Source organism: Podarcis raffonei, chromosome 12, assembly GCF_027172205.1.
Source record: "Podarcis raffonei isolate rPodRaf1 chromosome 12, rPodRaf1.pri, whole genome shotgun sequence".
NCBI lineage: Eukaryota > Metazoa > Chordata > Lepidosauria > Squamata > Lacertidae > Podarcis > Podarcis raffonei.
In genome coordinates, this window is record NC_070613.1 from 24,051,516 (window position 1) to 24,336,350 (window position 284,835).

A 284,835-nucleotide genomic window follows, 5' to 3' on the forward strand; every position below is an offset into this window, starting at 1 on the left:
ACTAGATCAGACAATACTTCTCCCCTAACCTAAGCCATCAGGTGGTCTTCCCATGGAGACATATTGAATTTGGTGGATTCCTGAATGTTCTGGGGAATTTTGCAGGATATAGTCAGATTTAAAAAAAAATAAAAAATTCCACTGTTGTGCTGTAGAGATCCTGGCAGCTAACAGCATCCATATCAAAAGTTCCTTTTGGTGAAATGTCGTCATAGAATCTGTCCACATATTTAGTAGGATAACTGAGGAGAAATGTGAATGTGTGTTTTAATAATTTCCGATAGCTCTTGATGAATTTGATTCCAGAATAAGCCATTTTCACCTGAGAGAGGGGAAAAGTCCCCATCACCTTTCCCAGCAGTTTGTTGCTGTGTTGTAATAATATCTGAATGGGTGTGTGATGCTACCACTGTAGAATTTTTAAGGAACACGTTGCAGATACTGATTTGCATGGTTTAATTTTTATTTAGTTAGTTAGTTAGATTTGTATATCACCTTTCATCCAAAGATCACAGAGGGGTTCACAACTTAAAAATACAAAATGAGAGCACAAAATAGTTAATATAACAAAAACAAACAAACCCCCACAACACATTTAAAAGGCCCTAGAATGTTAATCAGTCAAAGTTCGGGTTGAAGCAAAATGTTTTTGCCCAATGCCTAAAGATATGTAATGAAGTGTAATTGGGCCAGGATTGGTGCAATATGCTCAAACCATGTTGCCTTGGTGAACAGCCTGGCTGCCGAATTCTGTACCAGCTGAAGTTTCCAAACTGTCTTCAGAAGCAACCCCACATATAACATGTGGCAATAATCTAACATAGAGGTTACCAGAGCATAGCTAACAGAATTTAGGCTAACCTGTCAAGATAGGAGAATAGCTGGGCCACTGAGGTCGCCACTGCAATTTTCAATGGAAACAACAAAACCCCGATTTTAAAAACACACAACTTTAAAAGCAGTTAAAAGCAATTTAAAAGATTTTAGACGATCGGTGCAATAATAATACCAACAAAACCTGCTAAACGATACCCTAACCCAAAGACATGCCCTCTAACAAGACACTCTATAGGCAGAAACAGTCTTAGGTAAGAAAATGCATTTACAACTAGGTGCTATGTATGCAGTTACTCTTTCTTACTTAGCACCTGGGCTGCACATATGGAAGCCTATTTTCATACTGATGATTGGCACTTCTGGAGGAGAAGTGCAAGGGTGGACACAAAGAAACATTTCACTATCATATTTAAGAAAACAAATAAAACCATGCCATTTTAAGCCATAAGCAGAAATGCCACCAAACAAGCAAAGGCTAGACATACAATGCAATCAGAAATAGGCCTATCTTCGGATACAAAATTAGGTACTGAATCAGAACCTGGGCTGCACATATTGAATCCTTTAAAAAGAACAAAAAGCATATTGATTATTATCTTTTCTGGAAGAGTGGAAGAGGGTGAGATACACCCCTTGCTCTTTCTACAACACCGGACAAGTGGTTTTTTTTTTCATGCATGGCAAAAATATTGTGCAGTACCTTGGTTGCCAAAGGATAACGACGACACAATCCTTAATTTTTCAAGTCAAGTAATATTTAATTTGAACATATTTTGTGAATATGTTTTCACTAAATAATAATTATGCATTCAGAGAATTCCACATAATAAGCATGATCATAGAAAGTACCCTTGCATATTAAGGCTTGGGACAAACCATTCCCAACAATGGTTATTTCTCGGAAATGAATGAATAAACAGTGCAATCCTATACCTGTCAATTCAGAAGTAACTCCTATTGAGCTCTCTGGGACTTACTCACAGGTAAGTGCATATAGCATTACATTCCTTTGTCCTCCACGTGCACTTCTGACTCATTATTCTGAATAAGAATCCTATTGTCATGATACAAAGCGTTGTCAAAGCTACCAGTAGTTTGTTGTTGTCGAAACCTTCTTCTGTAGACAATATAAAGTGCAGTGCCTGCACCAATGAGGATGAGGATGAAGAACACTGGGAAAACCACCTTTATAACTCGGCCACGTTCTGATGCAGAACTATCTTCTTGCTCTGCCAATGGGGGAAAATGTAACATATATATAAAATATAATAGACAACACTGAATACTATATACTATGGCAAACCAGTGACAACCCCCTTGTAAGAACAGGAGGGATGTCTGGGTGGTATTTTCTGCACATAAGCATAGTGTGCTGAAAACTTACCAGCCAATGAAATGGTCACCTGACTGCAAGGAGGGAAGGGGACGCAGAAGCAAAAAAGATGCACTGGAGTAGCTCAGATTCCTCTTAAAATAGGAGTACACCCCTTTTTTTAAAAAAGAAAATAGCTTTGGCAAGCTGTGAAGGAATCCAGCCCAAAAGAAGCTGGATGTTGCAATGCAACTGAAAAAAACCCAAAATGTCAAGGCAATAGTATACCTTCCCCCAGTTGTCTTTGCACCACATCTTAAATAGGATACTATTATTCTGTGCATCTGTAGATTAAAGACTTTTTCCTTTTGCGCTTCCATCTTATACGTGAAACACTATAGAATACTCCATTACAACGAGATCTCTCACCCACTCCTCAACTGTCCTGCTTCATAGTAGCAGTTTTTCAGAAGAAAGGAGAGTTGCCATCATTTTCCCCCAGTAGGGAAATGTATTAGTGCCTACATAAACTGAAGAGCTTATGCTAGAAGAAGGTTCAGTTGTTGATTTCTGCCTGCCTGGGTGTGGTAGGAACATGGGGAAAATTTGATTTCACATATAAAGGTGAACCTACCAAATACACTTTCTAGAACAACACACAAACTGAAACACAGCTATCCTTTGGAATTCACATGTATCTGAATATTGTGATGCAGTTCTCTAATCAAACAACGTTTACATAAATGCATATAGCAGAGCAGAGGCAGTTTGAGAGTACTTAGAAATACATATTATGCACATGGCTTAGAAATTCTGAATATTAAACAGCATATAGAAACAAAATAAAAAAAAATCCTTCCAGTAGCACCTTAGAGACCAACTAAGTTTGTTATTGGTATTATATAGTATATACCAATAACACTTCATTATATAGTATATAGTATACAGTACACAGTATATAGATATCTGAAAAAATAAACAAAGGAATACTGAAGACATTACTTCACTGGGGGTTGGGGATCCCTCAAAGCAAAATGACCACCTTAGAATAGTGGAACAACTCAGAATTGTTGTGCACAAGAGGAAGGAGCAGACCACTATGCTGAAAGATGCTGAGTTGAGGGTTTGTTATGGTCCCAGTTATTGCATCAACCCCACTCCTAGAAATTTGAGTCAGAAGTTCTTTTTGGAGAATGTTTGGCTCAATGTTCTGGATAGCACAGATGCTTGTAATTTTACCTGAGGTTTTTTTAAAAAACCCAGTCTTACCTGCAGTTTTTGTAGGTGACTTAGTTGTCTCTTCAATAACTGTAAAACAAAAGAAATGTTTAAGGTGTGTCTTTTTTTGTTTTGTTCAGAGCTTTGATTAGCAATAAAGTGAACCAGCATTATCTATTAAAAAAAATGTAGGAATTGTCAATTGACCATTCAAATATTGTCAGATAATGGATTCTACCACGAGTAGCTTTTAAAAATTGAAATGAATGTTAAGTTCTCACAAGTTAGAAAAGGGTTTAAAATGTGAATGGTTCACTGAACGATTCTTCTCTTTAGCTTTTGTTCTGGAATATCAGGGTCAGGTTACAGAAATAACTTTCAAAAAATAAATGTGAGCTTTTAAAATCAGTTGTGTTAAGTAAGCAGCAAGCCATTTCAAGCATCATTTAACAAGGAACAAATAGGTGGTCAGGTGACATTATCAAATTGATTGGAGTACCTAGAAACAAACTACACTGGTACCTCGGGTTACATATGCTTCAGGTTACATACGCTTCAGGTTACAGACTCCGCTAACCCATAAATAGTACCTCGGGTTAAGAACTTTGCTTCAGGATGAGAACAGAAATTGTGCTCCAGTGACATGGCGGCAGCAGCAGGCCCCATTGGCTAAAGTGGTGCTTCAGGTTAAGAACAGTTTCAGGTTAAGAACGGACCTCCGGAATGAATTAAGTTCTTAACCCGAGGTACCACTGTACATGGAATGGATTTAATGGGGAATGTGGGGGGTAGGGAGAGGGAGTTTATTGAAAGGATTGCATTCAAGTAGATTGGGCCCTTGGACCTCCTAATTATTCCTCTGCTTGGTATACTTATATCCTGCACTTCTTCCTAAGAGATTAGGGCAGTTTACATATGGCTTGGGGTAGTATCATATCCAGGTAACTTTCAGACCTGCTTAGCTTTAGTATAACTGCTTCTTATGATTTCAAATTGGTCCCTCTCCATTTCTCCCTCAGCTGATTTCATTGTTCTTGTTAAGAAAAGTGTTGCAGTAAAAGTAATTTATTTGGAAACAAGTCCTGCTGGTTTCATTGGCATGGAATTCTGAATAAATGTGGCACACTTGTAACTCTCTGCCAAGAACCGATCCCCTGTAGACTGAAATATATCACCTTTTGGAACGAATGTCTCAATAAGCTAACCTTCTGCTTTTCCATCCAATGTAATCAATTGCTACCTACAAGTCTTATCTGAGGTTTTGTTACAACCAAGCAATATATAAATCTTGTGAAATAAATACGCAATATATAAATCTTGTGAAATAAATACGCAATTATTATCCATTTACCACATTTGTATTTCAACTTTTCCAGAAATAGCTTAGTGTGCTGCACATTTTTTACCCTTCTATTTAATACTCAGAGGAGAAACTAGAGCAAAACTGATTCTTGATGGGACATTCCTAGGTAAACAAGGACTCTGCCAGTTCCTTTGTCTCTAGCCTAGTGTAAACATTGAATTCTGGAGATATGGCAAGGTCTGGGAGTTTAGGATGGGGACTGCCAGCCTATCTGCCATGTATGCATTGGGCTGTGCACATATCTCTCAGTAGGTCTGCACTCCTGATTCTCAAGATCCTTCCTTGGTGGTAATGGACAAAAAAAGAAAAGGGGACTACTAAAGTCACCAAATCTGTTTCTTTAAGTAAAATTGCCCTGGAGAGTATTAAGTCACTCTTTTGCAACTGAAGAGTACAGATGACTGGAGAGGGTCTTATGACTTGGAGATTGGTGTGAGTGTAATAATATTACAGGGAAAGAATAAAAATGCACCTCAGATAGGACATTTGCTTCCAGATGTGCTTCTTTCAATTAGAAAATATGTTACTGTTTAAAAATGGGGACCAAGTTTTGAATTTGAAATGTTCGGTCTGTTCACTCAATCCCTATGCTTAGCAAGATCAGGCATGGTGACCTGAGCCTTAAAACTATCAAAATGGAATCTATTAAATGGTTTTTCCTTTTGAATAAAAGGAACGATTTATTAAAATGTTGAATATACCCATTCTGAGGACTGTAAATAATAGTGGGAACCTTTGCTATTATATATTTAGCAAATGTTAATAACATTATTAAATATAGAAGTAGTGAAAATGATTATTCTCTAGCTTTGGTTCTATCTTTTAACATTTGTTGTTAGAGAATCGATGACTGGAAGCTCCAGTAAGGTCTGCCAGAAGTTGGAAAGAGAATGGGAAGTAACAAAGAGTATGGAGGACACAAAAAAAAAGAGGACCAATTTGATGGAATGTGCAAGAAAAAGAAAGGCAGTTGGGAAAGATTGCAACCCCCCCCCCAAAAAAAACCCCATTGAGAAGTTGCTAGTAAGGATAGAACAAGGCAGAATATTATATACATGCAGAGACAGGAAACAGTCCCTCTCTGGGCAGTAGTCTCACAGAAACACCTTTGTTACACAACTTTAAGAGGAGGGCAGATAAAGAGATGACACGGATAAACTTATAGTAATATGAATCTAGCCAGAAAACAATTACACAAGACTGTCCTAAGACATTCACTGTAGTTCTATACAACTCACCTCGACAATTAAATACTGTTTTGAATAAGAATTATTGCTAATAAATAAGAAAATGTCTTACTTTTGTGTCTTTTACAAATAAATCCGTTAGATCTTCTGCAGTGTTCCTTGTACCACTCCCCATTATCTGCCTTCATGTAAGCGCAGATGCCACTATAGTAAGAGGAATAATCTTCAGGTTCGAATGTGGGCTCATTTGCTTTCCAGTTGACAAAATCTACTTCAGTCTTATCTTCCCATAACCATTCTCCTAATTATTAAAATCAATAGATGTTGTAATGACTAAAAAGGGAAGGAGCAGCACAAAGATTGCAAGGTGTTCTATATGGAAACACAATTTAAAAACACACTCACCATTTTTAGTTTGGAAAATATGCAAGCAACCAGCCATATTGTATCAGAACACTGAATACACTAACAGTATGGGGAGGGTGTCTGATTTCTGGCTACAGTGCCCCCTCCCCCCGCATTCCCCCAGACCATACTGAGCTCTATTTTGGACAGCTGCCTGGCTCTCAGGAGCAGCTTTTTTTTATAGACAACATAGAAGTGTCATGGGAACAGGGACTGCTCACACTGCTCGGGACCAAAACCAGATTAGATGTAGTATTTCTTTTTAAAATGACTAGTAGATACATCTCTTTTTCTCCTTTCTCTAAACTAGGAATTACAGGCAGGTCCCCGTTTACATGGGAGTTACATTCCAAGGCATCACATGTGTTGGTGAAATCGTGTATAATTGAAACCCATTGAAAAAAGCCTGCAAAAACCCCATCCCAACCCCGTTCTGCCCTTTTAGTGATATTTCAGTGCTGTCTTTATGACGTTTCCAGGTCACTTCTGCATTTGGTGTAATGCACGTATACATGGTCACACACATACTGAATGTGCATAAATCGGGGGGGGCGGCTGTCTGTACATATTTTTCTTTTTTTTTATAATATTTTTATTCAAAAAGTTTTCCATATAAACATAACATACATAAACATACATAAACATACAAAAACAGAAACAAAAACAAAACAAAAAACATGTACCATTTCATATCCTAATTTCTTATACCTTCCTTCCCCGACTTCCTCATGCCTCCCTTTTCTGTATTCCAAATTCTTATCAATTACTCAGCAAATCTTCCCTTATTTTAATTTAAGTTTAAACTAACCTTCCTTATTCTCCTTGTCTTAACCATTACTAATAGTAACCATTTACTTTCAGTCCATCATCATTCTAACTTTCATTAACTTTATGGTATTTCTTTAAATAGTCCTTGAATTTTTTCCATTCTTCTTGCGCTGTTTCTCTTCCCTGGTTTCGGATTCTACTCGTCATTTCTGCCAAGCCCATGTAGTCTATCACCTTCATCTGCCATTCTTCCAGTGTGGGTAGATCTTTCGTCTTCCAGTACTTCGCAATAAGTATTCTAGCTGCTGTTGTAGCATACATAAAAAAAGTTATATCTGTCTTTAACACCCCCTGGCCAACAATACCCAAGAGAAAGGCCTCTGGTTTCTTGGTGAAAGTATATTTAAATACCTTTTTAAGTTCATTATAGATCATTTCCCAGAATGCCTTAATCTTCGGGCACGTCCACCAAAGGTGAAAAAATGTACCTTCCTTTTCTTTACATTTCCAACATTTATTGTCAGGCAAATGGTAAATCTTTGCAAGCTTGACTGGGGTTATGTACCACCTATAGATCATTTTCATAATATTTTCTCTTAAGGCATTACATGCCGTAAATTTCATCCCGGTGGTCCACAACTTTTCCCAATCAGCAAACAAAATGTTATATTTTTCATACCTAAAAACTCTCTTTCTAGATCAGTACCCAAAACTCCCACAACTATTTTGGAAAAATGGTTGGCTCTGTTTTTCATAAAGTGAACTTTAACATATAGATGCCATTTCCTAATGTAGACTGTTATTCTTCTAATCTGAAGCTATAGCTTCAAGCACACTTACCTCAAGCTCACTGGGAACAACAGACTTACTTTTTTAGTTTGCTAGGCTAAATACAAATATTCTGGTTTCCAACATCCCTTTTGGGGCAAGACTCTGGAGCATATGGTGGCATCTCAGCTCCATTGGTTTCTGGAGGAGATGAATTATCTTAATCTGTTTTCAGGCCTGACTATGGGACAGAGATGACTTTGGCAGCCTTGGTGGATGACTTATGACAGGAACTGGGGAGTGTTTCCCTGTTGGTTCTGTAGGACCTCTCAGTGGCTTACAATACCATTGACCATGGTATCCTTCTGGGCCACCTTGCTGGGACTTGGAGGCACTGTTTTACAGTGGCTCTGTTCCTTCCTGGAGGACTCCTGGGGGGTACTGGGGGATTCCTGCTTGATGCCTTGGCCACTGGCCTGCAGGGTCTCTCATGGTTCTGTTCTGTTGCCTATGCTATTTAACATTTACATGAAACCACTGGGAGAGGTTGTCCAGAGTTTTGAGGTGCTGTGCCACCAGTTTGCTGATGACACCCAGCTCTATTTCTCCTTTCCACCTAAATCCAAGGAAACTGTCTCATTTCTAAACTGGTGTCTATCTTCAGTAATTCCAGCAAGGCTGTTTGCCAAACTGTGTTATAACATTAGTCTATTTCTAGCAAATTGTAAGTTTTCCAATTACTACCTATGGCTGTACGTGCTGCCATTAGAAGATGTGTTACAAATTCTATGCTTTTTAACTGTTCAATTTATTCCATATATTAGCTATTGCAAAAAAAAAAAAAGGAAAACTCTGAGATGCAATTAAAGAAATTCCCTGGACAACATTTTCCAAAAACAACTTCACCTTTGAACATTCCCACCACATATGCCTTTACATTCTTATGCTGGTGTGACCCCTCAAGCACATGGAAGAACTGTTGGGCTTGATGTACGAAGGTTTTCTGGGAGTTAGGTATCATCTGAGCTCTTTCACTTCCAAAAATGTTTATAGTTTTAACCAATTTTTACCTTCTTGTATTGCATTTCTTGTAAACCACATAGAGAATATTGTAAATAAATTGTTTTAATAAATAACTATATTGGAAATAAGTATTATAAATGTTATTATAGTATAAACATTGACTGTAAAACAGTTACCTTCAATATTTCTAATTAATCCTATCCAATAATTCCAACGTGTGTTTTGCTGTGTGTGCTCCACTAAAAATTTCAGTTCCGCTAAATCTTCTATTGAAGCCAAGGTGCTACCTAGGAAACATCAGATGAGTTAAATTCTTAATTCATTAAGAATTTGTCATACCACCTTTAATTTATTTAAATAATTATAATTTTCATACTACATACTTTTATCATTGTAAATTGCTCTGGGACCTTAGGGGCAGGTAAGACGAAACAGAAGCAACAACGTATTTAATAGATACACACTGGCAAAACTGACCATTGGTTTCAAATTGCAAGGAAGGAGATTCCAACTAAACATCAGGAAGAACTTTCTGACAGTAAAAATTGTTCAACAGTGGAAAAGACTCCCATGAGAGGTGGTGGACTCCCCTTACTTGGAAGTTTCTAAGCAGAAGTTAGATGCCCATCTGTTATGTATGATCATAAATCAGCTTAGAAGGAAAGCACTGCTGCTGGCACACACAATTTTTGTATCCCCACAGTGCTCTCTGGCCCCAGTGGAGCAACATTTTATCTGGGCTCAGAGGTACTGAGGAGGAAATAAAATGGAAAGTTAATAAATCTGTGTTTGGCATGTGGCTTTTTAACACCCCACCAATAAACTTTTATTCAGTAAGATTCATACATAAATCTCTTGGTTGGACAAATGAGGATGATAAGTAGAAGAACAGCACAACCCACCTCACACAGAAGCACCCAACAATAGAAAGATTTATTATTAGGGATCAGCACAGTCAGGCATTTGCTGATGACCTGAGTGCTCGGAAGGACAAACCACCTGTTCTTCCAATCTTCCCTCAACTTGGCCTCTTCCAAAGTAGGTGTGGGCAGCATTGTCAGCCAAAAACCCCACTTGCTGTGCCTTGCCATTCCACAGTACCTCCAAGGACTACAGGGTCAATTCCAGGCTTCCTTCCTTCCTGCTTTATCATCATAGCAACCCAGTGAGACATATTAAGCTAAAAGGTGGGGGGTTGGCCCAAGGCATCCAGTGAGGTTTGTGGGTGAGCAAGAAATCGAACCTCTGTCTCTCTGGTCAAAGTCCAAGGCTAAAATCCTGTACCCACTTACTTAGCTTAGGCTCCACTGAACTTGATGGGACATATTTCTTGATAGACATGCATAGGATAGGACTTCCCTGCAACACCATCCACTTACCACATTGGTTTTACATACTAACTAGGAGTTTCCTAGCATCGAAAATTTATGTCATGATCTAATTCAAAACGATACCCACCTAACTGAGAACATTTGAAGTGTGCTCTCGGGCGATCAAACCAACCAGTGAAGAATTTATAGCAATGTGCCCGAAAAGGTATCCAAGATATCTGGTTCTGTTTTGATTCAGGGCATTTTCCTGGTGCCTGTGGAGGTTCAGTTGGGATTTTGCCTATTATGAAACAAGTATTTTATTTTATTTATTTTAAATAAATATATTAGAAACCTATAAATACTAAGGATGTGCAAACAAATCCCAAATCATGAGATGAAGCAGAATATCAAGGTAGCGTCTTGGGCTAGTGGCACCTTGGGCTAGTGAAATGAGATGTCCTCAGCTTTGCACATGTCAAAGCAGGGCCCTCAGAAGAGCTTCATGGTGCCAATGCAGGCATTAAAAAACTGTTGCAGATAAGTGTCCAGAACATAAACATGAAATGATGGGGGGAAGGAGAGCAAATATGAGACTGGGAGAGGCAAGGAGGGAAAGCTGTGCTGCGATTGACAGGTTAAGCATATAATCAGAGTCAATAATTTTACACAGAAAGTGAATAATTTAATTCTTTTCCTCTGCAGAATCAATTTTAAAGGTGCCTAGCAAAATAACTCCCCAACTGACAGCAGGTTTCTTACCTACAAACTATCATGTCTGTATTTTTCAGATCAATTTGTTGACAAAATGCTAGGGGATATCAAGTGATTATTATTTTTTTACCCATCCAAAAACTGTTACAGCTGCGCCAGGAGTGCCAACTTGAAAAAAATATTGGGGGGGGGTGAGCTAAGCCCTGCCCCACATAATCAATGACACTCACACCATTTGAATGGCAATGCCAATCAACTTGGGGTGCAGTACCCTCAAATATTTTATTGGAAAATATTTAAATTTATCTCATTTGAGTCATAGCCAAAACCATTGTCAGTTCATGGCATCCTTGGGCACAGTGGCAGGGCCCACCAGTAATACCTGCTTTGCCTTCCCACCCCCCCTGCACATAATAATAATAATAATAATAATAATAATAATAATAATAATAAATTTTATTTATATCCCGCCCTCCCCAGCTGAAGCCGGGCTCAGGGCAGCTAACAACAATAAAATAATTGTTGTTGTTTAGTTGTTTAGTCGTGTCCGACTCTTCGCGACCCCATGGACCAGAGCACGCCAGGCACTCCTGTCTTCCACTGCCTCTCGCAGTTTGGTCAGACTCATGTCTGACCAATAAAATAATACAACATTCTAAAATAATTTCATTAAAAAAATAATTCAAATCAATTTGATGGCAACCATTGGGCTAGAGTTCTGTGAAAATTGCCAAAGGAGGGAATCAGGCTGTGCCCTGACCAAAGGCCTGGTGGAACAGCTCTGTCTTGCAGGCCCTGCGGAAAGATGTCAAGTCCCGCAGGGCCCTAGTCTCTTGTGACAGAGCGTTCCACCGGATCGGAGCCACAGCCAAAAAAGCCCTGGCTCTAGTTGATGCCAGCCTAACCTCTCTGTGGCCTGGGACCTTCAAGATATTTTTGTTTGAAGACCGTAAGTTCCTCTGTAGGACATACCAGGAGAGGACATGGGCTTCCGGCAGATGCTACATTAGGAGCATTATGAGAAATTGTAAGGAAGACTGGGGGATGCTTGGTGCTCATCAGAGCATTCTTGCCACCACCTGATAAGCCCAGCAGGACGACACCCCAGCATAGGGTGCTGTGCCCATCAGCTGGTGCTTTGGCAGAAATCTCAAATTTAGAGCTGGCATTGTTCCCAACTATTTGTAATATTACAAGTAATTGCTCTCTGAGAAATCAATGCCCTGAATGGACATAAAATGGCCAGCAAAAGAAAGAAAGAAAAAAGAATCCTCTTAATGAAACGTGAGCTATTTTAAATCCTATTGACTTCAATGGTAGGTTAACAGTGCAACCCTATGAGAGTTTACTCAAAGTAATGTTCACAGAGTTGCATGGAGCTTACTCCTGTGTTAATATATATAGGGTTGCTGCCTTAAAAACACTTGCCTAAGTCTCTTCAATTGAAATCAATGGGTACTAAATGTGGTTACCAAATCCTAGATTACTTATTGTAACTCCATCATATTTTTGTTTGCCTGATAGTTATGGCCTGATGGTTCGAACTGTAACAGTTCTTTCCATATGAAAGAGGCAGAAGTTTCAATAGCACATTTCTCAGCTCTATCTTCAAATGGAGTAGGCAAAGTCCCATATTAAAAAAGATACATTCCTTTGCTTACCATGATGCCGCTCACAGACAGTGAAGAATGTTTCATTGCAATTTCCTGTTTTCCAGTGACCATCAGGGTGTAAGTAGACACATGCTATTTTCTGCTTTGGCTCTTCAGGGCCCCAATCAGTATATACTAGTCTCTGGTTGCTTATCCACTTGTAACGCTCACCAGTCTAAAATTCAAATGCACATGGGAACATCACATGCTGGCTTAGAAAAAAACTTTGACATTTGCATCCCATAACATCAACTCCACATTATTTACTTTTTCTCCTTTTCATTTTATTTACACACACTCTCACACACCATCATCTTTCAGGGGGTTAACTTAAAGTACTACTATATGGGTGACACCAGAGATAATACCTATACTATTTAACATCTAATTGAAATAGGCGAGGTGTTATCCAGGAATATGGAGCATGATGTCATCAGAATGCTGACTGCACACAGCTCTGTTTCTCCTTTCCATATGAATCAGGAGAGGCTAGGAAGGTGTTGACCTGGTGTCTAGAAGCAGTAATGGGTAGGGGTCAATAGAAGGGCTGAATCCTGATAAGTTGTAGGTGTTGTAGGTGGATAGTTCCTATGTCAAAGAATTTGGTTGACAACCTTCTCTGGGAGGAGGTTCCCAGATTCACAGTTTGGGAGTACTGCTGGATTCCAACTTATCACTGGAGTCTCAAATGGCTTCTGCGGCTAGGACTGCTTATGTCCAGGTTGAGCTAAGTTGCTAGCTGCAGCCGTTCCTGGACCACAGTAGTAGGGTCTCAGTTGTCCATGCTCAGGCGATCTCCCACATGGACTTCTTTAACGTGCCTGCTCTTGAATATGACCTAGAGGCCACAGCTAGTGCAGAATGTGGTAGATTGGTGGCAGCATGATGGGATGATATGTCACCACACATCATCACTCTGCACTGGCTGCCAGTAACCTACCTGGCAGAGTTTGTCGTGCACCCAGACCAAGCAGAATCACCCTCCCATCACATCAGCCACATCTCTTCCTTTAGAAGAAGAAAGACCCCATCCACTTAGCAGCTCCTTGCTGCCTGCTACGTGTGCAGCCAAACCAAGCAGCTTCAGGTACATGAGAAAGCTCTCTGTGGAGCTTGTCATGCACCCAGACCAAGCAGAATCACCTCCCATCACATCAGCTAATGCGCATACATGTGTATGTGGCCCTGTTGGATTCTTATGCCTGGGTTTCAGCCTGCAATGGGAGCACTGGAGCTGCCTTAAAGCATTTTGCAAAAGTGCTGTTTGAAGCAGTTTGAACTTTTCTTTAAAGTGAGTGGGTGGGCAGTGGCCATGGTAGCAAGTTGGGCGGCATAGAGGACTCTCCTCCATCGCACTACCCCTACGTGCTCATAGGTAACCCACAGATTATATCCAAAGCTGTTTGTGGGAAGTAATGCTGAGGGTATTTTCAATGAAGTCAGCTATTAAAAGTTCTGTGTTTTCTACCTATGCCCTCAATACAAGCCCTTGATGTGGATAAGCAGGTTTATGTTCATGTATATCATATGTTCTTACCATATTGCTGTTTAAGCCAATCCACACGGGCTCCTTGTATTTTAACACGTGTAGCAATAAGAACGATTGGATGTATGGATTCACAATGCTGGCAAGCTCTGACTGTATAGAATGACATTTTTTCCTGGCCACTTCCCATGTCATTTTGGGGCCAATGAGAGAGTAACTGCTGTTCCCAAAAACAGTATAGCCAGAGGCTGAAATTGTCGTTTCAGGGTGTGATAATGCAGGGTCTATAGGAAAGTAATAAAGAGAAAAGGCAGAGATCAGTTTAGACTGTACACCATCCTAAAATTTGATTTCACTTGATACTGAAATTTCAGAATGCCATTATCTCCTAAGTTTTAACATCTCAAAGTACTAAAAATCTGAAGTGAAACATTTAAAAACCTTGAAAATCAACATTTTAAAAGTTAACAATTACAGGAAAGTTCTAGTTAGAGATTATATGGATGTGGCCTCAGAATATATTTTCTTTACAGTTACAAAAAAGTCAAATTCTTAACATGTAATCAACAGGACCTTTTGAAACATATCTTCATTTCTTTCCAGAGAAGTCAAGAGATTTCAATTAATTTCCTATCTGCCATTCTTCTCAGATGATAAAACTTTAGTTCAGTCATTCAAAGTGGACTTTCTTCTTATATTCAAATGAATTTGCATAGGTCATAGGAGAAGCCTATCACTTTGAACAGGGCTAGATACAACAACATTAAACTGAAAAATCCTGTGCCAGCATCCTCCTCCTGCCTGTCCTAGAGATGATGTGTAAAAAATAAGGCATATAATTGTGGCAACTCTTTGGCATTAGAGTTCACCTCTTTGCATCTATAAAAACAGGTTCTCGTGACTGCTGCTCCCCTAACCCCTGCCAGGTGATTTATACTGGCGAGTGTGGAATCTCTTATGCATTAAGAGCTTTCAATGTTGTTTTCTTTTTGACCAATATGGCATGGAAAACTGGCTTTGGATTCTATCAGGCAATCTGAATTTTTTTAAAAAATTCTGTTACTTCTGTTTGAAAAACATACCAGTGTTTCTTTGGCAAATGTAGGATTTTTTAGCAGAACATGGTCCATCCTTCCAGTTTCCTGCCTGCTTTTCAGGCTCCTTCATCATAAAAACACAGTCTTCCTAAGAAATAAAAATATAACAAAGGAACAAGTAACACAAGAGCCACCTATAACATTAGGGTTTGATTATTTTGTAACATATTATGCTTTTCTACTACTTAAACTAGATGAAAATATTAATCTATACTTTTTTGAGCCAAGTTTGTAGATTATTATTTCTCACTTCTTATAATGTCCTGTTGAACCCAGCCCAGAAACAAGCTCCACCACTTAATGACTTCACAATCACCTCTGTGATTCCAGATCAGCGATGGTGTGAGGTTCACACCAAAACCTGACTAAACAGACAGTGCAAGTTTGACAGCAACAGGTATCCTATCTCTGAACCCTACTTCTGGGAAGGAATCTGTAACTGATGCATGCTGATGTTTTCAGGAAGTGCGGTAGGGTAGCAGGGCCAGCTATAAAACTGCTTAGGTGAAACCTAGCTGTTGCTGGTGCAACACCTTTTCAGACTGGCTCCTTGACTTGAGACACCTATGCTTCTTACCTGAATGAACAACTCTCCTTGTTTTCTCATCAGCTCTGCTCTACTAGCAACTCCTCTGACTCACCAGGAAACAGGGAGTCTTTCAGTTTCAGTGTTGGCGGGAATAGTACACAATGAGTACCCCAACCAGTAAGATACATTTCCACACAAGCGGTGTATTCAGTTAGTGCTAAGGTGAATGTTCCATCAGCACAAGTATTTCTTCTTGTGCAAAGACTCTCCTCCCTGGAAGAGAGGGGAGTGGTTGTGGGCGGGAGCCCGAGCTCCGCCCCTGGCCGGGGGCCTTAGCCCCCGCCCCTCCTCACCTGGCTGGTGCCCACACCCACCGGAGGCAGCCAACCAGGTGTCTCTGGTGGGCGTGTTTAGCAGCTTAATGCTGCGGCTCCAGCTCCGCCTCCTCCTCAGTCGTCGTCGTCCACAATAGAACCTTCTACCTGTCTCCTTCCTCCATGTGCTTCCTACATCAGTTGATGGGGTTCCCCAGTGCTCTGGAGTAGATTTGGGGATGGCATAGTGAGATGAGATGGGGGAAATCCTCCTTTTTTTGCTAGAGCTGATCCTTGCCAGCCAAAATGTAGTTGAATATTGTGCTATGATGATGAATCAGAGATAATGTGAATTACTATATGTCTAAGAGTAAGGTGCCCAGAAGGGCACTGCCTGAAAACTGGTCTGTAAAAAGAATAGTAGTAATTGTAGAGTTTTTAAGTAGTGGTAGGGAACTGGACCTGGTCAGCAGACACTTTGAAGCCCTGACAATCAGCTGATGATTACAACTTCAAAGTGCTGCTTGGGACTCTTTGCAAGCCCTTAGCAAATAAAATAAGAACTATTCATTCTCTGTGCACAACATGTACATTTATAACAAATTCTGAGGAAAGTCTATGGCTGGCACTAAAAATGAACAAACTAGGAGCCAGATGAAGATTTGATGGGAGAGTGGTACATAAAATGGGTTTTCTGAATAAGTAGTCTCACTGCAGGATGCAGTACAGAAGACTTTTTTTATTTTGGGGTGTGGGGGAACCTTTGCAGGCAGTACTTACACTCCGAAAAAGTGGAAAACCTTTGGCCCAGTTTAAATAGTGGACTCCACTTCCATCTGTCCACAGAAATGTGTGCTCCGAATGAATATCATTCAGTCCAATCCAAGCATCAGTTGAAGCACTTTTTAAATGTACCGTGAGGAATGCTGAATAAAAACAAAAGACACGTTTCACCGTAAAAGATTTGACAAACACATCCCCTTAACCTATAAGTGAACCAAGATTCCAAGTTGTTCACATCTATTCTGGCCATGTAATTAAAGCATTTTATGACCAAGTATATTGCTGAGAGGTGTATGGGGTGTTACGGGGTGGATAGCACCTCTGGTGGGGGGCATGTCGTGCTCCATCTGGGATAGTTTGTCCCACCTTTGGTCCCCACCCTGCCCTCAGCTCTCACCTGTGGCTCCTAGAAGCTTTCAGCATGCAACAGCAGCCACACCCTGGCAATGGCCAGGTGAGGGTAACTGATGGATCTCAAACCCTCAATGAATTAGGCCATTGGTTGTCAACCTGTGTGCCATGGCATGCTGGGGAGACTTGAGGATCATCCAAGGGAGCTGCAGGGGGCCCATCCTTTAATTAACTTGCAGCCCATTATCTTCCTGCATCTCTCTCTCTCCTCTGTGGCCATCCTTCCTTGAGTCCTCCTCCTCCTGGATGCCTCCCAGTCATTTCCCAGATTCCTAGTTTCTGTGCCCTCCCCCTCCCCCGGTTCTCCATTTCTGGCGGGCCAATTTGGTGCAAGGTGGAGATTCCCTGGTGGCTGCCTTTGTCTAATGTTAAAATGCAGGCAACTGGGGGGTTTATACTACAGTGACGTTGGAGGGGAAGGTTTTACTCAGGAATAAATCTGCACTTTGGAGAGCCTGTCCAAGTACATGAAGGGGCTGCCAATGTGGGAGGAGGGATGGCGGTTGAGATCTCTCCAGCAAGGGAGGCAAGGAGGCAGTAAAAAGTAGCTTGCATGCCTGTGTCATCAGGCAGTGTAGGCAGCAGCCTATAGGCCCCACACCTTTTAGGGGCCCCATGACAACGAATCAAAATAATATTGATTTGATCTTGAAAGAAAATTACAACCAAGCTTTCTTAGTTTAATGTTATCCCACTATATCACGCACATGAGGGGCCCCCTGAGATTTTGACTGCCTAGGGGCCTCCACTGGGTTTAATCTGGGACTTTGTGCCATTTGCAAAAACGGGGTTGTTTCCATCCAAGCTCGCAAGTAAATCCCAACAGAGTTCAATGGGGCTTCCTCCCAAGTAAAATGTTCATGAATTGGGGACCCGAATGGCTAAAGTCATATGTGTATGTAAGGAAGGAGGGAACTCTGTGCATTGCAGCAACACTGCCCTGGTTTCCAGCTCCTCCAAGTCACAAGCAGTTAGTCAAGTTACCTGAGTGGCAAGGGCAGGAGCCACATTGTAGCAGTTCCTCTGGCATGAGGAGAAGTTGAGCAGGAGGTCTTGGACCTCTAAAACTTTAAGTCCATAAGAGCAATATGTTTTAAAAGAACTGACCTTGAAAAGCTTTGCTTGTTATAGAAGCCAAGTTTCCTCCTTGTTTTTTACAAGCAGTTCGTGCATCAGACCAATTTTTTCTGTCTTCTTCATTAAACCCAAACAGTTGGAAGCACTGGGGGAAAGAATACAAACTCAAAACTCTCATCAATCATGATATGGTTAATGAAATCAACAATCATGAAATGGTACTGGAGTAGCAGACATGGATTATTTAATGACTTCAGAGAGGAATCAGAAATCTGAGATTTGTTGACTAGGGTTATCATAGAGTGGAGGATGGGGCAGAGGTGCCTACCTGCTGCAGGTTGGGGGAGAGACTCCCTGGCAACTACAGCTATATCTGCTGATAGCTCTACAAGTGTAGATTTACCACTGATAGGAGTTTACAAAGGAGTGATTGAATAACATATTCTTTTACTTTTTAATTGTATGCATTTTTGTAATATACAGCCCACTCGCAACTTGCGCTGGGGTTACGTTCTGAGGTTTGTGCAAACCCCAGAATTGTGTATAGTCAGAATATTTTGGAACAGCCCACACACCTTTTGGAAGCTTTGCACTGAATGGGCCTTGCCCCCTTTGCAGGGCAGAGCAGCTGACCAGCCACCAAATGTGTGAGGCTGCCATCATGCAAGTTGACTGTAAAATTCATTGTAAGCTCTGTAAAGAGCCCTTGCATAGAACTGTGGACACAGAGAGCAATCTCTGCATTGTCATAAGCTCATTGTATGCACTATAATAACTGAGAAGGGACAATATACCAGTTAGTCACTTTCCAGTATACCAGTATTTCCAGTATACCAATTCCAATATACCAGTGCAGTCACTTTCTTAGTTACCTTGTTATTAAAAAAAAGCCAGCCATCAGCACAGGCCCCAACAGGTACAGGCATTGTGGGAGCAACAGTTGAACGGACAGAACTGTTATGCCTTTCACAGATGAATTTATTAGCAGTACCACAATTTGTATCATACCATAAACCTGAAAGAGGAATTATGTCTTGATCAGTAAGATTAAATCACTCCCAAGTGAAAAAGCACACAGAGACCTTCAAGTATATATTGCAAATGAAAGATTGGTAACAACAAAGAGCAGCCACCACTTTTCTGAAAATAGAGCTTGTGAGAGACACCATACTGTTCCTACATTCTGTGGTATATGTCAATCATTCCAATCTGCGGTCTGCAAGCACATGATACAGAAGCCATGCTGAAATTAAACCTCTGTTGGTTAAGCCTCAAAGAGAGCCTGTCCATGAACTCTGTGTTGTTTTAAGTTCCATATTGGATGGAAGGGGGATTATGTATACAGGAAGTCCTTGTTTTGCACAGGGGTTACATTCCGGACCCCTGCAGGTGTTTGTGGAATGTGCATAAGCCTGCTCTGTCCCATTCCCCCTCTTTTCATGACATCTTTAGGACATTTTGGGGCTACTTCTGGGTGCAGTGCTGTGCATGCGTGCATAATTGCACGTCATTCAGACACGCCTAAAACGGTTGTCGCCTGTAAATGTAATACGCAATTATCAGTGCTTTTTTTCTGGCACTCAATGGTACGCAGAACTGGCACCACCCCCCCCCCCAATCTAGCGTGGCCTCCAGCCACGAGGCCCAGTCAGCATCTCTCTTACACAGCATTTTCCTTTCTGTTTCAAAAAACCTTGTGCTTCTCGCTGCTGCTGGTCTCCAGCCTTGGAGTCCATGGGACTGCAATCTCATAGTCTAGTCGGGAGGGTTGTGGGCATTTCCTGGGACTCTTTGCCACTGAGGTGGTAGCAAAAGCAGCTGCTCAGGGCCGAGGCTGGTATGAAAGGAACGATGAGGATGCCGAGCAGCCATGGGAACTGTCACTAATGCAGGAGGGCAAAGCTTGGGAGCGGAGGAGGCCCAAAGCCTGCAGGGCCAGTGAGTGGGTGCATCGCTGTGTCATACAGTGGCTGAAGCATCCCATTCCCTCTTATGTATGGCGATGACTGTCCCCAGCTAGGAGCTCCCACTGCTCCACCTACCCTGAGGCTATTTCCTCCCTTTGTGAGTCATCCCTGTCTTCTCTGCGTTGGCTCTGTCTCCGCATTAGGTGACAGGAGAGAGGGAGGCTTCAGGTGTGTTAGTAACACTGAGAGGTTTCTTTATCCTTCAGCATAATCTCTTTCAGCTCTCTGGCCCAAGAAGGGTACTTCATGGTGAGTACCAGCACCTTTTTTTCTAGAAAAAAGGCACTGGTAATTATCCAGAATATAAACTGCTTAAAGTCCCAGAGTTAGTAAAGTAGCATATATAAAAGTCCATGTGGCAGTTCCAAAAATCTCTCTTACTGTATAAACTTGTCCACATGATAAATATATAGTGTCTTTTAAAATATTTTAATATCCTGTCATATTCAAAAGAAGACAATTAAAGAGCTGTAAAACAATTGATTTCCACTCCCATTTAATGTATATTTATGGATGGAATAGTCACTGTAACTACAGATTCAACATGTGATAGGTATTTATTGTCAAGTTTGCAGATTCTTATGACCCCTCCCCCAAATGATAAACTTTTATTCTACTTGCCTGTGATAGCCTTCATAGCAACACATGTTTCATCATCATTTCCAGAGTTAGGTTCACCAGGTGCCCAGGACGCATAGGTCACTGGAGTTTGATCCAACCAGCTATAGAAAATAGTAAGAGAAAACGGGACAGAATAATGTAATTTGCCCTTCATTTACATTGCATACTTTTAGACTTCCGGGTTAGCGCCATCGGCTAATGGCAGATTCCCTCCGAGCTCCGGAGGGAATCGGCTTCATAGGAGTTGGGTCTTGCCGCGGTGGTGACGCGGGGACCCTCAGAAATCACAGGCGGTGAAGCCTGTGAACTTGGTGACTCGGCGGGCACCATTTGCGCCCCCCGACCCGCAAAGGAGCCTTTTTAAAGGCTTCGGAACGGGGGACGGGGTGAGTGGCGCGGTGCTGAGAGTCGACTGCTTCTCCTGCGGAGTGAAGCCGCATGCCATGGTCGGAGAGCGCTGACTTCTTCTTGTGAACAATTGGACTTTAAAAGCAACAACCCGTGAGTAGTACGGAAATTGGATTTATAAAGGGAATTTTTTTTTTTGAATTAGGCACGATCGGGGAAGGCGCAAACAGGAAGTCCGTCTCCCTGTCTTGTAAATAATCTAAAGCAAGGATCAGCTAACTAAGGTCGAGAGAATTTTTTCTTATTTATTGGATAAAGGACATTAATTTCACGATTTGACAGTACAAGTAATTTTACTGGAGGATAAGAGTTAATTTTGGGAGCTGAAGTGTCACCCCCCCGGACCCGGGAGTGATCCGCGAGAGAGCCTGTTGAAGAGCTATTGAAGAGTTTGACAGCTGTCAAATTAGCTGTCAAAGCTGAAAAAGAGAACTTTGTTTCTGTTGTCTCTGCTGGTTATATTTGTTACAATTTGGTTATAAATTGTTGAAAACAAGGAAGAACTGATACAAACTAACTTTGACTTTTGGAATTGAACTGGAAGGAATATTAAGTAACCAAAATCCCTCTAGAGGGGGTTTTGGGACATTACAAGAATGGCTGAAGGAGGGAAAATACAAGCTAAACTGGACAGAGTCTTTGTTCTCTTGGGAAAGTTACAAGGCCAAATTGATGTTTTGGCTACAAATGTTGCAACTCTGGACTTAACAGTAAATAAACTCATTGAATTTGATAAAGATTTGACTCAGGAAGTCTATGCAGCTGGACAAGAAGAGAAACTAGAGAACTTTGAGAGTGTGGAGAAAGAGATATATGTTGCTCCTGAGGAAAAGGAAGGAGGAGCTGCAATGTTGCGGATGACAAAGGAGAGCCAGAGGCCTGTCAGGATGGCTACAAAGGAAAATAAGAACTGGATGATGAAAATCTGGTCTGAATTGGAGATTGAAGAATGGAGAGATCTCCTTATGTGGAGATCTGAAGATCTATGGATTACAAATTTGATTAAGGTGGAAGTTGGAGCTTTGGGGACATTTGGACTTAAAAGGAGTAAGAAACAAGATTTGGGCTCCACTTCTAAGCATGGAGGTCTGGCTGGAAGAAATATGGACCCTATCGAGACAGAGCTTCTCCGAGATCTGGTGTTTAATACTAAGGACTATCAAAAAAACCGGCAGAGAGGAATTGAGAGAGAATTAAGAGCCTCGGACGTGAGGTCTCCAGGCTGATAGTAGACTAGGATTGATGGTCATTTGTTGGAGATCGAAACTGGGAAAGAGGGGGGTGGGGTTTTGGGAATCCAAAGGGTGCATAATTATAATCTGGTTTTTTATTCTGTTTTGTTATTAGTATGAAAATTGGGGAATTCGTGGAAGGGAATTTGGGTCGACTTTAGAAAAAGGTTTTAAGAATGAGTACTGATGTACAAATATTGATGTTTATAAGGTAAAATTGGTTTTTCTTTTTTCTTTTTTTAAAAACGAGCTAAATATAAAAAGGTCAAGAATTGGGGATAAGAACTTGTTGAACTAACAATTTGAATTGGAATATAAGAAGGGGAGGTGTGGGGAAGTCAGGGAAATATGTTATAGAAAATAAGGATTGTAAACTTTATGTGTTTTTAACTCTTTTGTTTTTTTTCTTTTTTGATTTTTTAATGTATCAAAGTGAAAATCTCAATAAATATCTTTATATAAAAAAAATACATTGCATACTTTTACAAAAGAAATATTGGGGGGCAGGGTTGTGGGGAGTTAGCAAAGGGAACACCAGGCTGATAAACTATTTAGCAAAACTGAGCATTTAACAATATTAATTTACAATGATAAAGAATATTATTTACACTGTTATTTCATTCTTATTTGTACTGTTTTATTGTTGTTAGCCGCCCTGAGCCCGGCTTCGGCTGGGGAGGGCGGGATATAAATAAAATTTATTATTATTTATTATTATCACCAGGCTTTGCATCTCTTGGTGGCACTGTATATATCTAGCATTACTTTTTCTCCTTTTACCTTTAGAGGGACTTTCTTTAAAATGCAGGGTCTCATGATTAGCAGCCATAGCAATTTCTAAGGCTAAATATGGAAACACAAGAACCTGCTCACTGAGCTCCTTTGTCTTCTTGTCTTCTTAAGAGTGGTCATGTGCCCCATTTTAAAGTGAACAGTCCTTTATCTGACAGGCTTTTAGGGGACAATCTTTTATTTGAAGATCTGTCCACTATAAAGCTGGTTTAAAGAACCCCAGGTCTCCTGGTCATTCTCTTTCCTCAGCATGGTGAGATGGATTGAAAATATAATGAAATTATAGCAATTATTTATAAATTCATACATACAATTATAAAACATCCCAAACAGGACTTATTCAAATCAGTGCCTTCTTTTGTTCCCTGCCCCTGCTTTTTGGTAATGCAGTTCCTCTTTTCTTTATGATGTCTAAGTGGCCTCTCTATGTCTTTCCAGGATTGTACCTTTCTGACTCACTCTGACCTCAGCCATGGCCTAGCCCTATAAAAATAAAAATAAAATACCTATGACTGGCAGGTAGAAGTAAGGGGCCTGTCAGTTACTGGGGCCGTTTAATTAGAGTAAAATGATATGCCTGTATTTTATAGGTAGAATGTAATATTTATATTTGAAAAATGATTAAATTGGTTCTTCTTTTACATAAAAGCCTCCTTTCGTGGCTGTAATCTTCAAGCCTGAGGGGAAGCAGTAGTGAGGAAGATCTGAAAAAATGCTTGTTGGTGGGGGAGCAAGCGGCAGCTTGCCTTTGCACTGCTTCTTTGCCAACTCAAATGGAATGGGGGGGGGGAGTATACCAGGTGTGGAGAAGTATGGCAACAATGAACTCTCAGCTCTCTCCATGAGGCAAGGTGAAACCATTTGCCTCAGGTGGCAGATCTGACCCATGTCCCACTCCCATCATTATGCAGCTGCCACCCCACTGGGGCTTCACCTGTGCCACTGCCACCACAGCACTGTTGCTCATGCTGCTGCCACTGCACCCTCTCTGCCGCTCTTGCATTATAATGCAGATGCAGGCAAGGGTGCAGCTGCTGTGTCAGGACTGGCAGCAGCATGGGCACAACAGCAGGGGCAGGGAGGGTGTGGGAAGGGAGCTTAGATCTGTGGGGGGTGCTATCGTGGGGGTGGTGTTGGGGTGTTTTGCCTACAATGACATAATATCTTGGGCTGGGCCTGGTTCTCAGTCTCTTGCACTGGAGTCATAAAAGGCCATCAGTATTAGAGGGAGGATGTCATGGGAGAGGGAGAGTATCAGTGCTGCAATGTTCAGAGCATGGCTGGGAGCAGAGCAGAAGGGCAGAACTAGGAACACGCCACATCCAAGCTACATACAATAGCCATAGAAGTCAGGCAGATAGAGTGGTGCCCTCTTCCTCAACACATGAAGAAAGAGGGTGGTGCCCCCAAAAGCTTTGGAGGAAACGGCATAATAAGTGAGAAGTTCCATGCAAATGAAAGAGACAAGGGTGTGATGCCAGCCTGGTGAATTGTAACATTGTAGTTTTAGATTGTCCTGAGACCTTATGGTTAAGGATGGGTAAAACACGTTAATAATAATAACAAGGCCAACAAGAACTAGAATGCATAATTCTGGGTCTGATAGAGCCAGGGGCAAGTCAGAGTAGAACAGCGGAAGGAATAGAGGGAAATACAACTTGCAAAGCTAAGAAAGGTAGGTCAAGTGATTAGAATGGCTACTGAGATCTTTGAGCAAAGGGCCCACCAGTTAAGAATTAGCCTGTGGTTCTGTAGACCCTTTGTAAAGTCTACTTTAACAGAGCTAAATAGTCAAACAGCTAAATTGGCTGAACTACAATATCCAAATCCCTGTTGGGCTCTCACTGACATAGCAGAAGGAAAGGTGGTATAGGACTTTTATTCTCTATCCTTTTCCGGCTACTCCCCAAACTATTTCACTTTTATTGGAGACATAAGTTTTACCACCTTGTGGGGGCATGCTGGGGGCTAAGTGCTGGATCCTTAGGATCAAAGCCTTCCCCTGGTATGTCCCTTGCATGTATGCATTCATTCCAACACTGGGCTTTGATGTCAACAGAGCAAGGGCTGTGAAAGTTTCTGAGGTAGCACAGAGGAGGTAACTGACAGTCTTCCTCTCTAAGGTTAGTCTTCCCTAGCCACCATCCCTAGACACCATTACAGGAACCATAGGACTGCAGAGTCAATCTATATATCTGGGAGATTAATTGAATCAGTTTAGAGAAAGATGGTGAATATAACATCCTTCTATCCAGGTTATTTAACATTAACCTAGATATTATCTAAGAAACTTAGTATGATTTACATTTTTTTAAAAAGTTGTTGACTTACCCAAACTCTCCATCAAGACCCACAGTTAAACCAATGTAAAGGTCACCAGAGTGAGTTCCATAATAGTTGTTCTATAACATACAAAGGAAAAATGGGGAGTAAATGTAACAATAAAGTAATCAGATATATTTACAAATCAGCCAATACAAAAAGAGACTTGTAATTATAAACATAACATGTTTGTACTTTATTAAAACATAAATAAAGCTTTCAGTTAAAAGAAATTAAAGCCTGTCAGCTAAAATTAGAGAAAACAAGGAAGTTATTTATTATGGATTAATAAACTGATGTACCCGTAATAAGACCACTGGTACTTAACGTGAAAAGGATTTTTGGGTCAATATAAGAATGGGCATTTAGCTCCCTCTAGCAGTCACAGGCAAACTGCAAAATGGAAAAAAAATATTCAAATTCCTCCCTCAGTTTGTGAAAGGCAATAGGCAACTTGGGAGGAAGATTTCTTAAGTGCTGAACTAGGAACTGAGAAATCAAGGTCCAAATCTCCACAGCCATGAAGTTACCTGGGTGACCTTGGGACAGTCACTGCCCAAGTTGTTGTGGGGATTGAATGTAGAAACCAAGAGTCCACCTTTAGCTCCTTGGAAAAAACCCCAGAGGAAAAGCAGTCTGACTTTGTTTTCTTTTGTTTGGTTGCTTCCTTTAATAAAGAAGGGAGAGGGAGAAAACTGATCTGCCTTTCCTCTGCTGTGGGAGAGGGACAATGAGGGGAGGGGGGAAAGAGTGGTGCTTCAACTGGCTCCGGAGTCCCTCATAAAAACAAGACAGAAGCCAAGCTGTCATAGAGAGATAAAACATAACAGAAGAGTGTAGTGGGGCTGTTGCAGGTTGCAAGTTGGGGGAATGTATGTGAGGGAATATATGTGCGTATGTATAAAATAAAAAAATCTTTAACAACAAGGGAAAGCAACACACTACAGTAACACAAACAAGGAGATACAGAAATAATACAAGCCTATAGTGAAGATGTAGAGAGTCAAGAACAGACTGCTTTCCTGAGGCAAAATTGAAGAAAAAAATCAATCTGGATTGTGCTCTAACCTATCTTGTATATACATTTTTTTTCTGATGGTGAAGAGTCTCTCTGTTTTCTTTTGCTGTCATGTGTCTGGCTTCTCTTTCCCTTCTTTGGCTTGTCTCAATATAAAACTGGCTTTCAACGAGGGAACAGTTTGGATTACGGTACTTCTTTCCAGCTTGCAATTTTGACTGCAACTGCTAGAGGGACCTAAATACCCATCCTTGACATCAGCTCAAGAGCCCCAAGAGAACAGATGGTTTACTGAAGATTTTTAATTATCTGTAGTATAAATTACAGTGCAGCCTATGCCACCTGCTTTCATGTCATAATGCTGCCCATTTCACTTCACTCTTCCACTTAGTGAGTTGCACTTCTTTGTCTTCTAAATGAAGAGATGGGGAAGGAAAATTAGACAAGCAATGAAAAAGAACTAGAAGAGAGAAAGGATAAGATGGATCTATAAAGAGGGTTTCATAATGGATCTAGACAGAGCTTTTTTTCAGCTGGAACTCACCGGAACTCAGTTCCAGCACCTCTCAGGTGAGCACCATTGCCATTATAAGAGAACAAGGGAGGCATTCATGGTGAGTTCCATTCCTGTTTTTCTAGAAAAATAGTGCTGGATGTAGAGAAAAGCAGGAAGGGAGGTTGGGGAGGTGAAGGCAGAGGGTGAAACCCTGAGTGATAAGCCCACTATGCTTTCATTATAGGCCCCTGATAATCTGTAGAGAAGCTCCTCTTCCCAAACATTTTGTTTGTGTATTTCCCTCATGTTTCTTTGAAAATTGTATATTGCTGGATAGAATATTGAACTTTCCTGGCATGAAAATTAAATGCTTAGGCACAAAAATACATTTTGACCTATTGCTCTGCATCAGGCCTAGATCTGTGATGATGATTTGGGTGAATGGATCATATTCCCCCCCCCCCCCATTCTCACTTCTTTGTCAGTGTCTTACACTTCAATTGAAGTACATGACCACATGTATAAGATTAAGGTTCTGGTGACCCTATCCAGAAGAAAATGTTTAGCAGGCATCAAAATAGCCACAACCCATCATTCATCTGGTTCTTTTTTTTTTTTAAACCAAGCTGTACTTCATTAGGAAAACATATGTTCCAAATATTTCTTACGTATTTCCACAAAAACTTTCTTTCAGTTTCACTTTCAATGACAGTAAGATCTCCACCATGCTTCTTGCACAATGCTCGTGCTCTTTCTGCAGATGTACTTGTATTACTGACATAGTACTCATGTTCCTCATACAAAATCCAGCCATTATCTATTATTTTGAATGAATAGTCTGCAAAAGAAGACATATTTTTATTTATCTTATTTAAAGTAGTTCTTAAATACCCTTCACCAAATGATTCCAGAGAGTTATACAGAAATATGCATAATGGTAATTCATGCAATCAGTGCTATAACTAAGAAACTTTATTGATATTAATGGGGATCTCCCCTCCTCTACATTAGACAATCACGCACATCGGTTCAGTTTGAAACACACAATCAACACCCCCCCCATGCATTTCTTATTGCTGGTTCACACTGTAAAATTAATTTAAAAACAAAGCAGTTTAGTTACCATGATACTATATTTTATATATAAAATGAGACCTATTTATTTATTTTATTTTTATTTATTGAATTTATTTACCTCCCCAAACCCGCAGGTCTCAGGGCAGTTCACAAAATAAAATCACAAAACCACAAAACATATAATCAAAATAAAACCACAAAACATATAATCAAAATAAAAATAACAACCCAATAACACACACCCCCAAACAGATTTATGAAGGGCATAGGATGTCAATCAAATCAACCAAAGGCCTGGTTAAAAATGAATGTTTTTGCCTGGTGCCTAAAGATGTATAATGAAGGAGCCAGACAAACTTCCCTGGGGAGAGCATTCCACAGACAGGGAGCCACTGCAGAGAAGGCCTGTTCTTGTGTTGCCACCCTCTGGACCTCTCGAGGAGGCACACAAAGAAGGACCTCACAAGATGATCTCAGGGCTCGAGTAGGTTCATATGGAAAGAGGCAGTCCTTGAGGTATTGTAGTCCTGAGCCGTTTAAGCCTTTGTAGGTCAAAACCAGCACTTTGAATTGGGCCCAGTAACAAATTGGTAGCCTGTGCTTTGGCGGGCAAGGTGCTTGAGAGTTTGGTGGTAATTCATCTGCAGTCTTGAAGGAACTAGTTAACTTGGCCTATTTCTGTCTAGATTCAGGTCTAGATCTGGAACAGCCATAGTTTCCCTGACAGCCCCCTGACAGATGACCTTATTTGGGAGAGGGACAGAGAGTGTGTGACTCCATTAGTCTTGCACTGAAGGTGCAACAAACCTTCAGGCAAGTAGCCAGCTTTTTTGAAGATCTGAGCTAGAGAGCCTCTTGAGGCTCCCCAAAAGTCTGCTGGAGTGTGCTGGCAAGTGGCTAATTGGCGTACCTCAAGCTATCAAAGTCACAGTGGAGGAATGGTGAGAAGAAAGGGGTGGAGTGATTCTACATTCCAAAACTGCAATGTTTCTACTCTAGACAATTTGGGTGACAAAGGGAAATGAACTAAGCAGATTATGGGGGAGGAGAAGCAGAAAGGGAAGTTATAAGGATATAAGGTACAGTGGTACCTCTGGTTACGTACTTAATTCGTTCTGGAGGTCTGTACTTAACCTGAAACTGTTCTTAACCTGAAGCACCACTTTAGCTAATGGGGCCTCCCGCTGCTGCTGCGCCGCTGGAGCACGATTTCTGTTCTCAACCTGAAGCAAAGTTCTTAACCTGAAGCACTATTTCTGGGTTAGCGGAGTCTGTAACCTGAAGCGTATGTAACCTGAAGCGTATGTAAGCCGAGGTACCACTGTACAGCAGTCAAGGAAACTTGACGCTTAGGAGCACAGGAAGCTACTTTATACCTCCAGCTAGCTCAGTTTTGTCAACAGTGGCTAGCAGTGGTTCTCCAGACTTTGTAAGGAATCTTTTCCAATCCAACCTGGAGATGCTGATGGTTACTTCAACACTCAAATGATGTGCTTTACTGATGAGCTAAAGGCATCCCTTCTAGAGGTGAATCTTAACAAGTTCAGCAAGCCCATACCAAGGAGAATCTACTGACAGAACTTTCAATGGCTGAAGAAAACTGCTGGGACAATCCCACCCCCACCTTCCCCAACACTACTTAGGACCTACTTGTCCCAAGAGAAGGCAGAAATTTGGGTGCCCAGACTATGGAGCACACTTATCTTTCGCTCCTGAGAGAATCATCCTTGACCTGAGAGAGCTGTTAAGGCAGACCCACCCCCACCTTCTATGGTGCAGCTTTAAAAAGACCAATGTGACTTGAGGGAAGGCAGAATCACCCAACATACCAAAATCATTGCTTGGTTCAGGTTTCAACGGTACACCTGAAAAAACAAAGACAAATTAATTATAATGGATTATAGTATCATTTATATTATGTTATTTCATATAGCAAGCAGGAGTTCATAAAAATGAACATAAAGTTTTATTTATAGCATACCACATTTCTACATCTTTGTGGAAACACAGGTAAAACCTAATGTGAAAGAACTATCAATAGCTCTGTACTCACAATAGCCTCAATGGCCTAATTTCTTGTTCTTATTGAAATGGAATAGAGGCGACTCAGAACTTATGCTGGGGTTATGTTCCGGGGATAGCACCTAGAGCCCAAACCATGTATGGTCAAAACATATTGGGTTCAATGGCAGGGGCAAGACGGGGCTTGCCAAAGTATTTTTTTCTAGCCATCCACCCCCTCTTGCAAAGCAGATAGATTAAATGTGGATAATTTGTGAGTGACCTGTGCTTCACATCTCAGACTGTCATAATCTGAACTCTGCAACATTCATAGCAAAGGTTGAATGCATTTCTCGTTATTTTCCCCTCCTCTCAAAAAGGCATGCATCTTAAAAAGCCAGGCTTCAGCAGTGCAGCAAATGAAGGCCTTGTTGGCTTTGTTTAATGGACCGGTAGTAAATGAAAAGGAATCTTACCTCTTTTAATTTGGCAAACCCAACTCAGAAAACTGTCACAGTGGAAAGGGATCCAACGATTCCAATTCTGTCCTATTCCTCCACATTTTGCATTTGGTGCATAGAAAAACCAAGGGCTCCTCATTTCAAAGTTTAGCTACAGTAGAAACAAACTTTTCTTATTCTTATTGTTTTTAAAATTCGTCCGTGGCAACATACCAAAAAGGAGACAGACTTACAATAGCAGTCTTAGAATGATTTGTACCCATGTGAACATCTACATATATAGAAAGAAATGGGTTGCCATTTCCTTATTAATACTGTGTGGGTGCAGGATAACATTACTCTTATACCTAAAGAGGGACAAGAGTTGACCTTAATAAAAAATTATTGACCAATCTCATTACTGAATAATGACTATAAATTATTTCAAATGATTTTGTTAGGAAATTAAAAAAAAATCTATAAGACTTAATATACACCATGACCAAAGCAGATTTTTACCTATCAGACAATTAAGAGACAATGTCAGAAATGTGTTTGAGTATTTGAGCTGTCATAAAGAGAAGCAAGCTGCACTGATTTTTCTGCATGCAGAATTTTTACGTGAAAGAGTAACTGAACTTCAGGATTTGAAGATGGAAAAAATATTGTTTTTAGAGAAGATAGAATGGTTAGATTTTAAGGAATGAATACTATATTTAGCTGCAAGACAGAGATCCAGAAGTCCTTTTATTCTTTTTTATCTTTCTCTAAACATTTCTCTCTCTTTCTCCTCTCTTGCTTTCTCTTTCTTTAGGTTTTCCCTTTTTTGTCTTTTCTTCATTCTGCCTGTGTTCTTTTTTAGATTAAGTGGCTGTTTTATATCAGTAAATTATAAAATGATACTTTGTAATGGGCATGTATTTTTGTATATCAATAAGTAATTTCAAGCAAATCTTGTAGATTGCATACAAGTAATATGTTTAAAGACTTCATTGCTGGATATTTTGAGGCATCTGATCAAGAATTGTATTTTAAAATGAGCTTAAATATATATATATATATATATATTTAAATGTTTGTATCTCTCATGCCAGGCAGAAACCATACTCTGGCAGCTGTTTATCTTCTTGATCAAGGGCCCCCCTGATCTATAGCAGTGCCTCAGGGTTGTAAAAGGAAATTACAGGCTAGGAGCAAAAGGTCACACTGACCATACAAATTACAGAATAATCAAGTTGCAAAACACAATTAAGAGTTGGTAAATAGTAAGAATTATTGTGCCTCCCATTAGAGACTTGAGCCACATTTTCATAAGGTTAAAAGGGCAAATAAACAGCAACTGGACTAGGCAAAGCAGCTCTCTGAAACTGCTCTGAATCTTTAGAAAACTTAGAATTTAGCTTAGCTTTTACTAAGTTCCCTTTCTTCTAAAAACCTATATATGTTATGAAATATATTGGCTTAAATGTAATTATGCAAAGGATTTAGAAAGTAAGAAATGTTAGATTCTTATTTCATAGAATCATAGAATCATAAAGTTGGAAGAGACCACAAGGGCAATCGAGTCCAAACCCCTGCCGAGCAGGAAACACCATCAGAGCACTCCTGACATATGGTTGTCGAGCCTTTGCTTAAAGACCTCCAAAGAAGGAGATCTTTCATAGATGGTGTGTGAGGAGGTGAACCCAAAATATCTGTTTAAGATAAAAATTAGAACCATTAGCCATCTGTTTTGCAGGGAATAGGGCAAGAGGGGCCAAAGGTTATCTGGTAATTAAGGTGCCTGGTCGAGGTAAATGTAAGATATATGACTACTTATTTGCCATTTATAAATAGAAGAAAATATAGCTCTCTGTCTCCCATAAAAGGTAATAGGAAATAGGTGTATCTTTTATGATTGGTTCTAGCAAACAGCCAATAGGAATTTCAACCAGGCTGATTGGACAGAGGCAGCCAAAAGGAGGAGAAAGGGGGCTGGATTGAGGAAATATAAGTGCTGGCCATAATGGCAGGAGGGCAGGCCAGAGCTTGGTAACCATATACCACTGTGCCTCACATTTATTTGTCTGACAAATAAATTATTATTTTAATTTCTCTATTGCTGCGTTGAATATTTCATTCCAGCTAAGCGTTAACCACAACCAGGGTGCTACATTTTATGGTGCCTCTGTGACTCGGATAAGTGGTCTGCTGGAACGCAGCCCCTTCGCCCTAGCGGGCAGGGTACAAGAGGGAGGACCACTAGCTGCTTACCCAGCGCGCACTGGAACATTTTTCCAGGGGAACACAGAAGTCTCGTCTGTCTGATACCCTGCTCACTGGCGGCGACGGACCGGGGGGAACCAGAGAAATAAACAGGGAACCAGCTAAGGGTAAGTGCACAAAGGGTTTTGGCCCTCCAATTAATTAGGAGGAAGAGAAGTCCTGATCAAACTTCTGCGTCTCAGTAAGGGGAAACTGAGTACGCCACATGGCTGGGTACATCAGATGGTGATCTGATGTAGGGAAAGGAAAAGGTTGGGAGGTAGAGTGTGGTGAAGTATCCAGCGCATTGTATGTGTGAGAAAGTACAATCTGTAGCTGACCTAAGTGTGGAGTGGGTACTACTTCGTTTCCCAGTAAGGAGAGTGTGTGAGTGACTGAGTGGATACTTCACAGGCCCATACAATGGGAGTTGGAGGTTCAAAGGGGGAAATACACCTCTTGAATGTATGTTAAATAATTTTAAGAAAGCCTTCTCAGGAGCATATGGAGTCAAAATGACGCCAGAGCGCCTGAGAACGTTATGTGAATTAGACTGGCCGAAACAAAATACTGAATGGCCATCTCAGGGAACCTTTGATATAAATTTAGTAAGCAAACTTTGGTCTAACATCGCCAAAGAAACTGGAGGGTGCCCAGAACAATTTTCATATATAGATTCTTGGCTGAGCACATTAAATAAAAATCCTCCATGGATAAGGGAATGCGAAGTCCAACGATGCAAATTATTGGCTGTAAAAGCCGAAGCTAGGAAAGGAATCTTGCCAAATAAACTCAAACCCATTTTTGAGGGACCAGAGGAAGAGGTGCTTCCACCTCCACCCTATGCTCCACATCGAGGGGAGCCTAATCCAAACACTCCACTAGTTGTAACCCCAAGGCAAGAAAGTGGAATGAATAATGGGGCTGGAGTCACAGAGCTTGATTCCTTGATAGATTATGATAAATATCTTCAGGAGGCATTGGAGTCCTATAATAAAGCCCAAGCAGAAGTGGTTATTCCACCTGTGAGTCCCAGTAGAACTCCATCTACAGTCTCCTTTAGTGGACCAACTAATTGCCCACCCCAAACCCCTGTACATCCAAGTCCTAGAGAATTATTACAGAAGTTACAGGGAGACCTTGATCGGTCAGCAAGCAATACAGCCAGGCGTATAAAGCTGCTAAAAGAACGCCTTGGGACAGATACCATCCCCTATGATTTGAGGCCCCTAGAGCAAAGCGAAGAGAAAGGTCACGTAGTAGCCCCTCTTAGAAGAGTATTTGATGCACTTGAGGAGCCTGTGCTGGTTAACGGGCAACCCGGACCACAGCCACCTCGAACTTCGACCCTCCAGTACATTCCATTCACAACTACGGATCTGATGAATTGGAAAACACACACCCCATCTTTCGCAGAAAAACCTCAGGCTATGATGGACTTGGTGACTTCAATAGTAAATACTCATAATCCTACTTGGACAGATTGTCGCCAGCTCCTAAATACTCTCTTCACCACTGAGGAAAGGAGAGACATAATTGAAAAGGCACAGATATATTTGCATGAGCAGGCCAGAATGGGAAATATTTTTAATATTGACCGTCATCTCCAGGACAACTTTCCCTTGGAAGATCCTAATTGGGATCCAAACAATGCAATTCACCTGGCCAGGCTTACCACCTACCGCCAGACGCTTGTGCAAGGTATCCGCAGGGCATGCCAGAAGCCCACTAATATGTTTAAAGTCTCAGAAGTAGAACAGAAACCTAATGAGAGTCCGGGAGACTTTTTAGAGAGGCTGCAGGAAGCCTACCGTATATGGATTCCTTTTGACCCTGAAGCCCCTGAAAACAGCAGAATGATTACTGCTACTTTTGTGGCCCAGTGCGCTTCTGACATTCGTAAGAAAATTCAGAAATCAGAAGGATGGGAAGGGATGCTGATGAGCCAAATTATGGCCATTGCACACCGAGTTTATCGGAATAGGGATGAGGCTGAGAAACAAGAGAAGAAGAAGTGGCAGAAAGAAAAGATGGTAATGCTGGCCACAGCAGTGATGTGTTACCCATAACACTGTTTCGTGTTCAGTGTGCACCCACAAAAGACTTAAGTTGTCACCTTTTGAGCTCCTGTATGGGAGGCCACCCTCCTTTGTTCAGGATATTCCAGCTGACCTCAAACAAATAGGAGACCATGTGACACAGGGACAAGTGCAATCTCTCTCCCGTGTTTTTGTCTCTCTCCCGTGTTTTTGTTGTTGTTTATCTTAACAGGTGGGCCCTCAAGCACACGCCGTGCAGCATTGCCGAGCCATTCATCCGTTCCAGGCTGGCATAGCGTATGGGTGAAAGAGTGGAAACGTGATCCACTTGCACCTAAGTGGCGTGGACCTTACACCGTCTTGCTCTCTACTCCAACAGCGGTGAAGGTGGCTGAGGTGACCCCCTGGATTCATCACTCCCGTTTGAAGAAGTCCGAAGGCAGTTGGACGTGCAAAGGTGACCCCTCTAATCCTTTTAAAACTGACTCTCTCCAAAAACCCCTGTATCTAGCCCTACGGGGAACGGGCTAGGTCATGGGCAACATTAGACGACCGGCCTGCTGCAGCCACAACCTGGAAGCTGGCTGACCTGCGCACGCCTGAAGCTTGAGGAGCATCTGAACCAGCGATTGTGAACAGGAAGATTCTCTTATACAATTGATTGACTGCCCCACCCCTTTGTGGAACAATTATCAGGGATATTACTCATTGGGGATCCTCGGGATATATGTTTTGGTCTTGGTGGTTTCCCATTTCTGTCACTGGGGGAATTATATTGGGGCTAATATTTTTTTGTTGTCACAATAAGGTAATCTTTTGTGGAAGGAATGCATATACTAGACATCAACATGATTTTATTATTAATCCTGATCCCTTGGGAAGGGGAAGGGTCCTTGAATCTGACCAAATTTGCTAAATATGGATTCCGCCATGACCACAATATGTGGGTAGGCTTAGCTGAGATGGTAGCCAATGTTACAAATAGGACCAATTGCCTTGTTTGCTCTCTTGGGCCAGATGATTCAGAGGGAGGTATGCCCTTATTACCGATACCATTAAATGCCATTGGTATGGTAAGCGAAATGCCACACCAAACAGAAGTACAGAATTTCCCCGGATGGAACTCAACTAAACCAATACGAGTTATACCTGTACAAGGGGAATTCTGTGTACATAAATCATCAGAGGCAGCTGATTCTACCATGGTAGGCTCTTCCCATTGCCACTATACTTGGGATTATATTAAGAATAGTCAAACCTGGGCAAATGGTACTACCTATCGAACTCGGAATACCTTGCCCTGTGCACCTCCTTTTATTCATGCATGGAAAATGGTGTGGAACATAACTGTGACAGCAAAAGGCAATCTAACTTACTGCACTGTGAACTCTGTACCCCTTTTGATATTTCGCCTTATGCACTCCACATACCAAAAACCTCAGACCCGATGGTTGTGGTGGATATGTGGAGAATGGGCATACAAGAAACTCCCTTCCAAATGGAGTGGGACTTGTTTCCTGGGATGGGTATTACCACCAATGTGGATTATGCCCACTAGTTCGGCCAAGCGTACACGAAGAAATGCTGATATTTCTCATATAGCAGGAGGAAGTACCCAAAGTTGGAGCGATACTGATGATTGGCCACCAGAGCGCATTATAGCTTATTATGAACCTGCCTCCTGGAATCCTGATGAGCTCATACAAGGGGCACGGGATCCTATTTATAATCTAAACAGAATAATTCGATTGCAAGCAGTAGTGGAACTTGTAACCAATGCAACGGCCCACAGTTTGAGACTTATTACACAACAGTTGGATGAAAGTAGAGCCGCCATTTTGCAGCTGAAAATGGGAATGGATTATGTGCTTGCCAGGCAGGGAGGCCTATGTGGAGTCTTGAACTTGACAGGGAATGCCTGTTGCTTTAACATTTCTGATAATGGTGAGGCAATCCGTGTGTTGGCTACAAAGATGGAGAGTATAGCACATGTCCCAGTACAAACATGGGAAGGATGGGATATGGGATGGCTCATCAACTGGTTACCTAATGTTGCGGGACTCAAAGGGATACTATTGTCTTGCTTGTTTTTCTTGACGGCAGTAGTAATGGTTTTATGTATGGTGCCATGTATCATTTCATGTTTTAGAAGTACAATTAGCAAGATGATTTCAAATGAAACTTTACCTCATATCATGGCCCTATACAGAGCTTTACCTCAGGAATATGATGAAGGTCAAGCTATCAAGGACACTTGGGATGAAGGTCCTTGAGCTTGAAAGGGGGGGATGAGGCATCTGATCAAGAATTGTATTTTAAAATGAGCTTAAAAATATATATATATTTTTAAATGTTTGTATCTCTCATGCCAGGCAGAAACCATACTCTGGCAGCTGTTTATCTTCTTGATCAAGGCCCCCCCTGATCTATAGCAGTGCCTCAGGGTTGTAAAAGGAAATTACAGGCTAGGAGCAAAAGGTCACACTGACCATACAAATTACAGAATAATCAAGTTGCAAAACACAATTAAGAGTTGGTAAATAGTAAGAATTATTGTGCCTCCCATTAGAGACTTGAGCCACATTTTCATAAGGTTAAAAGGGCAAATAAACAGCAACTGGACTAGGCAAAGCAGCTCTCTGAAACTGCTTTGAATCTTTAGAAAACTTAGAATTTAGCTTAGCTTTTACTAAGTTCCCTTTCTTCTAAAAACCTATATATGTTATGAAATATATTGGCTTAAATGTAATTATGCAAAGGATTTAGAAAGTAAGAAATGTTAGATTCTTATTTCATAGAATCATAGAATCATAAAGTTGGAAGAGACCACAAGGGCAATCGAGTCCAAACCCCTGCCGAGCAGGAAACACCATCAGAGCACTCCTGACATATGGTTGTCGAGCCTTTGCTTAAAGACCTCCAAAGAAGGAGATCTTTCATAGATGGTGTGTGAGGAGGTGAACCCAAAATATCTGTTTAAGATAAAAATTAGAACCATTAGCCATCTGTTTTGCAGGGAATAGGGCAAGAGGGGCCAAAGGTTATCTGGTAATTAAGGTGCCTGGTCGAGGTAAATGTAAGATATATGACTACTTATTTGCCATTTATAAATAGAAGAAAATATAGCTCTCTGTCTCCCATAAAAGGTAATAGGAAATAGGTGTATCTTTTATGATTGGTTCTAGCAAACAGCCAATAGGAATTTCAACCAGGCTGATTGGACAGAGGCAGCCAAAAGGAGGAGAAAGGGGGCTGGATTGAGGAAATATAAGTGCTGGCCATAATGGCAGGAGGGCAGGCCAGAGCTTGGTAACCATATACCACTGTGCCTCACATTTATTTGTCTGACAAATAAATTATTATTTTAATTTCTCTATTGCTGCGTTGAATATTTCATTCCAGCTAAGCGTTAACCACAACCAGGGTGCTACATTTTAAGTTACTAAAAGTTTTAAAACGCTGCTATGTGATCTGTCCAATGTAAATATGAGAACAAGAGGGTGTGTACGCCAAGCTTAAAGACATTTTTTGTAAAACTAATAATAACTTTGCTATCAATACATCAGCATTACCCTTTTACTTACATTAGATCCATCACTCCAAGTAAATCCTTTATCAGGATCCACATTATTCAAACCAATCCAATAATTGTCACTGGAACGCCTAAAATATATAAAAAATAGTGATACAGAGTCTAGAAAAGTTCAACAAAAGAATGGATTTCATAAATCTGATACTCTGGTTTCTCTTCAGATCGTATAAATCTTTTGCCTAAGGATTTCAAACATCTGAGTTTTTAAATTTGCATTCACTACTTTGATATTCTCTAGAAAAATATTATACATGTGTATCATCAGTTCATTCATTTAAAGCTTGTTACATTATCAAATTTCTGGAACAGGTGTGCCATTCTGAGCAGGAAGGATTAAAAACAAACAAACTCACATCTCTTCTAGAATCTTCTGTTCTTCTTCACTGTGAATAGAAATGAGTTCTCCTCCAACTGCTCTACAAAACTCTCGTGCTTCAAACCAAGATTTCTTATTACTTTTGTTTTTCGTATAGGCCTAATGCATAAAACATAATTAAACACTGATAATAAGCACCAGCTTTTAATACATAACACCCCCTCCCTCTAAATATTGCTAATTTCCTTCTTTGTTTGCACCCAGGATTCATAGCCTGATAACCTTTTGAATTCAGACTCCAATTTCATATTCTGCATCAGATTCTACTACTTTTGCTCTTGACCACTAACCAGTACCAGGCCAGTACCCTGTTCTGTCTTTATTACATACCAACAATTTATTCATGTTATAGAAAAGAAAGGAGCTTTAAAGTGTGAGCTTCATTCATTCTGCTACAACTAGAGATATGTGACAAGGGCTGTCCCAAAACATTTTGGCACCTAAGGCAACCATAAAATAGTATCCCTCTCCCCACCAGGGATACTGCCACCTGAGGTGGTTGCCTCACTTTCCCTCATGGGTGGGCCAGTCCTGGGTGTGAATCACCCTAGGATAAATCTGGTGAGCATTCCTTATGAAATTCCTACTTGCTCTTTCTTTCTTTTCCTGAAGACAAATAACATATTTCTATGCTAGTTGTAATATAAAATGTGGGACTATCAAATAATCTCATTCAGAGTATGGTTTGCATGAGTTCCCATTTCACAGATAAGGAAAGTAGCTAAGGACAAGGCAGACATAGCATAACTGAATGTATTTACACCAGAAGAGTTCGACCTTTTGGAGTCCACGGCTCCCTTGACCAACAACATTGTTTCTGTGGCACCTCTGTGGGGCTTAGAAACACAGTTGTGTCACCCCTTGCCTACAGCACTGGCATCCTCTCAACCTTTTTCGGACACCCTTCCTTGTGGAGTGTTCCTTCAGCCTCCTCTCCCCTCTCCTTGGAAGTCCTCTGGGAACCTGCTGCCGCCGCCCCTGGTCTCTGAACTACCCCACCCCAAAGAGAGGTGCCTCCTTACACTGTGCCAAGGGGCTTGGCCTTAGCGACCTGACGGAGACAGGCAAAGGTGAATGTGAGGCCAGCACCTTACCTTGGGAGGCAACAGTGGCAGCAGCAGGTGCTGCTGGGAACTGCATGGCTGAAAGGCTCCCCTTCAGTGTCCAGCTCTCAGCTCCCAGGCAGGCATTGCACACAGCAAGCACAAGAAAGGCTAGTGTGGGGGCTACCTGCCTGCCTGACCTCCCCCACTTGCCCATCCATTCCCAAGGGCTGGTGGACTGGCTGGCTGGGCCTCCTCATCCACTTGCTTGCTTACTCCAAGGCTGCCTCAGCTGCAGGGGCACCATTTGCCTGGAGAGCATATAGCCAGGGCTACTGCAACAAACAGCCATGCAGGATTTGGGGGACAGAGACATGAGATGGCATCGGAGGAGGGAGGGAAGGAAAGAGGCCAGTGTTGCCTGCTGCATCCCTGATCATCATTCAAAGTACCGCAGGGTGCCATGGCACACTGGTTGAAAACCCGTGACATACACAGTTTTTAAAAATGTAAATAACCTTGGGTGTGAGGACAATTAGAGTTTTCCTCCCAATGCAAATAGCAGTTTTGAAGTGGTACTCTTCTTCAGATTTCAGAAGGATTTATGTGGGACCTGATCCTGTCTGAGCTTCTCCATGCTGCTATTTCACTTTTAAAATACTGCACATTACTTTTAAAACACTGCACATGTTAATTACTTACATGTGTAAGTACTTACGCACACTTGTTAGAAAATAATGCTAGGTGGCTTTACTGCCGTACCTTAGAAGAGCATCTACAGTATGTTGGGCTGCCATACGTCTGGGGGGAATTTCCAAAAGGTGGCACTTTGTCCTGGATCTTGAAATATGGCAACCCTAACAGTATGATCAACACCAGTTTGCTGAACCTTTTTAAAAGATTCTGTCACTGTCAGGATACAGTTGCACTGTTTTTGTATAGTTTTGTATAGTTGCATTGTTTTTGTTGTAAGCCTCATTTAATAATAATAATAATAATAATAATAATAATAATAATAAACGCGGGTGGCGCTGTGGGTAAAACCTCAGCTCCTAGGACTTGCCAATTGTATGGTCGGCGGTTCGAATCCCCGCGGCGGGGTGAGCTCCCGCCGTTCGGTCCCAGCTCTTGCCCACCTAGCAGTTCAAAAGCACCCTTAAGCGCAAGTAGATAAATAGGTACCGCTTTATAGCGGGAAGGTAAACGGCATTTCCGTGTGCTGCGCTGGTGCAGGCTCGCCAGAGCAGCTTCGTCACGCTGGCCACGTGACCCGGAAGTGTCTTCGGACAGCGCTGGCCCCCGGCCTCTTAAGCGAGATGGGCGCGCAACCCTAGAGTCAGACACGACTGGCCCGTATGGGCAGGGGTACCTTAACTGAATATTTCAAACTCATTTCAAAAACTAAATTTGAAGGATTCCCTCCCAATCCCAATTCACAAGGAAAATTATCTTAAAATTACAGTGGTGCCTCGCAAGACGAAATTAATTCGTTCCGCAAGTTTTTTCTTCTTGCGAGTTTTTCGTCTTGCGAAGCACGGTTTCCCATAGGAATGCATTGAAAATCAATTAATGCGTTCCTATGGAGACCGCCTTCAGACCAGGTCCGGGGACAGTCTGTCCCCGGACCTCTTCTGAAGGCTGGCGGGGGGAGAAGGACTTTTCTCCCCACCGCCTGCCTTCAGAACAGCCTTCTGAAGGCTGGCGGTGGGAAGAAAAGCCCTTCTCCCACCGCCAGCCTTCAGAAGAGTTCCCGCAGGGCTGCCTAGGCTGCGGATAGCAGCCTGCTGCCCGGCGCGAGGGGCGCTCTGAAGCAGAGCGCCCCTCGCGCGGGGCAGACATTCGCAGCTTGGGGAGCCCTGCAGGACTTCCCCGCAGGGCTCTCCAAGCTGCGGATAGCAGCCTGCTGCAGAGCGCCCCTTGCGCGGGGCAGACATCTGCAGCTTGGGGAGCCCTGCAGGAGTTCCCCGCAGGGCTCTCCAAGCTGCGGATAGCAGCCTGCTGCCCCGCGTGAGGGGCGCTCTGCTTCAGAGCGTCCCTCGCGCCGGGCAGACATCCGCAGCTTGGGGAGCCCTGCAGGACTTCCCCGCAGGGCTCTCCAAGCTGCGGATAGGGGTAGCAGGCTGCTATCCGCAAGCTGCGGATAGGGGCAGCAGGCTGCTATCCGCAGCCTAGGCAGCCCTGCGGGAACTCTTCTGAAGGCTGGCGGGGGAGAAGGGCTTTTCTTCCCACTGCCAGCCTTCAGAACAGCCTTCTGAATGTTGGCGGTGAGGAGGAAAACCTTCCTCCCACCGCAAGCCTTCAGGTCAGGTCCGGGAACAGAGGAGAAGGCGCGCTGCGCTTCCCCGCTGTCCCCAGAGATTTCCCTATGGGCTTTCGTCTTGCGAAGCAAGCCCATAGGGAAATTCGTCTTGCGAAGCTGCTAAAAATCGGAAAACCCTTTCGTCTTGCGGGTTTTTCGTTTAGCGAGGCATTCGTCTTGCGGGGCACCACTGTATCTGAAAGTTCAAAACATTGAACTAAACTACACAATAAAATTAATCACAATTAAAAAAATCCATTGAACATTTACATTTAAACGAAAACCACACTCTCAGATGGCTTGCATGTCTACCTTTGCCTTGCTATTTAAGCAAACAAGAACTTAGACACAAGAAACACTCTACCTACCTTAAAGCACACATTTCTAGTACTGCTTGGACGCCATCCTACTGGGCACGGCTGCAGAGGAGTTGGTTTGGGGGCAGGAGTTGTTGTCACACCTTCAGCCCATTGTTTGCAGATGAAGGTTGCCTTCTCCTCACAGTTCACAACATCCCACAATCCAGCTGCAGTCCCAGTTCTCATGGCAACACAGCCAGAATGTTGCCCTTTTGGAGATACAATAGCCAGTCCAATTGAGTATCTGTTCATATGTGTAAAACTACTACTAATAATGACAGTGTAGAAGCCCCTTGTGAAATATCACTCCAGTTAGGCTTCAGGAAGTACCTACCAGGCATTTCTGAATTCCAGTGGGTGAACAGAGCACTGTCTCCACTGGTCCAGATAAATGTCCCTGGTTGCTGTACATCTGAAAGACCGATCCAGAGATATTTTTCAGAATGAAGCCCAACTAGACTAGTCAGGTAGGCCTGTTCATACCTGCATAGAAAAATAAGTAATAAGTGCGTTAAAAGTGAGTGCACCTTTTTTAAAAAAGAAGAAGTTAATTTTCAGGACATATTGGAGTTGGTGTGCATTATTATTATTATTATTATTATTATTATTATTATTATTATTATTCCCAGGGCATACTTAAGGTGGTGTCACTCTGTACACCAGAGAAGACATAGAAGCCAACATACTGGAAAACCATGAAGGGTTAGACTCCACCACAGTGTCATGTAGGTAACAATACTAAGCCTGATGAGTACTTTAGTACAGGGGATATGCTATTGTCCTCCTGCTCAAAGTGCTCAGGGAGATCTTCAGATGGAGACTGAGATCAAGGAGGCATTCAAAAGAGGGAATGCTAGAAAAATAGGTGGCTTCAACACTCTCACAGATTGGGTGCATGTGTGTTCTAATCACAACAAAGAGGTAAATGTTCTAGATATCCTCAATGACTGTGACCAAGGGCAGCTGGTCACAGAAACAACCAGAGGGGTCTCAGCCCTGACTTAGGCTGCTTACACACCATATATAGAAAGCAATGCTCTTAATAAAACTGAGAAGTATAGTTTACCCTTCACAGAACTACAATTCCAAGCACGCTTAATAAACTACAGTTCCCAGGATTCTTGGGAGTGGGGGGAGATGTACTTGAAATGTATGGTGTGTAGATAGCTTTAATCTTAGGTGGTGGCCAGAACCTGCTGCAAGATGTAAACATTGTTGAACCAACTGGGGAAAGTGACCACAATGCTATCAAAAGTAAAAGGTTAAAACAACAACACACACCTATGCCTTCAGGTCAGTTTTTACTAAGGAATACATCTACATATTGTGTCTACCAGCATAATCTACAGGTCTGTCACAAGTCTGAAAAAAGAATTACAAGTGCATCCAGAGTAGGTAACTGAGGCACATGATTCTCTGTTCAGACGACACACATATAAAACAGCAAAATACATATATACAGGAAATCATCAATGGGCTTAGAAGATATTCTAGAAAACATGCACCCATTTGAGATAGAAAAATCATTCAAGCTAAGTGTCTTGTACACAAGACACAAGGACAACCAGTAAATCCCTGATGAGCAAATTGAGATTCATGCAATGCTGCTGCTGTCTCAAGGAAATCAGTAAGACCACAGATTGCAAATCTAATAGGAAGTTCACAATAAATGCTGAGCAGATCATTCAGGAAAGTACCTTAGTCACAGACTGTGGTTCAACTCTTATGTATTATGTATTATGTGGCCAAAGAATTCGGCCTCTAACAATTGTAACCATTGTACTTTTCACCCACATATCACTCATAAGCTTGTATCCAATGTTCATTCTATTTATTTAGTGTAGATACATAAAAAATAATGAACATGGCTGACTTAGGTCCATTAATGTCAACAGATCTACTCTGAGTGAAATTTAGATGGACACAACCAAGAGTAAGAAAGCTGTGCAGAAATTTTAAAAATAAAACTAATTGAGTCAGAACAAAATAATCTTTCTTCTTTCATGGCCAGGAAGTGGAGAAAGTGGAGTGAAGAATGCCCTCTGAATATCAAGACCAATTATTTTTCAGTTGGAATATTGAGATATATAGCTATTTTGTAGTTTATCAATATTTAAAATGCTCATTTCTTCATTCTTGATCTAAGGATATTCTTTTTCATACCTGTTCTCCACAGAAGTTAAAGATCCCTTATTTGTTTCACAGAACATCTTTGCTTCTGAAAATGTTAGAGATGTTTGTCCAATTAAATAACAATAGGTACCGTGCCTTTTCCAGCCCTGTTGATATAAAAGAACCAACAACCACATTACTACAATATTAGGTTGGAGACAATGAGGTTTTTCAAATGGCACTGCTGAATAGGTACTAAAATGGGAATCTCTGTCCATCATGAGGCACCACAGAAGTTGCACAGAAATGTCCTATATGTTGCCTGGGTCAGTGATGTCACCCTCTGAAGTGATGCAAGAGTCTTTATCCCAGCATAATAATTAATGCTTATTATTATTAATTATTAGATTTATATACTGCCCTTCATCATAAGATCTCAGGGCAGTTCACAGTACTTTGACCATTTGACAATTCCTTTTCGAGCCCAGACTATCCATATAACAATCTAAAGCAGATTATGGGGAATAGTCTGGTGTAAAGCAGATGAGTCTGCTTTACATTTAATATGTGCATTTAACTTTTTAAACCACTTCAGACTTACTCTCTGGCAATTTGGATCAGCAGTTTCAGGTTCTTCAGGAAGAACTCCTGAAGGTTTTCTTTTACAGATGTAACCAAGTTCCACTTCACAGAAATAATCTGCCCAGTATCCACCCTGGATGAAGAAACAAATATTGGTGAAAGATGATTCACTATCTTTACAATTTCTCATTTTCTTGATGTTTGGTGTCTTCCTTGATATCTACAACCAAAACTAATGAACTATTCTACTGAGAAATACTGTGCTTGTTAATGATAAACAAAACAGGGTTTCAGGTTGCAAGAAATGGTAGCATTCAAACATAAGTGATCATCTTAATTCGAGAACTTAAGGCTGAGCTGGTCCAGTTCCCACTTTTCTGTAAGATTTTAAAATAAAGAAGTTTAGGATTGAATTATTTTGTTTTTTAAAAAGCATTATTTAAAATTCTGCAGTTTTTGTATAGTATGTAAATTATTTCAGTTTGCAAAATTTGTTCTGCATTATGGTTTTACTTTGCTTAATTTATTTTGGTTTTTCTACAACTATGATAAAGAGCATTCACTGTCAAAGAACTGAAGCATCACTATGTGTCCATACACTTATTTCTCAACAGGAGTGAATGGTGTGCTGGGTAGTTTTGCCCTCCTGACACTAGCATTGCCACTTACCTGGCACTATAAATTTAAAGGGGTATCATAAGCGGCATTGGGATGCGGGTGGCGTTGTGGATTAAACCACAGAGCTTAGGACTTGCCGATCAGAAGGTTGGCGGTTCAAATCCCCATGATGGGGTGAGCTCCCGTTGCTTGGTCCCTGCTCCTGCCAACCTAGCAGTTCAAAAGCACGTCAAAGTGCAAGTAGATAAATAGATAAAGTAGATAAATTACCTTCCTCTGGCGGGAAGGTAAACGGCGTTTCTGTGTGCTTCTCTGGTTCGCCAGAAACAGCTTAGTCATGCTGGCCACATGACCCGGAAGCTGTACGCCGGCTCCCTTGGCCAATAAAGCGAGATGAGCGCCGCAACCCCAGAGTCAGCCACGACTGGACCTAATGGTCAGGGGTCCCTTTACCTTTACCTAAGCAGCATTAAGCAGTGTTAAACAGTCATGGCTTTATCTAAAGAACCCTGGGAACTGTAGCTTGCTAAGAGTGCTGTGAATTTTTAGGAGACCTAACAGAGCTTCAATTCCCAGAATTGCCTGGGAATTGATTTTTCAACTATTCTAAAAATTGAGGGTTTGGCATTCAGTTTGCCAGACTGACTCTCAATATTTCACCCAAAAAGTCAGTTCAAGACCAATATATCTCTACTAGAAGTTCCATATTTTTACCTCCCCATTCATGATGACACATTCATTTTGGACATCATTTATTTGTGTGGGTTTTCCTTTCTGCCACTTGGTGAATTTCACTTTAGTGCCATCACTCCATTCATAATACATCTGAGTCTTCTGGTCATTCAGTCCTATCCATAGAAGATCTGTTGGCTCTAAGAACATAAAGGCACCTAATTAATTTGCTGTCATACTTTAGGTACAAAGAGTCCAGGTATTGAACAGGATCCTATCACAAACAGTTCTATGGTACATAGATGTGGAAATAGGATAAAATTCACAACTGTAATCCAAATAGACATGTCAATGTGCAGCTAGCTAAACAGCTTATTGGAGAATGTCAGTCTTCAAATGCAGCACTACAACTGAGGATAATCTAAATGGCCAACCTGGTGTTCTCCAAATGTTTTAAACTATACTTCTTACTATCCCTGACAATTGATTATATTGGCTGGGGTTGATGCAGCTGAACCAGGTTGTTGAAGGCGATAATAGTCATCTCATGTTTGACCTGTTTATCTCCATGGTATTTTTCAACATGATAGAGACCTCAGTAACATTCCATCTTTGCATGTGTAACAAAAAAGCAACACAAAATACCCTCTCTCTTAATCTCACATATATATCAGATACCAGGAGAACCAAATTTCCTAGATGTACTTACGGTAGCCAAGCTGAGATATGACAAAGCTGTATTCTTCAATGTGGTGTATACTTATTAAATCTCCACCTTCCTTCCGACAGGATGATAAGGCACTCTTCCATGTCTTGGGGTTTCTGCTAAGGTGGTAACAGTGACCTGCATATGCAACCCAGCCATCCAGACAGCTAATTGACTGAAATCCATCTAAAAAGAAAACAGTCCTTTGTAAGATAGCATGACTAGATGGAGTTTTTTAAAAAAATAATAATTATGTGCCATTATGATGTCATTGACTCAATACAGAATTTAGTAGATGCAAATCTGGCAATTGATACTAACAAAAGAGGGTAACCCATCCTCTCATATGATTATATTATTGTCAATAAGTTAACAAACAGTTCTTGTAGTCCTAAACTGTACATTTTTTGACCTGAGAGAATGTGGGTTTGGTGCACAATGGCAACCACAAATGGAAACGCTGCTCATCTCCTTGTTGAAGGCAACCTGCTCAATGCCCCCCACCAGTCCTTAAAAATTATCTATTCTCAGTGACAGAATTTGGGATAGAGAGAAGCCTGAACTGTGAACATACTTTAGAGCACCCCTTTACTGGGGCCACCAGATTTATATTTGCCAACTCCTTGGAGTCCCTCGCCCTTGGACAGGGTTGAATTGACCCTAGCTTTGAGACAGGTCACAAGGAAGCCACTAGCATCAGTTGCACTTCCAAGTCCTGTTCAGTGGCACTCAAGGAGAGGGTGCATCAATACCACAGGTGGCCAAAGCTTCTGAGGAGGTGTCTTCCAGGAAGGTCACCCTCATTCTCTAACTAGTTCAAAGTTCAGCTGAGGCAACATAATGTTGGTGAGAAATTGGAGCCCTGTCAACAGGAGCTGAGGCAAGGACTGAAACTGCAGAGGCTGTCTCCCTTGCAGAGAGGCAGGTTCCATGAATTTACCTAGTGGAGTGAATAGGACCCATCTGAAAAGACCCTCCTCCCAGGGCGGGGGAAGAGAAAATGAAACTAAATTTGAATATGTCTTTTTCCAGTTGTGCATGTGTCAAGGTGGGAGTTGGAAGCAGGTCATCAATAACTCACAAGACATAAGTGAAGTTAACTCTTCAAAGAAACAAAACAGCTCAAGCCTAGTGAGCACAGCAACTCTTCCAGTAGGTCTTGCCCCAGTGAGGCAGTTGCAAGAACTGAAGGTCCCCACCTTCTCACAGCCCCCTAAGTCTCCTCCTTCCCAAGCAACCTGAGACTTCTTTGCCTTGTCTGTCTCTGCTCCATCCTCTTCATACACACCACCCTCTGCTCTGCCTGTTTCATTTCTCTACAAGTTCTGGGAGACAGGAGGGAGGGGAGCTGGTCACAGCAGGAGGGGAAGAATCCCTGGCTTCTTCAGCAGCCTGTCTGATCTGTGCCTCTTGCTCCCCCCTCCTCTCCAGTCTCTGATTCATCCTCTGATTTTGCCCTGCTCTCTGCCATAGCCTCTTCCTGCTCACTAAACCTGTCATCGCCATCCCACCTCCAATCTTCTGGCTCTGAGCCTTCTTCCCTTGGGGGTTCTCTTGGGGCTTCCCCAGTTGGTGCCTCCCACCATTCCTCTGCATCCAGCCAGTTCATGGCAGCATGATATTGAGCAGGCAGAAGCATGATAACACATATCTGAAAACCTAACACTTTTTATAGCATAGCATCAGCTTGAGATCATATTTTCATATGTCTGTTCCTTGATTGGCTGAAAATGTCTTTATTTATCAAAATAAATAAACTCACTGTATGACACTGATAATTTTATTTTGGTGATTGACGTATGCTGTCTACAATCCTCTGTCGGCTTGAGAGTAAGTTGCATCAAGCTCTTCCCATAACTGAACAGGGAAACAAGCCACAGGGTGGTTGACTTAGTATTACAACCAATCTGTAATTGCCGGTTTCTTTAGTTTTATTTTGCAGGCTTGAGACAGCACTGTTAAACAAAGATCTGATCATGTATGACTTATGTATTATTACTAACACGGTCCTATGCATTTAAGTGCAAAGCAAGTGAGCCCTACTATGTGAGACTGCAAAATAAAACTTTGAAAAAGCACAGGACTAGTGGTCACCTACATGGCCTCCTAGGCACACCACCCGTTCTAGGTCCCACCAGCCTTCACTGGGCTTGTCTGAACAAAACAGTTTTTAGCATGTGCCCAAAAAAGTACAGTGAAGATGCCTGTCTAATGTGAAAGTGTGTGCTCTCCTACACTAAGGGGCTGATTTCTTACAAATACAGGTATCATGTGGCATCTTTAACAGTGCCAGTTGCGCAGATTGGAGCAGTCAAGCGATCTCACAGGTAAACTGACCCCAAACTGTTCTATATTAGTAAAGGTAAAAAAAGGTAAAGGACCCCTGGACGGTTAAGTCCAGTCAAAGGCGACTATGGGGTTGCGGCGCTCATCTCACTTTCAGGCCAAGGAAGTCGGCGTTTGTCCACAGACAGCTTTCCGGGTCATGTGGCCAACTGTTTAGTAACACCTTTGGTAACACCTTAACCAGAAGCACCACAGTTCACATAAAAATGTATTAAAACAAATATTGCAAACTTATGTATAGGGGAAATACCCCCCACCCCCCAAAAATTGAACGCCTGTTCTGAGATATTTCTTCCTTACATTTAAATCCCACCTTTATTTCATGGAATTCTAGAAAATCTGCTACCCAGGTACTGACCAGACCTGGACCAGCCTAGTAAAGTTTCTGAAGCACATGCATTTAGACCATGCCTGCAGTCTTTATTGATTGATAACCTATTATTAGCTACTGCCATCTCAGTCCAATAAAATGTTTCCCATTACACATGCCACTGCAAACAGCAAAACTGCATTACTGTATAAATATGGACAATGTCACCCTCCATAAATCATGATATAATGATATATAGGGAAGCTTCATTCCCAGTTTATAGTCCTACCTGAAGGAATAATAGAAGCATCTAATGAAGAGTTTGCCTTTTTGCAAATGTATCCAAGTTTCTCTTGACACTTATTTTTCTCCCATTTGCCAACCTTAGACAGCATTGATCCACATATTTTTTCTGTTTCTGGAGTTGGGCTGCCTTTAAGAAAGAGTGAGACAGGGGATCATTGCCTGTGTTAACCTATGTTAACATTGCAACATTATTTTAATAGTACTAAACCATTTCCATAAAACACTTTTTAATATATAGTCAGCAATGATAAAGTTTAAATTCACCAGCATAAAATAATAATAAATTAGCTGTATCTCAGTAACTGCCCTCATCTGTCCTGTCCCACCACTATCAACAACTTATGGAAAAGCCTCTTTAAAAGTGTGAGAAAAGAGGGTCTGCCTAATTTCTACAGGAATTGAATTCCAAAATTGTGGAGCCACCACCGAAAAAAGCCCTATTACGCATGTACTTCAATCTACTGCCATCCATGACTTGTTTGTGGATGGAGGAATTGACCTGGCATGTGTAACAGAAACTTGATTAGATGTGGCAGATGGGCCTGTTTTTGCCCCTGCTTGTCTGCCAGGTTTTTCTTACAGCAACCCAGGTCATTGGGGGGGGGGTGTTTGCAGTGATTTTTAGGAAGTCACTGGCTTGCACCAGGTGTCCTATTGGGGAGACCCAGTTTTCTGAGTGCATGCTCTGGACGCTGGGCAATAGGATTCCTATTGGTGTACCAACCTCCCTGCTGCACCAAGAATTCCCTGCCCAAGCTGCTTCAGGTCATGGGGGATGTTCTCCTTGGAGATACCTCGTCTGGTTGTCCTAGGGGATTTTAACATCCATGCCTTTTACAGAGCTCTTTGAAAATCAAATTGAGTTATTTGTTGGATTGCTGAATTATGTTATGCTGAATTATTGTAACAATTGATTTGCATTTTCATCGCTCTGTTGTCAGCCACTTTGAGCATGTTTATAGGGAATGCAGCATACAAATTTAAATAATAAATCAAAAGGTTCCTATTAAAAAAGAGTTAACTGAGTGGAGAGAAAATGGCAGATGTTCTCAGAATGATGATCCAAGCAGCTATAGCAAAGCATTAAGAAAAATAGCAATACATTATATTTGGTTTATCATTAAACCTGTTTAAACTGACGTATTTTATGTAGTATAAACTCTGGATCTTCTAATCTACTGTAAATCCCTTCGCAATTAGCATATGTGATTGAATTTTTGGCACCTTGTTGGCACGTAGATATTCACTCACCTGGAGCCCAATTTAAATATCTTAAAGGATAGTTGCCCATCCACTGCCATCCACTCTCATCATCTAAACTGTTCAGCCCAATCCACAGGTCAGTAGGCATACAACTTGTTAATCCTATTTAAGGAAAAGAAAATCAATTAGATTGCATTATGAAGCTAGGAAGTTTATATTTATGAAGCTAGGGTCATGGGAGCAAAAACCAAACATGCTCATCCCAACATTACTAGAGTTGTCAGCTTTTTCTACTGGTAGGGCTGCGTATCAATCAGAAATTCTTCAACTGAAGCCTTTCACTCAGCTTATAGATGCAATGCTTCATCAGCTTCAGCCAATGAATTTCTGCTTCTCTTACAGTTGTTAAAGACACAGAGGACCTGCAAAAGATTGGTAACCTGAGATGCAATGAATATTTCATACTGAAATGGTCTGAAAATGACTGAATCTAAATTAATTCTTTGGGTGATGGGGGGGTACATCTAATATTAACATTTTGAAAATGCTATTTCTAGTTGAGACAATATTAATTAACAGAATATCCTAATAAACTGATCACTTCTTTAAATATGCCTTGTTATGTCCTACCTGTCACATACACTTGTTCCTGTAAATCAGTGATGCTCAGTAATTCTGCATTCTGTTGCTGACAACTTTTTCTTGCTTGGTACCATGTTAGAGCTGAGTCAGAATTGATCTGATAGAAGTCCCCGGTCCAGTGGTTTCTGGTCCAGAAAAATTCATCATGGTCATCTGTAATCATTGTTAACAAGTCTCAAATCATCAAATCACCAATGGTGAAGAAAATTTAGAAGCTGGATATGCTCGAGTCTTTAATAATCTGGGAACCACTTTCCCAAAGAATACACAAAGCAGAATGGTGAAACACAGAAGTTTATGTGATCAAAAGACAGTATTGGTGGCAGTCCACCATTAATTGATGGCTTCCCCAGTCCCATCTTCAGTGTTAATGCATAAGGTGTGGATACCTGCAGGGGAAAAATCTACACATAAATAACTCACTATGTACCCCAGGACTTGGAACCCCATGTACAATCAGGACTTCCAAGTTCCAGGAAAGTTTCTGTGAGTTGACTTTCTCCCTGTAAACATCCACACCTAATGCATTGAATTGCATTAACCTGTGTGACTGGTACAAACCCAGGGTACTCCCCCCTTCACAGCTGCCTTGTTTTCTGCCCCCATCCATGTCAGTGAATCACTTTCAAAATACAAGTCTACCCTGCGGGGATGCTGGAAGTGTCATTGCACAATCACACATGTACATAACAGAGGCATATATTTAATTATTACCCACTCCAAATTGTACATGCATTTCCTCCATGGACTATTTGACCTAAAGCGGAAACAGCTCACTAATAAAAACAACAGCACACCATTTCTATCACCCTTTCTCTGTCCTGTAAAAGGTAAAGGGACCCCTGACCATTAGGTCCAGTCATGGATGACTCTGGAGTTGCAGCGCTCATCTCGCTTTATTGGCCGAGGGAGCCGGCATACAGCTCCTGGGTCATGTGGCCAGCATGACTAAGCCACTTCTGGAGAACCAGAGCAGCGCCCGGAAACACCTTCCTGCCAGAGCAGTACCTATTTATCTACTTGCACTTTTGACGTGCTTTTGAACTGCTAGGTTGGCAGGAGCAGGGACCGAGCAATGGGAGCTCACCCCATCACAGGGATTCGAACCGCCGACCTCTCTGCTTTGATCTTCTTACCACAGGGGAAGGACTTGCAATTGTAAGCTTTGTACAACATCAAACCCCAGCCTCCGTCAACTGCTCCCAGTTGAACAGCTGATGGTTGTAATGAGACCAAAATCCCAGACAAAATTTGTCTGCATCCTGTATCTAGCAGCTCCCTATCTCTCTCTGCTCTAGACCTTGATTTTGGCTCAAACTGAGCTACTTCCTTATACCTCTCCCTTTCAGCTGTAAGCCTGATCCTGTAGGGGGCCCTGACATCATTGACAATTCCTTTTGTTCTTATTCACAGGGTAACCCACTCCCTTTTCTGCTTTAGTTGCACAATCTGTAAAGCAGAGGCAATAACAAAAACTTCCCTTTTTGTATGGGAAACTTTCCTCTAAGTAGCAAATATATGGTGGACTAGTATGGGCTTTAAAAAAAACATTGCTAAGTGCTTACCTTTTATTGGACAATATCCAGTTAAAGAGTCTCTATCCACATCTGCAGTTGTTCCACACCAAAGTTGTCCATGTTCATCACCATCTCTTATGCATTGAGCATACAATTTATCCTGATACTTGAATGGAAATACACAGGGGGCTCCTTGGGCATTGCCCCTTAAGGTATACAGAGCTAAAATAAAAATAGATAGATGTTATGCTGAAATAATTTTGAACATTTAAAGAAAAGAAGAAGTTAGTATTCATTTCAGAAGCAGTTTCCTCCTAATAGAAAGGGTGTGGATGTGGGTGTAAGAGAGAGAGAGAGATTTTTCATGGCCGTGCATGGAATTAAAGAGGCCTTTTCCATTTATTGAGGTCCTGGTGGAAACTGGACTCCCATGCCTGCTGTCAAGTTTGGGTTGTTTCCTGAAATAATTTGAAATTATGTGATTATTATTATGCCTGTTTTGGCCTCCAGAGGCAAGGGATTCACCATGCTTGAAGCAGGACACAACAAGCTATGTCTAAAGAAGTGATCATATAGAAAAAGGGAGAACTTCTCTGAATTTTACCTTCATAGTGCTTAGAACACAAATTTTCTTTCGTTCTATAGATCTTCCAGGTACTCTTGCTGGTGGCTACTTTAGACAGCATAAGACGACTTTTTTGGCCACCCTCGGGATTTAAAAACAAATCTTCCTGATCAAGAACAAGGAGGTTGTCATTTCTGCATTCCCATTTCTGAAGTTCAGTGGTCTCATTACAGGGGGAGAGCATGACTCGGGCCTGGTCTGACTTGGAAGGCACTGCCAGGCATAACTTCACTGCCATGTTCAAAATCCGGTCATTGGAAATCCACTTAAAATGTTGCCCCTCATTGTCTTTATCACAGTAGTCCAGGATGGGGGAATGAGATTTCTGAGCCTGAATACAAAGCTTGAGGTTTTCATTATATATCAGAAAGCTGTCACTCTCTGTAAAATTAAGAGGCAAAATAACAGGAACGTTGTGGGGAAAGTTTCACATAACTTCAAATATCATCCTAATCATTTTAATTTATTACCTGGCCTGCACTAGGAAGTCTTATGGCAACCACTGACAGAATAATACCAGGATTCATAATATGAAGCAATAACATGGAAAGACGAGAGAGAGAAATGCCTCTTGTGTTAATTCTGTAGTTAATTTTCACTATCCACTGCTCTGTCTTATTGATTCGTGGGAAATAACTTTCTACGTTCAATTTTGATGTCTTTTTGCAGATTAGTTTGCAGCTTATTTTACTTTGGATAATATGTGAATTACCTTAGTGTTCTCAGCGTCTATTTTTAAGGAATGCTGCGCTTTTTAAAAGGTGGTTGGTTAAAAAAAATCTGTATTATTATTATTTTTTAAAGAAGACATCAGAGCCACTAGGAATATTTTTATTTTACATTTCTTTTGTATTATAGTTATAAGTATTGTATTATAGTTAATATTAGTTTTAATATTTTGAGGACCTAACTAAATGTGGCATATGAGAGTTTGTACTGGATCTTCCCAATGTATTTTAGTTTTTCTAAAAGCATTGGGGAGAGGGGAGAACAGAGGGGTGTGGGCTGAACCTTTCCTCCAAATCAGTTCCTTGATGCTAATGCTCTCCCCATTGGTTTTATTTGTAAAGGGAATAATATGCAGGCACTTGTTATTAAGCTAGGAACTCATCTCAAGGTATGATGATGATGATGATGATGATGACAATATACTATAAACAAGTCAATATGAGAAGTACAATATCCTTGAGTCATTGAAAACCGTATGAACAGTTGGGATAGAAATAGACAGATACAAATAACATAGCTATTTAAGCTAACAGCCTATAATCTATATTATAAAACTCCAGCCACATTAATAAGTTGTTTCCCTTGTATTCAAGTACAGTTAGGCATCAGGAAGGGAGCATGTGTTTGTGCTCTGTGCCTGCCTGTGGGCTTCCCACAGGCATCAGGTTGGCTACAGTGAGAACAGAATGCTGGACTAGATGGGCCATTGGCCTCATCCACCAGGCTTTTTTTTACATTCTTATAATACTGTGGTTGTTTCCTTTTGTGAGGAATAAATGCTATTCAGATTTGCTAAAGCACAGGTGGCTGTGACCAGCAGTGTCCTTCTTTCGGAAGGAAGGCTCTTTGGCCCTGCAGTATTTTCTATTAGCAAAAAACGGGACATTAGCAAGGAAACAACATTTGGTCAATTCCCTCTTACTCCTTCAGACCTTACATATTCTCCCAATCTTCTCCAGAGCTGTAGAGGAAATATCATCATTTAGGGGGAGTGGGAAATGGCAAACATTGCCCCTTTCCTGCTCTGTTTATGGAAGCCTCCACTGGTTCAAAGAGTTGGTGCAGTGGACATCACTGAGTACAATGCAAATACCTTTTAGTGATGGAAAAAGAAATGTTGAATATTTTTCTTGTTGAAAAGTTATTGTTTACACATTTATTATATTTACAGCTTATTTTTATATTGTGAAAAAAATAAGTAGCAGGATATGACTGCTGCATAGGAAAAAACCAAATTCTTTCTTGCAACCATGTAGTAAATTGCATTTAAAATTATGTTAGCCATTCTTCTACAAAAATTTAAACCTGATTTCAATGTTAAAAGCAAATTAATTGTTTAATTAACACTCCATGCATCTAACACTTAATGGATTTCCCTTTAACAGTATCTTCCAGAAGATTATTTAAAGGTAAATCTTCAGTATGAAAGATGCCCTTCCACTTACTGTTAATATCATAATGGGAATGGAAGTGATGAAGAGCTTACCTGATACCTGCAAAGCTGGCTGAATGAGGATCAAGATATTTAAGAGCAAAAAGGCAGGCATTGGACACAACCAAACCTTCCACATAGCTACCCTGGAAATAAGACAAAGTCAGGGATTGCTGCTTTTCAGTTACTTCTTCATCATGAGTCATACAGAATGAAGTTTTCAGTCTTATATATACGCACAGTACTACACACAGAGCATAGCTTCATGGGAAATACCTATTCCAGAATAATATCTTGGGCCATATTGATTCTTTCCCCACCACTTAGCCTTGTAAAATCCACCAGTTTAAAATTCAAGATAATAATGCTCAGGGCTAAAAATATATATAAATAAATAAATAAGGAGGGAAGAGGGGACAGGTGATACAAATTGTTAACCAGTGTTTTTCTTTCTGGGAATGCTCAAGAGTACATGGTACTGGCACCTTTTTTTTCACATGTTAAAAGTGTGGCACTTGGTGTAACAACTTCTTGGTGGGCACCAGCACAATTTTTTTCTATTAAAAAAACTCCCAAACACTGTTGTTAGCTATAGTACTGTCAGAGGCTTGCCAAGCTCAGATAAAGTCTTCAGCTGGGAGTCTGAGTCCCTTTCCTCAGACATGGAACTTTCAGAGTTGATTCACAGAACTGTTCATTTAGTGGCTGGAGCCCAGTTCCAGCAACATCCATGGCATGCTTTGGGGAATGGGAAAGTAGAAGTAAAGTAAAGTAAAATAGAAGCAACCATCCAGGGCCCACATGCCGCTGCTGTGTAGAGCATGGGTAGGCAAACTAATCAACGTGTTTTTACATTAGTAGAATGTCTCCTTTTATTTAAAATGCATCTCTGGGTTATCTGTGGGGCATAGGAATTTGTTCATTCCCCCCAAAAAATTTAGTCTGCCCCCCCACAAGGTCTGAGGGACAGTGGACTGGCCCCCTGCTGAAGAAGTTTGCTGACCCCTGGTGTAGAGCAACAAATATTAATTTTCACACACACACACACATGCCCCAACATGCAGTTTTCTCATATTCTCCCCCCAGGCATTCAAGAAGCATTATTAGTCTTCAAGGGCACATTTTAGGCAGGCAAAAACATCCAAAGAAGGTACAACATAGGAATGGTGTCTTGGGAGGGTCCCAAAAGCCAGATATAGGTGCTTGGAGGGCCACATTCAGTCCCTGGGGCTAAAGCCTGCCCTCTCTACCTGCCTGCCTGAAGAAAGAAGAAAGTCAAGCAGGAGTGCAAGTTAGGATTCACTTCTCTTAGCACTGGCTTGGAGAATAAACATAAAGAGATAACAACACAAACCATTTTCATAGAGTCCATGTTGGAGCTGAGCTTGATGTTTCAGTGCATGGTAAGCTTATCAGCTTCATCATTTACTATTATTATATTTGTATCCCACCTTTTTCCCTTACAGGGACTCAAGGTGGTTTATAGATTACTGTAAATCTGGTTTATTAAATGTTCAGAGCTTTACAAAACGGACCACATTATTAAAGGGATAGGGAACCTGTGGCTCTGCAGATGTTGTTGGACTTCAGCTCCCATCATCCTTGACTGCTGCCATACTGGATGGGACTGATGAGAGTTGGAGTCCAACCACGTCTGAAGATGCACATGTTCCCCATCCCCCTTTGTACAACTCCGTGTTGGGTCTTTCTCATGACTTTACCTGCCCATTCAAGCAAACACTACTAATACAGATCACAGGCAGAACGGCTGACGGTCCACATTGTGAGGTATACTAGACCTATTCCAGATAGTAATATTGTGCAACTTAAAGCAACAGGATGAATAAAATCTGACTCTCTTGAAATAAAAATTGTCCAGACCAAAATATGGTTCCAAAGCTTTACTAATAGAACTTTCTTTGAATAGTCTTAATAATGATGCATCCAAATAGTTGTATAAAATCCTATGCTTGTTCAAGCACAGGAACATCTTCTTAGAAATATAATATTTCTTCAAACAGGTCTGAAATCAAAGGTATATTGCTCCACATGCAGGCTCCATTAGCCTACATCCAGCCTGAGGCTTTATTTTCCAGGACAGATTTATTTGCATACCTCTATTTTGCTGTGGCTTGAGAACAAAGAACTCCCTCCAAATGGAAATTTTCAACTGAATAACCCTCCCATGTAATCTTAAGTTAAACACCATGTGAGAGAGCAGCAGACATACCCTCAACAGTTAATTATCAGCATCTTAGGTACCCGGAGAGCTCTTCTTAGCTGCACTGGAATTTTCCATGCCCCTTTAGCAATACACATACGGAGTCATTTTCCATTTCAAAATACAATTAAACAATTATACTTAAAAAGGCCAACATTCTTTAACCTCGAGCCTCCAGGTGTTATTAGAATCACCAGGTGTTATTAGACTACCTCTCCCTTCATCCCTGATTATGCTGACTGAGGATCATGGGAGTTATAGACCAACAACGTCTGGGGACCCAAGCTTGAAGACAATAAATTTGGGATTTACAACTGAAATAGGGGAAAAATCCCTATAGTGGTTCTGATCTTTGTGCAGGCCCTAAGAGCTAAACCTGTACTTGGCTCCTATAGTTAGGAAAGGTTCTTCAAACTAGTATGCACTTTTGAAATCTATGTAGGATGACTAACTTTTACTATTCATTATTGACTGGCTTTTCTATTCAGCTTTAAGTTCCATTTAAGTCAAATGGACACTGTTTTCAAGAAATGTATTTTGCAACAGGATATTAAGAAACCAGTTTTCAAGTCTTTTGAGTTCAGTAAGCTATCATCAGCTAATAACCATATGTTGTCTGCAGTTGAGCCTAAAGTTCAGTAAGTCCAAAAGAGGAAGTATTTGCATGTAAATTGCTTTAGGTAAAACGTGAAAAGGCACAACAAGAAAATAAGAAGGGATGAAAATGTTACTATTAAATGTATACAGGCTGCAAGCTTAAGCATCCTTCCTCAGTAGTAAACCCCTTTGAGCACAATTGGATTTTCTTTGTAGAAAATTTGTTTAGGATTGGGCTGCCAGAATAAACTTCATTTTTTAAAAAGGTGAATAAATATAATATTCAACAGTTTCTTTTTTAAAAAAAAATAAATATTTATTAAGATTTTACGGAACAGAACAAAAAATTTATCATTTCAAAACGTATCATTTCCATACATAAAGTTCATATAAAAAATAATACAACAGAAAAACAAAAATATATAGCAAGAAAAAAGAAAGATAAAAAGAAGGGGAAAAAAATGAAAAACCCTTTTTCTTAAATTTATAAAGTTCCATACCCCTCTGTCTTGACCTCCTCACGTCCCCCTTTTTTGTGTTCCTCTTTAATCCAATCCAATTCAGCAAATTCAAAACCTTATTTAAGCCATACTTAATTTTATATTCTTCTAGTTATTATGTCTCAATTTTCCATTTATTTATGATCCATACCTCATCTTATATACTGTGACATAATAATGTTCTGTTCATAACCCCCTATCCTTTTAAACATTCTTCTTTTAATTCACATTTAACCAAATCACACCAACCCTGTTACCTTCAGTTCCCACATCCTATTAACACTCAAAGATTTTACAATATTTTTGTAGATAGTCCTTAAACTTTTTCCAGTCCTGTTCAATCGAATCTTCTCCCTGGTCACGGATTCTGCCAGTCATTTCAGCCATCTCCATGTAGTCGATTACTTGCGTCTGCCAGTCCTCCACGGTGGGTAGATCTTGTGTCTTCCAGTACTTGGCAAGCAGTATTCTTGCTGCTGTTGTTGCATACATAAAAAATGTTCTATCTTTCTTTGACACCCGTTGGCCAACTATGCCCAAAAGAAAGGCCTCTGGTTTCTTAGGAAAGGTACTTTTAAATACCTTCTTGAGTTCATTGTATATCATTTCCCAGTAAGCCTTGACCCTTGGGCATGTCCACCAAAGGTGAAAGAATGTTCCCTCAGCTTCTTTACATTTCCAACACTTGTTGTCAGGCAGGTGATAAATTTTTGCAAGCTTGACTGGGGTCATGTACCACCTGTAAATCATTTTCATAATATTCTCCTTTAAGGCAATACATGCCGTAAACTTCATGCCGGTGGTCCACAACTGCTCCCAGTCAGCAAACATAATGTTATGACCTAAATCCTGCGCCCATTTAATCATTGCTGATTTGACCGTTTCATCCTGAGTGTTCCATTTCAACAGCAAGTTATACATCTTTGACAGAATCTTAGTTTTTGGCTCTAACAGTTCTGTTTCCAATTTTGATTTCTCCACCTGGAAGCCAATTTTTTTGTCCAAATTATAGGCCTCTCTTATTTGATAATAATGAAGCCAATCTCGCACTTTGTCTTTTAATTTATCAAAACTCTGCAGTTTCAATCTGTCACCTTCTTGTTCCAAAATTTCCCAATATTTTGGCCATTTGGCCTCCGTATTGAGCTTTTTCTGAGCCTTAGCTTCCATAGGTGACAACCACCTTGGGAATATTCAACAGTTTCAAGCCATTCAACAGCTATTCAGATTATGTGAAAGTGGGGCCTCATTCAGAGGGACTGAAAATCACTTCTTATTTATTTTCTTTATTCTTACATTTATATCTTACATTTATATATTATTCTTGCATTTATATCTTACACATATATATATATTTCTTACATTTGTCACCCTCAAGATGACATACATTGTTCTCCTCTTCCCCATTATATTTTTTTTTTATAAAATATTTATTAAAGTTTTACAAAATGAAAAAAGAAAAAGAAAAATACAAATAAAAAAGAAAAGAAAACAGTTCCATCTTTCCATTACATTCTTTCATTTACTTAATTTTCTGGACCTCCTCTAACCTCCCTTTTTGTATTCCAGTTTAATTTATCAGTTCAGCAAATCCTTCCCCTCTTTACTTGTCCTAATCTTTAACTTAAAATAATGTAACATTAGATTTTTACTTATTAATAGTCCATTTTTTCATACTCCTTATAGTATTATAACTAAAAACCACATAACTTTCAATCCAACATCATTCTAACATTCATTAATTTTGCAATATTTCTGTAAATAATCTTTAAATTTCTTCCAATCTTCTTCCACCGACTCTTCTCCCTGGTCTCGGATTCTGCCGGTCATTTCTGCATTCCATATAGTCTATCACCTTCAGCTGCCATTCTTCCAGGGCGGGTAGGTCTTGTGTCTTCCAATACTTTGCGATAAGTATTCTTGCTGCTGTTGTGGCATACATAAAAAAAGTTCTATCCTTCTTTAGCACCTGTTGGCCGACAATGCCCAGAAGAAAGGCCTCTGGTTTCTTCGAGAAGGTATATTTAAATAACTTTTTCAATTTATTATATATCATCTCCCAGAAAACCTTAATCCTTGGGCACGTCCACCAAAGGTGAAAGAATGTACCTTCTGTTTCTTTACATTTCCAACATTTGTTATCGGGCAAGTGATAAATTTTTGCCAGCTTGACTGGGGTCATGTACCACCTGTATATCATTTTCATAATATTCTCTCTTAAGGCATTGCATGCCGTAAACTTCATACCTGTGGTCCATAACTGTTCCCAGTCAGCAAACATAATATTATGTCCAACATCTTGTGCCCACTTAATCATAGCAGATTTCACCGTTTCGTCCTGAGTATTCCATTTCAACAGCAAGTTATACATCCTTGACAAAATCATAGTTTTGGGCTCTAACAGTTCTGTTTCCAATTTTGATTTTTCCACCTGGAATCCAATTTTTTTGTCCTGATTATATGCCTCCATTATTTGATAATAATGAAGCCAATCTCACACTTTATTCTTTAGTTTTTCATAACTCTGCAATTTCAATTTGTCTCCTACTTGTTCCAAAATTTCCCAATATTTCGGCCATTTGGCCTCCATATTGAGTTTTTTCAAAGCCTTTGCTTCCATTGGTGATAACCACCTTGGGGTTTTATTTTCAAATAAATCTTTATATCATATCCAGACATTAAATAATGCTTTCCTGACAATATGATTTTTAAATGCTTTATGTGCTTTGACCTTATCATACCACAAATATGCATGCCAACCAAATACGTTGTTAAAACCTTCCAAATCCAAAATGTCTGTATTCTCAAGGAGTAGCCAATCTTTCAACCAGCAGAAAGCTGCTGATTCATAATACAGTTTAAGGTCTGGCAGGGCAAATCCGCCTCTTTCCTTTGCGTCAGTTAGTATTTTAAATTTTATTCTAGGCTTCTTGCCCTGCCAGACAAATCTAGAAATATCTTTCTGCCACTTCTTGAAACAGTCCATCTTGTCCAAAATCTGTAATGATTGAAACAAAAATAACATTCTTGGCAATACATTCATCTTTATCACAGCTATACGGCCTAGCAGTGAAAGCTTCAAATTTGACCAAATTTCTAAATCTTTTTTCACTTCCGCCCAACATTTTTCATAATTATCTTTAAATAAATTCACATTTTGGCTGTCATATTAATCCCCAAGTATTTCACTTTTTTAACCACTGTTAAACCTGTCTCGTTCTGAAACCTCTCTCTTTCATTCTCTGTTAAATTTTTCCCCAAAACCTTTGTCTTTAGTTTGTTCAGTTTGAATCCAGCAACCTGACCAAAATCTTGAATCAGTTCCAAAACTCTTTTGGTACTAGATTCTGGCTCCTGTAATGTCAATACTAAATCGTCTGCAAATGCTCTCAATTTATACTGTTTAGCTCCGACTTGTATACCTTTCACCAACTGGTCTCTTCTAATCATATTCAGCAAAACCTCCAGGACTGATATAAAAAGCAATGGGGAAATTGGGCAACCTTGTTGTGTCCCTTTCTCTATCTTAAATTCCTCCGTCACCTCATTATTAACAATTAACTTGGCCTTTTGTTCAGAGTAAATTGCACTTATACCGTTTCCAAAGCTTTCTCCCACCCCCATCCCTTGTAGATTTTTCTTCATAAAACTCCAAGAAATATTGTCAAAGGCTTTCTCCGCGTCCACAAATATTAGAACTGCTTTAGTATTAATGTTCAAACTTTTCCAGGATTAATTATATTCCTCAAATTATCAGACAAATGTCTGCTCGGAAGAAAGCCTGTTTGGTCTTTATAAATCTCTTCCATCAACACTTTTTTTAATCTCTTGGCCAAAATATCTGCAAAAATTTTGTAATCCACATTAAGTAGTGATATGGGGCGGTAGTTCTTAAGCTGAGTTTTTTCAGTTTCTGTTTTCGGTATAAGTGTAATATATGTTTCTTTCCACGATTCTGGTACCTTTTTCCCTTCCAGTATTTCATTACAGACTTCTTTTAAAGGTTGTACTCCATTATATCCTCACAACAGTCTTGTGAGGTAGGATAGGTTGAGAGACTCATTCCTTAACCCTTCCTTAATGTTGTAAACCAGGAGGGAAGATCCACCCATAGCCTGTTTGGAATCTGGTCCTTCCCAGCACCTTATACCAACTTTTCTGGGAGTAATTCTACAATCCTAATCCTGATTCAATAGGATTTACATTTGAGTAAACATGGTTAAGATGTGTGGTAAACTAGTAGGATTTACTTTTGAGTGGATATGGATTGTGTTGTCAATATCTGGCATGGAACGAATACTGTTTTTTTAAATAATACAGTAATAATAAAATATTATGCAGTGTCCAACTGGTTTTGACCACAAACTATTATATGTGATTTTGGTTAGCAAATTTTGGAATTCAAATGATCAACTTTTGTTGGTACCACTCAAAACTGAATTAGGAATCTTTCTTTTCTGTATAAACATCTACCTTCCCCCTACTAATAGTTTGTCACAGACCACCAAGATTTGGTCAGAGCTAGCATCCATACTGGAGCATATGAATTCTCCAGAGTATTTATACTTTTTTGTGTGGAGATTTTAATGCCCAAACTGGAGCAATTGCAAAGGGTATCTTACTGCCTTTAGGCTTAGACATGGAAGATATCTGCCTAACTTCACATTGTTCTTTGGACAAGAAATATAATGCACAGGGCCTGAAAGTTTTGGAATTTCTATTCCAACATAACACAACACAACAACACAACACAACACAACACAACACAACAGCATAACACAACACAACAGTCAGGAGACAGTGAACATCCACAGCAGTGACCAGAGGAAGAAAGACTGCTAGGAGGAACACAGAGTGAAGAAACACCATGGTATACCTGCAGAAGCAAAACCAGATACCTTCATCTGCCCTCCTGCAATAAAATATGTCTCTCCTGTATCGGTCTCTACAGCCATAGCAGGCACTGTAATGGTTTGAATTTACCTCCAAAGGCACACTCTTCCATTGTCTCCCAAGACAGATAGATGCCAACAACAAGAACAATTTATAAATTCTAAAGGTCAATATACAAACATGGTGGAAGTGCTATTGACTACATTATAGTCTCTCCTTCAGTATTGCCTTCTGTGAACACTTTTGAAGTGTTAGAATGAACAGAAATGGTTTGGTTTCTTTGGAGTGACAATAACAGCTTCATAACACAGAGAGTGGCCCTCTATATAATGGCTGTAAAAAATAATAATCAGGAGATCAGAATCAGGTAAAATTGTGATAAATTGTTGTGATTCAGAGGTTTAATCTGAAATCAAGCTGGAATTGAGTTTGTTGGTGTCTTTGGAACTTTTCCCTCTTACATCATGAATGTTCGCAAATTGGATTTTTAAAAGGCAAAATCATATTAGAATTGGAGGTGTTAGATGCATAAGGGAAACTGTTTTAATGCTCAGGAATTTGGCAATAGTCTTCGCAGATTTTTACATTATGAATGGATGTTTTGCATTATTTTATTAATACTATTGCTTAATACAAGTTTGTCATGGCCTTTACTGGAACAATAAATTTATGAACTGAACTATTCAAGTGACTTCTTCATTCCCATGGCTGGAGTGACTGACCAGGATATTACAAGATAATTCAGAAGAATTAATTCAGGAAAAGAGGAAATGCTATATTTGAACATTTCAGCAGTGAGTTCATTGGTGTGTCATAAGCTTCCTCTTTCTCTGCAATTGGGCGGGAGCCCCTCCAAATGCATTATACGTGTGTATAAGTGGGGTGAGTGGGTTGTGTATGTATGCTTTGGCCCTGCCACCTTTAGACACTGATTGTTGTTCTAGAAACTCAGACCTTGAGCAAACATGGCTCTCAGGTAAAATATTTCCTCACCTATGAGGTATAAGAGTGTGCTGCATCTCTGTAAAAGACCCACATAGAGTGCATTGCAGGTTATCAATATATTATCAATAAACAGGTTATCAGTTTCAGGTTATCAATATGTAGGATACTTTGACTATTCCTTATTCCCTGGTCTTGAATGGGGTAACTGTACCCCTGAAGGACCAGGTGCGCAGCCTGGGAGTCATTTTGGACTCACAGCTGTCCATGCAGCGCAGGTTAACTCCGTGTCCAGGGCAGCTGTCTACCAGCTCCACCTGGTATGCAGGCTAAGACCCTACCTGCCCGCGAACTGTCTCGCCAGAGTGGTGCATGCTCTAGTTATCTCACGCTTGGACTACTGCAACGCGCTCTACGTGGGGCTACCTTTGAAGGTGCCCCGGAAACTGCAATTAATCCAAAATGCGGCAGCTAGACTGGTGACTGGGAGTGGCCGCCGGGACCACATAACACCAGTTCTGAGAGATCTGCATTGGCTCCCAGTACGTTTCCGAGCACGATTCAAAGTGTTGGTGCTGACTTTTAAAGCCTTAAACAGCCTCGGTCCTGTATACCTGAAGGAGCGTCTCCATCCCCATCGTTCAGCCCGGACACTAAGATCCAGTGCCGAGGGCCTTCTGGCGGTTCCCTCATTGCGAGAAGTGAGGCTACAGGGAACCAGACAGAGGGCCTTCTCGGTAGTGGCGCCCGCCCTGTGGAACGCCCTCCCATCAGATGTCAAAGAGATAAACAATTACCTGACATCTTAAGGCAGCCCTGTTCAGAGAAGTTTTTAATATGTAACGCTGTACTGTTTTTAACACTTGATTGGGAGTCGCCCAGAGTGGCTGGGGAAACTCAGCCAGATGGGCGGGGTATAAATAATAATTTATTATTATTATTATTATTATTATTATTCCATATTCTGGAAAGAAGGCATAAGAGTTAATAAAGTATGTGTGTCTGTGGATGATAATATTTTCCTATGGGCCTTGAAGTGTATGGGGAGCCTTGTTAACTGTTTTGCGTGGTACCTTTTAAGAATAACCAATTCAGGTTGCAATCCGGTATACACGATTTGTTTAATTCAGTGGGGTTTACTTCTGAGTAAAGTATAGTTATTGTTGTGTAAGCCCACACAAGCCCATATAATGTTGAGTAGCCTTTTTAAAGGCAAGTACTGTACTAAATAGGCCTATTTGGATATGAAACTACATATACAAAATTAGGTATTGAATTAGCAGAGCTGCACATATGGAATTCCTATATTTTTTTAAAAAAATATGATGATTGGCTTCCCTGGAAGAGTGGAGGAGGGCTAGATGTACCCCATACTATTCCTATAAAACCAGACAAGTGGGATTTTAGCTTTATGCATGGACACTGTGCTGATTTAGGGCAAAAATATTGTGCAGTACCTTGGTTGCCAGAGGATATCAATGACATGGTCCTTAGTTTTTCAAGTCAAGTCACCTTTAATTTATTATTTTTTTATTTCATAAAATGTATACACCTCTTGATTTTTTAAAAACCACAAAGTAGTTTACAAAATGGTAAAACAAAAAAATCAAGGAGAAATTCCAACCATACTTAAAAACATACAAAAGTTAAAATACTAAAACAGATTAAAATTACCTTAATTTGCATTTATTCTATTTAGAATATGTCCCCCCCCCTAAATAATAATTATGCATTCAGAGCATGCCACACAATGAATGTGGTGATAGAAAGGACCTCTGCATATGCATATGGTTACTTCTTGGAAATGAATTAATAATGCAATCCTACCCCTGTCAATTCAGAAGTAATTCCTACTGAGCTCAATGAGACTTGCTCCCACATTACAGCCTATCTCCCTCTTTATCATCCACAAGCATTTCTGAATCATTGTGAAGAACGATCTCACTGTCACGATACAGAGAGTTTCCAAAGCTGCCAGTGGTTTGTTGTTTTCTATTTCTTCTTTTGTAGAAAATATAGAGTGCAGTACCCATGCCAATGAGGATGAAGATAACCGGTAGAAGTACCTTTGCAACTCTGCCATGTGCTGATGCAGGAATATCTTCTTGTTCTGTGAATGGGGAAAGATGTATAAATCACACACACAAACTCACAAATAGAGAAACACACACACATATAGACCCCCTTGTATGAAAAGGAGGGATAGCTGGGTGGTGTTTGCAGCTCATAAGCATAGTGTGCCAAGAACTTACAGACCATTGAAATGGCCACGTGACTGGAGGGCATGGAGAGGGGATACAGAAGCAGAAGAGATGGGGAGTCAGAAACATCTTGTCCCTTCTTAAAGAAAAGGGCTTTGGCAGGCTGTGAAGGAATCCAACACAGCTGGAAAAAAACTACAAAATGCCAAGGCAATGGTGCACCACCCCCCATTTATTTTTGTACTACATCTTAAACAGAATACTATTCTGTTCTTTCATGTTCCATCTGAAACACTGTGGAATATTCCATTACCCAACCCCCAATTCTCCGCTTCATAGTGGCAGTTCTATACCAGAAAGGAGAGTCGTCACCCTTTTCCCCCAGTAGAGAGCTATAATGCCTCCACCTTTTCCCAGAAATTTCTCTCTTCAGCATTGAACCAGAAGTTCTTTTCTCAGAATGTTTGGTGCAGGGCTCTGGATAGCAAGAATGCTTATAATTTTTCCTGAATTCTTTTCACAAAACAGCCTTACCTGTCTTTTTTGTAGGTGCTTTAGTTGTCTCTTCAATAACTGTAAAACAAAAGATATGCTTATGTTCTCAGAATAGTAAGAAAGTTAGGTATGCAAATCATTATTTTTTAATAAAAAAATTAGCATAGATTAGCAACAGAGTGAACCAGACTGAGGAGTGAAAAGAAACTTAAGCAGCATGCCAGCAAGCACATCCTGGTGCCATTCTCATCTAGAACAAAAATGTAGGATTGGTCAACTGACATTTCATAGCTTATCATAAGAAGATAAGAAGAGCCTGCTGGATCAGGCCGGTGGCCCATCTAGTCCAGCGTCCTCTTCTCCCAGTGGCCAAACAGATGCCTGTGGGAAAACAGGAAGCAGGATTTGAGCACAAAAGCACTCTCCCCTCCTGTGGTTTCCAGCAACTGATATTCAGGACCATTGGTGCCTCCAACTGCAGTGGCAGAGCATAGCCACGGTGGCTAAAGAATACAGCGAAAATACAGCTTAAGTTTAGAAAAAAAAGGTTGGCATGTCCTCCTCCTACTCTGGCTGGTACTGGTGTTATCTTTGATGGAGAACAAATAATAGGCAGTCTTGGTTTGGCAACTGGAGCTGGAAAGAAGCCTGATTCACTCTCTGTGATTAATCCAAAGCTAAGGGGTTGGAGATACCTCTCCCCTCCAAAACCTAACAGGAAAAAAGATCTGTTGGAGTTTTAATGCTGTGTGCACTTTCATCTTATGCCTCCAGTGATTTTCCTCCCAATGAAACAAAAGTCAAAGGTATGTAATGGGACCTCTGGAATCCCTTAGTGCCTGAAAAATGTGGTGGGTGGGTGTGACAATATTATAGGAAGCACATTTATCCTTTTATTTTTCAGGCTTTGGGCCCTGACATATCACACCATGAAAAGAACATGATTATGCACTTTAGATATGGCATTTGCTTTTGGGTGTGCTTCTTTCAATAAAAAAATCAATAAATATATGTTAATATTTAAAAATGGGAGCCAAGTTTTAAATTTGAAGTGTTTAGTATAGTCACTTAATCCCTTTGCTTAGCAAGATCAGCAATGATGAGCTGAGTTTTAAAAATGTCAGTGTGGAGACTACTAAATGCTCTTCCCTTTTGAGGAAAATGACAAATTTATGATATTTATCGCACAGCAATTCTGGGGACTGAGAATGATTGTGGGAACCTTGACCATTAGATATTGATAAAATGTTAATAACCTTATTAGTTATAAAAGACAGAATATTCTATAGTTAAAGGTAAAGGTACCCCTGCCCGTACGGGCCAAGTCGTGTCCGACTCTAGGGTTGTGCGCCCATCTCACTTAAGAGGCCGGGGCCCAGCACTGTCCGGAGATACTTCTGGGTCACGTGGCCAGCGTGACGAAGCTGCTCTGGCGAGCCAGCGCCAGCGCAGCACACGGAAACGCTGTTTACATTCCTGCTATAAAGCGATACCTATTTATCTACTTGCACTTAGGGGTGCTTTCAAACTGCTAGGTGGGCAGGAGCTGGGACCGAAGGATGGGAGCTCACCCCGCCACGGGGATTCGAATCGCCGACCATACGATCGGCAAGTCCTAGGCACTGTGGTTTTACCCACAGCGCCACCCGCGTCCCATTCTATATTTAGTAGCAAATAATTAACAGACTTCAGCTTTGGTTCTACCTTTTCTCCTGCCATTTATTGTTAGGGAGTATTTAGTTGGTTGGAAGTATCAGTAAAGTCTGTCAACATTTGAAAAAAGAATAGGAAGTGACAAGGAGTAGGAAAGACAAAATGCAGAGTATCAATTTGATGAAATGTGGCTTATGCTAGAAAAAGGATGACTGACAGTCTAGAAAGATTACCTAGTAAGAATAGGACAAGGTGAAATATTGTTAAAATGCCAAGAGAGAGAAAAGTCCCTTTCTGTAGTAACATGGAAGCCCCTTCCTTGGAGAGCTTTAGGAAGAAGGCAAATAAAGAGACGACAAGGATAAACTTCTAGTAGCATGATCTAGTCAGACAGCAATTAGAGCAGGGTGTCCTAAGACACTAATTTTAGACAAGTGACTCAATGTTCAACTGCATCAGAATTATTGTGAAATTCAGCTGAATAGCCATTTAAGACTTACTTTTGCGTCTTTTACATATAAATCCCTTAGAGTATCCACAGTGCTCCCTGGACCACTTCCCATTGTGGCTGTTCATGAGAATGCAGTTCTTATCGCTATCACTGAAAATAGCTTGAGGATCAGGTGTGGACTCTTCATCTTTCCAGTTGACAAAATCCAGTGCAGTGTTATCTTGCCATATCCATTCTCCTAATTATAAAAGTAAAATAAAGGGCATAAAGACTATCAAGAAAAAGAGTAGTGTCACTGCACGATCCTGGATTTGCATGAAGTCAGACTGGGAAAGAGCGATAGGAAGGAAAGTGGCGGTTTACAACAGCAGTGTTTTGAGTAAAGCAGGAATGGAGAGAGGTTTGGGGGAGAAAAGGAAATGGCAGTTGTAAATCATAGGGATGCCATATTTCCAAAAGTAAAAACCAGGCCACTCTGGTTTGAGTGCAGTTTTCTGTATGACTTGCCTAAGATTCAGTACAAAGCGCTGCCTTTCAGAAATTCCCAGTAATTTCTGAGAAACTCTGGACATATGGCAGCCCTACCATAGCAGAGGTTTGAGTAAAGCATGGATGGACAGAACTGACTGGGCAATGGTGCTTTAAAGCAACAGCAAGGTTTGTGTAAAACAAGGGTGGGGTGGAGGAACAGAGAGGAAACGGCAGGTTTATACCACGGCCAAGGTTTCAGTAAAGTGGGTAAGAGGGAAGCTAGGGAGGAAGATGGGGAAGATCTAGGACAGTGTTTCCAAAACCTGGGACTTCAGCTGTTTTTGAACCACTATTCCCATCATCCCTAACCACTGGTCTTGCTAGCTAGCTAGGAATGATGGGAGTTGTAGTCCCAAAACAGCTGGAGACCCAAATTTGGGAAACACTGGTCTAGAGGGTTAATGTGGGGGAAATGGCTGGGGTGGGTGGGTGTTGATGAGTGGAGCAAGCAGGGGCACAGCCCCATGTATTATAAATAAATATTGAATGTTAAACCATTACCATCTATGTTTCTGAACAATCCTATCCAATAGTCAGCATGCTGAGATTGCTGGGTATGCTCCATCAAAAAGTTCAATTCAGCTGAATCTTCTATAGAAATCAAGGTGCTACCTAGGAAACATCAAACAAGTAAAGTAAACTCATTTAAAAATTGCATTCCTGTTTTAATTTTTTTTATTCATTTTAATTTATTTAAAATATTCCCATTTTAATATATTTTTTAAAAAATATAACTGTAACCCACCCTGGGACCTTATGGTGATGGGTAGGTAACAAATCACCATCATATATGTATTAGACATGCACTGGTAGAACTGACATGAGGTTTGATGGGACACTTGACAGCCCTGGCAAGTGATCCTTGGCAATAATGAAGTTGTCAGGAGTGTTGATGAAAATGCCTGCCCCCAGGATGCAGGAATGGTGAGCTGGGTGACAGAGTCCCTTTCTTAGTGAAGCCCTTTTTCCAGGCAGCAAGGACTCTGCTCACTTCATCACCCCTCTGTTTATCTCACACCCCTGGCCAATCTCTCTTCCTCTCACTTTACCTCACTTTTGCACTGCCAGCAGCAAAAAGTCAGCTTAGCAAGAAAGCACTGCTGCTGCCACACACCATTTTTGTTCCCCCCACAGTGCTTCTCTGGCCCCAGTGGAGCAACCTTCTGTCTGGGCTCAGAGGTACTGGGGAGGAAATAAAATGGCGAGCCACAGCAAGTGGGATTTCTGGCTACACTGCATGCTTCAGGTGAGGACACATAGAGGGGAGCTGTCTTTCAAAGTGCTTGGATCAATGCCTGAGTGTGCTGATCCCTGATACCAGGCCTGCATATCAGGTTTTCTAAATATTCTTTTAATAATTCACTGGTCAACAACAAATTTGTTGTCTGCGTTTTTTCAGTTGATTTAGGACGAATCTGACGCGCTGAATGCAAAAATCACATTGGTTTTGCTCAATCAGGTCAAGTTTTTGAGCTATGGCCACATGTCGGTTTTTTACGTTTTTGTTCACATGTACGCTTGTGTGGGGCATTTTAGAAGAAGTTGGTGGGGGTAAAATGCCATGTCGAATAATTGTTTTGATTGGAAATGATTATTTTAATGACAAGAAGTATTCAGGTCCGATAGTTCTGGGTGATTATGTCGAAAAGGGATCAGTTTGAAGTCATAAAACCTCGAAATCTTCCATAAATTGGTGCGGCCTCAAGTATCCTGATCTTCACGTCGTCCTGTGGCTCATTGTGATGAAATTCCAGTGCCTATCTTCGGAGAACTTCCTGACATTAGTGACGAAGATGCCTCCAGTGTTGAAGGACATGAAGAAGAAGAAGTGGTTCTTGAAGATGGTTCTTCCCAAAAGGAGTTGAATGATCTAGTTCACGACCTCAGCTTGTCAAAGTACTCTGCCGAACTGTTGGCATCCAGATTGAAGGGAAAAAACCTCCTCTCTGACAGTGCTCGCATCAGCTTCTTCCACAACAGGCATCAAGTGTACCTCCGTTTTTTCTCGGAAGAGAAGGACTTGGTGTACTGTGCAGATATTGCGCAGCTTCTGCTCAAGCTTGGAGTGCCACAGTACGAACCCAAAGATTGGAGACTGTTCATTGACAGCAGCAAGCAATCACTGAAATGTGTTCTGCTACACAACGGCAACCTGTTTGCCTCTATACCCCTGGCTCATTCGAGTACACTGAAGGAGAACTATGAAGCGGTGAAGTATGTGCTGGAGAAAATTGGTTATGATCAGCATAAGTGGTTTATTTGTGTTGACCTGAAGATGGTGAACTTTTTGTTGGGACAACAGTCTGGCTTCACCAAGTACCCATGTTTTCTGTGCATGTGAGATAGTAGGGACCGTGCTCAGCATTACACGAAGAAGGACTGGCCTGTGTGGGAGGAATTGGTGCCTTGCAAAGAAAGGAACGTCATCAACGACCCTCTGGTGGACAGAGACAGAATACTCTTCCCACCGCTGCACATCAAGCTCAGCTTAATCAAGCAGTTCACCAAGGCTCTGGACAAGGATGGTGTCTGCTTCACTTACTTGTGCCAGGCTTTTCCAGGATTGACCATGGAGAAGTTGAAAGCTGGCATCTTTGACGGTCCTCAGATCCGTCAGCTCATCAGAGATCCAGAGTTCGGAAAGTCAATGAACGAGGTGGAACTGGAAGCGTGGAAGGCATTTGTTCTGGTAGTGAAGAACTTTCTTGGCAACAATAAGGCCAGAAACTACGCAGAACTTGTCAACAACATGCTGACTGCTTTCAGAAACCTGGGCTGCAACATGAGCGTCAAGATGCACTACCTATTTTCACATATGGACCGGTTTCCTGAGAACCTGGGTTCAATGAGTGACGAGCAGGGGGAGAGATTCCATCAGGACATGAAAGAGATGGAGACCAGGTATCAGGGTCGCTGGGACGCAGTCATGATGGCGACTACTGTTGGACTCTGAAGAGAGACCTCCCTGCCGCTGAGCATTCCAGGAGTTCCAAGAAACGGAAGTTCAAGCCCTGAAGTTTGAAAAATTGTGAAGCAACGTGCAATTTACGTGTACTTACCTTTATCAATGCCCACCATTCAGTTTACAGTAATCGATGTTTCTATCAGGTAATCAATATATGTTGTTGGAAAAACATTTTTTTCTCTTAAAAACATATTTAGGATGATATGTGTTGACAAAAATCAGCTGATAATGCCACAAAAATGTAATCGATTTTGTGACAAGATCTGATTTTTTTCAAATCAACATAACACAAAAACCTGACCTGATGGAGAGAAACGGATGCCATTTCCTGATTCAGCAGTGCAAAGATACTGTATTTTTCGCCCTATAGGACGCACTTTTTCCCCTCCAAAATTGAAGGGGAAATGTGTGTGCGTCCTATGGGGCGAATGCAGGCTTTCGCTGAAGCCTGGAGAGCGAGAGGGGTCGGTGCGCACCAACCCCTCTCGCTCTCCAGGCTTCAGGAGAGCCCCACCGCCAGCCCCACAAGCTCGGGGGACAGCGGGGAGGTGCAACGTGCCTTTCCCGCTGTCCCCCGACTTGGTTAGAAGGCTGGCGGGGGGGAGAAGGCTGCTCCTCCCCGTCGCCAGCCCCGCAAACTCGGGGGACAGCAGGAGGCGCATCGCGCCTTGCTCGCTGTCCCCCGACTTGGTTAGAAGGCTGGCGGGGGGGGGGAGAAGGCTGCTTCTCCCCGACGCCAGGGCCGCAAACTCAGGGGACAGCGGGAGGCGCAGCACTCCTCCAGCCCCGCAAGCTCCCAGAGTGATGCCAAAGCTCTGGGTCCCGTTCTGGGGGCTGGGGGAGGGGGAAGCTCGGGCTTCCCCCTCCTCCAGCCCCGCAAGCTCCCAGAGCGATGCCAAAGCTGCACGCAGCTTCGGCATCGCTCTGGGTCCTGTTCTGGGGGCTGGCGTCGGGGGAAGCCCGAGCTTCCCCCGCCCCAGCCCCGCACCTGGGGGGGGGGGGAAAATAATTTTTCCCCCTTTATTCCCCCCCCCCCAAATCTAGGTGCGTCCTATGGGCCGGTGCGTCCTATAGGGCGAAAAATACGGTACCCTAAATCAGTTGTAGAAATCTAGACAACATTCAAAAAGTAAAAAATTGTTGCCCAGTGAAATCTTTCTGTTGCTGGATTCAGACAGTAAGAAAGAAGCCGTTGTTTGCAGTGAGATCTCATGGGAGCCTCCCAGAGCCAGCATGAGAATTCTCTGCCTTGCATAAGGGGCAAGACACTCTCTTTTCCCCCAATATTTTTTATTAATTTTCCAGAATTTTAAACTAACAAACATACATTATAACTGTACTTAATCCAATCTTAATAACATTGTTAAGTGACTTCCTCAAATTCCCTTGACTGAATTTCAATATATATCATTGTAACGGTTTTCCAAAACAAAATCTCATAAAATTTACTTAATCCTCTTAACATCTTTGTTTCTTTTCATCTTTGCTTTACTTTAAACATATTATTCTATAACTTCACATATTCAAATCCTTAGCCTATCTATTATTTTTTTTTGGCAAGTATTTCTGTTTAAGAGGCAAGACACTCTCGGTGTGCTGGCTCTGGAAAGGTAGGGGTGGTTGTGTGGGTGGTGGTTCCAGGGTTGTTCTGGCTTTACACACAATCCCTAGAAACCAACCCCCCTATAAGTCATCTGTACCCCCAATGAGTTCAGAGAGATATGCCAGGTTTATTCCCTTCCTGATTTATCATCACAGCAATCCTGGTGGATAAGTTTAAACTGAAAGGTGGGGCTTGGCCTAAGAGCACCCAGTAAGCTTTGTGAGCGAGCAGGAATTTGAACCCCTTTCTCTCTGGTCAAAGTCCAAGGCTGAAAGCCCGTACCCACTTACTTAGCTATAGGCCCCATTGAACTCGATGGGACATACTTCTGAATAGACATGCTAGGATATGTATAGTAGGACTGCACTGCAACACTAACCAGTGTACAATACTGGCTTTGGACACTAACTAGGAATCTTCTAGCATGGAAAAATCACATTGTAATTTGAATCAAAATGACACCCACCTAACTGAGTACATTTGAAGGATGCATCCGGCCATCCATTTGAAGGCTGGTTGATTTGATAGCAATGAGCCCGAAAAGGAATCCAAGATCTCTGGTCCTCTTTTGAGTCAGGGCATTTCCCTGGGACTTGTGGAGCCTCAGTTGGGAGTTTACCTATTATGAAACAAATATTTTATTTTTTGAACAGGTATCTTAGAAACCCTTAAGTACCAGAGATATGCACAAGATTTGAACAAATCCAAAATCTTGAGGTGCACATGAGTATCTTGGAGGAATCCTGGAAATGAAGAAGGTGAAATGGGAGGTGAAACTCTGCAAATTTGCACATGTCAAAGAAGTCTCCCTAAAATAATAGGTTTATAGTTTCTTAGTACTCCTGGATGCTTACTCACAGTAATGTCAAATGAGGCTTACTCCTAGGTAAATGTGTATAGAATTCATAGAATCATAGAATCATAGAGTTGGAATAGAGCACAAGGGCCATCGAGTCCAAACCCCTGCCAAGCAGGAAACACCATCAGAGCACTCCTGACATATGGTTGTCAAGCCTCTGCTTAAAGACCTCCAAAGAAGGAGACTCCACCACACTCCTTGGCAGCAAATTCCACTGTCGAACAGCTCTTACTGTCAGAAGTTCTTCCTAATGTTTAGGTGGAATCTTCTTTCTTGTAGTTTGGATCCATTGCTCCGTGTCCGCTTCTCTGGAGCAGCAGAAAACAATCTTTCTCCCTCCTCTATATGACATCCTTTTATATATTTGAACATGGCTATCATATCACCCCTTAACCTCCTCTTCTCCAGGCTAAACATGCCCAGCTCCCTTAGCCGTTCCTCATAAGGCATTGTTTCCAGACCTTTGACCATTTTGGTTGCCCTCCTCTGGACACGTTCCAGTTTGTCAGTGTCCTTCTTGAACTGTGGTGCCCAGAACTGGACACAGTACTCCAGGTGAGGTCTGACCAGAGCAGAATACAGTGGCACTATTACTTCCCTTGATCTAGATGCTATACTCCTATTGATGCAGCCCAGAATTGCATTGGCTTTTATAGCTGCCGCGTCACACTGTTGGCTCATGTCAAGTTTGTGGTCAACCAAGACTCCTAGATCCTTTTCACATGTACTGCTCTCAAGCCAGGTGTCCCCCATCTTGTATTTGTGCCTCTCATTTTTTTTGCCCAAGTGCAATACTTGACATTTCTCCCTGTTAAAGTTCATCTTGTTTGTTTTGGCCCAGTTCTCTAATCTGTCAAGGACATTTTGAAGTGTGATCCTGTCCTCTGGGGTGTTAGCCACCCCTCCCAGTTTGGTGTCATCTGCAAATTTGATCAGGATGCCCTTGAGTCCATCATCCAAGTCGTTGATAAAGATGTTGAATAAGACCGGGCCCAAGACAGAACCCTGTGGCACCCCACTAGTCACTCTTCTCCAGGATGAAGAGGAACCATTGATGAGCACCCTTTGGGTTCGGTCAGCCAGCCAGTTACAAATCCACTGAGTGGTAGCATAGTCAAGACCGCATTTTACCAGCTTCTTTACAAGAATATCATGGGGCACCTTGTCGAATGCCTTGCTGAAATCAAGGTAGGCTACATCCACTGCGTTCCCTTCATCTACCAGGCTTGTAATTCTGTCAAAAAACGAGATCAGGTTAGTCTGACATGACTTATTTTTCAGAAATCCATGCTGACTATTGGTGATCACAGCATTCCTTTCTAGGTGCTCACAGACTGTTTGCTTAACGATCTGCTCCAGAATCTTCCCTGGTATTGATGTCAGACTGACTGGGCGATAATTATTTGGGTCCTCTCTTTTCCCCTTTTTGAAAATAGGGACAACATTTGCCCTCCTCCAGTCTGCCGGGACTTCGCCTGTTCTCCAGGAATTCTCAAAGATGACTGCCAGTGGTTCTGAGATCACATCTGCCAGTTCTTTTAATACTCTTGGATGCAGTTCATCTGGCCCTGGAGACTTGAATACATCTAAACTAGCCAAGTATTCTTGTACTATCTCCTTAGTTATTCTGGGCTGTGTTTCCTCTGCTGAATCATTTGCTCCAAATTCTTCAGGTCGGGCATTGTTTTCTTTATCGGAGAAGACTGAGGCAAAGAAGGCATCGAGGAGTTCAGCCCTTTCTGTGTCCCCTGTTTGCATTTCACCATCTTCTCCTCTGAGTGACCCCACTGTTTCTTTGTTCTTCCTTTTGCTACGGACATACCCATAAAAGCCTTTTTTGTTGCTTTTAACCACTCTAGCAAGCCTGAGTTCATTCTGTGCTTTAGCTTTTCTGACTTTGTGTCTACATGTGCTGGCTATTTGTTTGAATTCCTCTTTGGTGGTTTCCCCCCTTTTCCATTTTTTGTACACATCCTTTTTTAATCTTAACTCAGTTAAAAGTTCTTTAGATAGCCACCCTGGCTTCTTTAGGCACCTTCCATGTTTCCGTCTCATTGGTATTGCCTGAAGTTGTGCTTTTACTATCTCCCTCTTAACAAACTCCCAGCCATCATGAACTCCCTTTCCTTTTAGTATTACTGTCCATGGGATCTCACCCAGCACTTCCCTAAGTTTTATGAAGTCGGCTTTCTTAAAGTCAAGAAATTGAGTCCTAGTATGCTTGGCTGCTCCTTTCCGCTGTATAGTAAACTTCAGAAGAGCATGATCACTCATGCCTTCCACTTCTACCCCACTAACCAGGTCATCAACATTGGTTAGGACCAGATCTAAAATGGCTGTTCCTCTTGTTGCTTCTCCCACTTTCTGGACAATGAAGTTGTCTGCAAGGCCAGTGAGGAATCTGTTTGACCTTATGCTCTTGGCTGAGTTTGACATCCAACAAATATCTGGGTAATTGAAGTCCCCCATTACTACTATCTCCCTTCCTTTTGCATGCAATTGCTGTCTTAAAACACATGCCTGAGTGTATTCAGTTGCTAAACATGGTTACCCAATGCTGGATTGTTTACTGCAACCTCTATTCTATTTTTGTTTGCCTATTTATTATATCCTGATGGTTTGAAAAGTAACATTTTATTCATTCCCTACGAAAGAGGCAGAAATGTCAATAGTACATTTCTCAGCTCTGTGCTCAGATGGACATTCCTTTGCTTACCGTGGTAGTGCTCACAGAAAGAGAGGTATGCTTCATTGCAAGTTCCGGTTTTCCAGTGACCATCAATGTCTAAATAGACACAGGCTTTTTTCTGCTTTGGCTCCCCAGGGGCCCAGTTAGTATATACCAGTCTCCAGTTGCTTATCCACTTATATTGCTCATCAGTCTGAAATCCAAATGCACAATGGAATAACACATGCTGGCCTAGAGAAAGCTTTTAAGTTCATGACATAACATGAACTCCACAACTTTTACGGTACTTTTCTTTCCCTTTCATTTTATTTATACACACATTTCATCATCCTATATGGGATGAAGTTTGGGTAGTAGTACTATACTTATGACGTCTGAAGTCATGAGTATGAAACAATTCTGAGCTATCAAAGGCAGGGGCGAAACTAGGCTTTGTTTCATCCAGGTTGGCACCCCCTGCACACGTGTTGGCACCCCCTGCACACACACACACACACACACACACACAGAGAGAGAGAGAGAGAGAGAGAGAGAGAGAGAGAGAGAGAGAGACATAGGCTGGGAGCCTGAATGGTGCCCCTCTAGAGGCTCCACCCTGGGCAAAAAAACTGACTAACCCCTCTGTAGCTATGGTTCTATCCAGGGATTTGGAGCACAATGTTTTCAGTATGCTGGTGGCATGAAGCTCTAGCTCTTCATTCCATCTGAATCATGAGAAGCTGTGAAGGTGTTGGACAGGAGCCTGGAAGCAGTAATAGGCTATGCGGGGGCCGACAAACTGAGGCTGAATCCTGATAAGATGAAGGTGCTGTGAAGGGGTGGTTCCTATGTCTGGGAATTAGGTGGATAACCTGTCTTGGGAGGGGTTGCAATTGCCCTGCAGAAACAGGGTCATAGTTTGGGAGTGCTGCAGGATTCCTGTTGCTGGCCTCTCAATTGGCTTCTCTGGCTAGGAGAGCTTATGTCCACTTTATGTCTGCCAATCAGGTCCATTCCTGGACCTCCCACCTGGACTACTCTAATGTGCTCTATCTGCGGCTATCCTTGAAGATGGCCCAGAGACTGAAGCTACTGCAGAATGTGGCTGCTAGATGGGAAGTGGGGCAGCCTGATGGGACAATGTTTGGGTCACTCATCCAGAAATCACTGTATTGGCTGTCATTGACTTATGGGACTTGATTCAAGGTATTAGCATACCAAATCCTGAACATCTTGGGATCCAAGTACCTAAAGTATCAGGAAGGAAGCACCTTCCTGAATATCTACCATCAATATACAATCAAGATAACATTTTATAAAAGAATGGAAATAGTTGATTGAATATTTACAGATAAATTGTAAACAGATAAGAACATTGGCAGGATTGTTATAATAACCTGCAGTTTTATGAGTATATATTAAGATATTAAAAATAAATTTAAGGAACCACAGGGAGAAGGAAAAGGATGTCAAGTTTTGAATATATATATAAGAATCCTGGTTGGTGTTGATCCAGTATGGTACTTAGTTTACTGTATTCATTGTAGACAATGCAAGTCATCTATGGAACCTGTTGCCCCACCCCTCCTAAAGCAACATAGAAGTGATTGATTTCTCTTTCTGAGGGTGAAAAAGGAGTCAAGACTAAAGACTACTAAAGATCTTGCTGCCTGGGGGTGTGCTGCTGCACTGAGTGCAGAAGCCCCTTTACAGACTGGAAATTGTTATATTTCTGTTAAGATTTCGTGTGCAGATAAAGTATAGCCACTGGAAATAGCTCATAGGTAACCCACAGACGATACCCAAAACTTATGTAATGCTTACCAAGGATATTCCTAATAAAGTCAGGTAATAAAAGTCTTTTCTATGTCCTTCTGAACACAAGTTCTTGATGTGGATATATAGTACAGTATTATGTTAATGTATATCATATGTATTTACCATATTGCTATTTAGGCCAATCCACGCAGGCTCTCCATATTTTAACACCCACAGCCATAGGAATGATTCAATGTAGGGATCCAAAATGCTGGCAAGCTCTGTCTGTTCAGATTTACACTTTTTCCTGGCCTCTTCCCATGTCATTTTGGGGCTGCTGAGAGAGTAACTTCTATTCCCAAAAGGGGCATAACCAGAGGCTGGAATTGTTGTTTCGGAGTGTGATAATGCAGGATCTATAGGCAAGTAATCAAGAGAAAAGACAGAGATCAGTTTAGACTACACACACCTGACACTAAATTTCTGAATACTATTATTCCCTAAACGTTTTAAATCTTGAAAATCGACATTTTAAATGCCAGCTTATAACACTTAGTCAAGTTTTCTTCAAAAACATATATGGATGAGGCCACAGAATACATTTAATTTACTATCACAAAAGCAGCAAACAAAATACCTAAAGTGTAGTCAACATGACCATTAACAACACAACTCCATTTCTTTCCAGAGAGGTCAAGAATCTGTTCTGTAATTAGCTTCCTATCCACCATCATTCTCAGATGACAAAACCTCAGTTCAGTCATTAAAACTGGCAATCAGCTTTTTAATTTTTTTTTACCAGAACAGAAAACTGGAGTTAGACTCTATAATGCAATCTGCATTATAGGGTTATCTGTTCCTTCTCTTCTAAAAAACATACCAGTGTTTCTTTGGCAGATGTAGCTTTTCTTAGCAGAACATGGCCCATCTCTCCAATATCCTGCCAGCTTTTCAGGCTCCTTCATCATAAAAATGCAGTCCTCCTAAGAAATAAAAGTATAACAAAGGGACAAGTAACACAGTAGCTATTTATACAATGTAGGGGCCAATCCGTTTGTACTTGAAACTTTCCTTTTATACTCTTGACCCGAAACTCCCTGGAACTCTCAGGTGGGTGCCATTGCCATTATAAGAGAACAAGGGAAGTGTTCATGGTGAGTTCCGGCACCTCTTTTTCTAGAAAAATAGCACTTCTCTTGACAAATACCAGGCTCCACAATCACCCAATCATAGATAGTGGCAAGAATAAATCCAGACTACAAGTGCAGTGTGCATCTGTCAGCGCAAGGCTTCCTATCTCTGGATCCTATTCAGGAGTAGGAATCAGTAGCTGATATGCGCTCTAGATCAGGCAGTGGCGTAGCGTGGGTTGTCAGCACCCGGGGCAAGGCAAGTAATTTGCGCCCCCTAACCCGGGACAAGGCTAGTAATTTGCGCCCCCTAACCCCTAACCTGCCGCCGCTGCCAGCTTCTTCTTGCTGCTGCCTGGTCTGGTCTGGTGTGGTTCTCTCCCGCGCTCAGCGCTGCGCTGGGCGGCCGCTGCACTGTCCCTCCCCCAGATAGTCCCTCGCTCTCTCTCCGCACCGCATGCCTGGCACCCACCCCCCCCACAGTGGGCGGCGACCTGGCGGCTCGGATCGGATTCGCATAGCCAGCACTGCAGTGAGAGAGAGTGAGTGAGCCAGGTAGGGGCAGAGAGCTGCGAGTGCGAGCGCCCCCCCCAGATGTTGCGCCCGGTGCAGCCGGCCCCCCCTGCACCCCCCACGCTACGCCACTGAGATCAGGGATTAGCTGATGCTTCCTGGAAGTGGGGTAGGATAGCAGACCAGTTATAAAACTGGTTAGGTGTTGCCTAACTGTTACTTTACATACTAGCTGCTTAGCTTGAGACAGCTGGCTCTAAAAATAAACAAAGGAGACACCAGCCAGAGATTGAATGGGGAATTGGTACAGAAATGGGGTGCTAACACTGAAGCTTCTCTGCACATGTAGTTTCACTGCAAGAATGGAATATAGAAGATATTTCTTGTTTCTGGGGTAAAAATGATGAAAGCCTTTGCAGGCAGGACTTACACCATAACCTGGAAAACCTTTGGCCCAGTTTGTGTAGTGGACTCCACTTCCATCTGTCCATACAAACATGCGCTCAATATTAATATCATTCAGTCCAATCCAGGGATCAGTTGCAGCACTTTTTAAGTGCACCGTGAGGAATGCTAAATAAAAACAATGACACATTTTTAAAAAAAGGATTTGGCAAATGTACACCCTTCACCTATAAGTGTTTGATATAGTGCATCATAATGTGATCTAGTTGTAGTTTGGGTTCATGTTGTATCATCATCATCATCATCATCATCATCATCATCATCATCAAAACACATTTGATTAATGCAAGAATTGCCAGTGTGCTGGCCTTTAGATGCTGTTGGACTAAATCTTCCGCCGTTCCTGACCACTGGCTATGCTGCCTGGGGCTTAATGGAGTTACAGTCTCACAAAGTGTGGTGGACATCACATTGACTACCCTGTTTTCATAATAACAAAAAGGGCCACTGAATCCAGCACACCACATTCTGTACCTGGATAAAGCATTAATAGGCTACCCTTACAATAAACAAGCTTTTCCCCAGCTTAAGAAGGGGAACTGAACTTAGATCTGAACTGAGAAGATGTTTGGTGAAGTGAAGTTTTGCCTTTTAAAGATTTTGAATCATCACCCATTTTCCTCTCTTTTCCCCCAATATAATTTTATTGAATTTCACAAATTAACTTCAAATTAAATTACATTGTTTCATGTACTGACTTCCCATCGCCACAGTATTTTTATTCAAACTCTTTTCTACTGCATTCTGTATCAAATTCTCATCTATTACCAAAATCCCTCTGATACAATTACTTTATCATTTTTCTTCCGCTGTTCCTATCTCAAATCCTGCCCTCGATTTCATTTCTTTGTAATGCTTTTCCAAATAGTCCCTCCATTTTCTTTTCAAAATGATGGACAATTTCCCTCAGAGTGACAATATACATATTAATTAAGACTCATTATCTTATCAATATAAGCATTGTTGCTTGCCAAATATAGTCCATGTACAAAATTATGCTTTGGAAGACAATAAAATTGGAGTGGGTAGCTTAATTTTGGCTATCAGGCTAATTTCGTATGGGTGATGGGAAAGGGGAAATGGTGGCAGAGACGTGGGCAGGGAGGAAAAGGTTGAGAGAGAGAAAGGGTGCCCTGGCCACTTTTGCCTTCAGCTCTACCCGTTGACAGTATGCAGCCCCTGTGGAGGTAAGGCACACCTCGCACCCGGCATGCCACAGCGTGCCAAGGAGCTCTGTGCCCACACTCTCTGGAGTTTCGCCTCCTGGCCAGAAGACAGGGTTTCCCCCTGACCTTTTGGAGCTATGGAGGTAACGCTCTGCTTGTTCTGAGGCACACCTCGCACCCGGCATGCCACAGTGTGCCAAGGAGCCTTGCACCCACGCTCCATGAACTTGTGGCCTCTTGGCAAGTAGACAGGGTTTTCCCGCTGACCTTTTGTCCTTTCATATGATCTGTTTACTAGACAGAATGCTTGGCTAAAGCATAACAAGGAACACAGACGCAATCCACTTTCACAACGCCTACGGGAAACACCTGCTGACACGTGTATTAGCTAATGCTTAGAATGTGCTTAGATGGAATATGTTAAAGTTCAGAGTGGTTTCACTACCTCTTTTTCCAACTGTATTTTATCCAATAAAAAGAGGCTCTGCAAGGCTTGCTTTTCAGCTTGCTTCTGCACAGCTCACTTGCATCCAACCTTCTATCGTCCTCGTTATTCCTGCAGCCCCTAACGGATGGCCCCTCAAGCAAACACAGCTCTCAACAGGTAAAAAGTTTTCCCACCCCAGCTATTGAGCTTGCCTATTAAATCTCTTTTAACTGCTATTAAAATAGCAGTCACTCTTTCTCAAGTTCCCCAACTATTATCCAACTGCAGCCACCAAATGCATTATACAGAATAACTACGGGGTCCTTTTATTCTTCTTGCACTTGTCTTGTGGGAATCTTTGCAGAGTAGATTCTTCCTGTGCTACTTGGGGAATCATAAAATCATAGAATTGTAGAGTTGGAAGGGACCTCCAACCTTCTGCAATGCAGGAATCTTTTGCCCAACGTGAGACTTTTGAACCCACAACCCTGAGATTAAGAATCTCATGATATACCAACTGAGCTGTCCCTGAGGCCTACGGCCATGTGGAAGAAGCTGGTAATATGCACTGCTGCATCACTGCCCTGGTTTCCAGCCCCCCCCCCATGTGGCCTGAAGTTTCTCAAGCCACCTGAGGAGTAAGGTGCCACAAAGGAGCCATTTCTAACCCTTCTTCTGGCACAAACGTAACTTGAGTCGAGGCTCTTGGACTTTTAACATGTCAAGTCTATATGAACAATCTGTTTTAAAAAGAACTGACTGCACCTTGTGTAGCTTTGTTTGGTATAGTTGCCAGATTTCCTCCTAGACTCTTGCAAGTGGTTCGTGCATAGGACCAGTTTTTCCTCTCTTCATTAAGACCAAATAGCTGGAAGCACTGTAGGGGGAAATAACAACTCTCCAAAATTCCATACATGATGAAACGGTTAATGAAAGTAGCAATCATGAAATGGTATTGAGCAAATAGACAGGGATAATTTTGCTTGGCTTTAAAGAGCAGTCCTACCCCATAGGATTTGCTGGTTGGAAGGGGATTAGGATGGGGTGGAAAATGGGGCAGAGGAAGGAACTGGGGAGAACATCCACCCTGGTAGCTACAGTTGTTAATTTGAGCTTTTAAAATATTCCCCTTTAATCAAAAATTTAAACTATTCAGATACAGATTAATATTTTTTTTTTTGTATTTACTATTTTAACACAATAGTCCTTTTCAGTTCTTAGTGCGGAAGAAGAATGTGACAACATAATGACAAGCTGCACCTCCTGGTCTATGTGCCTCTTTATTTTAAGCTCTATACAGAACACCTGAGTAAGACATGGAGAGCAACCTCTGCATGTTCAGCAGCTCTGGGGAAAGTATTCACTGTATGCACTAATACTATCTGAAAAGGACTAGTATTCCAAGCAATTTGTAATGACTACACTAGTTACCTTTTTATCAAAGAAAAGCCATCCTGCAGCACAGCCTCCAAGAGGTACAGGCAACGTGGGAGCAACAGATGAACGGACAGAACTGTTATGCCTTTCACATACAAATCTGTCCTCAGCACCACAATTGATGTCATTCCATAAACCTAAACAGAGAAGTTATTAAATCACTCGCAAACTGAAAAGGGCAAGCAGTCCTTCAGGTATACAGTACAAATGAAGGCTTGAGAATAACAAAGAGTAGCGGCAGTAACTTATTCCATATTGGAAGAAAATGGGACAATCGGGCGGAGAGCAGGCAGGGATGGGGCGCCCAGCGCGGGTGGGCGGGCAGCCGTGATGGCACCCTGCTGGGATCGCGCTGCCGGGGGCGGGGTGCTCCCCCCGCACTTCTCTTCCTCCGCCAGTGGGGACAATGTGTAGATGGAATAAGCAGGCAGTTGTTCACAATATAAACTTAAAGTCCCAAAGTTATTAAAATAGCATTGAAACAGTGCAGTATTTCCCCAAATCTCTCTTGCCGTATAGTCGCTCATCTGATAAATATACAGGGTCCTTTAAAACTTTTAATACCAAGTCATATTTTTTAAAAAGGCAATTCAAGAGCTGTAAAATAATTAATTTTCCCTCCCAAACAATGTATATTTGTGGATGGAATAGTCATTGCAACTATAGATTCAGGGTTTATCCACACTTGCCTTTCCTCCCTGCTTCCAGGCACAGTCTGCACTTTAAAGCTCCGTGTCTGAGTGCTCTTTCTTTCTTTCTTTCTTTCTTTTGCCTTTGAGCTTTCTCCATGAAAACCCACTCTTTAAATCTCCATCAGAGGAAACAGCAATCTGCAGAAAACCCAAATTGCCGTTTGTTGCGCTTCAGTTTTAAAAAGTAGGTTTTTGCAGTGAAAGCTCTGGGACATGGAGCTTTAAAGAGAGGACCTGTACCTGGAAAGAGGGGGGCAACAGGTAAGTCCAGATAAGCCCTCACTGTGTTGTACTTGTTCTGTATTAATCCCTTTCCCCATCCTCAAACACACAATTTCTCAAGATTTTTGTTTTAATGGTAGGATTTTATTCTACTTACCTGTGCTGTAATACATGACCACACAGTTTTCGTCATCATTTGCAAAGTTGGGTTCATTAGGTGCCCAGGCTGCATAGGTCACTGGAGTTCCATCCAACCAGCTAGAGAAAATGATACAACAGTATTGGACAGAACAATGTAATTGCGCTTTATTTACATTGCATATTTCCACAATGGTTTTTGCTGTTTGTGGGCTTTTTTAGTCAAGGAAACACAAGGTCCAGAAAACATTTCACTGTTGAACCTTGCAGGGCAGCATTAAGTTGGCAGCATTAAGAATATCCAGCAAAATTATGGAAGTAATGTAATCAGAATGACTAGGAAAACAATCCTAATCTTGAAAGACTGAGATGCTGTTAAAGAGGAGCAAATTGCCAGTTATTTTCTTTAATAATAATTTTGTATCACCATGCCAGGAAGCATTTGGAATTTCTGCCTGAGGCAAGAAAACATCTTCTTTAAGATAATGCATTAAGACTTTGCTTCAAATAATGTTAATAGATAGAATTATGAACAGCTCATTTATTAGGGTTAACAAAATTGGTGATGAGGCTTTAGCCGTGGCCCAGCCCTATCCTCAAAAATGAATTAGTAGTAGTAATGATGATGATGATGATGATGATGTGCCCAGTGGCTGACAGGTAGTGAAGTATGGGTTCTTACAGTTACTGGGGCAGTTCATTTTAATTAGAAGAAAATGAAATGCTTGTATTTTATAGGTGGAATGTAACATTCATAGTTGAGAAATGATCAGATTGGTTCTTAATTTACACACATTAAAACCACCTCATTTACAACTGCAACCTTAATGTCCTGATTGGGGAGGGGGGCAGTAGTGAAGGAGAACAGCAGATGGCTCATGCAGGGGAAGAGGAGCGAGGCTGGGCATGCCTTCACATTGCTCCTTTGCTGGCCTGAATGGAAGAAAGGCCAGGTATGTCAGGTGTGGGGACAACCATCAGCTGGAAAGCACCCTCAGTCTCTTCCAGTGACATCCCAAAGGGCCGTAGTTGGGAAATGGGGAATGTCATTGCTCCAACATTCAGAGCATGGCTGGGAGGAAAGCAGAAGACAGACATAACTGGAGACACACCACACTCAAGGTACATAAAACAACTGTAGGAGTCAGGCAGATAGGAGGGTGGTACCCTCTTCCTCAGTGCATAAAAAGAAAGTTCACAGGGGGAGAGCACCCCAAGACCTAATACAACCTAGAGAGACAAGGAAGTGGTGACAGCCTAGTAAATGGTATTCTCCACAGTTTGGGGGTACATTGTGGGACTAGGAAGGTGTTGGATCCATAGGATCCAAGCCTTCCCCATGTTCATTTTCCAGCCATGCCAAAATTGGGGCTTTCATGTTATTAGGCTTTGAGATTTTATGAGGTGGTGAGGAGAAGGCAATTGACATTAAAGCTTTAATTGACATTAATATTAGCCTAGTTACTTAGGAGAAACTTAGATTTACAATTTTGTTAAAAATCTGAATTCCACTTTTAATTTTTCTTCTTCACTTACCCGAACTTTCTATCAAGACCCAATATTAAACCAATGTGAATATTCTTGTAACTTCCATAAAGCTTGTTCTACAACATACAAAGGAAAAATTGGAAGTAAATGAAACAATATAGTATTCAGATGCAGAGCAATGTAGGTTATTCCATAGGAAGTGCAGAATTCATAAATCAGGCAATATAGAAAGGTTTGTAATGATGAGCACAGCATCTGTGCTTTTTACAAACTTCTTTAAAGGTTTCCAGTTAAGATAAATTAAAACATGTCAGCTAAAATTAGACTAAGAATGGAAGGAAATTTTGCATTATGTTGTAATATACTAATGTAGGGCTTCACTGATTTAAGCTGGTTTATTAAAGATTTTTAGTTCTATGTAAGAATTACAGTGCAACTCACACAATCAGCTTTCATGCCAGAATTCTACCCACTGTTTCCCAGCTCACTCTTCCACTTAGTGAATTGCACTTTTTTGTTTTTTAACTGAGGAGAGGGAGGGAAAAATTATTTCTTACATATTTCCACAAAAACTTTTGTTCACTTTCTCTTTCAATGACTGCAAGATCTCCGCCATGCTTCTTGCAGTATGCTCGAGCTCTTTCTGCAGATGCTGTTTCATTACTGAAATAGTACTCATTGCCCTCATACAAGATCCAGCCATTTTCAATTCTTTTGAATGAATATTCTGTAACAGAATAAGTATTAATTTCATTTAAAATATTTCTTAACTATTCTGCATCAAAAGATTTCAGAGTGGTATTCAAACATGAGAATAGCTTTAAATCACCCAGCCAGCAATTCTCCAGTGTTTCAGGAAGGAATTTTTCAATCCCTACCTGAAGATGCTGAGGACAGAACCTGTGGCTTTCTGCATGCAAAGGATCCAGTTGAATGTAGCCAATTTGAGGAGCGAGAAAGCCCAAGCCAGAGAGTATCTACCATGGGATCCTTGTGACAGAACTGTCAGCGGCCAAAGAGAATCACTGGGGCTGCCTCTTCCCCACTTTCCATTAGATTACAAAAGACCTCTTTGTTCTGAGGGAAAGCAGAAACTAGGAAGCTGAGGCCAGGGAGCAAACATATCTTTGGCTCCTGACAGACCCCCCAATAGCCTGAAAGACCTGTTAAGGCAGCTCTACCCCTGCTTTCCATGGTGCTGCTTAAGATAGACCTGTGTGAGCTGAGGAAAAGTGAAATCACCCAACATACCGAAATGATTGCTTGGCTCCGGTTTTAGTGACACACCTGAAAAACCAAACACATATTTATTATATCATAGTGAAATTTATTGTATTACGTTATTTCATACAAACAGGAGTTTGAAAAATGAAAGTGTTATTTGTACATTTCCATGGCAAAATTAACAACCTAATGCAGAGGAACTATCAGCAAATACCGATATTCACCATGGTGTACATGGCTCAGGTTCCTTGTTCGAATTGAAATGGAGTACTTTACATCTCAGTATGAAAGCCAAGGATATTAACCCTGCAACAATCATTATGAAGGCTAAATGTGTTTCATATTTCTCATTTTTAACCTCTTCTCAAAAGGCAAAAGGTTAATAATCATGTTTTTAAAAAATCAGGTTTCAGCAGTGCAGCAGATGAAGGCCCTGTTGGCTTTGTTTAATGAACCTGTTGTAAATGAAGAGGAATCTTACCTCTCTTTATTTGGCAAATCCAATTCAGAAAATGCTCACACCAGGAAGGTTTCCACCACGAATAAAACGAAGCCACTCCTCTGCATCCCATGTCTTTATCTCTTAAAACTTGATAGAGAAAGCTTCTCTCTTCGTAGTTTAGCTACAGTAGGAATAAAGTTTTCTTACTCATTTTCTTTCTAAGAATCATCAAGGGTAACATATAGAAAAGGAGAGACTTACAGCGGCAGTTTTTGAATGACTTGTACACTAAGGTTACCAGACGTCCCCATTTCCCGGGGACAGTCCCTGGATTTACAAATCAGTCCTCATACAAAATCCATTGAAGTTGAAAAGTGTCCCCAGATTCATTGAAAAAAAATCTGGTAACCTTATTGTACACACATATGCATGTATATACGTAGAGAGAGATGGGCTGTCATTTTCACATTAATACTGTGTGTGTGTGTGTGTTACAGGTGTAAGCTTCTGCAAGTTATTCAGATGCCTGGCCATGTCATCTGGGCTAGAGGGGAGCAGATGTATCACCTGGTCAGCCCACAGCATCATGGTAATGGAAAAGCATAGATTTAAGGAGATGGTAAAAAGCAAATGCATTTTTTTCTGGTTATCTTATCACTCTACTTTTTTAAAAAGATGAAATAATTTGCATCTGGGTTGTTGTTGTTTTTACTTTAAATTGTTCTAATTATTTTAGTTGAAATGATTGCTTTCCCAAACCAGGTTTGCCTCAGGTAGTGCAGCACCAGCAGAACCAGGGAAGGAATGCAGCAGCCACAATCTCTGTTTGCCCTAAGCCATAGCTTGGCTTTGCGTTATATGCAAAGTGGATAGTTAGTCTGTGTTCTCATGTTTTTCCTTTTTAAAAATAAATAAATTAAATGTTCCTTACACACACATACACACACACACACACACACACACCCAACTGAGCAAGCAATAACTTCAAGCAACTGTGCAGTAATTGCCATAAGTGTTGGGTCCAAAAATTAGATTACCCATCACATTTATAAATACTTTAATGCTGGACACTTCAATAACTAAACTTTTAAAGTATTGCTATGGTCTCAATCAAAGTTCACTATGAGAACAAGAGAACAAGAGGCTTGAATACTAAGATTATAAATGAATTTGCAAATAATTTTACCAACAATGCATTAGTATTCATCATTTACTTACAGGAGTTTCATCACTCCAAGTAAATCCTTTATCGGGCTCCAACTCACTTAAACCAATCCAATAATAGTCTGCAGAAGACCTAAAATATATAAAAAAATATTGTAAGCAGAGAGTTGATTTCAAGAGTTTTAAAATTTACAATATAATGACTACTCTGAGGATCACCTTAGATGAGCCATTTGGAGCAGGAACTCTCTCTGTGTGTGTGTGTGTGTGTGTGTGTGTGTGTTCAGATTACACGTGGTCATTTCTTAGGCATGCTTGCATTACATGCTAAGTCATTGGATATTTACAGGTGACTGTATTATAAACTAGGACATGAGTAAGCAAACTAAGGCCCAGGGGCCGGATTCGGCCCAATCACCTTCTAAATCCAGCTTGCGAATGGTCCTGGAATCAGTGTGTTTTACATGAGTAGAATGTGTCCTTTTACTTAAAATGCATCTCTGGGTTGTGGTTCGATGACCCGACCCCCGCGAAGTGAAATGAAGACACAAGGACAAGTGATGTAAGGTTGATGGGGTAGAAAAGGCCACAACTTTATTGATTACAGCAATGAAAAGGTATTGGCTTAGGCATTGGATCGAAACAAGTGGGTTTATTCACCAGTAGGTGGAGCCTGTTGATGCTAATCCAACTATAGGCTCACCCCTGATGTCACCGAGGGTCGTGCCATGGCCTCCCGCCAAGCAGGCATCGGACAGAATACACGACTGCCAGATTCCTTTAACGGAATACCCCTAAAAATTGAAGGCATAGGCGATGGCCACACCTAGCACTTCGACACACAACACATTATTCCAATGCCTAACCTACCCACCAATACCACAAAAGTTGTGACGATTGCTATGAGGTAGGCGAAAAAACCAAAAAGCCTAATGCCAAATGGAAAAACTCCTACCAGGCCCCCCGGGCAACCAGGGCGACCAACCTAAGGTCCATAGCAAGGCCAATGACCTAAGCCCTAACTAAAAGGGAGTGGAGGGTGGGTGACTCGCGATGGGACGACGATGAGGAATGAGGCCAGGGAGAGGCTGGCACTGCAGCAAAAGGCTGCTGAACACGCCCCCTCCACGGCACCTGGTTGGGTGGCCATCGGGGGAGGCGTGAGTGCCAGCCAGGTGAGCTGGAGGCAGGGGGCGATGCCCCCTGCTGGGCGGTGCTCGGGCTCCCGCCCACAACCACTCCCCTCTCTTTCAGGGAGGAGAGTCTTTGTGGTTCGATGACCCGACCCCCGCGAAGTGAAATGAAGACACAAGGACAAGTGATGTAAGGTTGATGGGGTAGAAAAGGCCACAACTTTATTGATTACAGCAATGAAAAGGTATTGGCTTAGGCATTGTATGAGGCAGAGGTTTGATCTGAACCCAAACAATCAAAACCGATATCATAAGAAAACACCTATTTCACAGAAGTCAAACTGGTGATTCTTAGAGGGAAGTAACCTATCAGCCAATCCATAGAGGGCAAGCCTAAGACATATTGCTGCCTGATGCGTTCCTGCCCTGGTCCCAGGAAACATCCCCAGATGTGTGCGCATACACACATTCTGCCCTAGGATCATCATTCAGACTTTCATAAACATAAACTTTTCTCCTCCAGGATTGTCACGCAGACATGGACCCCACACAAATCTCATCAATTTTCTCACACACTCAAATAGTCGGCCAGAGTAGTGTGTGCTATAGTTGCAAGTTCTGTGAAATTCCTTGTTGTTAAAGGTAATAATGACACAGGATTAATACACTGATGTGTACTGGTAACTATGATATTTTTGTTATATGTATGTTTGTGGCACAACACTTCCTTTTATTTTGAAAGAAATGTGGTGTCAATTAAAGCCCATACACCATGCTTGTAGGTGTATGCACTTTACTCTGTATAGAATGGACCTTTATTCTTTGCAACTGTATTGTTTTAGTTAAAAAGTCTCTCTCTCTCTCTCTCTCTCTCTCTCTCTCTCTCTCTCTCTCTCGCAAATGGTTTCATACTTAATGCTATCACTCAGTTGTTTTATATTTTGGGTATTCTTGGGGAACATTTCACCACAAAACCAAACTGACATGGTACTTAATAGATAAATAAATGATTGCGCATCCATTAACACTTATCTCAGGGATAGCCAAAGTGATCCAAACTCTCAATGTTGGAGTACAGTTTTCATCATCCATGAGTAGTGACCAGATTGATTGGGACTGATGGAAGTTGGAGTACAACAACCTCTGGAGGACAAGTTATGCTTGACTTAACCCTTTCCCTGCTACTGCTTCTATGTTGCAATACATCACCAAGTGATGTATTTGTTTCTTTTAGTTCCGTTTAACAGTGTTATTACTCTAATATTTTATGTGGTTTTTATTTTATTTTTTAAGAAGTGGCTCTCTATGCTCACCAAGTATATAAAAAACAATTAAATTTTCCCTTTTGCTATGCATGCAAGCAAAATGTGCCTTTAAAAAGTCACAATTTAAAGTGCTAATAACCAAGGTTGAACTGATGTGCTCCAACCCCAAAACCAGCTGGACTGTACATGGGTAGCAAAATTGTGATACATGTTGCAATTTGGGGGTGGGACAGTTGTGTTCCTTCTGGGTTCAAGCAGCTGGGAGTTACCTCTTTTATTTCCCAGAAATTCCCTGCTCCTCAGAAAAGAGAAAACTATGTGATAATGTAGTGTTATTTTGAGGAGGGCGTCTAGAAAACAAAAATGGCCATTGCCAGCTGTTGGTCATTGCAATGTGTTTGCAAAAGATGGTGGGATAAAGGAAAACTGGGAGGTGCCAGTCTCAGCTCCTCCTTTCAGGAAAGCGCAGCAAGCAAGAGAGAGGGATGACACTGTTGCTGTGACCTCCACTTCTGCCAGTTTGGATTAATTCCTCTGTTTGCAATAAATGACAATTTCTAGTGATGCCTCGGGTACCGTGTGGTTTTGTGCCATGGCTGAAGTGTGTGATGCAGCAGGATTCAGAGTGTTAACTTTAAAAGAGAAATAGGTTTTGGTATGTGTATTGGTTTGGGAAGTGTGAACTGGAAAGCTGATATTAAAATGCCATTAAACCAGAAGAGTTTTTGATTCTGAGACAATGAGGATTAACATTATATGAAACTCACAACTCTGATAGCATTTTCTGTTCTTCTTCACTATGAACAGAAACGAGGTCTCCTCCAATTGCTCTACAGAAATCTCGTGCTTCAAGCCAAGATTTCTTGCTCTCTTTCTCTTTTTTATAGGCCTAAAGGCATAAAAATATAGTTAAACATAAGTAATATTAATCTGTTTTAAATCTATAATGTTCCCTCGCCCTGAATATTGGTAATTCCCTTCTTTATTTCCTAACCAAGGTTCATATCCTGATACTCTTTTCTATTGGTTCTCCAACTTCATATTATACATCTGATTTGACTGCTTTTGCTTCTGAGCAATAACCAGTTCCAGCACCCATGTTTTTATCCCAACACAGCTGTAAACATTTTATATTGTCCACCCTATTCCTGTCACTGTAATCCATTTTTACTTATTTAAACTTTAAATTGTTGCAACCCACCCTGGGACCTATTGGTGAAGAGTGGATAGCTGTAGTAGTAATAGTAGTAATACCAATTCAGTTAAAAGGCTTTTCTTGCCCTTTTCTTTGACAAATCACAAATTACTTCCCCCAAGTCAATTTCTTTGGCAAGGTCACATTTGGTAGAAAAAAGTATGATGAGTGCCAGTTTTCGGAATTTTTTTTGCTTCTGTCACTGGCAGGGTGCAAAAAATCTGGATCGCTATTAAAATTAGATGCATTGTGTTTTGTTTTTGCTCTAAATCTCATTTAATAAGACAAGTGAGGATATCTAAAACTCTTTCTAAAAAGTAAATTGAAGGATTTTTCCTCCCAGAACCAATGCTACACAAGGTGAACTATCTGAAAGATCTGGTGGATACTTGTGAGGCAGCCATTTAGAATCTTATTTCAGTTCCTTAGGCTCCAGAGACACATATTTTAGGACTCAGCCAAATATGAAATGAATATTCTTGGTTGTTTTGAACCTGTGTTTGAATTCATAGATGACAAAGATACATAGAAAACATTCCCTCTGGACACACTCTCCGTAAATATCATTAACCATGATCTATAGTTGAGAGGCAAAAATCCATTCTGATCTACCTCTAACCTCCCCAATGAGCTACATTCTGCCCACTCCTCCACTAAAATATAAAAAGTCTGTACTTCAAATAAACTACAGTTCAAAATATTAAAGTAAAACTCCACAATAAAGAGAGTCACAAAAAACCTGCATTGAACATTGACTTTAAAACTAAAACCACACCCTCAAATATCTCAAATGGATTACTGATAGAGAAGAGCCGTTTCTGCCTTGCCTTTCTATTTAAGCAGACAAGAACTGGTATGCCTACCTTGAAGCACACATTTCTAGTACTGCTTGGACGCCATCCTTCTGGGCATGGAGGTGGAAGACTTGGTGTGGGGGCAGGAGTTGTTGTTACACCTTCTGCCCATTGTTTGCAGATGAAGGCTGCCTTCTCTTCACAGCTCACAACATCCCACAGTCCAGCTGCAGTTCCAGTTCTCATGGCAACACAGCCAAGATGTTGCCCTTTTGGAGACACAAGACAAGAGCCAATTCAATTGAATTTCTGTTCATATGTGTAAAACTACTACTACTATTATTACTATTACTACTACTACTACTACCACTAACAACAACAACAACAACATTGATGTAGAAGCCTTTTGTGAAATATCGTTCCAATTAGGCTTCAGGAAGTACTTAACACACAGCTGCCCAATGCAGGTTAATTCTGCGTCCAGGGCAGCAGTCTACCATCTCCACCTGTTATGCCTGCTGACACCCTGCCTGCCTTCACCCTGTCTCACCAGAGTGGTGCATGCTCTGGTTATCTCCTGCCTGGACTACTCCAATGTGCTTTACGTGGGGCTACCTTTGAAGGCAACTCATAAACTACAGCTAACCCAGAATGTGGCAGCTAGATTGGTGACTGGGAGCAGTCGCTGGGACCATATAACACTGGTCCCAAAGGATCTGCATTGGCTCCCAATACACTTCCAAGCACAATTCAAAGTGTTGGTGTTGACCTTTAAAGCCCTAAACGGCTTCAGCCCTGTATATCTGAAGGAGTATCTCTACTCCCATTGTTCAGCCTGGACACTGAGATCAGCTCTGAGGTTCTTCTGGTAGATCCCCCACTGCAAGAATTGAAGTTACAGGGAACCAGGCAGAAGACCTCACTAGTGGCATCTGCCCTGTGGAACACACTCCCATCAGATATTAAGGAAATAAATAACTATATGACTTTTAGAAGGCAGCCCTGTACAGGGAAGTTTATAACAGTTCATGTTTTATTGTGTTTTTGATATTTTGTTGGGAGCTGTCCAGAGTGGCTGGGGCAACACAGTCAGATAGGTGGCATATAAATATTGTTGTTGTTGTTGTTGTTGTTAATGACAATGTAGAAGCCCCTTGTAAAATATTACTCCAGTTAGGCTTCAGGAAGTACCTACCAGGCATTGCTGAATTCCAGTGGGTAAACAGAACACCATCTCCATTTGTCCAGTTAAATGTCCCTGGTTGCTGTATGCCTGAAAGGCCAATCCAGAAATATTTTTCAGAACGAAGCCCAACTAGACTAGTCAGGTAGGCCTGTTCATATCTGTGGAGAAAAATGAGTAATAAATGCATTAAAAGTGGGTGCTTCTTTTTTTAAGAAAAAGTTAATTTTCAGGACATACTGGAGTTGGCCACTCTGTACATCAAAGCAGAAGTGAGTTCAACAGCTATAAATCCAAAGTGTCAGACTCCACTACAGAATCATTGTGGTTGTTGATACCTGTAATTTATATGAAAAATATGCTTTCGTCCTGCTGATCAAAATGCTGAAGGAGATCTTCAGATGCAGGAGATCAGAAGGAGATCACATGCAGAAGGTAGCTGTATACTTAGTTAACTTCAGCTACCTTCGGAAAAATTGGGTGCATGTGTGTTCAAATCGCAACAAAGAGGTAAATGTTCTAAATGCCTTATGTGACTGTGCTGCCTGACCCAGAGAGGCTGTGTAAAACATACACAACTCAAGAATTCTGGGAACTGTGGTTTACCCCTCACAGAGCTATAATTCAAAGTACCCTTAATAAACTACAGTTCTCATGATTCTTTTTTCCGGGGTGTGCGCGTCAAATGTATGGTGTGTAGACAGCTTTAGTCTTATGTGGTGCCTAGGTGGGCCTGTTGCAAGAGTGTCATTGAACCAGTTGGGTATATAGACCATAGTATTTTCAAAGTAAAAGGTAAAAACACACACATGCCCTAAGCTTTCAAGTCCACTGTCACGAAGCAACACATCTACATATTGTATGTATCAGCACAATCTATACCGATTATTTCTCTGCTAGTAATCTTAGAATATTCAGAAATAAACCAATTTTGCATTTCATCGATATTAAAAACACTTCTATTTGTTCCTTTCTTCTGGAAGGAAAATCTTTTTCATACCTGTTTTCCACAGAAGTCAGAGATCCCTTATTTGTTTCGCAGAATTTCTTTGCTTCTGAAAATGTTACAGATGTTTGTCCAGTTAAATAACAATAGACACCGTGCCTTTTCCAACCCTGTCAATATAAAAGAAACAACAACCACTTATTATTGCAGTATTAGGTTGGAGACACTGAGGTTTTTTTAATAATTTTATTTTCTCATTTTACAAATATTATAACAAAGATAAATTTACATAAGCAATTTAAAAAACCAAATCTTAATATCGCCCCCCTCCCCACTTTCTGTGGTTACTTATATTATCTATTTTACCACTACATATCCAATTCAAATCTATTTACTAGTTATCTTTATATTCTATTTAGTTTATTCTCACTGCACGTTTTTATGTCAGTTCTGCTAATGATTTAAGATGAGGATTTCTTTTATGTACCACCCCTCCTTTGTGAACACAGAACCCTCCTTCCAATGACTAGCTAGTTCCAGCTGCTCTGCAGTCAGCAACATTGCGAACAATTCTCTATTTAACAACAACAACAATGTGGAAGATTGAATTTATTTTATTATTATGTTTATTACCACTTCCAATCAATAACAGCATTAGAATCATATCTAAGTATAGGATTTTTTTTGGGGGGGGTAATTTTGCCTAATTAGAAAAATACACCCTTCCAATTTTTTTGAGCTATAGGGCAATCCCACCACATGAAGCATGAAGTACCAATCCTCTTTCACTGCATCTCCTCCAGCATAGCAGTGAAGTTCCTTTTATAACATACGATAGTTTAACAGGTGTCCAGTACCACCCGAATATTATCTTTAAAGTAACTTACTGAAAACACACTGGAATTGAGAGACTGAGTTTATTTTAGTGACACTGCTGAAAGTTTATTAAAACAGGAATCTTCGTCCAGCTTGAGGTACCACCGAAATTGCATAGAGTATGCCCCAGATAGTGTGGTTGCTGACCTTGAGTCAGACATACTGGAGAGTGAAGTCAAATGGGCCTTAGAAAGCACTGCTAATAACAAGGCCAGTGGAAGTGATGGTATTCCAGCTGAACTATTTAAAATTTTAAAAGATGATGCTGTTAAGGTGCTACACTCAATATGCCAGCAAGTTTGGAAAACTCAGCAGTGGCCAGAGGATTGGAGAAGATCAGTCTACATCCTAATCCCAAAGAAGGGCAGTGCCAAAGAATGCTCCAACTACCGCACAATTGCACTCATTTCAAACGCTAGCAAGGTTATGCTTAAAATTCTACAAGGTAGGCTTAAGCAGTATGTGGACCGAGAACTCCCAGAAGTGCAAGCTGGATTTTGAAGGGGCAGAGGAACCAGAGACCAAATTGCAAACATGCGCTGGATTATGGAGAAAGCTAGAGAGTTCCAGAAAGACATCTACTTCTGCTTCATTGACTATGCAAAAGCCTTTGACTGTGTCGACCACAGCAAACTATGGCAAGTTCTTAAAGAAATGGGAGTGCCTGATCACCTCATCTGTCTCCTGAGAAATCTCTATGTGGGACAAGAAGCTACAGTTAGAACTGGATATGGAACAACTGATTGGTTCAAAATTGGGAAAGGAGTACGGCAAGGCTATATATTGTCTCCCTGCTTATTTAACATATGCAGAATTCATCATGCGAAAGGCTGGGCTGGATGAATCCCAAGCTGGAATTAAGATCGCCGGAAGAAATATCAACAACCTCAGATATGCAGATGACACAACCTTGATGGCGGAAAGTGAGGAGGAATTAAAGAACCTTTTAATGATGGTAAAAGAGGAGAGCGCAAAATATGGTCTGAAACTCAACATCAAAAAAACGAAGATCATGGCCACTGGTCCCATCACCTCCTGGCAAATAGAAGGGGAAGAATTGGAGGCAGTGAGAGATTTTACTTTCTTGGGCTCCATGATCACTGCAGATGGTGACAGCAGTCACGAAATTAAAAGACGCCTGCTCCTTGGGAGAAAGGCGATGGCAAACCTAGACAGCATTTTAAAAAGCAGAGACATCACCTTGCCAACAAAGGTCCATATATTTAAAGCCATGGTTTTCCCAGTAGTAATGTATGGAAGTGAGAGCTGGACCATAAAGAAGGCTGATCGCCGAAGAATTGATGCTTTTGAATTATGGTGCTGGAGGAGACTCTTGAGAGTCCCATGGACTGCAAGAAGATCAAACGCATCCATTCTTGAGGAAATTAGCCCTGGGTGCTCACTGGAAGGACAGGTTGTGAAGCTGAGGCTCCAATACTTTGGCCACCTCATGAGAAGAGAAGACTCCCTGGAAAAGACCCTGATGTTGGGAAAGATTGAGGGCACAAGGAGAAAGGGACGACAGAGGATGAGATGGTTGGACAGTGTTCTCGAAGCTACAAACATGAGTCTGACTAAACTGTGGGAGACAGTGGAAGACAGAAGTGCCTGGCGTGCTCTGGTCCGTGGGGTCACGAAGAGTCAGACACGACTAAACGACTAAACAACAACAGAAATTAATACATTGGCCATTTCATACAGTCATAGAATTGTAGAGTTGGAAAGGGACCATGAGGGTCATCTAGACCAGCTCCCTCAATGCAGGAATATTTTGCCCAACGTGGCGCGTGAACCCATGACCCTGAGATTAAGAGTCTAATGCTCTACCAACTGAGCTGAGCCCAGGCAATTGATACAAGAGTCTAGAGCTGATTTTAGGGAAACATCTGGTAGAAATCCAAATGATGAGTGTGACTTTTGCAAACTGTTTCTGGAGCTGAACATATGAAGCTGTCTGCAACAGTCAGATAGTTGGTTCATCTCCTTCAGTATGGCAGAAGGTTTCCAGGAGTGTTGTACAAAATCCTCTTGAAATGTCAAGAGTTGATTCTGAGGCCTGCAGCATGTGCTCTGCCCATGAGTTGCATCACCAGCAGTTGTGCCCATCGCTATTTTGAAAATTGCAGTTGGGTGAAACCAAAAATTTAAAATAGAGCAATAACTAGAGATTGAAATAAAACTGAAATATTTAAAAAATATGAAGCAGTGAATCGATGTTAAGGACCTTCAATGCACCCATAACATCTCCAAGACATACACACAATCTTCACATGCCCCATATCTTTCTCTGAACCAGGAAATGCTTCATGCTGTCAAATGCATGCAGACCATTATTTGAACCAAATGAAGGAATGGCACTGCCCCTATAAGCAAATACTCCCATAAGCACCTCCACCATATTTTGATTACTAGCTATGATCCATAAGAAGTGATTCCAAGTGATTACTGTTCACACCTGATGCCTTGGAGACTAAGACAGATATATGGGAATATTTCCTGTTGTTGGCAGTGGAAGCAGGGTATCCTGCATATATGTAGTGGATCTGTTCTCAAGTTTAAACATTCTGGAAACAAATTATTAAAAAATAGAAGAAATAGTTGATGTAGTAGCTGTTTTAGATCCATTAGATACATTTTTTTAATGTAAGATCAGCAAAAAAGGGGGCTCTTCCCTACTAATAGGCACAAGGGTATAATTACCCTATTTTGGGGGGGGGGGGAGAAGCAGTAACTCTATTGATTAGAAACTCTCTATTGAAACTTTATCCAAATTGATATTGTCTTTCAATCTTTGATAAAGCAGCCTTCCTGCGGTCAGCAGTAAAAAGGAAAAGAAGCAAAGAAAGCTGACCCATGGTGTAGTTGCTGAAGAGGCTTGAGTGGCCATAGGAAGGGTACGAAATTGGAGGGGAGTGGGAAGATAAATTTTACATCTTCCCTCAAGGCTAGAGGTACCTCTGTATTAATGGACAGCTTTAAGAAGAGAAATAGTTGGTGTCTATGCATATTTCACTTTTTAAATCACTACACAGTTTACTTTAGACTTACTTTCTGGCAATTTGGATCAGCAACTTCAGGTTCTCCAGGAAGAGATGCCAAAGGTTGTCTTTTACAGATGTAACCAAGTTCCATTTCACAGAAATAATCTGCCCAGTACCCATTCTAGAGATGGGAATGTGAAGAAATACAAATATTAGTGAAGAGGAGTCCACTGGCTTTCTCATTTTCTTCCTGCTTGATGTCTTTGTGTCAATGCAAAGCTTTCCATTTTTGCATGAGTTGGACAACTTCACGAAATTCCTATTACATTTGAACTTCGCTGAAATCTTCAGCTGAAACTAATAAAGTATTCAGCTTGAGGATCTGATACTTCTGCTGATGATGATTAGGACATTGAGTTGGCATGATGGCAGAGAGAGCAGTGCAGGAAGGAGGAAGCAGTGGCCAGCCAGCTGGCCTGGTAATCTGTTTCCAGTACTGCCATTGTAAACCAGCCTGTGATCCTCAGATGAAGGACAGTATAGAAATTTAAGAAGAATTGGTCCCACTTGGCTGGAGAAAATTCAAGGGATTAGTGAAGGTAGGTGTGTGGTGAGGAAGTTGGTGAGGTGTGGGCATTTGGGGGCAAGGTCTAGGAGATCATGGGGCTGGCAAGTGAAGCCAAACAGAGCTTCAATTCCTAGGGCAGCCTAGAAGGAGGGAATGATTGTTAAACCATTCTGGGAATTTTAGCTCTCAATGTGCCAGATTGGCCCTCAATCCATTTATTCAGTCTTTTGTGTAATAGGCTGAATAAATGTATTGAGGACCAAAGGAAATACATCTCTCTTATAGGATTCATATTTTTACCTCCCCACTCATGATGACACATTCGTTTTCAACATCATTTATTTGTTGTGGTTTTCCATTCTGCCACTTGGTGAATGTCACGGTAGAACCATCACTCCATTCATAATACATCTGAATCTTCTGGTCATTCAGTCCTATCCATAGAAGATCTGTTGGTTCTAAGAACATAAAGCCGTCTTATTTATTTGCCCCCAGTCCAGAGTGCCTAGGATCCTACTGCACACAGCTCTATGGTGCATAGATTTGGAAATGGGAGACCATTTTGAACTGTAGCTCAGTTTGACATGTGCAGCTAGTTACATAAAGATTAATGGAATGCTGAACTACAAATGAGTAGCGTCTAATTGACCAGCATTCGCCAAGCTGCTGCTCTGCAAATATTTTGAGCTGTAATTGTAATCATCCCTGACCATTGGTGATATTGACTGAGGTTGATGGAAGTGCACTAGGTTGTGGAAGGCTATAATAGTCAGTGTCATCTCTCATATTTGACTTGTTTGTGCACCTTAATCACTTCAACAGACTATCGCTCTGTGGTGCTTTTTAATAGGGGAGGGCCTTAGTAACATTGTATAATTGTATGTGGTTAGGGGGAAAACCCCGCCCTCTCTCTTTTACACACACCAAATACCAGGAAAACAGAATTTTCTGGATATACTCACTGTAGCCTAGCTGAGAAATGACAAAGCTGTATTCTTCAATGTTGTGTATACTTATTAAATCTCCACCTTCCTTTCGACAGGACCATAACGCATTCTTCCATGTCTTAAGGTCTCTGTTAAGGCGGTAACAGTGACCTGCATATGCAGCCCAGCCATCTGGACATTTAATTGGTTTAAAGCCATCTAAAAATAAAACAAATATATCTAAGATTGCATGACTGGATGAGCTTTAAAAATTCTGATCTGCCATTATGTTGTCATTGACTCACTTGTGTGCCAGGACCCTGCGACTCCACAGTTCCCCTAAGGGGGTGAATAACCAGACAAGACAACAGTATATAGGTTTTATCAGTTAAAATAGGCCACAACTTTATTTGTTACAGATGTGAACAATTTGGCACAGGCATTGGGTGAAGCGAGACTACAGCACTCCAGCCTGTCTGCTGGGAGTGCATCTAAGGCTAAATCACCACTAGGGGGGCCCTATGACCTACATCAAATAGGGGTAGCCCCCCAGGAGTCCTCGTTGGAGGATTGCTATGGCCCTGGCCCCATCTGGGCGCCAGACAGAAGCTGCTTCTCCTGGATCCCTTTAACAGGATAGCTTCCACCAAGGAGGGGGAGATAGAGTCTATAACCTCCTCTCCAGCCAAGACCAAGGTTTACCCGATGCCTCACAAAGTTGTGAAAGCCTGCCCACAGCCTTTAGACCTTTACTGGTCTTTACTGATAGAGAAAATACTCTCAGCCATCTCTGTCCAATCAAACATTTCCCATTGCATATGCCCCTACAAACAGCAAAACCTGTATTACTGTTAGAAATGTAATTTTGGACTCTGGCGCCCTCTATACATAATGATGATACAATTATATAGATATAGGTAAACTTCATTCCCAGTTTATCATCCTACCTGAAGGAATAACAGAAGCATCTAATGAAGAGTTTGCTTTTTTGCAAATGTATGCAAGTTTCTCTTGACACTTATCATTCCCCCACTTGCCATTCTTAGACTGCATTGATCCACAGATTTTTTCTGTTTCTGGGGATGGGCTCCCTTTAAGAAAGAGTGAGACAAGTGATCATTGAGTCCTGTGTTAACACTGCAACACTGCAGTTTGAGTTGATCTTTCACAAAGCAGCCTACAATATTTTAAATTAGCACAAAACCATTTAATATATATATGGCCAGAAACGATAAAGTTGAAACTAACCAGCATAGAACAATAATAAATGAGCCACTTTCCAGTAAATTAACCTCATCCATCCATTGCCCCTTCATCAAGAGCTTTTGAAAAGGCTTCTTTAAAAGTTTGAGTCTGCCGAATCTCTACTGGAATTGCATTCCATAATTGTGGAGCCACCATTTTATCACCATATCTTCAGTCTAATCACCTTTACTGGTGAACAATGAAGCAAACCATCTGAGCTGAAAAATGAGTCCAAATGTGTGCCCGCTATGCAAATTGGAAGTGGGTGGGTGTGCATAATCTGTGATCTACCTGATAACTGGAAATCTCTGTTTGGGTTAGGTACCTTTTCACTGGATTGTGACTACTGAATTACACCACAATTCCATATTCTATGCAGGAGGAGGGCACTTACATTACTTTAAAAGTTATGGCATGAACTGATGTTCTGTTAAGTGTCATTTCCCCTACCACTTCAACACTGTGATGGGAGAATGTGCACTAAAAGATTGCTGTCTCCTACAGAGCTCTTAAAAACAGAAGAAGCTGAATGGACAGAAAGTGCCAGATCTTCTCAGAATCATGGTACAAGAACTTTAGGGAAAGTTAAACTATTTGGTTTAATCATTACAAGAAGGCTACAAAGAATTGTTTTTAAATGCTGCATGATTATTCAAAACTAATTCCTTTATATAGTATATTCTGGATAGTCTAACCTCCTGTAAATCCCTTCAAATTTTTGGCACTTGTGCCTGAATATTAGGCAGCAATGTTGTTCAGTATTGATCTGATTTGGCAGATAGTTGTTCACTCACCTGGAGCCCAGTTTAAATATCTGAAAGGGTGGTTGCCAATCCACTGCCATCCACTGTCAAGATCCAAGCTGTTCAGACCAATCCAGTAGTAAGTAGGTATACCATTTATTAATCCTATTCATGGAAAATAAAATCAATTAAACTGTATTATATAGCTAGGAGATGTATATTGATGTCAGATCCCCCCCGCCATAAAGCTGGGTACCAAATAGAAATTAATCAGAAAAAACTTTTCATCTGGTATGCCGATACAATGCTTCAACCAGCATCAGTTTCAACCAATGAATTTCTGCTTTTCATACAGTTTTTGAAGACACATGGGTCTTAAGATTATGGCTTTTTGTTCACAACAACAACGTCAGAATTGTATTCCATAACACGGTGCTTACAACACCAAAATAAATAAATGTAGAGTTTCAAAAGTATTTTACTATATATTCTCCAAGTATATTTTACATTTTTTTCAACCAAAAGGCACTTTAAAACACCAAAAGAACAATATACCAACAATAGGAAGGTAATGATTTGCACAAAAAAGTCATATGTGTAAGGCAGCAAATGTACTTTAAGGCTGTGTGTGTACACATCCTAAGATATTCTAGGAGTGGAAAGGCACTTTCCATAATTTTCATGAAATTTATGCTTAGAGCTAAGACAGTATTGACTAATTAGCAAAATATCACAAGACACTGATCGCCTCTTCAGGTATGCCTTGTTATGTCTTACCTGTCAGGTATGCTTGTTCATGTAAATTGGTGATGCTCAATAATTCTGCATTCTGTTGCTGGCAACTTTTTCTTGCTTGGTACCATGTTAGAGCTGACTGGGAATTGATCTGATAGAGATCCCCTGTCCAATGGTTTCTGGTCCAGAAGAATTCATTATGGTCATCTGTAAGCATTGTTAACTTGAGTGTCAAATCTTCAAATCACCCATAATTAAGCTAATTCTACAGCTGAGATATATTTGATTCTTTAATGATCTAGATTCTTTGAATTTTCCAAAGAATACTCAAAGCATATTCACATATTAGGTGTGGTTATCTACACATACCTAGATATCTAACCATTTGTGCTTCCCCAGGACCTGGAAACCCTGTGTGCAATCAGGACTTCAGGTTCCAGGATAGTTTTGATGAGTTGGCTTTCTCCCTGTAAACATCCATACCTAACATACCTAATGCATGAATGTACCTGCACCTGTATGGCCGGCACCAGTCCAGAGCTCTTCCCACCTCACTGCTGTTTTGCTTCACCCCATCTCCATTGACACTGCTGCTGGGAGGACACCATGGCCTCCGCCCCACTCACTGCATGAGCCACCACTGGACAGATCTCAAACTGGGAGGGACTCAGGCACAAACACTTAGTTTAACCCACCATCACATAGAGAGACCTATTCCCCATAGAAAGGGAGGCATCTGTTAAAATTTTAGTAGCTCCACTCAAATTGTACCTACAGGTTCCCTCTCTGTTTTAGTCTTTTTGCCTCTGGAAAACTGCATGCTTTGTTCAACATCAAAACCCAGTTGCCTCTCAGCTGCTCCCCACTGAACAGCTGATGGTTGTGAGGACCAAGGAGTCAGGTGAAATCTGGCTGCAGGCCAGAAGGACCCATGTCTGCTCTATGCTTTGATTTTGGCCTGAACTGGACTACATCCTTATCTCTGTTCCTTTTAGATGAAGAACTGGAGGCTTGATCCTGTAGGGGTCCTGATGTTAATGATAATTCATTTTGTTCTGACTTGCAAAGGAAAAGTTCTTTCCACATTTTCTTTTCTTAAATTGCACAATCTGTAAAGATGAGGCAACAATAACAGCTTCCCTTTTCTTTTGTAGGTTAAACATTTCTCTAAGCAGCAAATACGCAATAACATAGTAAAGGCTCAAACAAAACATTGTTAAGTGCTTACCTTTTACTGGACAATATCCACTTAAAGAGTCTCTATTCACATCTGCTGTTGTTCCACACCAAAGTTGTCCATTTTCATCGTCATCTCTTATGCACTTTGCATACCATTTATTCTTATACTTGAATGGAAACACACAGGGGGCTCCAAAGGCATTGCCTTCTATGGTATACAGAGCTAAAGGAACATTGGACAGATCATGTTAGGCTGGAATAATTTTGAACACTATTGAGAGGCAAACACAAATAAAGCCGAAATAATGAAGACAAAGCCCTCTATAGGACTCTATGTAAACTCAGATATGCACTGTTTGTGTGTACAGGCTTCCATGTTCACCTCAGTGGAATTTTGAGCATCCATCCCTTTGCATGTACGCAGAATAAATGCATGCAATTCCTCCATTATGTGGAATGAATTGTCAGCCTCTGGTTTCTCCAGACAGGGTTAGGAAAGTAGTGTAGAGGAAGGGTACTAAGTTCCCAAAGGTGCCACCACTCAGGTGCCCATGCTGGTTGGTCCAGCTTCTACCTAGCCAAAGCTTGAACCCTCCTGACTGCCCAGCCATCACTTGAGGACATCAACCAGTCAGACCAACAGTCAGCAGCAATCAAGTATTGGACTCTGTGTGTGAAATCCATAAAAACAACAATATTATAAAACAGTAATATGTATGTTTATATCAGATATATGAAGGTATGTTTAACATCTAAAAGCTATTGTTTGTATGAAGGGGGTATTTTTTAGCTGCTTAATTTTTCAATTTGATCTTTAATTCCCTGACTATAGTTGGTGCTTAAGTTGAGCCACTTTCTTTAGTACTCTGCCTTTAGATCCTATTTTGTCCTTCTGATATAGCTGGAGTCTGGACTGATGGTTATGTGATTTGCATCATACCTATTTTGGGTCCCAGATGTAGGGGATTCAACATTCTGGAATCAGATACACCAACTGAATATCTAAAGAAAGAGGATTAACTCTCTCATTTTACCTTCATAGCCCTTGGAACATAAGCCGTCTTTCGTTCCATAGATCTTCCAGGTACTCTTGCTGGTGGCTACTTTAGAAAGTATAAGACGACTTTTTTGGCCACCTTCGGGATTTAAAAACAAATCCCCCTGTTCAAGTGCAAGGAGGCTCTCATTTCTGCATTCCCATTTCTGAAGTTCAGTCGTCTCATTACAGGGGGAGAGGGTGAGGGCAACCAGGTTTGACTTGGAAGGCACTGCCAGGCATAATTTCACTGCCATGTTCAAAATCTGGTCGTCGGAAAACCACTTGAAATGTTGCCACTCATTATCCTCATCGCAGTTGACCAGAATGATGGAACGAGATTTCTGAGGTTGTATACAAAGCTTGAGGTTTTCATTTTGTATCAGAAAGCTGTCACTTTCTGCAAAATCAAGAGAGGAAAAATTATAGGAACATGGTGACAAAATTCCACATAGCTTCCAACATGGCAACCACTGGCAGGATGATAAGACCAAGAGGCAATAAGATTGAAAGAGCAAAGAGAGAAATGCCTCTCATGTTGATTCTGCATTTTACAGTGCTGCGTCTTATTTATCAGAGGTCCATAACTTGCTTAATTCCTAGCCAGGACACTGACTTTGACGTCCTTCTTCCAAATCCTGTTTGCAGTTTATTTTATTCTGAATAAGTTTTTAATCATTTGATTAGTCTGAAAATACTACATTTTTAAACAAAAAACCCATACATTTATAAATAAAGCTTTTTAAAAAATGAATTTTAAAAAAATATTTCACTCCTTTTGAGTGCCAAACTAGACATGATGCAAGACATCTGAGATTGAATCTTCCTAATTGTTATTTTTAAAATTTATTTATTGCTAAAATAATGGGCTGGGGGCAATTTGGACTGGAGAACAGAGGTGAGCAGGTTCACCTATCCTTCCACATCAGTGCCCTGAAGCTATTTGTCCCCCTGCCACCCACCCCTATCCTGCACTGTACAGGGAATAATATGCTGGCACCAGCATTCTGTGAAAACATTTCCCCTGCTCTGCTCCATGGCTAAAAACAGGTTTGGTGGAGGATTTGGACAAATGTGTAGCAGGAAAAAGGTTTAGCTCCTCTTGCCTACCCAAACCATTGATCTCATCCAAATATTCCCCACTTGTCTGCTTTTATTAACACCAAGACATCTTCTATGGCCCACAATATGTGGTGACCAACTGATTTCCTATTTATTTATGTAATTAAAACCATTTGCTATACTGCCCATCAGTAGGAATTAGTCTGATGGTGATTTCTTTTTTTAAAAAAATACACATAAGACATGAGAAATACAGTATCCTAAAAGTAGTATCAACAGTCATAAAAAACACCAGGACAAATTCTTACCCAATAGATACAGTAAAAACAGTCATGTAGGCTAACAGCCTGCATGATTATAACACTCCAACCATACCAATATATAACCTGAGAAATATCACATTATATTCAAGAACAGTAAGGATATGATGCTTTCCTTTCGTGAGGAAGAGGTGTAATTTAGATTTGCTAAAGCGCAAGGAATGCACTCAGTGGGATCCTTCACTCTGAAGGAAGGCTCTTTGATCCTGCAGTTTTCTGTTAGCAAAACAGGGAGGAAGGCAATATTTTGGCAATTCCTCATTCCTCCTGCACCATGTATTTCCTCCCAATTTGCTCCAGAGACTTGGGAGACCTCTTGGCACAGCTTGGGAAGCACATGAGGAAGGAGGAATGGCAAATATTGTCTCCTGACAAAAGGCTCCACTGGATCAAAGAGCTCTAGGTCAGTGCAAAGGACACCAATGGAAACAACGAAAGATGCCTTTTTTGTTGTGTACATAAATATGTCAGATATTCTTCTTGTTTAATATTGTTAAAATGTTATTGTTGATGCATTTCTTATATTTACAGTTCATTTTTATATAGTGAAAAAGAAAGTAACAGGATGCAGAGGAGTGTTGCATGAAGAAAGAACAAATTCTTTCTTGCAACAGTAAAAACTCATGATGTAAATTACATTCAAAATGATGTTGGCTGTGATGTTATTGTAATTTTAACCTGATTTTATTGCTATAAGCAGATTCAATGTTTAATTACTTCTCATTGTAACTCCTGTTGCATGGATTTAACTTTAATGATGCAACATTAACTTACAGAAGATGATTCAAATGTAAACAGTTAAATTTATTGAAGGTGCACCTTTACTTACTAAAGTAACAATAGTGGAGCTTACCTGGTACTTGAAAAGTCACTTGAATGAGGACCAAGAGATTTAGGAGCAAAAAGGAAGCCATTGGTCACAACCAAACCTACCACACAGATCCCATGGAAAGAAGAAAAATCAGAGTCTGCTGCTTTTCAGTTACTTCTTCATAAATGAGCCAGGCAGAATGAAAATTTCACTTCTGTGTTTGACATGTTATAATGTACACAAAGCCAAATTTTGCAATGCTGCAATTTTTTGTCTTTGGCAAATGCAGCAGTGGACTCAATCTGAATACAGTATACCAGGGCCAGAAGATCCTCTTGGCACCCTTTAATTTTTTAGTCATTGAAAGGGGTCCTTTGACTCTTAAAGGTTGGGAGCCACTGATATAAAGGAAATCTTTCTTGGCTACAGGGAGAAGTCAGCAGGCATCTTCAAGAACTGTAGAATATGTGGAGGGCAGCAGGCTATATAACCCATACATGTACGGGACTCTTACTTCATAACTGGTGACACTTTTTTCTAATGAGAATAGGCAAATAAATATGTTGCACTTCGCATTTAATGTCTTATATGGAGCTTCACATTTAGAAGGATTTTTTTTAAAAAAAACATCCAATAGTTGAAATGTCTTGATGAGTCTCTTTATATTTCTGGAGAACTAAATTTCATTTTTACTATTTCTTTAAATTTATTTATTACTTTTATACCATACTTTCTAGCCATTAAAACCACTCACAAAATTCATATTTTGGTGTAGGTGTGCAATGGTGTTCTTGCTTTCCTTTCACTCAACAGCACATTAGCACCTGCCATGAGATAGATATGCTGGAATATATTATCCTTTCTGGGGCAACAGAAGCTAACTGCATTTTATTCCTGTAGTCATGAAAGTACTACAGTTCAAATGAGTTTAAAATTTCTTTTTTTGTAAAATTATGTTTGGCAAATGTGTTTTTTGTTTTGTTTTGTTTTGTTTTGCTATAACAAATCAGGAATATGGAAGCAGCTGTAAATAATGGAATAGCCGGGAGTGTGGGGGAGAGATGCTGATTCTGTGCTACAGAACTGAAGTAACGCAAATTGCAATCTAAAAGGAGGACCCCTTAAGACCATTAAGTCCAGGGTCTAAACTCAATTAGCTGCACTACTGGTCTTTATCATTCCACATTCAGAAGCAGACTGGAGTGGCAGTTGACTCTTCCTTCAACAATGGCAATGGGCTGGCATCCTGGACTTCACCTTATGCAGCAGGTTAGTTTAGCAGAGTGGGCCAATCTTCCAGTTGGGAAGATGGTGGTCAGGGGGCTTAATAATAGTAATAATACCTTTATTGTCATTGTACAACCTGTGTACAATTAAATTAAATTAAGAGGAATAGGCAGAGGAATATATTGGGAAAAATTGCACACAAACATGTTTTTGCTCAGAAAACTTCACACTAAAATGATGTTGAATTTTCAGGACCCCATGAATGCAAATGGGTAGGGAAATATTGAGAAAGGAATTTAAGATGGAAAAATGACAAGCCATAGCCCTCCAACATCTGCCACCTAAGGTGATCACCTGACTTTGCCCAATGGTAGGGCTGGTTTGCTCCCAAGGTCTCCTTCTCATTACAGAACTTTGGCAGAGCAGAACTGTATGTAAAGGTCCTCTTCCCAAAGGACAAGGACTTGATTAGACCAAAGGCCTGGCCCTGGCCCTATCTTGTCCAGATTGTGTTCTCAAAATGGTGAAGCCCTATGGGAAGCTCACAAAAAGTGCAACAGCATTTTCCCACTTGCTGGCCCCAGGAGCTGGCATTCTGAGGTCTTCTGCCTCTGATACTGGAAGCAATATAACCATCAGGACGAGAAGCTATGGACAGCCTTCTCCTCCATTGATATCTCCACCTCCACCCCTGTAGGAACTAATTTGCTATGCTCTGTGTTCCCCTGCATCATTATGCTGAGTGTTTTTTCTTGTCCTCGCCAGCAGCAGCCAATGCCTATTTCTGGAGCAGGGGCAGGAAATAACTCCGGGGCACGAGCTATAAAGAACAACATGTGCGGAGGAGATGGGGAGGATCATGGGGCTGCTCTTGTGTCTTGTGCAGTCCAAGTAATGCCTAGCCCCTCGCCCCCTGTCCCAAAGGAGAACTGAAAAAATGTGACTCAAGCAGAAAGAGAAGTGAAAGCATGCTGTCATGTTCAGAAGTTTCCTGGAAAAAAAATGGAAAAATTGTTCAAGTCTCTTTTTCATTGCAGACATTGTTACCGTCTGGTCCAGATCCTACTAAATCATTCAGAAGAATTAATTCAGAAAAAAAGGAAATGCTATATGAACATCTCATCAGGGATTTCCAGATATGTGAAACCCCTCTGAACACATTATGTGTGTGTCTAAGTGAGGTCTCCATACATGGACATGAGTTTGTTGTGTATGGATGCTTTGCCTCTGTCCTTCCTGGACATTTATCCCATTGACTGCAACTTTGTCCTGTTGCCTATTGTGCCAAAATTATGTAACTTACATTAATTATGCAAGTTCTGGTGGCATTTTGTAATTCCACCCCATTCATTTAATGCAAAGGAAACACAATGCAAATGGATGTAATCAGTTATCTGTCGTTTGCAGATTGTACACAACAGCAGTAGGAAATACTGATCATATTGACTGGATTGATTTCTGTTCCAGGTGTGGGATAAGTAAGGCAACATCAGCAATTTCTGTTCCTGTTTCTGGTTTTCTTGTAATTCTCTTAACATCCCCTACTGAGTGAAATTTTAATTAAGCTGCTTATGTATGTTTTAGTTGTTCTTATTCATTTTTCAATTTCATTTTATTTTTATTTTTGTTTTAAAACTATTGTGTTAGTACTTGGTTATTTTTTTAACCCTGGGCTCCTTTTGGAGGAAAGTTGGGACAAAAATTAATACAAAATAATCTCCAGAGCAATACAGCCCTTTACTCCCAGATAAATAAGGGATGAGGTGCAAAGGCGGGGGAGAAGTGGCCAGCAAAGGGAATGTGTGAGCCACAGTGAGGCAGTGGCCTCAGGTGGCCGGCTGTGGAACAGTCAGGAGGGGTAGAAGATCTGGGTCCCAAGGACTGTGCTTCTTGCCTCCTAATCTTGTTGCCCTCCTGCTGCCTGCTGCTGCTCCTCCTTAGCTGCCTGCTCCTCTTCCTTCTCCTGAGCTGCGACCTGCTCCTCTCGGGCTTCCTTTTCTCTCCCTGGCCACCTTCAATAGTGGCAGGCAGTGGCTTTGGTGGCAGCGGGGAGGCAGCTTTGGCAGGGAGGGGGGCAGCACCAGCTTCGCCTCAAGCAGCAAGATGTCCCCAACCGGCCCCGTGTATGAGTGAGTGTGAAATGGAGGAGGAACAAGCAGATAACCATGTGGTAAACGGGAAAGGGATGAGAATAGGATACTGACTGGCATTGGAATAAGGGAAAGGGGCACTACCTGTGGTGAATTAATGGAGGAGAGGTTACAGCTGAATAAGAGGGGATAGCCAGCATTACCAAGGATCCAGGAAATAGAGAAGAGAGGAAATAGGGTTGTAAAGGCTGGGGCAGCAAACCAGTGGTAGCCTAAGTGACAGAAGGATAAATAAGGAAACCTGCCTGGCGTGCTCTGGTCCATGGGGTCACAAAGAGTCGGACACGACTAAATGACTAAACAACAACAAGAAAGTACCTAGGGATGAGATGAACCCTAACCTTGAAAGGGGAAGAGCTCAGCAGGTGGCTCTGAACATAAGCGACTGACTGGGGCTCTGAAGTAAGATAGGAATCTTCACACTTAGTTTTTCAAGTCAAGTAATCTTTAATTTGAAAATATTTCATATAGCATTTGTTTTCACTAAGTAATAATCATGTTTACACTGTGACATCATGAGTCTTGTCACAGGAAGTACCACTACATATTGCAGCTTGGAACAATTAATTTCCATCAATGGTCCTGGTGAGCTCAATGTGACTTACTCCCAGGGAAATGCATATAGAGTTACACATTTGTTAATCTCCCTCTTTTTCATCCTCACCCATTTCTGAATCTTTATTTGGAAGAATGACTACTTTGTCGTTATACATAGGGTTGTCAATGCTACCAGTGATTTCTTGTCGTCTGCCTCTTCTTTTGTAGAAAACATAGGCTGCTACACCCACACCAATGAGGAGGAGGAAGATAATCGGGAGAACCGCCTTCAGAACTCTGCCCTGTGTTGATGCCAGACTGTCTTCTTGCTCTACTAATGGGGGGGAAAAGGTACATCATACACACAGAGAGAGCAATAACTACTTTATACTATAACCAATGGCTATCTCATTGTATGACTAAGAAAGACAGCTGGGTAGTGTTTAGGGATAAGGGATAAATTAATGTCAAACCCACCAAATCCACACTCCCTAAAACAATATGAAAACTGAAAAACAGCCATCTTTTAAAAATTTCAGCTGCCTGAAATTTGTAATCCAGTTATCCTGTGAAGTAATATGTTCAAAAATGCATATACTGGAGTAAGGAGTACAGATATTAGTTAAAATAACATACAAAAATGCATTGTATTTAGCGAAATTGTTTTGTAAAAATGTTTATATTGGGGAAAATTGCACACAAACATGTTTTTGCTCAGAAAAAAAATCACACTAAAATGATGTTGAATTTTCAGAACCCTGTGAATGCAAATGGGTGGGGGAATAATGAGAAACAAATTTAAGATGGAAAAATGAGAAGCTGAAAGAAACCAAACCCAACAGATTCACACATTCCTAGTTTTGTTTGCTGCACCTAAGCATAGTCTGCTGAGAGCTTACAAACCAAGGAAATGGCCATCTGATGGGGGGAGGGGCAGGGAGGGAAGGAGATGCAAAAGCTGAACTGATGTGGAATCAGAACTTGTGTGTGTATGAGAGCTGCTCTGATTCTCCTTGAAGTAGAAAAAGAAAGGCCCTTTTAAAAAAAGAGTTTTGGCGGGTTCTGAAGGAATCCAACCCAAAAGACATTGGATATTTCAGTGCAGCTGAACGATTCCCAAATGTCAAGGCAATTTGCACTACAACTTTAACAGGATACCATTGTTTTATGGATATGCAGATGAGAGAGGAACTTACCCTCTCCCCCCGCCCCACTTTTCACATGCAGCACTATTGAATTTTCCATTAAACCAAGATCTCTCTCCTATCCTCCACCTCTCCTGCTTCATAGTATCTGTTCTTCTCCAGAAAAGAGTTGCCATCCTTTCTTCCCCAGTAGAGCCAGCAGAACCAGTTCGTGCCCGCATATCTGGTAGGAATTACCCTGAGAGAAGGTTCTGCTGTTGATTTTTGCCTGCCATCCTGCTACAAAAGACATGACTGCTACCGGGGTGGGGATGGGAGTGGCAGCCCTCCAAGCAAAATGACATAATAGTAGTGAAACAACAATCATTGTGATCAGCATGCCCACCATTCTGAGTAATGACTCGATCTTGATCAGAGAGGTTGTTGCGGCCTCAGTTGCACCATTTATGAGACTTCCATGATTTAGAATAAGGTTACCATTCTCATTACAAATGGGGAGCAAAGAGTGAGAGCTGAGCTGTAGTAGGGAAAATGACCTGATGTCTGCAAGGTCTTTGCAGTGTCCACCTGAATGTCAGCCTGCATTCCTTCCTCTGGCCCCATTAATCTGGATTTACTCTTTTTGATAGAAAATCTTATAAATTGTCTAAGGGAAAAACCCACCTGCTGTTGCCAATGGTAGATGCTTAACACTTTAACTTAGTTATTTTAATAAGAGTCTTACCAGGCATTTTTGAAGGAGCTGTCATCTCTTCAATAACTATAAAACAAAAGATATGCTTACTGTGTAAATTATAGATATCACAGCAAAATACAAAACCAAAAGTCAGGCATGATTCTTTACTAGTGCTTATTACCAATGCTGATGTTTCAATACAAAACTTGACTATTTAAAAATGTTAAACAAGCATTGAATCTGAAATGTTTAGTGCATTCACCAAATCCCTGTGATAGCAACATCAAGTATAGTGACCTCAACTTTAAACCTGTCAGTGTGGAAACTATTAAATTATATTCCCTCTTGAAGAAAAGGACTGATTTATAAAAAACATTATGAATTATAAAAACTCCACAGTTCTAGGGACTGTAAATGATAAAGGGGGAGAACATTTATTATTAGGTATTTATCAAATGTTAATAATCTTATTATATTTAAAAGACAGGCTATCATATTATTAGCAGCAAAAAATAAATACGCTTCAGCTTTGGTTCTGTCATCACTTCTGCCATTTATTATTAGGGTGTCAACAACTGGAAGCATCAGTAAGGTCTGCCAGAAGCTGGACAGGCAGTAGGAAGTGACAAAGAGCGGTAAAGACAAAAAGCAGAGCCTCCATTTAATGAAAAGCGGCTTATGCGACATAAAGGATGGTAGACAGTATATCTATGGAGAGATTGCCACAAAGAATGCTGAGAACTTGCTAGTAAGGATAGCTCGGGGGAGGGGGGATGTTGTTAAAATGCCAAGATAGGAAAAAGTCCTAAGCAGTAGCTCTACTCATCATTAAACTACTATATTGAATCAGAATTATTGGTAAATTAAGTCTAATGACCATTTAAGACTTACTTTTGTTTCTTTTACATATATATCCCTTGTAATAGCTGCACGCTCCCCTGAACCACTTCCCATTTTGGCTGTTCATGAAAACGCATCTCTCATTTTTAAAACGGTATGACTCAGGATCAGCTGTGGGCTTTTCATTGTCCCAATTGACAAAATCCAGTGCAGTGTTATCTTGCCATAGCCATTCTCCTATTTATTAAAATAAATAAATTATATAATGGAATGGAAAACAGTAGAATAATAAGTGTAAGACAATATCAACAAAAACAACAATGTTAGTAGTAGTAGTAGTAATAGTAGTTTGTACCCCTCCTATCTAACTGGGTTCCCCCAGTCACTCTGGGCGGCTTGTAACAAATTATAAAAACACAGTGAGACATCAAACATTAAAAACCGTCCCTATACAGAGCTGCCTTCAGATATGAAAATATGTTTTAAAACTAAACTGACTGCTTTTCCTCTCAAACGTTTGCAGTTTTGAAAATGTGCAAGCTACCACCATTATCATATCAGAACACTGAATGCACTAATGATCTCAGTGATTTTTGGCAGCATTAACCCAACCCCAATGCAGCGGTGTAGCTATCCGCTTGGGTGCCTGGTGCGGTGCACATGTCCTGCAGCCGGGGGCAGAGTGAGCTGCCATGGGGGCGGGGCAAGCCAAGGGAGGGCGGCTGCGTGGAGCCTCTCTGCAGCTTCCCGCTCAGCTTTAGGGTGGCAGAGGCAGTGGGCAGACGCAAGCCCTGCACTGCTCAAAAAAGCAGTGCAGAGCTTTCAGGCAGTCCACCCGCCACCTCCCCATAGCTGTCAACGTTTCCCTTTTTTAAAGGGAAATCCCCTTATTCCAAATAGGATTCCTCTCAAGAAAAGGGAAAAGTTGACAGCTATGCACCTCCCCCTCAGGAGATACGCGTGGTTCAGGCATGCTGCAGGCCCTATGCATGCTGCTCTAATGGCTAGGATGGAGGCTTCATGATTATGTAGCCCAATCTCTATTCAGTGGTGCCCTTTAATTGTGAATCTAGGAAGCAGAAGTTTGGAAACTAAATTAGAAATCAGAAAAATCTACCCTAGGGGTTTTAAGGGAATCCATGAATTAAGTTTGTAATGTGTACAATTTATTAGTGATGGCTACAGCTTTTTATATTGTAGGCTCTCATCCTGCCCTAACAGTCTTCAAAGGAGCAGGAACCAGGACTCCTGAGGAAGAGAGTTGGGGTTCCTTAAGGACAGCAGCAGCTTTGCAGACAGGAAAGGCAGTCTCAGGGTGGTTGGGTGCTGCATTAAGCTCAAAAGTTTGTAATGCTCTGCATAGTAAATGCATTAAATGCAAATCTTGGAATAAGTCATGTGAAAGCTTGGTGTGGAGTATGATAACTATCACTCCATTCATTCTAATATTGGTCTAATCTAGCAAATGGGTCTGAAACATCCAAAGGTGCCTGTCTAGATGCAGAAGGAATCCTTTCAGGTGCTTGCCTCTGGCTATTCTTAACAGGGGGTCTAGGTTAAAAAGGAGATGACGTTTGAAGTCCAGAAAGGACTTCAGCAGAGATATGGGACAATAATTCCTGTTTGATTTAGTTCAGCATGTCTTCTGAGAGATAGTAAAGGTAAAGGGACCCCTGACCGTGACCGACTCTGGGGTTGCGCGCTCATCTCGCTCTATAGGCCGAGGGAGCCGGCGTTTGTCCACAGACAGCTTCCGGGTCATGTGGCCAGCATGACTAAGCCGCTTCTGGCGAACCAGAGCAGCGCACAGAAACACCGTTTACCTTCCCGCCGGAGCAGTACCTATTTAACTACTTGCACTTTGAGGTGCTTTCGAACTGCTAGATTGGCAGGAGCAGGGACCGAGCAACGGGAGCTCACCCCGTCGCAGGGATTCGAACCGCCAACCTTCTGATCGGCGAGTCCTAGCTCTGTGGTTTAACCCACAGCGCCACCCGTGCCCCCTTCTGAGAGATAACAGAGCCTAAACCAAGTCTTATAAGGAGCACTTAAAGGAGCTGGGTGAAGGAATGATCGCCGGGTGTGGAGCACACTTCCATCCTCAGACAAACCGCAGCTGTCTAAACATCATGCCCTCTATCTAACCTTTTACTTTCTTAGTAGTCTGCCGTGCATTGTCTGCGACCTATGTCTCCTTCGTCATACATTGTTCAAGGGGAAAGTGACATGGTGGAAACAGTTGCCAAAATAACTTTGTACTACCCCTCAATCTCGGGATTGGAAGATGTGTAAAGGTCACAGTCCAAAATGTATCTGACTGGTTTTGTATTGTGCTAATAAAAAGAGCCTCGGCAGAGCTAGCTGGCAGCTTGCTTATGTACAGCTCACCTGCATTACCAACTCCTGCCTCATGTCCTTCACTTCAGCTGGGTATGTTTATATTCCCAATATGCCCAGAGGGACATCTGGGGCAGATAGCAGAGCAATAATCAAACTAAAAGGGATGTGATTAGGGACAGGGCTTAAAGATTTGAAAGGAGGTTTGCTTCCTTTATTACCATTTACTATGTAGTTGAAATTTTTGTTGATTGCTATCCTTTAGATGCTCAAAGAACTTGACCAAGAAGACCTCTTTGGCATCTTTTTTTGGGTAAATTGATTTTTTTGCCACATTTTATGTAGTTGCCCCCTTTCACATATAACACTTTTATTATTCCCAGTGGAGTTTGGTTGGATGCAGGTATTTGAATTTCCAGACAGCTCTCTTCCATGGCTTGTGATAGGAGATGAGTAAAGAACGGAGGGGGGACGACAAATCATTTCAATTTTCAGGGGGCAATAAGATAGTGCACATGCCATGAAAGAACTCACAGAAAATTGGTGAATTTCCTGAATGCATGCCAAGCAGACTCATAAATACAAGGTGATGTGAATTTGCTAGTACCATTTGCTTGCGCTAACAGTTATTCCTGCTGAGCTCTTTTACTTCCAAAAACCAAAACGAAAATGAAATGCCATATGTTTGAACATATTTTTCAATTAATAATATATTATACATTAAATATTGAACGTTAAACAGTTACCATCGTTATTTCTGAACATCCCAATCCAATACTCATCATGTGATAATTGTTGAGTGTGATCCATCAAAAAATGCAGTTCAGCTAAATCTACTATCGAAGTCAAGGTGGCACCTAAGATACAGAAGAGGAGTAAAGTTAGCTCATTAAAAAGTTGTCTTCCCCTTGAAAAATATGAGACTGCCTAACAGAGTATGACCAATGATTCACTGTGCAGTACTGGCAACAATATAAGGTTCTAGATACCTTAGAGAAAGTGTATATCTTTTTCTTTCAAATGATTGTAATTGCTATCCTATTGCATAATGTTGTAGTAGAAAAGAATCATTGTAACCTAGCTCCTTTCCCCAATAATAATAGTTAAGAAAAACTTTTAAGGACACTGTATTTCACTGTGTAATGGTCACATTTTTGGTGCCGCTTTTTTCCATTCCAAAAGGGTATGTGTGCAACTATTACACAGGGAAATATAAAAGTGTGACCATTATGCGAAGGAAAAAATGGGGACAACAGCAGGTGGATCTGAGGAGCTGGGCCGATGGCATGGGGAGGGCAAGCACGAGCTGGAGACAAAATAACTGTTGTTATCGGGACCATGGGGAGAGAAAACACTTACGGAGAAAGACACTAGCATACCTTTCTGTAAAAAGTGAAGCCCTTCCTTGTGCATATAATAAATAATAATAGTAATAATAATACCCTGCCCATCTGGCAGGGCCTCCCCAGCCACTCTGGGCATATGTTCCATTGCCCAACCTACTGATGTGCAGCAGCATCGCTCATCTATCAGAATCTCTATGGTGAACAATAGTCACCGCTCTATACTTTGAATTGCAAGAGCGGAACAGCCATTCGAATTTAGACAGGAAGTTCCAGTAAGGAACGCCATGGGAACAGCAAATGAGTGGTGACAGCAGTGCCTGTGGCCAGGCCTGCCGGTGCCCGCCGTATCTCCCCTCAGCCCACATGTCCCAGCCATCCCCAGCATCGGTTCCCACTGAAACATTGATAAAAAAGCACCAGGAGGAAGGTGGGAAGAAACATTCCCACTCACTCCACTCCGCTCATGGCCAAGCTGGCGAGGTATGAGGAGAACAGGGGTGGCGGCAGCTGGAGGAGGAAAGGAAGAGGCCTGAGGCCTAGAGGAGCCTCAGAAGTAGTTACCCAGCAATTATTATGCAAGGAATGCTCTGGGACCATTTTTGGGGTCCAAAAAAGGGGATGCGACTATTATGCGGTGGTGACCATTATGTGGTGAAAAGCGGTAATACTATCAAACATTTCTCTCATCTTATCTCACTATACATGATAAAGCTATTTTAGCCATCTCACCCTTTGCTTTTTCCTCTAAGACTAATTGCAGTCGTTAACAGTCGTCAACAGGTTTACCACACCTATCAGCCAACCACCCATTCCCACCCCCCTTCTGAGTCATACCCCTCCCCTCCCTCTCACTATATATAAGGGTCTGGTGACTTCTGTTTCAGTGTATCTGAAGAAGTGCGTACACACAAAACCTCATACCAATAACAAACTTAGTTGGTCTCTAAGGTGCTACTGGAAGGATTTTTATTTTATTTAAAATAAATGTCATTTTTGCAAGTTAGATGGTTCACAAATCCTGAACTCCAATACTTAAAACATATTTCACTCTGTATTTCTAACTGCACATAAAAGGAAAATAGCCACACAGTTCTTTAGTGTCAGCCCATTAACAGTATATGTTTGGTAATTTATTACATTTTCATCATACATTACCTCCAATGAGAGTTTACGATGAGACGCTGGGCTCATCATGTTTCCCAATTTATCCTTGCAACTGAGATATACTAAGCTGAAAGGCCCATGGTAATCTAGTGAGCTTTCTGGGTGAGCAGGAATTTGAGCTTCTGCCTCTCTTGTCAAAGTCCAGGGCTAAAATCCCATATCCATATAGGCATCTATAAGTGCCATTGAACTCAATGGGACTTACTTCTGGAGAGAAGTATAGGAGAGAACTGCAGTGCAGGTAATCGCCATACCACACTGGCTTTCCGTACTAACTAGAATGGAAAATTCATGTTGTGATCTAATTCAAAATGATACCCACCTAACTGAGCACATTTGAAGAAAGCTTTTGGCCATTCATACCAAGCAGAGTAGAATTGATAGCAATGAGCCTGAAAAGGTACCCAAGCTTTCCCATCTTCTTTTGATGCAGGGCATCTTCCTGGGAGCTGTGGCTCCTCAGTTGGGATTGTACCTATTACGGAGAACATATTTTTCTTTCAAAAAAGAGAACAGGCATCTTAGAAATCTATAAACACTAGCGATGTGCATAAGGTTCAGAGAAATCATGAATCATGAAGCAAAGCACGATATCTGAGAGAGAACTTAGGCTCATAAATGTGAAATGGGATCTGTATGAATTTGCACATGTCAAAGCAGGGAACCCCCACTGTGCAATCCAGACATTTAAATGAACTGCTACAGACAGGTGCCTACTACAGTGGCAGGTTAAGTACTTAATTCGTTCCGGAGGTCCATTCTTAACCTGAAACTGTTCTTAACCTGAAGCACCACTTTGGCTAATGGGGTCTCCTGCTGCCGCTGCGCCACCAGAGCACGATTCTTGTTCTCATCCTGAAGCAAAGTTCTTAACCTGAGGTACTATTTCTGGGTTAGCGGAGTCTGTAACCTGAAGCGTATGTAACCTGAAGCGTATGTAACCCAAGGTACCACTGTAATGCCTTTAGCACAGAGGTTTTCTACCTTTTTGAGTCCATGTCTCCACTGACCAACTACATTCTTTCTGTGGCAGCCCTGTGGGGGCTCAGGAGCCCAGTTATGTCACCCCTTGCCTGCAGAGCTGGCAGCCTCTCACCCTTTTTCGAACACCCTTGCACAGTGTTCCCTCAGCCTCCTCTTCTCTCCCCTCTCTCCTTGGGAGTCCTCTGGGCAGCAGCTGCCAACATCCCTGTTCTCTGAGCCATCACCACGCCCTGTCCCCAAGAGAGGTGCCTCCTCACACCCCCACAGGGGCCTGGGAAGTGGGTGCCCCCAGGCTTAGTGGCCCAGTGGAGACTGGCCAAAGTTTAACGTGAGGTCAGCACCTTACCTTGGGAGGCAGCAGTGGCAGCACCGGGCCCTCAGCTCCCAGGCAGGCCTTGCACACAGCAAGCATAAGAAAGGCCAGCGCAGCGCCTGCCTGCCCAGCCTCACACTTCCCTGTCCATTCCCAACAGCAAGGGCTGACACCTGCTGGACTGGCTGGCTGCGCTCCCTCACCCACTTGCTTGTTTACTCTGAGGCCGCCTCAGTTCCTGGCAACGCTCACCCCCTGGCCAGCCCCAGAGGCACAATTCACCTGGGGAGCTTGTAGCCAGGGCTGCTGCAGCAAACAGCTGCACAAGCCTTTGGGAGGCAGAGACTTGAAAGGGCATCAGAAGAGGGAGGGAAGAAAAGAGGGACGTTGACCAGTGATGCCTGCAACACCCCTGACCATCATCCAAGGCACCCCAGGGTGCCGTGACGCAATGGTTGAAAGCCACTGCTTTAGTGTACCAGGATGCCAGAGTCAGATGATGTCAGAAGGAAGAGCAAACACCAGAGTGAAGTGGCGACTAGGAGAGAGAGCTCTGTTGTGGTAGACAGGTCAAGCTTTTTAATCAGAGAAGATGGTTTTACATGGAAAGCCAATCCTTTAGTTTTTCAACCCTAAAATCTAAATATTTATTTTTATTTGTTTAATCAAAAACATATAATTCTGTAACATCTAGGAAGTAAAGAAACAAAGACAGTACAAGAGAATTTTAAATTGAACACACACACACCAAAGGGACAAATTTAGATTGTTGCATTCACAATTCCTGTCAAGAATTTAAAGAAAAAAAGTATTGAAGGGTAGTAACATGTCATTTTTAGACATTTGCAAAAAAGATGTGTATTTCCACCTATGGTGGGAGTGTAATCCTCTGGCAGCTTTTTGGAAGACAGTGTTTCCAGAAATTAATTTAATAACATAGTAAGGACTGATAGCAATTCCCTCACTGGCATTCCTGGGGATGGGCCAAATGAAGATGGGTTGAATAAAGAATTGATTCTGTATTTCCTGTTAGCTGCCAGGATGGTTATTGTTAAAAAAAAAAGAGGAAATATTTAGAAGGTTAAAAAATCAGCTTTAAAAGTACCTAGAAAACAGCCCCTGGACTGATAGCAGGTTTCTTACCCAGAGACTTCCATGTTTCCCATATTCAGGCCAATTTGTCCACAAAACACTAGGGGAGATTGACCATTTCTTTTTTTATCCACCCGAACTGTAACAGCTGCCACTATCCTTCTGCAGTTATTGTTCTGCAATGTGACAGGATTCCTACCCTCAGGGTGGGTGAACCTTACCAACAAATTTATGTCCCAAATAAACATAAAACAGTTGTAGGCATTTTCTCTCTCTCCCCTCATCCCTTTTTTAAAAGCAAACTTTAATCAAGGTATTTAGTGTAAAAACCCCTGGACCAATTGGTTTATAATTTGGCAGACTTTATCCATGCTCTTACCATGCTGGCAAATGTCGGCCACTACTGTCATTTTTAAAATTCAGAATAGTGAACAGAAGTGAAGGTAGGGGGAAGAGAACTCCACCCCTCAAGCTGAATTGGACCATCAGGGAATTGGCCTGAGCAGAATCAGGTGATTTTATAAAGCAACACCTAGAATCTGAAATGCACACCCACATGGTGGGTGTGGAGAAATAATGAGACACTTAGCCTCAATCTGGATGAAGATGGTTACTGTGGTCAGAATTGTATATTCTGAAAGTAGAATAAATTTGTTTAACAAGGCTCTGTTCACCATTTGATCAGTCTGCACGGTTTAGTAGAACACAATTTTGTTGTATCCTTAGTGGCAAGCCATATCCTTAAGCATGTGGTTAGACAATCTGCTTCAGTATCAATCTCATTCAATGGGATTGAATAAGCATCAATGGAAATTATTTATAAGTATTGTTGTTGTTATATTTTTCTACCCTTCCTCTCACAAGAGGGTAGGGCAGCTAATTACAAAGGTACAGCAGTAAAAAAACTCAAGGAGAAAGACCATTTGGTAAGGGGGATTTCAAAGCAGGAAAAAGATCCCCTACTTCGTTACCCCTCCTTCCTTTGGAAGCTAGTTGTAGCCTCCGTTCTATTTTTGTTTGTTTATTATTCTAACCTGGTGGATTAAATAGTAACTTTTTACTCATTTATTCCTTACAAAATAGTCAAAAGTGCCAAGAACACATATCTTTGTACTGTGCTCAAATGGAGACTTTATTGGAGTTAGAAAGTAATGAAAACAGATACTTCCTTTGCTTACCAGTATACTGCTCACAGGCAGAAAAGTAGGTTTGATTGCAAGCTCCTGTTTTCCAATGACCCTCAAGATCCATGAAGACACAGGCTGTTTTCTGCGTTGGTTCTTCAGGTGCCCAATTAGTATATGCCAATCTCCGGTTGTTTATCCATGTGTAGTGCCCACCAGTCTAAAATCCAAATGCACATGGAACAATACATGCTGGTTTAGAAAACTCTTTGTTTCCCACAACATGAATTCTGCATCATTTATTTTCCCCTTTCATTTCACTTGCACATACACTCAATAGAACCAGAGAATTGCATAGAGTTGGAAGAGGCCCAAAGGCTCAGCTAGCCCAACCCCTGCAATGCAGAAATCACAGCTGATTTCTCCTACCCTCCAGAGCAAGAAAACAAGCTTGTCCCACCCTTTCCGTGTGACAGCCCTTTGGATATCTGAAGCTGGCTATCATATCACCTCTCAGTCTTCTCTCCTCCAGGCTAAACATACCCAACTCTCTAAATTGTTTCTCATAAGATATGGTTCCAGGCCCTTGATCCTCTTGGTCACCCTCCTCTGCACATGTTCCAGCTTGTCAATATCCTTCTTAAACTGTGGTGTTATTCCATCACTGGTATCCCACCTGAATTGATTTCCACACAAGAGCCTCAAACTTGGCTTGGTTGGCCAAGTTCTTACCATATTGCTATTTAGACCAATCCACACAGGCTCTCCATATTTCAACACCCACAGCCATAGGAATGATTGAATGTAGGGATTCCAAATGCTGGCAAGCTCTGAGTGTTCTGAATTACACTTTTTCCTGGCCTCTTCCCAAGTCATATTGGGAGCAATGAAAGAGTAGCTGCTATTCCCAAAAGGGATATGGCGAAAGGCTGGAGCCATTGTTTCGGGCTGTGATAATGCAGGATCTATAAGAAAGCAATCAAGAGAAAAGACAAAGTCCAGATTAGACTTTATATGTTACAAATATTTTATTTCACTGGATACTGAAATTTTGTAATATTGTTATCACATACATTTTAATATCTCAAAGTTACTAAAAATTGGCAATGAAACATTTAAAAACCTTGAAAATCAACATTTTAAATGTCAACAAAAACATTCTAGTTCTAGTTCAAGATGACACAGATAAGGCATCAAAATATATTTCCTTTATAGTCTCAATAGAAGCAAACCAAATTCCCAACATGTAGTCAACAGGCCCCTTTGAAACACATTCATTTCTTCACAGAGACTTCAAGAAACTATTCTTCAGTTAGCTTCCTAAAATAATTCAAGGTGGGTTCAAGAAATACACTTAGGAGGACAGCTGTACACATGGAGTTCTGTTCTTCTGGTCAAATGAACTTGCACAGATTATGGGAGAATCCTGTCATGTTGAATATGGTTAGATATTATGACACAGAAATAGAACTCAACTTATGCCTCTTTCAGTCCTATTTCAGGGGTGAAAAGCCAAGTTATATCTCAGCAGGTGCACATCTGAGGCTCTCTCTCATAAGAGTTCATTTCTATGCACCTGTAAGATATAGTTGTCACAACTGCACTTTTTCTTTATATGGCTCAGTGTTGAATCTCTAATACAAAGACAGGTGGCCATCTAATTTTTATTTATGAACAAAATATGACATAGAAAACTGCCTTTGGTCTCCATAAGTCAATCTGATTTACATATTATTTTAATAATAATAATAATAAATTTTATTTATATCCCGCCCTCCCCAGCTGAAGCCGGGCTCAGGGCGGCTAACAACAATAAAATAGTGCAACATTCTAAAAACATTTCATTATAAAAATTAATTAAAATCAAATTGATGGCAACCATTAAGCTAAAGTTCTGTGAAGATAGCCAAAGGAGGGAGTCAGGCTGCGCCCTGACCAAAGGCCTGGTGGAACAGCTCTGTCTTGCAGGCCCTGCGGAAAGATGTCAAGTCCCGCAGGGCCCTAGTCTCTTGTGACAGAGCGTTCCACCAGATTGGAGCCGCAGCCGAAAAAACCCTGGCTCTAGTTGAGGCCAGCCTAACCTCTCTGTGGCCTGGGACCTTCAGGATGTTTTTATTTGAAGACCGTAAGTTCCTCTGTGGGACATACCAGGAGAGGCGGCCCTGTAGGTACGAGGGTCCTAAGCCGTATAGGGTTTTAAAGGTTAAAACCAGCACCTTAAACCTGATCCTGTACTCCACCGGGAGCCAGTGCAGCTGGTATAGCACTGGGTGAATTTTCTGTTACTTTTCTTCTAAAAACATACCAGTGTTTCTTTGGCAGATTTCCCACTTACCTTAAGTCCCCTGGGAGTGATGGTTTGTGGCCTGGGGCGACCACAGCTGAGCTGGGCACCTTCTTCCTGTCCCGCACATCCGTTGGGGGACAAAATCCTCCTCCTGTGGTCATGCGAGTTGGCGGGAGCATGTCTGTTTAATGGGACTATGACAGGCAGGCTAGTAGGTATGGCCATGTCATTCATAAAGGGGCGCCACGATTGTGGTTCCCGGCTTGTTTGCCACTAGATCCCGCACTCTTATTCCCTATGTATCAGCCTCCGGTCCTGCCTGGAGGTAAGTGGGCAGGCCATGCTCAAGATCCAGCTATGGAGATTCTCCATCATTCTATTTGGCGCTACGTAGGAATTTTTATTGCTGATGAACTGGGCCTGTCTAGAGGTTTCTGCCTACCTCGTGGCAGTGGTCACCAACTGTCACAACTTTATGGTGGGTAAAGCATTGGGTTGGATCCTTAGCCTGGAGGGGGCAGTGTTGGGGATCCCACACCCTCCTGCTAAAAAGATTTGGTACCCCAATAAAGGAGGGGATTGTGGCCAGATGGGGACTGATGGGCCATGACACCTGTCCTGAGTGGTGGGGCTGATGGATCACTCTGTTTGATGTACTGTACATCATAGGGCAGGCACCCCCAAACTCGGCCCTCCAAATGTTTTGGGACTACAATTCCCATTATCCCTAGCTAACAGGACCAGTGGTCAGGGATAATGGGAATTGTAGTCCCAAAACATCTGGAGGGCCGTGTTTGGGGGTGCCTGTCATAGGGTGAACCTTAATCCAAGTTCGACCAAGCCAAAAAGAAAAAAAATCAGCAGTCTGACTGGTTGATTCAGGATACATATCCAATGCCTACGCCAAAAACTGCTTACACCTGTAATCAATAATCAACTTGCAAACATCTGTAATCAATAAAGTTAAAATGTACCAGTGTTTCTTTGGCAGATGTAGCTTTTCCTGTCAGAACATGGTCCATTTCTCCACTTTCCTGCCTTCGGTAGAGGCTCATGCATAATAAAAACACAGTTTCCCTAAGGAATAAAAACACTTACGTTGTGTAGGGGGCAATCCTTTTGTCATAGATTTTTCTTAAGAGCCCTCCTTTTGTACTTCTCAAACTAGATGAAAACAGTATCCTATCTTTTTAGAAATAAGTTTGCAGATGGATAGTTCTCATCACTGATAGCTTTCATCACTCATCACTTCTCATCACTGTCTTGCCCAACCCAGCCAAGAAACAGCCTCCACTACTAAATTAAATATCTAAGGAGGGGCTGGCCCCATTGTATCATGGGATCAAAGGGAGTTAGTGGAGTCCAGCAAACACCCTGAGATTGCTGCAACTAAGGGTGCCTGTGAATTCACGATACCTGATGAAAGCTAATAGATCATACAACTCAACACAATCCAGACTACACAATTGCTTGTGTGATTCCAGGATCAGATGGTGCCAAGACCACATCAAACCCTAGGCTAAAGGTGCACTGCATGTCTGGCAACACAAGGCCTCCCATCTCTGCACCCTACTCAGGGGTAGGCATCTTTTAATGATGCATGCTCTGGATGAGGGCCCTGTTGAAGTTTACAGGAAGTAGGGTAGTCAGCAGGGCCAGCTATAAAACTGCTCACATGATGCCTGACTCTTCCTGATACAATACTGTTTCCAACAAGCAGCTTGGCTTGAAACACTCTTCCTGCCGGACAATTCATCCACCTCACCTTTAAGTTCAAGTCTTGGCAGAAATAGTACATTACCACTGAGTACCCAGTGTGATAAATTTCCACACAAGCTCCTCCACAAGAGGGAGTCCATGTATCAGAGTGGGGATTTAGGACACTTCCTGAAAACTAGTCTTGGGAAAAATAAAATGGCAGCCAGTCTTAAATGTAGAGTTTAAATTAGTGGGGGGGGGGCAGCTGGTTAACCACCTGACACCACAATGGCATCAGGGGTCAAGGTACTTGAAAGTCAGCTGATTACCAGGATTTCAACATGTAGTGCTTCAGAAGTCCATCCTCCTTTCTTCCTGCTCTAATGACACCAGGTGATTGGCATGTGGGCGTAGCCTTGGCAGAAGATTGACCACAGCTTTTTAAGGAAAGGGTTGTCAGGTGTGAGCATCAAAGTAGAGCAGTAACTCTACCTAGACAGTGGATGGTATTCTAATAACTCATCCCACCAGCACACTGACAGGACAATATTTTAAATGCTACAATAGAAGCCATCTCAGATTCTTGCAACTTTCTCAGCATGTTTCTGAATCCTTGTAAGACCTAATATAAGTGATTGCTATTTGAGAAAGATGTGGCAGCACCTACCGGTCTGAAGATCAAGGAAAGTGTGTACAGAAATGGGTGAGATGCCCTTCAGAATGTCTGAATTCCCCAACTCAGTAGGGAATGTACAATTGAAACGAATGGCAATGCTTCAGTGGGTTTTGGGGAGGAAGGTGTTAGAGTTAACTAGGAAACTAAACATTGACAGATTATCTTCAAATCTTTCATCCACTGGCAGAATGCAAACAGAATAAAAATGTCCAGAGAGAGCTGAGGGGAAGTTTCCAACCCTCCAGACCGAATTTAATTGACACAGTTAAAGCAACAGGCCTTATTTGGCATATAAGTTGTTTCACACCAACTTCTACAGAGGCTCTTCAGAATCTGTTTACAACTCTACTGCCTACTTTTGATAAAAATGTAAAGGTACCCCTGACCATTAGGTCCAGTTGCGGACGACTCTGGGGTTGTGGTGCTCATCTTGCTTTACTGCCCGAGGGAACCAGCCTACAGCTTCTGGGTCATGTGGCCAGCATGACTAAGCCGCTTCTGGCGAATCAGAGCAGTGCACGGAAACGCCGTTTACCTTCCCGCCAGAGCAGTATCTATTTATCTACTTGCACTTTGAGGTGCTTTCGAACTTCTAGGTGGGCAGGAACAGGGACCGAGCAATGGGAGCTCACCCTGTCGCGGGGATTCGAACCAACAACCTTCTGATCGGCAAGCCCAAGAGGCTCAGTGGTTTAGACCACAGCACCACCCACGTCCCTGCCTATTTTTGATACTTCAGCACTAAAAGATAAACTAAGTAGATGCCCCTCAAAGTAGGTGGGGAGGGGGAAGAGAGATATATATAAATGGGGTGCTAATGCTGAGAAGGCGTTACAATAATAGAATGTAGGATACATTTCTCATCTTGGGGGAGGGGGAGAGATGAAAGCCTTTGCAGGCAGGACTTACATTGTAATTGGGAAAATTTGGGGCCCAGTTTGTAAAGTAGACTCCACTTCCACTTGTCCATAGAAAACTGTGACTAGAAATACAATCATTCAGTCCAATCCAAGGGTCAGTTGCAGCACTTTGTAATTGCACCATAAGGAATGCTAAAAAACAAAAAACAAAAAAACAAAAATTGACTAAAACATAAAAATTTCACCATGGTAGATTTCACCACCATGCCCAATAAGTAATCAATACCATGAACTGATATATTTTGTATACAAAAAACCTATAAAGTTTGATTAATTCAGGAGTTTTAAACATGTTTTAAAGGCAATGACTGCACCTTGTGTTTCTTTGTTTGGTATGCTAGCCAGATTTCCTCCGGATTCTTTGCAATCAAGTCGTGCTTCGTGCCAGTTTTTCCTCTCTTCTTCATTCAAACCTAATAGTTTGAAGCACTGTGAAGAAAGATAAAGAGCTGTGATATCCACTTTCTTTTAGAAATAAATGTCAGAAAACTAATGATTGAAAACTGCATTTTATTGCTTTTAATTTGATGCTTTGGATAATGTCATTGCCTTTTAAATGTTTTGGTATTGTTTTTTCTACAGCCAGCTCTGCTATGCAACAAGATGAGATTGCCCGCGTCAGATGAAAGAACGCCTACACTTTTCAAATTGTAGGAGCAGTATAGGAGGGAAGCATTTGAGCTTCTCTTTGAGAAGAAAATAACCTGTTTCCCCCCTAAGAGTGTCATTTAATAAAAATTAACATAACCAAATTCTGAAAATTTAGTGTGAATACCATTTAACTGCTCTTTTGGGTAGCTGATACATAACCAAACTTTAAGAATACCACCTTTTATTTTAAAATCTGGCACTTCTATTTTGCAGCACAGCAGTCCTTTTCAGTCCTTATAGACATGGGGGCGGCGGAAGCAGGGGTGGGGGTGGGGAGAGATGTGTAATCATGATGGGAGGTTTAACCCCTAAGCTACGTGCACATTCCTTTTAACCACTATAAAGAGCCCTTGCATAGAACTGTGGACGTGGGGAGCAATCACTGCATACTCAAAAGCCCTGGGAAAACATTCACTGTATGTGCTATAATAACTGAAAAGGGGTAATATACCAGTATATTTGAAATCACTTTCTTAGTTACCTTTTTATCAAAGAAAAGCCAGCCATCTGCACAGCCTCCAACAGGTGCAGGCGTTGTGGGAGCAGCAGCTGAACGGACAGAACTCTTATCCCTTTCGCAGATGAATCTTGTCTCAGCACCACAGTTTATGTCATTCCATAAGCCTGAATAGAGAAGTTTTGTGTTGATCAGTAAGACTAAATCACTCCCAAATGAAAAATAATCAACAGCCGTTCAAGGATGCATTACAAATAAAGTCTTGACAGCAACTACTACTACTTTACTGGAAATAGAGCTTGCAGGTCAACACACTGCCCTTGATTGTTGTGGTATATATACCAATTATGCCAGTACACAATCTGAAGGCACATGGTACAACAACTTTTCTGAACTTAAGCTGGTCTCAGTCTGATCAATGTGCTTCAAAGGGAGGCTGTCCATGAACTCTATGTTGCATAAGTTCCATGGATAAATGTAAAAATAATGTAAATGTAAAAATAAAATACAGTGGTACCTCTGGTTACATACTTAATTCGTTCCGAAGGTCCATTCTTAACCAGAAACTGTTCTTAACCTGAAGCACCACTTTAGCTAATGGGGCCTCCCGCTGCTGCCATGCCACTGGAGCACAATTTCTGTTCTCATTCTGAAGCTAAGTTCTTAACCCGAGGTACTATTTCTGAGTTAGCGGAGTCTGTAACCTGAAGCGTATGTAACCTGAAGCATATGTAACCCAAGGTACCACTGTAAAATAAGCAGTTCTTCACAATTTGAACTACTTACAGTTCCAATGTTATTAAAAATAAGCAATCTTTAATGTATATATCTGTTTAGCATCTCTCCAAATCTCTTTGGAGTATACACTTGCTGATGTGATACAAATATAATGCCCATCCATAATCCATAATGTGGACATAGCCTCAAGTGTGCTTTAAAACGTTTAAATATCCTGTCATGTTAAGTACAATTGTTTCATTGTACATCGAAATTTAAAATAACTCTGTATAACTCTCTGTGTGTACTCCTAAAAGCATAGCATAGTATGGGAAGTTCCATTGAACTAAACAAGACCAGCAGAGTGCCTAAAAAGTTGATAATTAACTGAGAATGTATCTCTGCTAGCTCTGTCAGGTGTTTAACTTAGATCACATGAGGTATTCAATTACAAGGCACCATTTTGGGTCTTTGGTTCTCTGAAAGCAGCCGGAGAAAAAGACCTGCTAATGATTATTTCCAGATTATTTCCAGCCTCAGGCTAATGGAGTCGGTGTTTGGAGAGAAACTTTGTTTTTAGCTCTGAATAGAAGAAATTCATATCTCTAAGATTTAATACGTGTGCTGGGACCAGTGTGTAGTAGTTAACTATATATAAATTAATTTTTGTGCCACTATCAGGCACACACATTCTCAGATTTTTTTAAAAGAATGATAATATTTTATTCTACTTGCCTGTTCTATAATACATGATGACACAATTTTCCTCCTCGTTTGAAAAGTTGGGTTCATTGGGTGCCCAGGCTTCATAGGTAACCGGAGTTCCATTCAACCAGCTAGAGAAAATGATATGACAGTATTGGACAGAACAAAGTCATAGCTTTTTCATTTATACTGGTCATAGCTTTTTCATTTATACTGCATATTTTTACAATGGTTTTCAGGTTTTTTGGAGCTCCGTGGCCAAAGAACACCAAGCTAATAAAACGGTTTAGCTGTTGACCTTAGCGTTCTATCAGACAGCGCTGTCAGATTTTCTTTTTGAGGAAACAACATTAAATATATCCAGCAGTATTGCTGAAATAATGGAGCCAAAATGGCCAGAAAAAAATCATTATCTTTAAAGATTGAGATGCTATTAAAGCAGAGCAAATTGCCTGTTACTTTCCTTAATATCATTTTTTATCACCACGAGGTTATTTGGATTTTATGCCTGAGGCAAGCAAACTTTTTCTTTAAGATAATGCATAAGATAATATTAATAGATAACATTATCTCAATTATGAAGCTTAACAAAATTTGTGATTAAGCTATCCACTTCTTGTCAGTGATTATGAACCATAAACTGTCCATAGAAGAAAAGGCAATGGGGTGCACTGATTCAAATCAGGGCATTAAAAAAAACACCCAAGCATTAAATCAAGTGCCTAATTGATATGTCTTCAGGGGTGTCAACTTGAATAAGACATTGGGGGAGGGCAGGTAAGCCCTGCCTCATATAATACATTACATGATGTGGTGCGCACACAACATTTGAAGGCCATGCCCATCTACTTTTTTTGGGGGGGGGTCCCAGCTCCCTCAAATATTTTATTGTGGGGGCCAAAACCCCATGGCCCTTAGAAGATGTCTCCTATATACATCTGCATATATTTCCGAAGCAACGGTGATCAAAAGATCTAACTGGTTCTTCATTTACATAGAAAGTTTCCTCTTAATGCCCAGATGGAGGGGCAGCAGTGAGGGAGAAGTGAAGGTGGCTTGTGGCGGTGGTGGTGTGGTGGGGAGAAGTAAGGTTGGCCATGCCTTCTTTTTGCTCCTTAGTTGGCTGGAATGGAGGAAAGGATGGATGTTCCAGGTGTGGGAGAAAGTGACAACTATAAGCCAGGATTTGTTCTCAGTCTCTTCTAGTGGCATCATAAAGGGCAGCCATTGGGAGAGGGAGACTGTCTTTGCTTCAATATTCAGGGTGTGGCTGGGAGCAGAGCAAAATAGGAGCAAGAAATAAGGACACATCACATCCAAGCTATATACAACATCTAGGATTCAGGCAGATAGGGCAGTGCCTCTTCCTCGATGGATAAAGAAGGCATTTATTTATTTTACATGTATACAGCACACCCTGTGTTGTAGGCACAGAGAGATTTTACTTTCTTGGGCTCCATGATCACTGCAGATGGTGACAGCAGTCACGAAATTAAAAATCGCCTGCTCCTTGGGAGAAAGGCGATGGCAAACCTAGACAGCATCTTAAAAAGCAGAGACATCACTTTACCAAGAAAGGTCCATATGGTTAAAGTCGTGGTTTTCCCAGTAGTGATGTATGGAAGTGAGAACTGGACCATAAAGAAGGCTGACCGCCGAAGAATTGATGCTTTTGAACTATGGTGCTGGAGGAGACTCTTGAGAGTCCCATGGACTGCAAGAAGATCAAACCCATCCATTCTTAAGGAAATCAGCCCTGAGTGCTCACTGGAAGGACAGATTGTGAAGCTGAGGCTCCAATACTTTGGCCACCTCATGAGAAGAGAAGACTCCCTGGAAAAGACCCTGATGTTGGGAAAGATGGAGGGCACAAGGAGAAGGGGACAACAGAGGACGAGATGGTTGGACAGTGTTCTCGAAGCTACAAACATGCGTCTGACCAAACTGTGGGAGGCAGTGGAAGACGGGAGTGCCTGGCGTGCTCTGATCCATGGGGTCACAAAGAGTCGGACACGACTAAACGACTAAACAACAATACAGCACACCACCTTTTCCTCTGTGAAGCTCAAGATGGCATACATAGTTCTCCCTTCTCTGTTTTATCATGACAACAACCTAGTGAGATGCACTGGGCTGAGAAATAGTGACTGGCCCACTGAGCTTCATGGCTGAGAGGAGATTCAGCTCTGGCCTCCAAGCCCATAGTCCAGGCATAGGCAAACTCCGGCCCTCCAGATGTTTGGGACTACAATTTCCATCATCCCTGACCACTGGTCCTGTTAGCTAGGGATGATGGGAATTGTAGTCCCAAACATCTGGAGGGCTGGAGTTTGCCTATGCCTACCATAGTCCAACACTCCAACCATTGCACCATACCAGTTACAATAGTCCAACACTCCAACCATTGCACCATACCAATGCTGTGCCCTCAGAAGGCTTGGAGGAAATAGATGACCCTGGGGGTTCCTTTCCAACTCTACAATTCTACAATTCCATGATTCTAGAGCACAGTAAGTTTGTCATTGGGAAGGTGGTGCCTGAAGTGTTAATAAATTTGGGAGAGACAAAGGAGTTGTGGCAGCATAGTAAATTTTAAGAATGTATTTTTACATTGTTGTAACCTACCTGGGGACCTTATGGTGGAGGTATGCAATAAGTAAGTAAGTAAGTAAATCATAGAAGGTATATTTTGAGATCTGTTAGACCCAGTGTTGAGTCAGAGCAGAGAGGGGGGAAGGTTTAAAAAAGGTTAAGGACCCCTGGATGGTTAAGTCCAGTCAAAGGTGACTATGGGTGTGGCACTCATCTTGCTTTTCAGGCGAAGGGAGCCGGTGTTTGTCCACAGACAGCTTTCTGGGTCATGTGGCCAGCATGACTAAACCACTTCTGGTGTAATGGAACACAGTGATGAGTGGAAGAGTGCACAGAAACACTGTTTACCTTCTCACCTATTTATCTACTTGCACTAGCATGCTTTCGAACAGCTAGGTTGGCCGAAGTTTAGTCGTGAACACTGTCACGTGGATTTGAACCGCTGACCTTCCACTCGGCAAGTCCAAGAGGCTCAGTGGTTTAGACCACAGTGCTACCCACATCCCTTCTAGGCAAAGGAAGGTTATCCAGTGATGAAAATGACAACTGCTATTTTGGGCACAAGAACTAAAAATCTGATTTTCACTTTTTGTTTGTTTGTTTACTTGTGTTTACTTACCGGTAACTTTTTTCAAAATCCACAGTTAAACCAATATAATGGTCATAATGACTGCGATAAAGCTGATTCTACAACATACAAAGAAAAATGGGAAGTAAATGCAACAATAAAGTAATCACATATTCTCCAGGGCAAGATAATTCAGCTGTCCCATAGGAAGTGCAGAATCAGGCAAGACAGAAAGAGGTTTGTAATTACGAACATAGCATGTCCATGCTGTTTAAAAATAAAATTAAAGCTTTTCAATTAAAACAAATGAAAACCTGTCAGTTACAATGAGGGTAAGCACAGAAGAAAGTTAAAAAAAAATGTTTCAATTTTAGCTGGTTATTTGAAGATTTCTATTTTCTATATAACTCAGTAACATTGCACCCCACTCCACCAGCTTCCAGGCCATAATATAGCACGGTGTTTACCTGGTCTGTTGTTCATTTAGTGAATTTGTAATTCTTAGTGAAGACAAAGAAGAGGAAAAGTAACAAATGAAATAAAAGGAGAAAATAAAGAGGAAAGAACTAATAAATAATAATAATAATAATAATAATAATAATAATAATAATAGTTTTAAAATTTATATTCCGCCCATCTTGCTGGGTTTCCCTAGCCACTCTGGGAGGCTTACAACATATATAAAATCACAACAAAGCATCAAACATTGGAAAACAAAATATCCTATATGAGCCACAAACCAACCAACAAATCAATAGAAACCACCAGCAGCAATAATAAGCAGTTTACGTTATACCCAAATTAAAATAACCACCAACCAACCAAACATTTAACCAACTAGAAGAGGGAAGGGATAAGAAGGGGCTAGAAGAAGTTTTCATAATGGGTGAAGAGAAAGGTAGAAAGGGTGGTTGGGCAGGTGAAGACAGAAGGTGAAACTCTGAGTGATAAGCCCACCATGCTTTCATGAGAGGCCCCATAGAATCTACTGAGAAGTTTCTGCTCTTCCCAAACATTTGATAGCCTATTACCAGAACCATCAAGTTTCTTAGAAAATGATTTCTGCATGGCATTTTTAACTTTGGTGGAATTAAAACTACATGCTTAGTCACAAAAATAAATACTGAAACAACTATTTTTAGGCTTTGAAAGAACCCGGTGTGCTGGAAAGTAGTTCAACATAGCCACAGAAAATGCCAGGTCCAACAGGAATGGAAAATATAACTTCTTGTGAGACCTAACAAGAGGAGCATAATCAGAAACTGTTTGATGGGCACTGTACCTCACTTCCTGTTAAATTTCTTCTCATGTGGTTGGACGGATTGAGATAATTGCCAGCACAAGCAATGCCTGGAAAGTCTAGTACTAGATTTGGCATTTATCACACAACCTGGTCAGCCCATTCAGGAATCCTATTTCCATACCTGTGTGGACCCCTAATCACATGGAAACTATTATCAGCATATTGCTGTGGTCGTGAATCATGCCCGAATTGTAACAATTATTTGGGGGGTGGGGTGATGGTGAGTGGAATGTATGTAGATTTCTATTTGGCAAGTCTCACTTCCCCATCAGTGCCTTGTTTTACAATGGAAGCATATGACCACAAAGGCTCAAATTAGGTCTTTTAGGCTGCAATCTTCTACAGACTTATTTGAAAGTAAGACCCATTGAAGTCAAGAGACTTACTTCTCCACAGACATGAATAGGATTGCACTAATTGTCTCTGCAAGCTTCGGTGCAGAAGAAAATGTTCGTCAGGCAACAAAATGGCTATTATCAAACAATGTATCTGGCTCTTTTTAAAACCCAGCTATATTTGATTAAGAAAGCATATGTTCCATATATTTCTTACGTATTTCCACAAAAACTGTCTTTCAGTTTCACTTTCAATGACCACAAGATCTGCATGTTGCTTCTTGCAGAATGCCCATGCTCTTTCTGCAGATGAACTTGCATTGCTGAAATAGTACTCGCTCTCATTATACAAAATCCAGCCATTTTCAATTCTTGTAAATTTATATTCTGCAAAAGAAAGCATATTTTTATTTATTTGATTTAAAATATTTCTCAGCTACCTTTCATCAAAAGATTTTGAAGACGTGAATAAACATGTGAATAACATTAATTCACACAACAAGTGGTCCAGCTAAGCAACTTCAGTGATCTTAATGAGGACCCTCCTACTTTAGACAGATACATTATTTCAGTTTTGAAACTGATTTTCTTGGCCTTTTCAGTCTGGGTTTCGGACCAGATATGAAACAGAATCAGCCTTCATCCCCATGATGGGCGATCTTTTTGTGGAGAAGGGCAGTGGGGTTGTGACATCATCACTCTTGAACTTAATTCAGTGGGACTTAATTCTGGGTAGACATACATAGTACAGTCGTACCTTGGTTGCAGAATGGAATGTGTTCCGGGAGTCCATTCGGCTTCCGGAACCATTTGAAAACCAAGGCATGGCTTACGATTGGCTGCAGGAGCTTCCTTCAGCCAGTTGGAAGCTGGGGAAGCCGCACCGGACATTCGACTTCCAAAAATCATTGGAAAACCAGAACATTCACTTCCGTATTGCGATTGTTCGGGAGCCAAAACGTTCGGCAACTAAGCCTTTCGAATTCCAAGGTACGACTGTACTGAGATAACATCTCTCTTGCTCTCACTCACACTCAGTAGTTGCCTAGTACAACTAAACTTCAGGCAGGCAGGTGGTTTTTCTGAAGCTGGAGAACCACATTCTGCCAGTGTGTGTGCTAATTTGTGTGTATCAAGCTGTTAAATTGTGCACCGGCAGTGCACCCTGAAAAAAAAGTGGAGGGACAACCCTACATTCCAAAGCGGTACAATCTTCTTAGCCTAGCCAAAGAAAATGCAAAAATAATAAAGGGGCGGGGGAGGAGAAGGATAAACTCAAGTTATAAGAATATGATGTACAGCAGCTAAGGAGATCTGACACTCAGGAACATAGGGGGTGCCTAAGCCAAACCACTGGTCCTCCTAACTGAGTACTGTCAACACCACCAAGCTGTAATCTCCAGGGTTTCAGTCAGGGATGTCTCCCAGTCCTACCTGGAGATATGGAGGACCTGGGACCTCCCTCATGCAAATCAGTCCCTCCCCAATTATATGTAATCCAAGCAAGCAAGCCCAGGTTAGGAAGCAGCTGCCGCTGGCTCCTGACAGAATTTCCAATGGATGAGAAGAAACTGGTGGGGTGGCTCCTTTCTCACTTTCCCTGGGGCTACTTAAGCTTGTGTGACCTGAGGGAAGGCAGAATTGAACAAGCCCAAGCCAGGGAGCACCTGCATCTTTGGCAGAACCATCAATGGTCCAAGAGAGCTGATAATGCAGCCCCAGCCCCACTTTCCATGGTGCTGCTTAAAAGAGGCATGCATGACCCAAGGAAAGGTGGAATCACCCAACATACCAAAACCAACGACTGGATCTTTTTTCACTGTTACACCTGGAAAAAAAACAACATTAATTATAATGGACCCTAGTGTAATTTCTATTTTCTTACATCGTTTCATATTGCAAACAGGAGTACATAAAAATTAAAGTGTCATTTATAGCATATGACATTTCTGTAATTCTGACAGAATAATGCGACAGAACAATCAGTGGCTTCTGTATTCACAAAGAGTTTGATGCACTAGATCCCTCGTTCTCATCAAAATGGAACACAGGGGAATCCCCACTTACACTGGGGTTTTGTTCCTGGCTACCGTGTGCGTCGCTGGGATGAACATGAGTGGGGATTTCCCTGTTCTGCCCACACCTTGTACTGCTCCTGCCCCTTTTGGTGCCAAAAAGGGCACACATGTCAGCAGGAGCATGCATGCTCATCATGCGCAAGTGGGGAGACACCTGTACTTCATATCTCATAATATGAAAGCCAAGGATCTGAACTCTGCAACATTCTTAATGACGGCTGAATGTATTTCACATTATAATTTCCTCCTCTGAAAAGTTAGGCATGTAATAAACATGTTAAAATGCCAGGTTTCAGCAGAGCAGCAAAAAGCCTGTTCACTTTGCTTAATGAACTAGTGTTAGATTAAAAGGGTACCTTACCTCTCTTTATTTGGCAAACCCAATTCTTAAAATGTTCACACCAGTCAGACCTCTGCCACGAACTATAGACATACATGGCTCTGCATCCCGTGTCTTCATGGTAACGATCACTAAGATAAAAATTCCTTTCAGAGTCTACCTACAGTGGGAATAAAGATTTCTTACTCTTTCTAAAAAAAAAAAAAAGCTTTAGCGGTAATATACAGAAAAGGAGACAGACTTATGTTGCAGTCTTTGAAAGATTTGTACACGTGTGCATGTGCATATGTAGAGAGAGAGATGGGCTGTCATTTGTTTATTAATATTGTGTTGATCCTATAGGTTATTATAAAGAATCAGTTCTGGTCACTGTAAATTATCTAGATGACTGGCCCTGTGGCCCATGCCTTTGGCTTTCTAACTACAAGCGAGTTGAGGGAGGGGCCCCCACCCATTTTTCCTCTAATGCCATACCACTTCCTTTGTTACTGGGATGGCCAGTTACCTTACCAAGAAGCTAGCCTGGCTGTTCCAGGAATCTGAATCATTGCTTAGATTTTAACACTTGTTGGTTCCAGGAATGCAGCCTACCTGCCCACATACTCAAAACAACATAAACCAGGCAGTCAACGTGTGCTCTCCTGCTCCAGTATCCTTGTTTTTGAAATAAAAAATGTTCATTTAAACATATAAAAACAAATCTAATCCAACCAGACAAGCAGCAACTCTTCAGCACTGGTGAAAGAAGAGGGGGCGGTGGGAGCGCATTACCCCCAGCAGCGCGATCCTGGTGGGGTGCCCACCTGACCCGCGCTGGGCGCTGCACCCTGCAGGCGGCGCGCCACGGCCCCAGGATGCATGCCACGCTCCTCTGGGCAGTGCACCATGCTCCCGGGATGCGTGCCATGCCCCCAGGATGTCAGCCAGCCACGCCCCCATCTGCTCTCCACCCCCCATTGCTGGAGCATGAAGCTCCGCCACTGCTTTGTAGTAACTGCCGTAAGTGTTGAATCTAAAAATGAGATTACAAGCAAATCATGTTTATAAAAACTGAATTGGAAGACATCAAAAATCCCAACTATAAACGAATGGCAAACCAAACTATTTGATTATTTAGAACTGGCAAAAATGACACAGAAAATAAGAAATCAAAAAGACATAAAGTTTAATAAAGAATGGAATAAATTTATGACATATATGGAAACAGAGGTAAAAAATCTAAAAATCACAGTAGGTGTGACGTAACACTTGTGACGTAAAGAGTCTTTTGAGGAAAAGAAACTGCAGATAAAAAATCATATAATATATTCTGAAACCGAGATGAAGGGAAGTCAATTAATGTTGTGTGTTATTTAGTTATTTAGTTAATGTAAGTTAATTAGTTGGTGTTTTATGTTAGGAGATGTTTTTCTTTTTTTATTATTATTATTTCTTTTATTTATGTACTCCTTTTTTGTATGTATGTGTTATGTATGTTTATTTTTTCACTTGTTTTAATGTTGGATGTAGCAAAATGAATTAAAAATTTTTTAAAAAAAATAAAATCGAAAACACTGCTATGGGATCTGTCAATGTTCAGTTCGAGAGTAAGAGGTCATTTACTTACAGGAGATCCATCACTCCAAGTATATCCTTTATTGGGTGCCAACTCACTGAAACCAGTCCAATAATAACCATAATTTTTCCCAATTCTAAAATATATAACAATAAATATACAGAGATCAGAAAATTGCAAACAGAGTATGGATGTAGATACAGTTGGTGTTTTAAACTTCATGGTACAGACCACTCCCCATTTACACAAGGGATACATTCCAAGGCACCATACCTTTAAGTAAAACCATGTTATTGAACACCATTGAAAAAGCCTGTAAACACCCTCCAAAACCTCTGGGAACCTTTTTTTTAATAAAAATAGCGGACCACTGAACTCTGCCACAATTGCTCCCTCCAAACCTCCATTCTCAAACTCCAACTCTCTACTGGCCTCAAAGGTCAATGCAAAGGCTGCTGGGATTGCTCTTGGAAAAGCTAATGAGAATGCTGTGTGCTGTTTTTGTGTCATTTTTTGCAGTTTTTGCACTCTTTGGGGCTGTTTTTGTGCTTTGTCGTGCCACTTACGGGTTTGCAGCAATGCGTGCAAATGGGAAGTTGTCTGTATTGCAACTAGCTTGATATTCTTTAGAAAAATAGCATAAATGAATCTATCACCAGTTCATACATTTAATTTTTGGTACAGTATCAGATTTCTGGAGCGGGTGTACTGTTTGGAGCAGGAACTGTGTGTGTCTAACTTCTGCTCACATGGTCAATTCTTAAGCACACCTGGATTTCAAACTAAGTTATTGGTTCTGTATAGGTGACCACATTATAATCCAGGTGTCCCCAGTCCTCTGCGGCCCATGAGTTCATTTATACATTTGTTAAAACTTTCTCCCTTTGCTTCCCAGAAGCCTCCCTCAGAACAAAGCTAACTATGTGACAATGTAGTTCCTTCTAGGAAAATCGGTAGCTCTCAGCTGCTGGTCACTGGGATGAATGTTCAAGAAGTGGTGAGATAATATGAAATATGGGAGGAGCCAGCATCAGCTCTTACTTTTAGTAAAGCTTGGCAAAGTGGAGACTGAAAGCAGTGGCATAGCGTGAGTTGTTGGTGCCCGGGGTGGGCAAGCCACTGACGATGCCGGAGCACCCCAGCCAAGCAGAGCCATGCTGCTTGTCCACCCACATAACCATCACCCTACAAGTGAGCCTCGCTCTCACTGCCATCTTTTTTTCTTTCTTTTTCAAGCTAAATTTACAAATCCTTTATTTAAAAAAGAAAATAGGGACTTATGGGAAAGGCGATACTGCTGTCCAAACCATCTCCATCACCAAACAGCTTGAAAACCTGCATTTTAGCTTCATATTTACATGCTAAATTCTATCCTCATATTGTTCTGGACATGCACCCAACCCTATGCACATGGTTCATTTATGGAAACAGGAGGTGCTCTTGGAAAGTGTGGGGCAGTAGGAAAAGTTACCACCTCAACATATAGCAAGTTGTGTTTCCTTTACAATCGTACCTTGGTTTTTCAAACAGCTTAGTTCTCGAATGTTTTGGCTCCTGAATGCCGCAAACCCAGAAGTGACTGTTCCGGTTTGCAAACCATTTTAGGAAGCCAAACTTCTGACGGGGCTTCCGCAGCTTCTGACTGGCTGTAGGAGCTTCCTGCAGCCAATCAGAAGCCGCACTTTGGTTTCCGAACGTTGTGGAAGTTGAACAGACTTCCGGAATGGATTCCGTTCGACTTCCAAGGTACAACTGCATTGTAAGACAGTTACACACAAACTGCAGCTACAGAACCTGGGCAAAGAGAGAGGGGGGCATGAGGGAAGTGAGTGAGAGGCAGGCCATTTTAGTACATGCATTTCAGAGGAGAGAGGGGTTTGGGTTCGCACCTTGGTTCAGGAAGTGTCAGTTGGGAGGTTCACAAGAAAAAATGCAAATGTCTTCCCCAACCCTTTTTGATACTGAGACAAAGTGAAGGAAAAACCATTTAATGAAACTCACAATTCCTTTATAATAACATCTTTTTCGTTTTCACTGTGAATAGAAGCTAGGTCTCCTCCAATTGCTCTACAAAAATCTTGTGCTTCGAACCAAGATTTCCTGTTCTTTACTTCTTTGTAATAGGCCTAAATGCATATAAATACAATTGCATATTGGTAATAAACAAATCTTGCAAAATTCATTCACAGTGAGATTTGTGTGGTTTGCATGAACACCTATTTGGCATTTAATAATAGTGGCTAATGACCAAAATAGACATAGCATAATTGTACATGTTTTTAAAATGTACGAAAATAGCTTTGTGCAGGAGGCTCCCACTGATGCCAGTTTGAACTTTCCTCCCAACATTTTGTCCCTCCCACCAGCTGCCCTTCCTCCTGCCTTTGCACAAGGAACTCAAAGACTGGTGGTTCTTGAGAGAGCAAGTAACACAGGGAAGCACAAATCTCTTTGTGTTTCCATCTGAAAGTCCTGGATAAACTGCACAAGCACAGTCTTTCTTCTACAGAAGGTCAGAAGGTTGCTTCTTCTGCTCTAATGCCAGTTCTGGAAGTCCATTTTGATCTACTGCAAACCTACCAGAGATCTACCTTCCACCCTCCCCATCTATAAAACATTTAATAAGCAATTGAATATTGGCAGTTCAAATAAATCATGGAACCAAACCCCACTATAAAAAGAGTAACGATAAAAAACCTGCACTGAGCAGTAACACTGACATACTGAAATATGTATCCATCCTTGTTTTGAAACAAGCAAGAACTGGCACTGAAACTGACTCAAGAAATGGTATAAAGGTAAAGGTACCCTTGACCGTTAGGTCCAGTCGCAGACGACTCTGGGGTTGAGGCGCTCATCTCGCTCTATAGGCCGAGGGAGCCGGCGTTTGTCCGCAGACAGCTTCCGGGTCATGTGGCGAATCAGAGCAGTGCACAGAAACGCCGTTTACCTTCCTGCCAGAGCGGTACCTATTTATCTACTTGCACTTTAGCATGCTTTCGAACTGCTAGGTGGGCAGAAGCTGGGGCCCAACAATGGGAGCTCACCCCGTCGTGGGGATTCGAACCACTGACCTTCTGATTGGCAAGCCCTAGGCTCTGTGGTTTAGACCACAGCGCCACTTGTGTCATCAAGAAACAGTATACCTACCTTAAAACACACAGGTCTAGTACTGCTTGGATGCCATTCATTTGGACATGCAGGCAGAGGAGTTGGTTTGGGAGCAGGAGTTGTTGTCACACCATCTGCCCATCGTTTGCAAATGAAGGCTGCCTTCTCCTCACAGTTCACAACATCCCACAAGCCAGCTGCAGTCCCAGTTCTCATGGCAACACAGCCGGGTTGTTGCCCTTTTGGAAGTACAAGAAAAGTTCAGTTGAGCCTTGTTCTTCACAGATATTCAAAACAATTGGAGAAAGCCTTTGTGAAATACCATTCCTGATGGACTTCAGGCAATACCTACCAGGCATTCCTGAGTTCCAGTGGGTGAACAAAACACCGTCTCCATTTGTCCAGTTGAATGTCCCTGGTTGCTCTACATATGAAAGGCCGATCCAGAAATATTTTTCAGAATGAAGTCCAACTAGACTAGTCAGGAAGGCCTGTTCATATCTGTGGAGAAGAATATGTAATCAATTCTTTCGAATTATTTTAAATTTCCTATATTTCAAAACTAAATTGATGGCCTACCACAGGACAGTTCTCTTCCTGTTGAAGTACAGAGCCTAGCAGGATAATGGACAGGTCACAGTGGAGAAAGGGATGTGTCTAAACCAATAGATCCACTATCACTAAGCAATATACCTGCATGTTGCATCTATCTATACAATTCAGTCTACAGCAATTTTACAAGTGAAAAACAAAAAATACAAGTGCATCCAGGCAAATAACTGAAGCAGAAGAATCTCAGCCCAGGCTGCACATTAGGCGACTTGTGTAACATACATATAGGATTAGGGATTTTATAAGGAATTCTAGAAAACATTCACTCACTTGAGAAAGAAAAACACTGGATTTGAAAGTCTTCCCACCACACAAGGACAATACAGGCAGCAACCATTATAGGCACAGCCAATATGCGTGCGACTGTGCATGCATGCATCACGTTGAACCTGGAAGTGACCCAAACCCCATACAAAAATGGGCAGAACAGGGTGGGGGCAGAGGAGAATGAGGTGTTTGCAGGCTTTTTCAGTGGTGTTTCAAATATATGTAATTTCACTTAGACACACAGTGCCCCGTGTAAACTGGGAGTTGCATGTAATGAAATCAGTGACAAGGAGTGCAAGGTCCATGCAGTGCAGAAGTTTCAGGAAAGTGAGGCAAGCCACAGATTGCAAATCAAGTAGGAAATTCACAAGAAACATAGAGCAGCTAATTCAAGAAAGTAGCTTAGTCACAGGCTACAGGTCAAATCTTAATATTCATTATGTGACAAAGAAATATAGCAATTACACATTTCACTCACATAAAACACATATGGTTGTTAGTCCTGTTCACAATAGAGTAGACCCATTGAAATTAATGAGCACGGATAATTTATGTCCATCAGCAAGTTTAATGTGAGCAAACCTTAGCTGGAAACAACCCATAGTCACAAGAAAAGTAATCATTTCTCTTTCATGTCCAGCAAAGGGAAGAAGAATATGCCCTCCAAACAGTATATGCCCTCCAAACAGCAAGACCATTTAGTTTTGATACCTGTTTTCCACAGAAGTCAAAGATCCGTGATTTGCTGCACATGATGTCTTTGCTTCTGAAAATGTTGCAGATGTTTGTTCAATTAAGTAACAGTAGAAGCCATGCCTTCTCCAGCCCTGTTGACATAGAAGAACCAACAACCATATGTTACCACAATATTACCAGGATGGAGACATTGCGTTTATTTTAATGGTGCTGCTGAACATTTACTGAGATGAGAATCACATCCACCACTAGACATCATAGAACTTATACAGAGTTCTCCTATATGTTGCCAGGGACAATGATGTCATCACCCCTAACAGTGCACGAACTCGCAGTGCTTCTTTTTTATTGGATAGGTCAATGAATCAGAGACCTTCAGCATTGTTGCCAGTAATTTGCTACCCCAGCCCATATGACAATCTTTATTATTTTTTGCCCTTTTGGAAATTGCAGTAGTGTGAAACCAAAAAGTGAAAACAGAACAATCCTGATATATAACTAAGGGATAAAGTAGAAACTTTACATTTAAATACCTTAACAATGAAAGACTGATAAAGAGCCTTGAATGTACACATAGAGGCTCCAAGGCATATGCATAAGCTTCCCTTGTCCAATACTTTTCTCTGACTCAGGAAATGCTCCATGTATTCAATAGAGGATCTTCAAATGCACGCAGGGCGCTATCTGAATCGCAAAACGTTTTGTGTGGAATTCACTAGGGACAAATGTAAGGTTCTGCACTTAGGCAGAAAGAACCAGCTGCACCAATATAAGACAGGGGACACCTGGATTGTCAGTAGTACATGTGAAAAGCATCTAGGGGTCTTAGTAGACTACAAGCTTAACATGAGTCAACAATGTGATACAGCAAAAAGAATGAAAGAAAGAAAGAAAGAAAGAAAGAAAGAAAGAAAGAAAAGAAAAGAAATAAGCTAATGCTATTCTAGGTTGCATCAACAGAGGTATAGTGTCCAGATAAAAGGAATTTACAGCACTGCTCTATTCTGCCTTGGTCAGACCACACCTGGAATCCTGTGTCCAATTCTGGGCACCACAATTTGAGAAGCGTATTGGCCAGCTGGAATGTGTGCAGAGGAGGGTGACCAAGATGATCAAGGGTCTGGAAATCAAGCCTTATGAGGAATGGTTGAGGGAGCTGAGTATTTTTAGCCAGGGAAAGAGGAGATACGATAGCCATCCTCAAATATCTAAAGGGCTGTCACATGGAAGATGGGCAAGCTTGTTTTCTCCTGCTCTGGAGGGCAAGACTTGTATTCTGATTACAAGAATCAGTGGCGTAGCGTGGGGGGTGCAGGGGGGGCCAGCCGCACCGGGCGCAACATCTGGGGGTTAGGGCAAATCCACGGGTTAGGGGGCGCAAATCCACGGGTTAGGGGGCGCAAATCCACGGGTTAGGGGGCGCAAATTACTTGCCTTGCCCCGGGTGCTGACAACCCACGCTACGCCACTGACAAGAATGGAGATCAGGAAAAATGTCTGACAGTAAGAGCTGTTAGACAGTGGGCTCCCTTGAGAGATGGTGGACTATCCTTCATTGAAGGTTTTTAAGCAGAGGCTGGATGGCCATCTGTCATGGATGCTTTAGTTGAGATTCCTGCATTACAGGGAGTTGGCTAGATGACCCTTTGGGTCCCTTCCAACTGTACAATTCTATGATTCTATGACAACCCCAAAGAACACACACTTCCATAAGCACATGAGGGCTCAATTTGAAGTGTGGTTACTGGCTATAATCCAGACGTGAAGCTTCCTTGGTTCCAAGTAAATTTGATTAAGCTTAGCATTTGATACCTTGGAGACCAGCACAGATTTATAAGAATGTCTCTTCCTGTTATGGACAGTGGGAGGATGGTATAATGTGTAACTGCTGGAACTGCCCTCATGAGGAGCAGGGCCTTTGAAAAAGTTGCCCCAAGGCACTGCAAATTCCTCCCTGAGATCTGCATTTGCTTTTATTTATTTGCCTTCCAGAGGGTGTGCAAAACACATTTATTCTCTTTGGCCTTGGTTTTATACATTTTTAGCAGTGGTGCCGGACTCCCGAGTTTACTTTATTTTGCTTTATTTATCATTGTTTGCTACCTTAAGTACTAGCAGTGCAGCTAATAAATTGTTATTCTCAATAAATAAACAAATAAAAGAAAGAGAAATTTAAGTAACAGGAAACCCTCTAGGACAACAGTCTAGATCTTCCCATTGCTAGCAGTAAAAAATAAAAGAAGTGAGGAAAGCTAATGGTGTTGTAGTTGCTGAAGATGGGAGAATGCGATTGAGGAAGGGCAAGCAATTGGTATGTATGTGGGAGAGAGAAACTGTACAGCTCATCTCAAGGCTAGAGGTGCCTCTGCATCACTGGGCAACAAATCCTATAGACTAGACTTATAGAATAGAATATTAAGAATAGAAATGGATGGCATATATGCTTACTTCACTTTTTAAACTACGACGTGGTTGACTTTATACTTACTTTTTGGCAATTTGGATCAGCAATTTCAGGTTCTTCAGAAATAATTGCCAAAGGTGCTCTTTTACAGATGTAACCAAGTTCCTCTTCACAAAAATTATCTGCCCAGTATCCATTCTGTAGATAGGAAGGGGAAGAAATGCGTATCTCAATGAAGGAGGGTAGACTATCTTTACATTTTCTCGTTTTCTTGATGCAAAGTTTTCTATTGTTGCACAAGGGGGACAGCTGCACAAAACGCCCATTACATATGCACTGCTCTGAATTCTACAGCCTCTACAATAATGCATTTCTATACTGAGAAAAAAGAATAAGTTGTGAGACTGTGAGTGGTGGTGCAGATAACGAGCTAAAGTGGCACTCCACCCCCGGCCTAAACCAATAATACCAAGAAAAAAGGATTAGAGAGAGATTTATTTCAAGCCTGCTAACGATAAACAAAGTCAGGTTTCAGCCTGCAAAAAATTGGTAGCATTTGAAAATATATTTCTATCCCAATTGGAGAACTCAAGGTGAGGTGGCCTAATTCCCACCTTTGTAGACGTTTCAAATATAAAATTCAGATTTCTATTATCTTGTTTTTAAAAATGCGTTGTTTAGGTTTGTTTGCAGATCATGCATAATATTTTACTTTGCAAAATGTATTCTTTGATTTATTTTTACTAATTGTGTAATTTATTTTAATTTTTCTAATTATGGGAAGGTACTCTTAGTGATGCCCAGAAGCATCACCACCAGAGTGATGGCACAATCATATCTGCTAGAAGCTTCCTCTTTAAAAAAGAAAAAGAAAGAAGGCGAGATTCTCAAGAAGATCGTTTTTCATGTAGTGGTATGGAAACAGTGCTAATTATGACTAACAAAGGATGGGATGCAAATCACTGTCTCCTTACACCCCTAGTTCTCCTAGAATTGCAATGTATACAATTAGCTTTCAACAAGAGCAGCTGGCATGGTGGGGAGGGTCTTGTGGAGTCACCCAGCTTACACCAATTATGCTGCTTACCTGGACAGTACAAGGACAGTGTAGGAAAGTTTGGTGTGCACTAGCACAGCTGTGGGAGTGTCAGACTGGATTCAGTATATTTGTTTGGTCTTTCACACAAAGACGAATCCAAGGGAAATATATCTCTATTAGCATTCCTTATTTTTACCTCCCCATTCATGAATACGCAGTCATTTTGCACATCATTTATGTGTGTGGGTTTTCCTTTCTGCCACTTGGTGAGTCTCACTGTAGATCCATCACTCCATTCAAAATACATCTGAGTCTTCCGGTCATTCAGTCCTATCCATAGACTATCCTCCGGCTCTAAGAACACAAATTCATCACATTATTTACTCCCTGACTTTAGTTACAAAGAACTCGGGCGTGGAACAGGATCCTGTGCTATACAGCTCTGTGGGGTACAAATGGGGAATTAGCACCCAATTGGACACGTTAATGTCCCCTCAGTGGAGGGGAACCATTTTCAGCCAGAGATCCAGAATATCTTTCAAGGAGCATTGCCAGTTGTGGGTTGGGCCAAAAACACGAGTGGGTGGTGCAATGCTACATTTCAGTCACACATAACTTATGGGTTTTTGCACACCCATGTGCAGTGAGCCCCCCTGTGGAAGGTAGCGGCAAGTGATGGCAGGAGGAACAAAGATGCCACAACAACTTTGGGGGATTAAAAATTAGCCAGAACTTTATTGATTACAGATGTAGGTAGGCTTAGGCACTGGCTGTGTATTGGCTAGGAGAAGGCTGAAGTTAGGGCAGGGTCATGCCTGAGGTTAAGGGCCACCTCAAGATGTGGGTCAACTAAGGTGGCCTGCCCTGGGCTGCAATTGGAAGCCCAGCTGCTCCCCACTTGGCTTCAGGACAGAACTTTGATTCTGACCACTTTTCCAGGATACCCTGAGATATCGCACCTGCTTGTGGTCGGGGTGGTCCACCATGTCAGCCTGCACACAAAGACAGACTAAAGATTCCACCCAATACCTTATCTGCTGAAAGATGTGATGATTACTATTAGGAAGACAGAAACCCCAAACAGGCCAAAAAATTTTGCAGGTAAATTCCTTCCCAGTCCCTAATACAGCGACCATTTTGAACCACAGCAAAGTCTTCAAAACGAGGTGCCCAAGGAACAGTATATAGGGTTGGTGGGAAGGCTATTTTCTTCTGCTGACTGCGCTGACAGTCCAATGCTCAGCAGGCTTTTAATTTTCCAGAGGTGGACCAGAGTGAAGACTAGTACTCGGGTCTGCTGCTCAAACCACCCCTCCAGGGTCTTGATTGGCCCAGAATATTTAGAATTTTGACAGACAATCCCATCATCCCGCGCAGCTGGCTGAGGAGTATTCCAATGGCCAGCTGTGAGGGCAAAATGATCTTTTCTGCTCCTGGGGAGATGTGCTAGGACTGCAACTGCCACCCACCCTGAATTTTAGGTGAGTGACCCTTGCAGCCATACTGTCTTCTCCATCTAGGCAAGCAAGAGCCATTACCAGCAAAGCAAAAGCTCTTGTGGTGGATGTTGAACACATCCAGTGCATGTTGCCTACGGAGAGCCCCAAAAGCTAGACGGAGAGCCCAGGCCTAAATTCTCCCCCCCTCCCGGGCAAGCCAAAAAGTTTATTTTGGAGTGTCAGTCACATAATGCAGTATTACAGATGCAGTAGCATCTTCACTAACCTGGTACCCTCCAATGTTTTGGAATACGACTCCCATCATCCCTGCCCATTGGTTATGCTGAAATGTATAGGGTTTGTAGTTCAAAACATCAGGATGGAACCAGGCTGAGGAAGGCTGTAATAGTCAAATGTAATATCTCACATTTGACATTTTTGTGTCCCATATTCATCATCACAACAACAACAACAACAACAACAACAACAACAACAACAGACAATCCCTCCAAAATATTTTTAATCAGGGAAGGGGTCCCAATAACTTTCCATTCCAGCATGTGGCAACAACAAAACATAAGAAGAGCCTGCTGGTCCATCTAGTCCAGCATCCTGTTTTCACAGTGGCCAACAAGATGCCTCTGGGAAACCAGCAAGCAGGATTTGAGCACAAGAGCAAACTCTCCCCTCCTGTGGCTTCCAGCAACTGGTATTCAGAAGCATTGCTACCTCCAAGTGTGGAGGCAGAGAATAGCCATCATGGCTCGTAGCCATCAGTAGCCCTCTTTCCCACAAATTTGTTTAATCCTCTTTTAAAACCATCCAAGTTGGTGGCCATCACTGCCTCCTTTGGGAGTGAGTTCCATAAGTAACTCTGAGTGGCCTGAAGAAGTCCTTTCTTCTATCTGTCCTGAATCTTCAAAAACTCTCTTCCCCTTTATCTCACATATATCTTGGATACCAGGAGAACAGAACTTTCTGGATATGCTTACGGTAGCCTAGCTGAGAAATGATGAAGCTGTGTTCTTCAATGTTGTGTATACTTATTAAGTCTCCACCTTCCTTTCGACAGGATGATAGTGCCTGCGGCCACGTCTTGAGGTGTCTGTAAAGGCGGTAACAGTGGCCTTCATATGGAGCCCAGCCATCTGAACATTTAATAGGCTTTGACCAGCCTAAAAAGAGAAAAATCATATTTAAGATAGCATGACTGGATGGATTTGCTTAAAAAACAGCAACTGCAAGCTCAGGTACACTGAGCTCACTGCCTGGTGCCTTGCATACATGATTTTTTTTTAAAAAAAACAGCAACCAGGGCTATGTCCTTGGATCAAAACAGGCCACAACTTTATTGATTACAGATGTAAATGAATTTGGCTCAGGCATTGGGTGATTCTCTTTTCAGTCAGCTGGTCTGCTGACTGCTGGCGATGGGGTCAATTCTGAGATAGGAATGCCCTATGACTTACGCCAAATAGGAGCAACCCATCAGAATCGCCACCTAGGGGAGTGCTATGGTCCTCAACCCCCATCTGGGCTTATGAGCACCTCTCTTAAGATACCTTTAACAGGGTACCCCAATTTCCTGGAAGGCAAACCCAAAGAACAGCACCCCTTTTGATTAATTACTGTGGATCCTACCCAATGCCTTAACTGCTACGCAACCTGCTCTCTCTCACACATATACACACGGTCCTTAGAAATTATGCATTGTCAATTAATCCAATGACAGAATTTGGGACTGAGACAAACGTCATGTATGATGCAGAAGGGGACTTCACATAGCCCCTTTACTGGGGTCTACCAGACTTAACCCTGGCAACATGGGGCTCCCTCATCCCAGGAAAGTTGTTGAACAGGTCCTAGGTTTGCACCAGGTCATGAGAAAGCACTATCATTAGCTGTACTTCAAAGTCCTGCTCAGTGTTGAAAATAGCTGCACCCGCAGAGGGTGCACCACCACAAGTGGTCAAAGCTTCTGAGGAAGAGGCTTCTGGTAAGACCACTTCTGGTGGTGAGCCAAGTCTACAAGATCTGAGGTGGGACTGGGAAGTGGGGTTACTCTCCCCCTGTGAGGCATGTTTTATGAATTTGCACAGCTCAGCCGAGTGTAGTCAGTGGAAGTGGCAGGCCATCTGAGGAGTCCACCCTTTACTGCAGGAAATTGTGAAATTAAATCTGAAGACATCCTTCCACTTGCACAAGATCTTGAGCAAGCAGGAGCACAAGGAAATGTCATAGAACATATAAACTTTTATAGCATGGCATAAACTTGCAATCATATATTCTCAGCAGTCCTAGCAGATAGTTTCCTCAGAGGCAGGCTTTGGGAATATGGCACCCTGAGCGAGGACAAAAATTGGCATTCCCCAATATTTCTTATTTTCACATTCATTCATTCATTCCTTATTTACTTATTTATTTATTTTGTTCTCCCTTGGCTCAGTGCCCTGTGCGGAGGAATCGCCCACACCACCATCACGGTTCTTTGCACACAACTCACAGCTTTTCAATGACTTGACTGATAATAATTATATACCACATTCATAAGGATCACAAAGGTTTACACAAAAATGTAATAATCACAAAGTTAGGTGTAGGGGGAAGACTGTTTGAGCTTTGTACAGGAGTTCCAATATATTTCTTTCTTTTCTGTAATTCCCATCTTTTTTCACGATTGAATTCTAGATTATATCCATCCCATGGAAATCTACTCAGGCACTGCCATATGTGGTCCAGGTTCCTGTAACATATGCCTTTTTAGACCACGACTTACATCTTTACCGATAGATAACTTATTCTTGGCTACTGATAAAATATCCTCCAGCATCTGAGTCCAATAAAATGCTTCACATTGCATACACTGCTACAAATAGCAAAACCTCCATTACTAGAGAAAAGCTTTAAGAAATATTGGACACTGGCACACTCCATAACTTATGGTACAACAATATAAAGGTAAACTTCATTCCCAGTGCAGCATCCTACCTGAAGAAATAACAGAAGTATCTAATGAAGAATTTTCTCTCTTGCAAATGTACCCAATGTTATCTTGACACTTTTTATTCTGCCATTTGCCATTTTCAGACTGCATTGATCCACAGATGTTTTCTGTTTCTGGAGATGGGCTACCTTTAAGAAAGAGTGAGAAAAACTATTTTTTTGCTTTGTCCTAACATAGCAACACTGTAATTATTATTTATTTCAAGATGTTGCTTACAAGATTTTAAATACCAATACACTTTACTGATTTATTAAAGCATGTATATACAGCCCTTTTATGGAATGGGTAAGGCTTGTGTTGTTATTGTTGACATCTGTCTTGAGAGACAATAAAGTGCGCCTCTGGGGATGAACTCAAATAGCTGCCGTAACAGCACCAAAATGACCTCCTTGTGGTGCAAGCCTGGACAGTGTGTATGGAAGTCCTGGGCTACCCAGATGACAAGACCCCACTCTTGGCCTTACTGGTGTGGTTCAAAAGGAAGCAGAGAAATACGTTTGACACTAGTTTGGCTGCAGGAGTTGCTGGAAGCAGGTGTATAAAATGCCATCAGTGACGCAGCAAGCTGATCAGCTGCTTGTGGGGCAGGGCGAGCTGGAGCAGGATGCTCCGTGGGGCCTCCGAGAAGTCTGCCTGCCTCCTCCAACTCAGCCGACCAACAGCTGAGGGGGAGGTAGCGGGCGGACCATTTGGGGCAGCGCAGAGCCTGTGGGCGCCCAAGCCACCGTGTCACTCCCAGGAGAGTGTGCTGCAGGCCCCGCCATGAGTGCCGCCTAGCATTTTGTCACCCCCCTCAGTGGTGACACCCGGGGTAAACTGCCCCCCTGCCCCCCACTTCCTCTGCCCCTGGGTGCCATCCCACTGTCTTAGGGACTCCAGATTTGTGTCGGGCTTACTCCTTAGCCTTTTCTTCTCCCAAATATGTTGTTAAGTATAATTGCTTGGTTGACATTGAAATGGAAAATAACTCTGTATGTGTTTAAATGTGTGTTTCTTCTTCTGCTGGTACCTAAGACACTATTATGTCTTAATTGGATATATAGTACATTGAATGATGCCTATTGAAACCCTAAAGCAGAAAATGCTGGGATGTGTAACATTTTTTGGATATGTCCTAAAATCAGAAAATTCTGGGAAGAAGTAATAATTGGCTAAGTTTTGGAGCCTCTAATATTGTTATTTGAATATGTTAAAGTTATTGTACCAAGAGGGGAGAGGTAGTTAATGCAACATTGCTGACTGCTGCCAGAATGAACATTTGTCAACACTGGGGGGGGCGGGGGCGGAATGAGAATACCCTCCATGAGACAATGGATAACTAAACTTCAGGGCATTGGTGAGAACCAGAGAATTCCTTTGGGTAGTATCCATTCTGGATCTTATAGGCGCCAGTAAATCCCTTGAAGCATTTACCCTATTTATTTTGATTATATATTCTGTGTTTTTATATTGTGATTTTATCCTGTGAGCCACTCTGAGACCTGAAGGTATAGGGCAGAATACAATGTTTTAATAATAACAATAATAATGATGATAATAATAATACCATATGTGACTGAATACTAAATGGAGGTGGCTTTCAGTATTTATTTAGTTGTGGTTCGAGTACCCGATCCCCGCGTAGTGGAATGAAAACACGAGGACACGTGATATAAGGTTAATGGGCAAGAAAAGGCCACAACTTTATTGATTACAGCAAGTGAAAAGGTATTGGTTTAGGCATTGGATTACGTCAGCTGACTCCACCCCCTCAGAGAGGGGTGAGTCTAAAACAGGGGGGTTTATTCACCAGTAGGTGGAGCCTGTTGATGCTAATCCAACTACCGTATAAGCTCTCCCCTGATGTCACCGAGGGTCGTGCCACGGCCGCCCGCCACGCAGGCATCGGACAGAATACACGACCGCCGGATTCCTTTAACGGAATACCCAAAATTGAAGGCGCAGGTGATGGCCACACCTAGCCCTTCGACACACCACAACACATTATTCCAATGCCTAACCTACCCACCAATACCACGACACTTGTGACGATTGCTACGAGGTAGGCGAAAAAACCAAAAAGCCTAATGCCAAATGGAAAAATTCCTACCAGCCCCCCCGGACAACCAGAGCAACCAACCTAAGGTCCATAGCAAGGCCAAAAGAAAACTGAGACCCTGAGCTCTAAGGGAGTGGAGGGTGGGTGACTCGCGACGGGACGACGAAAAGTGAGGCCGGAAGGCTGGTGCCACAGCACTTTAGGCTGCTAAACACGCCCCCTCGCAGGCACCTGGTTGGGTGCCTGCCCGTGGGCGTGGGCACCAGCCAGGTGAGTGGGAGGCAGGGGGCTATCGCCCCCCTGCTTGAGGCGGAGTCCGGCTCCCGACCACAACCACTCCCCTCTCTTGCAGGAGGAGAGTCTTTGTTGGCATGCCAATGTTTACTCACCTGGAGCCCAGTTTAAATATCTGAAAGGATGATTGCCAATCCACTGCCACCCACTCTCAACATTGAAAGAGTTCAATCCAATCCAGTAGTCATTTTTCTTATCATTTATTAATCCTATTCAAGGAAAAGAATATCAGTCATACTGAATCACTGCCACAGGCACATGATGTCTGCAGCTGCTGTAGGGAGGGCTGACAGAGTGGACACAGGATACTGGTATTGGGTTGAATTAGGCCACAGAACGGCCGGAGGTGGGGGGTTACCATCCCCTCCCCTGGCTGGGCAGGAACATGGAGGCCTCCTGGGCCCAGCTGCAGTCACACTGTGTGGCAAACACCCTCCTCCGGAGCCCCAGGTAAGCAGATATTATGTAGCATGAGGTTTATAGTTAGGAAGCTGGAGGCAGGGGCCAATGAGAAAATGAAAGAAATACAGTGGAACTTTGGAAGCCAAACACCTTGCAACTCGAACATCCCTGTCCCAAACGATCGAAAACCGGAAGTGAATGTTCCGGTTTTTGAACGATTTTCGGAAGCCGAACTTCCAGCATGGCTTCAGTGGCTTCTGAGTGGCTGCAGGAAGCTCCTGCAGCCAATTGGAAGCTGTGCCTTGGTTCTCAAACTCGAATAGACTCCTGGAACACATTCCGTTCAAGAACCAAGGTATGACCATACTCATTTTTATGCTTCTAGGGCAGAAATTAGATGGAACATTTTGTCCAGTATGCAGGTACAATGCTTCATCATCTTCAACCAACACAATCCTATATGCAGTTCCTCATACAGTTGTTAAAGACACAGAAGAACTACCAGATCCTTTGGTAACCTGAGATAACGGATAACCTGTATGGGGATTGTTCGAAACTTCTCTGGGGTGAGGTTACTTCTTATATAATGTTTATGAAGTTGCTGTCTATAGCTGAGATGGTATTGACTAATTAGCAGATTATCACAGGACACCAATTGCTTCTTCAGGTATGCCTTGTTATGTCCTACCTGTCAGGTATGCTTGTTCTTGTAAATCGGTGATGCTCAATAATTCTGCATTCTGTTGCTGGCAACTTTTGCTTGCTTGGTACCATGTTAGAGCTGAGTAGGAATTGATCTGATACAGATCCCCTGTCCAATGGTTTCTGGTCCAGAAAAATTCATCATCTGTAAGCGTTGTTAACATTAACATCAAATTATAAAATTACCAATGGTGAAGCTAAATCTACAAGTGAGATACATTTGATGACTTAACATTCCACTTATCAAAAGAATACCTCAAACATTATGGAGAAACATAGAAGCTTATGTGATACTTGGGCAGCATCACTGGACCTCACTCCATAATCAGAGGGCTTCTCAAGCCCCATATTCATGCATTCAGTGTCGATATCTGCAAGGGAGAAACATGGATACCTGCCCCCAGGTCCTGGAACTGTGTCTGCAATCAGGCCATCACAGCATACAAATTTAATAAATAAAAACAATAATAAATAACGTGTGGCCTGTACTACCCCAGCAGTGGTGTTCCTTGGGGTCTCAAATTTCAATGGCACCCTAGGCAATGCCAAAATTCTACCTCACCTCCTCCTTTCATGATCCATTCTAAATAATCATGTGGCATCCCTGGCAGAGCTCCTGAGGGTGTGCACCCAGTGTGACTGAACCTGTAGAGCTTCCGTAAATTCACCTTTGACCCCAGAGCTCCCCTCACCTCACTTTTGCTTTGTCACACCCCACTCCATAAAAACACAAATCATCACTGGACAGACTCCAAAATGAGAGCCAGAGCCAAGCACAAACATTCACCTTTAACATACCATTACACACGTTCCCCAAATAAGGAGGAATATATTTAATTTTAGGAGCTCCACTCATTCAAATTCCTTCTCTGCTTTGGGCTTCTTACCACAAGGAAAGAACCTGCATGCTTTGTACAATATCTGAACCCCATTCCCTCTCAGCTACTCCCCACTGAACTGCTGGTGGTTGGTAGGGGACCAGGGGACCAGATGAAATCTAGCTGCACCCTGGATTTGGCACCCTACTTCGGCTGTAGACTTTGATTTTGAAGTGAACTACATGCTTATCCCTCTCACTTTCTAATGAAGAAGTACAGGCTTCATACTGTAGGAGGCCCTGACATTATTGATATCCATTTTGTTCTGATCCACAAGGGAAAGTCCTGTCACCCCACATTTTCTGCTTAAGTTACACAATCTATAAAACAGAGAAAATAATGACTGCTTCCCTTTTCTCTTTGTAGGAGAAGCATCCCTCTAAACAGCTCATTTATGATGGCAAACTGAAAGCCTCCTATCTTATACCATCCATTGAATTTTTTTTTAGATATATATAAAAGTGCAGATTATAAATACAGTGGTACCTCTGGTTACATACGCTTCAGGTTACATACGCTTCAGGCTACAGACTCCGCTAACCCAGAAATATTACCTCGGGTTAAGAACTTTGCTTCAGGATGAGAACAGAAATTGTGCGGTGGCAGCGTAGTGGCAGCGGCAGGCCCCATTAGCTAAAGTGGTGCTTCAGGTTAAGAACAGTTTCAGGTTAAGAACGGACCTCCGGAACGTACTTAACCCGAGGTACCACTGTAAATGAATTTTATTTGAATGAATGGGTTTAACTTTACTGGACAATATCCACAGTCCCTTTATCCACATCTGCCCATTTGGCTTACCTCTTCTCAAAATTAAAGCTAGGAGTCTGGCCTCCCTTCTTCCCCAAATCTGACCCCTTCGACCCATGTGTCAAAACCCTTGCAGTCATCCCAGAAAAACAATGCAAATAAAGTAAATGCGCTGGTAAACTGCAAGTCCCACTTCAGAGCTATGCAAAGAGATAAACTTCTATATGCAACTGCATCCTGAAAATTGTCAGTATATGAGTGAAAAAATCCATAGATGCATGTTTACAAGAAACAGAAGTCTGCCAATACATTTTGCCCTCTGCTTTGTTCTTGCAGCAGGGGAAAGATGTGCAGTTACACACTTTACACCAGAGCTTTCCAAACTGTATGTCACAACACATTAGTGTGTCAGTAGGCGTATCAAGCAAATGCTCCAGGGGCTGGAAATGGCTTACTGCATTTATGCAAATCTAATGCGCCACCAAATCTAATGCACGCCTCAATTTTCAAAACCTTGAAACCAAAAAAGTATTTGCTGGAGAATGTAAATGCACCATTAAATCTAATGCACACCCTATTTTTTGCAACATAATTTGGCCAAAAAAGATGCACATTCCATTTGAGTAAATACGGTAGTTTAACTTCTGGTTACTAAACTAAATTACTGTGCCATGAAAGGATGCATGTCTAAAAAGTGTGTCACCAACATTAGAAGTTTGGAAAGCTCTGCTTTACACCATACCAAACCCCTTTCCCCCTCAGCTGCTCCCCACTGAATGTTGGGAGGGGACCAGATGAAATCTGTCTTCATCCTGCATCCAGCAGCTCCTGTCACGAGGGAGCCGGCACACAGCTCATGGAGATAACTGCTGAGTAAATCCATATATGCAGAGACAGTGGCTTTTCAGTCCTTTTATTAGTATCAAACAGAATACATGGAGGCTGTGGAATGTACTCCCTTAAGCTTGAGCTGTTGCCCAGTGTGCCTGCCCCTCTCCCTTGGTGCTGATTTCCTACATCCCAGACTCCTCCTGGCTGGCATGGGAATCTTTCTGTCTCTGCTTGGCTTTCTGCTCTGAGACACGAAGGGAGCGACATGTTCTAGGATAAGAAGGGAGCTCTACCAGGCTTTCAAGTGCCATGATGTCATTTGCATGCTGTACTGTTTCTATCACACCTGACTCCTCTCTCTGTTCAGGATTAGGGTACCTGCTAGCTTGCTCCTGTTCCCCACCCTCCATTATTTCCCAGCTCTTTGCTTCCTCTTCTGGGGTGTGTCCTGTCTCAAACCATCATGACCCTGGGTCCATACTATCTTCATCTGCCTCCTGCCTGGAAGCCTGCTGGGGCGGAGGTCTCCCCCACTCCTCTTCATCTGATTAGTTCCTGACAGCTTCCCACCTCTGGTCTAGACTTTGATTCTGGCCTGAACTGTGCTGCATACTTATAACCATCACTTTCAAATGAAAAATGGCAGGCCTGATCCTGTAGGGTAGCCTGACATTACTGACAATTCATTTTGTTCTGACTCACAGGGGAGAGGTCCCCACCCTCCATTTTCTTCTTAAATTGCACAATCTGTACAACAGAGGCAACAGAGACAGCTTCTCTTTTCTCTTTGTAGGTGAACCATTCCTCTAAGCATCAAATATATGATGGCAAAGTAAAGGTTTAAACAAAACTTTTTAAATTGTTTACCTGCTAGATAATTATTACGGTCGGAGACCAGCTTATAAAACATACTTGGGGGTACAATCCCAGAAGGAAAACAAACATTTAAAACAATTTACAACAATAAATTTTAAATGTATAAATGCAATAAGCATATAGACACTTAAAACTTTAAGATAAGCTACCACAGAGAGATGAAATTGTTTACCTTTTATTGGACAATATCCAGTTAAAGAGTCTCTGTCCACATCTTCAGTTGTTCCACACCAAAGTTGTCCATGATTATCATCATCTCTTATGCATTGAGCATACCATTTGTTCTGAAACTTGAATGGAAACCTACATGGGGCTCCCAAGGCATTGCCTTCTATAGTATACAGAGCTAAACGCAAATTGAACAGACTGTGTTATGCCGGACTGCTTTCAAACAGTTATAAGAATTAGCTAAAGCAGAAGAAATGAATACAAAACTCTCAATATAGAGCACCATATACATACGCAGATGCACACATACACTTTTTTTGCAGTGTTCACATCCCTCAGTGTTGAACATCCATTCTATTGCATCAATGCATACACGAAAACTTCCCTTTAATTGAAGTAAATAAGCAGTCCTTGGTGTGTCCAGGGAGGGTTGGAAAAGACACCTGGTTGAAACCACTACCAGTCAGTGCTGACAATAAGAGGTAGACGAACCAACATTCTGTCTTCTGACAAGGCATCTTGCTATCTTTCCAAGTCCTTCTGAAGTAGGCTGCATGGTATACACACTCAAACACTAGTGCCCATAATGGAATGCCTATTCCAGAGTCGGGTGGCCAAATAAACAGCCCATCCAGTTTGGGTTGACCTGAGCCCTTGTTACAACACAAAGGCGGTGAAAGCATTGCCTTCTAAGGCAAACAGAGCTAAAGGGAAATGGAACACATACTGTTCAGTGATAGTTCTATCTATCCTGGAATGGATTTTCAGTTTCATTTGCAACTGAAAAACTTCACTTGAACATTTTGCTATGGAAGAAGGCACATGTGTGTTTTGTGACAGGAGTGAAGCAGCACCTGGAAGTGGCGAATGTTTCAGTGCAGCATCTTCAGTGAGAGAAAGGGAAATCACACGTTCCCAGCACCCTTAACAAACCACAGTTTGCAGGATTCCTTGCGGAGATGTGCTTTGAATATATGGTTTGCACATAAGCCTTAATGTTTGCTCTGCAGTTTCTCTCAGCTGCTAGAGTTCAACATTTTTAGCTTTTGCCCTGTTCTTGTGATATAGCTGGAGTTTGGACTGATTTGTACCAGGGGGTATATACGAGGAACACATCCACACTTGAATTGAACAATGTAATTGTTTATGTCCTGCTCATTTACTACTGGACTCCACCCCTTGCTAATAAGACTGAACCCTGGAGTATGTTCTCTGCCCCTTTACTGCTGGCTTCTGACAGCAGACTCCATCATTGTCACTCCTGATATTTCCCCTTGATATTTTCCCTAGTTAGCTTTTACACATTGACTAGGGATGGAAGAATTTGTCAGTTTTGTTTCTCTCAGTTTCTTTTTTTTTTCAAATGTAAATTCAGTTCTCCACATTTCTGCAGGAATTTGTACTTTAAAAAATCCTCATGATTTATTCAGCATTTTAGTGTGAATATCTCATATGGAGCACATTTTATATGTAGATTTGACTAATGTGTATATTTCTGCAAGCAACTTCCCCCAAAATATTTTTTTGCAAATATGTTTATTTTTTGTGCACACTTTCCCCTAATAGATACCTTATTGTAAGCAATGCTTGGTTGCAGAACTACATTGCAAAATTCAGGCAACTGTGAATTTTGAAGGGAAACTCTGTTTTAGTTCTCCTAAAGTTTTCAAAAGTGCAAATGTGATAAATTCAGCTTTAAATGCAAGCTGAATAGAATTTAATCCCGACCCCCACCCTTGAACTACCAGGTCTACAGCTGAGACTTGGACTGGTAGCAGCATTTTGTCTTTCAAGTGTTGGAATCTCCAACAACAACAACAACAACAACATCCAGTTCTATTGTGACATGAAAGTAACGGGAGTTTTCATAGTACTTGGATTTGGCTGGAATTACATTATCACTACTTTGTTAAAAAAAAGAAGTAATGTGCTGAGTGCTCATTACAAAAAGGGTCCCTTCGTGGGACTAATGTGTGTGTGTGGATGTGTGTTAGGGAGATAGAGGACAGACAGTCAGAGAGATGGAGAGGCCAGGTGACATATTTGTCTTTACCATGGCAGAAGCCAGAGGTGGATTTAGGGCTGCGCGAGCAGGGCACAAACACTGGGCGCTGAGCTGAGAGGGTGCTGTCTCAGAGCCCAGAAACAAGATACTGGGCTTTGGGAATGAGGCGCAAGGCCCTGACAGGGTCGTAGAGTCCTTCTGTCTCCTTACCAAATCCTAGTTAGCACTTCCCATCTTTGGGAAGGCGATAGGAGGCCTACAGGCCCCTGCCCAAGCCCTCATGCCTCCTTCCCAAAGCCAAGAGCCTCCTTACCTGTCTTTGAGAAGGCAGAACGAGGGCTGGGTGGGGGTGCCAAATTTTGACCTCACACGAAGTGCCACATTACCCAAGTCTGTCACTGTAGAAGCAGACTGTTTAAAACAGCCTCTGCTGCCCCTTTACTGTGGTCCAAGTTTGGTTTTTCTACTGATATATTTTGAAGTTACATGATTACCATCGTGCCTATTTCACTCCCTGATGCAGGGGATTCATCATGCTTGAAGCAAATACACAAGCTGGTCATTTTAAAAAAGAGAACATATTATCTGAACTTTACCTTCATAGTGTTTAGAACACAATTTGTCTTCAGTTCCATAGATCTTCCAGGTATTCTCGCTGGTGGCTTTATTAGACAGCATAACACGATCTTTTCGACCACCCTCAGGAGTTACAAACAAATCTTGGTGTTCAAGTCCAAGGAACTTTGTATCATTTGTGCATTCCCATTTCTGAAGTTCAATGGTCTCATTACAGGAGGAGAGTGTGACCCGGGCCTGGTCTGACTTGGAAGGCACTGCCAGGCATAACTTTGTCGCCATGTTCAAAATATGGCCATCGGAAACCCACCTAAAATTTTGCCGTTTATTACTCATATCACAGTAGTCCAGGATGATGGAACGAGTGTTCCAAGACTGTATGCAAAGCTTGAGGTTTTCATTATATATCAGAAAGCTGTCACTCTCTGTAAAATTAAGAGAGGAAAAATAATAGGAAGGAACTTTGTGAGAAAGTTGCACATAGCTCTTGTAGTGGATCCCACTTCTAGCACCAATTATGTGGTGGATCCTACTGCTGTACACCAATTGTGGTAGCTCCCACCTATAAAGGTAAAGGTAAAGGTACCCCTGCCCGTACGGGCCAGTCTTGACAGACTCTGGGGTTGTGCGCCCATCTCACTCAAGAGGCCGGGGGCCAGCGCTGTCCGGAGACACTTCCGGGTCACGTGGCCAGCGTGACAAAGCTGCATCTGGCGAGCCAGCGCAGCACACGGAAACGCCGTTTACCTTCCCGCTGGTAAGCGGTCCCTATTTATCTACTTGCACCCGGGGGTGCTTTCGAACTGCTAGGTTGGCAGGCACTGGGACCGAGCAGCGGGAGCGCACCCCGCCACGGGGATTCGAACCGCCGACCTTTCGATCTGCAAGCCCTAGGTGCTGAGGCTTTTACCCACAGCGCCACCCGTGTCCCTGCTCCCACCTATGGACACACACTATAATCACAACAGGTTAACTTTGGGTTCTTGTGTGAGGGAAAACTTTGATACTTGGAGACCCAGGCAGAAGTTGAACAGATAAGATTTATTTTATAGAACAAAGTTAATAAAACAAAGGATGTGTCAGGAAATAATGTACTTTCAAGAAGCAGTTAACTTATTTAATATTTACATTAAATCTAATAGATTCCATTACAGGCCTCCAATCAAGGTAGTAAACACACAGCTTCTTTTAAGCTTTAGTTGCTTATGTTCAGTTATGTTACTTCAGTTCCTGAAACTTAATTACTTTGGTGTTACATACACAGCTTCCTCCACAGCTTAATTCTTTGGTTCCTAACCAAGGTGGTACTTTTTGTCAGTTACCCTACCTTTTTACAATCACACTCCTGAGGTATTCCAAGTAACAGACCCAAGGGACCACCTCACCCCTCTTAACTGGTTTGGGAGTCTTCTCTTTCTAGAGGAGCTCTCCCCTCCTGACTGGAATGAGACCTAAGTAAACTGTAACCTCACAACTTCTACTTCTCCTGGGTCAAACTCAGCCTCCCATTTAACTCCTGGCTGAATACTCTCCCTAGGCACTGCATACAGTCTTTTAATCTAAGCTAAGAGTCTCCTTTCTCTAGCTGTAGATACTTTCCTCAGAGTGGACACAAACAGACCAGAAACAACTCTCCCTTTTGCTTTCTCTTAAACTTCCTCAGAAATGGTTCCTTTTATTCTCCCTCCCAAAATACTGTTCCACCTACCTCTGGCCAGCTGTCTTGACATTTTTATAGCCGTGATATGACCTAGCCAGCCAAGGCTTGTGAGCTTCAACTTTAATAGTTCTTTGTTTATTGTTTTTAACAAAGCTTCATAATTTCCTTGATTTAATTGAGATCAACTGTTAAGATTATCCCAAGGTATTTAAACCTCACATGGGCTATCTTTATCTTTGACATTTCTGTCAGCCGCTTTTGAAGTGTCACCATCAAATTAATTGGTAGTATTTTTTATTTTGCATGATTAATTTGCAATTAAATCTTGATGGAAGATTTCTAAGTGTTCTTTCAAAGACTGAAGCACAACAATTGAATCTTGCGCCATTATCAATGTATCATCAGCAAACACTGTCATTTAATGAAGATGCTGAGTATTTTTCATGAATAATATTGTTAACGTGTTATTGTTTAAAAATTTCTTAGATTTAGCATTTTTTTCTGTATTGTGCAAAAATAAGCAACAGGGATATGACTGACTTCTGTATAGGAAAAAAGCAAAGGATTTCTTGAAGCAATAGAACACAATTTAAAAACATGTTTTCAAAATTGTGTTAGCAGTTAATTTATTGTAACCCACACCTGTTTTCTTTGTTGTGAGCAACTTAAATGTTAAATTAGTTATCATTCAATCTAACATGTCATGGATTTAACTTCCAAGCTGTACAACTTTAACTTCCAGAAGATTATTTAAATTTAACCAAATAAAAGTACCTGAAATATGCACCTCAACTTATTGCTGAGGTAACAACGGTGATGGAAGTGAAGAAGAGCTTACCTGATACCTGAAAAGCTGGTTGAATGAGGATCAAGAGATTTAGGAACAAAAGGAAAGACATTGGCCACAACCAAACTTGCCACACCGCTCCCGTGGAAATAAAAGAAATCAGAGTTTGCTGCTTTTTAAGAACTCCTTCATAAATGAGTCAGGCAGAATGATATTTTCACTTCTGTCTTTGGCATTATGAAACACTTGTAGCACACTCACAGATTTTTTGCTAAACTTTTAATCAGCTTCCTTCAGAGAAAGAAAACTATTTCTGCTGAAAATCTTTGGGTTATTTAGATTTATTTCCCATCACACAGGCTGGTTCAACTCACCAAACCAACAAACAGTACACAGTGCTACGGAAGGAAGTAACTAAAAGATTCTCATTGACAACTAAGCTACTGCTAAGCCATGACTTGAAGATTAAGTCCCAGATCAAACCGATAAGGAATCTATGTGGCTAAAGTCAGTGAGATGAGCTGCTCAGAACAAAGAGCTGACTGGAACTGTGTCCTAATAGTGGGACCACAGACAGCATGGAGGCTGAGTGTGTTAAGACTCAAACTGCATCCTTGGCCCACAAAGTTTACTCTGCAAGGTTTGCTGAGGGATTTCAGGAGAGTGAAAACTCTTGTTTGAAACTCCTGCCCTTTTCTTGGCACCCTATAGATACTTGAAGAGTGTGCAGATACAGTCTGTGACTAAGAGCCATCTATGTACAGTGGTACCTCAGGTTAAGTACTTAATTCGTTCTGGAGGTCCATTCTTAACCTGAAACTGTTCTTAACCTGAAGCACTACTTTAGCTAATGGGGCCTCCTGCTGCTGCCGCACCGCCAGAGCCCGATTTCTGTTCTTATCCTGAAGCAAAGTTCTTAACCTGAAACACTATTTCTGGATTAGCGGAGTCTGTAACCTGAAGCGTATGTAACCTGAGGTACCACTGTAGCTCCTTCTTGTAATAACCTAGGTCCAGTGGTGTAGTGTGGGGAGGGCAGAGAGGCGTTGTGTGTGTGTGGTTTTTTTAGGGGCACAACCAGGCACACCCAGGATTGGCTCCCTCATTGAGGCCAGAGTTGCTGTGCCCGGGTTGGGCCTTTGGCGCCTGGCTCCAACAAGTGAAGGAACTGCAGAGGCAGCTTCCTTGCATGATAGCCCAACTGCGGCAGCTGGCCACAGCTCCACTCCCAGGCTCCAATGCAAGAGTGCACCCCATGCACCACTTTCCGAGGCTGGGATAGGACAGTCAGAGCCCAGCTGTACAGGGCTACCAGGGCAGCATGTGTGCGCCCTTGAAGCAATGCACTTGCCCCAGGCAACAGTACCATATGCTCTACCACTGTCTAGTTCTTTAAGAATGCACTGGATGATATTCGAAGCCCCCAACCCTTAAGAGAGCTGGAACACACACACACACACACACACACACACACACACACACACCATTTATAGTCTCTGCAGGCTTTAGTCTTTTCTGAAATCTTGAAAGTTTCAGAGCTGATTTTCAGAAGGGTGAATTTAGTGGATGAAGTCAGTCCCAGCAATAATCACTGCAGGTTCTGGGGAGCATGAAAGCAAAAGTATATACAACCCACCCACACGACTTACCAGGCAAAGGAAAAGAATAATTGGTATGTAACCTGCTGCTGCGTATCACTTAAACAAGGATATGTGGGAAATTCAGCCTCATATAAACAGCATGCGTAGCATGAGGGAGTTAAAACCATAGAGAAAGCTATTTTTGCTAGACTTGACTGGGTCATACCCCCTCACCTTGGGATGAAGGAGGTGAAGTTTCTTTGTTTGCCCCTCTTCCATTATGTGAATCTGGCCAGGGAGGACACCTGGGCTTGTCACTCCGAGCCCACACCATGTGTTTAGAAACCATGTTATCAAATTTTGCAACTAAGTTTTTCTGCCTGTGTTTTTCTTTCTAGTTTTCTATGGAAAACTACATGAATCTGATCTTTGGAAACTTTGTAAGTAAAAAAATCTTTTTTAACTTACCAAACTGTGTGGCTTTTTCTATGCTAACAGGAAACAAAGGGAAGCTTTGTAAGTGAGTTAAAGTGGGATATTTTAAAGGTCTAACAGTCTACATTCCCATGCTTTACTTTGCTGCATGTTTCATTATTTTAAATCTCTGCTGGGCTTACTGACTGGAGAGGGCTTGCCCAGCGTCTGGATCTAGGCATCCAGGAAATTATTATTTTATAATAACCAAATACCAATAGGTTACACATGCTCCGTGGGAGAGCTGAAGCAGGGAGTGGGCACCATTACTGGCAACTAGGTTATATTACCTTAGAAAAGTTAGGAATGATGTCTGTTGTGTCCTTTCTGTAGGCCTTGTGTCCTTGGAAACAGGTCAAGTTTAATGTTGCTCAGATTTATTTATTTTTGTCTAATTATGGTGTTCTTTTTTAAGCAATTATTTTTCTGGTACCTATTTGAAGATCACAGTGAAAGCTGAGGTGGAAGGACAGACACAGACTGAGGCAGCAAAACCCAGCTTAAGAGAGAGAATGGTATTTGCGTGCACGTGACTGTGCTCATGGGTTTCCTGGTCTTCTTAAAACTTTGTGGCAGTGATACTGGTTCATGTTAAAGAATCGTCAGTTATTTGGCTCCATCACTGCCGTTGCAGGGAGTTCCTTCAGAAACTGTTAATACATACCTTTGCCATGCAAAAGAACACCAAGAATTGATACTAAACTCATTACACTTTCATTGTGAAAGATGCACTGAGTGCTTCGTCACATACTACCTTCTTTCGACATTTGGTTTCATGTTTGCTGATATGCTGACAATATATTTGTTCCAATGTTCACTTCCTCTTCTGGTGAAATACTGTGGAAGGAGAGGCAGCCCTTGGCTAATTAAGCAATTTATGGCTTTTTAAACTGTGGGAGAAGCGCAGGGCTGCCCTGCCAGGGGCATATGATGGGGTGGGGGGCGGCTCACCCCAGGTGCCACCCTGTGGAGGGGGGACAAGATGGCCCACTGCCTCCCCCCAGCTGTAAAGCGACCAAGGGCACTTGCGGCGTCCATAAGGGCTGCCGCACATGCGCAGTCCCCACCCCGGGCGCCAGAGAGGCTTCCTCCACCACTGTGCCCTGGGCAGGAAGAAAGGGTGAATGGAGTTGGGTGCAAGGGGTCTTCATTTAAAAAAAAATTAAAATTAAAAATGCTTTATGCATCTGCATGTAATCTTGCCCCTTTTAATTTTTTTATTTTTTATTTTTTATTTTTATTTTTGGTATGTGGTTTTCTTTTGGTAAATCTACCAAAGAATAAAATAAAATAAAATCAGGACTAAGGAGTTTTCTCAGGAGGGTGGAGGGTGTGTGTGCAGTGTCCTGTTGGTGTAATGGTGGTGGAACTCACCCTTCTTCTGATCGGAAATGCTCAGCAGGGGGCAAAAAAAGGGGAGGTTGTGGAGATAAATGTCCTTATTTTTATCTGGGGGATGTTGGAGGGCATGGAACTTGTATGTGAGCGGTAGTTAGCCCCTTATTTGCTAGTAGGCATGCGTAGGACATATATTTCAAGAAATATATGTCATTGTTTTCAAGAATTATATTTCACAACAGGCTGTTAGGAAATCCTTTTCCAAGTAAGTTGTAACTGAAAAACAAAACTATATACCCTGTGCAGCTGAGGCCAAACTTCAGCGAGTCCCAAAGTGGAAGTATTTGTCTATAAATCACTTCCCTTAAAATGCCAGATTTGTTACAGGTGCGTGAGCAAAGAGAATGAAGAGCTGGAAATTTATGTCAGGCTGCAAGCTTAAGACTTCTTCCATGAATATAAATCCAGTGCTATTTTTCTAGAAAAAGAGGTGCCAGAACTCACCACGAGCGCCTCCCTTGTTCTCTTAGAATGGCAATGGTGCCCACCTGAGAGGTGCCAGAACTGAGTTCCAGAAAGTTCCGGCTGAAAAAGCAGCAGCAGCACTGGATAAATCCCTTTTAATTCAATGGGATTTTCTTCTAAATGAATATTGGTCTATTAGAACCAAATATATATAGTTTCCCCCTTATAAGTTAAATGGCAAATGAACAATGTAAAAATTCAAGAGTTTCAGTCAGCAGGTGTTCAGATTATCTGCCAGCTGTGTGTGAAAGCTGGGCCGCATTCATAGATTCTGAAAATCACTCGCTACGTATTTATTTTATTTATCTTTATGTTTATATCCCACCTTTTCTCCATGGACCTCGAGGAGACATACTTGGTTCTTTTCTTTTCCATTTATCATCATAACAACATTTTGAGATATCTTAGGCTACAGGGGTGGGAAAGCCTAATGGGGCTGATCGAAGGCGTGGGAACGCCCGGTGAGGCCCGCCACAGTGAGGTCAGGCCCCTCAGGGTGGGTGGGCATAGCCCCCATCCCAATTTTGCAGGGGGTGGGGTGGTCTGAGATCCCCTGTTGTGGTCAGATGAGGACTGCCTTCTTAAACCTTCCCTAATCTAGGTAAGTGCTTTACAAAATTGCATGTTTTAAAAAAATCCCCAAATTGCAGGAAGTGACGCTGGAGCTCACCAGAAGAGATTTTCCTTTCTGATTTTCTAAGTCCCACTAGTCCCTTTCAGCCTGAAGGTTCTTTGCTTAGGCAGGAATAACCAGCTGCACCAATATAAGACACTTGGTTTACCAGCAATATATGTTAACAGGATCTAGGAGTCTTAGTAGACCACAATATGAGTCAACAATGTGATGCTGCAGCAAAAGAAGCTAATGCTATTCTAGGCTGCATCAACAGAAGTCTACTCTCTAGATCAAGTACCACTCTACTCTGCCTTGGTCAGACCACACCTGGAATACTGTGTCCAGTTCTGGGTGCCACAATTTAAGGAGGACATTGACAAGCTGGAACGTGTGCAGACGAGGGCAACCAAGATGATCAAGGGTCTGGAAAGCAAGCCTTATGAGGAGTGCTTGAATGAGCTGGGTATGTTTAGCCTGGAAATGAGGAGACTAAGAGGAGATATGACAGCCATCTTTGAAGGGCTGTCACATGGAAGATGGAACAAGCTTGTTTTCTCCCGCTCTGGAGGGCAGGACACAAAACAATGGCTCCAAGTTACATGAGAGGAGGTTCTGACGAAACATCAGGAAGAACTTTTCTGACAGCAAGACACCTTCAACAGTGCAACAGACTCCCTTGGGAGGTTTTGCACTCTCCTTCCTTGGAAGTTTGTAACTGGAGGTTGGATGGCCATCTGTCATGGATGCTTTAGTTTAGATTCCTGCCTTGCAGTCGGTTGGACTAGATGATCCTTGGGGTCCCTTCCAAATTTACAATTCTAAGATTTTATGAAAGGTCCTTACAACATAATGCAATTTAGTCCCATATGATTAAGCAATTATAAATAAATGAGTCTCCCCCCCCCTGAAAATAATACACTCAGATAAACTGGTTTGTGCAGATCTTTTTGGTAACAACGGTCTACATCCAACTAAATTCTACTTAGGGAAGACACTTTGAAATTAATGTTTGGATTTTTAATTCATTTCAGTGAGTCTACTCTGAGGTAACCGTGTGTGAGAGAGATAAATAAAGAGGGAGAGAAGGAGAGTGATATGTAAATTTACACAGGAGGGCAAACGAGGGATGAGAGCAAATGTAAAAAAGAATGGGACAGCGGCAAATTCCTGCATTGCAGAGGGTTGGACTAGATGATACTCAACAGGGTCCCTTCCAACTCTACAATACTATAATTCTAGGGGAAAGGAGCCAAAAGGGCAAAATCGCTTCCCAAAGGTGTTTTTTCAGGTGAGAAAGGATTTAAAGTGAGGCAGGAAACAGTTAAGTGGGGATATGTGGAAAGGTGGGAGGGGGCACAGAGAGAGGGGGGGAGAGAGAAGGAGGAAAGAGTCGCCCTGTTAATTTGTTTGCAACTTCAAAAACACAGGCCATTACTCAGGGAAAGAAACCCATGAATACCTGAGTGTAGGTGCTTAAAAGACACAGAGTGCGTGGCAGTGAAGGGAGAAGTGGCTTTGCGCAGCTCCCAAGTGCTGGTGGGATGGCTCACTTTCCCCTCTCACCTGCCTCTGCCTCCCGGCGGTGGCTTTAAGGGCAATGGCTAGGCCTGAGTGGGTTCAGGGGGCAGCGGCACAGGCACACGATCCCCCACTGGTGGAGAGGGAGGGGGGAAAGCCCTGTGGCACTGCCAGTGCAATTCTGGCATGCTTCCTCTGACCTTAGGGGCAGAACATAGCTATGCTGACTCCTTATCCATACGCTCTCCCCTACACAGCGAGTTCAGCCGTGTTTCATTTGTTGGCTGAACACCCCCCTCAGAGATGAAACCCGGGGTGGTCCGCACCCACCACCCACCCCCTTCCTACACCACTGCACACAGAGGTACAAACAGACCTAGCTTTATAGGGAACTACAGGCACACAGTTAGGTGCTGTGCATGCAGTCACACTCTCTGCAACAACACCTAGGCTCCTTTTTTTAATCTTGAAAACTGTCTCTTCTGGAGGAGATTCACCCTTCTGCTCTTCCTCCTCCTCCTCACAACAAGTGGGATTTTAGCTTTCCTGAAAAAGCCTTTGTGCATAAATGGCCCACTGAATTGGGGCAAGAATATATTGCAGCACCTTGGTTGCCAGAGGATAACATTGACATGACCCTTAGGTTTTTTTTGAATTGCATAATCTTTAATCAGAATATAATCAGTACAATTTATGATTTTACTCATACTAGATAATATGTATTCAGAGCATTCTACATCATGAGTCTCATTGTAGAAAGTACCTCTGTATACTGCTGCTTAAGACGAGTAACTTCCAGCCATGGTTACTTCTTGGAAATGAATAAATGAATGGTGCAATCCTACACCTGTCAATTCAGAAGTAAGTCTGAATGGGGGTTCAATGGGCTTACTTCCAGGTAAATGTATACAGATAGCATTAGTGCCTACATTTGTTAATTTCCCTCTTCATCCACCACATGTGATTCTGAGCCATTTTTTTTCTGAAGAATTATCACACGGTCACAAAGGAAAGGATTGTCAAAGCCTGCTGTGGTTTATAGTTGCCTGCTTCTTCTTCTTCTTCTGTAGAAAATACAGGCTGTGATACCTGCACCGATGAGGATGAAGATGACTGGGAGAACGACTTTCAAATATTTGCCGTGTGCAAATGCAGAGACATCTTCTTCTTGCACTGCCAATGAGAGAAAAGGTGTAGATATATACATACGAAACCAAGACATTAAATACCTTACACTATCATAAGAAGGATGTCTGGGTGGTGTTTACTGCACCTAAGCACAGCGTGTTGTGAACTTGCAAACCATGAACATTGCCCCTTATTTGTAGGAAGGAAATGGGATGCAGAAGATATGTGGAGTCACAACCTGAGCATGTATAGAAGCAGCTTTTATTCTACTCAAAGTAGAAGAAGATTGACCCTCTTAAAAGAAAGGGCTATGAAGGAATGTAACCCCAAAGCTGTGGGACACTGCTGAACAATTTCCATGTGTCCAAGCAATAGTGTATCTTCCCCCAGTAGTTTCAGCACAGTGGCTAAAAATGACAGCATTATTCTGTGCATGTGCCCGTGAAAGGGGAACCTAACCTCAGGTGTTCCGCCTCCCCACTTTTCACACGCAATACTATGGAATTTTCCAATAAATCAAAATCTCTCTCTCCCACTCTCCAACTCTTTCACTTCAAAGGAAAAGTTCTTTACCAGAAAGCAGAGCTGTCATTATTCCTCCCCACCCCCAGTAGCCTGCACAAACCTCCTGAGAGGAGGTTCAGTTGCTGATTACAGCCTGTCATTTTGCTACCAAAGACATGAATACAACTGGGGGAGGCAAGCCCACCAAGCCAAATGGCCACCAGTTGTTTGATGGTATTGGACAACACAGTCTTGTTGTGCTCAGGAGGGAGGAGTTGTTCACCATGCAGAGCGATGCCTTGATTAGAGAATTTGTTGTGGGCTGGATTAGCCTATGGATGGGGTCATCCATGCTGCACCAACCCTTCTAGTGTAGAGCAGTAGTTCATTCATTGTGGAATTCGATATTTGATGAGCACTTTCAGTGCTGTTTTTGTTCTATGGGCTTGGACTTTCTAGTCATTGCTTTCTGTTCTAAAGCGATTTCTTCCTGCCATGTTACTTGCTGAAATTCAGGTGCATGACAAAGGTTTTTTTATTTCAGCTGGCATTTCAAGGTAGGGTGCTGTTGTTAATAATAATGGAATTTAACTGTCTCTCCCCCCACCCCTGGTATGTTTTGTTTAGAATAGAAATTTTATGTACACCACTTAATATACAGAATTTCTAAGCGGCATATAAATGTATGAAATTTATATATTTTTTAAAAAATACTGACATTAGTAATACCAGTGAGGGTGTAGTGCCAGCTATCCAAGCAGAATGACCATGTGTCATTAATAGTCTTACCTGTACTGTTTGTAGGTGCTTTAGTTGTTTCGTCATTAACTGCAAAATAAAAGACATGCTTAAGGTGTAATCATATACATTGTGCAAACCACAGAACTTCCTACTCAGCCCAGTAGGAAGATAGTTATGCAAGGGAATGTTGCTGCTGTTTAGCTCAAGAGTTCTGATCAGCAGGAAAGTGAACCAGTTGGGAGTTTTGAGTGGAAGGAAACCTAAGCAGCCTCTCTGCCAGCAGATCTGGCCCCCACTCCCCAGCACAAGAATCCAGGTTTGGGCATTTGATTCACCAAAAGATGATTTGGCCCATTGGTCCTTCAAATGTTGTCAAACACTTAATGGTAAAGTATACCGTATTAAAAAAGGTAATGGATCCCTGACAGTTAAGTCCAGTCGCAAACGACTCTGGGGTTGTGGCGCTCATCTCGCTTTACTGGCCATATTAGTGCAACTTTATTTGGACAACAGCAAAAAAGCTGATTTTCAAATATTTGATTGCAATATCCACTTGGATATTAGGCAAGGTCTATCAAAATTGTAGGGAAAACTTTATATTTTTCAGGCTTTGGGCCTTGACATATCGCAACATGAAAATAACTTAGCAATGTATGCTAGACAGGGCTCTTCCTAACTTTGAAGTTTCAATCCCACATATTACTATTTAAAAATGAGAACCATTTGACATGTTTATTGCATTCATGGCTTAAACAAGCCATCTTTGTGTTTCTCTACAAATGATTTAGAAACTCTCATCACTTTGGAACCTAAGTCTTACTGCCTGTCTTTTCTTACTGCTGCATGGAAAAGCACATGAATCTGGCCTTTGAAGTGTTTGTTAGTAAACCATTTTTAACCAGCCAAATGTGTGGTTTCTTTCTATGCTAAGGGAAGTGGGGAACTTTGGAGACAACCTAAAAGAGGATATTTTAAAGGTCTAACAACCTAAATTTCAATGCTTTACTTCACTGCATATTTTGTGATTTTAAATCTCTGCTTTGGTGAGAGACACCAAAGCCCACTTACCTTAAACCTGGATCTTAAGCATCCAGGAAACTCTCTTTCTCTTATACCTAGTGTTTTATCCTTTAACCAAAATACAAAATACCAACAGTTTGTGCTAGAAAAGGAATGACTGACAGTTTGGAAAGAATGCTAAGAACTTGCTAGTAAGCATAGCAGGGGGTGGAAGGTTGTCAAACTGCTGAGGTAGGGAAAATTCTGTTTTGTAGAATCACAGAAACACCTTCCTTTGAGAACTTTGTGAAGAAGGAAGCAGATAAAGAGATAAGGATAAACTTCTAGTACTGTACAATGAATCAAGCAAGAGAGCAGTTGGACAAGATCGCCATAAGACACTAACTGCAGTTCTATATAACTCAATATTCCCCTATTGTATTATATCAGAATTATGGCTAAAATTTAGTTTAATAATAATTTATGACTTACTTTTGGGCGTTTTACATATAAATGACATATGATTGCGGCAGTCCGTACCCAACCATTTCCCATCATTGCTGTTCATGGCAATGCATTTCTGATCCCGAAAAGCTTGAGGATTGAATGCAGGCTCTTCACCTCTCCAATTGACAAAACCCACTTGAGTTTTATCCTTCCACATCCATTCTCCTAATTATAAAAATATATAAATAGCATTATGACGGAAAGGAGAAGAGTAGCACCATGACTGTAAAACATACTATATGGAAACGTGTTTTAAAATTACAGCGATCCTTTTTCCTCTTCACCTTTTTCAGTTTGGAGAATATGCAAGCTACTGCCATTATCGTATCAGAACACTGAACACACTAACAATAAGGGGAGAGTGCCTCTGATTTCTGACAACACTCCCCCCCCCCATATTTAGTACTATTTTGGATGGTTCTCTGCAGTGTTCTTTTCGGTTTAAAAAAAAGGAGGGTCTGGTGCCATAGGTGCCAGCAGAAAATGTCTGCCAATGATAGCAAAAAAATGAAATAAGTGACAGCACTCCATACCGTCAGGATCATCACAAGAAAGTACTGGTTGTCTGGCTCACATGTGCAGACAACATAGAGGTGCCATGGTAAGTGGGAACATTGACAGTACTCCAGATCAAAGCCATTTTTTGAATTATTGCTTACTAGTAGGGCATGACCAGTGCTGCCAAGCAATTCAAAGAAACCTATAAATCATGGTTTTTAAATAGACAGGGCAATTTGTTTTGTTATTAGGGCAGTGCAAATGTACACACAGACAGTGATCCAACGTTCCCACCTGACCTGGATGATTTCACGGCCTGGATAAATTTGGGGATTGGGCTAATGTTAAATTAGGGTTTTTGAAAAGCCTCTCCTCCTTACAGAGAGGAGGAGTTGTGAGGGGGAGCTGTTTCCCGTGTTGGCAGGGGACGTTACGGCCCCTGCCCAGTTGTCCCGGCTGCCGCGCCGCGCCCCCAGGGAGCCAACCAATCAGGTGGAGGCTTGGGGGCGGGGTTTAGCTGCTCAAATGCGGCCACGGCAGCGCTTCCCTTTCATTGAGCTGCTGGTTTTTGAAAACCTTTATGGTCAGGAGGTGGGTAGGGAAAAGAGGTGCTACATCACATTTCCTCCTCCCAGTTATTTCATGTTACATTAAAAAGTTGGAAAAAATGTGAGTATCGAAGACAGCAGGGTAGGGAATGCCAGTGTTTTTCCATAGGGCTTGAGATGGAGGTTAGCTGTAAATTTCCACTGCAACGGTGTGGCGATCTAATTCTTTACAGTTTATCACATGCAGTCATGAGACTGGGATGGGGTTACAGGAAGTTTGCATATGTTAATTGAGTAGCATCCTTCATTTTAACACCACATAGTCCTTTGTTCTCAACTGCTGAACCAATGTGAAATGGGGATGAAAAAGGGAGCTATGATTTTTAGGCTCAAATCCATTTCAATCGGGGTTTAGGTCTGGTTTTGGCACAGAAACTGCTTTGGTCTCCCTGTATGATGACTTTTGTCAAGAGAGAGGGGGGGGGGAAACACGCCCTTGTTAATTCTCCTTGGCCTCTCAGCAGCTTTCGATATCATGGCCATTCTATCTTTCTGGAGTGGCTGTACAAATTAGGGGTGGATGGCACTGTGTTGAGGTGGTACTGGTTCTACTTGGATGGCCACTCCCAGAGGGTGATGCTTGGCGAGTGCTTTTTAGCCCCATGGAGATAGTGACATTTCGGACCACCATTTTGATTCAAAATAGTGTCTGGCATTCCAACATCAATGAAAACTGTCACCCCGAACTTCAGGAATCCTCATGCCAAGTTTGGCAATGATATCTTGAGAGATGCCTGAACCTACGGAGGACAAAAGGACAAGCCACTTCCCAAAATATGTAGTAATTATAAATTTTATTTTCCCAATATGCCTAGTGGGACATCTGGGATGGAACTTCAAGTAATGGCATAAGTCAAGTTGAAGGAGATGTGGTTAGGGGCAGGGCTTGATTATTTGAAAGCATAGTCAGGGGTCAGCAAACTTTTTCCGCAAGGCGCCGGTCCACTGTCCCTCAGACCTTGTGGGGGGTCGGACTATGTTTTGAAAAAAACCAACCCCCTCCCTTCTTCACAGCAACGGATGAGCCCCAGTGGTTGCTTCCCTGTGCCTTGCGAGCGGCAGGGGCTGCTGCTGCTGGTGGTGGTGGGGTGATGAGCGGCATGAAAGAGCTGGCTCCAGAGAGGGGCTGCTTAAAATGGTGCTCAGCTGGCTCAGCCCAGCCCCCTTCCTCCTCTAGGCAGGGCAGGGAGAAGCCAGGAGGAGGGAGGGAGGAGACGCCGCCACGGTATGTGTGAGGGGGGTGGGGAATGGGGCAGCCCGAACAATCAGAATCCCCATGCCGATTCACGCGGCAATTCCCGGACCGTCTGTGGGCCGGATCCAGAAGGCAATTGGGCTAGCCCCGGCCCCTGGGCCTTAGTTTGCTGACCCATGGCATAGATGTTTCCTATACTACTGTTTACCATCTAGTTGATGAATTCTCAGATAATGGGTGAGCTTTTTCCTTTTTCCTGAATGCTTGCCAAGAATATGTAAGCATCATTCGCTTACAACCGATGGCTTTTGCTGCTGAGCTCTTTTACGTCCAAACTCCCCCCTCCAAAGGAAATGTGTGTCATATTTGAGGACACTTTTGCATAAATACAGATAATACATTTATTATGTATATAAATATTGAGTGTTAAACAATTACCATCTATATTTTTGAACAATCCAATCCAAAATTTTTCCTTGCTGAATTGCTGAGTGTACTCCAACAAAAAATCCTGTTCAGCTAAATCTTCTATTGAAGCCAAGGTGCCACCTAGGAAATATACCACAGGAATAAAGTAAACTCATTAAAAAGTTATCTTCTCCTTGAAAAAGACTGCCTAACAAGATAAGACCAATGAATCACTATCCAGCACTGGCAGCAATATGAAGTTCTGAATATTTAGAGAAAATATATACCGTATTTTTTGCTCTATAAGACTCACTTTTTCCCTCCTAAAAAGTAAAGGGAAATGTGTGTGCGTCTTATAGAGTGAATGCAGGCTGCGCAGCTATCCCAGAAGCCAGAACAGCAAAAGGGATTGCTGCTTTCACTGCGCAGCGATCCCTCTTGCTGTTCTGGCTTCTGAGATTCAGAATATTTTTTTTCTTGTTTTCCTCCTTCAAAAACTAGGTGTGTCTTGTGGTCTGGTGAATCTTATAGAGCGAAAAATACGGTATATCTTTCTTTCAAACGCTTGTGACTGCTATTCTATTGCATAATTTCTATTGGAGAGGGATCATTGTAACCTACCCACTTGTAGAAAATAATAATTAACAGTTAAAGAAAATCACTTAATCAAACATTCAATAGAAATGTCATTTTTACAAATCAGATGGTTCACAAAAATCCTGAGCTCCAGTACTGAAAACGTTTTTCACTCTGTATTTCTAATTACACATAAAAGGGGGAAAAATCACCTCAGTTCTCTGGAAGAGAAAGATGATACCCTTTCAAAGTATTTATATTAATGGGGTGCCTGTGTGACTTTGATGTCATGTTTACTGAGTAGGAGGAAGTCGGATTAACCCATTCTATCAAATTCTATCAAATAGAATTTATTGCGATTTGGTCAATCAGTTTGAAACAGGATACAAGTTTTCTTCAGAGAAATATTGCAGCAGCAGCAGAAATAGTAGTATATTCAGCAATATGAACAGGTGGAGATGGATGGATGAATGGAACTGGCAGATGATTGGCTGAGGTTCCATTTAGAACTGACACAGCCTAATTTAAAACACCTGTATAGGTAGCCCTTTCATTTCTAGACGCATTTCAAGGTGATCCCATTTGTGTTAAAAACCCTAAATAGTGCAGGCCTCAAGTATCGGAAACTGATCTCTTCAGTATAAATACTCTCAAATTGCCGTCTTGCTAATTCCACTGACCTTGGAAGTGCAAGGAATGGCAGCCCAACAGAGAACAGGCCTATGGCCCTAAGTTGTGGAATTCTCTTTCCACAGAGATATGTCCTCTTGCACCTTCATTTTATCACTTCTGCCATATGATGATGCCTCTCTTTCCCCTGCCTTTTCACACCTGATGTGTGGGAACGTTCAGGGAGGCAGGAGAGGATATACTGTTAAATAATATTCTTCATATAACTTGCGTTAGTAAGTCCCTTTACTTAGCAGAGTGCATTCCCCTTTTTAAACACACAGCAGTTAGCTTTGTTGCAAGCTTGTTTAAGCTTATTAATATAGATTCCTGGTAATCTCCTTTTGTCCCTCTTGAAAAGAATAGACATGACAATCTTATTTAAAGTCAGTAAAAAGAAGTTTACTTACAGTATCATTCAGTTCACAATTGGATGCCTGAAGGCAGACTTAGGTTACAAAATATGTACACATGGAATCTATCCCATAGGGAGAGAGTTCCTTTGTCCCTTTTTGGCTGAAAGCCAACAGGGCATCTCTAGCTGAAGAGATGTTGCTTCTTTGATGAATGGAGTCAGAGAGAGAAAAGCCAAAGAGGAAGTGTGCTCCCTGCCTTGCCCTTTTTGTTACATGGGCAGGTAAGGCAACGCCCACCTCTAGTCACATGCAGAGGAAGTTTGTCCCCTTGTATGCCCACTCTAGGAATGTTGTACTTGACAGGTATGTGTTTTACATCCCACAAATCTCAGGGCTGGTTTTAACTTTGTATTGTTGTAACCTGACCTGGGAACTTATGCTGAAGGACAGGTAAGACCTGTCCAGCATATGAGAACAAGAATTGAATGGTGCCACACTGGCAGAACAATGCCAGGTTTGACAGGACCCTCTGCAGCTCTTGCCGGTCTGTTCTTGGCAACAGTGATGTCCCCTGGCAGGCATGGTGAAGTGGCAAAGACCCTGTCCAGGGCAGTGAAGGCACAGATGATGAAGACTCCTTCCCAGGTAGGGCCAAGTCTGCTTGCTTGAGCTCTCCTCTGCTTTTCTTTTGCCCCTGGCCCATCTTTCCTTCATTGTGTGCCACCAGTGGCAAAAAGTCAGTGTATCAGGAAAGCACTATTTAAATTCTCCCATGGGGCTTCTGTGGCCCCAGGGAAGGAACATTCTATCTGGGCCCAGAGGCATTATGGAGGAATCAAAAGGTGAACCACGGCAACAGGGGTTTTTGGCTGCACCAACAATGCTTTGGGATTGGGCAAGGAGAGGAAGACTGGCTGGTGTTCAGGGAACTCAGGCCATCAGCGAATGGTTGTTGGTGCTGATCCCTGATACCAGGTCTGTAACACATTATTCTCAGTATTATTTTGATAATAAAACTTTTTATTATTGGATTGTGCCAGAAAGAAAGAATTTCCTGCATGCCATGGGCTGTACCATTTTTCTTTCTACCATTTTCATTTGTAAAACAATTCATTTTTCAAAATGACACTCACCAAAATAAGAACATCTGAAGGCCGCTTGCCACCAAGCTTCCCAAGCAGGGTAGAATTTATAGCAATGAGCCCGAAAAGGAACCCAAGCTCTCCCGTCTTCTTCTGGTGGAGGAGGGCATTTTCCTGGCAGCTGTGGTGCCTCCGTTGGGAATGCACCTGTTATAAAGCAAGTAGTTTTCTTTTTTTAAATAAAGGCACCTTAGAAACCTAGAAATACAAGGGGAGTGCTTAAGGTTTAGACAGGTCCTGAGTCATGAGGCAAAGCATGATACCCCTTTGGCTTATAAAAGGGGATATGGCATCTGTACAAGTTCGCACACTGTGCCACGGTGGACCCCACTGTGCCACGGCAAGCCAAGCATTTAAAGAAACTGCTGTAGACAGGTGCCTGTTGAAAGCAAAATTACCTTTAGCATACCAGATGATGGGAGAAGGGAGAGCAAACACCAGAGAGATGTGGAGACAAGGAGAGGGAGCTCTGCTGTGATTGACAGGTCAAGCTTTTAATCAGAGGGAATGATTTTACATAGAAAGCCAACCCCAAAATCTAAATACTTATTTTTATTTCTTTAATCAAAAACGTATGATTCCATAACATATAGGAACTAACGAAACAAAGAAGAAAATACCATGGAAGAGAATTTAAAATTAAATTCACACACACACAAAATTAGGTTGTTGCAGCCACAATCAATCAATCAATCAATCAATCAATCAATCAAATGCATAGGAAGGTAGTAACGTGTTGTTTTTGTTTGTAAGTATCAGGATGTTGTCCATGGGTGTTTTATGCTATTCTCACTTGAAGCTGAATGATTCCTAAGAATTCCAAGTTCTGATGTATTTCACTGGAGGCATTTCAACAATAAGTCATCAAATATATACATTTATATATATATATTTATATATATATAAATTTATATATATTATATATTATATATATTATAAATTTATCTATAAATTTATTATATTTATATATTATATACATTTATTATACTTATAAATTTATTATATATATAATAAATTTATATATATTTATTATATATATATATATATATATATATATATATATATATATGGAAATTAATCTTTTCCCCCAGTTTGTCTTGCACTATGAAAGAATATGGAGCAAGCTGCCTGTGAAAACAATTTCAGCAAGGGTGGAAGAATCCTTTCTTAAAATAATTTTGAGGTGTCATTACACCACCAGTGATCTTATCACATAAACTCCCAATCTCTTCCCAAAGTGCTGGAGCTGCAAAAACAGCAACATAAAGGCACATATTTCCACCTATGGTGGGAGTGGTAGATGGTGTTCCTATAAAAGGAACTGAACAATATCTATATAGATAGCAACACACTGGGCGAAAGTGATTTCTGTGTTCAGAATTGTATACTCCAAAATCAGAATAAACTGTTTTATCAAGATGCTATCAGATCAGTGTCTACAGTTCTCAGCTCTGTTCTGAAATGGAGACCTTATTGGAATGAGAGTGCTATGCCCCACATTAAAAGAGAGATATTTCTTTGCTTACCATGATGCTGCTCACAGATAAATAAGTATGTTTCATTGCAAGTTCCTGTTTTCCAATGACCCTCAAGGTCCACGAAGACACAGGCTATTCTGTGCTTTGGCTCTTCAGGTGCCCAGTTAGTATACATCAGTCTCCGGTTGTTTATCCATGTGTAGTGCTCACCATTCTAATGCACATTGGAACAACACATGCTGGTTGTAGTTTATTTCCCATAACATGAGCTCCACATCATCTCCACACACCCCTTTCATTTTATTTACAGAAACACAATCAGGTGATGAATTCTGGGTATAGCTATAGCTATGACAACTGAAGGGATCCCTGTGCTGTTTAATATCTATTGAAAAAACCCTTGGGAGATGTCATCTGGAGATCTGAAGCATGGTGTCATTGGTATGCTGATGACACATAACTCTATCCACTCCATCTGAATCTGGAGAAGCCAGGAAGGTTTTGGACAGGGGTCTGGAAGCAATCAAAGGCTAGATGGGCGCTAGTCATCCAGTTATATCTGTTCCTGAACTAAGATAGTTGGGCCTTAGTTGTCCATGCTCTGGTGCCTCTCACCTGAGCTACTCCAAAGTGCTTTATGTGGGTCTTGCCTTGAAGATGACCCAGAGGCTACAACTACTGCAGAATACAGCTGCTGGATTGGTAAGTGGGACAGCCCAATGTGACCCTGTGTCACCAATTATTGAGAAATTGCTTAGACTAGCTCATGCTCTGACTCTTCTTGATAGAATGAGGCCTCTTTGGGTTAGTGGAGGTATATATATAATTGACTGAGAAATGGCAAGTATTCCTGTTCTGTCCCAACTGGGCATTGTGTTACATATATTGCTCCCTAATGACTGTGTTTAGACTGCTGGCAACTGATCAATTCTTGTTATCTGATACCTTGCATTGATTAGTTGTACTATATCTAGCTGTGAGGTGCCTTGAGTCCCTATGAGGGAAAAGGGTAGGATATAATAATAATAATAATAATAATAATAATAATAATAATAATAATAATATAATTCAGAAAATACTGCATTGGCTGCTAGTGACCTACCAGGCCCTATTATTATTAAAAAATTGTACACTGCCATATACCTGGAGGTCACACAAAGCCCTACATGGCTTGCAACCCTGGGCTCCTTTGGAAAGAAGAACTAGATTTAAATTTATGCCGATGATAATAATGATGATTAATGATGCAGGGAGGATGTGCAGGGAGGATGAAGGGGTGGGTGGATAAAGGGAGGGCGGTTGGTCGGATGTGGGGAGAGAGTGGTTGCCAAAAGGTTAGGTGGGGTTGGCAAGTGTAGTAAGCAGGGGCAGTCCCTAGTTTTGAATAAAGTCAGCTAATGAAAGCCCTGTGCTTTCTAACTATGTCCTTCTGAATACAAACCCTTGGAGTGGAAAAGTAATATTATGTTAACGTACATTGCATGTTCTTACCGTGTTGCTAGTTAGACCAATCCACACAGGCTCCTCATATTTCAACACCTTTAGCCATAGGAATGATTCAATGTAGGGATTCCAAATGCTGGCAAGCTCTGACTGTTCAGAATTGCATTTTTTCCTGGCCTCTTCCCATGTCATTTTTGTGCCAATGAAAAAGTAACTGCTATTCCCAAAATTGAAATAGCCTGAGGCTGGAATTGTTGTTTCAAAGTATGGTAATGCGGGATCTATGGCAAAGACAAACAAAAAGCCAGAAATTGTTTTAGACTGCATATATTCCTAAAATTTGATTTCATTTCATACTGAAATATTTGAACATTATTATCTCCCAAGATTTAACATCTGAAAGTACTAAGAATTTGCAGAGAAACATTAACACCAACATGTTAGTCAAACTCTATTCTTTACAGCCACAAAAGAAGCATATCAAATTCCTAAGAAGCAGCCAGCAGACCTACTTGAAACACATTCATTTCTTTTCATAGAAGTCAAGTGACTATTCTTCAGTTAGTTTCCTAGCCACCATCATTCGTAGATGATAAAAAATTCTGTTTCTATTCTAGTAATTTCTGTCCAAAAACAGACCTCGGAGGGTGGCTGTACTCATGGGGGTCTATTCTTCTTATTAAAATGAAAGTGCATTGATCAGGGGGCAGGCTGTCACTTGCAACATGGATAGATATTATGACACTAAAAAAGAACTAAAAGAATCAATATGGCTAACTTAACCCAACAACACACCTCTCTCACACACACACAAATCCCACTGCAGCCAACCAAAGACAACCAGCCACACCCTAGGTCACCCTAACCTCTCTCACTACCAAGGAAACATAACAAGCAAATAGAAAGATAACCTACCCAAGTGACGCTGACACAAAACCCCCATGTGCATGTGCTTTTGTAAACAATGAAAATCTTTAATAAAAATTGTTTTTAAAAGAAATAGAACTAAACTTTTTTCCAGCAGCCTCCTTCTGTCCTATTTTGCGGATGGTATAGTGAAAAGTCAAGTCCCATATCAGGCAGTGTACAACTGAGGTTCTTTGACACCAGGGTTCATCTCTGTATATCTATAAAATATTGTTGTCACGATTGCATTCTTTTCTTTATACAGCCAAATACAAAATCTCTAATACTGGAAATCAAATTTTTGTTTTTTGACAAAATGATATGGCACAGAAAACAGGCTTTGGATAGATTGCAATCTGAACTGCAAAATATTTTTTGTTTTTTCTCTTCTAAAAACGTACCAGAGTTTCTTTGGCAGATGTAGCTTTTCCTGGCAGAACATGGTCCATCTCTCCACTTTCCTCCTGAATTTCCAGTCCCCTTAATAATAAAAACACAGTCTCCCTAAGGAAATAAAACATAAAAATCAAATATGACAACTGCCATCAATTTGCGCAGGAGACAATTCTTTTATCCTAGATCAAGCATAGGCAAACTTCCCCACAGCTGTTCTAAAGAAAGGTGTGAGCATCAAACTGGAGTAATAACAGTGGGTGGTCTCCTAATAACTCATCCTATCAATACAAGGATTTCTGCTTGCACAATGGGATTTCCCCCTTCCCTTGGATACATCTCATGCCCTACCCAAATCTGCTTCAGAGGGCTGGGGGAACCCCTAGAATATATTTAGAGGGTGCAGAAGGTGAGGAGATTGGGTGGGAGAGATTGGTCTTTGCATGCAACTAAGTCCTAGTAAGCCGAGATAGAAAAAGTCATTGCTGGACAGAGGCAGTGCCTGATTTACTGGCCAGTGGATCAAGGAAGATGTGTAACATAATGGGTGAGATGCCTTTCGGAATTTTCTTAATTCCCAAGCACACAAGGGGATGTACAATTGAAGTGAATGGCACTGCTGCTGTGGGAAGGAAATAATTCAGTCTAACTAGGAAATGGAGCATTGGCAGATTATACTTAAGTCCTTAACTCGTTGGCAAAATTCAGACAGAATAAAAGCAGCAGAGTTGAGAGAAAAATTGCAACTCTGAAGAATATAACTGGCTTTAAGTCAAAATTGTCAGAGGCTCCTCAGAACATGCTGCCGACCTTGGATGCTTCCTATATATTTTATCAATTATGTAATGTATCTATTTGTAAAATTTCTATTCCACACTTCTTCTGGAGTATTTTCAGAGTGGCTCACAACAATTTAAACTACAGTAAACTGAACCATAAAGAGTAAAATGAGGATTAACAATCATAATACCAATCCACGTATTAAATATCAAAACATGGCCAGCTAACCTTGCAAGATTGGCATGGGAAGACTGGTACATTAATGGAGTGATAATGCTGAGAAGGCACTCTGAATATATATAATTTTACTGCAGGAATGGAAAATAGGGAACATTTCTTGTATCTGAAAAAAAATAAAGATGAAAGCCTTTGCAGGCAGGACTTACATAATTTGGAAAACCACTGGCCCAGTTTGTATAGTAGACCTCACTTCCATCTGTCCATAGAAAAATCTCTTCATGAATAATATCGTTCAGTCCAATCCATGGATCAATTGAGGCACTTTCTAAGTGCACCATGAAAAATGCTGAATAAAAACAAGGACATATTTCATCATAAAGAATTTGGTAAATACTCTCCCTCACTTATAAGCAGTGGCGTAGCGTGGGGGGTGCAGGGGGTGCTGGCCGCACCGGGCGCAACATCTGGGGGGGCGCGCTCGCCACCTCCGGAGTCGCCGAAGAGCCTCGGGCGCAGGCTATAGCAGAGCCCCATGTCTCGGGAAGGAGGAAGCCCCGGCCATGGGCGCTGCCCCCAGGTGGTGCAGCAGGAGCCAGGCGGCGAAGGGGAGCCCGGGGAGCGGAGGCGTCGCGGGGACACGGCTCGGGAGCTGCCGCTGAGGAGCCAGACCATCGTCCCCGGGAGGAGAGGAGGAGCGGTGGTGGCGGCGGCGGCTGCTACTGCAAAGCAGGGAGAGAAGGAGGCGGCGGCGGGGAGCCGGGCAGGGAAGTTGCTGCTGGGGATGAAGAGGCGGCGGTGGCGGGAGGCGGACTTCTTTCCCTCTCTGGTGCTGCTGCTGTGAGGCGCTTGCCAGCCCACCGGCCCCTCCTGAGCAGGATATGGGTGGGTGGACGGGGTGGGTGGGGGAGAGGCGCCGGGCCCGCCTCGCGCCCTGACAGGAGCCGCCACTGCGCCCGCGGGCGCCCTTGACGCGGCGCCCCTCATGCCGCCTCGAGAGGCGTTGGGGGGCAGCTGGACTCCGCCGGGCCCCGCCCCTCACTCCGCGCTCGGCTTCAGGGCTGTCTTGTGAGGGGGCAGCGGGAAAAGGCTCTGAGGAGAACGTCGCTCGCTGTCCCGCGTCGCTTTTCCTCACGTCGTTTTCCCTTTCCCTTGAGGGGACGGGGAGGTGAAGGGAGCCCGCCTTCCTCCTCGCACGTGGCGAGTCGTCGGTGGAGGTAGAGAAACCACGCACATTAGATATTCATAATAATAATAATAATAATGGTTTGAAATTTAAGACTCCCCCCCCCCAAGGAAAAGCCACTTTCTTGCCCTGCCCGTGGACCAGGAGGTCATGGCGGGCGAGCCCTTTAGCAGCGGGGCCCTTATTTGCGCTGCCAGCCTGACCTTCACCCTCTTACATATAGAGAGGAAAGGAGACACGGAGGTGCAAAGGCTTGCGGTGCAGAAGTAAGCCCCGCTGAGTTCATCAGGGGTGCCAACGTGAATACAGTATGATATTGGGGGGGGGAGGCAGGTAAGCCCCGCCCTGCATAGTTGATCACATTGGCAATGCCCATCAACTGGGGGACTGGCCCCCTCAAATGTTTTATTGGGGGGCCTGAAGCAGTGGCGTAGCGTGGGGGTGCAGGGGGGGCCGGGCGCAACATCTTGGGGGGGGGCGCGCTCGCACTCGAGTGCTAAAATCCACGGGTTGGGGGGGCGCAAATTACTTGCCTTGCCCCGGGTGCTGACAACCCACGCTACGCCACTGCTTATAAGTAATCAATATAGGATACCATGAACTGATCTAGTTATATTTTATGTTCGTTTTTTGTTTTGTTTTTTAAAATTGTGTTATGCAGAAGTTGCCACTATGGTCCACTTCAGATCTTACTATACTCCATCTTTTTAAAAAACAAAAACATTTTAAACTTGTTTTTCTTACAGAGAAAAACTATATCTCCCATCATTCCTGAACATTCTCTTAATGCAACAAAATATTGCAGATGCAACATTGGCTATCCCTGTTTTAAAAAGGACCACATAATCCAGCTCATTACATTTTTGCCTGGAAAAAACACAAACAGGCCATGATTACAATAAACATCCCTTGTTTTCACTACGCTTAGGAAGGGCTCCTTTCTCCTGGGCCTTGTTCAGAAAGTGGTGGTGGAGGATGAGTGTTCAGACCCCTGGGCTCGGGAAACCCAGCCAGATGGGCGGGGTAGAAACAACAAATTATTATTATTGAGTCAACATTAAGTCTATGTGAGCAACATGTTCTAAAAGAACCGACTGTACCTTGTGTAGCTTTGTTCGGTATAGTTGCCAGATTTCCTCCTAGATTTCTGCAAGCAGTTCGTGCATCGGACCAGTTTTTCCTTTCTTCTTCATTCAAGCCAAAAAACTGGAAGCACTGCAGGGGGAGGAAAACTCCAAAATTCCATCAATTATGAAATGGTTAGTGAACTCAACCATCATGAGATGGTACTGGGTTGCAGACATGGATATTTTAACTTGGCTTTAGAGAGAAATCCCAACCCTCAGATTCATGGACTTGACAGAGATTCAGATTGTGTGGAGGATGTGGTGTAGTTAATTTCTTCATATAGAAGCCAGGAACTAATAAAAAGTTAACCAACACAGTGGAAAATAAAGGTGGGGGGATTTTACCCAGTTCCTGCTCTGACCCTCCACAAGCCTGCAAAGGTTTTTAAATGGTAGATCATACACTACTTTACCTTCCTTCTCCAACCGAGTCACTGCTCACTGGCACCTCTTCAGGCAGAAAATAGCTCCGCCCCCCCGGGGAGATTGTCATTTAATAAACAATAACATAGCCAAATGCTGAAAATTTAGTCTGAAGACAAATTCACTGCTCTTTTGGGTAGCTGACCCATAATCAAGCTTTTAAGATACCACTTTTTAAAAAAATATTTCATTGTTCCTGACACTTCTATTTTGCAACGCAATAGACTTTCTAGTATGTACAAAGATACATGGGGTGGTGGCATGGAGAGATGCGGTATCATGATGGCTTAACGCCTGAGCTAGGTGCCCATTCATTTTGAACCTCTATAAAGAGCCCTTGCATAGAAGTGTGGACATGGAGAGCAATCTCTACCGCTCTTAACCACTACACCACAAGCTCTGGGAAAACATTGTATGTGCTATAATAACTGAAAAGGGCCAATATACCAGTATATTTGCAATCACTTTCTTAGTTACCTTTTTATCAAAGAAAAGCCAGCCATCTGCACAGCCCCCAACAGGTGCAGGCGTTGTGGGAGCAGGAGTTGAACGGACAGAACTGTTATGCCTTTCACAGATGAATTTGTTCTTAGTACCACAGTTTATGTCGTACCATAAGCCTGAATAAAGAAGTTAGGTGTTCATCAGTAAGATGAAATCACTCCCAAATGAAGAATGACCATTTTTTACCTGTACAGGGGATTGTCGTACACATAATAAGATAAAAGTGGAAGTCAAGCTTCACTTAGTGGTTGCTGGCAAAATCGCTACTCCTGCTGCAAACTAAAAACACGCACAAAAAACCCTCCCTCCTAGTAGAGATCTCATATGTCCTCTTTTTCCAGGACATGTACTCCTTTTCATGGGTTTGTAAAATGAGAGTCATCATAGTGATCCACAGTTAAAAGTAGAAGTTAGCAAATGTGTCCTCTTTTTTGCTCTTTAAAATATAAGACTCTAAGAGACTGAAAAAGGCACAAAGATAACACAACCAGAACAACAAACACTCTGTCAAACAATAAACAACAAGTAAAAACTAGAAAAGAGGTCAGGCATACTAGAAAAAAATCCTCCACAAGCTGAGGCAGCCCAAGACCTACAGTGTGGGGCCTGAGTTCATCTTATTACATGCACAGAAATCCCCTTTACAGGTAAGAAATCGTTCTCTGCCCCCGCTATGCATGTAGAGATGGCCTCAGCACTATGCTGTAAGTGATTGTTCCAATCTAATTTACCCAAGCTGCAAGGTCCACAAACACTGATATCAAGGGAATGCTAGTCTCTTTCAGAAAGATAAACAGGAGGAGAGAAGGAGGGAAGAAGAAGAAGAAGAGTTTGGATTTGATATCCCGCCTTTCACTCCCTTTAAGGAGTCTCAAAGCGGCTAACATTCTCCTTTCCCTTCCTCCCCACAACAAACACTCTGTGAGGTGAGTGAGGCTGAGAGACTTCAGAGAAGTGTGACTGGCCCAAGGTCACCCAGCAGCTGCATGTGGAGGAGCGGAGACGCGAACCCGGTTCCCCAGATTACGTGACTACCGCTCTTAACCACTACACCACACTGGCTCTGCTGGCAGTGTAAAGGTGGCAAACCTTAGGGAGAAAGGAAGAAATAATTCAGACTGTTACACTGTCCTTGTGGAACACATGAAGGTTTTTGAGCTCTGAGATCCATTGAGCAAAGGTGAATGCCACTAGGAAGAGTACTCTTGAGAGTAGATGAAAAGAAGCAGACTTCCATGAGGGAAATCTATGCTGTGTGGAGGTGACTTCAGGATGGCCCCACTATGAAACTGTCTGAGGAAAGGATGAGATCCCACTGGCTTGTTCAGATCCTTAGAAACAATGGCAGCATAGATGCCTGGTGGTTAGGCATGTTAGGCCGCAGCCTCAAAATAAGACCTTATTGCAAGTAGGGCAGCAGGGATGAAATACCAGCCTTTTAAGGGAGAGTGTGGTGTTTCCAACCCCAGTCAGAAAAGACTTTCCATGTCCTCAGAATATTTTGGCTGTAGAAGGTAACCTAGAAGCAAACATAATCTCAACTGCTGATGAGCCAGTCCCAGTTTGACAAGTTGCTCTTGTTTCATTGCCAAAAATCTTAATTTCACATGGGATCTGAACTGGTGGTGACTGATGAGGAACGAGACCATGGGTCCTAATGGATTGCTTGAAGAAGATGTCAGCCAAGTGTTCAGCAGCTGGGCGGAAGGCAAACTCGCTGCTAGGGATCATTAGGAAAGGAATTGAAAATAACACTGCAATTGTGACGCCATTCTACGTACAACTTTGTGGAGCAACTGCATTTAGAATACTGTCTATTTGCTGTCATCACTTTACTTCAAAAAGGATAGTGTAGAGTTGGAAAAGGTTCAGAAAAGGGCAACCAAAATAATAAAGGGGATGAAGCAACTTCCCTGAGAGGAAAGATTACAGTATTTGGTGGGAGGTATTCAGAGGAAAAGCAAGTAAGAGGTGACACAATACAAGTGCATTATATTATGCATGGCAGGAAGAAAGTGGACAGAGAAAAGTCCTGTCCCTCCCATAGTACTAGAGCTCATAGACACGCAATGAAACCAAAAGCTGGAATAATCAGGAGTGCATGGAACTTGCTCCACTATGATGACTACAAACTCAACAAATGAATGGAGGACAAGGCTGTCACTGCCTACTTAACCCCCAGTGACCTTGTTCTACATCCACAGTCAGAGGCAATATGCTTCTGAATACCAGTTTCTGGATACTGCGGGAAGGGAGCCTGCTATTGTGCTCAGGTCCTGCCTACAGGCTTCCTATGGGTATCTGGTTGGCCACAGCGCTAACAGGATGCTAGACTAGATGGGTCACTGGTCTAATGCAGCAGGCAAGAAGAAGAAGAAGAAGAGGAGGAGGAGGAGGAGGAGAGTTTGGACTCGATAGTCCACCTTTCACTCCCCTTAAGGAGTTTCAAAGCTGCTATCAATCTCCTTTCCCCTCCTCCCCCACAACAAACACTCTGTGAGGTGAGTGGGGCTGAGAGACTTCAGAGAAGTGTGACTAGCCCAAGGTCACCCAGCAGCTGCATGTGGAGGAGCGGGGAAGCGAACCCAGTTCCCCAGATTACAAGTCCACTGCTCTTAACCACCACACCACACTGGCAAGTGTTAAGTTCTTCTCTGTGTGAACCAAGGTGAGCAAATGCATTAATGAAAGTAGTGATCCACATATGTTTTAGTGCCCTAGTGTGGACACACCCAAAATGTCCTCTGAAACATTTTAATATTATGAGATATTCAAAGGAAGACAATTAGAAATGCAAAATAATATTATTCCATCCACCCACATCTTCAATGGGCCAGAATAGTTATTGTGATGTGACATGGGTTCCGTTTGTGGTAGTTTATTTTAATTAATCAGTTGCCCCACAATTGATTATATATGCACCCCCTTTTAAAAATTGTAATCTTTTATTCTACTTGCCTGATCCACAATACATGTAGACACAGGTTTCTTCATCATTTGAAAAGCTGGGTTCATTGGGTGCCCACATTGCAAAGGTCACTGGAGTTCCATCCAACCAACTTGAGAAAACAATATGAAATCATTGAACAGAACAGCATAATTTCTCTTTCATTTACACTGCATACTTTGACAATGGTTTTCAGTTTTTGTGGGTGTTTGTTTGTTTGTTTGTTTTAGCCAATGGAACACCAGCTTAAGAAAAGATTTAGATGTTGAATTGAATTTTGTATCTGGCAGCATTGCCAGAATTTTTTTATTGGCAGCATCCAAAATACTGTTAACAAAAAACGCCTAATCATTATCATTAAAGATTGAGTTGCTATTATAGGGGAGCAGATTGCCAGTTATTTTGTATAATATTATATTTTAATCACCATGCGGTGAGAAACATTGGTGGTCCAAGGTCACATACTGAGTTTCATGGCTGAGTGAGAATTGAAGCTCTGGCCTCAAACTCATAGTTCAACAGTTTAGCCATTAGACCACACTGGCCACAGGGGAAAAGGAGGGCTGTGCCCCCCCCAAACCTTGGAGCAAACAGAGCACAGTAAGTTTGTAAAGAGGGAAGCAGCACCCTCAGATCTAATATAGCTGTGAGAGACAAGGCAGTTGTGGCAGCCTAGTAAATCTTAAGACTGCATTTGTACATTGCAAGTTGCCCTGAGACCTTCTGGTGAAAGGCAGGTAAGAAAAGTATATTTGTTGTTGTTGTTGTTGTTGTTAATTGGCAAGTCAGAGCAGTGATGAAAAGTGCTACTGAGCTCTTTGAGAAAGACCCCATCCACCAGGTAAACTCTAAAGCAAGAGGTAGCCTGGGGCTCAACGGACACACTGCAACTGTACTTTAACTGAACTAAAATGATGAAAATGGCTGAACTGCAGTATCCCAAGCATTGCTGGGCTCACTGTAGCAGACAGGGGCGCTGATTTGGGCCCCAGATTATGGGTGCCAAGCGGCGTGCAACGTATCGTGACATCATGTTGTGCTGTGACATCATGAAGTCACATTGTGTGTGCCGCAACAGCTCCTAGGGACTCCGGAAGTTGTGTCCGAGGCCTAAGAAGGCGTTGGATGCCACCGCCAAGGCTATACAAGGCATCAGCCATGATTTCTGGTGCTTTTTGAAGCACAAGAAGTCACGTCAGAGGCCCAGCGGTGTGGGTGCCAAGCACCCACAACCATTTTTTCTGGTTCCTTAGGTACCAAAGGCCCCTTATAGTTGGTGCCAGTGGTGGCAGAGCAGAATTAAAGGTGGGGCAGGATTTGTGCACTCCCTCATCATTTTCTATCCCCCTTGCCATTAAATTATTTCCACATGCTGACAAACACAAGCTTCTCCGTAGTTCAGGGGCATGGTTGGGGACTAAGAAGATTTTGGATCTTTTGGATCCAAGACTTCTCCTGGTCAGTTACTGCCATGCTCACTTTCCAGTCATTGGAGATTGATTTCAGCAAGGCAATGGCCATGGAAGTTCCTTAGACGGCATGGAGAATGTAACTGACATCCAGCTGTCTCAGCCAAGCTCAGACCTCCCTCTCCACTCTCAGGAAAGGAAATCTGATGTTCTCATTAGAAACCATCAAAAGAACCACAGGATTGCAGAGTCAATCAGAAGAGTAACTGATGAATGGTGGGCAGTGTAACATATACAGAAGACTTAAATTTTAATGCTAACCTAGTTATGATCTAAAATAAAGTTAGTATTTACAATGGTTAAAAATCTGATTTCCACTTCTTTTGTTCACTTACCTGAACTTTCTATCGAATCCCAGAATTAAACCAATATAATAATTGGTTCCATAATCAGATCCATAATACTTGCTCTAAAACATACAAAGGAAAAATGGGAGTAAATGCAACGTAAATGCAACAATAAAATAATCAGGTATTCTCCAGAGCAATATAATTCAGTTATTCCATAGGAAGTTTGTAATGATGAACATAATGTGTTTGTTTAAAAACACAATTAAAGCTTTACAATTAAAACAAATTAAAACATGTCAATTAAAATGAGGGTAAACATGAAAGAAAGTTTTTTATTATGTTATACTTTAACTGATGTAATTAGCTGGTTTTCTGAATGTTTTTATTTCTATACTGTATAAAATCAGTTACAGTGTATCCCACTAATAATCTTTCATGCCCATTGTTTCCCAGGCCAGTTGTCCACTTAGAAGAGCATTCTGTTCTCTGAAACATTATTTTATCTATTACCAGCACCATCAAGTTCCTTAGAAAATTATTTCTGGGTGGGATGTTTAACTTTGGTGCCATTAAAATTACATGCTTCGCCAAAAAATTTTTACATCGAAGCAAATATTCCTAGATTTTAAAAGAATACAAATGTGCTGGAAAGTAGTACAATATAGCCACAGAATATGCCCGTTCCAACAGGAATGGGCAATAGAAATTCTGCTGAGATCCAACAAGAGGATGATAATCACAAACTGTACCTCACTGCATCTTAACTTCCTTATTAACAGATAGCAATAAGTGTCAGCACCAGCAATGGCTTGAGAGTCTAATACTCGCAGGTCTAGCTATTTGCATGCTTGCTATCCAAAAATTCACTTATCTGCACTTAAATAATTATGCCCAGACCTTGCTATACTCTGGGGCAGAAATCAGAGACGGGTGGGGGGAAGCGAGATCATACAATTCAGAGAGCAGGAGAGGTTGGACAAATAAGTTTTTTTTACTTTGTCTCTCTTTTGGTGATTGGAGAGGGGGTGGGGAAGAGATCAAACAAATCCTACATTTGCAATGTTCCCATAGGAATGAATGGAATTCATGGACTCATTGTGCAAACTCTCGCCTACCAAAGGATTTCCACAGAACACATTGCATTCAGTAAGTAGGAACAATCTCACCAGTCCATTCAGGAATCACATTCATATATCCATGCCTGCGTAGAACCCTGATTACATGGAAACTGTTTTCAGCACAGTGCTTTGGATATGTGATGATTATTGGGGGTGAGTGAAACACACATACATACACAGTATATGTATTTGCAAGCCTCATTTCCTTGGCTTATGCTATGATAGTAGTATATGACCACAAAGGTTGCAATATTTTACACACTTACTTGGAAATGAGACCCATTAAAGACAATGAGACTTACTTTTCAGTAGACATGCATGGAATTGCACTGCTAATCTCTGCAAGCTTTTGGTGCCACCATCCAGAGGAAAATGATTAGCAGACATAAAAATGGCCTTGATCAAATAATTTATGTGCCCCTTTTTAAAAAACCAAGGTATACTTACATATCTTACATATCTCCACACAAATCGCCATTCACTGGGACTTTCAATGACAGTAAGATCTCCTCCGTGTTTCTTGCAGAATTCCCGTGCTCTTTCGACAGATGTCTGTTCATTACTGAAATAGTATTCTTTGCCCTTGTACTCAATCCAGCCATCTTCAATTCTTCTGAATGAATATTCTACAAAAAGAAGCAATTTTATTATTTTAATAATGAATATTAAATTTAATATTAAATATCAAAATATTCCTTAGCCATCCTTTATGGTATGCAAGAGTGTGAATAACGTTAATTCACACAACCAGCGGTGCAGCTAAGCAACTTCAATGATCTCGCCCACTTTAGACTGTCAGATATATGATTTCAATTTTGAAGCACACAATGAACAACTTCTCCCTCTCCATTCCCCTGTCACACCATGGTACATTTAAAACTATTACAGTTTGATTACCCTGATAATTTATTTTCAAATTAAATTATAAAACGAGCACCTAGCACTGTGGAAATATATCTCCCATGGAAAAAAAACTGGTCGGTTCAGTAATGACAACCATGGAATTATTTGCTGAAAGGCAAGTATGCAAAACTGAAGAAAAGACACTGCATATGTTTTTAAAGGTACTATCTTATGACTTCACATTTTCTAGCAGGGCCTGGGACCTCTTGCATACAAAGCAGTTGTACCACTGAGCTTCCCCAGTTGTATGTAATCCATTTTGGAGGAATGAGCAAGCCCAGGCCAGAAAGCAGCTACCATTGGCTCCTGGTAGGTGTTAGTTTCTGTTTCCTCACTGAGCAGCTGCTTGCAGTCACAGGACTGTTTACATTCCACAGAGTCCAGATACTGTTGGATTCTCACGGGAAAGGGAGACGGGATGTGACGTTACTGGTTTCCTGTTTCCTTTGTTCTGTTGTTTCCTTTGTTCAGTTGCTCTCTGCTTCTCATAGAGAGAACATGTATATTTCTTTGCTCTCTGCATAGCTTAGTAATAAAGCATAGCAATGTAGCCCATATTATCTCATCCTTCTGCTGTGGCGTTGTTTTAATGCTCTGCTGGGTGGGCTCAAAAGAAGATGAGCCTTATCAGCTCGGACGACCGGAGCTGAAATCCCAATAGTAGGATCCTCAGTGGCCGAAGAGAACCTCTGGGGAAGCCCCTTCCCCATTTTTTTACTTAAGACCTGTTTGTTCTGAGGGAAGGCAGAAACTGGGATGCCCAAGCCAGGAAGCACACACATCTTTGGCTCATGACAGAACCATCAGTAGCCTGAAAGAGCTGTTAAGGCAGCTCCACCTCCACTTTTATAGTGCTGCTTAAGAGAGACACACGTGACCTAAGCAAAGGTGGAATCACTCAACATACCAATATCAGTGCTTGGTTCCGGTTTTAACTGTGCACCTGAAAACCAAACACATATTGCTTATAATAGTGCGATTTATATGATATTGCATTGTTTCATATTACAAACAGGAGTACATAAAAATAAAAGTGTTTACAAAAATCAGACCAAAGCTGGTAAGTGTATGAGGTTAAAGCTATTCAAGGTCATATCAAAATAAAATTAATCACTGTTACATTACATTGCATACCAGATCGAAGGGCAGTACAAAAAATAAATAAGTACTTTCTAAATATTTCTCAAAAGTGATAATGTGTATATATGACTGTACATATGATATCATGAACCCAATACTATTTTTCTAGAAAAGGAGGTGCTGGAACTCACCATGAAAATCTCCCTTCTTCTCTTATATAATGACAATGGCACCTACCTGAGAGGTGCTGGAACTGAGTTCTAGTGAGTCCCAGCTGAAAAAAAGCCCTGCATGCAGAGATGTAGCAAGGTCAGGTGGTACCTGGTGTGGAAATTTTTTTTGTCACCCCCTCCCCAAGTTGGGAGACAAGTCGAGGGAAGGGGGGAGCTGCACTGCTTTGCCGACGGCCCTGACGAGCCGCCAGGGCCGTCGCTCGCTGTAGGCTTGGGAGTCACGGGCGGGGGCGCTCCCCAGATGTCACCTCCCTTCAAGGATGACAGCTGTCCTCTCCCCTGCCTGCCTGCCTGCCTCCTCCAGCCGGGAGTGTGGGTGGCAGGGCAATGGTGCAACCCCCCTGTGACTCTCAAGCCTACAGCGAACCAGGGGAAGGGGGGAGCTGTGACGCTTTGCCAATGCTTTGCTGCTGCTTTCGCCTGCTTTGCTGCTGCTTTGATGCTCACTGTAGGCTTGGGAGTCAGGGCAGAGGGGCACCAAATGTCACCCCCCTCAGGATGACACCCAGGGCGACACGCACCCCATACCCCCTTCCTACGCCCCTGCCTGCATGTACTTACCTGAAGAGTAGATTTGCTTGTCCAATATAGCATCACTGGGTTGGGCTTACTTGTACCTCTAGTGGACAAAGGCAGGAGTAGCCTTTTACAGGAAATAGGCTGGCCCCTCTTCATTTAGTTTGCTCCTGGCTCTTCAGTTTTACGTATTCACCAAGCATGAACAGTCCAGAACTGGAGGCCATAATAGTATTAACCTATTTCCTATGAGAAACCATTAACTGAAAGCCAACAGAAGTGCAAACAGAGATGGGAAAAGGTGTTGTAGGTCATGCAAGGGTGTGGCCCCAGTGATCCATTACATTGGACAAGTAAATCTACCTTTCAGGTAGGTACCATGCTATTATTTTGCTTGCTGGTGTAGCATCCCCGGGTTGGGCCTATTATTCTATAATTCTGTGAACTAGGGTGGATCCCAACTGCAACAAGTGATTCGTGTAGGACAGCCTGCTGTAAGACCTTTGGGCTGAATGCTGCTCCAGAGGATGCAAAGGCTCCATCTTATAGTGCCTGGGGAATGTGTTTGGGGATGTCCAGGTTGCTGCTCTGCATATTTCTGGCAAGGATGCATTCATCGAAAAAACAGCTGAACAGCAGAAAGAGTGAAATCACAGAAGATTGCTAAGCCAAGATGAAGGAATAAGAGGATTCAAAAGAGAATATGACTGCTTCATAGAGGAAGGTGCAAAAAAACCTATTTCCCATAGAAGCTACTTCTGCCTTTCCCCCCTAAAGGCGCAAGTAAAGTCAACCCCCAGATGCTACAATGGCAAGTGAAATCATCTGTGGTTAAGATAAAACCAGGGTGAACAGACTTAAACCATGGAACAACGAATTCAATCAGATCATCCTCCAGCAATCCCTCATGAAAAAGGCACACAGGAAGTCCCTCATTTCCTGCCCCTTTAAGTTTATCAAGTATTTCAGCTTTCTCATTCTGCTAAAACTTTTACAGTCATACCTCGTGTTGTGTTCCGCTCTTGTTACAGACTTTCAGCTTACGAACGCGGCAAACCCGGAAGTGTTTACTTCCAGGTTCACCACCCGCGCATGCGCAGAAGTGCTCGATCGCGCCACGCTCATGCGCAGAAGAGGCGCTTTAGTTGTGGCCTTTTCGGGGTGGGAACAGCACCACGAAACAGATTAAGTCTGCAACTAGAGGTACCACTGTATCTTCCTTTCATGAGCAGTGCCTGCTGTTGCTGCTGAAGTTCTTGTATCTGTGAGAGTGCCCAGTCTAATGTTACCTTCTTTAAGCTTGAGTCTCCATAGGAACTATTAGATCTTTCCACCATTCTTATTTGTAGTTTTAGTTGCTGTACTACAAATGTATCTCAGATGTTGCTTTCTCCTTTCCTAGGAGTGTTTGGGACATCTTGTGTTGAAGGTGCTATGTTAGATGCAGCCTGATTTTCTTGACAGCTTGAAGGGGAAACATGGTCTTTGGGCTGAAAAAAGGGTGGTCAGATCTCTCATTTTCACCTGTATATGAATTCTCCCTTTCCTAGCTCATGGAGGCAGGATTAGTGTTGCAGAACCTCAAAAGTAGGAGGAGATTCAGGTGCCTTTACAGAACTCTCTCTTTAGTTGGCCATTTCCTCAGGTGCTGTGGCCACACCCCAATATTTTTACATTTCTGAGGCACAAATAATAATATAATGCGAAGCAGCCTTCAGTGGCTTCCTGTATTAAGTCCAATGGCCCATCTAGTACAGCTTCCTGTTCTCACAGTGGCCACCTAGATGCCTGTAGGAAACCAGCAAGCTGAATCGGAGCACAAGAATGCTCCCTCCCTTTGTAGCAATTGGTATTCAGAAATATTGCTGCCATCACTACCTCTTGTGGGACAAGTTCCATAGTTTAACTATGCACTGTGTCAGTAAGTACTTCTGAATTCACAATGGCCTCCATGCACTAGATTCCTGCTTCTCATTGAAATGGAACATACTATACCTCAGTGTGTACCATAATAAAAAGGCCCTTTCACTTTGCTTAATGAACTAGTTGTAAATCAAAAGTAATCTTACCTCTCTTTATTTGGCAAATCCAACACAACATATTCTCACACGAGGAAAATCCCAGCCCCATAAAACCTGCATACGCTGCTACACATCCTTCGTCTCTGACATGATGTGAAGAATACCTATACACTTCATTGTCTACCTGCAGTAGGAATAAATATTCATTACTCTTTTTCTTTATAAAAATCTTCAGAAATCTACAGAAAAGGATACAGACTTACAGTAGCATTCTTTATACACCTGTGCACATGTATGTATGTGTGTATGTATAGAGAGAAAGATGAGCTGTCATTTCCCTGTTAATACAATCTGGGTGCGAAAGGCTATTATAAAGAAACAGTTCCTGTCATTGCAAGTTTTCCCAACGACTGAACATGTTTTACCTCCGCCTACCAATTCACCACACTCCCACTGTGGGCCAGAGCAGGGCAGACATATCAGCTGATTCGCCCACAGTATCATACTGAAACTGTCATTCATTCATTCATTAATTTAATTTAATCCTTTTACATTGTTTTGTATGTTTTGCGTGTTGAGGTCCCCAAGACACCCCTACCCCAATAACTCACATATCACACAGAATTTTTGTTTAAGGTTTTTGGCATAATTTTGGCCACAACTTTATTAACATACATGGATGTGAGTGGTTGCTTAGGCATTGGTTAGGATAGGACTATCTGTCCCCCCTGCCTTGGGAACAGAACTGACTTCCGGATTCCAGCGAAAGTCAGTGAGGGGAAACAATATTGGGGGGAACTGGAGCTGTGACACAGGCCCTCAGCTTCTCCCCGCATGCTCCCAGGGGCTTACGCGGCCCAAACCCAATTCCAGGGGTTTGGACAAAAGGATGGCAAGCCCCTGAATTCCTTTAACGGAATTCCCGTGCAGCAGCAGCATTGGAGGGGCAGGCCCAGCCAATCCTTACCCCTCCTCCAACCAATTTTAACCAATGCCTAACCGCAACCTCAAAGTTGTGACGATTTGCTACGCAGTAGGCAAAAACCAAATGGCACCAGCCAATCAGCCAAATGGACAAAATTTCTACCAGGCCCCCGCTCCAAGGTGGACGATCCCATGACAGGCATTGCAAGGTCAACGCATAAGACCCAAATCAAGGGAGGGCGGGCAGATTGCTGTGTGCACTGCTTTAAAAAACTCTGTTCCCACCCCCAAATTGGCAACATCAAAACTACCCCAGCAACTCAGGCTACCAATCCCTGCTAGGGCCAAGCATCCCAAACATGCCTAGCAACAGCGGGGTGTCTTGTCTGGCCCCCACCGCAACACATGCTCTCTTTTAATGAGAACATGCGTTGTGGTTTTTTATGTATTGTGATTTGCTGCTGTTTTTATCGATTATGGATGAGTAATTCTTTATTGTAATTGATAAGTGTAAACTGTTTAAATATTACTTGCCGATGTTAAATTTTAGTGTTTCATTCATTCATAGACTTTATTGCACTAGCCAAAGGCCATGGCATCATTCACAAGAAGAACATAAAAAAATCAACAATAACCATAAAACATCAGGCATAACAAATATGATAAATCGCAATCACGTCTCCTAAAAATTGTTTGCTGCATGTAAGAGACTAGCTGGGGATTCTCAGGTAGAATGTGCCAACTTAAATGTCCAAATCACCTTTGCAATTGACTGCAATTTTGTCTAGTTCTTTCCTCCTAATCTTCTTAGCTGCCAGTGTGTATAGTTTATAAGTTACAAAATCATCTGTATCACTCAGCAGCCATTTCACCCTTTCCACCCTGTTCGGGTGTGTTCCATTCGTAAGCAGGGGTTTTATAAATCAGTCTCTTGGGTCTGTATATAGCGGGCATTGCAGTAAATAATGGTACAGGTCCTGTACATAAGGTTGCCCACACAGATAAAGTCTCTCGTTGTACTGTACTTTGCCGTATCGTCCATCCAACACTGCCAAGGGCATTGATTGAAATCATAATTCTGTAAAAGCGATTCTTAGTATGGCAAGTGGGAGCTTTGTCAATAACTAGCTCGAGTGTGCTCCATTTTGATAAGTGGGAACCATGGTGAACTTTGGGTAGAGGCAATCATGGTTAAATCCCTTTCTGCAACGGACCTATAGAGGCGATCTCTTAAGTGCCTCTTGTCCAACTTCATGACCGCCTGAAGATCTTGTAGTTGATATTGGGACAAGAGGTGTTGGATGCCAGCCTTCCAGCATTTGGTCTGTTCTCATTCTGTGAAAGACATAGCGGGGGAATCTCTCCTCCGGGAGGGATTGAAGTCTTTTTACATAGTTTAGACACAGATAGTCAATTCTTGCCTGTATTGTTATTGTGTCCACTTCAACACGAAGGAGAGCAGCTGGAGTCAAATTTTAGTGCTTACTATTGGATTCTAATGGATTATTGCATATTGCTTTATTTGATATACATTGTTTATTTTAAAGTTATTGTGAATTTTTATACAGGATCTGATTGTTACTATTAATGTTTTATGTTTTAATGTTTTTGTGTGTGTGTGTTGTAAGTTGTCAAGAGTGGCTGGGGCAACCCAGCCAGATGGGCAGGGTATAAATATTATAATAATAGTAAAATTTATTACATTTTTGTATGGCCCTTCATCCGAGGATCACAGGGTGGTTTACAATATAAAAACACAAAAATACACAACATAGTAACAAACAAAATTCATAACCAGTTTTAAAAGCCATAGATTGTTTAATTAGCCAAAGGCATGGGAGAAGAAATATATTTTTGCCTAAACCTCAAGATATGTAATGAAGGTGCCAAACAAACCTCCCTGGGGAGAGCGTTCCGCAAGCAGAGTGCCACTGCAGAAAAGGCCCTTTGTCATGTTGCCACCCTCCAAACCTCTCATGGAGGAGGCGCGTGAAGAAGAGCCTCAGATGATGAAAAATATTTTAACTGTAATGGCCACTTTTCCAAATCATGGCTTTGCTTTGGATAGTACACGACCAGCAGGACCAGGGAAGGAGGGGCAGCAGCCACAATCTTTGTTTTCCCATTTGCACTAAACCATAGTTCATGTTTGCATTACATGTAGGTGTTTATGCTCCTATTGGTGCATTGTTTAATGCTCTGTTTGTTACTTAATAATAATAATAAGAGCACTATTTTAAAAACAAAACAAAAACAAATCTAATCCAACTGGATAAGCAGCAATTTCATCAACTCTGCAGGAACTGCCATAGGTGCTGGGTCCAAAAATTAGATTGCATACAAACCTATGCTTAAAGGCTCGGATGCTGGAAATTTAAGTGACTAAACATTTAAAGCAATGCTATGGGATCTGACCAGAAAGCAAAAGAGCTTCAACATTCATATTCAAAATGGTTTTGTAAAAATGATATTAATTTTCCTGTCAATACATTAGCATACTTACAGGAAATCCATCACTCCAAGTAAATCCTTTATCAGGCTCCAACTTAATTAAACCAACCCAACAATGATGTCGAAACCTAAAATATATAAAAGATAATTTTAGAGTGCAGAAAATTTTAGAGTGCTCTAGTTATTTCCCGCTTGGACTACTGCAATGCACTCTACATGGGGCTACCTTTGAAGGTGACCCAGAAACTGCAATTAATCCAGAATGCGGCAGCCAGACTGGTGACTGGGAGTGGCTGCTGGGACCACATAACTCCGGTCCTGAGAGATCTGCATTGGCTCCCAGTACGTTTCCGAGCACAATTCAAAGTGTTGGTGCTGACCTTTAAAGCCCTAAACAGCCTCGGTCCTGTATACCTGAAGGAGCGTCTTCACCCCCATGATTCAGCCCGGACACTGAGGTCCAGCGCTGAGGGCCTTCTGGCGGTTCCCTCGCTGCAAGAAGCCAAGTTACAGGGAACCAGGCAGAGGGCCTTCTCGGTAGTGGCACCCACCCTCTGGAACACCCTCCCTTCAGATGTGAAGGAAATAAGCAGCTATCCTATCTTTAAAAGACATCTGAAGGCAGCCCTATTTAGGGAAGTTTTTAATATTTAATGCTGTACTGTTTTTAACATTTGATTGGGAGCAACCCAGAGTGGCTGGGGAAACTCAGCCAGATGGGCGGGGTATAAATAATAAATTAAATTATTATTATTATTTATTCTAAATCTTTCCAGGTGACTACATTATAAACCCTGACCCCTACCTCCTTTTTGGTTGGTTGATGGGTACATTTGAACCTTAAAAAAATACCATCCTATTATCAGCACTATACCGAAATGTCTGACATGGGGGCATGGATAGTCACAATGGACAAACAAGTTCCCAAAGACACTGAGTTAAAATGACCGCTCCCCGCTTAAAACGGGGGGCGCCCTTTGCGTGGACGCGTGCAGCCCCTAGATCTGGAGCGGCTCCAACAGCATAGGCTTGGCTTTGCCTTCCCTCAGGTGGGATACCTGGAGGTCTCCGCCTACCTCAGTCAGTTGTCCAATCCCACCTGGGGGAAGCGTTGCCAAGGAGACCAGGCCAGGTAGGGGAGGGATTACCTGCCCACACAATAGAGGGAGGATCTTACCTGGGAATCCTCACTTGGCTCCAGAGCTTCTCCCACCCTACCCACCCTCAGTTAATGTCTTCCTTTGCAGGTTAACTTTTCTTCATAGGTTTTGCAGGTTAACTTTTCTTCACAGGTATGCGGGCGCTGCTACGATAAGGTCGCTGTTAAAGGGCCGGAAAGGAATTTCCCTGCATTGGCAGGTTTCGCCTTTCCCGTAGCAAAACATCACAACATTGGTGGTATCAGGCCTTGGGCGGAATCCTTTAGTCCATCTTCCTCTTTGCGGCGGCGATACCAGGGTTCCCTGTTAAAGGGGTTTTCTGAAGGGAGGCTTTGACCGTATGCCGAAAGGTCGTCATTGCTCTCCCCTGCGGCGGTGGCGTTACGGGGGCGGCTATCTCTGCTTGAACATATGTTCTCCAGAGCCGGCCCATCCCCCCCCCCCCACATACTGGATAACCCTGATGCTCCCTAGGTCCCCGGCTGGGGACTGGGGAGGGAGAACGCCCAATGCCTGAGCCAAGGTCTACCCACATTTGAAATTTAATAAAGTTGTGGCCAATTTAATCCCATAGCACGTTGTCTTGAGTCGTTATTCCACATGACGGGGGGACCGCGCGGGATCTGGGGACTCCACCTGTCCACGCAAAGCAGAAGTTGGGTCTGAGCCCAAAACACCACAGTACATATTTCAGTCTACCTGGTAACCAGAACAGTTTTTGATTCTGAGACAATGTGAAGAAATAAAAATTTCATAAAACTCACTGATGGTACAAACCCGACTTTTCTTCGCTGTTAGCAGAAGCTAGGTCTCCTCCAACTGCTCTACAAAAATCACGTGCTTCAAACCAAGTTAGCATGTTACTTGTATGGGCCTAAATGGATATAAATACAATTGCATATTGGTAAGAATCTTGCAAATTCCATTCACAGTGAGATCTGCATGGTTTGCACGAACCCCTATTTGACATGTAACAATGGTAACTAAGGGCCAAAGCAGACATGGCATAAAAGTATGTGATTAATCTGCACAATTTTTAAAAAAATAAATAAATAGATTTGGGTGGAAAACTCCCACCGATGCTCGTTAGAACTTTCCTCCTATGTTTTGTCCTTTCCACCAGCTGTGTCTTCTACCTGCCTTTGCACAAGGAAGTCCAGGACTGGCAGTACCTGAAACAGCTGGTCAGATTAGGAAGCACAAATCTTATCTTCCCATCTGCAAGTCCTATTTTAACTGCACAAGCACAGTCTCTTTCTCTTCTATAGAAGGGTATGGCTCAGCAACTCACTGGTTACAAAGTTCCCTGTAGAGGAGGAAGCTTTTTAATGTGTAAAGATCAACATATCTAAAATGTTGAAAGTTGCCCAGAGTTGCACTGCCTAGTCAGACGGTTGGGCTACAAACAATAAAACGATGACAACAACGAATGTTACTTCTTCTGCTTGAGCACCAGTTCTGATAGTCTCCAGCAAATCTCACAAGATTTGGACCCTAGATACATAGATGTTCCTGCTATAAATATCTTCAAGCATAATTAAGCCTCATTTCCACCCTCTTGGTGATAGAGTTGCAGGTAGACTGGACTCCCTGGATCTTCAGATTCTAGTAAAGGCACCTACTGTGTTACTATCAATGTGGGGGTGTCTTTCAGGGGGGCAGTTTGGTATCTGGTCTTACTGAACAACTTTGGTTAATGTTGACAAAATGGGAGTTCAGGAAGTGTCCCCTCCCATCCCTACCTGGAGACAGGGGTGGACTTTGGACTTTCAAATTTCAGTGGCACCCTCTGCAAGGACACAATTCAGTGCCCCCCCGACTCTTGCTTTCTGTTCTGCACATGCACTAAAAAAAGAGAAAAGCTAAAGGACCCCTGGATGGTAATGTCCAGTCAAAGGCGACTATGGGGATGCGGTGCTCATCTCACTTTCAAGCTGAGGGAGCAGGCATTTGTCCACAGACAGCTTTCCGGGTCATGTGGCCAGCATGACTAAACTGCCTCTGGTGCAACGAAACACTGTGACGGAAACCAGAGCCCGCAGAAACACCGTTTACCTTCCTTCTGCAGTGGTACCTATTTATCTACTTGCACTGGCGTGCTTTCGAACTGCTAGGTTGGCAGGAGCTCGGACACAGCAAAGGGAGCTCACTCTGTCATGGGGATTTGAACCACCGACCTTCTGATCGGCAAGCCCAAGAGACTCAGTGGTTTAGAGCACAGCGCCACCCGTGTGTACTACATCATAATTGAAACACCCTGCAGTGGCACCCCTACTTTGGCTTGGTGCCCTGTGTGGAGGAACATTTAAAAGGCAATTGAATATTGACACTTCAAATAAACCACAGTACAAAATATTGAACTAAAACCCACTTAAAAAAGAATAACAACAAAATCCTGCACCAAGCAGTTAAATTGAAAACTAAAAATCACATCCTCAAATATCTCAAAAGGTTCACTTAGACAAAAGTAATTTCTCTCTTTGCTTTGATATTGAAACAAACAAGAACTTGGATTCAAGAAGCAGTATACCCACTTTAAAGCATACACTTCTGTAAGGGCTTTGAAACCATCCTTCTGGGCATGGGGGTGGGGGAATTGTTGATGGGGCAGGAGTTGTTGTCATAGTTTCTGCCCATTGTTTGCAGATGAAGGCTGCCTTCTCCTTGCAGTTCACAACATCCCACAGTCCAGCTGCAGTGCCAGTTCTCATGGCTACACAGCCAGATTGTTGCCCTTTTGGAGACACAAGACAAGAGCCACGTCAATTGAGCTTTTCTTCATAGGCATTCAAAACAACTAGAGAAAGGTTTTGTAAAATATGATTCTGTTGGATAGCCCACCTCATATAACCTGCTTAAGACTAAATAATGGATGAGGGGGGTTAAGACCAAAGAGTAAGCTGTCCTGCCAGGCTTATCTCACCTTGGAGGGACTAGGTCAGGGATAGTCAACTGTTAAGTTGTGGGTGAACATATCAGACGACACAGTGATTCTTCAAACAGCTCTTGTTTATTCACAGGCCCAGAACAGAACTGAACTGAAGGGTTCAGCCAGCCTGCTTATATAGAGCTCCACTACAATGCAACAGTATCAACTTTCTATAACTATCCAATCACTGAACGTCACTTTCAATTCCTTATTTGCATATGTAGACCTGAGTGAAAACTATCTACAGTATCCCCCTGCTGGCCCAGGGTGAGAACTTCAGTACCTAACATCAACCTGGTCCCTACCAGCCACTAGTGGGCATTTCAGGATTCCAGGTGGGTGGTAGAGGGTTCCACGCCCCATGTTACTGCAGCACTGGTGGGCGGTAAGGAAATTTGAAAAAATGCATTAGTGGGCGGTAGGTATAAAAAATTTGACTACCACTGGACTAGGTAATCAAGCATTTGTTTTCCTTCAGTCTATCTGAGAAGCTCAGTGTGTGAGGAGGGCTAAGCTGGTTGCTCCAAGTTCAGACCACATAACTCTAACAAGCCTCTCTTGAGCTCCTGCTCCAATAACATAGGCACTTGCAACACTTTGGAACTAAGCCAAGTTTTTCTGCCTGTGCAAGCTTTTCTGGATGCTGCATGGAAAAGCACATTTCAATGAGTTACTTAGCTGAATATATACAGTGGTACCTCAGAAGTCGAACGGCTCTATTGCCTAAAGTTTAGGCTCCTGAACGATGAAAACACGGAATTAAGTCTTCCGGGTTTTGAGCGCTCCTCAGAAGCCAAACATCCAATGGGGCTTCCGCTGTCTGCAAGTACCAATCAGAAGCTGCATCTTGGAAGTTGAACAAAGTCAAACGTCCTTACAGAACAGATTATGTTCGACTTCTGAGGTACCACTGTATGTATATTAAATTTTTGCTGTGGTTCTCTCACCAAAGAGTACTTGCCCCCAACTTGCATCCAGGAATTTTCCTTCTTATACAGCGGTACCTCGGTTTTTGAACCTCTCTGTTGACAAACGTTTCGGTTTTCAAACGCCGTAAACCCGGAAGTAAATGCTTCCGTTTTCGAACACGCCTTGAAAGTCGAGCAGCTTCCGCTGAGTTATTTTTCTCAATTTTCTCTATTAAAATTGGCAGACTGCCCTTTGCGCCTTGGTTTTCAAACATTTTGGAACTCGAACGGTCTTCCAGAACACATTACGTTTGAAAACTGAGGTACGACTGTATATCTATTTTCTCCCTTACCATCAAAACATTTCTGATAGACTTCAGGCAGTACCTACCAGGCATTCCTGAATTCCAGTCGGTGAACAGAACATTGTCTCTATTGATCCATTTAAATGTCCCTTGTTGCTGTACATCTGAAAGGCCAATCCAGAAATATTTTTCAGAACGAAGCCCAACTAGACTAGTCAGGTAGGCCTGTTCATATCTGTAGGGAAGAAGAAGAGAAGAATAGTAGTTTGGATTTGATACCCCGCTTTATCACTACCCTAAGGAGTCTCAAAGCGGCTAACAATCTCCTTTTCCCTTCCTCCCCCACAACAAACACTCTGTGAGGTGAGTGAGGCTGAGAGACTTCAGAGAAGTGTGACCAGCCCAAGGTCACCCAGCAGCTGAGGAGCGGGGATGCGAACCCGGTTCACCAGATTACGAGTCCGCTGCCCTTAACCACTACACCACACTGGAACCATGTGTAATTGATGCATTCAAATGATTATTAATTTCCTACATTTTAAAACAGGCTAGCTCTCATCCAGTCAAAATGCACATTTTGGAATGACAAGAGATAGCTCACAGTGAAAAAATGGAAAATCTTAAGCCTACAGGTCCACTATCACAAAGCAATACATCTGCATGTTGCATTTATCAGCACAATTCAGACAACTCTTTCACAAGTACAAAACAAAAACTACAATGGCATCCCGAGAAAGGAACTGTGAAACAGAAGAATCTCAGCCCAGACTGCACATTAGGCCACAAGTGGCCACATACAGCATAGCATTAAGGATCTTAGAAGGAATTCTAGAAAACATTCACTCACTTTAGACAGAAAAACACAGACTGAGACAATGATTAAATCTGTGGGAAAGACTGCAAGTTCCATGTAGTGCAGATGCTTCGGGAAAGTGAGGCAAGCCACAGATTGAAAATCGAATAGGAAATTCACAAGAAATGAGAGGAGCCGCTCATTCAAGAAAGTAGCTTAGTCGCATGCTGCAGGTCAAATCTTAATATTTGTTATGTGGCCAAAGAATTTAGCATCTTAAAATAAAGGCATTGCACCCTTCATTCACAGAAACAGAAAAGGTTGTTAGTCCTATTCAGAGCAAAGTAGACCCACTGAAATTAATGAGCATGGATAATGCATGTCAATTAATTTCAGAAGGTTTACTCGGAATAAACTTTAGTTGGAAACAGCCTATAGACACAGGAAAGTTATTTTTTTTCTCTTTCATGCCCAACAAGGGGGAGAATAGACTAAAACACGCTCTCCAAACAACAAACCCATAGGCTTCCTTTTACCTGTTCTCCACAGAAGCCAGTGATCCCTTATTTGTTTCACAAAACGTATTTGCTTCTGAAAACGTTGCAGATGTTTGGCTAATTAAATAACAATAGGAACCATGCCTTTTCCAGCCCTGTTGATACAGAAGAACCAACAACCACATGTTACTACAGTATTACAAGTTTGGAGACATTGTGTTTTTGGTAGCAATGTTGCTGAAATTTTACTGAAACAGAGATCCCCATCCAGCGCTAGGTATCATAGAAGTTGTACAGTTGAAAGCAGAATGTGTCAGAATTTAGTTATAAAATAAGATTTCCCTGGATTCCTAGATCGAGATTTTGGGGTGTAATACAAACAGAGGTTTAAAAAAAGAAAACATGCAACAATGTGTGGAAATGCAGGCCTTTAGGCCTTTAAAATATCCCCCTTTTAAATCATTTGCAAAGCTTCCCTTTCCTTCCCCTTTAGCATAGAAAATATTGGGTTGATTGATTGGCAGCTTCGCTTGCCCCCGGAGCCCACACGCTTCCCTGCGTGGCTCTGCTCCAGCGGGCCCTCCCAGCTGCAGCTTAGCAGAGCGATGCACAGCGTAGAAGCAGAAGCGGTGTTGCCGTGTGTGCTTAATAAATCAGGCTGTCTTCCTTATCTTACAAAGAGCTTTATTCTCGTACAGATCAACAGGTCACAGTTCCCAGTGACACAGCACTCATTCTCTGCTTCCTTTCCGTATCGGAGCAAAACACACTCTGAGAGACAGAGTAGAAGAACACTCCCCTCAGTGTTCTAACGCCACGCCTCAGAATGTGAGACGTCACTCAGAACTTCTTAACCCTGTAAGTTCTGACTCTCTCCATACCCCCTCTCGTATCACATTCTGAGAGGACTTGTGAACACACATTTACAGACCTCTGTGTGTTCCACACCTTCCCACCTGCCTGTTGAGCCTCCTCACAAATCTCAGGTTCGCACTGTGCGAGACCAACCCATGCATTTGTGACTCGAAACCTCTCAGGTAGAATTCCCTTTGTTGCCCGAGATGACCGCCTGGGCACAAACTGGGGCCGTCTTTACTGCCTCCCCCCAAAAACTTTGAGGCAAACCAGAGTCACACAGTAGAACCTCTGATGCTTGAACCAGAGCTTTACTTCTCAGCTCTGCCACGCCACTCTCCTGAGGAGAGGTCACCTTGTGACGTATCCCTCTCTGGCGAAAAAAACTCTTTAGAGCAGACCCAGTGACCTCTGAACCTCGGTCACACTTGAATCCCTGCACCTTGGTGGAGAACCTCAGTTCCACCTCCGCAACCCAATCCTTGATCAGTTGCATTGCGTCCTCCTGCGTTCTCAGCGTGAACGCCCAAGAGTTCTGAGTAAAATCATCTGTCAGCGTCAGCAGAAACCTGGCTTTGCCCAGACTTGGCTGTGGCATAGGGCCAAACAGGTCTGCGTGCACAAGCTCAAAAGGCTTTGTGGTTACTCTCTCCACCCTGGGATAACTGTATCCCTTGTTCTTGGCTTTCCTGCAAGCCCTGCAATTTAGAGTTTCACCACATTCTCTTACCTTGCACCCTTTGGTGCACTCTGATAACATCTGCATGTCCTCACAAGACCCATGTGCCATTCTCTTGTGCCACACGCACGCACATGAAACATGAGTGTGAATGGTGGCTTTCCCAGCATTCCCCACTCCCTCCAGAGGTGTTTCTAGAACAAAGAGGTTGTTCTGATTTTTCTCAACACGTACCAGCTGCTTCCCCCCTCTGGAAATTGTACAGACATTCTCCTCAAAACAAACCATATACCCCTCCTGTAAAAGACATGGTACAGATAAAAGACAATGTTTTATCCCTGGCGACAAGTAGACTTCCAGACTTTTACAGGAGGGGTTTTATATATTTTATTTTCCATTCTACTTCTTGATTAATTAACGTTGAAAATTGGGTTCGCAGCATCTTAATATTTTGTTTTATCAAAGTATTTCCAGGTTTCTTAGTTAACTCTTTTTCATTTTTAATGAGTTCGTCAGGTATCTTTTTCTTCTCCCTTAACTTTCTCTGAAACGTATTGTGTTGTATAAAGAAACCTTTCATTACTGCTTTACTAGTTTCCCACACCATATTTATATCAGTTTCCTTATTCAAATTTAATTCAAAATTACCTTTTATAGTTTTTGGGGCTTTTTGTAGAATCATTTGATTATCTAATAGGCCTTCATTCAATTTCCATCTAAATGTTGAATTCCCTTCACTTCTCAAATCCAATAAAATTGCATTATGATCTGAGAGAGTCCTTGGCAATATCTCCACCTTTCCCACTCTTATTGTCATATGTATAGCCACATGTAGACTATTCTTCTGGCATAGCCATATGTAGACTATTCTTCTGGCAGATTGATTTGGCTCAGAGAAAAAAGTGTACTGTCTTTCTAATCAATACTTGAATCTCCAAATATCTATTAGGTTCAAACTTTCCATCAACTTTAAAAAAGCCATTGGGAGTTTCCCTTCTTTTGAGTCTTCTTTTTCCTCATTGTTCTGTCCATTTCAAGGGAAACCACCCCATTCATATCCCCCATTACTATTATTTTCTGATCCATATAATCAAATAATTTTTCCTCCAAAGATTTGTAAAATTTCGATTTCTTCTCATTTGGGGCATATATCCCCACAATTATTATTCTTTTTTTTTTTTTTTTTTTGCCTTGCGACTTTAACTGTACAGCTATCACTCTTCCTTCCTTGTCCTTGAAGATCTGCTGTGGGTCATATTTGTTTTTTATATACAATACTACTCCTCTTTTCTTAATTTTGTCTGATGTTATAAATTCTCTTCCTAATCTTTTATTTATCAACCTTCTTTCATTCATTAAACTACTGTACAGTTTACTTTAGACTTACTTTCTTGCAATTTGGATCAACATTTTCAGGTTCTTCAGGAAGAAATCCCAACGGTTCTCTTTTACAGATGAAGCCAAGTTCCTCTTCACAGAAATAATCTGCCCAATATCCACTCTGGAAATGAAAAAATAAAGAAATAAACATTTCAGTGAAGAAGAATACACTTCCTCATTTTCTTGATGCTTGATGTCTTTTGTGTTGCTACCAAGCTTTCTATTGCATTATCTTGTCCTTAAAAAACATAGTTTGATGCTAGGGAATTCAAATTCTCTTGCTGAATTCTCTTGAATTCTTCAGTTATTGTGCACAATCTTTTGCCTTACAAAATGTATTCTGCAATTTAGTTTTATTAGTTGTGCAATTTATTTGTAATTTTTCTTCTTATGAGAAGCAACAATTAGTCTTGCACTAGAGCGTAACCACCAATGAGTGGAAGTTTTATTCAGCCACATGTTTGGCTTCTGATATTTCAACAAGCAATTCCCACCTTAGTACTGGCACAATAATATCTGTGAAATGCTTCCTCTTTTAAAAACAAAAATCAAAAGACTAAAGGTGACATTCTCAAGAAGATGGTTCTACATGTAGCAGAAGAGAAACAGCGCTGATTGTGACTAACATGAGGTGGAATGGAAATTGCTGCCTCCTTGTAACATACAATTAGGTCTCAACAAGAGCAGTTAGTATGGGGAAAGGTGTCATGTGGAGATGCCCTCCTGACACCAGCACTGCCGCTTACTGGGACAGTAGGACAGACTGGGGTTGTGAAGGTGCACCAGGTGCACCACTATGCACACAGGTCCTGCTATCAGAACGCTCGTTATCCACAAATTTTGTTATCGGAAATGAAGAATTAGTACCCAGACCTCGCTATGCCCACCGCAGATTCAGAAATCCAAGCAGCCAAAATCTTCTCCCTCCTTACTTGTTTGTGCATTTGTGGTCGGTGGAAACCTTTTTTGGGCAGAAACCATGCAGGGAGGGAGAGAGATCGGACAAATCAGGGAGCAGGAGAGAGCAGACAAATCAGTCCCCCCCCTTTGCATCTCTTTTCCTGGTTGGCTGCAGCCATTTCAGGAAGAAACCATGGAGGGAGGGGAGGAGAGTGATTGGACAGATTAAAAATATTCCCATAAGAAATTATGTAAATTGTCAACTTCTTATGTGAATGCTCGCCTAACAAATTCCTGGGAACGCATTGTGTTCGGAAAGCAGGACCTGGATGTATTTGATCTTTCACACAAAACTGAATCCAAGGAAATACATCTTTGTTGGGGGTTCCGTGTTTTTTACCTCCCCATTCATAATGACACAGGCACTTTGCTCATCATTTATGTGTGCGGGTTTTCCTTTCTGCCACTTGGTGAGTCTTACTGCAGAACCATCACTCCATTCATAATACTTCGGAATCTTCTGGTCATTCAGTCCTATCCAGAGAAGATCTGTTGACTCTAAGAACACAAATGCATCTTGTTTATTTGCTCACAGACTTTAATTGCAATAAACTCAGGTGTTTCACAGGATCCTATTATTATTAAATTTGTATACCACTAGGGATAAAGAAAGCTGATCACCAAAGAATTGATGCTTATGAATTATGGTGCTGGAGGAGACTCTTGAGAGTCCCATGGATTGCAAGAAGATCAAACGTATCCATTCTTAAGGAAATCAGCCCTGAGTGCTTACTGGAAGGACAGATCGTGAAGCTGAGGCTCCAATACTTTGGCCACCTCGTGAGAAGAGAAGACTCCCTGGAAAAGACCCTGATGTTGGGAAAGATGGAGGGCACAAGGAGAAGGGGATGACAGAGAACGAGATGGTTGGATAGTGTTCTTGAAGCTACCAGCATGAGTTTGATCAAACTACGGGAGGCAGTGGAAGACAGGAGTGCCTGGCGGTCCATGGGGTCGCAAAGAGTCGGACACGACTAAATGACTAAACAACAACAACAAGGGATGATGGAAGTTGTAGTCCAGAAACAGCTGGAGACCTAGGTTTGGTGAAGTTTGGTGAAGGCTGTAATAGTGCCATATCTCACATTTGGGTCTCATGTTCAATACAGCAGACTGGTGCTTCCCCCTCCCCCCAGGGTGGGAGACTCAGTAACATTCCCTTCTTGCACATGGTAACAAAAATGCAAAACAAAAAACTCTCTCTCTTAATCTCACATATTTAGCAGATACCAGAAGGACCAAACTTTCTAGATATACTTACGGTAGCCAAGCTGAGATATGACAAAGCTGTATTCTTCAATGCTGTGAATACTTATTAAATCTCCATCTTCTTCTCTGCAGGACCATAAAGCATTCTTCCATGTTTTAAGGTCTCTTATAAGTCTGTAACAGTGACCTGCAAATGCAGCCCAGCCATCTGGACATTTAATTGGTTTCAAGCCATCTAAAAAGAGATCAAATTTAAGATAGCATGACTGGAGGATTTTTTAAAAGAAGAAAGTGTGTTATGCTATTAGGATGTCATAGTCTCAATTCCTTAATTTGTGTATATAAAATATATCAGAGGCAAATCTGACAATCAATATTAACAAGACAGAGTAGCCAGTTCTTTACCATGAGGATATTATTGTCAATAGAATTACCAACAATTATTGTATTCAAATACATTTATTTCACCTATGGGAATGTGAGATTTGCTGTGTAATGGCGGCAACAGATGGGAATGCTACCTGTTAAGTTTAATAATACAGTTGATAACTTATTCTTAGCTAATGACAATATATCCTCTGGCATCTCAGTCCAATTGTCAGGGACTGGGCAGAGGAGGAACAGTGGAGACCGCTTCCCCAGCCTGACCCTTCTAGAGAAGAAGACAGTTCAGAATTACAACAGGGGTTTGAGGGAGGCCGCAGCTCAGAGGCAGATGAGGGGGAAAGTTGGGAAATAATGGGAGAGGAGGAGGAGGCAGAGCCAGAGCAGCAGCTGGCTGATACGTTGTTACTAGAAAGCATTCCAGACCCACCATCTCCCAGAACCGGGTGAGCCTTAAATATAGGAGAGCAAAGGGCTCAAAGACAAATGACCCTAAGCAGCTACCGTAGGGGTGGTGGTGCTGTTGATGAATGAGGAAGTGGGAACAAAGGAGGGGTGGAGATTTACTCGGGACAACGTCATTATTCCAAGAGGCTGCATTCCCAAGCCTCTCTCTGTGAATATTGAATGAAAAAGCAGATGGTAATGACTTTTTCTTGTCTTATCCGTTCCTGGCAACCTGCCGTGGCAGTTGGTTCCTGGGCCACCAGACATCAATAAAGTGTTCTATATTGCATATACTGCTACAAACAGCAAAACCTCCACTGCTAGAGATAAGATTTTAAAAAATATAATATTGCCATTGGCAAACTCCACAACTTATGACATAATGAAATATATGTAAACTTCATTCCCAGGTTAGCATCCTACCTGAAGGAATAAAAGAAACATCTAATGAAGAGTTTTCTTTCTTGCAAATGTATCCAAGTTTCTGGTGGCACTTATCATTCTCCCAATTGCCATTCTTAGACAGCATTGATCCACATAATTTTTCTGTTTCTGGGGATGGGCTCCCTTTAAGAAAGAGTGAGAGAAACAATCATTATCTATGCCCTGTGTTAACATAGCAACACTGTATTTATCATTCATTTGGAGGCTCTGCATTTTTAGGAGCACTGCTAAAAAGTAGCTCGTAATGTTTTAAATAGAAATGCATGTTATTTGTTTTCCTGTTTGCAGAAGTATTTATATCTCAAGAGAAAATAGTATTCTTGGAATATCTATACAAGAAACTACAGGGACAAAACACTAAAACACGGGAGAAATAATATATATATTACGATTCAGATAGAATAATATATATATTACGGTTCACTCACCTGGAGCCCAGTTTAAATATCTGAAAGGACGATCACCAATCCACTGCCATCCACTCTCGGCATCAAAGCTGATCAGACCAATCCAGTAGGCAGTAGTCATACTATTTATTAATCCTATTCAATGAAAAGAAAATCAGTTGTCTTGTATTATGTAGCTATGGGATCCATAATTATGAAGCCGGGTGGAAGGAAGCAAAATTAAACCACAACAAAAGTCGTTTCTAGGATGGCAGCTTTTATTCCAGTATAGCTAAATTTTAAGCAGAAATTAATATGATGAAACATTTCATCTAGTATGCTTCATTAGATTTAATCAATTAATTTCTGCTTCTACTGTTGTCAAAGACAGAGGACCTGCTAGGAGATTTGGTAACCATGAATGCAAAGAATAATCTGCAGTGGGATCATTTGAAACGGATGACATTCAAATTAATTCTGCTGGGAGTAAGGGTACTTATTATATTATGTTTATGAAATTGCTCCCTATAGTTGAGACAATATTGATTATGTAGCAAAATATTATTAGAACTGATCACTTCTTTAGGTGTGCTTTATTATGTTCTACCTGTCAGGTACGCTTGTTCATGTAAACTGGTGATGCTCAGTAAATCTGCATTCTGTTGCCGGCAACTTTTTCTTGCTTGGTACCATGTTAGAGCCGAGCGGGAATTGATCTGGTAGAGATTCCCTGTCCAATGGTTTTTGGTCCAGAGGAATTCATCATCTGTAAGCATTGTTAACACTAGTGTCAAATTATAAAATCACAAATGGCAAAGCTAAATCTGCAAGTGAGATAAACCTGATTAATCAAGATACCACTTTTCCAGAGGATACCCAAATCATATAGAGCAGCACCCTGGGCCTCCCTCCATAATAATGTGGCTTCCGAAGCCCCATTTGCAATATTCAAGCATTAAGTGGGGATATCTTCAGGCGCAGCAACTTAAACACATCAATTTCTATTTACGCTTCATGGAACCCTGTGTGCAAAGAGGACTCCAGGTTTCAGGTTAGTTTACATGAGTTGGCTTTATCCCTGTAGACATTCACACCTAATGCATGGATGTATATACAACTCTACCCCACCCACTGCATGAGTCACCACTGGCCAGATCCCAAAACAGGAAGGACCAGACACACTCATCTTTAACAGACCATCACACACAGAGACCATTGTTCTACATAGAAACAAAGGCACATATTTCATTTTAGTAGCTCTACTCAAATTGTACCTTCTGGTTCCCTCTCTTCTTTGGTCTTCTTACTTAAGAGAAAGGATCTGCAGCTGCGTGGTTCATGCAACATCAAAACTTTTTCAGCTGTTCCCCTCTTAACAGCTGAGGGTTGGAAGAAGACCAAGGGACAAATGGAATCTGGCTGCCCCACTTCTGCTCTAGACCTTGATTTTGTCTTGAACTGAACTACATCATCATCTCAATCCCTTTCAAGTTAAGAAGTGCAGACCTAATCCTGTATGGAGCTCTGGCATTCTTTATATTTATTTTACTCTCACTCTTAGGGGAAAGTTCCCCCCACCCTCATCTTCTGCTTATGTTGCACAATCAGTAAAACAGAGGCAATAATGACTATTTCCCTTTTTCTGTGTAGGAGAAACATTCCTCTAAGCAGCTCATACATGATGGCAAAGTAAGGGCCTGGCTTATTCTTATATGTTGTACTCCCCGTGATTTTTTTAAAAAAAATTAAAACTGTATATTATAAATAAACAAACTTGGTTTTACCTTTTACTGGACAATGTCCGCTTAAAGAGTCTTTAGTCACCCCTGTCCAACTGGCTTCCATCTTTTAAAAATTAAAGCTAAGAGTCTAGGGCCCCAGCTGACTCCCCAAAATCTGACCCCTTCTCTGTTGGCAGCCGTGCAGTAATCCCATGAAAACAATACAGAGAAGGTCAATGTGCAGGTAAACTACAAGCCCTGCCTTATGCCTATTCAATGTGTCAAATGTCAAGCTGTAAGTGCATCCTGAAAATTGCAGGTATGCAACTGAAAAAAAAATGCAAAAGCCTATTTGCAAGGGACAGAAGTCTGCCAAGACATTTCTCCCTCTGCTTTGATCTTCTTGCAGCAGGGGAAAGACCTGCAATTGCACACTTTGGAGAATATCAAAATCCTTTTCCATCTAAGCTGCTCCCCACTGAACAGCTGATTGGCTCAAAGGAGATGAGAGGGCCAGAGGAAAACTGGCTATACCCTGCATACAGCAGTTTGCCAACTCTACTGTGGACCTTGCTTTTGGCTTGACATCTGTTCCTTTCAATTGAAGAAGTGTGAGCCTGATCCTGTAAGGGGACCCTGAAATTACTGACAATTCATTTTGTTCTGATTCACAGGAGAAAGATCCCTCTCCCCATTTTCTTCTTAAGTTGCACAACCTGTAGAACAGATATAATAACGACTAGTTCGCTTTTCTCTTTGTTAAGACGAACATTCCTCTAAGCAACAAATGCACAATGCCAAAGGCTCAAACAAACCCTTTTTGTTTACCTTTCGCTGGACAATATCCGGTTAAAGAGTCTCTATCCACATCTGCAGTTGTTCCGCACCAAAGTCGCCCATGTTCATCATTGTCTCTTATGCACTGAGCATACAATTCATTCCGATACTTGAATGGAAACATACAGGGGGCTCCAAAAGAATTGCCTTCTAAGGTATACAGAGCTAAAAGAAAATTGAGTAGATGCAATGATGAAATAATTTTGATCTGTTATGAGATAAGAACAGAAGTTGGTAAGCAGAAGAGATGAAGACAAAGTCCTCAACACAGAATGCCAGATATACTCAGATGCATATGTTGACTTTCTGTGTAGACAGGCTTCCCCATTGACATTAACTAGGTTTTGAACATTCATTCTGTTGCATGAATGCACATGTGCAACTTCCCTTTTAATTGAAGTGGATCATCAGTCCCTGGTGTCCCTAGGAAAGGTTGGGAAAGACTTCTGAATGAAACCCTGGAGAGCTGCTGACAATATGATGTGGATGAGCCAAAGTTTTGACATGGTACAAAGTATCTTGCTGTCTTCCTAAGTCTTTTTGAAGTAGGCTGCATGCTATGCATACTTAAACTCTGGTGCCCATCATGAAATTTCTACACAGGAGTAGAGTTGCGAAATAAACAGAAAGCTACCAACCACCCAGTGTTGGTAAATCTGGCCCCTTGTTGCAATGCAAAGGAAGTGAAAGCATTTCCTGCTCAGGCAAATGGAACTAGTGGAACCAATGAAACAAATGGAACTAATAGAAATTGAATTGATACTGTTGGGCTATATTTCTATCCTTGCATGTCCCCCCACCCGGGTAATTCTTACAGTTTCAAAACATCATTTAAACATCTATTGGAAAGGGTGCATTTGTCTACTGTGGAAGGAGAGATTCAGCAATTTTTTATTTTAAAAAATCCTCATAAGATTTCTCCGTGATTTTAGTATGAATTTCTCCTAATGCACACATTTTTTATATGCAGTTTTGACTAATGCACTTTTTTTGCAGTTTCCCTTACATAATGCATTTTGTATGTTATTTTCACATATATATTCTTTTTTTAATGCACGCTTTCCTATTAGATGCCTTTTTGTGAATACTCGGAGAACAATATCGAAAAATTTTAGAAAATTTTGAAGGGTAGCTGTGTTTCAGTTTTCGTATTGCTTTTCAAAAGTGCAGATGTGGTGGATTCAGCTTTAAATGCAAACTGAATAGAATTTCACACACACACCATCGCTACCCTTGAACCTCCAGGTCTACAGCTCAGAGACCCCAGTCCTGGTAGCAGCATTTTGTGTTTCAAGTGTTGGGCCTCCAAGACCAAAAAATAAAGCCATCCACTTCTAATATGACATGAAAGCTTTCTTAGTACAGTACTTGAATTTGGCTGGATGCAGATTATCACTACAGTGGTACCTCGGGTTACATACACTTCAGGTTACCTACGCTTCAGGTTACAGACTCCGCTAACCCAGAAATAGTACCTTGGGTTAAGAACTTTGCTTCAGGATGAGAACAGAAATCGTGCTCTGGTGGCGTGGCGGCAGGAGGCCCCATTAGCTAAAGTGGTGCTTCAGGTTAAGAACAGTTTCAGGTTAAGAACGGACCTCCGGAACGAATTAAATACTTAACCCGAGGTACCACTGTACTTTGTTAAAGGAAAGAGTAAGATGCTAGTGTGTGTGTGTGTGTGTGTGTGTGTGTGTGTGTGTGTTAGATAGATATAGAAAGAGATGGTCAGAGAGATAAAGAGGCTGGGCTGATACATTTATGTCATAACCATGACAGAAACAAACAGGGCTAAACAGCTGCTCTCCCTTTGCACTGGTGCTGATGAAAACTGGACTCCCATGACTGCTACAAGATGGGTTTTCTTTGGATATGTTTTGAAGTTATGTGGTTAGCACCATGTCTATGTCAGCCTTGACCATCTGGTCATCTAGAGAAAGAGGACAGATTCTCTGAATTTTACCTTCATAGGCCTTAGAGCACAGGCTGTCTTTTGTTCCATAGATCTTCCAGGTACTCTTGCTGGTGGCTACTTTAGAAAGTATAAGACGACTTTTTTGGCCACTTTCGGGATTTAAAAACAAATCCCCCTGTTCAAGTGCAAGGAGGCTGTCATTTCTGCATTCCCATTTCTGAAGTTCAGTCGTCTCATTACAGGGGGAGAGGGTGAGGGCAACCAGGTTTGACTTGGAAGGCACTGCCAGGCACAACTTCACTGCCATGTTCAAAATCTGGTCATCGGAAACCCACTTGAAGTGTTGCCCCTCATTATCCTCATCGCAGTTGTCTACGATGATGGAACCAGATTTCTGAGATTGTATACAGAGCTTGAGGTTTTCATTATATATCAGAAAGCTGTCACTGTCTGTAAAATCAAGAGAGGAAGAATAGGAAACTAGGGAGGAAGTTCCACATACTTTCCAATATCCCAACCACTGGTAGAATGGTAATACCAGGATTCAGAATAAGAGGCAGTAATATTGAAAGAGAAAAGGGAGAAATGCCTTTCATGTTAATACTGTACTTTATTTTCATGATCCAGTACAGTGCCTTATTATTCAGTGGTCAATAAACTATTCCATTTATAAGTCACTAATTTTGATTCTTTGTGGCAGATATAGCTTGCAGCTTATTTTATTCTAAATACTATGCTATTGTTGTTGGCAAGGGACGCGGGTGGCGCTGTGGGTTAAACCACAGAGCCTAGGACTTGCCGATCAGAAGGTCGGTGGTTCAAATCCCCGCGACGCGATGAGCTCCCGTTGCTCGGTCCCTGCTCCTGCCCACCTAGCAGTTCAAAAGCACGTCAAAGTGCAAGTAGATAAATAGGTACCGCTCTGGCGGGAAGGTAAACGGCGTTTCCGTGCACGGCTCTGGTTCGCCAGAAGCGGTTTAGTCATGCTGGCCACATGACCCGGAAGCTGTATGCTGGCTTCCTCAGCCAATAAAGCGAGATGAGCACCGCAACCCCAGAGTCGGCCACGACTGGACCTAATGGTCAGGGGTCCCTTTACCTTTAACTATTGTTGTTGGTATCTATTTTTAAGCAACATTTCATTTTCATGGTGAGGTTTTGTTTTGTTTGTTTTTTTAAATCTTTATAAATAAAACTTCTAAAAACCCTCAACCATGCCAACAGAAATATATTTATGTTATATTTCTTTAATGTGTTTGAAGGACAAAGTAGGCATGTGTGAGATCTGAAATTGGTTCCCTTAACATCTTTCTATTTTGTTAAAACCACAGTGCTGGGGCCAACTTGGTGTGCAGATAGGAAAGAGTGAGTTGATCCTTTCCCTCTCTGATGCCAATTCCATCCGAATCCCCAAGAATTTAACTGTGCAGGGAAAAACATATGACCCTTGTATTGTGCCATATATTTTCATTTAGGTAAAGGTAAAGGGACCCTTCATGAGAAAGAGGCTTCAAAGGGCTGTAAGCAGTATTGTCCTTCACACTGAAGGAAAGCTCATTGATCCAGCAGAGCCCTCCCTTAGCCGAATAGGGAAGACCCCAACCCTCTTGGGGGATCTTTGGCACATGGGGGTGGGAGGGAGATGCAAGGGGAGTGAGAAATGGCAAATGTTGCCCCTTTCCCTATTTCACTGATGGAAGGTTCCACTAGATCAAATAGCTTTGTGTCCGTGCAAAGGATATCGGTGATATATAAATCAGATGCTATTTTATGATGTAAATGCAGATGTTGGATATATTGCTTGTGTAATATTGTTAGATCAAAAAATATTTATCTTATATTTACAATTTATATCTGTATCGTGCAAAAATAAGTAACGGGGAAAAGAAGGGAAAGAAGTAAATTCTTTATTTCAACAATAGAACACAAATAAATAAATTGTATTCAAAACTATGTTAGCCATTAATTTATTGTAATAACTTCCACACCTTTTTATGGTTATAAACAATAAAAATGTTAAACCAATTAACCTTGAATCTAACATTTCATGTATTTAACTTCCTAGCTGTACAACATTAACTTTCTGAAGATGATTTAAATTTCACCAGATAAAATTATGTGAAAGATGCAGCTCCACTTATTGCTAAGGTAACAATGGTGATGGAAGTGAAGAAGAGCTTACCTGATACCTGAAAAGCTGGCTGGATGAGGAGCAAGAGATTTAGGAGCCAAAAGGAAGACATTGGCCACAACCAAACCTATCACACCACTCCCATGGAAATAAGACAAATCAGAGTTTGCTGCTTTTCAAGTACTTCATAAATGAGTCAGGCAGAATGAAATTTTCACTTCTGTGTTTGACATGAAATTCATTGTAGTAGTACAAACGGATTGCAGTGTGTGTGTGCTGACACAGACACACTCACTCACAGATTTTTGCTAACCCATCAGCTTCCACGGAAAAGATCTATTTTTGCATATCATCTTTGGGATATTTAGATTCGTTTCTCATCACTTAGGCTGGTACTTAGGCTCTCTCTTACACACACACACACACACACACACACACACACACACACACACTTTTGCTAACCAGCTTCCATGGAAAAGACCTATTTCTGCAGAAAACCCATGAGTTATTTAGTTATTTAGGCTGGTAGAACTCCACAAGCTAACAAAACAAGGTAACAGTACATAGTGCTAAGGAAGAATGTACATGGGAGATCCTCATTGATAACTATGCTGCTTTTAAGCCATGGCCAAGCTCTGAGAGAGCCGATAGCTGGAGGTCTGATTCTGGCCTCAGGAAATGAAGATGAAAAGGACCAGAGGCAGATCAAAAGGCTATCAATCGTCACTAGCCATAATGGCTATGCTCTGCCTCCACAGTTGGAGGCAATAATGTTCTGAACACTATGTTAAGTATAATTGTTTAATTGACGCTGAAATGGAGAATGTCTGTGTGTATTGTTGAAAAGGTTTAACATGGGGAGATTCCACTAGAGTATTCTAAGTGCTCTCTGAGCTCCTAAATGAGTTGGATCCTTGATTGAGAGAGAGCAACTGTGTGGCTACAGTGAAGACCTTACAGTGATTGTAGACAATGTTCATGTGTTTACTGGAGTCCTTTCAATTTTGTGACAGTGATGTAAATCAGCTTATACAGTGGTACCTCTGGTTACGTACTTAATTCGTTCTGGAGGTCCGTTGTTAACCTGAAACTGTTCTTAACCTGAAGCATCGCTTTAGCTAATGGGGCCTCCCGCTGCTGCCGTGCAATTTCTGTTCTCATCCTGAAGCAAAGTTCTTAACCTGAGGTACTATTTCTGGGTTAGCAGAGTCTGTAACCTGAAGTGTATGTAACCTGAAGCGTATGTAACCCAAGGTACCACTGTATATGGAAAATCCTTGCATTTGCAATTTAGATAAAAACACTGTTAATGGTTCATATTAAATAATTATATTGTTCCAGTGCTCACTTCCTCCTGTAGAGGAAACACTGTGGAAGGAGACAGTCAGGGAGTGGACTGAGGAGGAATAGTGGGAGCCCCCCACTTTTCTGAACCTTTCCAAGGGCAGAAGGACAGTATTGATTTAGAACAGTGGTTTGCAGAAGGGCATAGTCCAGAGTGGAAAAGCTGGGAAATATTGGGTGAGGAGCAGCTAGAAGAGGAAACACCAGGAGAGAGAGACAGCTGGCAGATTCAGTGTCCTTGGAAAGCATTCCTGACTCCACCTTTGCCTAAGACTAGATGGGCTCTGAGAGTGATAGAACAGGAAGCACAAAGGTAACAAGATCAGATTACCCGACATAGGAATGACATAGATTAATGGGGACAGAGGGAAAACCTTTACTGGGAACAACACATTTTTTAGCATGCTATATCTTCCTTTGTATCTTGCTGTGATTATTAAAGAACTTATCTGGTAAGAACTTATCTGGTAAGAACTTTCTTTTGATCTGCATAATTACTGCCACCGGGGGAGGGATCTGATTCCAAGAAGCCTGACAGAGAAGTAATCTAGTCTTGATCCATAACAGGTATGGGGAACATTTTTCAGACTGAGAGCCATATTCTGTTCTAGGAGACTTTCAAAGGACCACATACTAGTGGGTGGAGCAGCAAATGTTAATTTCATACTTCAACAACACATTCTAGACAGGCAAAATACTCAAGGGGGAGGGGGTACAAAACAGGGCCAGTGGCTGGGAAGTGTGTGTGGCTGGGGGAAAGATCCAAGAGTCAGTTAGCGGTTCTGGAGGACCACAGTCCCTAGGCCTGAGGTTCCCCATCCCTATAGTATGGTTGTCAGATGTAAGCCAAGCAAGTTGAAGTGGTGGTTGGGAATAACATCTCTTGTCATGGACTTCCATCATAAGCAGATAGCCAACATCAGCCCTTTGAGGCCCAGAAGTTTCCTCGTGACTGGGAAGGGGAGAGAAACACCACCCTCTTTTGTCTTTAGTTTTTGTTTTTTGCTCTGTTGCTATGGACAAGGGTTGTGTGCTGGGCCCGGAGGTAACCTGAGTAATGCGGTCCTGGTCCGGTCCTGAATCCAAGGGTTCCACGAGGAGTCAGTCCGACAGGGCCAAGGCAGGACACGAGGCAGGAAACCAGGCACAGGATCACAGACAGGTTCTGGGAAACAGCAACATTGCTCCTGCAACCTGGGGCAGGGTCCAGCAGCCTTTTATCTCTGTCAGGGTAACGGCTGGTCCTGATCACCTCCCTGTCTCACCCGAAGGCGAGCACTCCTCCTGCGAGTACTCAGGTCTCTCCTTCTCTCAGACCTCTCAGTCTCTGCAGCTCGGGAGATGTCGGCAGGTTACTAGACCCAGAGGCCGCCTCAGCCTCTCCTGACCCAACTGGTAGTGGAGCAGCTGTAAGTGATTGCCCAGCTGGAGGCAACAAGGTAATCCCTGCATCTGGAGCCAGGGCAGGCTCAGGCCCCTGACTTGGCCCAGCTGGTGCTTGTTGCAGGGGAACCTGTGCAGACTGAGGCTCTTCAGAATCAGGCCCCAGACTAGGTTCAGCTGCCTCCTGAGGCAAAGGATCCGGTGCGGACTGAGACTCCTCTGGCTCCGAGCCCGAGTCCCAGCCATCACAGGTTGGATGGTTCTTGCTGTGGATGCTTGTTGTTAAGTTGCTCAAAAGTCACAGAGTGAGAATCTGTTGGCACAGTGTGTAAGAGAGACAATGTATGTGAGACCCCATTTTATTCCTATGGTCATTAACTCATGATATTGTTATGATTTAACTAAGTTTAAAAGGCTAAACTGCACATTCTCACCATATTATCCCCCCCCCCAGGGTTTACGAAATGCTTTGTAGTAGTAGTAGTAGTAGAAGTAGTAGCAGTAGTGGTAGTTTTGCTATAAGATGTCAGGAATGTAGAAGCAACTGTAAAGAATGGAATGGTGAGAGAAAGGTTTATTCTGTGCTTCACAACTGAAGTAATCCAAATAGCTTTCTGAATGGAGGAGCCTGGGAAACCATTAAGTTCAGGGTCTAAAACTACCAAGCTCTTGCCCCACTGCTTCTCTGTATTCCACATACAGAGGCCAACTGGAATGGCAGTCGAATCTTCCTTCAACACTGGCAATGAAACAGCAGCTTGCACTGTGCCTGACACAACAGGCTAGTTTAGTGAGGCCAGGACAGGCCATGTAGCACACACAGCTCTGGCTTCCACTAAGGGACAATGGTCATGGGGCTTCGGATGCAGAGGCAGAAGTTTGATGCCACTGCCCCTGAACAACTGTCACCTTAGCTTAATGGTGGAGCTGGCTCTGATCCCAATGTCTACTTCACATTACAGGAAATACAGACATTGGAGGGTGGTGAACAACTGTGTAGGCAAATTCCCCTTCCTAGGAAAAGAGCCCTGCTTGGTTAGACCAAAGGCCTATTTAGTCCTATTTGTATAGTGGCCAACTAGATCCTGTGAGAAGCCTACAAGGGGGATGCAATTGCAGTGGTCCTCAGCAGCTCTTAATCAGACACATACACTTTCTGATACTACAGGTAATATCATCATCGTGGCTTCTCATTGACCACCTTCTCCTCCATCGATAGCACCCTCTGTAGCATCTGATTCAGCACACTTTGTGTTCTCTTGGCATCATGAAGCAGTATGGGTTTTTTGTTTTGTTTTTCGTCTTCACCAGCAACAACCAATGTGCATTTCTAGAGAAGGAAATAACACCAGGAAGCAAATAAAGAGCAACATGTTCAAAGGAGATTGGGGGACATGGGGCAGCTGTTCTGTTTGGTAAGCACTGCCTAGTTCCTTCCTCAATCACATCTGGAAAATGTGGATCAACCGCAAAGTATAAAGAGTTCAAAAGAATTGAGAAGTGAAAGTCATCTGCGATGTTATGAAGTTTCCTGAATATTTTGAAAAAGTGGTCAAATGATTTTTTTTCATTCAAATTGCTGAGTTGGTGCCTGGTTAGCCCATTACCAGATAATTCAGAAGAATTTATAAAAGAAAAGGAAATGCTTGTATGCAGCCCCAAACCATGAAGAAATGTGGCTCTCTGGGAAAGATGATTCATCACCCATGAGATGCAGGACTGTTCTGTAAAATTGTTGTGCATACTGATGTTTCACATAGTTAGTAGTTATGTATTCATTAACTTTGTAGATGTTTGTAGTTTCCAGACAAGACTTAAAGAAAGACCCACAAAGAGTCCACTGCAGTCCAATCTTGAAGACTAGCAGACCCTCCAAGTGCCCCTATTTTCCACTGACATCCCTGATTTAGAGAAGCTGTCCTGGTTTCTGATTTGATCCCAGAATGTCCTGCTTTTCCTTAGGATGTCCCTATTTTCATTGGAGACATGTTGGAGGGTATGGAGTTATCGGACCCCTGAGCTGTCTGAAGGCAATCCTGTATAGGGAAGGGTTTCCCCCCCCCCCAATGTTTAATGTTTTATTATGTTTTTATATATGTTGGAAGTGGCTCAGAGTGGCTTTGGCAACCCAGTAAGATGTGTGGGGTATAAATAGTAAAATTATCATTATGGAACGGGATGTCCCTATTTCCATCGGAGAAATGTTGGAGGGTATGAACTAGTAAGGCAAAGTTATCCCAGCACAGGAACAGTTGCAGCTGTTGTAGTAGCTGAGGGTCATAAAAGGAGCTCATAACAATGGATGCCCTAAGAATCTATTGAGAAGTTACTGTTCTTCTCAAACATTTTTGTATTACCAGCAACATCCTGCTGCTTAGAAAAATTTGGTGCTATTAAAACTACATTCTTTGACACAAATATACATCTTGAGATATGTAGTTTAATGTTTTTAAATAATCCAATGTGCCTGAAAGGAGTGTAAGCAACAGAAAATAATGCAGCCAGTTCCATCAGGTAATCAGCAATATAACTTATAATGAGGTCTAACAAGAGGATCATAATCAGAAAGCGATTGGTGAACCCTCCCTCCTGTTAACTTCTTTTCCATGTGGCTAGGCAGATTGTGATAAACACCAGCAGTAGCAATACCTGGAAAAGTGTACTACTAGATTTGGCAACTACCACACAATCAGATCAGTTCAACCAGGAATCAGATTTGTATTTTCAGAGCAGCATGGAACCCTGATAACATAGAAGCAGTTTTCACCCTGTTGCTGTGATTGTGAATCAAGCCTGGACCTGTGCAGATAACTGGGGCGAATGGAGTCTACCTTTTTATTATTTATTATTTAGCAAGAATTACTTCCCTGTCGGTGTCTGATGCCAACAATGGAAGCTTACGACCAGAAAGAACCTTTAGGTTGCAATCACCTACGCATTTGAGGCCCATTAAAATCAATGAGACTTACTTCTCAGGAGACGTTCATAGGGCTGTCCTTGAAGATGTCTTGGAGAATTCAGTTGGTCCAAATGTAGCAGCCAGATTGCTGGCTGGGGTTCCATTTGTATCGCATATAACCCGTTTAAAACAGCTGCCCTGGCAGCCAGTTCATTTCTGGGCCCAATTCAAAGTGCTCATGCCCCAAATATCTCAATGACCACCTCCTTCCATACAGACCACTTTGCTGCTGAAATCGGCAGAGAACAGCTCTTGGTAGTTCCCCCACCCTCAGAGGCGAAGGTAGCCAGGAGAAGGCACTCTCTGGCAGCTGCTAAACTGTGGAACTCCTTCCCCACAGAGGTGCACATAGCACCTTCATTATATTGCTTCTGGAGGATGCTGAAAACACACCACTTTCCCCTGGCTTTTGACCTTTGAGGTATTTTTGAGGGCCCACCTCATTTTAATAATTGTTAGTTGTTTTCAGTTGTTTTCAATATTGTGTTTAAGTGCTGTAACCCTCCCTGCTACCTCTGCTAGCTCTGCTCCCACTCTTGCCTTCATATTACAAAATACACAGACTTTGTGGTGGGCAGGGGGAGTAACTGTGAATCAAGTTTCCCCCACTGATAAGAAGAGGCCTGCTTGATCAACCAAAGGCCCATTTAGCATTCTATTCTCAGGGTGGCCCTCCAGTGCTTGTGATGGGGACCTCACAAGCAAGACATGAGTCCAACAGTCTTCTTTCACTCGTGGTGAGTGATCGGAGGAATTCTGCCTCCAGTAATGGAAGTAACATAGCCATCACGACTAGATGCCACTGAAAACTTCCTTCTCCTTTGAAAGCCTCTCCACCCCGCCCAGTAGCATCTAATTCATTGCACTCTGTGTCCTCCTGGCCTCATTATGCTGAGAGCAGCAGCCAATGTGAGTTTCTGGGTTGAGGGAGCAAAGAAAGCTTTCTCTATCACACTGAAGGAAGCAAAGAAAAGTGTAGAGCTTTAAGCTCTCATCAGAAAGGCATCCAAACAAGTAAAACGGCTGAGGCACAATCCAGATGGAAACAAACTGCATATACAAGGAATTGTTTTGCATGCAGTTGCTCTTTCTGTATCAGCACCTTGGCTGCACATATGGAGTCCTTTGTGAATCCTGACAAGTCCACTCACCCCTTTTGGTGTGGCAGCATTGCAGGACGGCAGAGGTTCCACAAGGGTCCTGATGACGGAACCATGGCTTCAGTGCCCTTCCTATCAGGAGCCGGATCCTAGCCTGCACCCTGATTTGGTGAATGGTGATGCAGGCTGAGGCGTGGGCTGTGCCAGGGGGTGGAGCTGACAGAGCGGGAAGGCTTCCATTGGGTCCACCCCTTGGCCATTTAAGCAGCCTGCACCTGTTTGTCCCTTCGTCGGGTTTCCCCACCCACCCTTGGTTTAGGCTGATAGTCAAGGATTTTGCTGTGGCTACGGTGGTCGCTGTTCTTTACAGGAATTTGTCCACTGGGCAAAGTGCCTCTGACCCGATGGTTTTGCCTGCCTCATAGCAACCGTCACAACTGGACTTGAGCATTGGGGAAATCCGTGGTCTTGGATGGAGGGGAAGTTGTAGTCTCCGCCTGCCTCTCCAAAAGCTGGGGGAGCCTGTTAAAGGGATCTAGGGGGAATGGTCATGTCCACACGCCCAGGGAGGGCCAGGGCCGAAGGCACTCCCCCAAATGGCAGTCCCAGCGGGGGTCACGCTATTTGATGCAAGTCTTAGGAACCCCCGTCTGGATTGACCTATGTGTCACTTCCAGCGGGCAGGCCAGAAGGATTTTGAATGCCCCATGCCCAAGCCAAACTTCTTTCATCTGTATTCAATAAAGGTGTGGCCTGTTTTCATCCAAACCAGTCTTGTTGGTCTCTTATTTATCTGAGTTGGGGATTGGGGAGCATGGTGCCTGGACCTGCAACTGGCTCTTCAGAAGAAGAGTGGAGGTCCTCCTGGGGGAGGAAGTAGGTTCACCATCCTTGGCTCTTTTCTCCCCTACCTGATGAGTGGGTTCTTAGCTTTCTTAAAGGGCTTTATGTGTGAATGGTTCACTGTTTTGTGGCAAAACTGAACGATACCAACAACATGATCCTTAGCTTGAAAAAAAAATCTTCCAGTAGAAAATACTCTGCATAGAATATATTTTTATTGAATAAACATTACACATTCAGAGCATTCTACATCCTGACTCCATTTGTAGAAAGTGCCCCTGCATATTGGGACAATTCCCAACAATGGTTACTTCTTTGAAATAAATGAATTATCAGTATAATCCTAAACCTGCTCATTCAGAAGTAAGTCCTATTGAGTTCAGTGGCACTTACTCCTATGTAAATGTGCATAGCATTTGTGCCTGAATGTATTAATCCCCCTCTTGCTTCTCCACAATAAATTCTGAGTACTGATTCTGAGAAACTATTGTGCTGTCCTGATGCGAAAGGGTCTCGACACCCGCTAGTAAAGTTTGTGGCTGTCTGTGTCTTCTTTTGTAGAAAATATAGACTGCAGCACCCACAGCAATAACGATGAGGAGAGCTGGGAGAACCACCATCATCAGTCTGCCTTGCAGTAATTCTGGAACATCATCTTGCTCTACTGGGGGGGGGGAATATATATATGTAAGACAGACAGAGAGAGCATCAAATACTTTCCCCAGCAGAACATCCATACAGGCCCATACAGAAGGTTGAGCTGTTGATTCTGCCTGCCATGTCACTACTAAAGACATAGGGTTGCCATATTCAAACGGTGAAAATCCGGACAGAAAAGTTGTTTTGCAAAATCTCAAAAAGCCATTTTAAAACCATTTTTATGGGAAATCAGCAAAAACGTCACTACCAACATGAGCTGCCATTCACCCAGATTTCCCCAGACATTTTCCCGATTTCCGCGCAGACACTGCTGCTGACTGCAGTATTCCGTGTATGTCTGGGAAATTCCGGACATATAGGAACCCTAAATGAACACTTTCAGAAAGACAGCAACCCTCCAAAGGGTATTACTGGTAAGCAGTCTCTTACCAGTAATAGAAATGTTTAATGAATGCAGCAAAGGAACAAGCGACCATTCTCAGAGTGCAGGTGTTCCCAATTAAGGTTCCTCCTACTTCCCTCTAGTCACTTCCATCCTCTCGTCTCCTGGCCACCTGACCTCTCAATCATTGAGCCTTTTGCACAGCTAGCTTTTCTAATCTCCTAGCCTTGGGACTGAGAGGCTGCACATCTTCCAGTGCAAGAGAGTCTGCTAGCTCACTCTCTTCCTGGTCTTCTTGCTTTCACCTCCCAGTTCTGCCCAACTATTGCCTTCCGAACTGTGCCCCTCAGTGAACCATTGTTCCAAATCAACACTACTCCACTGCTCCTGTGGAGTTTCAGGATCCTGGCCATGAGCAGGGGGAGGGGTAGGCTCCCACCATTCTTCATCAGGTTGTACTCCTCAGCCTGGTCTTCGATATGAAGCATGCATGGCCCTGGCAATGAAATTAGTGGGTGCCCGGCCCCTTCATGGGGAACTTTGTGGGTGCTCGGGCATCCAGGGCCCCAGGGAGTTGGCACCTATGGTGAGTGCAATGTAAATTTAATTTAATTACTAGCTTTGGACTTTAACTTGTTGTTGTTTAGTCGTCTAGTTGTGTCCGACTCTTCGTGACCCCATGGACCAGAGGAACGGATAAGACAAGAAAAAGTCATTACCATCTGCTTTTTCATTCAATATTCACAGAGAGAGGCTTGGGAATGCAGCCTCTTGGAATAATGACGTTGTCCCGAGTAAATCTCCACCCCTCCTTTGTTCCCACTTCCTCATTCATCAACAGCACCACCACCCCTACGGTAGCTGCTTAGGGTCATTTGTCTTTGAGCCCTTTGCTCTCCTATATTTAAGGCTCACCCGGTTCTGGGAGATGGTGGGTCTGGAATGCTTTCTAGTAACAACGTATCAGCCAGCTGCTGCTCTGGCTCTGCCTCCTCCTCCTCTCCCATTATTTCCCAACTTTCCCCCTCATCTGCCTCTGAGCTGCGGCCTCCCTCAAACCCCTGTTGTAATTCTGAACTGTCTTCTTCTCTAGAAGGGTCAGGCTGGGGAAGCGGTCTCCACTGTTCCTCCTCTGCCCAGTCCCTGACAATTGGACTGAGATGCCAGAGGATATATTGTCATTAGCTAAGAATAAGTTATCAACTGTATTATTAAACTTAACAGGTAGCATTCCCATCTGTTGCCGCCATTACACAGCAAATCTCACATTCCCATAGGTGAAATAAATGTATTTGAATACAATAATTGTTGGTAATTCTATTGACAATAATATCCTCATGGTAAAGAACTGGCTACTCTGTCTTGTTAATATTGATTGTCAGATTTGCCTCTGATATATTTTATATACACAAATTAAGGAATTGAGACTATGACATCCTAATAGCATAACACACTTTCTTCTTTTAAAAAATCCTCCAGTCATGCTATCTTAAATTTGATCTCTTTTTAGATGGCTTGAAACCAATTAAATGTCCAGATGGCTGGGCTGCATTTGCAGGTCACTGTTACAGACTTATAAGAGACCTTAAAACATGGAAGAATGCTTTATGGTCCTGCAGAGAAGAAGATGGAGATTTAATAAGTATTCACAGCATTGAAGAATACAGCTTTGTCATATCTCAGCTTGGCTACCGTAAGTATATCTAGAAAGTTTGGTCCTTCTGGTATCTGCTAAATATGTGAGATTAAGAGAGAGAGTTTTTTGTTTTGCATTTTTGTTACCATGTGCAAGAAGGGAATGTTACTGAGTCTCCCACCCTGGGGGGAGGGGGAAGCACCAGTCTGCTGTATTGAACATGAGACCCAAATGTGAGATATGGCACTATTACAGCCTTCACCAAACTTCACCAAACCTAGGTCTCCAGCTGTTTCTGGACTACAACTTCCATCATCCCTTGTTGTTGTTGTTTAGTCATTTAGTCGTGTCCGACTCTTTGCGACCCCATGGACCGCCAGGCACTCCTGTCTTCCACTGCCTCCCGTAGTTTGATCAAACTCATGCTGGTAGCTTCAAGAACACTATCCAACCATCTCGTTCTCTGTCATCCCCTTCTCCTTGTGCCCTCCATCTTTCCCAACATCAGGGTCTTTTCCAGGGAGTCTTCTCTTCTCACGAGGTGGCCAAAGTATTGGAGCCTCAGCTTCAGGATCTGTCCTTCCAGTGAGCACTCAGGGCTGATTTCCTTCAGAATGGATAGGTTTGATCTTCTTGTAGTCCATGGGACTCTCAAGAGTCTCCTCCAGCACCATAATTCAAAAGCATCAATTCTTCGGCGATCAGCCTTCTTTTTCTTTATGGTCCAGCTCTCACTTCCATACATCACTACTGGGAAAACCATAGCTTTAACTATACAGACTTTTGTCAGCAAGGTGACATCTCTACTTTTTAAGATGCTGTCTAGATTTGTCATTGCTTTTCTTCCAAGAAGCAGGCGTTTTTAAATTTCTTGACTGCTGTAACCATCTGCAGTGATCATGGAGCCCAAGAAAGTAAACTCTCTCACTGCCTCCATTTCTTCCCCTTCTATTTGCCAGGAGGTGATGGGATCAGTGGCCATGATCTTGGTTTTTTTGATGTTGAGCTTCAGACCATATTTTGTGCTCTCCTCTTTCACCCTCAGTAAAAGGTTCTTTAATTCCTCCTCACTTTCTGCCATCAAGGTTGGGTCATCAGCATATCTGAGGCTGTTGATATTTCTTCCGGCAATTCTTTTTTCTTTGTGGTCTGGGCTTTCTTCTCATTTCTTGTCACATGCGTTATAATAGTGGGACCCAAAAAGGACTGTGCTGGTCTGTGGTGGGATAAGTGCTCCTCCTGTGCTTTTTTGATTTATTTTGCAGCATCTACATGACAACATTCACATCAAAGTACCTATATCTCCCTTCCACCCCAATTTAATCTAGATATACTCTTTCTGTGAAAAATCGGATCAGATAAAAACAAACAAAACCTGCATCCTATGTCCTATTTGTGATATGTAATATTAAGCTCCCACATGGAAGTGAATCAGAGTACAAGCTTGCCTTTGGAGTCTGTGACAACTTACAGTTACTAGTGTGAAGGGGTTTGGCACAGCGATTCCTCAACATAGCCTATGTGAGTAAGCAGCTAGGAGGAGTGACACTTCTGTTTCTGTGTGGCAGCTGCCGTTTCCCTCCCAGAATGCCCTAGAACAATGCTACATCTGGATAATTAATTTTTGGGGGATGGGATGGGAGTAAATGGTTGCCAGCAGTCATTCCTGTCTTCACGCTTTTTATGATGGAGGACCGCTGTAGTCACCCCCAACGACACCTTCTCAAGATGGAGGGTGAGGGAACAGCTGCAGTCGCCTGTGGTTCCTGCGCAATGTTTGCCATCTTGCCAAAGGTTGCAGGCAGCTTTACCTGCAGCAATTGCATGTTGATTGCCCTCTTAAAAGACAAAGTCCAGCAACTGGAGGAACGTGTAGCTACGCTCCAAAGAATTAGAGAGCTGGAGCTCTTCTTGGAAGCAACAGAGCACACCGTCTCCACCAAGGAGGAGACAGGGGACTCCCCTGAGAAGGAGGCTAGTTCACCAACACAGGAGCCAGATATATGGAGAAACGTGACTCAAAGAAGTAGGAGGCCCAGGGTTTGCTCTGATTGTTTAGAAATACGCAATCGCTTTGAGGTCCTTTCCCCTAGCATGGAAGACGAAGAGCAGACTCCATTTGAGGATCTCTCCCTCATTACAGTCGATCAGGTATATGAAGACGAGCAGCAAAGGCAGTCTTCAGGGAATGTGCAGGCGACCTTGGAACGGACAGCTCACGGAAGAACCCCGACCAGACCTAAGAGGAGGCGTGTAGTGGTGATAGGGGATTCCCTACTGAGGGGAACAGAAGCAGTGATCTGTGGGCCTGACAAGATGTCTCGGGAAGTGTGCTGTCTCCCCGGGGCTAAGATCCAAGATGTAACTGAACGACTGCAAGGAATCATAAAACCCACTGACAAATACCCCTTCCTCTTGGTTCATGTGGGAACCAATGACACTGCAAGCAATAGCCTCCAGAAGATCAAAAGAGATTACGAGGCTCTGGGCAGGAAATTGAAGCAATTAAATGCACAAATTGTCATCTCATCTGTCCTCCCAGTTGAACGACGTGGCCCAGGGAGAGAGGGAAAAATAGTGGAAGTGAACAACTGGCTTCGCAAATGGTGTAAACAGGAACGGTTTGGATTCTTAGATCACGGAATGCAGTTTCTTGAAGATGGACTTCTGGCAAGCGATGGGCTGCACCTCACAACGGTTGGTAGGAATGTTTTTGCAAAAAATCTCAGAAACCTCATCAGGAGGGCTTTAAACTGACTAATGTGGGGGAGGGAGACAGTGCTCCTGAAGGTAGGAGTCTATCAATTGATGAAGATGATCATCCAAATGTCATAGACCGAATGGAGCAAACAGCACGCAGACCTAGTGGTGGGAGGAAAAAATCCTTAAATAAGAGACACGGGGGAATGATTAATGGACTTCAATGTCTGTACACTAATGCGCAAAGTATGGGAAATAAACAAGATGAGCTTGAGCTCTTGGTACAGCAAACTAAATATGACATAATAGGCATCACTGAAACCTGGTGGGATAAGTCCCACGATTGGAATGTAATAATGGAGGGATACAATCTATTTCAGAGAAACAGACCAGACAAGAAAGGAGGAGGAGTGGCGTTATATGTCAGGGATGTGTATACCTGTGAAGAGATCCAAGATTTAGAACCTCAAAGCCAAAGTGAGAGCATTTGGGTAAAAATTAAGGGAGAGAAGAATAACAGTGACCTCATTGTGGGAGTTTACTATAGATCCCCAAGCCAAACGGAGGACATAGATGATGCCTTCCTGGAACAGATGGCCAAGCATGCAAAAGGAAGGGAGATAGTAGTAATGGGGGACTTCAATTACCCGGATATTTGTTGGATGTCAAACTCAGCCAAGAGCATAAGGTCAAACAGATTCCTCACTGGCCTTGCAGACAACTTCATTGTCCAGAAAGTGGGAGAAGCTACAAGAGGAACAGCCATTTTAGATCTGGTCCTAACCAATGTTGATGACCTGGTTAGTGGGGTAGAAGTGGAAGGATCATTAGGCGCGAGTGATCATGCTCTTCTGAAGTTTACTATACAGCGGAAAGGAGCAGCCAAGCATACTAGGACTCAATTTCTCGACTTTAAGAAAGCCGACTTCATAAAACTTAGGGAAGTGCTGGGTGAGATCCCATGGACAGTAATACTAAAAGGAAAGGGAGTTCATGATGGCTGGGAGTTTGTTAAGAGGGAGATAGTAAAAGCACAACTTCAGGCAATACCAATGAGACGGAAACATGGAAGGTGCCTAAAGAAGCCAGGGTGGCTATCTAAAGAACTTTTAACTGAGTTAAGATTAAAAAAGGATGTGTACAAAAAATGGAAAAGGGGGGAAACCACCAAAGAGGAATTCAAACAAATAGCCAGCACGTGTAGACACAAAGTCAGAAAAGCTAAAGCACAGAATGAACTCAGGCTTGCTAGAGAGGTTAAAAGCAACAAAAAAGGCTTTTATGGGTATGTTCGTAGCAAAAGGAAGAACAAAGAAACAGTGGGGTCACTCAGAGGAGAAGATGGTGAAATGCAAACAGGGGACACAGAAAGGGCTGAACTCCTCAATGCCTTCTTTGCCTCAGTCTTCTCCGATAAAGAAAACAATGCCCGACCTGAAGAATTTGGAGCAAATGATTCAGCAGAGGAAACACAGCCCAGAATAACTAAGGAGATAGTACAAGAATACTTGGCTAGTCTAGATGTATTCAAGTCTCCAGGGCCAGATGAACTGCATCCAAGAGTATTAAAAGAACTGGCAGATGTGATTTCAGAACCACTGGCAGTCATCTTTGAGAATTCCTGGAGAACAGGCGAAGTCCCGGCAGACTGGAGGAGGGCAAATGTTGTCCCTATTTTCAAAAAGGGGAAAAGAGAGGACCCAAATAATTACCGCCCAGTCAGTCTGACATCAATACCAGGGAAGATTCTGGAGCAGATCATTAAGCAAACAGTCTGTGAGCACCTGGAAAGGAATGCTGTGATCACCAATAGTCAGCATGGATTTCTGAAAAATAAGTCATGTCAGACTAACCTGATCTCGTTTTTTGACAGAATTACAAGCCTGGTAGATGAAGGGAACGCAGTGGATGTAGCCTACCTTGATTTCAGCAAGGCATTTGACAAGGTGCCCCATGATATTCTTGTAAAGAAGCTGGTAAAATGCGGTCTTGACTATGCTACCACTCAGTGGATTTGTAACTGGCTGACTGACCGAACCCAAAGGGTGCTCATCAATGGTTCCTCTTCATCCTGGAGAAGAGTGACTAGTGGGGTGCCACAGGGTTCTGTCTTGGGCCCGGTCTTATTCAACATCTTTATCAACGACTTGGATGATGGACTCAAGGGCATCCTGATCAAATTTGCAGATGACACCAAACTGGGAGGGGTGGCTAACACCCCAGAGGACAGGAACACACTTCAAAACGACCTTGACAGATTAGAGAACTGGGCCAAAACAAACAAGATGAATTTTAACAGGGAGAAATGTAAAGTATTGCACTTGGGCAAAAAAAATGAGAGGCACAAATACAAGATGGGTGACACCTGGCTTGAGAGCACTACATGTGAAAAGGATCTAGGAGTCTTGGTTGACCACAAACTTGACATGAGCCAACAGTGTGACGCGGCAGCTAAAAAAGCCAATGCAATTCTGGGCTGCATCAATAGGAGTATCGCATCTAGATCAAGGGAAGTAATAGTGCCACTGTATTCTGCTCTGGTCAGACCTCACCTGGAGTACTGTGTCCAGTTCTGGGCACCACAGTTCAAGAAGGACATTGACAAACTGGAACGTGTCCAGAGGAGGGCAACCAAAATGGTCAAAGGCCTGGAAACGATGCCTTATGAGGAACGGCTAAGGGAGCTGGGCATGTTTAGCCTGGAGAAGAGGAGGTTAAGGGGTGATATGATAGCCATGTTCAAATATATAAAAGGATGTCACATAGAGGAGGGAGAAAGGTTGTTTTCTGCTGCTCCAGAGAAGCGGACACGGAGCAATGGATCCAAACTACAAGAAAGAAGATTCCACCTAAACATTAGGAAGAACTTCCTGACAGTAAGAGCTGTTCGACAGTGGAATTTGCTGCCAAGGAGTGTGGTGGAGTCTCCTTCTTTGGAGGTCTTTAAGCAGAGGCTTGACAACCATATGTCAGGAGTGCTCTGATGGTGTTTCCTGCTTGGCAGGGGGTTGGACTCGATGGCCCTTGTGGTCTCTTCCAACTCTATGATTCTATGATTCTATGATTCTATGATTCTATGATTTTAAGGATGTCCACTACCTCTCAAAAGACCCTCAGACATTTGTCTCTTTAATTTTGAATTGGAAGGTTTTTTGGGGGGGATGTTTAGTCCAGTGCTCCAGATAACATACATGCCTATACTTATAACTTGGTTATTTTCATAAAACAGTCTTACCTGTACTTTTTGTAGGTACTCCACTTGCCTCTTCAAAAACTGTAAAATAAAGGATATGCTTAAGGGGCAATAAAACATACCATAGCAAATTACACAATGAAGCTAATGTAACAAGGGATTTCTATGCTCCCTTATATAATCAGCCATGGTCAAGAGTCTGGCTTCATCTCTTTGAGATAGTTGAGGTTTCTGAGCACTTTTCAAAGGCAGACCCACTTAGTGCACATGAAAATAATCCAAGCAGGATTTAACTAAGGTGTGTGGCCAAATGAGATATCTCAAGGAATGTGAGCAGCTCATGCACTAGCTTTAACTGCGGAGATGCACTCCTGGCCACCAGAGTGACCTAGGCATCTGTGCTCAGAAGCATGTCAAAACTGTGAACCTATGTCTTCAGGGGGCATGTTACCCATTCCAGCACAGGCTGAATCCTTATTCCCTGTTCTGCCTTCCAACTGACCAAGAGCTCCTCTATCTTGCCGGATTGAGTTTCAGTTCGTTTGCCCTCATCCAGTCCATTGCAGATGATAGGCATGGTTTAGAACCGAGACAGCTTCCTTGGATTTAGGTGGAAAGGAGAAATAGGGCTAGGTAGGTGTCATCAGCATATGGGTGACACTGAACCCTGAAACCCCAGACAACCGCCCCCAGAAGTTTCATATAAATATTAAATAGCATGCGGGGCAGAACAGAACCCTGAGGGACAACACAGCACAACAGCCAATACTGTGCCTCCAAGTCCCATCCCAGCAAGGCAGCACAAAAGGATACCATGGTTGGTGGTATCAGAAGCTGCTGAAAGGTTCAGCAGAACCAACAGGGCCACACTCTTCCTGTCCAACTCCTGGTATAAGTCATATGCCAAGGCCACAAAAGCCATCTCAGTCCCTTGAACTCAGGCTTGAAACTGGAAACCTACCCCATCTGGGCAGCAGAACCATAGACGTGAATTCATGGATAAATTTAAGAAGAGGACAGATAAAGATATACTTCTAGTACTATGAATCTAGCCAGAGAACAGTTAGACAGGAGTGTATTATTGATTCTATACAAGTCTCCAGTCCTATTTTTCTAGAAAAAGAGATGCCGGAACTCACCATGAACGCCTCCCTTGTTCTCTTATAATGGCAATGGCGCCCGCCTGTCAGGTGCTGGAAATGAGTTCCAGTGAATTCTGGCTGAAAAAAGACCTGCAAGTCTTCTCAGCGTTCAGATACTGCTTTGTATCATAGGTATCACTAAATCAACTATAATAAACATTGAAGTCTTACCTTTGTTTGTTTTACAAATAAATCCACGCGAATGTGTGCAGTCTCCCCTGATCCACTCTCCACTATCACCATACATGAAAATGCAATAGTTCCAATAGTCAGGAAGACCAGAAGCGGGTCCCATAAATTCATATTCTGGATCAAATATGGGGTATTCACCTTTCCAGTTAATAAAATCCAGTGCAGTGTTATCTTCCCATACCCATTCTCCTAATTACAAAAGTACATGATTGTTATAATGACTATAAAGGGAAGAGCAACACGTTGCAATGCATTCTATATTGGAAATTCATTTTAAAAGTATTCTTGCTGTTCTTCTTCTGAAGCTTTTTCAGTCTGGAACATATGCATGCAACCTCAATTATTGTATAATACATTGCTGATATAAGCTTATGTCCTACATTTTTCTGCTTGTGAAAAATGGTGAGGATATCTCTGATTTCTGCCATTACTGCCCCCCTTGTCCCCAAACCATATATTTTCGAATGGCTGCTGGCTCTCAGAAACAGCATTTTGATAAAGTTATGTGGGTGTCCTGTGAAAGATGGGGCACTTCAGATCAAAGCCATAATTAACATTGTCAGTTGCTAAACCTCTTGTTCTCCTTTCTCTAAACTAGGAATTACATGTTTTTCATACTTGAAAACTGTTTTGCTAAATCAGTAGCAAATCCCAACAACTCTGTTTTGGTGGCAAATGACTAGCTCTTCTATCTTCATATAATGAACTGAATTAACAATCAAGTAGTAGAATGAGAAGAGGAAACTATCTCTCCCCCCTAATTTTATTAATAAGTCTGACAATATGGAAGTTTCAGGCAGTCAAATGCAATGCATGTTTACTCAGGCAGAAGTCATAAATGGCTTGGGATCAGGCAACCTGAAGACTACCTTAACCTATTTTAAAAGTGTGCAGATCTTCCAAAGATGCCCTTCTAATCTGTCCCACCTACATCAGGTGCCTATTTTAGAGGAAGTTGATAATGGACCTTCTCAACAGCTGCTCCAAGGATTTGGAATTCCCTGCCAAGGAAGGCTCATTTTGCCCCCTCGCTGAAGGGACTACATGCTTTTGATTTAAAGACAGTTTTGGCCTACTGAGATGATGTGGTTGGAAGTACTCTCTGTTTTCTTCAGTAATTTAATTTTTTAAAAAAGTTTTAACATGCAGCCAATTTAAATGTTCTTCTTAAAGTTGTTTCTCCAATGGTTTGATATTGCTTCTTTATCATGACTTTTTATTGTGGATTTAATTATTGTTAGACACCTCTCTTCCATGGCTTGCACTAGGATGTGGGGAAAGGGTACAAGAAAGCAAACGACAATTCCCTTGGAGGGGCAGAAGGCAAAATGATAATGGACATGCCAGGAGATATTACTCTGAACATGAGTGAGGTTTTTTTTCCTGAATGCTTGCCAAGAGTAGTCATAAATGCAAACAGGGATGAATTTGCTAGCTCTGTTTGCTAACACTGACGGTATTTCCAGCTGAGCTCTTTCATTTCATAAAGAAATAAATGTGTGCCATATTTTAACATACTTATATACATGGATAAATATTACAAATCTGTTATCTTAAAAATAAATATTAAATGTAAAGCAATCACCATCTATATTTTTGAATAATCCTATCCAAAATTCTCGTTGACGGAATTGCTGAGTGTGTTCCACCAAAAATTCCAGCTCAGCTAAATCTTCTATTGAAGTCAAGGTGCTACCTAGAAAACATCAAATGGGTAAAGTCAACTCATTAAAATTTGTCTTCCCATTAAAAATAAACACGAAGCAGCCCATTAGGCTAAGACTGGTACTGGCAACAATATGAAGTTATAGAGATCTAAGAGAAAGTGTCTGCCCAGTGGAGGCTGATCCTTTCAGAGCACGTAGGGCATTGCCCCACCAAACTCAATGTGCCCTCGGCCATCCCCACTTTTTTACTTATAACTGAGGGGCTGCACTTCCTGTCTGTCTCAGAGTTGCCTTCGTATAAGTCAGCAGGGAGGAGGATGGGGACAAACTGGAGCTGGTTGGGCTTTGCCTATCATTGGCTTAACTCTGCCAACTTGTGTTGGCTTCACTTACTCTTGGCTTCCCTGCCTTCTGCCCTGCGAGTCCAAATGGGCACCAGCCTCTACTGAATATCCATGTCGTTCAAATCTCTATAATTGCTGTTCAATTGGTTAATGTTTTAGTGGAGAAGAACCTTTGTAACTTTGTCCGTTTATTAAGTGCATAATGAAAAAGAAAGTCCTTCAGTCAAATTTCAACAGAAAATAATTTGCAAGGTAGATGCTTCACAAAAAATGGAGCTTTAATACTTAAAAAACACACACCATAATTCGCCCTGTTCTACAAGTTACAGTACACTAAAAACATTTCTACAGCTTTCTAGCATCAACCCAAGAGAAAGCTAACACTCTATCAAGATATTTTATATTGATGAGTTGGGGAAAAGATCATCAGAAGACAGAAGCAAAAGTACATGATGTCATGTCTGCTATGCCAACCTCTAAAGCAGAAGCAATTTAATTAATTCATTTTTTTTAATCAAATAGAAATTGTTGCAATGTGATCCATCAGTCTGAAGCAGGATACAAGTTTCATTTAATGAGCTGCAGTGATACAAGGAGAAATAATAGTATAAGCAATCTGGACTGGTGGATACAGTGGGAAGGAAATGAAAACTGAATGGAGACTTGCTGGCAGACCAAGATGGCAGCAACAGTGGGGTGGGTGACAGAGCACCTTTCTAGGGTAATGAAGACATGAGTTAGTGAAACTCATTTTCAAGGCACTGGCAACTCTACCCACTTCATCTCCCCTATGTTTGCCTTCATTCGCCAAGTCTTGCATTAGGCACCTACATCACCCCCAGGAAAAAGGCACTGCCATTTGCACATACCATTGTAATTCCCCCAACAGTGGAGAAATACTCAGTCTGGGCTCATAAGTATTTAGGGGGAATTAAAATGGCAGGCCACAGAAACCAAGCTTTCTGACCACACCATGCCTGCTTGGGGAGAAAGCAAGTGAAGGGGAGAAAGACTGGATGGTGAGTCCATCAGAAGAGAGGGCTCAGGACAGCAGCCTAATGGTGTTGATTCCTGGTGTCCGGCCTGTATACTGGTCTCTCTCAATATTCTTTGAATGCTAAAACTTTCTGTTGTTGGATTCAGAAAATAAGAAATAAGTTTCTGGGCGAAGGGTTATTTCTTCCATTCCTCCTGGTTTGTCCAACCTTATGAATCTTACTGATTTAAACAACACAGTTTTCATTCAGAGAACCTCACTGCCTCAAAGATAACACACATTTGTTGTTGGCAGGAATTTCAGCCTCTGTCTCTGGTCAAAGTTCAGAATCCTGTATCCACTATAAGCCCCACTGAACTCAAAGAGACTGTTCTATCTATAGTATTGGATACTAACCACCACTGCCACTGATCTGATTCAAAATGGCACCCACCTAGCTGAGTACATCTTATAAATGCTTGTGCCCATGTATTTGACGTAGGGTAGAATTGATAGCAATGAGTCCGAGAAGGAACCCAAGCTTTTGGGTATCCTTTTGATGAAGGGCATTCTTCTAGCCGCTGTGGTGCTTCCGCTGGGATGTCACCTGTTATGGAAAAAACATATTTTTCTTTTTTTCAAAAAATTATAGTTACCTGAAAAATCTATAAATACTAGGGATGTGAAAAACATTTGGACAAATCACGCATCAGGAGATGAAGCAGGGTACCTTAGAGGAATTTTGGGCTTGTACAAGGTGAAATGGAATCTGTTCGCACTATTTGCATAAAGCAGGGACCATGGAAGTGTTTGATGGCAATCCAGATATTTGTGCAGCAGCTGCAGGTTTGCAGCTTGTGAAGGTAAAACAGGAAGACACCCGAAGAGTTTGATGAAGTACTAACACCGAGGGGAGGGGCAGGTCAGGAAGCATGGTCAAGAAAATGGTCCTGACAGATGTGTCTTTGAGGCTTTGAAGCCCTTGGCCCACCAGCCCCTTGTGAAATCCCTTGAGACTTCTCAGCCTCCAACTGGATCTTGAAATTGCCCTGTGAGAAGCAGGAAGCTGATGCTCACCCCGTCCTGGAGCTGCCATGCCACTGGACAAATGTGCTCCACTCACAAGGGCATGTAGAGCAACGATTGAAACAAACTGCTTCAGACAAGAGCTTGCTGAATGTGAAAATGAGTGTACCAGAACACCAGCATCACATGACGGGGGAAGGTACAGCAGACATCACAGTGGGGAGGGGGCAAGGAAGGAGAGCTTTGTTTTGATTGACAGGTCAAACTTGCATCAGAGGTGGAAAGAAAATCCTTTCATTCTTTCTCACCACAAAATGAATTTTCAAGGTGCCTAGCTCAAAGACCCCTGGACAGATGACAGGGTGTGTGTTTTTACCCACATACGCTTCTCTCATGTTTGCATTTTTCATACCAATTTGTCTACAAAGAATTATGGGATAATGTTATGCACCCCAAAACTGTAACATCTGCTCTTGTGGATAAAGCAGTGCAGTGAACCTCCTGAGACATGGAAGGATTAATAGCTTTAGAAAGTCAACATCGCCTGAAAATAAAAATTAGAAAGTTGGGAATGTTTTCTTAAAAACAACAACACTCCTATGTCTCTTCAGTCAAAACCAGTGGGACCTAAATGGAGTTATCTGATACTGGATTCTTTATTGTAAACTCCACTCTATTTTCACTGATCTATTTGTTATCGTTTGATAGTTTGAATAGTATCATATTCTTCATTTATTTACTATGAAAGAGGCAGAAGTACCAAGAACACTTTTCTCATCTCTGTGCTCAAATGGGAACCTTATTGAAATTAGGGTTAGATGTCTCATATTAAAACAGATATTTTTCTTTGATTACCATGATGTCGCTCACAGACCGTGAAGAATGTTTCGTTGCAAGTTCCTGTTTTCCAGTGACCATCAAGGTCTAGGTAGACACAGGCTATCTTCTGCTTTGGTTCTTCAGGAGCCCAATTAGTATATGTCAGTCTCCGGTTGTTGATCCACTTGTATTGCTCACCAGTCTAAAATACAAATGCACAGTGGAACAACACTTGAAAAAAAACCTTTGGGGTTCATTTCCCATAAGATGCACTTCATGTGATTTACTTTGGTTTCTCCTTCATTCTAATGTCCGCACACATTCACTCCCTTAATAATATTTCAGGAAAGTCATTCTGGTATTGTTATATTTATAACATCTGAAGTCATATGGAAAGGTAGTTGCCTCCATTAATATATGCTGGTTGCAAGCCCTTGTGTGTGCATTTGCTGCAGAAAGAAGCAGCGTGAAGAAGAGAGAATGTAAATGCAGCTGCACAGCAGAAAACATCTTGAATTGCTTATCTTCTTGCCTGACAACTGAACTTTATACAGGACTTATAAACATAATGTATAATAATTATTATTTTATTATTTGTACCCCATCCATCTGACTGGGTTGCTCCAGCCGCTCTGGGAGGTATAGGATTTACAAGACATAAGACCTATGCGTTGGAGAATTACCGTATTTTTCGCCCCATAGGATGCACTTAGATTTTTTGGGGGGGAAATAAAGAAAAAAAAATATCCCCCCCCCCAGGCACGGGGCTGGCGCGGGGGAAGCCCGAGCTTCCCCCGACCCCAGCCCCCAAAACAGGCTGCTGCCTGCAAGCCTTGCGAGCCCGGCGGGACTTCCCGCCGGGCGCGCAAGGTTTGCGGACATCTGCCCGAAGCACGGGGCGTGCTCTGCAGCGCGCCCCATGCTTCAGGCTGCAGGCCGCCGCCCCAAGCCTTGTGTGCCCGGCGGGACCTCCCTCTGGCGGGACCTCGCGAGGCTTGCAGACACTTGCCCACAGCACGGGGCGTCCTCCAGAGGGTGCCCCATGCTCCGGGCGGCAGGCTGCTGCCCGCAAGCCTTGCGAGCCCGCGGGAACTCCCGCGGGGCTTGCAAGGCTTGCGGATAGCTTCCTGAAGCCTGGAGAGCGAGAGGGGTCGGTGCGCACCGACGCCTCTCGCTCTCCAGGCTTCAGCAAAAGCCTGCATTCGCCCCATAGGACGCATACACATTTCCCCTTCATTTTTGGAGGGGAAAAAGTGCGTCCTATAGGGCGAAAAATACGGTAAGTTACTGCATGAGGAACCTTTTTCTTTCCACAGATGAGAGTGAAGGCAACGGTTCTTCTTCTTCTTCTTCTTCTTCTTCTTCTTCTTCTTCTTCTTCTTCTTCTTCTTTTGTTATTCACATGCATGCCACCCAAGTAGGATTCTGTACAGGAGTTGGTACTTCTGAGAATGCTCATGAAAGGTATTACTGTGCTTTAAATGATATTATTTAATGGATATTATTTCTGAATGGGCAATTCATCTGAGGGTGTGTGTATGAGAAACAGAAAATGATTTTCTCTCTCGGAGATAAACAAGAAATACAGAGTGGTTGAGTTGCCTTTGGCTGGAGGGACTCTCTTGGCAAAATCTTTTGGGTTATTATGGGTGTTTATACATTATCAATTGGTTATATCCAAAGCTGTTTGGGGGAAGTTATGCTCAATAAAATGAGTTAATAAAAGCCCTGCACTTTCTAACTACACACCTTTGAATACAAACCTTTGATGTGAATACACTAATGTTAACTGCATATACTCACCATTTTGCTGTTCAAGCCAATCCACATGGGCTGCCTATATTTTAACACCTGTAGCCACAGGAATGACTGAATGTAGGGATTCCAAATGCTGGCGAGCTCTGCCTGTTCGGAATTGCATTTTTTCCTGGCCTCTTCCCATGTCATTTTGGGGCCAGCAAGAGAGTAACTGCTGTTTCCAAAGAGGGTATAGCCAGAGACTGGAATCGTCATTTCAGAGCGTGAAAATGCAAGGTCTATAGGAAAGCAATAAAGAGAAAACGCAAAAGCTCATTTTACACATTACACTATCCTTAAATTTCATTTCACCTGACACCGAAACAGTTCTGTTTTACACTGAGGTTGGAAGGGCACCTGTCAGGGATTCTTTAGTTGTGATTCCCGCATTGAAGAGGGTTGGACTTGATGGCTCTACCATTCTATGATTCTGTTAAATTTCTGAATACAATCATCCTGCAACATCTTATACAAATCTGAAATGAAACATTTAGAAACCTTGTTGTGTACTTTTAAATGTGGACAAGTCCAAGTTTTAATTAAAGACAGATCTGGATCAGACCACAGAATACATTTTCTTTACAATCAAATTCCTAATAAGTATTCACAGACCTATTTGAAACCCATCTTCATTGTTTCCAAAGACTATGCAGTTTTTCAAGGTGGGTTCAATAAACACCCTCCAAGGAGTGTGGCTGTACAAATGGGGTTTGGGTCTTTTTTAAAAAAATAAAAAAATTGAACAGGTCAGTGGAGAAGCCTGTGATTTGATCAACTGAACTGGGCTCCATATTATTACACTAGAAGAGAACTAAACCTATGTCAGCAGCTTCATACTGTCCTATTTTTATGATGAGCTGTAGAAAAATCAAGTTGCATATCAATAGGCACACATAGTAACTGTGGTTCTTTGGCATCACGGTTCACTTCAGTGCATGTATAAAATTATGCTGTCATGACTGCTGCTTTCTTTGCTGTATAATAGGGAGTATGGAATCTCTACTACATTGCTGACAATCCGGTTTTCTTTCTGGCCAAAATGAAATGGCACAGAAAACAGGTTGGGACTCATTAAGATGAATTTGCGTGGACAGGCGGAGTCCCCAGGCCCCGAGCGGTGTCCCCCCCCCGTCATGTGGAATAACGACTCAAGACAACGTGCTATGGAATTAAATTGGCCACAACTTTATTAAATTTCAAATGTGGGTAGACCTTGGCTCAGGCATTGGGCGTTCTCCCTCCCCAGTCCCCAGCCGGGGACCTAGGGAGCTTCAGGGTTATCCAGTGGGGGGGGGGATGGGCCGGCTCTGGAGAACATATGTTCAAGCAGAGATAGCTGCCCCTGTTACGCCGCCGCCGCAGGGGAGAGCAATGACGACCTTTCGGCGTACGGTCAAAGCCTCCCTTCAGAAACCCCTTTAACGGGGAACCCTGGTATCGCCGCCGCAAAGAGGAAGATGGACTAAAGGATTCCACCCAAGGCCTGATACCGCCAATGTTGTGACATTTTGCTACGGGAAAGGTGAAACCTGCCAATGCAGGGAAATTCCTTTCCGGCCCTTTAACAGCAACCTTATCGTAGCAGCGCCCGCATACCTGTGAAGAAAAGTTAACCTGCAAAACCTATGAAGAAAAGTTAACCTGCAAAGGAAGACATTAACTGAGGGTGGGTAGGGTGGGAGAAGCTCTGGAGCCAAGTGAGGATTCCCAGGTAAGATCCTCCCTCTATTGTGTGGGCAGGTAATCCCTTCCCCTACCTGGCCTGGTCTCCTTGGCAACGCTTCCCCCAGGTGGGATTGGACAACTGACTGAGGTAGGCGGGGACCTCCAGATATCCCACCTGAGGGAAGGCAAAGCCAAGCCTATGCTGATGGGGCCACTCCAGATCTAGGGCTGCGCGCGTCCACGCAAAGGGCGCCCCCCGTTTTAAGCAGGGAGCGGTCATTAGCAATGTTCTCTGTTACTTCTCTTCTAAACACGTACCAGTGTTTCTTTGGCAGATGTAGCTTTTCTTTGAATAGCAATTTCCACTTCTCCAATTTCCTGCCTCTCTTTCAGGTTCCTTCGTTATAAAAACGCAGACGGTTTTCTAAGGAATGAAAATGTAAGAAAGTAACAAGTCAAACAAGAGCCACCTTACTCTTTGCCTTTGCACACCTGATGTCTGCCTCTCTTCCCTACTTAATGCTCCACCCACTGATAACCATGGATTACTCTGGACCATCCAACCAGGTGTAACCCACAGTGATCCAGAGCTATATCAGCCTTACTCAACTGATGCCTGGATCTCCCCAAATCAGCCTGTTTTGGTTTGAAACACACCCACCCCAATTTTTTGTGATTTTCATCATTCAAATTATTTTACATTCATTATAACCATACATTAAAGAATTAAACATTGACTTCCCTTCCACCTTTCCACAGCTTCCTCCAACCATCAATTGCAGCTGCACATTCTAGTCATTCCTTATCTTTTCTTTCTCATTTTATCTCAACATAACTTATACTGCTGAATTTAAACCTACTAATGTTCTAATCTGTTTGCAATGATTCCTCATGTACTCTAGAAACATTTTCCAACCCTCCTTAAATATGCTTTCCTCTTGTTCTCTAATTCTGCTGGTTAAACTAGCCAGTTCTGCATATTCTGTCATCCTCAACTGCCATTCCTCCCTCATTGGGACTGCTCTCTCCCCCTCCATTTTTGAGCATATAAAATCCGAGCTGCAGTTGTTGCATAGAAAAATACTCTTTTTTTGGGGTGTCCTTGGGGATGTCTGACTATTATTCCAAGAAGAAATGCCTCTGGTCTTTGTTTTGGTCTGAAACTTGGTCAAATTTGTTATACAGCCCTTGTATCGCAAGGCCCTTTCCACCTGGCCTAGGAGGCAGGGCCCAGACTCACCCAGCCCTACTATGTTAAATACCGTATGCATTCTGTAGTTGACCTCCTTTGCAATGTTTTATTTTGAAATCTTTAAGATATTTTAGCTTTCTGCTACGTTGCTTTGACTGTATACTCTATATTTGACTTTCTTCAGATTGTTTTATTTATGTTTTATTGATTTAATATGCTGTAAACCCCTTTGAGGTTTTTCTTAAAAATATAAAGCGGTATAGAAATTAAATAAATAAAAATAAAATAAATACTACAGAGGACATTTCTTGTTTTAAGGGGCAGGAGGCGGAGAGTAACATTGATTACATTTTGATTGGGATTTCTTGGACCCATTGAAGCCGTTGTCTAATCTGTTGCAGTCATTTTGAATCCCAATTCTTCTATAGCAATGGTTTTCAACCTTTCTGAGTCCATGGCTCCCTTGACCAACCACATTCATTCTGTGGCTCCCCTATGGAAGCCACTTACACCGGGGTTCTGTTATAGGACGCACGTAATTGGGGATTTCTGTGTTCTGCCCCTTTTCGACACCAGTTTTACTTGCAATTTTGCAATCTGCTGGGAGGGATTAGATATCCACTATGGCAGTAGCTTCATGGATCCAAAAGAAAGATGAAAGCCTTCACAGGCAGTACTTACATCATAATTCCCAAGTGGGAAGCCTTTGGCCCAGTTTGTATAATAGACAACACTTCTATCTTTCCATACAAATGTGCCTCGACTATAAGTATTACTCAGTCCAATCCAAGGATCAGTGGAAGCACTTTGTAAATGCAGTGTCAGGAATGCTGAATGAAAATAAAGACACATATTTACATGACAGATTTGTTAAACTAATGCCCTTTATCTAATAAATGGTTAGTATCACTAGATACTAGTCATGGCTAGAATCACATTCCAGTAATTCCTCTGACAGGAAGATACCTTCAGTAGGAGTGCCAGGACTTTTCAAATATGAGGCCACTCCCTATACAATATTTCCACACATCTGCAGTCACGCTCATAACTGGCTGGGTGCAGTGGAGAATAGGGATTGGGGTGGGGGTTTGTGGAGCTGTGAGGGGATGGGAACATGGAGCTGGGGTGAGGTGGTTACATAAAGAAAGAAAAGTTGGCAATGGAATGGAAACTGGTGGGTAGGCAGAGTTGGCTACTAGGGGCAGCAGCCCCTAGAGTGTTTTAAAACAACTGACCGCACCTTGAACGACTTTGTTTGGAATACTAGCCAGGTTTCCTCCTAGATCTTCACAAGTAGCTTGTGCATCAGACCAGTTTTTTCTTTCTTCTTCATGAAGGCCAAATAGTTGGAAGCACTGTGAGGGAGAGGGTGTGATAGGAATTTTATGGTCTTAGATATATGGTAATGTTCATAAGCGTACCAACCAAGCATGTACATAGATCAGCACAAGAAGACCAACCTGGAACCATTTTGATTCCTAAACTGACCAAATGTTTTCTCTGCAAGGTCAAAGGAAAATGGAAAAGCCTCCCCATTGTCTTTTCCTTCACAAATCCTGTCTTAAGGGTATGTCTTTGTTTGAATAGGGTGTGACCCTGTGACCTGGTCCAGGAACTAAGTATTTATCACTACAAAAGACTGGCCAGGCTACCCAGGCAATCCAATCAAGTAACCTGCCAGACAGGAGATAAACAACGACAGGAGAAAAACAACATTCAAATTTCTGTTTTAAGACCGCCTTTTCTGCCTTTTTCTGTGATGTATGTATGATGTATCTGAGGGGTGGTCTTAGGTTACACCCCTTCTGTGATGTATGTATGATGTTTCTGGGGGTGGTCTTGATCTACAGGGTGGCAATTTCAAAAGTCTTTATAAGGCCTTCTGCGCCATTTTTCTGGGTTCCTCCTCTCTCCTGCGGGTGAGGGGAGCACCCTGTTGCAACAGATCAATAAAGATCAAACTTACTAGCTGCTTTGCTTCTCAATATTCTCTGGTTGGCCTCTGTTATTTCTCTCCTACCAATAGGGAACCTATGTAACGACTCTATATGGGCTCTTGAATATACCCCATAAGGGAAAAGGGCAATTTTTGTTTACAACAGGGGAAACTTCAAAATTCCATCACCCATGAATTGTTTAATGCAGTCAAGAGTCACGAAACGGTGCCGGGATAGCAGTAGCAGAAACTGATAGTTTAACTGGGTTTTAGAGTCATTTTAACCACCCCCACCCCCGATTCACGAACTGGAGGGGGAATCCCATGGGATCAGGGTTGGGGAGAAATCATGTACTCTAGAAAGGGTAGTTATCTCTGCTGATAGCTCTGCAAGTGCATATATGCCATTGAGAGAGGGCCTACATCACATGATGCCATCAGACAAGGATGGAGGAAAGCAGAAATGAGGAACAAGTGTTGGCTCTAACAGGCCTGGATAAACAGCATTTGGGCTCTGCGTTAAGGAGCAAAACAGTCTGTATTTTTTCAGATGGTCATTTAATAAATGTTAATTTAACTTTAAAGCACGAAAAAATGCTGAACACTTAGTTTGAAGCCACTTTCAATGCTCTTTTCTGTAGCTTGCATATATCTTGAGCTTTTAAAATGCCAATTCCCCTATTTGACAATTAGGTTTTGTTTTGTTTTAGTTTACATTATTTATCACTTTCACTGTTACTTCCTTTTTGCAGCTCAACAGACCTTTTTAGTCTTCATAGCATGTACCGAAGGTTGAGGGAGGATATGGAATCTATAGAATAGAACTCTGGACATGGAGGGCAATCTGTGCATATTCAACTACTCTGGAAAAGTATTCATTGTCTGTGCCATAGTATCTGAAAAAGGCTGATATACCAATATATTTGCAATAGCTGTATTAGTTACCTTGTTACCAAAGAAGTGCCAGCCTTGAGGACAGCCTCCAAGAGGTTCAGGCGTTGTCGGAGCAACAGTTGAAGGGACAGAACTGTTACGCCTTTCACAGATAAATCTATTCTCAGTTTCACAATTGATGTCATTCCATAAGCCTGAACAGAGAAGTTGTTACGAGTCAACAGGTAAGATCAAATCGCTAGTACAGCCTATCAGGTACGTATTCCAAGTGAAAGCTTAGCAACAAAAATAAAATGCAACAATAACAGCTGTAATGCAAGTGTACTATGCTGTTTCATATAGGGGGTGATTTATAATGTAAATATATATATATGGAGTACTTCCAGTTAGAAACGACTTAATTAAAGCCTCCAGGTTATTAAAAAACATATTAACAATAAGTCAGAGTAGTATTTCCTAAACTCTGTCTTGCTGTACTCCTTTGCTCAGAGAATGCTGAATTACAACCCAATCCTAACAATGTCTAGTCAGAAGTATAGTGGTACCTCGGGTTACAGAAGCTTCAGGTTACATACGCTTCAGGTTACAGACTCCACTAACCCAGAAATAGTACCTCGGGTTAAGAACTTTGCTTCAGGATGAGAACAGAAATCGTGCTCTGGTGGCGTGGCGGCAGCGGGAGGCCCCATTAGCTAAAGTGGTGCTTCGGGTTAAGAACAGTTTCAGGTTAAGAACTGACCTCCGGAACGAATTAAGTACTTAACCCGAGGTACCACTGTATTTGATTGGTATCTGTGATGGAAAGCTCAGGTAGGCCAGAGTGTGGTGATGCAGAGAGCTAAGTTGCAGCCTTACTCTGACTGGCTGCGGGTGCAGCTAGCCAGAGCAGGGTGGGCTCACCACTTTGGAAGGGAAAAAGGAAAAGCAGTTGAGAGTTGAGTTCCTGGCATTCATCTGGATACTATAAATAGCCTCTGAGCAGGGTGTATTCCGCCCTGAGGAAAATATCCACAGCCAGAGAAAGAAGTCTCTGAGCTTAGATTGAAAGCTAGTGATGAGTGTCCTTCAAGAGTATAAGAGCCAGGTAGCTGAATTTGAGGCAGGAGAAGTGGAGTTGCGAGGGAATACTCTACGTGGGTCTCAGTTCAGTAGGTAAAGGGACCCCTGACCATTAGGTCCAGTCGTGGCCGACTCTGGGGTTGCGGTGCTCATCTCGCTTTATTGGCCGAGGGAGCCGGCGTACAGCTTCCGGGTCATGTGGCCAGCATGACTAAGCCGCTTCTGGCGAACCAGAGCAGTGCACGGAAACGCCATTTACCTTCCCACCGGAGTGGTACCTATTTATCTACTTGCACTTTGACATGTTTTCGAACTGCTAGGTTGGCAGGAGCAGGGATGGAGCAACGGGAGCTCACCCCGTTGCGGGGATTCGAACCACCAGCCTTCTGATCGGCAAGTCCTAGGCTCTGTGGTTTAACCCACAGCGCCACCCGCGTCCCCTCAGTTCAGTAGGAAGGAAATAAAACTTCCAGTGAGAGAAATATAATCCCCAAAAAGATAGGTTGGGTGGGGTGATCCCCTGGTCTGGTATACTAATAGAGGAGCCTCAGTAATTTGATTTACAGAAGGTTGGGAAACTGACAGAAAGTACCAACTTGTTTCAGACAGGAGCGTAGCTTGGTGGGCAGGAGGACCATAGGCCTGGGCCCACAAATTTGGGCAGGGGGGACACGAACCAAGTGCCCTACACAGGGATTCCCACCCTGCCCTGCCTGCTGCCGAATCCCTCACTGAATAGCCACGTGGCCAACGGGGGGGGGGGTGCCTGACAAGTGGCTGCCTGGGCTCCCCCCTACACAGGGAGGCGGGCAGCACAGCGCAGTCCTGTGACCCCTCCGTGACATCTATTATTATTGTTGTTGTTGTTATTGTTGTTGTTTCTTGAAAGAACTCTATCTGCTGACAAAATCTTTTGTTTTACCCGTTTTGTTGTAAAATAAAATCCTTCTCCTGTTTAACTTCCCTATGTCTCCAAGTACCAGAGTTCTCTTTTGTATAATAGCAAAAATAGCTAGTAGTAGTAAGAGGCCCCATGCCTCAGTATCCTTTAAAACACTTTAATACCCTGTCCTATCCAAAGGAAGACAATTATTGAGGTTTTACATAATGGATTATCCTCGGTTTAATGTTTTAATTTTGGGTGGAATAGTGATTGTGATTCAGTGTGTGGTGCCTATTCATATTAATCCTCACCATTAAGCATGCACATTCTCAATAACTGCTTATAATAGTAACATTTTATTCTAATTACCTGTTTTATGATACATGATCACACAAAATTCGACTTCGTCTGCAAAGTTGGGTTCCAGGGGTGCCCAGGCTACATAGGTCACTGGAGTTCTGTCCACCCAGCTATAGAAAATAACATGCGGTATTTAGTCCTTCATTTGCACTTCATAAGTTTACGGTGACTTTTGTTTTGTTTTTAACAAAGAAAATGTCAGGCTAAGAAAAGAAATATTTAGGTGTTGAATTTCCAAGCCTGAGACTTGGCTCTTCAAGAAAAGCTGGCAGCATTAAGAATGCTGAGCAGGATTAATGGATATAATGGTAATTTTTTTAAAAAAAATTACATTGAAAAACCTTCCTATGGTGAGGGATGGGGTCTGAATGTGGGGCAGTGTGATAGGAAGACCAGCTGAAAAGTACTCTCACCCTCTTCTTGTAGCGTCATGAAAAGCTGAACGTCATTGCTGAACCACATTCAGAGTGTGGTTGGGAGCAGAGGGCAACAGAAGCTAGGGGTGCACGACATCCAAGCCATGTACAAGAACAGGAGGATTCAGGAAGAGAGGAGAGTGGTGCCCTCTTTCTCAGAGGAGAAAGAAAGTACAGGGAGAAAGGAGTGTGAAAGCCTTGGAGGAAATATAACATTGTATGATTGTAATTAAGAGGTTGGCACTGTTAGCCCTAATGCAAATAGGAGAGGCAAAGGAGTGCTGACAGCCTAATAAAAGAGATAATTCTTAGGGCTTGTCAGGGGTCCTTTACCTTTACCTACCTGGAAAGAGCAGGGCTCTATAGGGCACACCTGACCATAGGGGGCACCTAATTTTCAGAGGGGGAAATCAATGAAAAAAATATGATTCCCCCCCCCCCAGCTCTGGGAGCAGCGGACAGGCTGAACGCAGCCTGTGCACTTCTCCCAGACCTTCTCTCTGCTATTGCGGGAGGTGGGGGAATTCGCCCATCTCCTGCAAAAGCCCACAGGAGAGAGAAGGGACTGACTCGGCCAGTCAGTCCCTTCTCCCTCCTTGGGGAAAAGCCCCCAAGAGCGGCGTGCTCTTTAAAGCCTGCAGAAGCTGTGCAGCCTTTAAAGAGCGCACGGCTTTTGCGTGCTTTTGCAGGAAGTGGGGGAATTCGCCCATCTCCCGCAAAAGCCCACAGGAGGGAGAAGAGAAGGGACTGACTCGGCCAGTCAGTCCCTTCTCCCTCCTTGGGGAAACGCCCCCAAGAGCGGTGCGCTCTTTAAAGGCTGTGTGGCTCCTGCGGGCTTTTCTACGAGGTGGGGGAATTCCCCCACCTCGTAGAAAACCCGCAGAAGCCGCGCAGCCTTTAAAGAGCGCACAGCTTTTGCGTGCTTTTGCAGGAGGTGGGGGAATTCCCCCATCTCCCGCAAAAGCCCACAGGAGCCGCGCACCCTTTAAAGAGCGCGCCGCTCCTGCGGGCTTTTCAACCGAGCTTGTGGGGCTGGAGGTGGGGGGAAGCGCTGCTTTTCCCCACCGCCAGCCTCAAAGACCAGACTCTCCTGGCTTCGCTTTGCTATCGCTGAAGCCAGGGAGCCTGCATTCGCTCCATAGGACGCACACACATTTCCCCTTAATTTTTGGAGGGGGAAAAGTGCATCCTATAGAGCGAAAAATACGGTACCTTTTGCCCTGCTCTTTCCGGGTAGGTAAAGGTAAAGGACCCCTGACAATTAAGTCCAGTCATGAACGACTCTGGGGTTGCGGCGCTCATCTTGCTTTAAAGGTCAAGGGAGCCGGCGTTTGTCCGCTTCCACAGACAGTTTTTCCAGGTCATGTGGCCAGCATGACTAAGCCACTTCTGGCAAAACCAGAGCAGCACACGGAAATGCCGTTTACCTTCCCACCGGAGTGGTCCCTGTTTATCTACTTGCACTGCATGCTTCTGCACTTTAAAGCTCTGTGTCCAAGCATTGTTGTTTTCCTTGCCCAGAGATAGCCCCACGAAGACCTCCTCTTTAGTGCTCAATTGGAGCAAACAGACATTCAGAGGGGAGGGGGGTTTCCAGAGTTTGTCCTTAGCTCTGATTCAGCAGTAAAGAGTGGGTTTTCATGGCAAAAGCGCTGGGAAGGGGGTGCTCAGACATGGACACAGAACTTTAAAGCATGGATCATGCCTGGAAAGCAGAGTGCAAAGGTAAGTGTGGGTAAATCCATACAATCCCAGTGGCAAGCCAGAGATGGACAGGAATGGATAGAGGGGAACAAATCCCCCCCCCCGACCATGAAATTATTTCATTTCCATTGGAAACATAGATTTCTCCACAGTTTGGGGGCATGTGGGTGCTGGATCCTTTGGAGCCAGGCTTTCCCCGTAGCCTGTTTCTGGCACACTCACTTTCCAGCTTTACTGACATTGAGCTTTCATAGCAATGGAACAAGATAGGGACAAAGTAGTTGAATGGAATCTCTCTCTCCAAGATCAGACCTCCCTCTGCACTCCCAGAGCAAGAAATGCAAGCTTCCTATGGCCTCTGTAGCACCATCGCAGTGTATCTGCTCAAAACAGTCAAAATGTTGGCAGAACATCCTTATATCCAGATTATTTTAATGCCAATCTAGCTATTATCTAAGAGAAACTTAATACATAATTACCATTTTAAAATCTGGTTTCCATTTTTTATTTTTCTGTTCGCTTACCCAAAACTTCTATCCGGACCCAGAATTAAACCAATGAAAATGTTTCCTTCAGTTCTGAAAGTAATGTCCTACAACATACACGGGGGAAGATGGGGAAGAAACACAATAAAGTACTGGTGTTCTCCAGTTGAAAATATGTCAGTTATTCCACATGAAGTTCAGAGTTTACAAATCAGGCCATATGGAAAGAAGCTAGTAATGATAAACAATAGCAACAGTGGTTGTGCTCTTCAACAGAGTTTAAAAGCAGGGCATGAAACTCATTTCTTTTCTTCAACAACTGGAATCCAGACAAAGTTAGAGAGCAATCCTGGCTCCTCTCTAAATTCATACCTGGACAGTGTGTGTGTGTGTGTGTGTTAGGGTGGCATATGGTCACCTCAATGCTTGCCCAGAGAGGAATGCTGCTGGTTGAGATGTCTCTGCTGTGGCAGAGATCCCAGCTTTGCCCAGCAGAGTGGGAAGGTACCATTGGTTGTCGTCGTCCCCCCTCCACTAGCAGTAGTCAGCAGAATCTGCTGATTCCAAAGTCCCGTGAATTTCCCAAGTGCCCTGATTGTTAAGTATAAGTGTTTAAGTGTACATTGAAATGGAAAATAACTGTGTTCTCTGTATGCATTCTGCTGAAAGCGTAGCATGGAAACGTCCACTGAAGCTTAATGCTAGAGAAGCAGAGTGCCTGACAGTTGATAATTTACTTAGAATGTATCTCTGCTGACTCTCACATGAAAGAGGTATTCAGTTACAAATCTCCGTTTTTTGTGTGGGTCGGTCTTTGCTCTCTCTTTCTCAAGCACCCGAGAAGAAAGGATGGGCAAATGATTCTCTCTAGGGGCAGAGCCTCAGGCTGCAATGGAGGCTGTGGGAGAAACAGAGCTTTGATTTCAGTGCTGAGTGAAGTGCTGAGTGACCCTCCAAGTGTCCCTATTTTCCAGGGATGTCCCTGATTTAGAGAAGCTGTCCTAGTTTCTGATTTGATCCCAGAATGTCCCACTTTTCCTTAGGCTGTCCCTATTTTCACTGGAGAAATGTTAGAGTGTAAGGATCCCCACCCCAGCTGTCTGAAGGCAATCCTGCATGGGGAAGTTTTATAAATGTTTAATGTTTTATTATGTTTTTATATATGTTGGAAGCTGCACAGAGTGTAAGATGTGTGCAGTATAACTTGCATAGGATTGCACTGTTAATCTCTGCAAGCTTCTGGTGACACCATCCTGAAGAAAGGGTTTAGCAGGCAACAAAATGGTCACGATCAAACAATTCATCCCAAACCCAAAAAGCCTAGTGATATGTGATCAGAAGGGAAAATATATCTCATATATTTCTTACATATTTCCACAAAAACTTGTTTTCACTTCCACTTTCAATAACAGCAAGATCTCCATTGTGCTTTTTGCAGAATCTCCGGGCTCTTCCTGCAGTTAAAGTTGTGTTACTGAAATAGTACTCAGTGCCATTGAATGCAATCCAGCCGTCTTCAGTTACTTGAAATGGATATGCTGCAAAAGAAGAAGAAATGTTTTCCCCCCATTTAATTTAAGATAATTTAAATATTATAAAATGAAATACAAGAATACAAATAAATTTACATACTTCGCACAACCAGTGGTGAAACCAAGCAATTTTAATAGTCCTAACTGGGGTGACCCCAACAGTGATGTGTGTTATTTCAGCTTTGAAGCACACTGTGAACATGTCCACCCTCCTGCCCCCAGAACTGCATGCTTTAACACCGCTACATTAGAGTAAACCAACAACAAAACAGCTGTGTGGCCGTAATAATATATACTTAAAATGAAAGAGCACCTTAGAGGCATGAACAACAGATTCTGAAAAAAAACTTGACTAGTTCAATCGTGGTGATCATGGCATGGATTGGGGTGGGGGCTGAAATGAAAGTATGTAAGATTGAAGAAAAAGCACTCTGTGCGTGCTTAAAGGTACAATCTTATGTCTCCACATATTGTGGCTAGTCAGCCACTCATATTTGTTTTTGGGCAAGGTGCGTGAAATGTTGGTCATGGTTCAGATGCTCTTGAGGAGAACTGATGGTTTTGACCTATTTCAGTCTGGGCTAAGCACCAGATTAGCCTTCATCCCTGGTGGATGATATTGTTTGTGTCCGAGAGGGAGAGTAGGAATGGAACCATTCTCCTTTAACAGAAATCAGTGAAATTTACTTCCAAGTAGACGTGCAGAGGATTTGGGCTAGATGATTCCCAGGATCTCTTTCCAACTCTACAATTCCATGATTCTATGAGATAATTTCTCTCTTAACTCTCAGTCACACTCAATAGTTGCCTAGTGCAACTAAACTTCAGACAGTCAGGTTTTTCTGAAGATCCCAGCAGGAGAACCACTCCCAAGGCTCACTAATATGAGAATATGATAATGAGCAGCCAATAATACCTGAAACTTAGGAACATAGGGAGCTGCCTAAGCCAGACCACTGCTCCATCTAGTTGAGTATACTGTCAACACTGCTGGGTAGTGGTCTCCAGGGTTTCAGTCAGGGATCTCTCCCAGTGCTTCCTGGACATATGGTGGACCTGGGACCTCCTTCATGCAAAGCAGATGTTCTACCTCTGAGCTACAGTCGTTTTGCATTTTTGTGTAACTCATTTCAGAGGAGTGAGGAAGCCCAGACCAGGGAGATCTACCATTGGCTCCTCAGCCTCAGCCCAGTATACCTGAAAAAGTGTCTCAGCCCAGACACTGAGGTCCAGCTCCGATGGCCTTCTTGCGGTTCCCTCACTGCGAGAAGTGAAGCTATAGGGAAACAGTCAGAGGGCCTTCTTGGTAGTGGCGCCCTCCCTGTGGAATGCCCTCCCATCAGATATCAAGGAAATAAACAACTAGCTGGAGTTTTAGAAGGTATCTGAAGGCAGCCCTGTTTAGGGAAGTTTTTAATGTTTGATGTTTTATCGCTTTCTTCTTCTTCTTCTTCTTAATATTATGTTGGTAGCCACCCAGGGTGGCTGGGGAAACCCAGACAGATGGACGGGGCATAAATAAATTGTTGTTGTTGTTGTTGTTGTTGTTGTTGTTGTTGTTGTTGTTGTCATCGTCATCATCATCATCATCATCATCATCAAACTTTCAATGGCTGTAGAGAACTGCTAGAGCAGTTCCTCCCCAACATTCCTTAGGGCTACTTAAAATCTGCTTGTTCTGAGGGAAGGCAGGAATTGGAGTGCCCAGGGTCAGGGAGCACAAGTATCTTTGGCTCCTGACAGAAGCATCCTTGACTTGAGAGACCCACCCCCCACCTTTCATGATGCTGCTTAAGGAAGACCCGTGTGGCGTGAGAGAAGACAGTATGAGCCAACATACCAAAATCATTGCTTGGTTCCGGTTTTAATGGTACACCTGAAAAACAAAACAGGAGTCCATGGCAATGAAAGTAAAGGGTTATTTCTAGCATTTCACATTTCTACATTTCTGAGACACAGCTAATAACCCTATGTGAAAGAACTATCAGTAGCTTCCTGTATTCACAACGAGCTTGTTCTCATCAAAATGGCGGCCAAAGCTCTGGACTCTGCAACATTCATAATGAAAGCTGAATTAATTTCACATTATTTTCCCCCTCATCACAAAAGGCCAGGTAAGTAGCAAGCATGTTTTTTTTAAAAAAAAAATCCAGTTTCAGCAGTGCAGAAAAAGTCCTCTTCACTTTGCTTCACAAACTCGTAATTTAAAGGTAAACTTACCAATTCCAATTCAAACCTTGATTTTGTATATACAAATCCATTTTTGTTTTTATCTTCTTTAAAAATTTCAGTGACTTGACAATAATGCAACCAATCATTCGCCATACATTTTACATCTTCATGTGGCTTTAGCTTCCATTGGTTCTCCATCTCTATTACTAATTGTTCATAGGTGGCCCAATTTTACACATATATGTCTTTTTTACACTCATTGCCTCAAGCAGCAAGAGCCACCATGGTTCTAATAATTTTTTATATCTATCCCACACCTCATACAATGACTTTTGAAATATGTGGTTTCCAAATCCTTTATCAACTTTTACTTTGCCATACCATAGATATGCATGCCATCCAAATCTGTTGTCAAATCCTTCTAGATCTAAAATATCTGTATTTTCCAACAATATCCTGTCCCTTAACCAACAAAGGCATGATGCTTCATAATACAATTTCAAATCTGGTAGGGAGAAGCCTCCTCTTTTATATCTGTTAACCATTTAAATTTAAATCTTGGCTTCTTCCCTTGCCAGATATATCTTGAAATTCCTTTTTGCCACTCTCTAAAGATACCAACTCCGTTAATTATCTGGATTGATTGAAATAAAAAGAACATTTTCAGTAGCATGCTCATTTTAATAACTGAAATCCTACCAATTAAGGATAGTTTCATTCTTCCCCACACTTCTAAGTCCCTTTTAATACCATTCCATACTGGTGTGTAATTGTCTTTAAATAAATTTATATTTTTCGATGTTAACCAGATTTCTAGATATTTAACTTTTTTAACAACCTCTATTCCACTCTGATGCTGCAATGTATCAATCAAATTCATATTTTTCACTAACATTTTTTTTCTGGTTTAATTTGAAACCTGCTACTTGTCTGAATTGTTCTATTCTTTCTAGTGCTTTTCTAGCACTAGTTAATGGTTCTTCCACTGTTATGACTAAGTCATCTGCAAAGGCCTTTAACGTAACCGCCATTCAAAATCTTGCCTAATACCATATTTCTTTTGATTTACCCATAATACTGACCTTTGACGCCTATTTTGAATATATGGCTCAATGTTCTGCGCCACTAGTCTGTTACATTGTATATATAAACACTACATTGTATATATAAACACTAGATTTATTTCTACCTTTTGAATGATATCATTGTTCTATTATATATGATTTAACCTACGTGTTGTGTCTATATTTCTATGATTGGTTCTCATTGCAACACAGGGGTTTGTTTTTGTCAGCTGAAGAAGAGTGGCAAGAGAAATTGATGAACTATGCTGTGATGGCAAGATTAACCGGGAAAATTTGGAACCAGCAGGACCAGACTTTCCTAAAAGAATGGAAGAAGTTTTTGACATATTTGGAAAGCAACTGTAACCAATTGACATCGCTTGTAGGGTTAAAAGAAGCTTTGTAAGAGTAATATATAAGTTATTGTGAAAAGAATTAAGAATAGGTACTAAGATTTGAATTTATAGCAATAACTCTAGTAACAAAATGCATAATTAGAAAAGATTTTAGAAAAACATCGGTCAAGGTTGAAGGAAGTCTTATGCTGTGATAGCCAAAGATTTTGAAATGATGTTTAAAAGGATGATATGCTGGAAAATATGTGTAAAAACCAATAAAACCTTATTAAAATAAATGAATAAATAAAAGTAATCTTACCTCTCTTTATTTGACAAACCCAGCTGTGATAATTCTCACACCATTCAACTATCCACCATAAATAATGTAGAATCACTCCTCTGCAATCGTAGTCTTTGTAAGGCCGAAAGGTTTCTTGAAAGTCAAGCTACAATAGGAATAAAGATTTCATTAGTGATTTACAGAAAACAGGACAGAGGACTCAGCTACACTGGCAAAGACAAAGTGCTTTATATGCATTGTTTATGCATTCTCACGCTTCGACACCAGATGGTGATATGGAGTTCCATTTTTGCTAACCGGAATAATTAATAATAATATTATTATTTATACCTCGCAACGAGGGAACCGCCAGAAGGCCCTTGGAGCTAGACCTCAGTGTCTGGGCTGAATGATGAGGGTGGAGATGCTCCTTCAGAGGTCAGAGGGCCGAGGCCATTGAAGGCTTTAAAGGTCAGCACCAACACTTTGAATTGTGCTTGGAAACATACTGGGAGCCAGTGTAGATCCTTTAGGACCAGTGTTATATGGTCTTGACGGCCATTCCCAGTCAGAGGCAGAGGAAGAGGGGTGCGGTGGGGGCGGTTTGACCTGGGTGTCATCACTGAGGGGGGTGACATTTGGTGCGCTGCCCGCCTGTGACTCCCAAGCCTGCCCCAAACTGTTGGGGAAAGGGGGGAGCTGCACCGCCTTGCCGGCGACCTTCCCCCCTACCCCCTTAGTTTTGACAGCTCGGGGGAGGCTTGGGTGTCGCAGGCAGGTGGTGTGCTGTTGGCACCGCTACCGGGCTGCTTCCTGGGAGGGGGAAGCCCCTGAGCTGTCAAACTGAAGAGGAAACGGACGAAGGCTGCTGGCAAAGCATTGCAGCCCCCCCCCAGGAAGCAGCCTGCCATGGGCAGCTTGATCCACCCCCCCCTTGGACGCTCGCCTCGCCCCCATGGCCCCGCGCCCGGGTGCACAGCAGTAGCTAGCTCCTCTGCTCCTTAGTTGTAGTTTCTGGGTCACCTCCAAAGGTAGCCCCATGTAGAGCAGATTGCAATAGTCCAAGCGGGAGATAACTAGAGCATGCACCACTATGGCGAGACAGTCTTTCTCATACAAAGTTTGCAATGTGTTTAACTGAATACTTTTTTTATGTGCCTAGATCCAGCCATAGTTTGGTTTGCACTACATGCAAACTGGGTTGTCAGTCTGTGTTTTCCTGTTATAACGTTCCAGCGCCAAATGTTCATTTTTATGTAGTGTTCCTTGTTGTTGTTGTTTAGTCGTTTAGTTGTGTCCGACTCTTCGTGACCCCATGGACCAGAGCACACCAGGCACTCCTGTCTTCCACTGCCTCCCGCAGTTTGGTCAAACTCATGCTGGTAGCTTTGAGAACACTATCCAACCATCTCGTCCTCTGTCATCCCCTTCTCCTTGTGCCCTCAATCTTTCCCAACATCAGGGTCTTTTCCAGGGTATCTTCTCTTCTCATGAGGTAGCCAAAGTATTGGAGTCTCAGCTTCAGGATCTGTCTTTCCAGTGAGCACTCAGGGCTGATTTTCTTCAAAATGGATAGGTTTGATCTTCTTGCAGTCCATGGGACTCTCAAGAGTCTCCTCCAGCACCATTCCTTACTTAATAATAAAACTATTTTTAAAAAAATAAATAAAACAAATCCAATGGGGCAAGCAGCAACTTGAAGCAACTCTGCAGGAACTGCTGTTAAATATTGGGTCCAAAAATGTTATAGCATACAAAGCATATCTTCAAAGACTTTAATGCTGGATATGTCAGTGGCTAAACATTTAAAATACTGCTATGGGATCTGTCAGAGTTTAGTATGAGGGCAAGAGTGCTTGAACCTTAAAACTAATAATAATTTTGGTATCAATACATCAGCATTAATCATTTACTTACAGGAGATCCATCAGTCCAAGAAAATCCTTTATCGGGCTCCAACTCATTTAAACCAATCCAACACAAGCTGTCACAAATTCTAAAATATATAAAAAGTAATTATAGAGTGCAGAAAACTGGAAACAAAGAATGGATTTCAATACAGAGATTTGAAACTTTCAAAATAAGGACTATTGATACTCTCTAGGTAAAGGTAAAGGGACCCCTGACCATTAGGTCCAGTCGTGGCCGACTCTGGGGTTGCGGTGCTCATCTCGCTTTATTGGCTGAGGGAGCTGGCGTACAGCTTTTGGGTCATGTGGCCAGCATGACTAAGCCGCTTGTGGCGAACCAGAGCAGCGCACGGAAATGCCGTTTACCTTCCCGCCAGAGCGGTACCCATTTATCTACTTGCACTTTGATGTGCTTTCGAACTGCTAGAACAGCATAAATGCAACAGGCATCAGTTCATTTATTTAAAGAGTATCAGGTTTCTAGAACAGGTGTGCCATTCAGAGCAGGAACTCCCTGTGTGTTCATATCACATGTGGTCATTTCTTAGGCACACCCACATTTAATGCTGAGTCTGGATCTTTACAGCTGACAACTTTATAAACACTGAGGTCCCTGTCCTTTTGGGCCCATGGGCACATTTAGGAATTTGATTAAAAAAAATATCACAAGCAACCCAACAAAATATCTGACTAATCACAATGGACATCCCAGTCCTTTCTTCATTATATACAAAAACTGCTTGGTTTTTCTTGACTGTGCCTTATCCTTATACTGTTAATTCTCAGTTAAAATAGGTACTGAGGCAGCACCACAGCCATTCTCTCCTCTGCCTTCTTTCTGCTATTCTAGCACATGTGCCTATACGAATATCTGCAATATCTGTTACACTACTGAAAAAGAAAGGGGCAATTCACATTTCAGATTATGTGGTTCCTTCTCTGAAGAGGATAATGATGAATTGAGTGGCTCTCCACAATGAGGCACAAATCTTAAAGGTGATTAAAGCTACTAAGGCTGAGTTGAAATGCTTTCCCTGTTCAACGTTTGCTGCACTGTACTTTTTTTAAAAAAAACAAAAACCCACAAACCCACAATTTTATGACCTAACAATTTAATGGTATAATAGCAGTGGTACACCTTCTAGGAGCTACTGGCTGGGAGCTGCCACTTCAAACTTCCCAGAGGCTCCCCCTTTCAAAGAACAGAACTTGTTCTGTGAGGAGGACTTCTAAGAAGCAACATGGCAGCTTCTAGCCATTTGCCACTGGAAAGAGTGTAGAAGAAGTGGCAGAATGAAAGGGAAGCTGGGAGGTGCCAGTCTCAGCATCTGCTTTCAGGAAAGCCTGGCAAGGTGGAGAGAGGGATGACACTGCTTTTGTGATCTCTGATTCTGCCTGTTTAGGATGTGGATTCACCCTTTGGAATAAAGAGCATTTTGGAGGGATCCCTCTGGTGCTGTGTCATTAGTTAGTGTGTGAGTGAGAGAGAGACATGGAGGGGTTTAGAGTGCGAATTTTTAAAAAGATATGAGTTTTGCTCCAGCTACTGGTTTAGGGGTGTAAATACATAAAATTGGGAAGTTCACATTAAGATGCAAACGGAACAAATTTCTTCCCCATCCCTAACCAGCATTGCTTTTGATTCTGAGGCAACGTGAATAAACATTTTATGGAACTTCCAACCTTTTTAGCAGCTGATGCTCTTCCTTATTGTGAGCAGACATGAGGTTCCCCCCAATTGTTCTACAAAAATCTTCTGCTTCAAACCAAGTTTTCTTGTCCCGAAGGTCTTTGTTATAGCCCTAGATGCATATGAATACAATTAGATATTTGTCACAAACACCAGCTTTTAGGAAGATTAATTGGGATTCACCTCACATGCTGCGTAGCAAAGTCAGGTGGTACCCAGGGCAATTTTTTTTTTGTCACCCCACCACCACCACATCGACAGCTCGGGGTAGGCTTGGGAGTCGCCGGTGGGTGGTGCACCGAATGTCAGCCTCCTCAGTGATGACACCCAGGGCGGGCCCCCCCTTCCTATGCCTCTGCAGAGACAAGGAGTTGTTTTCGGATGTGGAGGAGTGTTTTGGAGAGAAGAATCACCATTGGGCCCAGACACTGCGCAATAGCCCATAATAAGGTTAGCCCTTAAGGTATCAGGTCAGCAAAACTTCCCTTCTTTTTTTGAGACTGGAACTAATGACAACTGGTTTATCCAGAACACAAATTAGCTGCTGATGTAAGAAGAGGCATCAATTAACAGGCTGAAGAACAAAGCAAAAAGCTTATCTTAATTATCGATGATTACAAAAGTTTATCATGGACAAGGTTGCTCTAGATTTTTTTATTTTTTAAAAAAACGCCCTTCATGTTATATCACTTTTAATTCTCTGTCCTGTCTGTGTGGAGTGTTGGGAATTCCATTCCACCCTTGCTGCAGATATGTGGGATTGTTACATGCCACATGTCTGTGTTTACATTTCAGTACAGATTGCTGGAGTCCCTTGAGTGGAACATCTGCTCTGTATTACAGTGGTACCTCGGGTTAAGTACTTAATTCGTTCCGGAGGTCTGTTCTTAACCTGAAACTGTTCTTAACCTGAAGCACCACTTTAGCTAATGGGGCCTCCTGCTGCCGCCGTGCCATCGGAGCACGATTTCTGTTCTCATTCTGAAGCTAAGTTCTTAACCCGAGGAACTATTTCTGGGTTAGCGGAGTCTGTAACCTGAAGCGTATGTAACCTGAGGCGTATGTAACCCGAGGTACCACTGTACTTTTGTTTGTCTCTCTCTCTGATAAGAACGACAAGGAGAGAAGCCATGTTTTCTTTGTCCTGTTTCTAGTTTTGTCCTGTAGTCTAGTTTCCACACCTCAAGCCAGCACTGTTGTGTGTTTACACTGCTGAGTAATGTGTGCTCATGTACAGTAGCATGAGTTGCGGACGCACGTCGGAGGAGGGTGACTGATGGATCTCCGGCGCGGCAGGGCTGAGAAGGGAGACGGGGCAGTGCATCCCGTTTTGCTGCTTGTGCATTGGCAGGAACAATATCAGCATTTTGTTGCTGATAATGTTAAAATATCTGGCAGGCAGAAATCCTTCCCAGCCTTCTCCAAACCAGTAAGAAATCTACCTTCTGCCCTCTACCTTCTAAATCTTGAACTTCAAATAAACTTAACAAAACTGCACAATAAAAAGAATAATGTGCACTGAGTGGTTAAACTGAAACTGAAAGTAGCACTCCCAAAAACCTTTAAAGGTTCACTGACAGACAAAAGCCATTATTTCCCTCTTTGCTCTGCTACTGAAAAATACAAGAACTTTGACTCAAGAGGTTCTATACCTACTTTAAAGCACACGCTTCTAGAATTGCTTGGATGCCATCCTTCTGGGCATGGGGGAGGGGGAATTGTTGTTGGGGCAGGAGTTGTCACAATTTCTGCCAGTTGTTTGCAGATGAAAGGTGCCTTCTCCTCACAGTTCACAACATCCCACAATCCAGCTGCAGTCCCAGTTCTCATGGCAACACAGCCCGGAAGCTGACCTTTTGGAGACACAAGACAAGAGCCACTTCAGATGAAACCCTTTGTGAAATGCAATCTCAGTTAGGCTTCAGGCAGCACCTACCAGGCATTTCTGCATTCCAGTGGGTGAGCAGAACACTGTCTCCATTGGTCCAGTGGAATGTGCCTGGTTGCTTTACATCTGAAAGGCCGATCCAGAAATATTTTTCAGAACGAAACCCAACTAGACTAGTCAGGTAGGCCTGCTCATATCTGTGGAGAAGAATACATAACAATTGTATTAAAAAATACATTTGTGTTTCTGTGTGTTTGTGTTTTCTAATTTCCAGATTTTAAAATTAAATTAATGGCTTGCCATGGATGGGCCAGCTCTCATCAATTCAAAGGGCAAGGGGTGGATCACAGTGACCAAGGGGGAGTGGCTACACTTACAGCTCCACCATCACGGATCAATACATTTACACATTGCAACCTGAGCATGTAGCTGAAAGTGGGTGAACCTCAGCTACACTCAGGTAATATATGGAACTAGTGCTTTTTTCTGGGGGTACACAAGGGTACCCTAAACATTTTGTGAATCTAAGTTTGGCCTCATTGAGGGGCAATATTTCAAATTGAGCAGGAAAATGAGAATACCCCTAAACATTTTTTAAAGAAATAAAACACTGTATGGAACTCATATTTGTACAGCATAATATTAAGATTTTAAGAAGATATTCTAGAAAGCACGTACATATTTAAGGTGGAAACACATGGAGGCTGAAAGTCTTAATTGTCCAGGTCCACCAGTAAATCTATAACAAGGAATTAAAGGCTCTCTGGGTAGGAAGTCAAGCCACAGATGGCAGCTCAAATAGGAAATTCACAAGAAACGCAGAACGGATAATTCAAAATGGCAGTTTAGAATCCTGAAACATAATTTGTTGGGCTGAGCTTGCCTGGGTTACAAGTGGAGCTCAGCCAGGCTATGCCAGCACATCTCCCAGGACCCTCCTGGTTCCTCCTAGCCTGGAGGGCCTTAAACCATCAGAAGCCCTGAAACAGGGACATGGGATGGGCAGCGCAGGAGGGAGCAGGATTCAAACTGGATCTTAGGACTGTTCCACTCAGTCACGTGGCCTGAGAAGCTGGTGGGACCGATGCCAGCAAAGAGGGTGATCCACACCATCCAACATTTCTCCAATGAAAATAGGAACGTCCCATTCCATAATGATAATTTTACTATTTATGCCCCACACATCTAACTGGGTTGCCTCAGCCACTCTGGGCGGCTTCCAACATATATAAAAATATAAGAAAACATTAAACATTAAAAAAAACTTCCCTATACAGGATTGCCTTCAGACGACTTAGAGGGTCAGATAACTCCATACCCTCCAACATTTCTCCATTGGAAATAGGGACATCCTAAGGAAAAGTGGGACATTCCCCGATTAAATCAGAAACCGGGACGGCTTCTCTAAATCAGGGACGTCCCTGGAAAATAGTGACATTTGGAGGGTCTGGGTGATTTAATCACAAATCACAATAGAAGTCGATAGAGAGGGGCTGCTCTTAGGGAAATTGGCCCAGGCTCACCAAAAAAGGTCTCTGCTCCAAAAGAGGTTTCTGTATCCTGCAGATCTTTGGCCAATCACAAGGCAGCACCTGCAGGTTTCAAACTGAGCATGCTCAAGCCTCAGCTTACCTCACTTCTTGATTCCCATGACATAAATGTTACTTTGCATGTCAACCAACAACAGGCAGGGTGGGGGGAGAGAATAATACCTGTTCTCCACAGAAGTCAGAGATCCCTTGTTTGTTTCACAGAATGTCTGTGCTTCTGAAAATGTTGCAGATGTTTGTACAATTAAGTAACAATAGGATCCATGCCTTTTCCAGCCCTGTCAAAATATTCAAAAAGTCAATAGACACACGTTATTGCCATATTAAGTTCAGGGCACCTAATTTACTTGGAAAGACCTGGAAAGCTGTCTGTGGACAAACACCGGTTCTCTTGGCCTGAAAGCAAGATGAGCGCCACACCTCATAGTCGCCTTTGACTGGACTTAACCTTCCAGGGGTCCTTTACCTTTTTTCTTTTTTCTACCTTACACAGTTTACTTTAGACTTACTTTCTGGCAATCTGGACTGGCAGTTTCAGCTTCTTCAGAAAGAAATGCCAATGGTTCTCTTTTGCAGATGTAACCAAGTTCCTCTTCACAATAATTATCTGCCCAGTAGCCCCTCTGGAGACAGAAAAGTGAAGAAATATAAATCACAATCAAGAAGGACCCACTGCCTTAAACATTTTCATTTTTACATTTGATGCATTTTTGGTCAATGCAAAACTCTTTATTGTTGTGCATGCTAGAAAACTGCATTTCGCAATTACATGAAATCTATAGTCTAAACCAACGAAGTACAATTACCAAGAAAAAATAATGAGAAGTTGTTAATGACAGGCAAACAGGAGTTTGTAGCATTTGAAAATACATTTCTATCTTGAGAACTTAAGGCTAATGTGGTCTAATTCACACTTATGAAAAATTTTAAAACACAAAAATTCAGGACTGCATTCATTTGTTCTATTAAAAAATATTTATCTAGGCAATCCAAATTCTGCTATAAGAGCAGTTGAATCCCACTCTCTTTATACACTGTCTTTAACTTTGCAAAATGTATTCTGCAATTTATTTTTTAACTAATTGCATAATTCATTTGGGGTTTTTTCTGGTTATGGTTAAGAACATCAGAAATGCAGGGGATTGAAGCATTGCCACCCAAAATAGGATGCTTTTCAACTTTTTTGGCTTCCGAAATTTCAACAGACAATTTGCACCCAAGCACTGGTACCAAAGCTATGAAATCGCTTTTTAAAAATATGAGATTATCAAGACAAATTGTGCCTCTAGCACCACGCTACATGCTATTTTTCTGTTCTCACAGAATTCTAACATACACTCTCCAGAAAAGTGGTTGGCATGTTGGGGCAGTGTTGCAGAGCCACACTCCTGACCCCAGTGCTACCGCTTACCTGGACAATGCAAAGGTAGCACAGGATAGTTGCAAGTTGGGGCTGTGTGGGCACACCAGTGGGAGTGCAAGATAGATCCTCAGTATTTTATTAGTCCAGTCTTTCACACAAAAATGAATCCAATGGGAATATCCATCATGGATAGGCTGGATGCTGAGGAGTGGTGGGAGGCACCAGCTGGGGAAGCTCCAAGGGAAGAAGGCTCAGAGCCAGGAAATTGGTTGTGGGGCAACAATGCGTGGTCAGAGGAAGAAGAGGGAGCAGAACAGGAGGAAGAGATGTCAGAAGCTGAAGAGGCAACAGGCTTTAGTGAACAGGAAGAGACTCAGAGGGCAGTCTCTAGACTCAGAGGCAGGAGAAAAGAGGGGGCAGGAGACAGAGATGAGGTAGCCTGCTGAAGAATCCAGGGAGCCTCCCTCCTCCTTCTGTCACCAGCTCCCCTCTCCTCTGGTCTCCTAGAACACAGAGAGAAATGAAGAGGGAGGAGCAACAAGAGACATGACAATGGAGTCTTAGGTTGCCAGGGAAGGAACCAGGAGGGGAGCCTTAGAAAGCAATGGGAAAGCAAGGAACTTCAGTCCTCGCTACTGGTTCATTGGGGCAAGACCTATTGGGAAGGGTTGCTGTGACCACTAGGACTGAGTGGTTTTGCTTCTTTGAATCAAAGTGAACTTCACTGACATCGGGTGCTTTATTGTTTCATTGCTGACGTACGCCTGACTCCAGCTCCTGACAATATTAGAGGTTCCATATTTTTTACCTCTCCATTCATGATGATACAGTCGCTTTGCACACCATTAATTTGTGTAGGTTTTCCTTTCTGCCACTTGGTGAATCTCACTGTAGAGCCATCGCTCCATTCATAATACATCAGAGTCTTCTGGTCATTTAGTCCAATCCATAGAATATCCGTTGGCTCTAAAAACACAAATGTATCTTATTTGTTTGCTTCCAGATTTTATTTTCGAATGTGTTGAACAGGATCCTACCACACACAGCTTTGTGGCGTATAAGTGCGGCAGAAGAAAGTATTCACCACTCCTTTCCAATTACGCATGTTTGGGTATAGCAAACTACACTGGGGACCATCAATCCTGAAATGCAGCACTACAACTAGACAACATCTAATGCCCACCTTTCCCCCAACCTGGTACCCTCTGGTATATTTTGGACTTCAAATTCCAATCATCATTCCTGATCATTGGTTACACTGGCTGGAGTTGATGGGAGCTTTGGTTCAAAACATATAGAGGGAACCTAATTGGGGAATTAGGGCTGGATGAATTAATTGGGGCTGGGGTGGATGAATCCCCAGCCGGAATTAATTTTGCTGGAAGAAATATCAACAACCTCAAATATGCAGATGACACAACCTTGATGGCAGAAAGTGAGGAGGAATTAAAGAACCTTTTAATGAGGGTGAAAGAAGAGAGCGCAAAATATGGTCTGACGCTCAACATCAAAAAAACGAAGATCATGGCCACTGGGCCCATCACCTCCTGGCAAATAGAAGGGGAAGAAATGGAGGCAGTGAGAGATTTTACTTTCTTGGGTTCCATGATCACTGCAGATGGTTACAGCAGTCACGAAATTTAAAAAAAAACGCCTGCTTCTTGGGAGAAAAGCAATGACAAACCTAAGCTATGGTTTTCCCAGTAGTGATGTATGGAAGTGAGAGCTGGACCAAAAAGAAGGCTGATCGCCGAAGAATTGATGCTTTTGAATTATGGGGCTGGAGGAGACTCTTGAGAGTCCCATGGACTGCAAGAAGATCAAACCTATCCATTCTTAAGGAAATCAGCCCTGAGTGCTCACTGGAAGGACAGATCGTGAAGCTGAGGCTCCAATACTTTGGCCACCTCATGAGAAGAGAAGACTCACTGGAAAAGACCCTGATGTTGGGAAAGATGGAGGGCACAAGGAGAAGGGGACAACAGAGGACGAGATGGTTGGACAGTGTTCTCGAAGCTATCAGCATGAGTTTGACCAAACTGCGGGAGGCAGTGGAAAACAGGAGTGCCTGGTATGCTCTGGTCCATGGGGTCACGAAGAGTTGGACACGATTAAATGACTAAACAACAACAACAATTGGGGAAGGCTGTAGAAGTCAGTGCCATGTCTCACATTTAACTGGCTTGTTCCTTGTTGTGCTTCCAAAAGAATATCCCTCCATTGTGTTCTTCATCGGGGCAAGGTCTCAATAACATTCCATACTCACATGTGGTAGCAAAAAATGAAAACGTCTTGCTCCCACCCTCATACTCACACAAACATCAAACAACAGGAAAGCAGAACTTGCTGGGTGTACTTACGGTAGCCTAGCTGTGAAATGACAAAGCTGTGTTCCATAGTGTTGTGTATACTTAATAAATCTCCACGTTCCCTTCGACAGGACAGCAATGCCCCTTTCCATGTCTTGGGGTGTCTGTTGAGGCGGTAACAATGGCCAGCATATGCAGCCCAGCCATCTGGACATTTAATAGGCTTTAAGCCATCTAAAAAGAAAATAATAATATTTAAGGCAGCATGACTGAATGGATTTAAAAAATAGGAATTATCTGCTGTTACAACGTCATTGACTCACATCCTTAATTAAAATACCCAGAATTCAGCAGAGGCAAATCAAGACATCAGTATTAACAAGACAGGGTGATCTGTTTCATCCTGCGAAGATATTATTGCCAATATGGTAATCAACAGTCCTTGTGGTCACTCACACTGAATTTGCGTAGTTTTGCATAGTGGAGCAAGTGGGAGAGGCAACCAGTTTGAAGATCCCCTCCTCTACTGCATGAAATGGTGAAATTAAACCTGAAAGCATCATTCCACTTGCGGAAGATAATGAGCCATTAGAAGCATGAGGAAACATGCCATAGGATCTATCATCTTGTTTACCCTCACATCAACTTGAGAACATATCTATCTCCTTTCACCAATATCATAGTAGTTTACATTAAAATATAGCTTTAGCAAGGTTTCTGCAACATATGCCTTTAGACCATGCTTGAGATCTTTCCTGATAGATAACTTATTTTTGGCTACTAGTAAAATACCCTCAGGCATCTCAATCCAATGAAATGTTTGGCATTGCATACACTGCTACAAATAGCAAAAACCTCCATTACTAGAAATAAGTTTTTTGAAATTTAGTTTGGTAAATGAATAGCATTGCAGGACCGGGCATCGGACTTCCCATACCCCAACCTGTATAAGAGGAGACCAATAAGACTGGGTTTTTGGTCAAAACAGGCCACAACTTTATTGAATACAGATGAAGGAGGTTTGGCTTGGGCATGGGGCAATCGAAATACTTCCGGCCTGCCTGGAAGTGATGTGTAGGTCAATCCAGACAGGGGTTCCTAAGACTTACATCAAATAGGGTGTCCCCTGCAGGGACCGCCATCTAGGGGAGTGGCTATGGCCCTGGTCCCGCCTGGTCCCGCGGATATGGCCACTCCCCCTGACTCCTTTAACGGGATACCCCAGTGTTTGGAGGGGCAGGCGGAGACTACAACCTCCCCTCCATCCAAAACAAAGGATTGCCCCAATGCTACAAATAGCAAAAACCTCCATTACTAGAAATAAGTTTTTGAAATTTGGTTCGGTAAATGAATAGCATTCTTGGTTTAATCTCCTACCTGTGGGAATAAGAGAAACATCCAGTGAAGAGTTTCCTTTTTTGCAAATGTATCCAAGTTTCTGTTGACACTTTTCATTCTGCCATTTGCCATTTGTAGACTGCATTGATCCACAGATTTTTTCTGTTTCTGGGGATGGGCTGCCTTTAAGCAAGAGGGATATAAACGATCATTGTTTATGCCCTGTGCTAATTTTATTTATGATTTATTTGAAGACTCCACCTTTAGAAGATATCATCATCCGCCTTTAATAAAAACCTTTTTACACACATAGTCAAAACAATATATTTTAAAGTCACCAGCACAGCACAACAGTAAGTTAGCCACTTAACTATAGTCATTCGTAGGTTTTGTAAACCACTTTTTATTGTTCTCTACAATCAAGCATTATATAAATGTTATGAAATAAATAAATGTACATGTACAACAGTTTGAAAAGCCTTCGTTAACAATGTGAGAGGTGGGTTCTGCCTAATCCCAGCAGGAATTGCATTCTGGACCACAAAGAGTTATTTTCAAATGCCACCTGGACTATTTAAAAGGAATTACTTTAAGCACTATCCATTGGGTTTTAAACCACCAATAAATCCTTGAAAGTGCTTTACATTGGTGACTGACTGTTAAATGGGGGTGGCTTTCAGTATTGATCTCATTGTAGATGCTCACTCACCTGGAGACCAATTTAAATATCTAAAAGGATGGTTGCCAATCCACTGCCATCCATTGTCAAGATCCAAAGCGTTCAGACCAATCCAGTAGTAAGTAGATATATCATTTATTAATCCTATTTATGGAAAAGAAAAATTGGTTGAATTGCATTTTGTTGCCGGGGGGGGGGTATATTTACGATGTGGGGGTGGGGTGGGGTGAAACAAAAAACTTATTCCAACATTACTAGGGTTACCAGCTTTCCTTCTTGTGCCAAGAAGAAATTAATCAGATGAATGCTTTCAGTCGGCATGCAGGATCTAAATTAAATCGCCTTGTACTGTGTGGGAGGATACTTCAATATTATGCCATGTAATGTCTGCTTACAGTTTAGACAGCATTTCTTAACTAGCAGAAATCAAATTATACCAATCACTTCTTCAGGCATGCCTTGTTATGTCCTACCTGTCAGGTACGCTTGTTCCTGTAGATCTGTGATAGTCAGTAATTCTGCATTCTGTTGCTGACAACTTTTTCTTGCTTGGTACCATGTTAGAACTGAGAGGTAATTGATCTGGTAGAGATCCCCTGTCCATTGGTTTCTGGTCCAGAATAATTCATCACGGTCATCTGTAAACGTGAGTGTCAAATCATCAAATTATCAGTGATGAAGCTAAATCTTCCAGTGATGGATATTTGAATATTTATTAATCTCGATGCCACTTTTCAGAAGAATACCCCAAACAGTATGCAGAAATAGAGGTGCTTATGTGATCATGGGGAGATCCACTGGCATTGTCCCTTAATCCTACAAGTGTTCCTGCATTTCGTGTTGCATCCAAGGAAGAAATCAACACATATACATACACATATAAATAACCTAGAACCCCACATGCAATCAGCGTTTTAGATCCTAGGCTAGTTTTTGTGAATTGGCTTTCTCCCTATAGAGTCAGTGAGTGGATGAACGGCGAGCTCTGCCTCACAGGCTTAAACGTCAGTGTGTAAGCACATCCTGAAAACTGCACATAAGCAATTTCAAAATGCACAGATGTATAGTTACAAGGAACACAAATCTTCTGAGACATTTCCGCTCTGCTTTGATTTCCTTGCCTCAAGGAAGGAAATTGCCATTGCATGTTTGATAAAATATCAAAATCTTTCCCCCTCTCAGTTGCTCCCTACCAAACACCTAATGTTTGGGATATAATCTGTCTGCTTCCTGTATTCAGTGACTCTCCACCACAGCTCCGGAACTCAATTTTGATCTGAATGGAACTACATCCTCCCCAATGAACAAATGCGGGCCTGATTCTGTTGGGAGCCCTGACATTACAGACAATTCATTTTGCTTTGACTCACAGGGGGGAAGTGTCCCCCACCCATTTCTGCTGTAGTTGCACAATTTGGCAATGGCACCAGTTTCCCTTTTCTCTTTGTAGGAGAAACTTTCCTCTAAGCAGCAATCACATGGTGGGAAAGTAAGGCCTGAAATAAAACATTGTTAAGTGTTTACCTTTCCTTGGACAGTATCCTCGTAAAGAGTCTCTATCCACATCTGCAGTTGTTCCACACCAAAGTTGTCCATGCTCATCATCCTCTCTTATGCACTGAGCATGCCATTTATTCCGATACTTGAATGGAAACACACAGGGGGCTCCAAAACCATTGCCTCTTAAGGTATACAGAGCTGAAAGAAATTGGATAGATACCAGTGAGAAAACTGGATAGATACTGGTGAGAACAGAATTAGGAAGCAGAAATGATTAAGACAAAGTCCTCAATACAGGAGCTCCACGAATGCTCAGATATACACAGGCACTTTTTGTGTCTGTCAGTTTCCACCATCCATGGAGTTTTCACCATCCATTCCTTTGCATGCTTGGATGAATAAATGGATCCACCTTCTGCTTTAACTGAAGTGAACCAACACCTGATACCTCCAGGTGGGGTTGGGGAAAACTTGTGGCTGAAATCCAAATGCTATCCAATTTGGGTTGTTTATCGACATGATTTGAAATTATGCAAGTTGCATCATGTCTATTTCCACCCCAGATGCAACATGCTTGAACTGCATATACAAGCTGATAATCTAGAACAGATTGTCTGAATTTTACCTTCATAGCCCTTGGAACACAAACTGTCTTTTGTTCCATAGATCTTCCAGGTACTGGTGGCTGCTTTAGACAGCATAACACGGCTTTGGGGGCCACTTTCAGGATTTAAAAATAAGTCTTCCTGTTTGAGAGCAAGGAGGCTGTCATTTCTGCATTCCCATTTCTGAAGTTCAGTCGTCTCATTACAGGGGGAGAGGGTGAGGGCAACCAGGTTTGACTTGGAAGGCACTGCCAGGCATAACTTCACTGCCATGTTCAAAATCTGGTCATTGGAAACCCACTTGAAATGTTGCCCCTCATTATCCTCATCACAGTTGTCCACGATGATGGAACCAGATTTCTGAGATTGTATACAAAGCTTGAGGTTTTCATTATATATCAGAAAGCTGTCACTGTCTGTAAAATTAAGAAAAATAACAGGAACACAGAGAGAATGTTTCACATACCTTCCAATATGACAACTGCTGGTAAAATGGTAATACAAGGATTCAGAATAAGAGGCAATAAGATTGATGGAGAACAGAGAGAAATGCCTCTTGTGCTAATTCTGTAGTTTATTTTAAACTATCCAACGCTGTGCCTTATTTATCAGTGGTCCATAGTATTGTTGTCATGTTTAAAATGCATTTTGTTCTTTTCAACAATTATCCTTGCAGCTGAAATTTCATTGATTTAGCTTTAATAGTACAACTTTAGCTTCCATAAGATGCTTTAAAAGTAAACAGTTAAAAATGCACCTAGTGCTAAGTTCACAATGGTGATGGAAGTGAAAAAGAGCTTACCTGATACCTGAAAAGCTGGCTGGATGAGGAGCAAGAGATTTAGGAGCCAAAAGGAAGACATTGGCCACAACCAACCTACCACACCGCTCCCATGGAAATAAGACAAATCAGAGTGTGCTGCCTTTCAAGAATTCCTTGATAAATGAGTCAGGCAGAATGAAAATTTCACTTCTGTTTTTGACATTAGGAAATGCACCGTAACATGGCAAACACACACACACACACACACACACACACCATAATCTGTTAATCAGCTTCCATGGAAAAGACAGAATAAACATGGGTTATTGAGGCCATTTCCCTTCACTTAGCCTAGTGCAAGCCCAGCAGATTGTTGGATGAACAGTTTAAAATGTCTTCAGATTCCCCACCACCTGTTTTAGGATTGCACGCTTAGCTCCATACTAAACTTATCTCAAATAACAAATGAAACGTCTTAGGAACCAACTGTAACTTGTGTAACACTGGGAAGTGCCTCCAGTGCCCTGTTAAAAAGCAAAGATGCTCCATAATTCAGGAATTTAGAATGAAAAGCTGGCATGAGAAGGTGAGGTCACAACACTCTCTTTCTCTCCATTATTCCTCCACTACAGCCTACCTCCAAGTCAAATCAAATCAAAACCTGGTTTTTTTTGCAACGACAGACATGCATGTGAAACCCTAGGATGGGTGGGTGAGAGGATTTGACCACTGTTATATACAATTCATAGGTAAGAAGTAGTTAGCCCCTTATTTCCTAGTAAATATTCTTAGGACTGCAGTTATATTAATTTAAAGTTATATTTAAGTCAAAGGAACTGTTCTCAGGAAATTTGTTTCACAACAGGATGTTAAGAAACCCGTTTCCAACTCCCCAGGAGTAAATTGCAACCAACAAGCAAATGATATTTCCTCTGCAGCTGTGTCTAAGGCGAAGTAAGTTCAAAAAAAGAAGAATTTAGAGTTAAATTATTAAAAGGCACTACAGCAAAGAAACTTAAGGGGCTTTTTTTTTTCCTATTAAATTTATATCGGGCTGCCTGCAAGCTTAAGTATTTTTCCCTAGAAGTAAGTGCTTTTGAACTCAGTGCTTTTGAACTAATTTAGGATTAGGCTGCCAGAACAATTCCTCTCCCCCCCCCCGCCAAAAAAATGTAAATGGCAAAGTCAACACACATTCAGCTTATCCATCAGCTGTGTGTGAAAGCGTGGCATCATTCTTGCAACTGAAAATCTCCGACTTATTTTCGTTGTATCCTGCCTTTCCTCTATGGAATTCAAGATGGCGTCCGTGGTTTTCTAACTTCCAATTTCATCCTAAGAACCCTGTGAGGTGGGTTACATGGAAGTACAGTGACTGTCTCATGGCCGCTCCATAGCCAGGGGCTTCCTTGTTAGGTGGGACTGCCACATTTTTAGGCAGGACATTTTTTGTGGGTGGGTGGGGCAAATATGTTGAGCCTGATATTGCCGTCTAAAAGGAGCAGCCTGCAAGACCATTGACTGCAGGGTCTAAAATTACCAAGCTGTACCTCTGCCCTTCTCCAATCCATATAAAGAAGCTGATTGGTCTGGCAGTTGAACCTTACTTCAACACTGGCAATCGGGTGGCATCCTGCACTGCACACGACGCAGCAGGTTAGTTTGACCAGCTAACCGACTTCCAAGCACTGGGATTGGTCATGGCCTTAGGATGATTAGGCAGAGGACTGATGCCATCGCCCCCAATATCTGCCATTTGAGGTGCTCCCAATATCTTCTTCACATTACCAAAAAAGCAACAACACAAAAAGCCAGACTTGGAGCGAGGGAGGGAGAGCAGCTGTGTATCAAGTTGCCTTTCCCATAAGAAGGCAACCAAAGGTCTGTCTAGTCCAATATTCTGCTGTCGGAGGGGCCAATCTCATGCCCATGGAAGTCCACAAGCAGGAAGTCCACAAGTGCAACAGTATTCTTCCACTTGTGGTCCTCAGCAACTGCATCTGATACTGTAGGTAATATTGCCATCATGACTAGAAGACATTGACGTCCTTCTTCTCCATTGATGGCCCCCTGTGTAGCATCTAATTCATTAGGCTCTGTTTCCTCTGGGCATCATTATACTGAGTGTTGTTGTTGTTTTTTCTTGTCCTCACTAGTAGCCACCAATGTGTCTTTCTGGGGCAGGGGCAAGAAACAATGCCAGGTTATGAGATTTAAAGAACCAGATGTTATAGGGAGAATGAGGGGAAAATGGAACTGCTGTTCTATCGTGTGCATTTGAAGTAGAGCCTTGTTCCACCCTGAGTGTTAGCTGGAAAATAAGAAACAAACGCAAAACAAAATGAGACAAAAAGTGAAGTGAAAGTAAACTGATATTAAGAAGTTCCGTAAAAATTTTGAAACAATTATTCAAGTAACGTCTTCATTCTGGTGGTTGCTGTGATTGTCTTGGTCAGGTGACTACCAGCTAATTCAGAAGAACTAACTCAATAGATGATGAAATGCTATGAGGGGAAAAATGCTAGTAATTTCCAGATGTGCCATAAGGGGGGGTGTATTTCAATACGGTGGTACCTCGGGTTACATACACTTCAGGTTACAGACTCCGCTAACCCAGAAATAGTACCTCAGGTTAAGAACTTTGCTTCAGGATGAGAACAGAAATCGTGCTCTGGCGGCGCGGCGGCAGCAGGAAGCCCCATTAGCTAAAGTGGTGCTTCAAGTTAAGAACAGTTTCAGGTTAAGAACAGACCTGCAGAACGAATTAAGTACTTAACCCGAGGTACCACTGTACCCATTTTCTAAGGAAGCAACTTCAGGTGGAACTACTGGAGACATGCATTCCTTGATGAGACTGTTTATCTGGATCCATTCCAGATAGGAAATGAGGTAGTAAGGGAACACCTAGTTACTTTAAATAAATTCAAATATCCAGGAGAACATGTTCAGAGGGCAGTGAGGGGATATGGGGCACCTGTGTTGGGCAACAGTCGTCTTCTTTTTAATGCCAAAGTTCCTCCCTTGACAATATCTGGATAATGTGAATCAAACGGAAACACACACACACACACACACACACAGAGAGAGAGAGAGAGAGAGAGAGAGAGAGAGAGGGAGGGAGGGAGAAATGAAAGTAATCTCTGCTGTTAAGAAGCTTCCTGAAAATTTTGGAGCCATTATTCAAGTGGACTTTTTTATTCCAATCCCTAGTGTCAACTGTCTTGTCAGACTAATTCAGATAATTCAGGTAAAGGTAAAAGTAAAGGGACCCCTGACCATTAGGTCCAGTCGTGGCCGACGCTGGGGTTGCAGCCCTCATCTCGCTTTACTGGCCGAGGGAGCCGGCGTACAGCTTCCGGGTCATGTAGCCAGCATGACTTAGCCACTTCTGGCGAATCAGGGCATCACATGGAAACGCCGTTTACCTTCCTGCCGGAGCGGTACCTATTTATCTACTTGCACTTTGACGTGCTTTTGAACTGCTAGGTTGGCAGGAGCAGGGACCGAGCAATGGGAGCTCACCCCATCGCGGGGATTCGAACTGCCGACCTTCTGATCGGCAAGTCCTAGGCTCTGTGGTTTAACCCACAGCGCCACCTGCGTCCCTTAGATAATTCAGAAAAAGACCTAAATGTTATATAAACCTCCCACTAGCACTAGTGGGTTTCAAAAATATATAATAAAAGTACAATGCTAAGCACACTTACATGGGAGTAAGCCCCTCTCAATACATTGCATGTGTACATAAGTGGGGTCTCTGTGTGTAAATTGTGTATGGATGCTTTGGCCCCACCCACTTTGGGCTTTGACCCCACCAACCACTGCCAGGAAGACTTCGAGAGCACGACCAACATGGCCCTCAGGGTAAATATGTTCCCCAGCAGTATTAAACAATAAGACAAAGATAAAATCAGCAAAAAAATTAAAGTCAATACGCAATCGCATAACTAAATTATCTGTCTCTGTAGGCTTGCTAAAATAAAGTTTTTAGAAAGTGTCTAAAAATATACATCAAGAATACCCGCCTAATGCCAATAGTCAGGGAGTTCCAAGACATATATGCTGCCACATTAAAAGATGGACTGCTTGTAGATGTGGAAAGAAAACTGGTTTGAAGCTGTTAAGGGGCTTTATATACCAATACAGTGGTACCTCGGGTTACATACGCTTCAGGTTACAGACTCCGCTAACCCAGAAATAGTGCTTCAGGTTAAGAACTTTGCTTCAGGATGAGAACAGAAATCGTGCTCTGGCGGCACGGCGGCAGCAGGAGGCCCCATTAGCTAAAGTGGTGCTTCAGGTTAAGAACAGTTTCAGGTTAAGTACGGACCTCTGGAACAAATTAAGTACTTAACCTGAGGTACCACTGTAGTAAAATGCTGAATAAGGCCCAGTAACAAATCAGAAGCCAGAGCAGGGGTACTATTCTGCCAGAATCTTACCCCTGTTAGCAATTGTGGTGCAACATTCTGTACTAAGGATAGCTTCCAGACTGCTTTCAAGGGAAGACCCACAAATAGTGCGTCACAGTAATCTAATGCTTGAAGTGCTGTGGCCAAGCCATCCCAACCAAGGCTGGCAATAAGTGCCAAGCTACTTGGGATCTCCAGTGGCAAACGTGCATCCAGGAACATCTCCAGATTGCATACCTGCTCCTTCAAAGTGAGTGCTTCACCTTTAGATTGTCACTTTGCAATTGAGTCTGCTGAGATCAACCTGCTACCTGTAGCACACGACTTTTATCAGCTGAGTCTGAGGTATGCCTGTAACACTTGCTCAAACCACACACACACACACACACACACACACCACTGTCAGCTGTAAGTCCTC

General features: G+C 42.2%; 6 protein-coding genes and 1 long non-coding RNA gene across 7 annotated transcripts; 2 read left to right on the forward strand and 5 right to left on the reverse strand.

Moving 5' to 3' along the window:
* Positions 1-469: 469 nt before the first annotated feature.
* Positions 470-56,495, reverse strand: LOC128398412 (macrophage mannose receptor 1-like). Its single transcript, XM_053359446.1, has 30 exons — positions 56,435-56,495; positions 54,199-54,600; positions 53,643-53,816; positions 52,066-52,230; positions 51,484-51,597; positions 50,216-50,359; positions 47,274-47,456; positions 46,607-46,764; positions 45,294-45,407; positions 44,744-44,859; positions 42,915-43,063; positions 42,590-42,789; positions 38,857-38,978; positions 38,496-38,574; positions 30,665-30,800; positions 30,017-30,052; positions 27,779-27,948; positions 25,606-25,676; positions 20,843-20,943; positions 19,127-19,269; positions 18,285-18,399; positions 16,764-16,909; positions 15,126-15,228; positions 14,095-14,327; positions 12,567-12,732; positions 10,340-10,492; positions 9,058-9,168; positions 6,030-6,218; positions 3,419-3,457; positions 470-2,066 (listed from the first exon to the last, which is right to left on the reverse strand). Exons 1-30 carry the CDS (start codon positions 56,493-56,495, stop codon positions 1,837-1,839), a joined length of 4,323 nt encoding a protein of 1,440 aa, XP_053215421.1. The 3' UTR covers positions 470-1,836.
* On the forward strand, positions 33,118-34,618 carry LOC128398418 (uncharacterized). Its single transcript, XM_053359466.1, has 2 exons — positions 33,118-34,333; positions 34,377-34,618. Exons 1-2 carry the CDS (start codon positions 33,340-33,342, stop codon positions 34,406-34,408), a joined length of 1,026 nt encoding a protein of 341 aa, XP_053215441.1. The 5' UTR covers positions 33,118-33,339; the 3' UTR covers positions 34,409-34,618.
* Positions 56,496-67,245: 10,750 nt separating the features above from the next.
* Positions 67,246-110,439, reverse strand: LOC128398411 (macrophage mannose receptor 1-like). Its single transcript, XM_053359444.1, has 30 exons — positions 110,266-110,439; positions 108,029-108,430; positions 107,044-107,217; positions 105,858-106,022; positions 105,132-105,245; positions 104,040-104,183; positions 103,129-103,311; positions 102,467-102,624; positions 101,666-101,779; positions 97,796-97,911; positions 96,808-96,956; positions 95,682-95,881; positions 94,391-94,512; positions 91,280-91,358; positions 90,101-90,242; positions 89,647-89,682; positions 88,953-89,122; positions 88,444-88,511; positions 86,927-87,027; positions 85,850-85,992; positions 85,184-85,295; positions 82,791-82,933; positions 81,598-81,700; positions 80,901-81,133; positions 79,008-79,173; positions 75,899-76,051; positions 71,366-71,476; positions 70,383-70,571; positions 68,269-68,307; positions 67,246-67,643 (listed from the first exon to the last, which is right to left on the reverse strand). Exons 1-30 carry the CDS (start codon positions 110,324-110,326, stop codon positions 67,414-67,416), a joined length of 4,320 nt encoding a protein of 1,439 aa, XP_053215419.1. The 5' UTR covers positions 110,327-110,439; the 3' UTR covers positions 67,246-67,413.
* Positions 110,440-111,241: 802 nt separating this feature from the next.
* LOC128398424 (uncharacterized) lies at positions 111,242-114,480 on the forward strand. The gene is made up of 2 exons (XR_008327106.1): positions 111,242-111,492; positions 114,366-114,480. It is a non-coding gene; the product is annotated as an uncharacterized LOC128398424 (long non-coding RNA).
* LOC128398422 (macrophage mannose receptor 1-like) lies at positions 114,034-166,696 on the reverse strand. Its single transcript, XM_053359474.1, has 30 exons — positions 166,628-166,696; positions 164,150-164,554; positions 161,553-161,726; positions 158,035-158,193; positions 157,040-157,153; positions 154,597-154,740; positions 152,601-152,783; positions 150,366-150,523; positions 149,215-149,328; positions 146,742-146,857; positions 145,504-145,652; positions 145,191-145,390; positions 144,042-144,166; positions 142,088-142,176; positions 140,507-140,641; positions 139,860-139,895; positions 138,285-138,454; positions 136,481-136,548; positions 133,300-133,400; positions 131,872-132,014; positions 131,054-131,168; positions 130,729-130,871; positions 128,420-128,522; positions 125,891-126,123; positions 125,213-125,378; positions 121,968-122,120; positions 119,882-119,992; positions 116,850-117,035; positions 116,007-116,042; positions 114,034-114,468 (listed from the first exon to the last, which is right to left on the reverse strand). The coding sequence occupies exons 1-30, from the start codon at positions 166,686-166,688 to the stop codon at positions 114,239-114,241; spliced, it is 4,320 nt and encodes a 1,439-aa protein (XP_053215449.1). The 5' UTR covers positions 166,689-166,696; the 3' UTR covers positions 114,034-114,238.
* A 6,946-nt stretch (positions 166,697-173,642) lies between these two features.
* LOC128398384 (macrophage mannose receptor 1-like) lies at positions 173,643-224,467 on the reverse strand. The gene is made up of 31 exons (XM_053359395.1): positions 224,319-224,467; positions 222,185-222,586; positions 220,213-220,386; positions 218,844-218,849; positions 218,271-218,429; positions 217,706-217,819; positions 217,257-217,400; positions 216,055-216,237; positions 215,134-215,291; positions 213,841-213,954; positions 210,959-211,074; positions 209,716-209,864; positions 208,022-208,221; positions 206,252-206,361; positions 204,380-204,455; positions 201,001-201,136; positions 198,010-198,045; positions 196,647-196,825; positions 195,127-195,200; positions 193,334-193,434; positions 190,349-190,497; positions 189,422-189,536; positions 187,345-187,484; positions 186,187-186,289; positions 184,928-185,160; positions 183,485-183,650; positions 181,950-182,105; positions 179,246-179,356; positions 176,492-176,671; positions 175,049-175,087; positions 173,643-173,800 (listed from the first exon to the last, which is right to left on the reverse strand). Exons 1-31 carry the CDS (start codon positions 224,377-224,379, stop codon positions 173,664-173,666), a joined length of 4,221 nt encoding a protein of 1,406 aa, XP_053215370.1. The 5' UTR covers positions 224,380-224,467; the 3' UTR covers positions 173,643-173,663.
* Positions 224,468-232,101: 7,634 nt separating this feature from the next.
* LOC128398421 (macrophage mannose receptor 1-like) lies at positions 232,102-280,112 on the reverse strand. The gene is made up of 30 exons (XM_053359473.1): positions 280,045-280,112; positions 279,263-279,658; positions 278,662-278,835; positions 277,611-277,775; positions 277,168-277,281; positions 276,498-276,641; positions 275,172-275,354; positions 273,620-273,777; positions 271,958-272,071; positions 271,611-271,726; positions 269,947-270,095; positions 269,667-269,863; positions 268,004-268,122; positions 266,328-266,406; positions 264,450-264,576; positions 262,397-262,432; positions 260,393-260,562; positions 259,064-259,131; positions 256,429-256,529; positions 254,169-254,311; positions 252,528-252,642; positions 251,969-252,117; positions 250,414-250,519; positions 248,437-248,669; positions 246,670-246,835; positions 245,243-245,395; positions 243,387-243,497; positions 241,781-241,990; positions 240,510-240,548; positions 232,102-232,560 (listed from the first exon to the last, which is right to left on the reverse strand). Exons 1-30 carry the CDS (start codon positions 280,103-280,105, stop codon positions 232,328-232,330), a joined length of 4,329 nt encoding a protein of 1,442 aa, XP_053215448.1. The 5' UTR covers positions 280,106-280,112; the 3' UTR covers positions 232,102-232,327.
* Positions 280,113-284,835: the final 4,723 nt, after the last annotated feature.

Excerpts from the sequence above, each read along its gene's own strand:
- LOC128398418 (XM_053359466.1), top strand. The coding sequence starts at position 33,340 with ATGTTAAATAATTTTAAGAAAGCCTTCTCAGGAGCATATGGAGTCAAA. Across the intron at positions 34,334-34,376 it reads GGTGACTTCAATAGTAAATA|TCTCTTCACCACTGAGGAAA; the intron begins CTCATAATCCTA and ends GCTCCTAAATAC.
- LOC128398412 (XM_053359446.1), bottom strand. The coding sequence starts at position 56,495 with ATGCCTGCCTTTTTGCTCTTAAATATCTTGATCCTCATTCAGCCAGCT. Across the intron at positions 18,400-19,126 it reads GGCTTTTTTTTAATAACAAG|TGCTTCCAACTGTTTGGGTT; the intron begins GTAACTAAGAAA and ends TCTTTCCCCCAG. Across the intron at positions 15,229-16,763 it reads GTTTTCCACTTTTTCGGAGT|GAAGACTGTGTTTTTATGAT; the intron begins GTAAGTACTGCC and ends TTTATTTCTTAG.
- LOC128398411 (XM_053359444.1), bottom strand. The coding sequence starts at position 110,326 with ATGGCTTCCTTTTTGCTCCTAAATCTCTTGGTCCTCATTCAAGTGACT. Across the intron at positions 85,296-85,849 it reads GGCTTTTCTTTGATAAAAAG|TGCTTCCAGCTATTTGGTCT; the intron begins GTAACTAGTGTA and ends TTCCCCCTACAG. Across the intron at positions 76,052-79,007 it reads TTTCTGTGAGCACTACCACG|GTAAACTCCCAACTGAGGCT; the intron begins GTAAGCAAAGGA and ends GTTTCATAATAG.
- LOC128398422 (XM_053359474.1), bottom strand. The coding sequence starts at position 166,688 with ATGTCTTTCCTTTTGTTCCTAAATCTCTTGATCCTCATTCAACCAGCT. Across the intron at positions 149,329-150,365 it reads GCGTATTCATGAATGGGGAG|AATGGATACTGGGCAGATAA; the intron begins GTAAAAATAAGG and ends TCCTATCTACAG. Across the intron at positions 146,858-149,214 it reads CTGATCCAAATTGCCAAAAA|GGCTGGAGAAGGCATGGCTT; the intron begins GTAAGTATAAAG and ends CTATGTCAACAG.
- LOC128398384 (XM_053359395.1), bottom strand. The coding sequence starts at position 224,379 with ATGTCTTCCTTTTGGCTCCTAAATCTCTTGCTCCTCATCCAGCCAGCT. Across the intron at positions 201,137-204,379 it reads CTTGGAGTGATGGATTTCCT|GTAGACAATGAAGTGTATAG; the intron begins GTAAGTATGCTA and ends TTCCTACTGCAG. Across the intron at positions 198,046-201,000 it reads GATTTGCCAAATAAAGAGAG|GTGCACAGTTAAAACCGGAA; the intron begins GTAAGATTACTT and ends TTTGGTTTTCAG.
- LOC128398421 (XM_053359473.1), bottom strand. The coding sequence starts at position 280,105 with ATGTCTTCCTTTTGGCTCCTAAATCTCTTGCTCCTCATCCAGCCAGCT. Across the intron at positions 270,096-271,610 it reads CTGACTTCTGTGGAGAACAG|ATATGAGCAGGCCTACCTGA; the intron begins GTATTATTCTCT and ends TCTTCTCCACAG. Across the intron at positions 252,118-252,527 it reads TCCAAACAAAGTCGTTCAAG|CATTCCTGACACTGCATTTA; the intron begins GTGCGGTCAGTT and ends ATTTTCATTCAG.